The following is a 249,708-nucleotide window of genomic DNA, read 5'->3' as shown; positions in this document are numbered from 1 at the left end:
ACAATTGAATTGAGTATCTTGGAACCACAGGTGGCTTCCTCTTAGTTTGACCAGGCCATGACACTTGTTGAAGGACATTATGACGCAGTGTTTTCATGTATACAGTCACTGGTGTTTAGAACAGTTCATAAAGCACAGTTCATTATGCTCTGTCGGTTGGTTGTTTGAATGCTCTCCATTACCTAATCAGTTGGAAGGCACACAGACCTAGAGCCCAGATGCTACTTATACCGATGAGAGTGCTTCAGGTCTGTACACAACAACACTGAGCGTGCTGAATTGCCACTCAAGCTTCCGGCCACCTGCAGCCTGTTTTACCCCTTTGCCTGTGTCTGCTTTCACAGCGCATACATACAGACAGCTGTCCTCAAGCACTCGGGGCCGAAGCCATTTATTATTTGCCGAAACGTGGGTATGTGTCCTCAAACTGTGATCTCCGTCTCACTCAAGACATGTTTGGACAGAGACTCCAGAATGCAGTAGGGTTCACTGGCTGGGCCCCGTTTGCTTGTCACCATGTGACCATGCTACTGCGTAAACTGGAATTAAAAATAAAAAAAACTGAAAATGCGCACTGTGAGATGCAAACCTGTTTGCTGACTGTGTGGAACGTACTGTACATACAGCTTAGTGAAGAATGTTGCAGCTCAGTATGTGTTCGGGGGAGGGTGGAAGAGAATGATTGACATGATTCATAAAAGAAACTGAAGAAATGCATCTGGGGCATTGTGGGAGAGCAGGTGAGGCTGATGCACATTAGGTTATGACACCACAAAAGAAATTAAAACGGGTTGGCTCTCAGGTAAAGTAAAAAAAAAAGTATCCCTGCTGAGAAGTGAAAATAAGGAATATCATATTGAATATTACATTTGCTTTGAAATTCCCATTAATAAAACACATATTTGTACTCAAATACTACTGTGTTTGATAGTGTAGGAGCCGCACATCGCTGCTTGATTAAAGGAACACAAAAGAGTCTTTCTCACCGCCTTTTCTGCTACAACCATTTCTTTGCTTACAGGGAAAGTAATTGAAGCGAAAGTTATTGACTTTGTCAGCTCGTTCTATACCTTTGAAATCTCAGCCTTGAAGGGCAAATTGAGATTGGGGACATCTAAACGCTCCCAATCAGGATGACAGCCATTCCGCGATACAGTCCTCCATAAATCAGCCTCAGAACATGGCGGAACGTCAGGATCGCTGGCTCTGTCCTTTGTGACATCACAGTTACTGTATGCTCATTAAACACCCAACAGTCTCTCTCAAAATCTTTTTTGATCTGTTATTCATTGTAAAAAGGTACATATAGGATGTATATAACTAACTATATATAGGCTATATTATATGTGTATATTTATATATATATATATATATATATGTGTATGTGTGTGTGTGTGTGTGTGTATGTACATACACACACACACACACACACACACACACACACACAACTTATGTGCCCCATCATTTATGTCCTGTTCATTTGGCAATGCATTGTGGGAGGTGGCAATGCAAGGCACTCGAGCACTTGGGTCATTATCCCTTTTCAATCAGTATGGATGAATGTGGGATTGTGGAGTAGATGAACAATAATAATGTTCTTTTGACCCATCCAGAAGCACATACTGTACAGATCTGCAATCTAAAGCATTATTTTCTTTAATAATACCCATGGCAGGGCTGAAGGTTGAGAACACACATGAATGCTTCTAGATTGCTCTCCTTATTTGGAGACAGTGACACTGGCTTTTGTCTTTATTTTTGTATTTTTGGTTAGAGATTTGTTTAAAAAAAATAAATAAAAAAAATAAATTTTGTGCCCGAACCAGAAGACATGCACCAGTGTGAAGACGCATCCTGCATAAGGGGTTTCCAAGTCAATTAAACCGAAGGATCATTTGTTATATGCCAGGGTACATTAAAGTGAAAGTGAATCGGCTTATCAAGTACATTTAAGGATCCTGATATTTTTCAGCTTGTAAAGGTTTTTTTTTTTTTGTGTCAGGAAAACTCAAAACTGATTGCAAAGCCAAGCCTGCAGGTATCCTTTCTGTCATGCCCTGCTTCCATTGGCCGGTGCCTTAGCCTCCCAGAGGGTGCTATTTGGCGAGTGTTCAAACCAGGACCCGTGTTGAGAAACCTCCTCAACGCTGCTTAGCGATTCGATTTTTCTGTTTTACTCTCCTGGAATAAACTTGCATAGGATTTGTGTTCTGTGCTGAAGCATTAAGTGAGCCTCTGACTGCTACGGGGGACATTATTATTAGTTTGCCTCGACATCCTGTAATAAGTAGTAATCCTGTAAGTAATTATTGAAAGTTTTAATGTTTTTAAAAAAATATTTAGTTTAGTTCAAGTCGGTAAGCAATATCGAACCTCAAGGAAGATGTTTGGCTGGCCCTTAAAAGTCTGATTTGGAAACGCGTGAAAAATCTAGCCCAATGGTTCTCAAAGTGGGGGTGGGGGCGCTGCCAGAGACAGCAGGTGTGGTGGTGGGGGGTGGCGGGGTTGTGCTGCATGGTGAGGATTGAAGGAGACGAAAAAGTCCATTAAAACAAAAAAAGGAAATGGCATCCAAGCAGAACCCAAGTTGGTGGAAGGTGGCTTAAAAGAACATTTCCTATTACAAAAGTGAATGGTAAATGGACTGCATTTATATAGTGCTTTTATCCAAAGCGCTTTACAATTGATGCCTCTCATTCGCCAGAGCAGTTAGAGGTTAGGGGTTGGGTGTCTTGCTCAAGGACACTTCGACATGCCCAGGGCGGGGTTTGAACCGGCAACCCTCCGACTGCCAGACAATCGGTCTTACCTCCTGAGCTATGTCGCCCCAAAAGGAGCGCTTGAGGTAGAAAAAAAAAGAGTTTGGGAGCCACTGATCTAGCTAAACATTCAGCTTGTTCCCCCCCCCAATCCTTGTAGAGCAGAGCTGCCTCTGATCTAATGAAGTGCCCCCCCGCCCCCCCCCCCCTCGTCCCGTCAACTTGTTCTGCGGCAGCGAGCTCCGGGCGCGGATCATGATGAAGACCGTCTGGCCTCCCGGCGCTTAGCCGGGCCGGGCTTATCTCTCACCGCTGACCCTTTTAGGGGCGCTGCTGTCCCTCGAAATTGCCGCCGTTAATCACCGCCAAAACGGAAAGTGGCGTTCGGGATGGCCCCCCCTCCGGCCCCCCCTCCCGCCCCCCCCCCGTCCGTTCAGAGGCCTCGCCGTTTCGCTTTCTCCTCTCTTAAGGGTCGTTCCGGCGCTTCGTTTGGCTGTTTGGCGGTTTGGCGGTTTGGCGGTTTGGCTGTTTGGAGGAGCAAATTGTGTGGTGTGCATTTTTTGGCAAATCATCACCTGTCTGCAAACAAAAGACATGACATGTACTTTGACTGAGGTTGCCGGGTTAATGCTTATTCTGGCCCTGTGATTGTTGTGGTTTCCTTGACTATCAACTAATTATCGTGATACTGGGCTATTATTGCTCAAAGATTTTGCTCTATACTTTGATATCTGTTTATGATATAGAAATAAGAAATACAGAGCAAAACTAACTGTGAGCTTTCGAATAAAATGCAATTTTTTTATTCTGCTCAACCTGAAGTTTGAAGTGTATCTTTTGCCTGTATATCTTTGTGCTTTATAAATCTAAGCCTTTTTTTTTGTTCTGTAATTTTTTTTTTTCTTTTTGATTCTGAAGCTTGGGGTAATAAGGTGGCATAGGGGAAGCATGCCAGGTTCTTCGGATCGAAGTTATGGATCGACCTCGCGCCAAACGCTTCTGAATTCACTCAGGCAGCTCTTTTCTTTTAAAACTTTTCCTGAACTTCTCATCGGCAAAATTTCTGCCTTTCTGAAGACCGAAAGTCGAAGCGTGCCAGGATTCCACTGTTGTTTCTCCACTCCTGTGAAACTGGTGAGGAGCACTGAATTTGCAGTGTGTGGTTGTTTGTGGGCATACGCAGATGTGATCTTCCAGTTCTATCACTGGACTTTGTTGGCTATTAATAGAATATATTCCCTGTATCCATGGATCTGTGCCAATGGGAGGGTATTTTTATAAGCGGCTAAAATACTGAAGAACAGGCTTTCTCATTTTAATATTTATCCTGGCAGAAGATAATATTTAATCCTTGGAAACGACAGCGGTGGCTCTATCAGATTTTGCACAGGGGAGGAAATATTTTGAAAGTAACAGAAATTCTCACACAATGACACTTTAGAAGTGAAAGCAAGAAGAACCACCGTAGTTTGCGAGCTGGAAATAATAAAGTGGGACAAAACATTTAATCCACTCATAGATGTCAAAGTTAGGCAGCTGGGTTCGGTGGTATCAGTATCAGTACAACTCTCTGTGAATGGACGTGTGCGTGTATGTCACGCCAGGCGGGGGAGGTAGATTCTGTTGATGCAAATGTACTGCGCAGGGGTATTTGCACAGTGTGTGTTTACCTGCAGTGGATTATCTCATGCTTTTGCCAATTACTGTAATGACAGCACATACAGATATGGTCTGTGATTCCAATGTACTGGATACGGATTGGTTCCGGGGGAAAAGCCTTGTGTCGTCCTGCCCACAGCACTGGGTGTTTGCAGTGCGGTATTTTGCCGATATTTAATTGTTTACATTTATTATTATTCAGCCGGGCATTTTGAGCATATGTGGGTCACAGGTCGGAGATTAGCATAGGCTGCGTGTGTTTCCCGCTGCCTCTGTTTCAGCGAAACCCATTTCTGACTCCAAACCGGAACCCGCCTGCAACGTCTGTGAGATTGGCAGGCAGCGCATTGTCAAAGGGGCGCCAGTGTCACCCTGGGGCGGCAGTGTAGTGTAATGGGTAAGGAGTTGGTCTTGTAACCTAGAGGTCGAAGGTTCGATTCCCCGGTAGGACACTGCCATTGTACCCTTGATTACTAAGGTACTTAACCTGCACTGCTTCAGTATATATCCAGCTGTATAATTGGATGCAATGTAAATGCTATGAAAAATGCTGTATAAGTCGCTCTGGAAAAGACCGTTTGCTAAATGCCTGTAATGTATTTGTGATGGTACAGCATTGGAGGTGCTGGCCCCATCAGAAATGATGAAATATTGCAATAGGCCCAGAGGAAGAGAAGGCCTAGAATGCATTGCATTGAGATTCTTTGCACTGTGGCTGTGGAGCTTTCCAGATAATCATGTTATTGCTAGTCGGATAATCTCGCACTGTGCCAATTTGGGAATTGCCTGGCTATTGTTTGACCTCTACATGAGAAATCTCAATCTGCCAATGAAAAAAAGAGAGATAATGGCTTGTTTGTTCCTCTACATGAGAAATCTCACTCTGATCATTTACAAAGAGAGATAATAGCTGTTTGACCTCTGCATGAGAAATCTCATTCTGATCATTTAAAAAGAGAGATAATGGCTGTTTGACCTCTACATGAGAAATCTCACTCTGATCATTTACAAAGAGAGATAATAGCTCTTTGACCTCTGCATAAGAAATCTCATTCTGATCATTTAATGGCTGTTTGACCTCTACATGAGAAATCTCACACTGATCAGGACAAATGAGAGATAGCAAACAGTGATTAGAACAGACTGAAACAAATGTCTGTGACCGGAAATCTTTTTGAATAAATCTAGATTTATTCAACATGCTGAATGTGTGGGTTCAGTCATTTGCTGCTTGTATTTTACCCTCCCCACCTCCAAATCAGCGATAAATAAAAACCCCCAAATGTGTGTAGGTTTCTTAAAAGATTGGAGGTGCTTACCACTAACTTTAAAATGACGCTTTTCTTAGTTTGCTGTTTGCTTGATTCCCTCAGTTGGCATCTTAATAGTTGCAGCCCTTCTAGATGTACGGGAGGCAAAAGCTGTCTTATGGTCTTTTTCTGCTTTCAATATATGATTCATAATTTGGGGGGGGGGGGCCGGGGATGTGTTTATGTCCAATGACTGTTCTGGTAATGAATGGCAAAATTATTTGATCTTAACACACAACCCCCCCCCCCCCCCCCCCCCACACACACACACACACACAGAGTCAGGAAATTTGGAGATGCCAATATTCCTATGCCCCCCCCATAGGAATATTGGCATCTCCAAATTTCTCCACCACTCCTGTGTAATAGTCAATACTCAATAAACGGTTGTTTGGGAATCTAGAAGAATTTCTAATCTGACAACTTTTTTAAAAAATAATTCAGAGCCAATCACGACTACTAGCCACCGTAATCAGGAGAAACAAATTATGGCTATTTTCTGTCGTCCCCTCATCAACTAAAAATAAATAAATAAATAAATAAATAAAAACCACATATTCACACAGAACGAAATTAAACATCAGCTGCAAATTACCACCTCTTTATCTGCTGGAAATGTCGCTGCTGAGAATTGAATTGAGTGATTAAAATGGAGCACGGAATTGTCTTTCTTTTTTTTCTTCTTCTTTTTTTTTGTTCCACTGTAACGAGCCACTCTGGGAAAAGCACAGATCATGAGCCTGATTTACTGTTGCTGGTGATGAAAGGTGGGGGAGGCGGGGGGGGTGGGGGGATGGGGTGGGGGGGCAATCAAATGCCTGCTATATGTGGCAAATGGCCCAATCGTTATGCAAATGAGTTTGTTCATCAAGAGGCATAGAAATACTCCTTGTTATTCTCCAATACTCGTAATTAAGACTGCCAGGGTTCTGTGGGATACCGCCGCCCACATTAATTCCTCTGAGCAATATGGCGGGATCTCATGGGCTGCCAGGTGTCATCACGCCGTGCTCCGCTGAATGTTGCTACATCTCTCCTGTGGTACTGCGTGCCCGGTGTAGGCGAGCGCGTCATATCAGCGCTGTGGTCCTTCGGCAGGGCTGGGTAGCGCACAGCAGGCGACTCCAGACACAATTATAAGGGGCTCCACGTTTGGACGTGACAAAGGGTGTCCAATTTCCTTTTTTACATTTCTCAACATTTTTCCTATTGTTGAAAAGGTTACTTCATTCTCAGGCGACGATAAGCCATTCAGCGGCGCAATGCGGTGGCCGTGGAAACGGCCTGGTTGTTATGGTAATGCAGTCGTTACGCGGGCCTTCCCAGCGCTCCCTGCTGCTCACCTTTGGCCCTTCCGTGACTGGCACTGTATTTTTGATGGGGCTCTCGCAAAAGAGGATTATTCAGCCGAGTATTGAATGTGAGGCGCTGAAAAAAACTCTGGCTATTGCGCTGTTGCAAAATGCATTTATGCGAGCATGTGTATGTGTGTGTGTGTGTGTGTGTGTGTGTGTGTGTGTGTTTGTGTGTGTGTGTGTGTGTTTGTGTGTGTGTGTGTGGGGTTTGTCTCGACGGCCGACATCCTTCGACCACACACACACATACACAGCAAGCCGGGCGCCAAGGTCATCCATCGACAGTATAAGTGCAGCGGGACGTCTCCGGATAAAACGCGTGCTGCTCTCCTGTACCTGACCCGCCGCCATTTTGAGCCATGAAGGAAGTGGCGGGTGAAAAGGAAGCATTGCAGAATAAGGGTGTATCCGTCCACTTCCATTAGCCGAACGATTGGCATCTGGTGCCCTGTCCCTCTTCAAATCATTGCTGCGCACGGTATTAAAAAAATACACCCTGCAGCAGTTTGAAGCCTTAAACTGTCCTTTTGTGTGTGTGTGTGTGTGTCTGTGCGTGGTGGTGGGGAAGGCGGGGCTTAATTTATTCATCAGTACACATACATGAAGTAGCACCACATCTGTCCATTGGAACTTTTAAGCCTTTTAAAACTGCGTTGCAAAAATCTTGCATCGGATTAAACAAGGGCAGCCCACTTGTTTTTTCTTTTCTTTTCAGTTTTTTTTTTTTTTTTTTTTAAACCTGATCGTAACCTAGCAACAGCTCCCCCAGAAACCACGCAGGATGGGTTTTTAAAACCCGGTCCATTCTCTCTGTCCCCCTTAAGGTGCATTAACTCAAATTCCACCTGTCAGTGTCATTCCTGCCTGTTCTGATAGAATTCCAGGATTTCTTGGATATTTTTTTCTCTTCCCTGATAATTCGCTGCGCTCTGTGTGTTCGGTGTGGAGCTGGTCTGTGAGGAAAGGAAGAGCTGCTGTAACAGGTGGAGCAGTGAAAAGCGCAGCGGTTTATGTGGAGTCCTGTGCTCTTGATTTATTTCTGTTTTTGATTTGATGCAAAAGGCTGAACGCATTTGATCCATTTAATAGACATAGGCCTATACGTACTGTATTCAGGGTATGAAATATAGAATGTAAATGTTTTTATTTAAAAAAATGCCTTTTCTGTTAAAGCTATAAATGTGACAATTCTTAACCTTTTAAAGTACACTAAACCATTTTCAGTTTTTTTACATTTTTTTTTTTTACATTTTTGTTCATTTTGAAACCAATTTCCTGTTGAGGACAAGTGATCGAAAATGAAACCTGTTTAGGAAAGCATCTGGTTCTGGCTTCTGCATTGTCTCAGTGTTTTTAATTGTTCCCGTTTCCTGTCCAATAAATAAGTGATTTGCCGAATAATTGCTGTAATGGCAAACGTAGTAGAGCAGAGCACGAAAAGAAGCAATTAAAAATAATCACGGAGTCCTCATCTGTATCTCGCAAAGAAATGTGGACCTCATTTCACAGTGTTTTCACTGCACGCAATGGCTTTTGCGATCTGTCTTATACGCATTGTATTGAAGTCATGGTTTGATTCATCGGAAATAATTTATCCGGTTCATCCCAAGTTCTTTAGTAATTATTTAGTAATAAGGGCCTCTCGTCAAAAAGCCTTGTCTAAGGCTAGTTTACCAGATTATGAGTGTGGCGCTTGGTACATTTTCTTGAAGCCAAATGCTGTGGACTGAGGGAACAAAATGGAAAGTTGTCTCCGCTACCTAACACTTAGCAAAATGCTGGAGGTAAATACAGTAACTTTACAGTGCAAGAGGTTTGTTTAGCTTCCGTCTGTATTATACAATTGATCCTGATTAAATACATTTTTTAAACATAAAAATGCCCTTCCTTGGCATTTCATTGAATTGCCCCTTTTCTGTGATGTTAGATTGCATTAGTACCCGCTATTATGGTCTGTCTGTTCTCAGGTTAGTAATGCCACAGGAGGGAAATAAGCAGTTTTTTTAAAAGTTTCATTTGAAAGTTGCACCGATGTACTTGGGCACACACGATAATATTGTAATAATTTAATATTGTAAAACCGCGTTGGTGTCGCCCGAAATAGCATTTTTAAATCAGTATCAGCCAATAAACTAAAATGATGGCCCCTGTGATGGGCTAGTATGATAATATAACATACATGCACGAGAGGAGATGCAGTACGATATACTGTAGATACAGTACATCTAGTGAAAATGTCATGCTCAAAAAGTAGCCTAATTATAGTAATTTTACATATTTTTAATTTAGCATTTTTACGAGCCAAACTAAAGCTATACTGAGACGTGGCAGCTCATGCTGTCTGTCTGCTTAATAAGAATGTTGAAATATTTCGTAATACCAATTAAATTATATATATATATATATATATATATATTTTTTTTTTTTTTTCTGTGCTCATCTGCTTGTTCCATGAATGCGGCTGGACTTCGCATTCGTGCTGTAATGTAAAATGGGGAGTAATCGGGATTTGCATCGGCCGACATGGCCAGACAAATACTGGTCGCTGATGATGGTCTCGGAATTTTCACGTCACGTTTCCCTGAAGGTAATTCATAGGGCCACGGAGACTGGGTCAGCTGAGGAAACGTGATGTCATCAAGCCAGGAGGCGGAGCTGAGCTGTGCGGCTCTGCTCTGCAAATCACAAACAAAGAAACAAAATGACTGGAGTGGCCTTTGAGGTAAAAACTGGGCGGGGGGGTTTCACACTTGTGGAGAAATGCAATTACAAAAGCAAGAGTGTCAGAAAATTTGGAACGTCTGCTAAAAAGGTTTGATGACAACTGCCTCGGGCCTGTTCTCCAAATCATAAAAGGACCCCTAAATCCCAAATGTCAAACAGACTGACAGTTTATAATTCCATCCGTATAAAATCAGCAGCAGAGAATCTCACTTCCTCAGTCAGCCTCTCCTCCAAATTTACCAATTTTTCCCCAATTGGAAAAGTTTGGTAAAGTTAGCCATGTGCGTGACACGGCAAACTACTGTGTGTGGTGTACATCCAATGGCGCCAGATGACAAATAGAACAGTAAATGGAGCCACTTCAGTCTCCTCCATTTGTGCGAACCTCCGCGTTTTGTGCAACCCTGTGACCAATCGATCATGAGCGTGGGCTCGTATCTCACACAAATCTCCTGCTGCATTCACGGCACTGAATGCCTATTCATGTGGTGTTGACACCTGCATTGACTTAAGTCTTGTCACCTTAAGTTGTTGCAAAAAGAAATCAGACGGAGGGCTTGCGTTTAGCATGAACGGTAAGGAACTGGGCTTGTAACCGAAAGGTCGCAGGTTCGATTCCCGGGTAGGACACTGCCGTTGTACCCTCGAGCAAGGTACTTAACTGAAATTGCTTCAGTATATATCCAGCTGTATAAGTGGATACAATGTAAAATGCTATGTAAAAGAAATGCTATGTAAGTCGCTCTGGATAAGAGTGTCTGCTAAATGCCTGTAATGTAATGTAATGAACAGAAATATGACCGCCCTGGTACAGTTTCCGACATTTCCAGTGTAGTAGCTGAAAAATTGCACGCTCACTACTGTGTGAGGTTCTACGGTTATAATCTTCAGGCAGACCGAGCCTCAGAGATCAATGCTGGTGAATGTGAATTACCCATGATCTCAATGTAAACTTTAATAATTCCGCCCCCACGAAATGTGTCTGTAGCATGGGAAAACAAGCCTCTAAGTTTTTACTGTAGGCTACATTTAGGCCTGCTCACTTTAGATAGTCCCAATATTTTGTGAAGGGACTTCAGCTTTGCGTTTCAATGATTACATAACATTACAGGCATTTAGCAGACGCTGTTATCCAGAGCGACTTACACAACATTTTACACAGCATCCATTTATGCAGCTGGATATATACTGAAGCAACGCAAGTTAAGTACCTTGCTCAAGGGTAGTGTCCTACCCGGGGAACCGAACCTGTGACTTTTAGGTTACTAGACCAGCTCCTTACCCATTTCTTGGTTTTTATTGCCACCTGGGGAGCTGACTGTCAGATCTGACTTGGCTTTACGTGAACGTGAACGCTGTGACCAAGTGACCGATTCTGAGCCCTTAACAACTATTAGCTTTGTGTCATTCTTTTTTTTTGTGGGTACAGCACCCTAATCCAACTTTTTGGAGGTTGGTAGCTTGTTCAGATCTCAGAGAACCTTCTGGAATTAATGCGGTGAGAAAGGGAAAGTGGAAACGAACGGAGGTCTCGGATCCTGATTCTGCGAAACGAGGAAGTGAGGCGTTTCAGGTGAGAGGGGTGCGGGGGGGGGGTCTGATTTGGAATGGACTTCCATGCTCTGTTTCCAGCTGGCCAGGGGGCTGTGATTGATGCCTTCACCAGCGCATTGAACAGGGCTCTCATTCCCTCTGGCAAAGATTGGGGGTGGGGTGGGGTGGGTTGGGGGGGTTGGGGGGTGGGTACCGCGTGCCACATATTAATTGGCCCCGAGCACGAACAGCACTGGCTAATCCTGCTTAGCCCCTATGCAAACCTACTCAGCCAAAAAAAAACGATCCAAACCAGAGGGAAAATGAAACCGCAACCGCGACAGTATAATTGAGGACACGGGGGAGTCTGAAGCCGTCTATTTGTGTTTCTTCCTGTTCTGTTTTTTGTGTCCGGTGTTCTGCATTGAAAATACCCCAAGACTTTTTTAAAGCTGGAGATTTGTCGGCACGGAGAGAGTCCCATGTAGTTTATTTGATCGTCGTGTCAATTGATATCAATTTGCACATCATGTATGGCCATTGAGATTGTTGCCTTTAGGTTCTATAGCCCTGTACCCTTCCCCTTAGATTTCACAAATGAAAGGAATGTACTGTATATACTTTTTTTTTAAATGTATGATAATTAAGGCATTTAACTCTCTTTCAGAGGTTCATTAGAGCAATGAGCGTTCCTGCTAAAAAGATTGCAGAGCAGTAATGACACCATTAGCATTTATAGTGGAAGGAATCTGTGGCAGCCCAAGCCGCTGGTCGTTCGTGGTGAGCCTGGATTAAGTCCGCTCCAAAGCACGGCCGTTCAGATGAGTGGCATAAGATAACACGGGGCGACATAGCTCAGGAGGTAAGACCGATTGTCTGGCAGTCGGAGGGTTGCCGGTTCAAACCCCGCCCTGGGCGTGTCGAAGTGTCCTTGAGCCAAGACACCTAACCCCTAACTGCTCTGGCGAATGAGAGGCATCAATTGTAAAGCGCTTTGGATAAAAGCGCTATATAAATGCAGTCCATTTACCATTTACCATAACCAGTCTGCATCAGAAAAGCACGGGCCTTCACCTTTCCACCTGGAGTTCAACTGCCATTGCTTACGACAGTAGCATCCTGGCCAAGTCATCTAGCTACAGCAAGGACCGCAATGGAAATAAGTCTTGTGACTTTTTGTGTTGTCCTTAATGCTCTTTTAATTGTGCATGTACATCGGTGTTTGCAACCATGTAATTGTCCTTTTAAAGTGAATCGTCAAATAAATAAACTAAACTAAAAGTCTGTATAGGTGGCATTTATCTAGCATCTGAACTGCTGCCTGCTGTACGTAATTTCATAACCCGTTACTGGGTTTAAATCTCCTCAACGTGACCTCCATCCACATCAGTGTGAAGCCATGCTTGATATCTGCTCATCCCCATCATAATGATCTAAGGACTCATGAGCTGGTCACCTCACGAGTCCTTTCGGTTACTTACGCCAAGTGTGTAATTTAGCCGTTTGTTAGCCAGGTTCCATTAAAGTAGCGCTGTAAGAACAAGAGCTATATATATATATGTGTCTGTAGCTCTGGTTCGGTTAGCCGTTGGACCCGTTCAGAGACACTGGCAGATATGGGCGTTTATGGAGACTTATGAGCGAGGCTGTAGCGGAGATGGCGGCTTTGGCTCCGGTGAGTGGAAGTGGCCACAGCTGAGCACACCCTTGACAGGAATATGCTTTAGACCCTGGCCTGGGGAATGTCAAATTGCAGGCAGGTTTGGTGCCATCGGTGCATGTCAAGGATAGCTCTTTCAAATCCGAAGACAATTACGTATATATGGGTTTTTTAAAAACCGATTTAATCTCGCATTTCTTTGCCGCTTTCACTATGCAAGGGATTTGAATGGCTGTGGCGAGAGCTGTGTTTCTTTAAAAGGCAGCGAACGATGCTTATCTCATTTTTCGCTCTTCCTCGGTTGCTTGGATCTCGCTGTAATTTTTAAATTCCTTATCTAATTGTATCGAGGGACACGCATTCCGATGGCAGTTTATCCTCACGCCGTTGAGGAGAAGCACAAGCTGCCAACGTGCTCCCGATTTCTCCTTTATGCCAGTACTGAAGCGGAAAAGCTATTATATAATTGTAGTTCCTGCATCGTCCGGATAAAAAAAAAAAAAAAAAAAAACGAATTTTTGCTTGCCTTGGATTGTGATTGGACTCCTGAGGAATGTTGCAGTGGGCTGAAGGCAGGAAAAAAAAACTAAGATTAGATAACAGTTTCCACGCTTGATATTTATTATCAGTGTTCGTGGATCGGAGTGGAAGTCTCTCCCCCCCCCCCCCCCCCGAAGGTTTGAGGAATCGCAAGACGAGCTCACGACTCGAGGCTCTCTGATTCTGTTTTCCCGCCTCCACTCTCCCACCTGAATGTTGAAAGCGGGGTGGATGTCACGTGCGGCCTGCTTGCATATGGATCTGCTACTGTGTGTGTGTGTGTGTGTGTGTGAGAGAGAGAGAGAGTGTAGGAGTGTGTGTGAGAGAGAGTGTGTGTGTGTGTGTGCGTCTGAGAGTGCGTGTTTGCGTGTGTGTGTGTGTGAGTGTCTGAGAGTGTGCGCATGTTTGAGTGTGAGTGTGTCTCTGCGAGTGCATGTGTAGGGGGCGGGGGGGGGGGGGTTACTGCTACTCTCAGCTTTGAATTCTTCAGCTGATGTTGGCGTGGTTTGATTCCGGTTTCAGGCAGGCATCGCAAAGACACCGTACCGCTTCTGTAAAGGGAAGGGATGTGCAACACCCGCGTGCCCAAGCGCATATCATCAGCCGTTCAGACCGAGCCGAAACACCGCGATGCACACGCACCGAGGTTTGTTGACCCCGTTTCCATGGAGATCTCGTGAAACGACAGCTGCAGCGTTGCCGTGTGGGTTGCCGTGTGAACGTAGGGAATTGAGCAGGGAAGCTGTGCTCACACTTCTGTGTTGTTCAGGAATTAAGTAGCAGAGGAAGGAAACTTTGTGTCCAACATGGCAACCCCTAGTTGTCTTGTTTGTTTTTTAAATTTTTTGTATATTTTCACATTACACTACACTACCCTCCCCCCCCCTACCAACACCCTCTGCCCCTCCATCTCCCACCGTTCCCCCATACTGCTCCCGTTTTGACCTTCTAGCTTAGGCTGGAAACAAGCACTGCTCAAATGTTGAGATACAAACAGAGTGGAATTAGGCGGCCTAATGTTTAAATTAATCGATTAATAATTAATATTAATCAATTAATAATTTCAAGTTATCGGAATCCTGTTTGACACCTCAAGACCATTTTCCACTCTAGACTCTGGATGCGTATTTAATTATCTTCTTTTTACCGCTCTGCGTGTTTTGTGTTTCACTTCTGTTATGTTTTATTAAATGTGGCTCGCTGCTTTTATGTGGAAGCCTATGATAGTAATTGCTGTTATAGTCTACACACTTTTCCGCAAGCATATTACATTCTTAGGATTATTTATAGTTTTATTTACATAATATTTTTATTTAAGACATTCTCAAATTGGATTGGATGCATTACATTACATTACAGGCTCTTATCTAGAGCAACTTACACAACTTTTTACATAGCATTTACACTGCATCCATTTATACAGCTGGATATATACTGAAGCAATGCAGGTTAAGGTTAAGACCAACTCCGATCCCATTATACTACACTGCTGCCACTGGATGCACTCAAATTGGATGTACATTAAAATGTAAATGTATTGAATATTCTTGCTGTTGACACCTTATGCCATACTTCAGTGTTTTATTGATGAAATTTATTAATGGATGCATTTATATAAGAACCTTCTTTAACCTGCAATAAACGTGCCTGCGTATTTTCAAGAAATTGTGAATTATTCATTCGGACCCTGCCTCTTAAAAAATCTGGCCCTGATTTTTTTTTACTAATATACAAGAGAGGTAAAACTATATATTGCCTATATAGCTAGGCAGTGGGAAGGGCCCCACGTAGCATGGCAGGAATCATCATTGTTCATTTTTAATTGCTGGCCCTGGGGGGGGGATATGAGGGTGAATCATTGTGGGGGGGGGGGACCTGGCAGTGAGGCGCGGCTCGCTGTGACGAATGCTGTTGTAGTGGTGAGAGATTACGGTGGATTTTTTTTATTTTCATTTATTCTTATTCTTCTTCTTTTCCCCCCCTCTCTGCATTATTCAGCTCCGCTCTCCCGGGGAGCGGGATCACATCAGCCTCCCCGATGCATCTCAAAACGACATTTGTGGTTCTCTGGGAAGCGTGGCAGGGGGATTAGGCGAGTGTGTGCGCGCACGTGTGTGTGTGTGTGTGTGTACTACTGTCTATGTATGCGCGCACGTGTGTGTGTGTGTGTGACTGCGTGTGTGTGTCTGTGTGCGTGTGCGTTTATCTGTGTGTGAGTGCATGTGCGTGTTTATCTGTGTGTGTGTGCGTGCAAGTGTGAGTGTGAATGAGTGTGCGTGTGCGTGTGCGTTTATCTGTGTGTGTGTGCATGTGCGTGTTTATCTCTGTGTGTGTGCGTGCGTGCGTGCGTGCGTGCGTGCGTGTACATTCCTGCGTGTGTGTGTGTGTGTGCGTGTGTGTGTACATTCCTGCGTGTGCGTGTGTGTGTATGCGCGCACGTGTGTGTGTGTGTGACTGCGTGTGTGTGTCTGTGTGCGTGCGTGTGTGTGTATGCGCGTGCGTGCGTGTGTGCACGCGTGTGTGTGTGTGTGTGTGCGTGTGTGCGTGCGTGCGTGTGTGTGCATGCTGACTCGGGCTGCAGGAGCGCACTGAGCCCCCGTATCTCTCATTTGCATGCGCAGCTCTTTCCCGCGCGCGGCCGAGCCTCCCTGGGATTTGCGCTGCATTATTCTCCATAATGGGGAAAATATTGGTCCGAGACGCGGTTAGAATTCAGGGTGCGGAGAGAGCGTATCGAGCCGCGCTACGGGGTTATGATAGCTTTCTTTTACTGCGGAAGGCGGAAGGCGGAAGGCGGAAGCCGCGGCTCGTAAATCAATCCAACGACCGGGAGATTAATGGTCATTCTGAGCACGCGTTGCCGAAATCCAACGGCGTGTGTTTATCTAACTGAAATATCACACGCTAGCTGGGGATGCGAAAAAGGAATCCATCCTGTCTAATGATCTTTTTTTTTTTTTTTTTTTTTTTTTGCAAATGACTGGAAATTAAAGTTTAACCCTTGACCCCCGCGGAGGCTCAGTAAATCGTAGCGGCTATGATTCACACAAGCGTCTGCTACCCTGCCCGGCGCTTTGAAGGACTGTTTCACAAAGCAAGGCAAGGATGAGCCCGTGAGCTCAAATAGCTTCCGCTGTTATTCTCCGTCTCTCTCTCTCTCTCTCTCTCTCCACGCCAGGGTCCCCAGCAAGCACTGGTAGGAACATGGAAATTACAGTACATTAGGCTGATTACAGAGCTGCCCTTTCAGCAGTTTAGCTTTTATTAGAGGCAGGCTGGTTGCGCGTGTGTGTGTGTGTGTGTGTGTGTGTGCTGTTGCTGCTTGTGCACACGTGTGTGTGCGTGTGTGTGTCTGTGTGTGTGTGAGAGTGTGTGTGCTGCTGCTGCTGCTGCCTGTACATGGTGAGTATGTGTGTGTGTGTGTGTGTGTGTGTGTGTGTGCTGCTGCTGCCTGTGTGTGTGCTGCTGCCTGTGCGAGCGTGTGTGTGTGCGCGCTGCTGCCTGTGTGTGTGTGTGTGTGTGCGCCTGCTTCTGCTGCTGCCTGTGTGTGTGCGCGCCTGTGTGTGTGTGTGTGTGCGCTGCTGCTGCTGCCTGTGCGTGCGTGTGTGTGTGTGTGTGTGTGTGTGTGTGTGCGTGCGTGTGTGTGCGTGTGTGCTGCTGCTGCCGCCTGTGCACGGTGAGTGATACTGAGAGGGTCCTGTATATCCACTCCTGGGCTCGCTCTCGTCCCGGAGATCGATGCGGTGCTGACCGGCAGGGGCTCTGGCTCCCGGCCCGGTTGCTGACGCCATCTATCAGAAGGTAGCGCTCCCGCGCCCAGCTGACACCGCACATCACGTCCGCGGCCGCTTCCTTCCAAAGGCAGGGCCTGTGCTTTTTACCGTTAATTAGCGCACGGCGTGCACGGTGGTTACACCGGAAGCAGGAAGCTTTGACCTCCCTGTACTTCGGTGAGATTTACCTGTATATGTTTTTCCCCTTGCGTGTGTGTGTGTGTGTGTGTGCACGTGCGTGTGTGTGTGTTTGGTGCAAAGCACTAGCCAGTCCATAACTGCTATCTGAAAACCTGGCATGAAAACCCGAAAGATTCCTGAAGCTTGGAGTAGCACACACACACTCACACACAAACACGCGTGCGCGCACACGCACGCAGAAATAGGCTTCACAGCACAACGCCGTTCATAACAGACCACACTGTCTGTATTTATTGTTTTTGTCTCTTGAGTCCATCCTTTATGCTTCCATCCATTTCGCGTTAACGGCATTACGGTTTTATTACGTGTTTCGGTTTGATTGATGGGGCTGTCCTGCTCAGTCCTGGGCCCGGCGAGGTGATTGAGAGTTTACGGGCTTATGCGTACCTCCGGCGAGCACAGTATTCCCATAGCTTGTTTTTCAGTGTCCTCAGATCCAGGGAGTGTCCAGATCTGTGTTTATTATGTTCCTGAAATACACACATGCAAATAGAGAACCCCCCCCCAGCCCCATGTTAAAACGTTATAGGACAGTTTAAGAAACAGGTACATTAAACTTATTTTTTTAAGAACGTGTGGTTTGCCTTGTGTTTACTTTACTAATAAGATTTTCCCTGTGATTTGGGGGGGAAAAACCATTGTGACCAGAGTGGGTCTGCTGTAGGTTTTAAATCCCCATCCACAGAGCACAGAGCAAGGAGGACCATATGGTTGGCCCGGGATGATGACAGTATCTGCTTGCACACCAGTGAGCCCCCCCACTGGTCGTTTTCTCCCCCCCCCCCCCCCCCCATGTTCATCTCCTTCCGACTCTGCACAAGCGCCCGATTTGTGAACTGCGGCGTGATAAGGATCGGTGGACTGACATCACATGCTCCGGAGGAGAGCGCACGCCCACCTGCACTCTCCCGAATCAAAGCCAGAAATTGGGAGGACGGCTTGCAGTGAAACCCTGATTGGATGCTCCAGACGGCAGAGAAACGTTGTATCTCTTTTATGGGGTCCACCGCTAATGGAGGCCATATGCTTGTCTGCCTCTAGGGGGCAGTGTTAACCCCTGTAGTGGACCCTCTTGTGCTCAATCACGCTCCTGAGCTGCAGCAAATATGTTGTGTTCGACCTGTGAGGTTGGTGACCCACATCGTTGATCAGATTGCCAGTAAATATCCTTCTGAATTTCGGGGGCATTGTCACATATGTATGTATATGTTTATTTATTTTTATTTTTTATTTCACCGGAAATTGTCTGTTATACAATGTTGCATTCATAATAGGGCACTGGGTGGTGCTGAGGTTGGAACCCTGGGAACTCTCGGGTTCTGTGCGATGCGACTGGTACTATTCTTAAGTTTCTGCAAGTAAAAAAATAAAAATAAAAAAAATAAAAATCTCGTTTTTATTAATGAAGTAAAAAGCCCAAAAAAGGTATGTTTTCACCTCCTAAATATACCGACTGGATGTCCTAGCAGGAGCTGGGCTTCTGAGTCATCTGAGAGGTGGTGATTATTCCACTGCTGTGTCCTCTCTTCCGCTACACAGACCTTAACAAGCACTTTGTGACCTAATCACCTCCAGGTGAACATTCAGCCTGGGATGACTGCTGAATTAATTAAGAGAAACCTTCTCTGGGGTTTGAGAGAGAAAGAAAGAAAAAAAAAAAAACGTCCAGTCTGATCAAATCTGTGATTCGGTGTTCTGGGTAGCTCCAGAGAACAAGCCTGTCTTGGCAAACATCGTGTAAAATCTTCGAACGACCTTGGAGCTCAGTCATGTAATACCGAGCTCCAACTTTTCTTTTTTATGGAGCCAAACACAGCGCGGCACTGCGCTAGATTAGTTCGTTTCTTTATAATTATTCATCTGCCATGTTTTTCAGTTCTGGGGAAAAAAACTTTTTTTTTTTTTTTCTTCTTGGTGATTTGATGGAGGAGTACGGGTAAATGTACGGTAAGCAAATTTGCTACCATCTGGCCAATTTTGTTAGCATCATGGTGGCAGTGCACCAGCCAATTTTTAAGGGCTCCTGCTGTGCTTGACCTTCAGGCTCTCCCCACAACAAACAAATTTACCTTGAGAACTTAGTCTGACCTTATTGGAATTGACATCATTTTTCATTTTCTGACACCTGTTTTACATGTTCTCCAAAACTGTTTGACATGTATTGTCAGTAAAACATATTGTTTGCAGCTGTCACTAAGTTGTTCAAGGAATTCCGCTCTAGTGAGTTACTGAGGAAGCGTCTGCGGGGATAAATAGTTTGAGCTGAGCTCTGGTAATATTGCAGGCCTCAAATGAAGATGTAGTCCAAGCTAACATACAGACAGTATTGGCACAACATTTGGGAATCTCTACCTCTTCAAAAGAATGGAGAGGTCATATAACTGGAGAACACAAGGCGATGACTCCAAAAATACAAGGAGACACAGGGGGTTGTGAGTTTATGTTGCCTAAGAGGGCCCTCAGCCGCAGAGGTTCATGGGAAATAATAGTATTATGTTTGACTCAAAAGGGAGTCTCTTTAAAGGTTCCCAGACTAGTTTATGACCAAATTTATGTATGTTAAATATGCCACAGGCTCTGTCCATGGCGATATGTCCCATGGTCTCATGGTCTTTGAATCTCTGCCATATTGCTGGAGGGCTAATTACTCTGACAGCAGAAGCGAAAGCCTCGTTTGGTGCCTCGTTTACAAAAAGCAAAGACAGTAGAACTGATGGGCTTAGCATGAGCGAGATGCCAAAGCAACATTTATTGGTGCGCTGGAACTTCATTTGTCCTCCATTTCACAAAAAACAAAATGTGCATATAATATAAATAATAAGGATCCCAGATCCTCACTTTACCCAATGAGTGCAAACACCACTTTATAAACCAATTTACAGCTTCCCAGTCTGAACTGGGGGCAGAAAACAAGCAGTGTGACTCTCAATCACAGTTAACTAGAGGCTGGACCCTCAGTGAAGCCCCCTTCCTTTTCTTTTATAGTTTGCATGTAGATGTATTTGTGTAATTCAGTACCACTTTGGCTCAGAACAGTTTGTCTTTTAATTTTACAGTGCTATATTTATTTGGAGCTGAAGTCCTCATTAACAACATTACTATGCAATGCTTTCAGTTTTTTTTGGCATCTTTGGAACACAAAATAAGATGAAGTTCTTAACAGTTGCTAGCATAGGAGTTAGACAAGAGTCGAGAATTAGCTTTAGTCGATACCTCACGAAAGGGTGAGATCTTTGTTAAAATGATCAGCTGGTATGTTCTCTGGAGCCGACTTGTCAGTTCCAGCTCGATAGCTCTTTATTTACTGTTTTTGTTGTCACAGTTATGTCTGAAATCTGCATGTAACAGAAGAGTTACATGGAAAAATACAACAACAAAAAAAAAAAAACAGCACTCACTCAAGGCTGGACAAACTTTTGTCTGCCGTGTCAGTAAATTATACGAGCGTCACGTTCGACACGTCCTCCATTTTGCTTCAACCGAAGGATTAACTTAGTTAGCCAGTGATCAGGCTGTTAAAGAAATTCAGCAGGTTTTTAACCAAACCGTGGGCATTTCAACATACTGTATATGCCTAAATAAGAAGGACACGGCATTCAGTCGTTACTTGTTACACAATTTTGGCACGTACCCTCCAGGTATGCTAGGTGTGTGAACAAAACAACAAGGGTGCTGTATTTACAGCTCTTAGTACTGTGTCTACAGTGTCGTCGACTCCCAGCAATTCAGTTGGTCTAGCTGCTACGACGCACTTGCTGCCGTCCGACCGTGATTGACACCTGTCGATGAGACGAGGAGTCTTTCCCCCGAAGCGCGATCAGACGGGAACCAATGGCAAGCTCAGCCTTCTGCACAAAAGCACTGCTGGAGTCGTGGCAGTTACTCTGCGTCATTTTGTGCCAAGCCCATGGCATTTCTCTTTAAATTTTTTTTTTTTTTTTTTCTCTTCACAGGTCAGAAAAAATATATTTGTTTTTAATGTACTGAGTGATGTGTGGTCTCTGGTTCTGGTTCCCCATACCACTCTCTTCTGGTCTGGCCCTCCGGCCTGTTCATACCACGCTGGTATGTTAAAATCCTTTATCGAGCAGATCTCGAGTTACTGTCAGACACAGGCCTTGTTAATGAGCCACCAAAAACATGTATCCACTGTATATTCCTTATAAGACAAATAATTTACTTTCAATTCATTTTAAAAAATAAAATTCAAAAATAATTTACAGGACCAAAGAAATGTCTGGCTTCAACAGTGTCTTTAGCACCATGAATGGTGCTGAAAGGTCAGTGTGGCCCAAAAGGGGAGGTCGCGGAAACCCTCTTCTGAGCATGTGCAAAACATTACGATGTTGTACATGAGCCCTGTTGATTGACAGCAAGAAGCAAACCTCCTGTAGGTCTAATCCTTTGAAGGTGTCCCCAGGTTCTTCTGCCTGGTACCGTGATGGACAATACTCATTGCATTGAGATAACAGACAAAATGCAACATGGGGAAAAAAACAAAACAAAACGAACAAGAGAAAATGAATAATTAGGTAAAGGTCAATATCCGTGTCCTTTTAAGAGAACCGCATGGGAAGATTCCACTCTCTTGTCCGAGACTACTCTGATGCGGCCTGCTCGGTGTTCCATATCCAAGTGCCCAAAGTCAAACGAACATGCCTTACAGCCTTACTGTTAGGGTTAGGGTCGGGGCCTTGTCTGAAGCCCTTTTGACCTCCGCGAATGTGAACAGACAGCTCGGAGTGGGGGAAGGGGGGTCGGGATTAGGGTTTAGGGTGTTGTCTTGAAGCCCTTTTGACCTCTCTTCTTTTTCTTCGCCCTTACCCCACTTGCGAATGCGGACACACAGACAGCCCGGAGCGGGGGGGGGGGAAGGGGAAGGGGAAGGGGGGGTCGACTCGGGGAGCTACAAGTGGTTGTTTTTGGAGAGGTACGCGATGAGGGCCACGGCCACGCCCACGTAGATGCCTGTCCCGATGGTGATGGACAGCACGGCCAGGAAGAGGGCCCGTCGGGAGCTGGAGCTGGCCAGGTGGAAGTCCCCCTTGGCTACGGCTTTGTTAGTCTGCAATGGGACAGGGCGGGGCGAGGGGGGGGGTGTGGGGGGGGGTCAGGGCAGGGGGTCGGGGTGCAGAGAGAAAGAAGGGGAGAGGGTCGAGAGAATTAATTAATGAGATTGAGAGAGAGCAGGGTTGTAATTCAATCAGATTTTTAAAAATCTGTCAGTTGTCCAACAAAACACGTTTGTAGGAATTTTACACGAACTCCTACTTAAACCATTCATGATGAATAACGTGCGTCAGAAAAGCATTACGTTCAAATTATATGGAACATATTGAATGCTTCACGATATGTTTTCAACATCATGTACTTTCTGTGATCTTTGTGTGTGTGTACTTTGTGTGAGTGAGTTCGAGAGTTAGTGAGTAAGTGTGAGAGAGTGAGACAGAGAGAGAGAGAGACAGAGACGGAGACAGACAAAACAAAACATAATTTACTCTTCTCACTGGTGTGAGGTTTTGGGGGTTTTTGAAACCGAAGCTGACTTTAACGGCAGTCTCCACATAAATGAAACTGGGCCTTTGATGCTCAGGGTGTGCTGCTAAGATTAAGGACAACTCTTCTCGTTAATTAATTCACATCTCCACACCCCTCTGGTGTTGGATTTTTTTTCTTTGTTTTTTTTAAAACTTGGCCAGCAGTCCTCCATTTGCGTTCCTCCCCTGCTGATTTATTTAATGGGGCAAGGGAAAAAATGGTCCAGCACGATGGGGGTCAAGTAACTGGCCCTACCAGGTCACCAAATCCCCCCCCCCCCCCGCCCCCGCCATGTTAATAATTGCTGTTATCTGAGGTATCAGAATTATCAACCCATTTGCCTGCTTTAATTAAGAAATCCTCCCACCTGGGAAGGGAAAAATGATGATCAGACTGTTGTTTCAGTCGCCTTTTGCTTAGGAACTCTTTTTGCCCCCTGCAAAACAGGAGGCCGAAGAGATTAAAGAGTCATGTGATTTAAAAAAATAAATAAATAAAAATTCCCCCGTTTGAACTGAATGATTTTTTTTTTCCCCGTACAGTATTTTCTGAGGTTTTTTCAGCAGAAAGCACTTATCTGAGAAATGGCACGAATTTCTGCGCCGCTGCTGCTGCCGCTGCCACCGCTCCCGCTTACACAATTTACGACCTTGAAGTGCCTCAGCTCCCCTCACACTGCTGTCTAATGCCCTGACGAGCCAGCGCTGTAATTGGGCCCAAAAATCTGCCCATTTGTACTTAACAAGCTTTGCATCCACAGCTCAGATTTCCTTTCTTTTTCGTTTTCTTTTTTTTTTTTTTTTGAAAAGTTGAACCCCATGGTTGCTGAAAAAAGCTGACCCCCCCCCCCCCCCCCCCCCCCCCCCGGCCCCGTCTCTTGGCCAGTCTTTCCCTACTCCTACTAAAAAACAAATGGGCAGAGTTTTGGGGCCAATTACAGCGCTGGCTTGTTGGGGCATTAGACAGCAGTGTGAGGGGAGCAGAAGCACCTCAAGGTCGTAAATTGTGTAAGCGGTTCGTACCATTTTTTCAGATGAGAGCTTTCCGCTGAAAATGTAAAAGTGTGGAAGCGTCGCGTCACGTTAATCTCTCTCTCGCTTCGTGATAGTGTTTTACAGGGGGGCAAAAAAGTTCTTAAGTAAAAGGCAACTGCAACAACAGTCTGATAATCGTGTTCCCCTTCCCAGATGGAAAGATTGCTGAATTAAAAATTAAAGAAGGCAAATGGGTTGATAATTTGATACATCGGATAACAGCAATGATTAACACGGCAGGGGGGGTGACCTGGTGGGGCCAGTTGCTTGACCTCCCCCCATCGTGCTGGACAGTTTTCCGTAGTCCCGTTCCCTTGCCCCATTAAATAAATCAGGTGGCAGCAGGGGAGGAACGCAAATGGAGGACTGCTGGCCAAGTTTTTTTTTTAAAACAAAGAAAAAAATCCAACACCAGAGGGGTGTGGAGATGTAAATTAATTAACGAGAAGAGTTGTCCTTAATCTGAGCAGCACACCCTGAGCATCAAAGGCCCAGTTTCATTTATGTGGAGACTGCAGTTAGCCAGTCCCTCTGTGCCTACTGCTTCAGTTAGCCAGTCCCTCTGTGCCTACTGCTTCAGTTAGTCAGTCCCTCTGTGCCTACTGCTTCAGTTAGCCAGTCCCTCTGTGCCTACTGCTTCAGTTAGCCAGTCCCTCTGTGCCTACTGCTTCAGTTAGTCAGTCCCTCTGTGCCTACTGCTTCAGTTAGCCAGTCCCTCTGTGCCTACTGCTTCAGTTAGTCAGTCCCTCTGTGCCTACTGCTTCAGTTAGTCAGTCCCTCTGTGCCTACTGCTTCAGTTAGTCAGTCCCTCTGTGCCTACTGCTTCAGTTAGTCAGTCCCTCTGTGCCTACTGCTTCAGTTAGTCAGTCCCTCTGTGCCTACTGCTTCAGTTAGTCAGTCCCTCTGTGCCTACTGCTTCAGTTAGTCAGTCCCTCTGTGCCTACTGCTTCAGTTAGTCAGTCCCTCTGTGGCCTACTGCTTCAGTTAGCCAGTCCCTCTGTGCCTACTGCTTCAGTTAGTCAGTCCCTCTGTGGCCTACTGCTTCAGTTAGCCAGTCCCTCTGTGCCTACTGCTTCAGTTAGTCAGTCCCTCTGTGGCCTACTGCTTCAGTTAGTCAGTCCCTCTGTGCCTACTGCTTCAGTTAGTCAGTCCCTCTGTGGCCTACTGCTTCAGTTAGTCAGTCCCTCTGTGGCCTACTGCTTCAGTTAGTCAGTCCCTCTGTGCCTACTGCTTCAGTTAGTCAGTCCCTCTGTGGCCTACTGCTTCAGTTAGTCAGTCCCTCTGTGGCCTACTGCTTCAGTTAGTCAGTCCCTCTGTGCCTACTGCTTCAGTTAGTCAGTCCCTCTGTGCCTACTGCTTCAGTTAGTCAGTCCCTCTGTGGCCTACTGCTTCAGTTAGTCAGTCCCTCTGTGCCTACTGCTTCAGTTAGTCAGTCCCTCTGTGGCCTACTGCTTCAGTTAGTCAGTCCCTCTGTGGCCTACTGCTTCAGTTAGTCAGTCCCTCTGTGCCTACTGCTTCAGTTAGTCAGTCCCTCTGTGGCCTACTGCTTCAGTTAGTCAGTCCCTCTGTGGCCTACTGCTTCAGTTAGTCAGTCCCTCTGTGCCTACTGCTTCAGTTAGCCAGTCCCTCTGTGCCTACTGCTTCAGTTAGTCAGTCCCTCTGTGGCCTACAGCTTCAGTTAGCCAGTCCCTCTGTGCCTACTGCTTCAGTTAGTCAGTCCCTCTGTGGCCTACTGCTTCAGTTAGTCAGTCCCTCTGTGGCCTACTGCTTCAGTTAGTCAGTCCCTCTGTGGCCTACTGCTTCAGTTAGTCAGTCCCTCTGTGCCTACTGCTTCAGTTAGTCAGTCCCTCTGTGCCTACTGCTTCAGTTAGTCAGTCCCTCTGTGCCTACTGCTTCAGTTAGTCAGTCAAAAACCCCCGAAACCTCACGCCAGCAAGATGAGTGAACGGTCGGTTGTGGGGTCTCCTCTCTCTCTCTCTCTCTCTCGCTCTCTCGCTCTCTCAAATTCGAATTCGAATTCAAAATGCAATATTAGCATGACAAGATATTTCTTATATCGCCAAAGCACAAACATATACAAAGGAATGAACATATACAAAGAACACACAAACATAAATCCAGACAAATGGTGTACAGACAAATATAGGCCTCTTTCTCTCTCTCTCTCTCTCTCTCTCTCTCTCTGTTACTGGGGTACTCTGCTCAATGCAGAATCTCACTGAATTGGGATGTGGACACGGAAACGCTGGCAGGTCCTCCTGCTCAAACAGAACTGCTGCTGATAATGATGTTAAAAGCTGTTTGGCTGTCAACCCCATGTTCTTTTTATTTTATTATTATTATTTTTTTTTACTGCATGTTTTTGATGAACCTGCTCAGGTTCACTGGAGACCACAGCCTGTGACAGGAAGGTGAAATATTGATGCTTGTGAGCCGCTGCAGTTGCGACACGGGAGGACTTTGGCTACGTGAGGTCTGCACAAAACCACACAACCTGCTACAAGGGAGCAGTCTGTCAAAACAGAGAGAATTATGATTGGTCAGAGTACATTACTCACAAAGAACAATATTGAAAAACTTATTTCTCTAAGTGAAGGAACATTCCTTTGTGTGTGTGTGTGTGTGTGTGTGTGAGACCATTGCAGTTCAGTGAGCCAGCGAGTCTTCCACACAAGCAACACGCTGCACTACAGGAGAGCTAGCACAATCAGAAAGGAGGCAGATCTCTGAGCGATGACAACTGGTTGCCTGTGGGCAGCTAACATGTAGCTAGGGGGCATTTGTTTAGTGGTTGCCTGAGGAACCATGGGGGGGGGGGGGGGGATTTAAAACCCACCCAACCCTGCTACAACAAAGCTGTTGCTCCAAACAACCAGTTGCAGTCAGCCGAGGACACGGCCTCAAACTAACATTAGAGATGTTTTGGGCTACGGTGCGCTCCCAGTGAACATGTCTGAGGTAAAAAGTCAGGGAAACGCCGTCTAGGCTACAAAAAGTTTTCTGGCCGCCTGGGACATGGCCAAGCAATATCCGGGTAAAGCCTGAGCTATATCGGGGTTAACCGAGTTCATTCATGTTTATGTCTCTCAACCTAGAATTCCACCCCTCTAGACGTATAAATTCCAGCTTTTGCCTGTGCTTCACGTAACTGCCCTCACAGACTGAGCCACTAGAGAAACTGTAGAAATGGTTTCTATATATAACTGCCCTGATATTTCAAATGCTTTGATGTCTCTTCAGAGGTGCTAATGAGCTAATTTTAGGACTGCCATGTCCTCCTGAGACCCAGCAGAAAAGAAGTTCACAAAAAAAAAACGTTTTTGACATGATGAAAGTGTCCTAGATGACAAAAACATGCCGCAGTGAGAATATTTTCCAAAATATTTTTTTTTTATTGCGTGTCCCTTGTGATGTAGAGAAGAGAAGGGCTGGCTTTCTTCCTGGGGTTCATCTCGTAGTACACGTGCTTGCTTCCCTGGGTTTATGCAGTACTACGCATTCACATGCCTGGGAAAGAGGGCTGAATGTGGTTACTAAAGACTTTATTAGCGAGCATTCTCTTGATTCCCTTTCATCTAATTTTACAAAAAGCCTACTTTCCCAAATTAAAAATTGGTTCGCCGTTCCTGAGAAGGAGCTTACAGCTAATATTTCTGAGGGGGGAGAAGCGCACAAAGGGAATAATCCCCTTTAGTGGAATAAAGACGATTTTTTCCCCCTTTAATACGTTAAAAGGCATAATTCTTGGTTTGGAAACCCAGGAATCGGGGTCAGAAAAAAGAACACCGTCTGGCACTTGTTTGTCTTCACTTTTATTTAAAAAGTCATCTCTGTCTGTACAAAAAAACAAAGCTGGGTTTTCAATGGTGGACTTAATGGGCTAAAGGGGAGCCTCGAATGGCCATGACACTTTGCAGTAGGACGGTGATGTAACCCTAGAATTCTAGAATAGTACCAGAGTTCGAATTCCAGTGCGTGCTCCCTGTTACGTGTCATTACATCAACAGCTAAGCAGATAACACTGCTTGGGTTTAGCCTGACTGGCCGTATTCTCTGTCAAATTTCCCCGCAATGGTTGTCAGCAGGGGGACAAAACAACCACACTGACGTGGCAGTGCGTGACGAAGCACGGACGGCGGTGCGAACATTATACCTGATTAATCCGGGCTTGATGGTATTATTTCATAAGAAGGTCTCCTAAGCCAGATAAAAATCTCTTGCGAACATGTCGATCGATACCAGCGTCGCGTAGGCTGCTAGCTCCTGTGGCAGTACACCTAGGGAGAGCAGATATAATCCAGTCCTCTGCTTCTGACAGATGTGGGGTTTAGGCAGAGATTCCAACCCCCCACTCCCCCACATCGGAACCATATGACAGGAACCTCAAATCCAGCCATGCCCCCCCCCCCCGCAGAAACAACGTTCAGTTTGCTTCCCTTTGTCTCGGGTTTTACGTATTTTATTTTTCCTGTGAGTGAGTCACACATTTAATTTCGCTGTCTTTGTTGAGGGAGCTGTTGAGAAATTGTCGAACATTGATAAGAGATGTCAAAAATAAAAAAACCATTGGATGATAACAGTGGTAGCAACAAATGAAATTTGCATTTGCTTTCAACCGAAAACGTAACGGTTGGGCTTGTGCTCTGCAGTGTGCTGTGAATAAACTCATTTATTCTCCCAAACTGTAGTACAAAATCTATGATTTTGCTTTCAAATTCATTACATCTAAAACTAAGTTGATACAAACAGTTATGATGTATTATAAGGTGTAATTAAACTAACGTGCCCTGTTAATGTGTGTATTTATGCAACCTATTCTTACCCGTTGTGTGTTCTTATGTGACCTGTTTTTATTAGAAACAGTAAAAGTAGTCGTTCAGCTCCACTGCCTCTGCTGCTGAGTTCCATTACCAAGGCCAGCAGTGAAATGTAGGGGAGGCTGCACTGTTTTTACCATGGCTATGAAAGACCATTTAAAAAAGGGCTAAGCTAACCCCCCCCCTCGCCCCCCCCGCCCCCCTTCCCCCCCACAGCCCGAGGAGTAATTCACTCCAAGGTGCAGCGATGCGATCTGTCATGTGAGACTTCCTGTGTTGACGTCTCGCGGCTCGCGGTTAATCCCAATTATTTGGGGCCCAAGCTGACAGGCGGCCCTTGTTTCCGGGGACCTCCCTGGCTGCCGGACCTCCGCCTTTTTTGTCTGCGCGCTCGGGCCTTTTTTTTCGCATCGTCGATCCGGTCGTCCGAATCGCATCCGTACGCTGCCATGGCGACAGTGCGCCAGGGGAAAAAAGACTGTGATGTCGAATGAAAAAAGGGCCCAGGTGAATATTTTGAGCTGGCGTTATTCGGAGCTGTAGTCCAGAGGTCAGGTTCAGGAGGTGGTGGGGGTACAGTCGTGGGGGGGGGGGGGGGCGGGGAAAGGGGGGGGGTAGTGCGGTCACCATGAGTTAGGCACACTCAAGGGATCAGTTGGGCATGCCATTCCTAACAAAGATGGTGATTTGGGGAGACTGTTGTAAGTCCGCAGAAAGGGCCACATTGTCTCCTCAGTGACTGACTTGCCGAGCCAATCGTCATTTTTTTTTTTTTAAAAAGAAAAGAAAATCGAACACTTCTCTACTACTGTCTGTAGGCAATTCTGAGAGGCGTTGTTGTGATGTTTAGCGAATGAATCACAAAACACATTATTTCACACCAGTAGCATTGTAAGCTATCTTTCAGAATGGGTCCTCGCTTACTGTATTATCGTGTCAAAGCAATCGGGGACGAAGGGTACTTCAGAGTATCCTCCGTTTGTGTGTCTACTTCCGGTCCCTGAGACCTCACTGGCTCTGAGGGTTTTGAAGATTCCTTTTCGACCACCCGATTGGCCGTTGGGAGTAACCGAACTTAATCCAATCGTTGGCTCCAATCAGCCAACCCGAGACCCGGGCTTGAAATTGAATCTACAACCCCATGGATGAATGATGCTCAACTTTTTGGTCCTTGGAGGGGGGGGTTCTTTTTATTTCACCTTAAGATCTACAACCGACGCACGTCGACGACATCGTCAGTTAAAAGTGCAATCAACCGCTTTTTTTTTATGAGACAAGTGCTGAGTAACAATGAAACACAAGTAGGCCCCCGTGGCCCCTCCAGCACCACGGTTCAGAGTCCCTGCCATAGATCAAGTGGACACCGCCAGTGTTGGGGATGTCTGCCAGCCTGATGGTGGAGGGGGGGGGGGGAAAGAGTTGTGGGGGACGGGTGGGGGGGTATTTCATCATAATGTTTAATGCTCCAATTGTGTCTGATGAGATTTCTGCCCGCTGCAGACGATGTGCGTCTGGCTCATTTTCCCTGATATATATACGCTACCCGTGAAATAAGCTGCTTCATCACGATGACATTTTACCTTCTACAGTAGCCATCGGTGCAGTGCACCGCTGTAATAAATGTCCACCTGTGATAACAAAACGGAATTTTAAATGGGAAGTCATTTCATTTAAACCCCTCCCACCCCCCCCCCCCCTTCCGCTATATCATTAATAAACACGCTTAGTATGCAAACATGATTAACAATCTAATTGTTTTGTGAGGAAAGGCAAAGGATTTCTCTATTATAATTACTGCTTAAATTGAAGCCTGCCTAATTAATTATGCGCAAGAAACGGCTAATTAAACAATAGGGCCATGACAGTTCTACAGCTGTACAGAAAAAAATAGAGAGATTCTAATTTTGAAGGGGGGGGGGGAATCAAATTTAGCTACAAGGAAAACAAAATACCAAGCAGTGAATTTCTTGTACCCTTTGAAATTCACCTGAGCATAGACTGCATGGGCTGTGGGCAGCATACAGGGCCCATATAGGTGTCTCACGTTCAGGCAAACTCTCTTGCTCCTGGAACACGAACGATTATGAAATAAATTGCAATGAAGTAGGTCAGCGCTGATATCTGCAGGAAGCATGAGTAGGACTGAAGGAAAGGAGAGCGAACTCTGGATAAATAACTGAAAAAAGTCTGGGATTTTGTGGAGCTTGTCTAGCCCACACAGAGGGTGTTTTTGTTGATGGCATACACTGCCACTGGCAGTCCTTATAGAAATAACTGGCACTTATATTTTTTTTAGCTCATTTTTTTATAGTTGCCCATAAAAGCTCTGTCTTTTAACACACAATCACAAAAGTGAACATCACAGTTACAAGACCTGCACTCAGTGGTCCATCAGCTGAGATGCCACTGCTTCTGTGCCAGACTTTGCAGTTGATGCAGCTGGTGTGGGCAGGTAGGCCTCAGGTCTGTGATTGGCCAGTGGAGCCGCTTGTGACCAAAGACGTGGGTGAATTCCCTGCCCCCAGCAATGTTAAGGGAGGCTGAAGTGGCACTTTATAACATGTTTAAATGAAATGGGAACATCACATTGCTATGGCGACTTGCTGGATTGATAAGGACAAGTTGGCCACACATGTAATATGTGATTGTTTTTGAAAAACACAAAGAAAAGTTGCCGCAGTTGTGCAGTGGTGTACAAACGTTTGGGCGCCGCTGGTCAAAGAAAGTTAGAAGAAGTTAAATGTTTGTACGTGCCACATGCCACATTCACAGTTTTATTTTTTTCGAAGTGTTAAATTCAGCAAAGAAATAATTATACATTAAAATTTGCGGAAATGTCACGTTTAGTTACAGTAGTACTCTGCAGAGGTTGTTTTAACAATTTTTCACTTAAGAGTCTCAGCAAAGCTTGCTGTTTGACCAGGGGTGCCCACATTTTGCATGCCTCTGTACAAACACTTTTCATAGTAAATATGTTCTTCCCAACTAGGCCATTAGGAGGAACTTTTTGGAGCATTTCAAAGCAGCCAGGGAATTACACATAACGTGCTCCAGTTGTGCGTATTACCAACTGCAGGTCGTGAAAATACACTTTTTTTTTTTTTTTTCCTCCCCGTTTTTGGGTGAATTTTGTCTTTTAAGAAGAGTGCGGGGCGACTGTGTCTTTCTCTGGAGATGATGCTTCTGTACTTGGGTACGCATGGCAGTGCTCTACAGAGCATTTGCTCCTGAATATTGATGTGTGCTGCTAACTGGAAAAAATAATTTAGCAAAAAAATAATTAAATCTATTAATTAGGATTCATTAGTGCGCTCCTAAATTTCCCTACTTTGGAGCACATGTGCCCCTTGAAAGAAATGTCAGCCTAGAGTCCTGTATGCTGCCAACTGCCCATGTGGCTGAGCCTTCCTTCACTGCGATTCTGTTACAGGCGCCCAGGCGAGAACTTGCATTTATTTGTGAATAAATCATTTACTTAAGTCACCTACCTAAACCCATTTTTGGCTGGACCGCCCAACAACAGCGGGGCCAGCTCTACAAACGCGAATATCTGTGACTGACTGACTGACTGAGTGAGTGATGAAGTTACACCATTGGTCGGCCGGATCACGTGTGTTAGGTCCAGCCATATCCTAGGTTTTAACCTGGTCTTGTCGATTATCGATTAATTGGACTCATGGCATGTGTGTGCAGTAATTGTTGTCTGAAACCCATGCTGACGCCACTTCCAAGAGCAAAACACTCCAGCGTGGGCTGCACGCTATCAGGTTTTTTTTTTCCCCTAATATAATTAATCACAGCTGTATCGTGAAATAGGTCACTGTTGATATCTGCGAGGGGAAAAAAAAAAGCACATCCGTGGTGAATAAGTGGGGAGGCTCCCCTCTGTGAGAGTTGTCCATCATCCCGGGGAAGGTGCTTGTTTGGCAGCATATATCGCGGCTTGCGCTCCTGCTCTTTCTTGCCAAGACACTGTGTTGAAGAGCTTGCAGTGTTGTGTGTTTGGAGTGTGCGCAATCAGATCATGCATGCAGGCTTAGCGATAACAGATTGTTGCGGGTTTTCGAGATTTTGTAGAAACCACTTTTTTTTTTGGGGGGGGGTGGGGGTGATGTGGCGGGGGGGGGCAGAAAGCATAAGAAACCCTTACAGAACCAGAATATACTGCATATATAGGAAATATGGGAATATGTTTTTTGGAAAACACATTAAGAAATATGCTTCACAATGCCCTTTCTAAATATTGGCAAAAATTTCACTGTATATTTGCCCATATTCTGTGCGGTTTTGCAATACATCTTGATAATATAAAAATTAGCATACAGAGCAGACTGCTGGGACCGATGGGCTTGGGGTAGGGGGGTTGTAACTTCAGCCTGTCAACCGCAGCAGACGTTGGTTACCGTTCCTGAGGCATCCATCTTTGTTTCGAGGCAGCAATCATTGATCCTTCTCTCTGTGAGGTGTGGAGGTGTTCAAGCTCTCTTCCAGTATCCAATCAGCAGCCATGTTCTTAGTATGGCTAGCAGGCCACGTCATGTGACCGTTTCCATGGCAGCCACTGAGAAAATATTTAGATCCCATCAAGTAGCATTTCCAGTATTGACTTCTGTATATTAAATATTCAGCAATGAATTGAGACAAAGTACAACGTTCAAGATTCATGATAATGCACGTGCTATTAATATTCAGGAATGAAGCTGGAGGCGTTAAGTGCAGCCCTTATATAAAGAGGCCGGCATTAATAGTCTTTTGAGGGGAGCTGTGCGTGCGTGTGTGTGTGCAGGGCTCTGTGCGTGTGTGTGCGTGCACACGTCAAATGTGCTTTCAATTATATTTTAAAGACATACTTATGGAGAATGTTTTCTGAAATGAAATGTAATATTAATGCGTTTTCTTGTCAGAAATGTCTGTAAGTTCACAAATTGGAAGTGCGATTCCATTTCGCGCGGGTTGACCTTCCAATCGGTGCAGCTAATTCAGCCGTCTTCCCAAGCTTGCGGACACGAAATCAGAGTAGGGGACAGACACGCTGTCACTTAGACAACAGTGTAGTATAATGGCTGAGGAGTTGGTCTTGTAACCTAAAGGTCGCAGGTTCGATTCCCTGGTAGAACACTTGAGCAAGGTACTTAACCAGTGTATATCCAGCTGTATAATTTTATACAATGTAAGTTGCTCTGGATAAGAGTGTCTGCTAAATGCAAATTGTAACAACAGTTGGATTTGAAGTCTCAATATCCTCAATAGTATATCTCATTTTGTCTGTGACTTGATCTTTTCTCAGGCAAAAAGAAAATCCATAGCTCACCAAAACATTTCATTCATTTCATTCTTCTCCCTTTATTTCAGGCCACAGGACTAATCCAATAAATATATATTCGAAAAGCCAGCAAAACTTTTTGATAGACACATCATCATTGCATCAAATATACAAATACCTTTAAAACTTTGGTTATTAACGCACAATAAAATGTGTTTAACATTTTTCCAAGGGGCTTTTATACCTAAATTAATCCTGCATTCCTGAGGCACTTTAAGAAAACAAAAAGAAAAATTGCTCTAAAAATCTAGCTCTGTCTGGTCTGACAAGAAGTAAATCTATACTTTTGTCTGATTACAATAATAATATCCCCATACTCAATTCAAAATTGCATTTGAAGACATTCAGGCGTGGTGGAGACAGGAACTGTTTTCTCTCTCTCTCTGGGCACAGAGTAAGATTAACATGCAAGCTCGCTCTTTAAACCGGCTGTCGATGCCCTCATTACTGCACATGAACGCTGTGCGTCAGTGGAGTACATTGAGGAAGGTGGGTCCCATTATTGTGGGCGTTGAGTAAATGAGTCACGTTGTTTGTGGATAACGATACCACTGGTGCATCATGGGAACTCCGAGCCCACGAATAAAGATGTTACATTACAGGCTTTTAGCAGACGCTCTTATCCAGAGCGACTTACACAACATTTACATTGCATCCGTTTATACAGCTGGACATATTACTGAAGCGATGCATGTTTAAGTACCTTGCTCGAGGGTACCAATGGCAGTGTCCTTCACGGGAATCGGACCTGCAACCTTTAGGTTACAAGACCAGCACCTTAACCATTATGCTACACTGCTGCCCAGATGTGCAGCACGTCGGACGTGGAAAGAAGACGGACGTTCTCCACGCGACGCGCACACCGAGCGCGTGCACAAGCTAATAGAGAAAACCGTAAATTACCGTACTACATCCGCAGCTGTGCGCTCTCTCTGGCCACCGCGGTTTTTTGAGCTTGGGGTACTTTATCCGAATTGCACCTGTTAAAACACAGCAGCCGCGCGAAAAACTGTGGGGAAGAGGAGGAGACGGAATGAAAGTATAAGCGCTGCCTGTTGCCCTGGTTACGGGAGTCTCCGGGGCGGAAAAAATAAAATGGAAAAACACAGGGACCGGCTTTCATCGTAAAAAAAGAAAGAAAGAAAAAAAAGGCTTTTGTATTCACGGCTAGAGAATAGGCTACGTGGATACTGTGGGTGTGCCACCCATCTGTAGTTTAAAATAAAAAGGGAAGTGGCTGGGACGAAATGCTGTGATTCTGTGGCTTGCTTTTTGAGGCAGAATCGTGAAGAGGTTCTCAGTACCAGCCGCTGAGATCCAGGCCTGGCTCTGGTAATCCTCAGCCACGGCGGTGCCCGGTAGCTCTGCAGATCCGCAGCTGCTGCCCTTGGATTTCTCATTTCGACAAACAAATGTGCGCTCAGGTCAGGTTATTGTCCCTCTCAGTCACCTGACTCATTACCAGCACTTCGCTCCTGGTCAGGTGGCTCACAGAGACGGACGAGCAGGCCTCTCCTTCCTGTCTGGGTCTTCCTGGATTCCCCCCCCGAAGGCGAAGTCTGGCTGAGGCCTGAGACGACACCTGTCGAACTCGCAAAACACTTTTATCCATTACGTTTGTTTGAGCCGGGGAAAAAAATAAATAAATAAATCTCATAGACCCGAGCCTGAATGCATAATGCATAAGTATTCAAACTCTCTTCCGCTCTCTGCAATATGCCTCGGGGGACGTGGTTGACATGAGACATTTACAGGCAACCAGAAAACACTGAAAGTGAACCTGTTGGATTTAATGGGGCGACATAGCTCAGGAGGTAAGAGCGATTGTCTGGCAGTCGGAGGGTTGCCGGTTCAAACCCCGCCCTGGGCATGTCGAAGTGTCCTTGAGCAAGACACCTAACCCCTAACTGCTCTGGCGAATGAGAGGCATCAATTGTAAAGCGCTTTGGATAAAAGCGCTATATAAAAAAAAAAAATGCAGTCCATTTAATGCCTCCGTCGAACGGAGGGGAAACCACCACAAAAGGACGGCTGTATCGCGGTGTCCTCAGACGCCCTCCTCCGAAACCAGCCGTACGGGGTCCACCGAGTGCCCCTCCCCCCGTCAGCCGCACGGGAACAAGCAAAGGAGAGAATTTCGGCGCTCCCTCAGCAAAGAAGAAATATCTGCAGCCATCCGTGAGAAGGCCTGCAGCTGTCATCCTTTTTTTTAAACGAATTTGCCATTTATCATTTATACGCCTTCTGATATACTCTCAGGCAGGCAGGCAATCACAGGTTTGCTGTCTCTAAGCGAGGGGTGGGGGTAAAGGGGGGGGGGTAAGGGGGGTAAGGGGGGAACCTGCACTCTAACCATGAAATGTGGATTCATAATGTGTAAAGCAATTTTTACACCCTATCGCCTCCATTTACTGCGTATTGATTTCTGCATGCCGCCTCAAAGGGGAAATTAATTGGAGTCCTGCATGGGACAAAAAAAGAGTAAAAGAACCAATTAAAATCTGCATGGCCTTTCGTGTTACTATTAATATGCAGGAACCAGGCTGGAAGCTTTAAGTGCATTTCTTCTGAGTTAGATTTGCCTTTAACTGTCTTAGGTGTGTGTATGTGTGTGTGTGTGTATGCGCATGCGTCCGTGCGTGCGTGTGTGTGCATGTGTGTGTGTGTGTGCGCACATGCGTGCGTGCATGTATGTGTGTGTGTGTGTGTATGCGCACGCGTCTGTGCGTGCATGTGTGTGCGTGTGTGTCTCTTTCTGAAGAATGCCATCGCAAACGTCCCCACGGACATACATGAAACAGTGATCTGATCTTGAGTGGGTACATGCTTCATAATGCAGATAGTGCGGTATGCTGTGGTACCGCATCACCCAGGAGTGGCAGTTGGTCGCTGTCTGTCAAGGCAAGAGAGCACGGAAAGACTGATCTAAATGCAGCATCCTCCGTAGCGCAGATACGGCGTGCAAGTTTTACGCAACAGGACAAAAATCCTCAGTCGAAAAAAACACCTAGAAATTTCTCCTCTGGCTGTCAGACTGGCTTCTTTCAAAAGCAAAGGAGGACCTTCCAAAATGTTTTGAAGCTTCATTTATAACTGTAGCGCATGTCCTTGGCCCTGTCCAGACGGCTTCAGTGATTTATACGAGATATTCCAAATACATCAGAAACAACATTGCCTGCCTTGCATGTCAATAATGTTGTTAACCTGACAAACGGTTCTTCTCCAACTGCCTTATAAATGGAGAAATTTAGCCGGTAAATAAATTACGTCTTTGGTTGGGTCAATGTTCGCTGACACTGGAGATCGCAAGAGGGACCGTAATATCTGTCGGGTAGCCTGCTGATAATGAACAACAGTGGGTTTTATTAACGAGACAAGGTTTCTGATTGGCTTGTGGGAACAAGCTCCCTGTAGGAGGAAAGTGAGCCAGCCTAGCTTTCCTTCTCAGTTGTGGTTGCAACTTAGCTTTCCTTCTCAGTTGTTGTTGGAGCTTGTTGCTATAGTTTTTTTTTTTTTTTTTTCAAGAATTCCAAAAAACCATTTGTGGGTGTAGAGAGGTTCATAATTGAACACTCCTTAAACTGCCTCCATGATTACTATCTTGAAACACTGGAGCATTTGCTTTTTTCCAGGAGAAGGTTTTTAGGTTCCACATCATCTTCGCTCAGCAAATAACTGTAATTACAGTTTTAATTGAAAAAAGATAAAAGTACATTTTCAGTGTGTGCAGGATTAGAACAAAACTGTAGTTCACCACAGGAAGCTTCTCGGTCTTTGGAATTGCCCTGTTTGTGCCAGCTTCCTCACTGAGATCGTACTGCCAACTCGTAAAATATGTCAGCTGAGACACCTTTCCACAGCCTTGTCATTCACTGAAATTTCTGTCACTATATATTGTGAATCACCTATCAATCAAGTTGAAAACCTTTGAGAATTCACCATGCAGTATTCTCAGACATAGTATATTTTAACTTGGATGAATAACTTTGCATAGTGTTTTCTCCTGCCTTCCTGTTTTTATTCCTGTTATATTTTTATACTACGGAAAAAACCCTTCCAGGGGGTGTTCAGCAATCTGCTTTGGTTTAAATGTCACCTGCTCAACCATTTTGTTTTTTTTGTTGTCTGCGACCCCTTTTTCAGATACCCACAGTGCGATTCCGAAGAGCACATCCATGAACGGAGGTGTGTAACTTTACTAACGGGCATTTTAGCAGACACTCTTATCCAGTGCGACTTACACAACATTTTCATGGCATTCACACTGCATCCATTTATACAGCTGGAAGTATACGGAAGCAATGCGGGTTGAGTACCTTGCTCAAGGGTACAACGACAGTGTCCTATTCGGGAATCAAACCTGGGACCTTTAGGTTACAAGACCAGCTTCTTACCCACTATACTACACTGCGGCCCCTGATCTTCTGCTCGGACCTGTGTTTGACCCATGCATGTAGAAGCACAGGGAAAGGGACCCCTATGTTAAATTGTTACGGATCTTTAAGAATACTGTCGCTTTAGAGTCTCGTGGCTGAGACTTCGACGTCTTGGCATATCGTGGCGCTTTTTAAACAGGATGCAGTGCCAGTGGGGCGGGGGGGGGCCTTATTTATCTGTTTCCTTCCTGGGAGGCCTTTTGTAGTGGGATCTGGGGGAAGCTGGCGTGGGCTGCGCGGGGCCTTGCCAAGCGGCTGCGTTTTTTAAACGGAGAGCGAGCGGGGTGTAGGTGTGGAGTCGTGATGAGCTGCAGGACCGCGGGCGGAGGGGGCAGGCGGAGAATCGGGTGCAGCACCGCCCCACCGAAAACGGAAGGAGGCCGCACCCTCAAATCCACACGCGTGCTCAAATCCACACGCGTGCTCAAATCCACACGCGTGCTCAAATCTCTGCCCTATAGGCCCAGTTAACCCACGTGGAGGGCTGGTTTTTCTCTCTCTCTCTTGAGAACCCCTTTCTTTTGTCCTCCAGAAGCGAGAGACGCCACAGTGGTACAGTAACCCGCGATCTGGAGGACCAGGTCTGATCAAACGTTTTTGCCAACGGCGTCCGACGACGGCTCCCGCAACTTACAGTTCACGTCCGTGTTCCTACGCGACAAGCAGACGGGCTTTTTTTAAATGTAGGAGTACCAATATGAAGATGAAGTTAAGATATAAATGTCATTGCGAAGTTGGTATTATGATGAATTTTCAGTGCAGTGAGTTGCGCTGGGGTTGTCAATGCATCAAAAAGTCATAAAATCCGTAGAGAGAGAGACTCTTTCTCGGCAAAGCGATGACTGCAGGCAGTGGCACTCGTCAGCGCTGTCATAACGGGCTGCAGATCTCTGCTCTGTAGGCTCAGGTCTGCACTTCTGACGCTGCTGAGATTCCCAAACGCTCCTGGCATGCTGCACGGTTGTCACAGAGCGTGGTGCTCTACTCAACTCAACAGGATGACATCAGGCCCGACGATGCAGCCAATCACAATGCAGCGTTCACCATCGAAGTTCCCACCAATGCCACCTATCCCCAAAAGGGGTGAGAGACACTGCAAGATCAGTGCGGTCACTGCAGGTTCAGATGAGGTACTGAAAAGACTGATATCCCTGCCAGTTCAGCATATTTGTAAGTGGTCACTGGTCATTAGGTCTCGGTACAGTATCTGCTATCAGAAAAGCAGCCAGTATAAGCCATACAATATATTACATCACATTGCATTTGTTTGGCAAACGCTTTTATCCAAAGCGACGTACAATAAGTGCATACCAAAGGTCACTGAAACAACTACCAGAAACAGGTCCAATGAGGTACCATACTCATTATGTTACAGTTAGTCATAGTCATGAACACATTAAGTCCAGTTCATACAGTAAGCACAGGCTGGGTCAGGAAGTTATGGCAAGTCAAACCAGGAGGCATGACGACACGCTACCACATCAAAACAACGATCCAACTGCAAATATTCAAAGCCAAATTAATTGAAATGTAGGCCAGTGGAACTTACCCCTCTCAGTGGTCTGATCGCATAATTAAAGGTTATAGAGTCAATTAGAAAAGGGCTTTAATGGATCCCTTTCAATTGACGCAGCTGTTCAACACTAAGAACGGACGATTGGCCTTTGATTTCGACAGTGTACATAATGGGCGAGCGTTCTGTTGTACCAAGGTCCCGTATCAGAACATCAGTTACAAATATTTCATCTGCTTTCGGTTGCTATTCAGGGCCAGTAATTTTAGAATTTTTGAAGAATTTTTTGAATTTTTCAAGTTTCTATTTAACAATGACGAATTAGCTCACTCCTTTAAACAAGATGTGATTTTGTAGAGTCAGGCTTATGTTGTTGCTCTCCCAGCATGGGAATTTCACACAGTTTTGTTCCCCCCCCCCCCCCCCCCTTATTCTCTACTGCTGTTCACACTGTGCACTAATCGCTTAGAACGCTGTGCTAATTTATTGAATGTGCTGATCACACTTCACTGCCAGGGGGTTTGTGATGCGTCAGAGGCAAAACAACCTCATTCAGATTTAAGATGGATATACAGCATTACTACTAGCAGTGAACAAATAACATGGAAAGTCACCATAGAAGTCACTTCGTGGGTAGGACGGCCTGTACGCTCTGTGACATCCAGTCGAGTGTGTGGAATTCTGCAAGTTACGCCTTGGCGGGGCGGCATGCCCCATACCTATACAGAACCGAGGGTTTGGCACTTTTCAGGGTTTCCTACAGACATAACCACAATGACCACAGACTCTCAGCCCTTCAAAACATTAACTTCTGACCTCATGTCAACAGACAGAATTCACAAACAACTTCACACATCCGCACAATAGAGCCCAAAACTTAAGAGATTTTGCATTTTTTTCCTTCTTCTTTTTCCTGCCTGATTACATCATCACAAATGCTCCAAGCCCACAAACAATATGTCTCCCCATTGGACATTTAGCTACACCAGCCAATCAGAACATCATGTACACACGCAAAATTGACATATATATTCTTCACCAAGATTTAAATTGTTTGTGCGTTTACAGTTTACAGTTCAGATTCAAAGGCGAACCAAAGACACTGTTCATTTTAATTAAGCATTAGTCTTGGCCCAGGCTTGCACATGGTACTTTAAATGAAACATTTTTAAGTATGAATACGTTTGATGCAGTGATCATCAGCACCATGGTTAATTATCATTATCCTCCCCAGTGTATAGCTCAGTAGCGCCTCCTGTGGTCATTCAGGCACCTGCGATTCGCCCTGGCTGTTTGCGCACCCTTCCCCTGCAGTTAACTTGTGACCCAGCTGGTGGATAGCAGGGAGAAATGAAACAGTGACCGCTAGCACTTATTTTGGGCGATGTGCGTATGCAGTTTTTCAGTTCCGTCAGTTCTGATTGCGCTGATTGTGCTTCTGCTGTGCGCAGTTTTTTATGGGGTGTATTCTCTAATGCAATCTAATCAACATGTTCATGGTGCCACCTGAGAATATGTCCCCGGGGGGATCTCAGGTGTGAAAGCCATGGATTAAAAAAAATACTAATTTTGTCTGTAGTATTGTGCTTGGTATATGTCTCAGGTTTCATACCGGCCCAGTCATAAAAAACAAAAATGAACTGCGGATTCGAAATTCATATTGCAATGCTTTTGATAAGGGGGCATATTGGATATACTGCACATGTCTGCCATCTACCAACTAAAATACTAGAGACCTCTCTATGGTTTGGACCCAATGTATGGTGCATAGCACTTCATTAAAATCACCAAAATTCACAAAGTATTTCACAAACTACAGTGTCTAATGCCTTTACATAGCAGTGGTACATACAGTACACAGCCAAGAGATTTGGCTGGCCCCTATGCTAGAGAGAAAGGGAGAGATAGAGAGGGAGGGGAGATGGAGCGTGCTGACTCTCACCTGGTGCGACAGGTAGAGAGAGAGAAAGAAACCGAGAGGAGGAGGATGGAATGTGACGGCTCTCACCTCGTGCGACAGGTAGGAGAGAGAGAGAAAGGGAGAGAGAGAGGACGGCGGAACGTGCCGACTCACCTCGTGCGACAGGTAGGGGAGAGAGAGAAAGGGAGAGAGAGAGAGAGAGAGAGAAAGGGAGAGAGGGAGGACGGCGGAGCGTGCTGGCTCTCACCTCGTGCGACAGGTAGAAGGCGGCGATGCCCAGGGGCCAGAAGCAGCAGAGCATGGAGAAGACGCTGAGGCCCAGGTGGTCCCGCGGGGGCATCATCAGGAAGTTGTCCTCGCTCTCCGTGTCGCTCGAGTACTCGCTCTGAGAAGACAGGAAGTGAGCGCACGCGCGGCCGCGGTCAGACGGGAGCCGGGAGCGTGTCCCCCCCACACACACCCCCCCCCCAGCGTGTCGGCATGAGCAGGAGCGCACCGTTCCCCCCCCCCTCACACACACACACACACACACCCCCCCACCCCCCACACACACACACACACACACACCCCCCAGCGTGTTGGCATGAGTAGGAGCGCATCGTCGCGCCCCCCTCCCCCCCCCCCCCACACACACACACACCCTCTCCAGCGTGTCGGCACGGACAAGAGCACACTGTACACCCCCCTCCCCCCCCCCGCACACACACACACACACACACACACACACACACACACCCCCCCCCAGCGTGTCGGCACGGACAGGAGCGCACTGTACACCCCCCTCCCCCCCCCCGATACGCAGTACCCCTACACCCCACTCGTGCGTCTCTCGTCTCCTCCAGGGGACTCGTCCCGTCGATTGAAACGAGCGTGTCTCCGTGTCTCCCGGGAGCTCGGATTCCTGCGCACTTCCAGGTCCCGCGGCGGCCATTACACCGAGTTAACATTCCCGCCACGCCTCCCGATCTCCAGCCGTGAAAATCGCTGACTCGTGCGATTGCCCCGCAGTGTGCGATCTGTGATCTGTGCTTTTATTTAAATTGGGAGATGTTCTCCCTCAGAGAAATGCCACACGCTGTTGTTGTTTTTTTTTTTTTTCCCCGGCCGCGTCTGAGAGTCCGCTTTTTTGTTGCCGTGGTAATTTGCGGTGCTGTACGCCGTGTCCATAAACTAAGGCGTGAAGAAAAGAAAAAAAAAAGTTTTTACCCAGCTGAGCTATCTTTGATCTCTGAACGTTCTCAGAACATTTAGGAAAGTTAGGGTAAACATGCGTGCGTACCCAATTTCCCAGATGTCTGCTGTTATCTTGAAGTTGCAAAGAACACTACAGGAATGGCCTTAGAATGTTATTTTGTTTTGTTATTTTAGTTAAAAGGATTTTTGTGGTTGGTCATTGATATTAATTCTACCATTTAAACAGTGGTATAGCACCGATCTGCCATTTCCTTCTGAACTCCCATGACATGTATTTAAATGACACATGTCCTCTTTTGATAATTTTGCATAACTAAATGATGACAGTCAAGGTATGTTGCTGTCGCGTTAGCGTACACTGTGCCTGGGATGTTTTTATTTCCCTGTGACTGACTGTTTCAGACAATGAAGACTTTTAGTGTTCCCAGGGGAGCCTCCTCACCCACAACATTAACTGAAATCTTCCCCAATATTCTATCAGTGCTTATGTGTTAGCTAGTAATTCCATTAGAGGATAGTTAGTATGGGATTAGTTTATCCGCATTTTTATTGAAAGAAGATGCAGCGCGCAGTCAATTGCTTTTGTCCCTAATACCACCATCCCCGTTGTTCAATTTGTCTTTGCAATTGCCGATACGTCCTTGCGTTACTCTCGACAGTGATGTAACGGGGTAAGTGGCGGTCGCGATAGCAATTCCTCGTTTTAATCTTGTTTTATTTTCTAATCTTGCTTTGTTTTCAGCCAGTCGATGGAAAATAAACCAATCTTTTAACTCCAAAACGGCAAATACGTCTTATCGTTTTTATACGTCGCGTCATGCCTGACAAAACCTGATGCTTTTTAATCGTTAAGGTCTAAAATGAAAGCTGTTGACTGAGCAAATCTCTCTGAAATAGCCTAATTTAATCGTTTTTAATGCGGGCGTTTTATTGCGAATGTGCTGTTAGACACATACATTTTTAAAAAGCATGTGCAGAAGGGTCTCGGGCTTTTGATGAAGCTGTCTGGGGGAGCCCCGGCTCGGCGATCAAATGAAAAAGACGTACGAGGCTGTCTCCACGTCCCCTGCCCCAAACGGGGTTTGTTCTGTTCTGCACCCCCCCCACCCCCCACCCCCCACCCCCCGCACACCCCCCTTGTTACCTTCCAGCTACACAAATGAAATGTGATTTGTTCATTATTCGTCTCCCCTGCTTAAAATTAAAGGGTCGGCTGGCTGATTTCTGCCCCCCCCCCCCTCCTGGTAACTGATGAGTAGGCCTTGCTCTTTTTCAGTGTAGGAGGGATGCGGGGGGGGGGGGGGGGGGGGCGGGGGGGGGGAAGGGGGGGGGGCTGTTAAATTTGTGACTGGCATGGCCTGTATTCCTGTACAAAATGCATTCAGGGCGTGCCGCAGTTTGGTCGCTCGGTAACGCTGCGTTCAAAACGAATAGAAACCACAAAAGCCGCCCTTTTCTTTTGGTAATTCAGGTATAAAGCTTCAGCGGCGTGTTTCAGCACCAGGGAGCACCATTACCGGCCATTAGATGACGGTCTGCCCACCACCGGCAGCCTTTGCCTGAATAGTGCTGCGTGAAAGCACGGATGAGTCATGTGGGCCTAGATTATGGCTTTTCAGGATCTGTGCGCGAGCATTTCAGGTTCAAGCGTGAAACCATCCAAGCAGACTCAGTGCTACGGGGGAACATTGAGGAACAGCAAACACAGACGTGGGTAAACAACATTTCTCCAAATTAGGGGGAGTTTTTTTTTTCTCTGTTGGTGATTGTGGTTAATTGGTAGCTGCTTCTAGCAACAGGGAGACGAGACAAAAGGTCATGTCGATGAATTGAACACAACAACGAACAATTGCTTTTCCTGCTATGTCTTGGCAGTGTTCCTGGACATATTCATATTTGCTGGATATATAAATTATGAAGTATGGATGTTCATACACGGGGGGACACGTTCCAGGAAGCAGTATGGTGCAGCATTTTATGCATCGTGGACTATGCTTTGCAGAAACCGATATATGCAGTGACTTACAGGGCTTTTGTGGCTGAATTTTTTGCCCGTGCGATTTATTCAGCGGCCGCTGTGTATTACAGAAAATAATTCCATCCTTTGGAATCGGGAAATGAAGCATTTCCCACTAGCCTTTAAATCGCGTTAGGTCTGAGTCCTGCGGGTTTCCAATCATGGCTCCTCATTGGCTGGTCCACACAGCGAAAGACGTCATTGGCTCCCTGAACTCAGGGCCCCGCCCCCCCAAGCCCCCAAGCCCCCAAGCCAAAGGAGCTAATGACACTTATTGGTTCTTAAGGGGTAGCCTCACATTCTTTCACAGACTAAATCTGCTCTGTGAGGGACGGATGAATTTCATTGGGGCTGACCTGAGGCCACATCTGAGCCAGAGGAGATGATCTGTCAGGAGTGATACTGCTTGACACGCCCGTTGTTTTTCGGGGGGGGTGGGGGTGGGGGTGTGGTGGGATTTTTTTTTTTAGCACGCATCGCCAATGAGGACAGACTTCCTCCCTGGTGGAAGAGTCGGACATGACCCCCCCCCCCCACCAAAGCAAGTTGTCTCGGAAGCTAGAGAGTTCTGCCTGTGCTTTATTGGACGTACGTGTAATAGACAGTTTGTGCTGACCCCCGAGCTCCGGAAAGGAGGTGATCCTGCTGTTCCTGGAGGTTTCTGTGCTCATGGCCACTCAGACTGGGGCACTGGCCTGGGTGGTCTGTTGGGCAGCGGGGGGCCATTTCTACTCCATCATCAATCCGCTGGCCAACGGGGGCCTGATGTCCTCTGCTGCTCCCCGCCTGCTAGCCCGCTGGCCCACTGGCGGCCCGGCGTCGGCACAGCCATCGGCCTGCCAGAGTACCGCACGCCGGCGCGACAGCGGCCCGCCAGCTGAGAGCCGAGGATCGGCTGTTTGCCGACCGCTGAACGGCTGTTGGAACGATCGGGCCCATGGCGCACCGCCGCGGTGGCTGAACTGCAGCATATATACCGGCAGGCCAGCGGTGGCCCGACAGGCGCGTTCGTGACTAAGGCCTGCGTCTCCGTATCTCCACCACCGCCCACCACCCTGCTGCATGCTCGACGGGGCACCAGACAATTTCACGGCCCAAAGATCTGACCACAGGCCACCGTCGGACCATGGGGGGGGGGGAGACGGGGTGGTTGTGGTGAAGCGAGGGGGGGGGCTGGGGGGGTGTGAAGCGGTAGGGAACAACATCAAGATGGCTGGATGTATCGTTCTATCACCAGAGGTGGAAGGGGGGGGGGGAGGATGGATGGTAAGAAGTCTCCGGAGGCACTTTTTTGGGACTCCTCATCATGCTAACCGTGAGCAGCCTCTCCGTCCTCCAGAGCAGGCGCTCGGTGGTTCTGCGCTCTGCCGTTACGTTCCCAGCCGGCTGGGGCCTGACACGCACACGCGGGCGCGCCTTAATATTGACGTCCCGCGCTGGGAGGGGTGGGACAACGGCGGGAGAGACGGCTGCTTAATGGCACCTGTCGAGAGGGGCCAGGAGATAGCGGCCGTTTGTTAGGAGATTGGAGATAGTACAGGATAAACGGGGTTCATTTTGACACAGGGATGCGGGTAAGAGGATCAGGTCCCGCAGATAAATGGTAACGGATGAGCGTCGGTCCTGAGCTGAGGAGGGGGACCCTCTAGTGAATTCGCAAGACAGAAGCCTGAGCGTTACATCGCGGGCGTACAGGCACGTCATCTGGTATGTGGCGTACTAAAGAGATGGTGCCTACCGTTCAACACATTACATTACATTACATTACAGGCATTTAGCAGACGCTCTCATCCAGAGCGACTTACACAACTTTTACATAGCATTTTTACATTGTATCCATTTATACAGCTGGATATATACTGAAGCAATTTTGGTTAAGTACCTTGCTCAAGGGTACAATGGCAGTGTCCTACCCGGGAATCGAACCTGCGACCTTTCGGTTACAAGTTCCCAGTTCCTTACCCACTGTGCTACACTCCATCCACCAACCCAACACACCGGTAAGACATTACATTACAGGCATTTAGCAGACGCTCTTATCCAGAGCGACTTACATTGTATCCAGTTATACAGCTGGATATATACTGGAACGATGCAGGTTAAGTACCGACTCCTTAGCCATTATACTACACTGCCGCCCAACTGTAAGGTAAGAGTATGCGCTGTGAATCCACACAGATGGTAGTTGAATATTCTGCCTTTTCTTGCAGTACTGGGGTGCACACAATCAGGATTTTTGCTTTTGTACGTGCGCCGTGCTCTCTGCTCTCTGATTGGACGATCAGCCTGTATCCTGCGCTCTGGGGGAAAAAAAAACGTTAGAGGATGATTGTGTTTGCAGGGCACATGTTCCCGCCTCAGCTCCCACCGCAGGGTAGGTCATAATACGCTTTACCCGATTGGTTAACTGATGTTCAGAAAATTATTATGGAGGCTAGTAGACTCACAGTGCGGTAACTGTTGTAGAGAGAAAGGGGACGGTCGAGCGGTAACTGCACTGCGCCATTGAGTGGAACTTCATTAAGACATTAAAACAAACTGGAGCGGCCCCTCGAATCGCCAGGGAGAAATGAGAACCTTGCACGAGGAGGAAGATGCAATTTTAATAATCTTAATGCGCCAGGCACTTAAGAGGTTTGAGGGGAAAAAAAAAAGTTCTGAGATTCTCGACCCCATGGTGATGATATTCATCACAGATATGGATGGAGCGAGCAAACCCCCACTGCCTGCAATCTTTGCAGCCTTCTGCTGGGGACAAAAAAAAAAGCTTTGTGCTACCATTCACTATTACCAGCAGTTTTCTGGCTTGCTGCTTCCTAATTCACCAGGTTTCCAGTCTGTTTTATAGTGCAGTTATATGTGCATCTGCATGGCTCTGTTTTCCAGCTGGTAATAAAACTTAAATGTGGAGTGTAAAATATTAAAGGGTATGATGTACATGCTCTGGAATACAGGCTCAGGCAATTAGAAATATCTTGGCATGATGCTTATTTTAAACATGTCCTCCCTAGGGGCAGATTAAAGTGAATCACTGCAGTCTACCTTCTAACACATTTCAAACCCTTTCCAAGTTGGATTAGGGTTAGAACCAGTGCAAACCTGGTGACGTGTGTGAGGTGGGTTAATGAGAGTTTAAAGTACTCCCAGTTCCTGTCTTAGCAGAGAACACAGAGATACCAAAAAGACACGAGAATTTATTCCAGGCCAGTGCTGTCACCAGAATTTCACCAAATATTTCAAGACGTTTTCCCAAGAGCAGGACCCTGGTAAAAAAAAAATTAAATAAAATAAAAAAAATGATTGTGAAGTGATGGCTCATGATGAATTGATGAAGTGTGAGATTACGTGTGCGTGTGTGTATGTGTGTGTGCGTGTGTGTGTGTGTGTGTGTGTGTGTGAGCGTGTGTGTGTGTGTGTGTATGTGTGTGTGTGTGTGTGTGTGTGTGTGTGTGAGCGTGTGTGTGTGAGCGTGTGTGTGGGAGTGCTCTTCGAGGACAAAGTGCCGAGTCATGCTGTGGGAGTCTACTGATTAGACAAATGAAATAATAGCTTCTAACGACTGCTTTTGTTTGAGGAGGAGAGGATGGGGGCGGAGCCGGGAGCACAGAGTGCTAACCGCTCGTTAAAAAAAACGGCTCCTTGTTCCGCTGCGGCCTCCATTAAGGGCTACACGATCCCTTTCATTTACACTATGAATTAAGCCGCAAGATGAAGATGTACGCCGACTGTAAAATTATTAATTATAAATACATTAAAAAAAGCAAAGTTTTGATGTAAAGTGTGCAGTATGTAATTTATGGTCTCCAAAATGATCGATACCAATACTACTCCTGTAGTGGGTGGTATAATAACTGTATGTGTGATATATCTATGATTTTGATTGGTCATTTAAGTGGCAGTGGGAAGGGGGAGGGGAGGGGGCGGGGCAGAGGGGTGGAGCCACAGCGTAGATGATATTCGTGCACAGGGATGCTGGAGAAAAGTGCTTATACACTGGGCACAGTGTTGCACAGTGGGTAAGGGACTGGGCTTGTGACCGTAAGGTCATAGGTTCGATTCCTGTTCCTGGGTTAGGACACTGACGTTGTGCCCTTGAGCAAGGTACTTAACCTGAATTGCTTCAGTATATATCCAGCTGTATAAATGGATGCAGTGTAAATTCTATGTAAAAGTTGTGTAAGTCGCTTTGGATAAGAGCGTCTGCTAAATGCCTGTAACGTAATGTAAATCAACAAACATTTAATTCCATCATAAAATCTGAAATGTTTATTTGTATTTTTCACTTTCAAATCTGGTATATTTATTTGTGAGCTCGTTATTCTTTTATTCTATTACTAGTCTGTTTCTCCTCTAACACATCTGCTCCTACCTCTGTGGGCTCAAGTCTGTCTCTTTCACAAATTGTTCCTTTTCACATTTTTTTTCTCTGTCTCTTATAAATGAAGTCTGTGGTTGCAGAGGAGCAGGGGGGATGAAAAAAGAGGAATGTGGCTATTCTGAAGTTTAAGCTAATCATCTGCCCCCCCCTTCCACCCCCCCCACTCCTGCGCTTCCCCTCCCTCCCATCTGCCTCAATCAAATACCGTGTGCGACGGTAAAATGGATGGCGGCCTAATCTCATTCCCGCCACGAGCTTGAGTTATAAGGGCTGCAAACAGTCAAAAGAAATGTGGATTCGTAAAAAAAAGAGGAATTCATGAAATAAAAAAAGAGACGGAGCTGAGCGCTGGATCACAAGGACCCTCAGACGAGCGAAGTGGCGAATTCATAAAAAGGGGGACGAGTGTAATACTAATTGGATTTGAAAATGGACTTCAAAAGTGTTTTATCCGAAAGGTCAAAACACAGTGAGCGGCTGAGATAATTAAAATGACTTAGTGGCCTCTCGAGACGCTGAAGGTTAACGGCTGTCTTCGTAGGTAACAACGTTTTTTTGTGTGGCTCGCTATAAAAAAAAAAGAACGTAAAGTTTTTGCAAGGCTTGCGTGGAGATGTTAAATAGAATTACCTTCTTATCGGGGTTGTCATTTCGTTCGGGTTGAAAAATGAGAAAAAATGTTTCTACCTGCGGAGAAGAAAATGTCACTCAAGCAACTCTAGCACACTAGCTAATTCTTTGGTGTTTTTTTCCATTCCAAGCCTCATTTTTTCCCCTCTTTCAAAGAAAATAACTGTCTGCATTTAATCTTCTGCCATCGGCAGAAAGGGTGGGAGAGTAGTCTTACTGCTAGTTCCGTTAGATTTCCTTTTCCATGTTACCAAGCTGCTTGCCTGTGCGGGGACAGAAGTCCCACCCCAACTAAGGAAGACCGCACCCCAACTCAGGAAGACCCACATATTCTACCCTGGGACGTAATCATCATCAGCACTTTTTTTTTGTTGCCGATTTATTCTACCTCGCATCTCCTCCTCTCCTTTAAATCTACAGGGTGGATTCGGAGGCCCTGGAAACAGCCCAGACCCCCACGCCGAGGGGACGTGATTTCACATGAGGCATTGTCTGGTAGGCTATTAGGACTCGCGTTTTTCAATCAGGCTAATGGACCTCCTCGTGCGGCGCTGGTGATGGAAGACCCGGGGTGAGACTGAGCAAGCTGAGCAAAGCGGGCACAGCAAGCTGCCAAAGGACACCATCCAGGTACAACAAGCCCACCGTCCCAACGACCAGCCAGGCAGACAGGAACAACCTTTGTTTTTAAAAAAAATATATTTTAAGTCAGTGTTCTAGAACTGAATTTTTGTTTTCAGTTATCAGCAGTGATTGTTACATCAGCAATAGAATCTTCAGTTAAGAATATTACAATCGCACAGTTGTGATCTTTTAAAACTTAAAGAGTTAAACATAAGACTTGAGCGTAGGAAGTAACCATTGTGTTTGAACGAAGCGTTATCTCTCCTAACGATTCTTCCATTTATAAATTCCTAAATTCTAATTGTAACTAACCGAGTTGGGCTCGACTAATGAAAATAAATTAAAAGGTATGGACGTATCCTGTTGCATTTTTATTAATTGTTCGAGTTAATTATTTAGCTGCTGGGAATACTCCTGTATTGTTTATTGTTAATATGAAATCATTAGCTGCCACCCTGTGCTTGAAGGACACTTTTGATCCCATCTATGAAGTAGATAAAACAGAATCATATTTCACATGCAACATATTGCAGCATAAATTGCTACCTCTCTCTGTTAACAGTCATTGATTTCCGCTTTTTTTATGCAAGCAGAATCATTCAGCAATTACTGTACAATGAACAGGCACTAACGTTCAGATAACAACGGGACTGTTTTCATCTTTACCAAACCCTTCGTTCACATATAGCGCCTGTAGCAAGATAATGGAACCTGTGGCTCAGCTGGTGAAGGGTCGGAGGAGTGCGGACTGGAGTCAGTAGCCATAGGTTCAAGCCTGGACTATCATTAAAAAAAACAAAGTAGTTTCCTAGGTTACTGCTGCTTCGATCTCTCCAGTCACCACATTACAGTATGCTGGGGTGTGAAATAAATCTGATATATAGAACACCGTATACTGACAAGAGCACGTTTCCTGTTGCGTGAACTCACGTAAACTCTGCTAGAGTTTAATTTAATACTGACAATTTCACTGTGCAGGCACCCTCAGGGAAAATTATTATTATTATTTTCTTTAGAAATAACAAAGCAGGATGGGTAATCATATCCCCGCGCTTGATGTGAACGGCAGCGTGCCGCGCTGGTCGCGGACCTGTGCTGTTAGCCAGAAGGTTGGAGGTTAGCGTCCCGGAGGACAGCTGCGCTCACGCGCGCAACCTTGCGGACGATGTAGAACGGGCGGAATTTCTTTTGGCCGAAAAAAACGTCCGGTCGGTCGAGCAGCCGCGCGTCGGCGGCGCGTCGTACGTCGCCCCGGGTAACGGGGCGTCCGCCGAGCAAATGAGCGATGGACCGGCGTTTAAAAATGTGCCCCCGCCCTCGTAAAAACCAATAACGGGGCCGCTGCTGCTTCCTGCGACTGCACCCCGGGGTCAATTAGAACACGGCGCTTCCGTCAGACCCGGCCGCTCCCGGCTACAGCAGACCGCCCCACCGCCCCCCCCCACCCCACCGCCTCCCCGTTCCAATCCCGCGTCTCGTTCCACGCCGCTTGTCTGGGGGGGGGGGGGGGGGGTTACGCCGCTGACTCGCGACAGATGGAGGCAGCAGCCGGGCTGCAGCGGGAACCTGCCGCACAGACCTCTAAGCACCCCCCCCCGCCCGCCCCGACTGCTCCCCCACCCCCCCCCCACCCCCCCTCCACCCCGTATCCCTGACAAACCGCTCCTCTCCACTTCGCATGGAACGCTCCTGGAGAACTTTTGCTCATCAAAACCCAGGTCTCTCCTATTCTGCTATGCCTCCTCCTGCTGTCTATATGGGGGAGGGAAAGCTCTAAGGGGGGGTGGGGGGGAGCAGGGGGGCGGAGTTTAATCATGTGGACTCGCTGCTCCCACTACCCGCTGCCCCCCCCTCCCCTCCCACCTCCCTCTGGTCCACCTCCGTGGTACAAACGCTTTTCTGACTCATTCCTGGCTTGAAAAGCATATTCACTACAGTCTCCTGTTCCTGGAAGCTCTTCATTTGTTTAAAATGGTGCCCAGTTAAAGGGGAAAATGAAAGCTAGATTGTGACTGACTGACTGAACTTCTGTGTATTTTTGTTTCAACGAGTCCCCTAATTCTCTATTTTTTTTTTTTACACGTTTCTGACAGCATATCAAGCTTAAGCTTTACTTCATACTGTGCCTGCATTAACCTTAGCATAAGCATTCATAAATATTTGTGCCTGTTTACAGTTTCCTCCCATCACAATCTGTCAGTGATGAGATGTAAATAGTCTCCTTGCTTGTTCCAGCTGCAGAATATTTATCTTGCTTTACTGGATAAGGTCCACCTCAAGGAATGCGAAACCTTTGAGAATGACGGATTTAGATTTTGCTTCTATATTAGACTAAAGAAAACATAAAGGCTAATATTGCCACCGGCAGTTTTTGTGATACCGCACTGTGTTGTTTGGACCGTGTCAAATTTATCATGCGCTTTCGAATTTTGTCTCCTCTCATATGCAGCTGAACTTGGTGCAGAGCTGCTGTAAGTCAGCTAGCTCAAGTCTCCGCAAAACAAGCAATGACGATTAGATTTTATACAGGACCCACCCCCCCACCCCATGCCCACGGACCCACCTCCAGCTCCTGGAACTCCTCCTCCTCGTCCACGTCGTACGAGAGCGTCTGGATCTTGCCGTCCTCGCCCGCCAGCTCCAGGAACCTGCCGTCGGCGAACAGCAGCCCGTCCTTGGCGGGCGGCGGCGGCGGCGGCGACAGGTCCTCGATGAAGGTGGTCTCGCAGCAGTCCCCCTCCCCCCAGGCCTTCAGCACGCCCTCGGGGTACAGGATGAGGTCGGGCCGGAAGCGGGGGTCCACGGCCCGGGGCAGGGCGCTGGGGTTGAGCAGCTGCGGGGGGGGCCCGCCCCCGCCCCCGCCCTTCCCGTTCCTCTCCGGCTGGGGCGACGGGTTCGCCACCACGTGGCCCTGGTACTGGGGGGCCGAGTACACGGACACCAGCCCCTCCCGGGTCTCCGCCAGGCTGCGCGTGTTTATCAGTCCGTTGCACCTGCAGCCCGACCCCGACCCCGGACCCGGCTCTCCTCCCCCGCTCTTCTCCTCCGTCGATCCCTCCATCCTCGGCTCTGTTGGGCCCGCGGTGGGGGGGGGGGGTGGTTTCAGTTGGTCCCTCTCTTTGACCCACTCCTCCTCACTGAGGTCTTTGGGAAGGCATAGGTGAGGAGGAGAGGGCTTTCCTGCAGGCAGTCCCGAAAAAAAAGAAATCGACAGGTGAGAAGAAGGACAAGGCTCCACGAAGCGCTGTGGAGAAATGTGAATACGCAGAAAACTCATCTCGTCGGTGTTCAATCAACTCTACAAGTTTATATGAGTCCAGTGGGGACCGCATGAGCAATATTAGTTATAATAACTGTATCACAGATAATTTAACACTGGCATTTTTGCTGCATATTGGTGAAAAATCACTTTACGTTTTACTCTTTCTACATTATAATACGTGAAAAATTAATCAGTGGTGGCAGGTTCAAAGCTAGCCTGTAGCAGAACGTTCTGGCTTAAGGCTTAAATTTCAAGTCTTCTCGTTTTTCATTAATCTGTTATCCCCGTCTGTAATTCTACACTTTCTATGCTAAACATATGATTAAAAGGCACTGTGGGGGCATTATGCAGATGGCGCGGATATTGCTATGATTTCTGCGTATTGCATAGATTTAGTCTCGTTCAAAATGCCACCACGAACAACTTGTACTGACATCCGCTCAGCGAATATCACTGGCAACAAAGACCGTCACCACGTTAATATTCAGCCAAGTAAGCTTCATCTGAACTGCCACAGACCTGCAAAATGCAAAGCTGCGGTTTTGATCTACTTAGTGACGTCATGTCAATTAATCATTTTCTACGGCACAGTCACAGGGGATACAGTACCTCAATGACAAACAAAAATGTTTTCTCTGCAGAATTACAACGGAATGGAAGCCTATTTTGTTTTGAGCAGGTTTTTTTTTTTTTATGAGGAGCAAACAGTAAATGTGGATTGAGGATCTCTGTTCAAAGATGAAGCGAGGGTAAATAAAGATTTATAGGCGGGGGTGGGGGTGGGGGTGGGGGGGGGTGGGGGGGGCAAAGCAATGCTATACAGCTCTGAGTCATGATGTCACAGGACTGGGAGCTCGTCCACAACATCAAGGGCAGAGTCGCCTCTGCGTGCAGGGCCAGCCCCTCCCCCCCCCCCCCTGTTCCCGCCCCCACACACCCCCTGTCCCTCCGCCCCTTTTCTCTCCATCCTTCAATAGATTTTTGCGAGCTCTTGTTTTCCTGGCATGCAAATTAGTGTCTTTCTGCGTAAGCAGCGGATGCGGGAGCCACTCATCCCCCCCCCCCCCATCCTATGCTTCCTCTGCCGAGGTCCTCCTCACTTCGGAATGCCGGAATTCTGCAGCGGTATTTGTCTGCGGAATGCTGTGGAATGCTGTGGAATGCTGCGGAACGCTGCGGAATCCGCTTCAGGGTCGTGAAAAGGACGGACCTGCAGATTGGGGGCCCCCTGTTTTTGCTAAAGTCCCCAGCATTCAAGAGCCCCCCCCCCCCCCCCCCCCCCCCCCCCGCTGCCCAGCAACCAATTTGACACTTCACTGGAACGTGTCAGGGCATTTCTGGTGAGGCGTAATGGACTGTATAAATATTAATTTTCTTCATTATGGCAGTTTTTTGTCTCACTTGCAAAGACCTTTTAAAAGGCACTGTTCAGTCGAGAGCTGAAGAGTGATCCAAGAGCCGATGCGGCCCCAGCTTGTTTTACTCGTCCTTTGAAACTTTTTATGAATGACAAAGGGTTTAGCAAATTTTAAATGGACCAATCAGGAAGGGGCAATGAAACGCAGACTGAAGAGCTCATTAACTAATTGCATACAGTAGATTCTCAGTTTACACATACTGAGTCATTGCATTTTACACACGCATACATACAGCAGTTCATCGACGTAAATGTGTTACTTTGACCCTCTGGAGTTTAGGCACTTATTAGCAGTTCTTATTTGTCTCAATTTTGCGTAAGATAAAAAGTGAGAAGGGCTTAGAGAATGACTCCAGTTGGACAACATCAGTAGATACAAAAGTGCAGCAGAGAAGCAGCAAAGTTAGACTTTATTGGTGCTTTGAATAAATCTTTGTAGATCATCAGAAAGAAAACCGTGCTGAAGGTTTTACGATACCCTTGACTAAGGTATTGTATGCAAAGACGCCATATAGGGGAAAGTTAGGAGGATTCCAAGGGCCCTAACAGACAGGGGCCCTCAAGAATTATTAGAACATAGGATTTTCATGGGCGGTGGGGCTCAATGTGAAATCTGTTCATCGGGCCCAAAATCCCTTGTGGGGCCCCTGACTCTACCCTTTAAAAAACGAGCATAGGTCAATCTATTTGTCAATTTATATTTCGGTATTTCACATCCAGAAAAACACTGGAAATAAATTGGAACTTACAATGAAAACACTCAGCTTTCTGTCACAGTCGGGTTATGGATTTAGGAAATTATGTCTATGTGAAGTTCTGTGCTCAGTGTACCCGAATTGGAGTTTTAGCACTTGAAAGGGTACAGTATACCCTACAGAAGAATTATGAATTACAGCATGAAATGAATTAGTTATGATATGCTATTGACATTTTCTATCCTGATGTGTTCTTCAGTGAGTCAGCCACAGCCAAGACTAATCAAGTTAGTTCAGTTTCTGTCAGCATGGCAATTGACTTTTGAACCCCGGAGAGACAATGTTGTTTTATGGTGGAGGAAGGTGTGCATAAATTGCAATAGTTTTAGAGACAAATGTATTTTGAAATACAGTTTGGAATAACCACTTCTCGCTCGCTAATGATCAATTAGACTTGCCACAACAGTAGGCCTATGTCAACAGTACTTTCTCCAAACAGAAACAAGATGTTAATTAGACATTGATAAACAGCTATTTACGCGATTAACAAATCACTTTGTCACATTAGCTTTTAGGAATACTGTGCTAAACCGAGAAACGTACTTGGCTGTTATACGTAATCTGTTGCTTCTGATTTAATCCAATCGCTAAACAAGAGCTTCTCCCTCTACGCTATCAAGTTTAATGAAGCGTTAGTTTTTCGTCACTTTGCCAGCTGTTCAGCACCAGCTGATCACGAACTAAAATTGAAACCAGCAATTGGTTAAAATTGGCTACCGCAAAAATACAGGTTAATTAAAACGCAGTCAACTGTGTTAATTGCAAATGTGAATATAGAATGAAACGTCACTCTTACGTTATGTTTTAGCCTGTATGACTAGGAACCGCCGCATGGCGTGTACAGTCGGAAGACTTCATCCAAATTTTAGGTTTTGGCACACTATTGGCGGTGCATAGAGCTGTCATTTATTTAATTGTACATGTATTGTGACGGGAGCGGAAAAGTGGACCGGAGGAGCATGAAGAAACCAATGTGACGAGACAAAGCTAGGCTAGATGTAGCCTACTGACTAAATCAGTATATTACTGTGACGTGCTTTCTGTTTATGTCAAGGCAAAACATGACTTTCCACGCCAATAACATCTGGTTTGGCCATCAGTGTTCACTCTGTGCAAAGGAAACAATACCATGTAGCCTATATATCTTTCCTCGTTTTAAGATTTTTATTGACGATATTTTATATGACGAAATGTAGGCAGTGTAAGCTATATTTACAACCTGCTATACCGGAGAAAGACTCATCGCTATAGCCTGTGGATTGGATGGCCCTTGGCCCCATAGGCCCATAGGCCACGCGCTGTAATCCATTCCTACTCATAGTAGACTGCTCGGCCGATTTACCGCAACTAAAGGATACTGTTACATCTCCGCACAATCCAGTGCTGCAAATATTTAAGGTCAACCAAAGGTGTTCTCGATCAGTGTTCTCGATCAGCGGCTTATAGAAGCAACACAAGAAGAAATTGTTCGAAGACAGCCTTACGTAGTTTAATATGAGAGAACATATGAGAGAAAATGTCTGTCAACACTGCCTATTGAATATTGGGTCCCAACTCTTGTGTTCGACAAAAGCACCATACTGCCTCAGTGTATACTTTCCTTCATGGAAGTGTATATCACTTTTTTTTTATTAGGCTTACTTGAATTCATTAAGTTATTTGTGCCTGTATTCAAACATTCGATCTACTTAGTTTTATTTTTATTTAGAGTAGTTTCTTGTTCATATGTTAAAAAATAAAATAAAAATCCCACAGCAAAAAGGCAGGCTGGTCTGCCAGTGCTTCAAATACAGTATCCCATGATATTTGACTATTATTCAAGGATATACCGAGATAATGCGATTTATTCATTCAAATTCTATATTCTGTTAAAGCCCACATTATCGCAAATAGCCTAGACTGCATTTACATGATGTAAATTATCACATAATCCATAAGCGTCTTTCAAATGTTTCTTAAACACATAAGCTAATTTGACTGCTTGATACTGTTAGGCTAGACTACTCCACGTATACCATATGCGTTCACTAAATGCTGATGCAAAAAAGGAGTTGTTGGGGTCTATCGTTAATTGTAGGAGCTGTCCGTGGTGCTTAACATTAGTCCTTGGACAATTTCAGTTACAGGAGTGTTGCCAGCACGATAACGGCCCAAGTTCCGCTCTAAAAGCAAAGATCGTATCGCGACCGGAATATTGTACACTAATGTGATTGACATTAGGAAGCCATTTATCACACAGCAGTTATCTGGACGTATGCATCATTTAAAATGACTGGCCATATCGGATACCTATCCATGCTTTCATTGTATCCGCCTGGTCAAGATTATTCCGCCCCTATGTAATAGCAGCGCACATGACACCCTTTATCGTTGTCCTGATTCAAACATTGAATACACAGTTCAATGTCAGATGATGCCTTTTCATAATATGAGTAACAACAGTCGCGTTTCTTCTTGTAGACCGTCTACCTAGTAAAAACCCTACAGTGGGTTCTGAGGCACTGATGTCATCTTGGTGCATTCATTCAATTGCTGTACAAGTTCGTGATCTGACTAGTAACGCTCGTGCACTTACCTTCCAAGGTGAAAGAGCGTTCTGCTTAAGAGCATTCCCCGTGCCAAACATTAGCTAGCCCTCCGCGCAACGGCAAGTAGCAGTTCTCCCAGTTAACGGCACATAAATGTCCCTGCAGTGGGCTATCCAGTTTATGTCCAGGACCCTGCGGATTCTTTTCAAGAGTTTACACCAAAGTCCCAAGTGTCCGTTCTGTCGTACTCCCGCTTACAGTTTCGATGCACGTCCACGCATATATGGTGAATCAACAAAAACAATCGACTTCCTCTTGCAGATTTTTTATTTTACGCACACACGGTGCTGAAGAAATATTATGTACATTCTGCCTTTTTGCTGGTTTGACGAATGACAGCCGTTTTGGAATAAAAAGACAGGGTATAAATGTTGTGGAGGATGGATGCTGCTATGCGAGCGTGTTGAATGTTCTCTTGATAGTGATTTACAGAGCAACACGAGCCAGGCAGTTGTCCCCTCGGTCCTAAAGAACGCAATCTGCTATTGCGACAGGACGGAACTTGCCACAGTGCTAAAATTATCTGAGATATCCCTCAATTTACCCTAAATATAGCATTTTTTTGTTTGTTTTAGTTTTGTATATATTTTAGTCTGATTTTAAACTCAAATTTCAACACTAGGCTGCACCGTTGAAGCGGTCTATTTTAGATATCGGCAGTTAACCGTTTCAGGAAACAGACAACGCACTCGTTAGCCAAATTACATTTTACAGTAGTCTATACGAAGGAGATAATTTTCGTGTCAAGCAAAAGAACGCTTCCAGAAAAAAGTACCTTGAGGGGAAAAAGACCACAGGCTGTTTCGTACTTGTACATTTTTTTGTATTATTCCGCTTTGTCATAGTTCAGATCTGGCTAAACTTGAAAAATTCTCGCCAACCTCAAGGCGAACAGCCGAGGTGATGCTGACACGCGCAGCAATGCCATCGTCAGTGCTCAAACTATACCGTGCTTTCAAGTTCAAAATGCTAGAAGGCAAGCTTGCGTAAGCTTCCATTTCGTCATACAATGCAATACTGCCCCCTAATGAACACCGATCATTTAGTCTTCCCCCCTTAAATTACCTGGGACCAATGTGGCAGCGGGATGGCAGTAATGTAAACAGTAATCTACAAACCACCAAACATCTCAAATTCGTGTTACTTTCTTTAAATTCGTGTTACTTTTTGTTAAAAAATAAATAAAAATAAATTATTATTAATAATAATAATAATAATAATAATAATAATAATAATAATAATAATAAGCATAGCATTGGCTATCGGTGAAATATAGGAATGATTTTAAAATTTTACTATTTGTATTTAAAGCCCTAAATGGATTAGCTCCACAGTACATCACTGATCTACTGACTCCATATTCTGCTCCCAGGTCACTAGCAAAGCAACTCCTCTCAGTCCCCCACTCACGTCTTAAAACTAAAGGGGATCGGGCTTTCTCTGTTGCTGCCCCCACGCTCTGGACAATCTCCCGTCCCACATTAAGTCCTGTCCCACCATTGATCATTTTAAATCACATTTAAAGATCCACCTTTTTTCTCTTGCTTTTAGTGCAGTTTGAGGTTGCCCTACGGTTTTCTCCACCCTTAATTTATTTAGTTATTTTTAACATCCTCTCACTGCGTTTTAAATCTGTTGCAGGTCTTATTCAGTCTTTCTTAAATTGATTTTATCCTGTACTTTTGTCCTCTTCCTCCTTATTCTTTTTATTTGTTATGTTGTATTGTTAATACATGTATTGTATTGTGATGTAATTTTGTTGTGGTTTGCTGTATTGTATTGTAGTAACTGGAAAGCACTTTGGCACAACTCCTGTTGTTTTTAAATGTGCTATACAAATAAAAGTGACTTGACTTGACTAATAATAATAATAATAATAATAGTAATAAAGAAACTATTAAATAATTTAAAGGCGTTTAAATAATTATTTCACATATCTGAAACTGAGATAATTGGGAGACAGTTTTTACAGCTCCTCAATATTGGGGGGACACTCGAGTGGTGTTTGCAAAAAACAGTTTATGATTAGCACTCACCACAGCGAAATGAAAATAATTCACATTTTCTTGTTTCTTTCCTGTGTATTTTTTCTTCTGTATTAGGTCTTTATATAGTTTTTTTTTTTTTGTAATTGTAGACTGTGAAAATAAGTTTTATGCCATTGTCTGAGCATGGTACTGGAAAGGATGCTCTAATTTCATGTTATTAGCATAATTTGATGACAGTAGGAAGGCAGTTCATTCATATAAAAATGGCCATTAGTGCTGTTTGTGCCGTGATTGTTTTTTAGTGAAACTTCTTCACATAATGTTTTCACTTTATAATACCTTGGGGACCAAAACCAAGCAAGGTATTTCAAGTACGGTCTACATACTGTTGGGAATAGTTTTACCATTTCCCTTTGACTTGTATTCGGCCATTTTGGTTCTGCACCTGTTCTCATTCGTTGTCAATGTGTTTTGTAAATTCCCTTAGCAACCAGCACAGATGCATATTTATTCGGCTCTCATAGTAATTCGCAGCAGTCGTTGGAAAATGTCCACACGTTGACAGCAAAGTTATTGACCAAATCAGGCCAAGTTGTTATTTTGTTTCATTTTCCCATCATATGAGCAAAATCTTGTTATATTCAAGCTCCTATTTGCAATTATAATGCACACCGTAACGATTTTGATTGTTTTATTTTGCGCAGTGTGTATGTTCACTCGTTGGACCTTAAAATTACTTTCACAGAAATCAAGTCCCCAGATGTTTGGATGTGGAATTACTTGTGGGGCATTGTGCGTTATTTGTTGCAGGAAATAAATTTAAGCTTTCCTCAGAGAGCCATCAACGCCACTAAGTGGCAGTGAAGATTCTGAGTGAAGAAAAACAGCTGCGTTTTTAAAACTATTGTCACCATTTCCGAATTGTATTTCTTAGTTTGTTTCCTATCACCCCCGCCCCCAACCCCCACCGACAAAAAAGAAACAGCAACTGTTAAGTTTGAAACTGCGCACATTATTTTTCTTTTCCCACTTACTGTGCAAAGTACCCCATCTGATATTTGCATTGCCTCTGTGTTTGTACATAAACAGTGCATCGTTTTCCTGTTGTTGGCATGTGGTGATATCCTGATGTGTGCGGGATATTCACAAAACATAAGGCCTACCATGCCATATTATCATATTTCATTATGCTTTGTGTCTGTTCCGCTGTTCATTCATATAAAAAAATGGCCAGTAGTGCTGTTTGTTGGTTTTTTAGGGAAACGTTTTGACATGATTTGCCCAAAATCCCTTCCTCAAACAGACAAAAAAGACAGGTCATCAAATGCTCTTTCATGTTTCCACTGTGGCAATGAAGGCTATCTTTAAAGATAAATTTAATTTTAAATGTAATTTTTTTTTTAACTGATCAGAAATTTCAAACGTCAATTGAGGTGCTACACGCGTTGGACGTCATATATTATTTCCCTGTCGAATCTCTGACGTCAATTTACATCCATTTCAGTGTAATTCCTTCATTTGCTGGTGCCATTGTACCATTCATTGTCCCAAAAGGTTGTGAGCTCCATAATTGTTATCAAGAAGGCATCCAAAAGTCTTCTTTTAACACACCCCGGCGTGTCCTTGGCAAGTTAAATAGATAGAAATTGCTCTTTTCTAGAATCGCCCAGCTCCTTTGACCTTTCGGAAGAGCAACCGAAATTTTGGAACTGCATTTTGTGTTCATGTCGAAGGTATTTTACACTCAGTCAGTCTCGCTTAGACTTTGGTTCACTTGATGCCCTATGAAATGTCAACAACCTTTTTCCACTATCCTGGAGAGTGCAACTGCTTTCTTTTCAGGGAGAATTTTTTTTTTTTTGTATGTATTTCCTTCGGTTGATCGGTGTGAGTGTGTGTCTCCTTTGTTTCTCTTGTTTGCGGGCCTAGTTGTACATCCATGCCCATATCACTGTCTAGGGAGAATGTGAATTTATATTTAGAGCTGGTACAATTTTAAAACCAAATCATCTAATGAGGACCTCTGGGAAATAATTATGTGGACATGTTTAGTAAGCATTTCATAGCTGTAGTCTTCTGTATTCATTTACAGCATGTCTCCCTTTGTTATAGAAACAATATGTGTTCCAACAAGGTTCCAGGACAGAAACTTAATTTAGAGGACAAATGATATAGACAGACAGACAGACAGACAGATGGGTATAAAGATAGATAAATAGATAAATATAAATAGGTCTATGGGGTATAAGACAAAATGAGTAAAATTCATGTTTTTTCCTCCTTGTAGATGCTCTCCTTCATTCACCAGTTGAGCGCTCACAGACATGAGTCAGAGGAATACACTGAATACACTGAGCAGGCAGTCTTGCCAGCACCCAGTGGACCTGTGGGGTCGGCTGATATGTGATTAGGTACTTTCACTCTGGCTGATTGAAGTACTCCAGTCACTGGCGGCAGTGTAGCACAGTGGGTAATGAACTGGGCTTGTAACCGAAAGGTCGCAGTTTCCATTGCCCGGTAGGACACTGCCGTTGTACCCTTGAGCAAGGTGCTGAACCTGGATTGCTTCAGTATATACCCAGCTGTGTAAATGGATGCTATGTAAAAAAAAATGCTATGTAATAGTTGTGTAAGTCACTCTGGATAAGCATTAGCATCTGCTAAATGCCTGTAGTGTAATGTAATGTAACTGTGGCCAGTGGTCCCACTCAGTTGGTTGTGGCATTGCCCAGCTCCACTGCCAGCCATTCACAACTGTCAACTGTTCTACATTTTGAAATTTGACTGTTTACCCTACTGTTTTATTAGGTTTTACTGACCTTTTACTGCTTCATTACTTTATTTTATTACTTTCATGTTTGTTTGTGTTGTACTACCCTTGTGTATTATTATTATTACTATTATTATTATCATAAAGACCGTGTGATAATATAATTAGCATCATAAACAGCTGTTTTTCACCCACATCTCTTTTTTCAATATAGTCTTCACAGCATTTGATCTTCTATATAAATCTTTCTGCAGGTTTTTAATTGGTAAAACCAATTCACACTCACGCACACTTTATTTCTTTCTTGCACCTTTGAATATATATTAACTGATGATTAATATACAGTACAGTGTGAGGAAATATTCTGTCAGTGATTGATTTAACCCATGGCAAAACTCAACATAGTTCATAGGGAAAAAGAGATTAAAGAAAGCCAAGCTCCCTTAAGGTACAAACATTTACATTTTGAGTTGTATTACTGACTGAATTGTTTGTTGAAGCTAACAACCAAAATATATTTGTTAGAGGACACAGAACTGTGCACGCAGAAACAGAAAACACAGAATGCTTCTCTTTATGAGAACTGACACTTTAAGGAATAATTGGAGACTATCAGAGGGCTGTTGAAGATATTACATAAATATTTCACTCAATGATTTCTGGATAATGGGCAGGGTTTGATGTACTGCTGAAATTCGCTGGCGTTAAAAATCCAGTATACTTCAACAGAGGTGTAATATATTCGGCACTGTGGTAACCCTCCGGGACGGAGAGAATAGGCTGATTCTCTCCTTCAGCTCCCTGCATCGATTTCTCTAACTTTTCAAAGAACGTTCTATCGTGAGGCAAGAACAGAGCGTCCAGACAAATCCAATCATCGCTGTCTCTGGGGGAATGTTGGGACTAGACGGGGGGTGTGTACATGTTTGGCTACCGTACCAAGTCTCTTTCTGGGGTTTATTTTTCATGTTTTCCATAACCCATGAACTATGACATATTAAAAAAAAAAACACAAGAGCAGTCAGAGATGGAGGGATATTCCTGTTTTGTAGCTTTTTGTCTGACAGACCACAGCCATCCTCTGACCTCTTTAATCAGTCACTGGCACTGTGACCACCAGTCCCACACATTGGTTTCAGTCGATTTAAAATTATGACCAGAGTGCGAATTCATGGGGTGGAACGAGGGGGAGTTTACCTACCGCTGCTCATGTTGTCCGCTTGATGAACTCCCCAATCCCCCCCCCACCCCCATGCTTGTCTCTCATTTGTATGTAATAATAAATCCCAAACAACAACTATACTTACAGTTTATATACTTGCAGTTTATACTATATTCTTCGGTTTTAAATGCGCTCGGTGATCGCTGCTCACACACCCAGCCCTCTCTCCCATCCGCTTTTGCTGTCGTCACCACCACCCCACCACCATGAATAACGACCCCCCCCCCCCTCCCCTTTTCTGTTTTTTTCACAATTCACGCCCTGATTATGACTGCCAGGTGACCCTGCCCGACGTACCTGTCGCCTACTGTGGTGTTGTGTCACAGGAGAAAAGGGTTATAGCACTTCAGGAAAAAAAAGGGTCATAGCAGAGCATTGAAGTCAGGTGTCCCACGGGCTGAACGAAACCTCTCGTTCACGTCTTTGATCTCTCGAAGGTTCAAAAGGAAGATGCGAATAAAAGGCGGCAACACGACTAACATCCAAGCAACTGAAAAAGTGCCGCCATGCACCGTGCTGGCTGTTACTCTGCCATCATGCTGATCTCCATCTGAGCCTCTCTGAAAGGCCTAGCACTACATTTCCCAGAATACCCTAGAAAAATGCGGATGGATCGAATGTTAAGTACTGTGGACCGTCACCATCTTAAATATAGCTGCGAGCAGAGATCCTGTGGGCCAAGATAAAGCAGTAGCATCCCCTGAACAAAATCATTTATCTAGTGTACTGTGCAGACAGATGAATTTCTGTATTTGGTAGCTTTTTTGGAAATGTTTGCTTTGCTAATGGAAGCCATATTGTTTAACATATGGCTGTAAACCCCTAATGGACAAATATGATAACGGGAGAGGTACAAGCAGACAAGCTGGGGCCTTAATTTATATTTGATTGCTCTGTCTTGGATTGAGTTATGCTCAACAGCATATTATGCACAAACACTGATTGCTTACCAAGTCATTAGACTTATTGGGCTGCTGTTTGGTTTGGCATTTCAATTTTGTCAACCTGTCCTTAAAGAAAATGAAGTTTCACACAGCATGAAAAAACATAGTCTATAATTTATGCCATTTTAAGTATTATGATGAGCCATAGTGTTTGACATAGACACTTGTAATATATACAGTTGGTGAATGGCAGGCTAAACACATCGTGGCTAATTTAATGCTATATATAATTCAGTTATTCCTCATTTCTGAGTGATGAGAGCTTTATTAGTGAGTGATATGTTAATTATATTGTATCGACTGAAGGTACTCTGTGTTTCAATGTTTATTTGCTATAAACTGTAAGATTACAAGGTCAATCTCAGTCTGAGTGTAATAGAATATCATGCTCAAGTGCTTCAAATGTGCTGCCATTTCAACAATAATGGACAAATATTGCATGCTAATCATGGATAAAGTGTTCTGTTGAGAGAGGAATTTTGGTTCATGAGAACATACTAATTCCAGAAATCTGAATGAGAAGAAATAACTGAATCTGAGGTGAAACCGGGTGACTTGCTATGGCAGGTGCATGGCCCTTGATACAGCTCCCTGTTTCCTTGTGCAAGTCGTTCACTGGACCGTGATGACAACAGATCTTTTCCCCCGGGGGTTCCTCCCGTCGAGTGACCAGAGATGTTCCTCTCCGTTCGTCAAGGGCCTTCAAGGACACCGGGCAGAGCTCGAGTCAAATCTCAAGCAGAACCAAGCCGTCGCCCTCGTCATGTATGCTGAAGACACTTTATTTGGGAATGGAAAGTCGATTTTTCATTTTGAACACAGAATGTTTGGCTAGCCACGCTGATTGCCATTGTTATTTCAACAATTGTACCTGAATCCATTATAGAACAAATTGTATCCTCAATTTTCATATTCCCTCAATCGTATTTGTAGAGAGAGGTAGAAAATCCAGGTCAGAAAGCAAAAGTCCCCTCCATTATTTTTGTTCCAATCACCTGTATTAGTATAATTACTTCAGCCAGGAGGTGGAACTAATTAGTGAAATCAGCTGGCTGAGCTCACACTTGGCAGGACTTTTGCTTTCTTTTGGTACTCTTGTAGGCCTGTCTCTTCACCGCATTTTTTGGCAGTTTGAGAGAATGCCGACACGCACGTGTCCTAAGCAGACATTACTGCCTGAGGATCCACCATTATTCATCCTTGGCAGAGCGGATGCTAACTACAGTGTCATAAAGATATGGTTCACTACATACAAATGCCAAGCAGGGGTTGTATAAAAATGTCTCCGGGCTTACAAAGGCTGATGTGACAGTTAAATTGGACCCTGGGTCTTCCAGCGTGACCAGGGTTCCTCAACGTGATTTATGATAAACCATCTACAATTCATGTGTAGTGATATTCCACACTCTGCTGAACATTGCTAAATAAATATTAGGTTTGAAGGTTACTCTAAAATGGCTTGTGCTATGGTCAGGGCATATCCTGGAGAACAACAAGTGTGTGTAATTTTTTTTTTTTTTAAGGACTGAAAGAGGGCTGCACAGTATTCTTGCTTCTGGACTAAAATAAAGAACAGAATTTGCATTAAATTCACACAAAGGTATCACTCCAGGTGCAACAATTTATTTTTTCAGTAATAAAAATTCAAACATCCTCGCAGCCATATTAAGTGCTGATGCAAACAGAGGTACTGCCCGCCCCCCCCCCCCCCCCCCCCCAATCACCCTCCGATTCCCATCTGAGCCTAACAAAACTGTTACATTCAGCTTTCCAGTCGCCTCAGGATCAAAACGATAAGAATTGATGCAGGAACCCAGTGGCAGCCAGAGGATCAGCACTACCGCGTTTTATAATGCAGCTGCATTTTTGTTTCAGCCCTGCGACTGCACTGCCTCAATTTTAATGCATAATTTCAAACCACATCACTTTGTATTCAGGCCAAAATTTGTCATCACTGTAGCAAATTCCTTTTATCTACACAGTTGCCAGCGTAGGTACCTGTGAGCAGTTTCTGTTCATTTTGGGACACCGAATTCTGGGAGCTAGTTCAGAGCTTGAGAACCCAGAATCCTTTCTAAATTTACTTTGAAGCAGTTCTCATTAGTCAGGTGGTTTGATTCACTACATAAATATTCATTTAGATGGAGAGTTGAAGGCATGGGCTTTGAGCTATATGAAACAAGACCAGGTTAAAACCTAGTATATGGCTGGACCGAACCGGCCGACGTCACAGACATGTGCGGTGTAACTTTATCACTCACTCAGTCACAGACATTCGCGTTTGTAGGGCTGGCCCCACTGTTGCGGTCCAGCCAAAAAGGATAATTCTGAATACATACTTATGCTATCGCCTCATGACCAAAGGGGTTATTTCATATTAATAATCTTCTACATAATATCATGAGGACAGATACAGTGCTTGAGCTGTTAATCATTCAATTGATCTACTGAAGAAGCTAACAAAATCCCTGTGTTAAATGTGAAATACTGAAAATGACATTGAGGTGAACAATTGCTATTTTTCATAAACAATTTCCCCCTTTTTTCTCTGCAGTTTGGAGTCATTCTTTCAGAACACATGGAAGGACCCCATAACCAAAGTGCAGCTCCTCTGGGGAACTAGACTTTTGGCCAGTTGCCGTCTTTCATACTACAGTCCACGTAATACAAGCAGCAGACTGGAGGACAGGCATATCTCTGGCAGTCTATATGCACATGTGGGGTCCTGGCATGTTGTTGGGAAGAAAAACTCAAATGAAATACATTGATAACCCCATGAACCCTCGGTGACAAAAACATTAACCTGGCAGGACAATGTCGATGACTCCCAATCATAGCTTGCAAATTAAATGGCCCAGATTGAACCCATATCCCAATTATGCAGGCTACTGTACAGTAATGCCTTATGAGGCCATATAGGTTCATGTGCTAATGTTTCCATTTCTGGTGGTCAGTGTTTCATAACACAAATTAAAGCTTCTCAATAGGTTCTTCTTATAATTACTCGGCCTCATCTTGGTTCCATGTTGGATTTCGCTCTGTTGCGGGTTCAGCTCAATATATAATTAGTCCCCTGGCTGTTACGTTCTCCTTCCCCACTTCCTGAAAAGTGCGTTGGATTAACATGGAGGTGGAGGGAGCCAATGGGAATGCTGGCATTCACAAGCTGAAGTGTTTCTATTGGTCTCTGTCACATGTGCTTTGTGTGTGACTTACTTAAACCAGAGGTAATTCACTGGAAGCGTCACATACTTTACAATCCTTGGCATGCACAATGGGTAAAGCTGTGCACTTTTTTTTTTTTTTTCAATAAACTGAAAATTCAACATTCATTAGCTTCTTATGCGCTGCGTGTGGAGGTGATACAGACACTCTCTCTCAGTTTGCATAGTGAAAATGAACAATTATTCTTTATACAAACAAAACAAAACAAAACAACAAAACAAGAAAAACAGGATTTAAAGAAAGCAGAGCTGACTGGTTTACAGCTGGCTGCCAGGGCTGGCATGAAGACCAGCTGCCACCTAGTGGTGTGCTCAGAAACTCATTGCAGAGGATTGGGATAGTTAACTTTCAGTGTTTAAAAAAAAAAGCTTTGGCGATTGGGGGGTGTGCCGAAGTGTGCTCATTGCCATATTTAGAATAATGCTTTTGACTTGTATAACCTGAAATCACCATGAATAAATATCACAAATGCCAAATTAAAAAAATATGTTAATTTTATTCCTGAGAGAAGCCAAAAATAAAACATCTGGGGGCATGTGGTACTGGGTGTTATGACCAGAACCTATTCTTAGGGCTGGACTAGGTAAAGCATGTTGCACTTCAAATATGAGCAAGAAAGAAATGAAATTATATTTCTCACAACCTGCTTGTGCTGCATGTCTATTACAAATGGAATAGAACTTCTATGCCATTTGTAATAGCAACAATCATAATGATAATTACCATAATAATTTCACATTTATTATGTGCCAAAAAGGAAAGAGGAGTTGGTGGAAGTGGATGTTTATTTTTTTACAATAAATAGTAAATGAATGACTGTTTACAGTATATGTTGGAATAGATGAATAGTCCTTTCCTGATGAGTTCTAATCATCAGGATTATATTAGCGATAGTATTATATATATAGTATTACATAAATAAAGGTGCAAAATAAAATCTAAGATGATTTTTTTTTATAGTCATAAGATTATTATGACTAGTCAGAAGATTTATAAGTCCTGCAATGACATCATGCCAGGATGAAGACCCTTTTCTCAGGCCGACCAACGATTAGACTCCCTCAATTTTTATTAATAAAATATTTATTTTGTAGCTCAAATAAAGCAATTTCGACCAATCAATTCGAACAAGAGAGGGTGGGCTTGTCGTTTTTTAAAATTATACCTCCAACACTCTAGGTGGCAGCTGCGTGCTACCTAAGGATAGTCTCCTATGATAAACCTTTAACGCCAGAAGAAGAAAACGGAAACCTGCCAACCTGCCTGCTTGTCAGGGTAGGTTCAACTTGTACCACTCAGAGGCAGCGAAAATATTTCCAGGCTGGGAAACGATACTTTACTACGAAGACGGAAACTCCATCGATTGAGGGGGAAAAAACTGAAAAAGAGGAGACCCTGTAACACTGGAGGTGGGTAAAACGTTGCTTCTGTAAATCTAGGGGTGTTGCCAGGCCGCGCCGACTCTCCGGCGTCTCTAGTTAACAGGCTAGCTAGATGAAGAAAGGCGCAGGCGAACAGTTACTTCTGTAGGGGTTCAGGTATAAACAAGGCCGTGTTTAAAAAAAAATGTAACTGTAGTGTCACTACAACTTTGTGAACTTCGCTATTCAAATCTGGCAGGTTTATTTACTAGCCAGGTTTAGAGAACTTGAGCTGACTCACTACTCTTCTGATGCAATAAGAGATGGAATAAGGGCAAGCCGTACTAGCCCCCTAGTTAGCTGTAGCGATGTTAGCTGTTAGCAGCTGAAGCTAATTAGCCTGGTATATGTGTTCAGCCAAGACAAGAGGCGCAAGCTGGATTGAATTCTGACAGTATGTTCGCCGACTACGTTAGCTACCCAGCTAACTAATAGGCATGATGTTTAATATTGCAGTGCGTCAACACGTGCGTAACACGGAGAGTCGTTAGCCAAATCAGCGAACGGGTTTAGTTTGGTTGCGAGCTAGACTAGCTGCGTGGCTTACAAGTTCAGCAGCGGCATATGTCACCTCCTTGGTGATTATAAACTACTAGACTATTTAGCTATCTATGGCTAGCAAAGCTGTAGTCTAACGTTAAACGCAATACGTTCAATTCGTGGCGTGATGGCTAGTTAGCTTGATAGCTGACTATGGTATATGCTATTACTTTGAGATAGTTAGGCTACCATAACGGACTCAGTCGGTGGCAAGGTACCGGCGATAATATTTAGGCTAGTAGTCTATAGCCGTCTGATGTCAAATCTGACAGTGTTAGAGTCTCGTCTCTTAAGTCTAGACTAGTCTAATGTCAACGTGGAAAATGGGACAGAGTGAATCAGGTTAGGCTAGTCCAGTCTAACGTTTTGCTAATTAAATCTTTATCTCGTGGCACGTGTAACTCTGTTAACGCATCAACAAACTACACTAGTTTAGCTAGTTAGCTCGCTAATTCATAATTTGTTTTCATTTCAGCGAGGGTAATTTAGCTAGCTAACGAAAAGCCGATTGTTTTATAATACTAGCTAGGTAGCTGCCGAGAGATGATGTTACTACAGTGAACGAGATACTTGGTGTAATTTAGACATATTAATGCTGCTACTAGTGCTAATCTACCTAGCTAGCTAGCTACGAACTGTCACATTGTAGTTTTTAATCATAGTGGTGCTACTAGCTAACTATTTCAGTGTCACGACAGCAATTGTTTGCTTATTTAAATATCAGTTTGCTAAGTACTTTTTAATCTAAAGGGTGCCAACTTAATCACCATCTCAATTATTTGATATAATTTCTAAATTAGCTAACGTCAGCTGTCAGGGGTGACGCTTATTTCTGGTTTTGGCACCGAGGAATATGGCTCAGAACAGAAGCAAAAGTAGGTTGTTGTAGCAAGCCTACTTAGACCGCTTAGATCTAGACTAGATATCTAGTTGCACCAAAACTGGACAGACACATTATTTTGATATCTAAGTCTGTTAGGCTTAATATGTCAGGTTTAATCGGTACAAACAAATTTTCTGCTAAACGGAAGTGCAAGAATACTACGTGTCATTGCATTATTTGAATTATTTTCTGGGACACTTCTGGGCTTGCGTAGCTTGTCGGTTGAAACTGATATTCTAGAAAATCCAGTGGTTCCGTTTATTAAATAACTGACCAGTGTCAAACGATCTATATTATTTCACGGTGTTCAATATTAACTCTAAGATTATCTCTTTTTTTTTTTTTTAAAGATCGTTTTCTGAAACTGCGTCCGTCTTAAACGGTTACTTTGCATTTATCTGGGTTCCTAATACGTTTCAGCTTTTGACTGCAGACTACTCTCTGTGACTTCGTAGTGGACTACGTTCTTGAGTTATTAGCGGTCTCCCATGTGTTTCTCTGTGTAAACCCACAAATTGAATTTAACTCTTGCTAACTCTGACTGCTTGAGATTACAGTTGGGTTCAGCTCCTAAGTACTGACTTGACGTCTCAGAACCATTGCAAGCATGTTTTGAAATTGTAAGCATTGGACAGCTTTTATTGCTAACATGAAAAACAGCGGTAGCCTTGAGCTCCAAGCTTGATTCCGTCCAGTCTATTGTGACACCCTGCGGGAAACATCGTTTCACTTGCCTGCTTGGCTGACGACATCACAGAATTTGTGGACTTCCAGGAAATAGCTATGCTGTTTTGAAAACTTGTCATTAATGTTTTATTGCTTGCCGTACACTTAGTGCTTTTGGTAATTTTGCACTTGATGTCTGGGAATTTCAACAGCCAAGACTGGCACTGTTGCTTCTATAACTAGGAGAAGCATGCTGACTTTCTGGTTTAAAAAAAAAAAAGATGGGCTTCGTCTTGAAGAATTTCCTGGTTGCTGATTAGTTACATTCTGCTATCAGACAGTATTGAGGAACTAAGATGGAAAGGGTCTTAATGTTAATTATGTAAAGGACTGTCATAGTCTAGTTCTGTCCTTCAGCCTGACCCATTTTTTCATCCGTTTTTCCCATACAGAAACAACTTCCATTTATCAATTTTCAAATTGGTGAATTGTTTGTCCCCACAAACTGGTCATATAACCAATGGCTTGATACTTCAGATATATCAGTTTTGATTTGCATAGAGAGACATATAACTCCTAATGTAACTACTACACCTCCTCAACAGTCTGTCTGATAAACCTTGTTTTTTCACCTATGTACAGTGTGCGCTACGAGTTGTCTTGTGTTCATGCTGCTGGACACCTCAGAGAAATGGATAAGTAACTGCTTTTAGTGTTCAACAGTCAGGGCTTCATTCTGAACAAGATGTTCAATTCTCTTCTAGGTCCCTGTAAGTTTTTAAAGAGAATTTTGGAACCAGGGCTTCCATGACTCTTGTTTTTCTCCCTCACATTGCACACTAGTTAATTCCAACCAAAGCGTGCAGCTATGTAAGTGTAATGATGTGTTGATTTATCTTTTGTACCCATTTATAATTTACACTGATATGGCCTGTGAGCACATTAAATCAGAAATACATTTGTGTGTCCCCAAGGATGAGTTTAGGGCGTTTGTTCAAGGACTTGTTAATCAGATGAGTTCTCTAAATTAATGCATTAATTTTCCTGCGGAGTGTACTCTGTTCTGTGGCAGTTCCTTTGACAAGGAATGAAAAGGATAATGGGATTGATATGTTTCTCCCACCATTGCACCAAAATGGCCAGTTAAGATTTATATCTGATTGCAGTGAGCCCGAGACTGTTACATTGGACTGTGTTTCTGACCACGGAAGCACTCGTGATTGTGAACGCACGTTTTCAGCAACTTTAGCGGACTGGTGCGGTTGGATAAAAAAAAAAAAAAACGTACACAGGGCACCTAATTATAGGCTATTTTATTGTTCTCGAAGAGATGTTGTGATCTTGATTTTCTCGTCGGCGACTGATCTAGCTGGCCGAATCGAGGTCAGTCTCGGCACCGGTAACGGCCTAGTTGCAGTCAGTGGTAGCTCGGTTGGGTTTCGGGGCGTGAAGCCTCGTTTCCTCTTTGAGGGGCTGGAGTTGAAGGGTGTGCCCTGTCACTTGAAAGGGGCGGGTTTTTGACACCTCTCTCTCTCTCTCTCTCAGCGACCATGGTGGGCGAACGCCGTAATGGCAACCTGCTGGTGCAGCTGGGCCCCAAGCTGCAGGCCTACCCGGAGGAGCTGATTCGCCAGCGCCGCACGCACGACGGGCAGACGGAGTACCTGATTCGCTGGAGCCTGCTGACCGTGGACGACGGGGGCGGCTCCGGGGGCGGGACCAGCGAGGCGGGCGGCGGCGGCGGGGGCGGCGGCTCGGGCAGCGGGGGCTCGTCCTCCGGCGAGAGCAAGACGGAGAACATCCTGATGTGGATGTCCACGGAGGACGTCTACGCCAACTGCCCCACCCTGCTGGGCAAGCGCAAGACGGACGTCCAGCGGCCGCTGCAGGAGGAGCGGCCCAGCAGCGAGTTCCCGTCCGACGTCACCTTCGACGAGGTGGAGCTCTCCGACATGAAGGACGACGTGAAGAACCTGGTGCGCCGGGCGCGCAAGCAGATGACCAAGAAGAGCGACCTGGGCATCAGCATCACGCACACCATCCACGTGCTGAGCGCCTACGCCGGCATCGGCTCGCTGGTGGGCGTCTTCAAGGAGACGGGCGCCCTGGACCTGCTCATGGAGCTGCTCTGCAACAAGGAGCGGCAGACCCGCCGCAGCGCCGGGAAGATGCTCCGCGCCCTGGCCTCGCACGACGCCGGTAAGCTGGCTCTCTGGTTCTATCTATCACGACATGGGTAAAGGCTCGGTTTCTATCGCTGGCCTATCACGACGCAGGTAAATCCTGTCTGTGTTTATCGCTGGCCTATCACGACACGGACAAGCTGGCTCTCTGTTTGTATCGCTGGCCTATCACGACACGGGTAAAAGCTCTGTTTGTATCGGTAGCCTCTCTCAACACAGGTAAAGGCTCTTGCTCTCTGTAGCTGGCCTATCACAATGCAGGTAAAGGCTCTTGCTCTCTGTTGCTGGCCTATCACAGTGCAGGTAAAGGCTCTTGCTCTCTGTAGCTGGCCTATCACAATGCAGGTAAAAGCTCTAGCTTTCTGTAGCTGGCCTCTCTCAACACAGGTAAAGGCTCTTGCTCTCTGTAGCTGGCCTATCACAATGCAGGTAAAGGCTCTTGCTCTCTGTAGCTGGCCTATCACAGTGCAGGTAAAGGCTCTTGCTCTCTGTAGCTGGCCTATCACAATGCAGGTAAAAGCTCTAGCTTTCTGTAGCTGGCCTATCACAATGCAGGTAAAGGCTCTTGCTGTCTGTAGCTGGCCTTATCTGGTGAGAGGATCCTGTGTTGTTCACACATTCAGTACTAGAGGTCATTAGGAATGGCTTCTCTTGCCCCCTCTTATTGCTTCATAGTAAAGAGCAGTTTGAACTTTGAATCGTTGTTTTTTCTCTCTGGTTCTCCTAGCACAGTGTAGGCCAAGTAAAGGGTAACTTCTTTATTTCTCTCTCTCCCTGCCTTCCTCCTCCTTCCTCTTTAAAGGATAAACTGTATTTGAAAAAAATGTTTTTATACTTGGACCCATTTTTCTGAACTATTTGCTCCATGCTGATCGGTAACGATAATAATGTTGTCACATCTTTCTTTGTGGAGCTTTGGTCACCCCGAGAAGCGCTCCTCTCTGCTTCACAGTGCAGTGTAATGGGGCCCACGCAAACGAGCCTTGAAATGCTCATAAAATAACCTCCCTCAGAATAGTAACTGCGTAGCCCGAGGGGGACGTTCATTTATGTAATTCCCCAGTCATTACCGGGCATTCGGTGTTTCAGCTGACAGACCGCTGTTCAGTGGAAGCAGACAACATTGTTCTCAGTGTGAACCACGGCAAGCAGAGAACTGTGAAGCATGCCGCCAAGGAAGTTACTGTAGTGAACGACCCTTACAACGCAACCCCCCCCCCCCCCGCCCCCCCATCCCGTGTGCATTAATACACCCTGCTGACGTGCAAATTGTAGAGTTATTCTATAGTGGAAAATGGTATCAAAAATGAAGCTTTTATCTGGTGGAAAACCAGCTTTCGAAGGCATTTCGAGGCTTGCTTGTGTGGCCCCATTAGACTGCCTGGCACAGCAGAGTGGAGCAGTTGTCCAGGTGTCCAAAGCTCTGCAAAAAATAAAACTGCGCCAAAATTATCGTTAGTGGTCCACATGTTCGGAAAATGGGTCCAAGTCGGGGGCGGGGGGGGGGGGGGACCCAGAATTTACCTTTAACCCTTTTTTCTTTCTCTTCCTTTCCCATTGCATCTCCATAAAGGGCATGTTGAAGTTATCCTCTCTTGGTTCTGTTGTCACCTCAGCCATGTTTTGGTGTAGATGCCTTGACATCTCTCACGGATTTTCTGCAGTGCTGTGGTTCTCCCCAGCAGGGTGACACACACATTCACCACAGTCTGTCTGACCTTTGCGCGTACTGCAGCTGTGGCTGTGGGCTTTTTCGAGGTGTACTCTGCCTCTGGAAATCTGTGCTCTCCGTTGTGTCCTCGTTGCTTCTTGTTTCGTGTGCTTCGCCAGTCATTCTGAGTCAGCAGGCGTCCAGTGGCTGACAGCACTTGTTTGTTGTCGCTGAAGTGAGTGTTGTTTATCAGTGGAAGTCTTGTGTTTCTTGCGGTGAATGTAGAGCTTTATTTTGGCCTGCTTGCGCGCATCATTATGTCCTATAAGTACAGTATCACAGAACTGTACTTACTCAACAGGAAAGCAGGCAGGCTAAATTACTGACTAGCTGTTCCTCTGTTACTCAGACACACTTTCCCCTTTAGACTTCTGCTTTCTGTGTGCTGTTTACCAACCCTTTTTACAGGCCAGATAAGCTCAGAGACAATGCAGAGGCCAAGCAGGGTTGAAGTACTGCAGGCTCATTGATCTGCAGTGCTTAAGCTTGTTGTTTCGGTGTTTGCGGTTTCTCATGAAACACCTCAAACTGTGGGGCAAAAAATATTGCTCTGAGCAGCCAAAGACGAGATCAGAGAACACGTGCATCCATAACTGAACACCTGCAGGCACACAGGTTTGGTTAAGGCACTCAGAACGTGTTTCTGACAGAAAGGGCGTGTGCAGCCTCTGCCTGCATGCAGGTTATATCGTTCTTTGGACGAGTGGGGCGTCTCAGGCCTGGACCCCAATATTGAGCGTTGTCGTCGGAGGTGGGCCGTGGGTCTGCTGCAGATGTTTTCTGCTCTGGAGCTGTAACCAGTCTAGCACAGCCTGCTGCAGTCGAGGCCAGCGCCTCATTTGCATTCATTCGGGCGATTAGCAGGGCGCTCTTATCCCGGGGAAAATTTGCACAGCTCACTTTTAATAACCTTCTAACGTGCCGTCCATCTCCAGAGCTGGATAGATACCCCCAGCGGTCCAGGTCACGTGCACAGCCTGGGTTCTGCCACAGTGCACTAACTGAAGGGAGTGATGTAGCATACTGGCTCCGCCTGCCGTCCGTCTCCGCCGGTTACTGTAGCAGGCTGAGCCTATAGGGGTCCTCGTAGCATATGGAGCCAATAGAGAACCACCCTCTGGCTAGTGCAACCAATGTAACGAGTGTTAGAAACTGATTCCATTTTCTTTAGAATTTTGGAAAGCCTAGTTTTGTTCTGTAAAAAAATTGGTATGCTCTGTTGTCTCAATTAAAAATTTTCAGTGTTTTGGTCCTGAAGCATAAAGAGAAGTCAGCATTCGCGAAAATTTTGCGTGTTATTTCCAAGATGCACCCATTTCCCTGCTAAATGTTAAAGTTTTGCCTGAACTGTCCACGCAAGCAAATAATCTCATCGATCAGCCCGATTATTAATACAGTTCGTATAAGTAATTTCATATAAGTGACACATAGCGATTCCATCAGACATTTCTTGGTTCAAAAGCCACATAAAAAATAAAGTCAAAACAGTAACACCTTTTTTACCAGAAAAAAAAACACAGCATAAGAAATGCGTATTCTCATAACTCCATACATAATCTTACAGTGCCCTCACAGAAACCTCAGTAAAATCCTGGCCTGAGTTTGGCTTTGTGTCTGTACTCTGTGTCCCAGGGTTGACTCCTCTCGGTGTGTTTAGGGTGGAAGGGCTGGTAGTGAATCACGCTGTTGTTGAATCTTGTCCACGGGGCTCGGGGGGCGGGGACTGGCGTGGTGTGGGGCGTCGCTCACCCCAGCGTCCCGATCTCCGCTGAGTCATTTCCTCGTCTCTGAGTCACCGTACGCTTTCACCGGGGGCGACCTTTCTCCCCCCCCCCCCCTTTTTCTAGTGTGGTCCTGGGGCCCACCTGTTGCCTTGTTATCTGTGTCGTCATGGGGAAAATATCCCAGGCCGTCTCTTCCTTCTCTGCCCCAGCCGAAGTGGAAAGCCCGATCTGTCCTTTTATGCAGCGTGCGATTGGGCAGGCGTATGCCGCCCATATGCGCGTCCTGATTGGAAGGCATTTCTTCCCGCCCTGATTGGCTGCTGACCAGCTCTGGGCAGTGTTCTGTGTCCTTGCAGCACATGTCTGAAATTCTGGCCTGCCAGTGTGAGTCAGACCAGCTTGTTAGCAGGTGGCATAACGACAGAATGGAGGAACTGGGCTGTGCGTTTATTATAATTATTTTTTCTCCTGTATTTCATCTTGTAGCTCGGTTTGACGTTTATGCATGCTAGTTACAGTGAGTTTTAAGAGTAGTGGTGAAATTTAACACGGTCTCGTCCTCTCCTGTTTATTGCGAATGTCCCCCCCCGGGTAGGTGAATTTGCAAGCTACTTCGCCTGGACGTTTACTACCGTACCTCGCTCTGGATGCTGTGTAATCGTATGATGTAATGTAATGATGTAATGTTGTGTAATGACAAGGAAAGGTCTTTTCTCCACCATGCTGTGAAATGGCCGTTTTACTAGAAAATCAGTTGACATTGAGAGAGACATTCCTCAGACCGATCCTGCCAGCTAATTATCATTGTAGATTTACATCCATCAGACATAATGAACCATCCAGGAGCCTTGTTATGATGCATTAATGATAACACAATGCCAGTATTATATAAAACGGTAATAGTAATTGGATATTTTTGTCTTGCGTTAATTTTGGACGTGATGTCAACGGGTGCAATCGCTTTCCTTTTCAAATTAACAAATGGGAAAATAATAGTGTTGTTTTTTACGTAAAGAATGTAAAGTGTGTTTTATGTGAACCATTTAAATCACTCGAGCTTCTGGTCTGACACGGATTCCCTGTTGAAGTTGACTTCTCTTTGGCAGAAAATGCTGTGTTGTTGATTGCACAATAAATACGACTTCCTCTTATGTCCGGATTTAAAGAAAATACGTCCTTCGCATACAGTAAAATAACCGAGTAACTGGATTTAATCAAGAAAAACAAAGGATATGTTTGTTTTGCAAAATTGAATATTTTTGTATATATCAAAGCTCGCTTTGTGTTGTGGCAAACGGCCTGGCAGGCGGTCATGCGATTGGCTGCTGCGTCATCCAGGGAGGCGGGACGTAGCGGGCGGGATTGTCTTGGTCTCAGATCAGCTTCTGCTTCCGACCGGATGGGTGCCCGCGGTGTCCCCTGCGGAAGCTGGTCACACAGCGCTGCGCCCCCTTGTGGTCTGCGTGGGCGTTGCTGGCGGACTGTGAAGGAGCAGCAGCCGCTCGGCCTGCTTCAGAGGAGAGCGTCTGCTCCACTGCTGACCTGCACAAGGCCCAACGTTACAGGGGGGCAGTGCACACGCATGCAAGCAAGCTGCGTATTTCCACAAATAATAGCCGTTTACACAAAATCATTTTTCATTTTTCCGTGTGTATATTATAATGGAGAGAATGCACTACGCTGTCAGAATTGATCAGATTCGCGTTATGATACGACAGAGTTGCGATTTTAAGGTGATGTGCTGCAAGTGAATTTTCAATTTCGCTAAGTGCTTAATTAAAATGCGCTAGGTTGCCCTAGCTTTGTGCAAGTTAATCAAACGATGTGTCATTTTGGTGGCTTGCCCTGGACCTGATGTGAAGTGGGAGGCTGGCTGTCTGTCTGTCTCTCTGTCCCTCCCCCTTCCAGAGTGTCATTTGCGGAGAGAAGTCGGCGCAACGTAACTGACCTCTGCAGAAACGGGAAGGCTGAGTGGCTCTGAGTCTCTGTGTGCTGTACGCGGTGGCTTTAACTGGGCCAGTCCTTCCTAACGAGCTGAAGGCAGCTGAACTCATTACATTACAGGCATTTAGCAGACGCTCTTATCCAGTGCGACTTACACAACATTATCACATACTATTTACACTGCATCCACTTATACAGCTGGATATATATACTGAAGCAATGCAGGTTAAGTACCTTGCTCAAGGGTAACAACGGCAGTGTCCTAGCTGGGAATCGAACCTGTGACCTTTAGACCAACTCCTTACTCATTATACTACACTGCCGCCTGACCCGTGGCGTCGTTCACAGTGCCGCATTCCCCCCTGCTCTTCTCCCCCCCCCCCTTATCGTTGCCATGGCTACTGCGAGCCGATTGGCAGAGGGCTGCGGCAGGTACACGGGCCTCCAGTCATTCTCCCTCATTTGCATACAAGGGCTGGAGGGGGGTCTAGCCTGGGGGGGGGCGTGGCTAATGAGACTGGTCTGACAAGAAGCAGAATCGGAAAGGTGTCATTAAGATGGCGATTTATAATGGCAGGCCAAGGAATTCCAGCCTCCGCAAACCTGACGGGTTTAAAATAAATAAATAAATAAATAAATAAATACAACGGTTGTCATTGGTTGTCCCAGGCAAACTGAAACAAACAAATGGGGCAAGCCTCGACTTGAGACTTGGACAGACCGTGTCTTAGAGGCGAGAGAAATGTTGGCAGTGCCATTTGGGGGGACAACCAGCCTCTGTTCCTCAAGCTGAATTAAACATTTAAGCTGCTGTTTTTGTCTTGGTCATTATCAGTTATCATTGCCAGAAATAGCTTTTTTCGCTGCCGGGTATCGTACTGGTAGCATTTTGTTGTAATCTCTCAGCAACCCTGCTGCGCACCAATTCAGGCATGAATCGGCCTACTTTTGATCCAAATTGATTTTAATGTGTCCCGCCCCTCCCCCAGTCCCCTCTGTATTTAAATTTCTTTTTTTTAAATGTAGCTTACAGTGTTCATGGTGTCCACTATGAGCCCCTCGGAGAGCAGCCCCTGACCAGCGTGGTCGTGCTTTAGGATGCGCCTCATCAGCCACAGTTGTGACAGAGTGCTGACGCTGCGCAGCGGCACCGAAGGCCTGGCAGCTTCCCAGAGCCGACGGGTACAGCCGCCTCAGCGTACAAGCTGTGCCCTCAAGTACCCTCAACACTCACTGCGCTTGAATAGCAATGATGCCGTCACTTGGCATAAGTTCCCCTTTGGGTCCATTCATCCATCCATCCATCCAACCAGCCATTATCTGTACTCACTTATTCCTGGTCCGGGTTGCGGGGTGGGGGGGGGGGATGCTGGAGCCTATCCCAGCGTGTACTGGGCGAGAGGCAGGACCCCTTTGGACAAGAGTGGCCAATTCCATTCATGCACGGCTGGTGTCACCAATTGCACTGGCCAAATTGGCTGAATATACTTATGTTGGCTCAGTCATTGATTAGACCGAAATAAGATATTTCGTGTTTGGTCCGAAATACAGTCGTCAGCTGCTGTTCATGAACTCCTCAAGAAACATAGCTAAAATATCAATTACATAAGAATTGGGATAGTTAAGTACTTCAGTGCAAATTTTGTCTCGAAATCCAGAAACGCATACAGCCCTCCTTGGACAGCCCTGCCTTTAGAATGTTGTTGCGACTCAGTAAAATGATTGACATGGCTGTTGATATTGAAGGGTCAGTGCCGCTGCACTGGACCAGCGGAGCCCTGTAAAATGTGTGTGTATCCCGGCCTGGATTTTCGCCTTTGTGGGGACATGGGTAACACACGAGTGACCCGGGGCCTTTCTGTCGTTCCTCTGTCCGCAGGGAGTCGAGCCTACGTCCTCCTGTCCCTCAGCCAGCAGGACGGGATCGAGCAGCACATGGACTTCGACAATCGCTACACGCTGCTGGAGCTGTTCGCCGAGACCACCTCCTCCGAGGAGCACGGCATCTCCTTCGAGGGGATCCACCTGCCCCAGGTGAGCGGCGCGCGTCGGCAGGCCGGGGAACGGCGTTTAGGGTCCGTTCTTCCATTCGGCTTGCGTCGCACTTTAAAATGCTCTAACGCGTGCGTGTGAGGCGCGTGCAAGCTGTGTGTGTGTGTGTGTGAGGGATGCATGCGAGTGTGTGTGCACATGTGCGTGTGTGTGTGTGTGCGTATTATGTGTACATTATACTAATTTCTAATGGTAACATGAAGCCACTGTTTTACAGCTCCATTTAAAAACCTAATATGGCAGTCAGCATTTTGTGTATGAATGTCTCTGTGCTGTCATCATCTATTAAAAAAAAAAAAAATTCTGATGCCACTGATCATTTAACAAGACTGCAGTTCGGCTTGTGTTGGTTAGAGGGGGTGAGTTTATTTTCCCCTGTGTCCCCACGTGCGGCTGAGTAAGTACAAAGGGGGTGAGTTTATTTTCCCCACGTGCGGCTGAGTAAGTACAAAGCGCTGAATTGCAGATCCCGGGAAAGCTGCTGTTCTCTCTGGTGAAGCGCTACCTGTGCGTGACGTCCCTCATGGACAAGCTGAACACGGCCGGGGTGGAGTCCAGCTCCGAGCGGCAGGAGGGCGGCGGCGGCGGCTCCTCCTCTTCTTCCTCGGGCTACTCCTCCTCCTCCTCCTCGGCCCTGGGGGCGGGCCACCAGACGGAGCAGTCCCGGGTGCAGCGAGAGTTCGAGTTCACCATGGCGATGGCCAACCTCATCTCGGAGCTGGTGCGCGTGATGGGCTGGGACCGCAACCGCCAGCCGCCGCAGGCCGGCTCCCTGATGTCCCCCGGGAGGGACGAGGGGCCCCGCCCCCTGCGCTCCATCTTCCAGCCCCGCTTCTCCGCCTCGCCCACCGTCATGGCCGCCGCCCCGCCCAAGCGGAAGGCGGCCAGCAGCTTCAAGACGCGCACCGACTTCGCCAGCCGCACCGCCTACGTGGAGTACGTGCAGGACAACCTGAAGAGCGGCATGCTGGTCCGCATGCTGGAGGACTACGAGGAGGTCAGCGCCGGCGACGAGGGGGACTTCCGATACAGCAACGACGGCTCGCCACCTGTGCAGGTACTGCCCCTCTACCTCACACAGGTACTGCCCCTCTACCTCACACAGGCACTGCCCCTCTACCTCACACAGGTACTGCCCCTCTACCTCACACAGGCACTGCCCCTCTACCTCACACAGGCACTGCCCCTCTACCTCACACAGGCACTGCCCCTCTTCCTCACACAGGTACTGCCCCTCTACCTCACACAGGCACTGCCCCTCTACCTCACACAGGTACTGCCCCTCTACCTCACACAGGCACTGGCCCTCTACCTCACACAGGCACTGCCCCTCTACCTCACACAGGCACCGGCCCTCTACCTCACGCAGGCACTGCCCCTCTACCTCACACAGGCACTGCCCCTCTACCTCACTGCCCCTCTACCTCACACAGGTACTGCCCCTCTACCTCACACAGGCACTGCCCCTCTACCTCACACAGGTACTGCCCCTCTACCTCACACAGGCACTGCCCCTCTACCTCACACAGGCACTGCCCCTCTACCTCACACAGGTACTGCCCCTCTACCTCACACAGGTACTGCCCCTCTACCTCACACAGGTACTGCCCCTCTACCTCACTGCCCCTCTACCTCACACAGGTACTGCCCCTCTACCTCACACAGGCACTGCCCCTCTACCTCACACAGGCACTGCCCCTCTACCTCACACAGGCACTGCCCCTCTACCTCACACAGGTACTGCCCCTCTACCTCACACAGGTACTGCCCCTCTACCTCACACAGGTACTGCCCCTCTACCTCACACAGGCACTGGCCCTCTACCTCACACAGGTACTGCCCCTCTACCTCACGCAGGTACTGCCCCTCTACCTCACACAGGTACTGCCCCTCTACCTCACACAGGCACTGCCCCTCTACCTCACGCAGGCACTGCCCCTCTACCTCACACAGGCACTGCCCCTCTACCTCACGCAGGCACTGCCCCTCTACCTCACACAGGTACTGCTCCTCTACCTCACACAGGGCTAGAGCCTGCGTTTAAGAGACTGAGCTGCGTTTACTGCATGGCGGTCAGCAAACTGGGTTTCATTTTGACTGAGGAGCCTTTGGCAATTACATTAATGGCACAAAAAGGAAAATGGGGGAAAATAGAATCAAAAAAAGGAATTGCCCTATTTGGAATATGGAATTTAAGCTTTTTTAAAAACGAATAGTGGCTGCAACTGGGACAGATAGACATAAAACCTGTTCTCCCTTCCGCACATTGAAAGATGTAGAATATGTGCATGAACTGGCCGGGTTAGCTTCCTCTGGAGTGTGTGTAAATCATTAGTTTGCAGATAATACTCTGTTTCAGGGTGTCTGTTTCCACTGTGTCGCCAGCCTTTAGGCTTCCTTGGCTGTTAGGGCAGGTTTCACTTTCTGCGCCGTTCAGAGAGCTTCCTCAGACCTACTGCCTGGCACGCGCCCAGCTCACATAAACTGTGACATCACAGGAAGTCCCTGGCACAGCTTTCCTGCAGACCTGCAGCCTGTTTGAAATGAGCAAGTTTTATTTTAATTAAGAGTTGAAACGTGAAAAGAGCAACAGTGACCTGTGAAAGGATGAAACTGGTGTTCCGATTCTTTCGTATTACATTTGAACGCATCCTGAGAACACATTGTACCTGGCTGCTTCCAGCTGAAAAGCCCAGCTCACATGCAGTATTTCACGTACAAATTTTTTTCTGACATTTGTAATCTCTCGGTGTCCATTTCTGGGAAAAATGAATAAAATGGCCGTCCTGTTGGAACAGAGCAGTAGGTCTGCAGGTCATTGTTTATAAGGTAGAGCAGCATTTGCCCTTCCACTCCTGTCCTCGTCCAGCCGTTTCCAAGGCGACGCTCTGCCGATTTAGACTCATTTGTCGTTCATCTTAGATTTATTTGGATGTTCCTTCTTTTTTTCTTTTGTGGTACGGACGGTCCCTCCCAGTTATATCACACTCTTAATAACCAGGCCCACCATTTTCCCTCTGCTCCAGATTCTGAGGGAGATGCTCTGCTCACCGACGAGCGGTAACGGTGCCAACTCCCAAATAAGAAGCTCCTTTTTTTAAACACTTAACCTATTTTGTCTCACGGAGCACCCAGCTCTATGGCATAATAAGATTCTTCCTTTCTGTCAGTCAGTCAGTCAGTCAGTCAGTCTTGTTCAGTGTGGAATTGCTTTGCTGTTGTTTTTTTTTTTAACGGTTACATTGGGATAAATCTTCGGAAGGAGTGTTGTTTCCCAGAGGGAGTAATAATGCAAAAGCAGAACTAACGAGGTGCGGGAGAAACCACTGGTGAATAATTCCTTCAGCTCGCTGCTTCCCTGTTCATGGGGAACCGTCTGGGCCGTGGGTGTACTGCCGAAGGTGTTTGTGTGTCCCTGTGTTTACCTGGGACGCGATTAAGTTAAACTGCTGCAATGTGGGACAATGTGAGTTGAAATGGTGTCATTATTATAATGATCCCGTCCAAGGAAATTAAATAAAGTGGACAGAATACAATTACTAGTGCTCTGTTAAATTTTTATCTCAAGTCTTAAGTGACACAAAAAGTAACATTGCCAGTAATCTGACAGAGACCACTGAAATGTAATAAATTTGATTGTGTGTTCATCAGGAGTGACTTCGAGTTCTTGGTAGGAATTTCCTGTTTTTGCATTGCACCAAGTACAAAGCGGCTTCATTATTAAGAGGAGTAGTGGCGTATTTAGCCTGCCACAGAGAGAGAGAGTGAGTCGGCTTCTTTCTTTCTTTTTTCTTTTCGGTGTGTCAGTCGGACGCTGGCTTGCTGTCGAGGGCCCAGAGACGCAGTCCCGCGGTCTCGCCGGTCTCTTTGCTCTTCTGGCTCCGAGCCGTCCGTCTCCATCTTTTCATCCAACGCGCGCGCCTTGCAGAGCTGACAGAAAGAATAAAAAAAGAATCCAATCGCGAGGAGAAATGCGTCTTTGAGTGCGTGCGTCGCGTTTAGGATTCCGCGCGGTACTTTGCGGCCTAGCTGGAGCGTGCTCCGCTCTATCCGCTGCTCTATCCGCTGCTCTATCCGCTGCTCTATCCGCTGCTCTATCCGCTGCTCTATCCGCTGCTCTATCTGCTGCTCTATCATCTTCTCTATCTGCTGCTCTATCATCTGCTCTGTCTCCTTGTACAGCCAGTGCTGCTGGCTTTTCTGGCACAGCCTCTCTCCGATGCCGCGATCAGAAATCCAGGGCTACCAATTTTTTTCATTTGCGCTCAATTGTGCCGTCGCCATGCGCATTGCCAGGTTTTGGCTGGACTGGTGTAAAGCACATTGGAAACAGTGGAGCAGTGGAAACACGTTTTCGGGAGTGATGAATCACGCTTTGCTGTCTGCCAGTCTGACGGACGAATCTGGGTTTGATGAATGTCAGGAGAACGTCACCTGCCCATACGCGTAGTGCCAACTGTAAAGTTTGGTGGAGGAGGAATAATGGTCTGGGGCTGTTTCTCATGGCTTGGGATAGGCCCCTTACTTCCAGTGAAGGGAAGTCTTAATGCTACAGCACACAATCACATTCTAGAGAATTGTGTGGTTCCAGCTTTGTGGCTGCAGTTTAGGGAAGGCCCTTTCCTGTTTCAGCATGATAATGCCCCCGTGCACAAAGTGAGGTTCATAAAGGAATGGTTTGCCGAGTTCGGTGTGGAAGACTGTCCTGAACAGAGCCCTGAGCTGAACCCCACTGAACACCTTCGGGATGAATTGGAATGCCGACTGCGATCCAGAGCTTCCTTATCGCCCAGCGTCAGTGCCTGATCTCACTAATGCTCTTGTGGCTGAATGGAAGCAAATCCCTGCAGCCGTGTTCCAAAATCTACTGTAAAGCCCTCCCACGAGAGTGGAGGCTGCTATAGCAGTGAAGGGGGGACCAACTCCATATTAATGCCCATGGTTTTGGATTGAGATGTTCAACAAGCACGTATGGGTGTGATGTTCAGGTGCCCACGTACTTTTGGCCCTGTAGTGTATTTGGAGGTGTATTATTTATTTATTTATCTGAGTGAAACCGATGTCTCCTGTGTGTCTCAGGTGTACTGGAACTCGCTCTCCCGGACGTACTGGGTTCACTGGCACATGATCGAGATCCTGGGCAGCGGGACCAGCGGGCAGGCCGAGAAGGAGACGCAGGAGAAGGCCAGCTCCCTCACAGAGACGCTCAAACTCACAGCTGGTAAGGGAGCCTCCTTCACAGAGACTCTAGAACTCACAGCTGGGAAGAGAGCCTCCTTCACAGAGTCGCTCAAACTCACAGCTGGTAAGTCCTCCATGAGTGCATCCGTCATGTAACGCACCACAAATGCCATTTGAAGGTGAAGGCATGCTTGTATCAGCCAGCGTTGATACCACAGGCCGAGACATTAGAGAACTTGTATGGAAGTGAAGAAACGACTTCTCAGAGACTTCTTCTCTTGCCAGCGTTGTCCTGCCATTTTGGGGAAAGGCCATTTCTTTTGACTCTGTGACTGACTAACTCTCGCTCTTGTCTGTTTGTGTGTGTGGTGTGTGGTGTGTGCGTGTGTGCGTGTGTGTGCATGTGTGTGCGTGGTGTGTGTGTGTGCGTGCGTGTGCGTGTGCGCGTGTCCGTGCGTGCGTGTGTGTGTGCGTGCGTGTGTGTGTGCATGGTGTGTGTGCGTATCCTTGTCTTTGTTTGTCAGTGAGCCAGACGTTCTTCTCCAAGCCCCCCGGGGGGCTGTACTCCCTGCCCTACCTGGCCGAGGGGCTGCAGGAGGAGGGCGGGGCCCTGAGCCGGGCCGAGTGGTGGGAGGTGCTCTTCTTCATCAAGAAACTGGAGCCCAAGCAGCAGCAGGAGGTCAACGCCATCCTGAGGCAGAGCCTGGACGACCAGGTGAGCCTGGAGCACACACACGCACACATGGGCGCATGCACACACACACACACGTGCGCCCACACACAGACGCGCATGCACACACACACACAAACCTGCACACAAACCTGCACACCTTCTGTGTTCCCTCACTCCTTCCCTTTGTCTTTCTGTTTGCTTTTCATATTTACTTTCTCTTTCCCCCTCTGTTTGCTCTCCTTCTGTATTTGAACCCTTTCTGTGCTCGCTCTCTCTCTCTCTCTCTCTCTCTCTTCACTAACACCATCACACATGCTGGCTTTCTTCCTGTGCAGCTTGAGAGAACATTCATCCAGACGTTCATCATCTTCCTCCTCCTCTAAAGGTGTACAAGATTTGCTTGTGGATAAGTGTATGCTGGAATTGTGTCTGTTGATTTGACTGCCCCTCCCAGTGACAAAAAAAAGACTGCTATTATACGGTTGTGATGTCACCACACTGGTGGGGAACAAGCACACAGAATCACAGAATTTTTAACAACCGATAGAACAACGATGATTGTGTTTGCTGAAGAATGCTTCCTACTTCCTGCTTATACAAACTAAGCCTGAAAGTGCTGTCAGAAAGTATCCACCGTCCGCATTATTCTTTGGACGTTCTGTTTTATTCGCTGTTGCCAGCATTATCTGTGTGATTGGAGGAGGCTTGCTGTTTCCTACCTGTAAGATGATGTCATCACTGTCTCGCCCCTGTCGCATTACCCCCCCCCCCCAGATGGAGGACCTGGACGAGGTGGCGCTGGTGGAGCTGTCGGTGCCCGGCGAGGTGGCGCAGAAGGTGCTGCACTACCTGAAGCAGGCGCTGCCGCCGTCCTGCCTGCGCGACCTGCAGTGCTCGCACATCTTCGCCCGCCACTACCTGCAGCGCGGCGGCGGCCTGGAGGAGGACCTGCTGCACGCCTCCCTCAGCCCCATGGAGCTGGACGGGCAGGGCCCCTGCGCCTCCACCTCCTCCTCCTCCTCGCTGGCCAACCTGGGCTCCGTCTCCAAGAAGCCCAAGAAGGAGGCGCCCTCCGACTCGGGCAACTGCAGCAGCTCGGACGCCGAGAGCGAGCTGCCCAAGGAGGACGAGTCCAAGTACCCCGAGGACCTGGAGGAGAAGATGAAAGGTTAGCGCTTAGCGGTTAGCCGCGCGGAGCGGCTAGTGGCTCCCTGGCGCTACATCGAACCGTTCGCGGTCAATTCAGTGTCATTTGTGGAACTGTGTGTGTGTGGTGGGGGGGGGGGAGGGCAGGGGGCAGGGCAGGGCAGGGCAGGGGACAGGGGTAACGAGACAGTGCAATGTTTTACCCCTGGTGTTGATTGCCGTACGGATCATTTGAACGAGCAGTAAATGTATTAGGAGTAAATGAGTGCTCTAGGATGGTGATTTGCCTGGTCCCCCGGAGACGGATGAAGGCATTGAACTGTTTAATGTCACCGTCTCCCGGATGGCAGAGAGAGTACTCTCTGTGAGCCCAGTGTTTGGAGCAAACTTAATTAAGCTGTCGCCGGTCTTGCGACACAGGTTTGCGGCCAAAAACAAAAACAAGTTTGAATAATTATGATGATAGCGATAAGCAATAAGCTTCATTAATAGTATTTTTGAAGTGGTGTGCTACAAGTGCTCCACAGAATAGGCATTATAGTCCCTTGCGTAATGTGCGGGCAGCGATTGGATGTCTCTTCTGGTCTCTCTCTCTCCAGTCTTCAACAACCCGAAGATCCAGGGCAAGAGGAACTCGCTGGAGAAGATGGGGGAGGTGGTGGACATCATGAAGAAGAGCGGCTCGGACCCGGGCCAGCAGCTGGCCGGCATGAAGTTCATCGCCAAGATCCTGATGGATGAGGGGCCCCAGGAGAGGAGCAGCCTGCGGACGGACTCCGCCCAGACCATCCGGTGAGCGCCGAACCCCCTTCCCTTTCTGCCTAATCCCTCTCCAGTGGGCAGCTTGGACTGTGCCTGGAACTGTTTGCTTGTGCTGTCTCTGCTTTGGCATTTTCACTCTTCCGGTAAATTCTTTCTTAATCATCTTGCGTCGCTAAGTATATTAGCCTGCTGCAGACTGATGGGAGCCAAGCCTAGGTGAGCAGTACAGCTCTACTGGTTGTTTATTGGCCTTGACTTTGTTTTAATGGAGGACCTGATGCATTAAAACTGGAGGCTCCACGTGAAGGCCGAGACACTGAGCTCTGCCTGTCTCTCTCCTCTCTCTCCTGGATGTGAATCTGAAGGTGGTGCCAAGTTGTTGATCTGAGCTGAGCAAGGTCTTATCTCTCCCTCTGACTCTCCCTCTCTCTCACCCCTCTCCCTCTCTCGCCCCCTCTTTCCCTCTCTTTCTCTGTTGCCCTCTCTATCTTTCTCCCTGTCTCTCCCATCTCTCTCGCCCCCTCTCCCTCCCTCCCTCCCTCTCTCTCCCCCCTCTCCCTCCCTCCCTCTCCCTCTCTCTCTCTCTCTCTCCCCCTCCCCCCCCCCCCCCCCGCGCAGGGATAAGATCCTGAAGCTGCTGGTGGAGCGGCTGAGCGGCCAGCCCCAGGAGGTGGTGGTGAGCACGCTGCGCCTCGTCTGCATCCTCATGCTGCGCTACGAGTGGCGGGTGTCCTTCGCCACCGAGGGCGGGGTCAAGGCCATCCTGTCCTTCATGCAGGAGCACCCCGGCTGCACGCAGGTGCAGAAGATCGCGCTGGCGGTGAGTCCCACAGACGTTACATTACATTACATTACAATACATTACAATACATTACTTTACATTACAATACATTACAGTACATTACTTTACATTACATTACAATACATTACAATACATTACTTTACATTACATTACAATACATTACAGTACATTACTTTACATTACATTACATTACAGGCATTTGGCAGACGCTCTTATCCAGAGCGACGTACGACAAAGTGTATAACCATAACCAGGAACAAGTATGACGAAAACCCCTAGAGAGAAGTACGGGTCCAAGTGCAGGGAACAACCGCATAGTTCAACTTGGACCCAGAAGTCCCTGTTTTGTGATAGCAGAGAATGTTGTTGACTAACTAAAACAGTGTTATGGGCACTAAGTCTACGGCTTAAGGCAGAAGCACACTGCAGAAGGCAGTGGTCTTGGTTTTTAACGTTGCGTCCTTGACCCCCCCCCCACCCCACCCCTCACAGAAGAGCCCCTTCAAGTCCTGTGAACTTCTGCCCTAAATTTGGTCATATCAGATAATGTTGTTGACTAGCAGTATTTCCTCCTTGGTGGGAGAAACAGTGTTAGGGCACTAAGTCTTTGGCTTAAGGCAGAAGCACACAGACAGGACAGTGCTCTGGGACCTGGGTTTTTAACGTTTGGTCCCTTGTCCCCCCCACCCCCCCCCCCACCCCACCCCACCCCTCCCTCAGGCCCTGAAGGTGATCACGGGGGCCAGCAAGCACGACATCCGCAGCATGGGCCGGTGCCTGCCCCTGTCCGAGTCGGGCACCCAGATGATGCTGGAGATCTTCGCCAGCATCGGCTCGGCCACGCCCGAGGGTTCCACGGGCCTGCTGGGAGCCATCCCCGCCGCCATCGAGCTCATGCTCAACACCCCGGGGTAGGCCCCGCCCACCGAGCCTCGCCACGCCCATCGGCCGTGTGCCTTCATTTCTCTTACACAACGTGACGTTTTTTTATTGTATTTATTTATTTATTTTCGGACCCTGCAGGTCCACGGTGTCGGTGCGGGACGGCCTGCTGGTGGTGATCATGCTGATCTCCAGCCATAAGAGCCTGGCGGAGCAGCTGGTGGCGTGCGGGATCAGCGCCGTCCTGCAGAAGTGCCTGTCGGCCCCGCGGGCGGAGACCATGCTGGCCATCATCGCCCTCAACCACATCTCCATGGTGCACAAGCTGGAGAAGCAAGGTACGCCTGCAGCCATGACCGCTCCGCCCTGAACCTGGATTCCCCCCCCGCCCCAAACCCCGTAACCCCCCTGCCCTGAACCCCATAACCCCCCTGCCCTGAACCCCATAACCCCCCTGCCCTGAACCCCATAACCCCCCTGCCCTGAACCCCGTAACCCCCCTGCCCTGAACCCCGTAACCCCCCTGCCCTGAACCCCATAACCCCCCTGCCCTGAACCCCATAACCCCCCTGCCCTGAGCCCCATAACCCCCCTGCCCTGAACCTCGTAACCCCCCGCCCTGAACCTCGTAACCCGTAACCCCCCTGAACCTTTTTTTTGGAAGTCTCATTGGTCGAGGCGGTCTGCTGTGTGAACCAATCCCGGTGCCGTTCACTAGACAGTCCCCTTGCTCCCGCAGAGTCGAAGGAGGAGCTGGACTTCAAGGACACGGGGCTGAAGATGCTGGTGGTGAGCCTGAAGGAGATGACGGCCACCAAGGAGGTGATCCTGACGCTGGAGCAGCTGCTGTGCGACGACACCTCGCAGCTGGAGGAGGAGCGCAACCAGGTGACCCGCAACAAGGACACCTTCCAGGACCTGGTGCGGCTCATGGACCAGCACCGCGTGGACCGGGCCACGCAGCTCTCCATCCTGAGGTCAGCGGGGGCGGGGCTCGGTCCGGTCCGGTCCTGAGGGGGCGGGGTTAGGGGCAGTGCAGACGGCTGGTTGGTTGGCGAGGCCGAGTCTGGGTGTGGGGGGCTCGTAGCTCGAGCACAGCTGTTGTAGTCTTGGATCAGGGAAAACTCTGTTACTTTGGTAACTGTGTCATAGTGCAGTAGTACTGTCCCTTTAACGGTGATGTTTGTAATAAATAAAGGAAAGAGAAACTGATTTATGAATAGCTGGGTCAATTGGATTTTGCTCTGTTGTCAGCCATGCTAACTGTACCTTTATAAATAAGCGAATAATTCCCCATGATAGTTGCTGTGCATTTTGTTTCCTTGTGGGGCAGTTTTGGCCCCAAGTTTGTGATGTGACTGCGACAGCTAACCAACCGGCTGTGTGTTCAACTCTTCTTCTCAGGATTTTGAATAAGTTCCTTGACAACTACCAGGAAGACCTGCTGCCCTGGCACGAGAGCATAGAGCCCTGCCTGTCCTCCCTGACGGCCTTCATCAATGACCGAGAGGTAGGGATCCGGGCCCTGTCACTCCCCTCACTAATGCAGTACTGTACGCAGCCCTGGCTAGCTATCTGCTGTTCACTGTATTCACAGTCTGCCCGCACAGAGAAGGTGTGAGGGTGTGTGCATCTGCCTGCTTATCTGTGTGAGGTTAGAGCGGTGCTTCCCAACCCTGTTCCTGGAGTTCTACCGTCCTGTAGGTTTTCAGGTTTTCACTTCAACCCCAAAAAAGCTGCACCTCATTCTGACAGCTAGAGATCTCACTGACCTGCTTAATGAGTAGAATCAGGTGTGTCAGATTAGGGTTCGAGTTAAAACGTACAGGACGGTAGATCTCCAGAAGCAGGGGGTTGGAACCACTGGTTTAGGGGGAAATAGAGGATTCCATGTTATACTGGAAAATAAAATGTTTTGAATTGAAAAATCTTTATTGCCGTCCTTAAACCGAAACAGTGTAACATGCTGTGCGTGTAAAACGAAACCGAAGTGTTTGTTTGCCTGGTCCCGGCCCGGCCTGCATTCCCCAGCAGTCTCTCACGCCCTCCCCCCCCCCGCCCCCCCCCTCACTAGGTGGTGCAGCTCTTCATCCGCTTCCTGTACCGGCTGGCCACGCTCAACAAGGACTACGCGGTGGTGATGTGCCGGCTGGGCACCAAGGACGCGCTGATCAAGGCGCTGGACAAGCACAGCGCCAGCCTGCTGCTGGTGACCGAGCTGCGCGACCTGATCGGGGACTGCGAGAAGTACGCCAGCCTCTACAAGAAGATGACCACCAGCATACTGGCCGGCTGCATTCAGGTCCGGCGCCGGCGCCTCCCGCTTTCCTGTACCGCCGTCCGTGGGTCGCTATAGAGCGCACGCTTCGGTGGGGGTGGGGGGGGGGTGGGGGCTTCTGGGACAGCTGCTAGCTCGGCCCATTGATCCCGCTTAACAGGATGGGCCGTTAAAACAAAAAATAGTCCCTGATGGCCAAATCTGTGCGTCCAGATTTTCCGTTTCCATAGTTTCCCTGCACTTTATTATGATCTGTTCTTATTGCATAAATGGTAACGATATTGAAAATCATGTTCATAGTGCATTCATGGTAATGATATGATGATTGTAATAAAGTATTTTCCCTCCCTGGGAACAGCCCTCTGTGCCCTTTAAAGCAGGCCAGTAATGATGAAAGCCAATTATTTGGCGTATTTTAATAGTCTGGCATTTGAATGGAACACACTTATGTGCGCATTATGATCAGTTTGCCGCTTGAGTTTGCACTGCGTATGGTCTTCATTCACTTCACTTTTTGAATGCGGGGGTGTTCTCGCCCTGTTTGACTCTGTCCTGTTCCTTCCCCTTCCCGGCCTCTCCACAGATGGTCCTGGGCCAGATTGAGGAGCACCGCCGCAGCCACCAGCCCATCAACATCCCCTTCTTCGACGTCTTCCTCCGCAACTTGTGCCAAGGTCCGCGAGCCGCCGCCTCCGGCCTCTTAGCCTCATGCAAATGACTGGATGTCCAGTGGGTCATGTGACAGCTGTGCAGTAGGTCATGTGACAACTGTGCCGTGGGTCATGTGACGAATGTCCAGTGGGTCATGTGACTACTGTCCAGCTGGTCATGTGACTAGCCCCCTCAGCTTCAGTGTAAATGAAGCTGAGGGGGCTAGTCACATGATGTGACAAATGTATGTGCATAGGTCACATGATGTTGTCCATTGGGTTATGTGACTAATGTCCAGTGAGTGGGTCATGTGACTGCTACTTCAGCTTCAGCTGGAATGTTAATATCTGGATGTCCTTTTGTGTCGTGCGACTGGCCGGTCCGAACCTGAGCTGTGTGCTGATTGGCTCCCGCAGGGTCCAGTGTGGAGCTGAAGGAGGACAAGTGCTGGGAGAAGGTGGAGGTCTCCTCCAATCACCACCGAGCCAACAAGCTCACCGACAAGAACCCCAAAACCTTCTGGGAGTCCAACGGCTGCACAGGTTCCCACTTCATCAACCTCTACATGCACAAGGGGGTGGTGATTAGGTACGTCTTATCATTCACTTCTCTCTGATGTGTTATCTGTGACTCAGGCTTTGTTTTGTTACGTATCTGACTCAAGTCAGTAAATGTGTCCAAAGTGCATGTTTAAATGTTATATAGGCTAAATCGTTATCGGAGACAAAAAAAAACAAGCAACATCTCATATGTTTTCTACAGCTTATGGAAGCTGTGTGGATTTCTCTACAAAATATAGTTTAAATGTGGCGATGAGTATGTGTGTGTCGCAGTCTGTAAGGCAGCCAGCACTCAACCTTATACAGACCCCCCCCCCCACCCCTCCCCATGTGGTTTGGGGGTTTGATCCCCCACCATGGCACTTCAGACACTGGGATCCCATCTCTCTCTGCAGCCCTCTCTGCTTTTTCCTCTGTCTGAATAAAAAACAATTTAAATGTAAAAGGAAGGCAGAGTGTCCTTTCTGCTTGAAAAAATAAATCTGTATTTTCAATGTCTTTCTCGGACATGCACGGTTGGTGCCCAGGGCTGCTTTCATCAGCAAATGGAGAGGTGGATGTGCTTTGCTTTAACGTCTGCCTCTGCGTGCTTAAATAGCCCATAGCCAACAACTCTTCCAACGTCTCCATTAAATCGCTGCTGTTTTTTTTTTCTGGTTTTTTTAAGTGTGCGTAATATAATCTTATATTATTGCCTGTTTACATTTGCGTATGGCAGAGTAGCCACTGTGACGGATGAAGCCAGTTAGCGTATTGTGTGAAACAAACAAACACAAAAAATAAAACGAGCAGATGGCCCTCTCGCAGTTTCGTATTCATTCAGTCTCCCCTGCCCTCCTTTGAGAATGTGAACAGTGCTCTTTGGGGACAGAGTTGAACCCGAGTGAAAATATGTGCCCCTGCCGTTCTGGAATGCAGGCAGCTGGCAGTGCTGGTGGCCAGCGAGGACTCCAGCTACATGCCCGCCCGCATCGTGGTGCTGGGCGGGGACGACCCCACCAACATCAACACGGAGCTGAACACCGTGAGTAGCGCTTTCCGCTAGCAGTACGCGCCGCTGAGAGGCTCTGTGACGCTGAGAGACGCTTGGCAGTGACTCCCTGCAGCTACAGGGACCTCCAGCTGCTGGGGTTTTCTGTTTTTGCGCACACATTAGCGAAGTCTGATGCCCACGCACTAAACAAAAGGTGGGGGGGGGCTTATTGGCTTCTTACTTTTCCTGAAACTGTGATTGTTTACACAATAACGACAACTTTATAGTTTTACTCACTTTACTTGTTAGCACAAAACAAGAACTCATGTACACCTTGGTCATTGCAGCTCCAGTTCAACAAAGACGCGCTAATGCACATGCGCAGATGCATTTAACAGGGAGAGCTGTGCCGGAAATAGAATAAAGTGACTGTAAATCTGAACTTAACAGTGATTGTGGATACTATGTGTGTGTGTGTGTGTGCGATTTGGATTTATTCGGTATCCATGTGTGCGCATTGGCTCCTGTTAAGTTCCAGAAGTTTCTCAGAATTCCAGCATACGCAGGAGCGTTTCGGCGAATGCTTTTTCACCGCGTACGTACGCAGCACACGAGCTGTAAAGCAGATTTTAAAAAACCCAGCTGCCGATTTGTTTTTGTTACGGGTTGCAGCTCGCGATCTTGGCATTGGACACGACTCATTTTCTCAAAATGACAGATGGCTTATTATTTCCAGCTTCTAAATTTGATAAATGATGGGTGGTTGTTGGTAAACTGAAACCCTGGTGTACTGTTCTGGCAGTAAAGGAATGTTTTGGGGGGGAGAGAGGTTTGTTTCAGATTAGGAAACGACCACATCTTGAAAACAACAAACTCTATAATATTGCAGTTTTAAAATGACTCGTATGTATGTTGGAGCAGTCATGATACTCTCTATAAGGTTATAAGGTTGTTATAAGGATCCATAAGGTTTGGGCCGTGTAGGTTTCACAAGGTTACAAGTTGTGTTTCCAAAACTGCTGGAGCCCTTGTCTTGATGGTTCACTTCTGTGCTTTTCTCTCCATATCCGGTGATACGGTGTGTTGCTGTAAATCTTTTTTGGAATCGCTCGGCCAATCGAAATGCGCCTTTCCGACCCTGCGTGTTCCGTCGGCAGGTGAACGTACCGCCGTCGGCCAGTCGCATCGTTCTGCTGGAGAACATGACCCGCTTCTGGTCCATAGTGCAGATCAGGATCAAGCGCTGTCAGCAGGTACGTGATGCACTTTATTTTATTTTATTTTTAAAACCTGACCCACATTCTGAACCTTGTTTAGTAGCTTTAGTAGCTGGTACCCGAATTCGGGCTGAAATGGGTCTCCGCTGTCAGAGCTGCTTTTATGAAGGCTCTGCAGAGACACAGCCTCGTACGCTGGGGACCCTCAGCACACAGCCTGTACAGGTGTGCTGCTGAGAGGTGCAGGAGGTTGGGAGTTGTAGGCAGTGGCTGGGGGGAAGCTGGCCTTCCCATGATGCTCTGGAATAACCGCGGCGGCCCCTCTCTCCAGGGCGGCATCGACACCCGGGTCCACGGGTTCGAGGTCCTGGGGCCCAAGCCCACCTTCTGGCCCGTGTTCAAGGAGCAGCTGTGCTGCCGGACCTACCTCTTCTACACCACCAAGGCCCACACCTGGTGCCAGGAGATCCTGGAGGACAAGGTGCAGCTGCTGCAGCTTTTCAACAAGTGAGTCCTCTTACACGCCTGTGACACACCTATTACACGCCTAATACGTGCGTTTTACACACCTCTTACACGCCCATTACGTGCGTTTTACACGCCTGTTACACGCCTATTACAAGCGTTTTACACGCCTGTTACATGCCTATTACATGTGTTTTACACGCCTGTTACACGCCTCTTACACGCGTTTTACATGCCTGTTACACGCCTATTACATGCGTTTTACACGCCTGTTACACGCCTATTACATGCGTTTTACACGCCTGTTACACGCCTATTACATACGTTTTACATGCCTGTTACACGCCTATTATGTGCGTTTTACGTGCCTGTTACATGCCTATTACATGTGTTTTACATGCCTGTTACATGCCTATTACATGCGTTTTACACGCCTGTTACACACCTATTACAAGCGTTTTACACGCCTGTTACACGCCTATTCTGTGCGTTTTACGTGCCTGTTACATGCCTATTACATGCGTTTTACATGCCTGTTACATGCCTATTACATGCGTTTTACATGCCTGTTACATGCCTATTACATACGTTTTACATGCCTGTTACATGCCTATTACATGTGTTTTACACGCCTGTTACACGCCTATTACATGTGTTTTACATGCCTGTTACACGCCTATTACATGCATTTTACACGTCTGTTACATGCCTATTACATGTGTTTTACACGCCTGTTACATGCCTATTATGCGCATTTTACACACCTGTTACACGCGATTTACACGCTTCTTACACGCCTCTTACAGGCCTGTTACACGCCTATTACAGGCCTTTGGTGCTAAGTGCCTCCTGTACGCCTCTGGCCCCTTGTGGTGTAACACGGCTGACTGCCCCCCTCTCACAGGCTGAACAGCGCCCTGCGGCACGAGCAGATGTTCGCCGACCGCTTCCTGCCCGACGCCGAGGCGGCGGAGGCGCTGGGCCGGACCTGCTGGGAGGCGCTCATCACCCCCATCGTGCAGAGCATCACGCTGTCAGGTACGCTGGGGGGGGGAGTAGGAGGGTGGGGGGCGGCGGTCCTGAGCTCTCCATGAAATCCACCTAAAGATCCATCCCTCGATCCCTCTTTATCTCCCGTTCATCCAACCCTCTCACCTGATCATCCAACCATCTGACTTATCACCCAGTCATCTGATCATCCAGCCTCAGCCATTCATCCCTCTGTTCACCCAGACCCGTCTGTAATGGCTGCCTGTACACGGCCCCCTCCAGTGTGTGTGTTCATCCTTCTCCCGCTGGTCTGAGGAGCAGAAGGGCTCTGTTTGGTGTAGTAATGCGCTCTTCTCTTTTACCCCCCCCCCCGTCTCTGTGACAGACACGCCGGTCCTGAGCCCGCTGTCCTGGCTGCTCAGCGAGTACCTGGACAACGCCGAGATCGCCAAGCGCTGCAAGAGCCGGGCGGCCATCTTCAACTCGCGCGTGCGCCGCCTCACGCACCTGCTGGTGCACGTGGACACCAGCCGCGCCGACGCCGAGGAGCTCAAGCCCCCGGTCAAGTCCAGTGAGTGTCCCCCCCCGCAGCCCCCCCAGCCCCCACCAGCTCATTCCACCCTGTCCTGGCCTGGCCTGGCCCAGTGGGCACCCTGCATGCGTCCCCACTGCCTCCATTTTGTTGTAGCGCCATAACCGCTGCTTGATCGTAGCTGTGCTCATTTAAGGCACTTTCAGAACAAGCCTCTCTAGTTAAAGGATGGGCTCTCAGCCTGGGCAGAACCAGTCCAATCCAGCTGTAACAGCTGCTTTGATCTCCTGTCAAAACAATCAATTTAAAAAAATAAAATCTAATTAAGGAATAAATTAAGGCAATGAATTTGAGTGGGAACTGATGGCTGAAATCTGGCTTTGATGACCCTGTCCTGCTATAGAGGCAATCATGGCTGTAACTGAGAGTAATAAATAAACATTAATACTCTACATGTTTTGGCAATTCATCATCATCTTTTTTTTCCAGTCATGTAAAAATCCATCCGCTCAGACGAGTTGCTTTAAATTAAAAACCACTTATTGCAAGATCAGCTGTTAATTAGCAGTAACAAGCCATTGGCAGCTTCTATATTGAGGGTGTCTTTCTTATTTTCAGAAGGTATCAACCGAAGCAAAGATTTAAAGAGTAAGTAACAGCATAGAAGCCCATGTAATGCATTTATCTGAATTTTTATATTCTTTTAAAAAATGTTTTAATGTATTCTTTATTTAGCTCACTGACCCACATTTACAGTCACACTAACCACTGTGAAATGGCACCATATACACCTCTAGCGTGATCACATTCTCTCAGGATATAGATATATATATTTTTTTTGTTTTCCTATTTTGTGCTTTTCTTTTCTTTGGTTTCCTTTTTGTTCTGCCATTTTGGTTTTGTGTGTGGGGGGGTCTTGGGGGTCGGTGTGCCCTTTTTCCCTTCACGGAGCGCTGTTTTTCAGATGGCAAAGAGGGAAAGAACAAGGAGGCGGCGGCCTCTTCCTCCTCCTCTTCCTCCGTCCGGCCCAAAGTGAAGAACGCCAGCAGCATAGCCGGGATAGCGCAGTGCTGGCAGGGCGTGGTCCAGCGACAGGTAAGCGTGGGATGGTCGTACCGTACCGCACCGCGCACCCGCACGGGTGCCCTGGGGGGGTACCCCACACCTCTGCCTGCCCCAGGGGGGCGCACACCTCATGTTTCGGAGGGGCGGTGCACGTTCCGGGTTCTTCTCTTACCCCACCCCATTTTCAGCATGACTGTTCACATCAGCACTGGCTCACTCCCCGGCAGTGTTGGGCGACAGTGTGGAATAACGGGTTAGGAACTGGGCTTGTAACCAAAAAGGTTGCAGGTTCGATTCCCGGATAGGACACTGCAGTTGAACCCTTGAGAGAGGTACTAAACCAGCATTGCTTCAGTTATATATCCAGCTGTATAAATGGATGCAATGTAAAAGTTGTGTAAGTCGCTCTGGATAAGAGCGTCTGCTAAATGCCTGTAATGTAATGTAATGGAAAACGCTAAAACCTTTTCCGCTGAGGCTGATGCTTGTTCCTGCCGTTCCCTGTGGTGCAGCAGGGAGGGCTAAGCCTTCTACATGCGCTGAAGTCAGCCAGCCGCAAAATGGCTTGAGCTGCATGCTAGTATGCTAATGAGCTCAGAGCTATATATACGTGCGTGCGCACAGGATTAAATACCACGCTTTTAATTTTTTATTGGATTGTATTGAACGCCTGTTAAAATCCATGCCTGTTAAATAAACTGCATCTGTGTTAAGTTGCCAGTAAATGGCCTGTGATCACAGTGCACATGAGTTAATGCAGCTTTTATCGTGTCCATTATTGTGCGCACCATTTTATTGCCCTGTGTCACACGGGAACACAGACGTCATGGTGGAGCTCTGTGCTGTCGGAGGCCTGTGTTTCAGCGCTCAGGCTGAGGGATGCTGGGATGGCTTCCTCCTTTTAATCAATACCAGCCCCTGAATCATCACAATTTAAGTCATTTAACACTGGCTATAATTATATACGAGAGCGCTTTGAATCATGGGACGTGCTCGTGTGCATCGATGCTCGTTTATTCGGGTCTTAATCAGGCCTGTTCAGGTGGTGGTGGTTTGAGGGTTTGTGCGTCAGTAATTCAGAATCTCCGAATGAGAAACTCGCAGTGGCGCTCCTCACTAATGAGAGGAAGGAGTTGGTTTCTCTATTTATGGAATCATTTTTTTTAATGGTTATAAAAGGTCATTTTACTTTTGCAGGTTAACCCATTTCTAAAATTGTAATGCCTTTTTTCAGCTGAAATCACACCATACATTCATTACTTTTGGTAATGAACGCAAAGTCACTTTATCATTCTAAAGTAAACCTTTTGTAATCTCTAATTAGGTCACAGCAGATTTAAAAATGAAATGGGATTATTTGTTATGCATATCAAAGTAAAATGAAAAGCTGGCAAATAGGAGTGTGAAAAGCATTTTCCTCACGTGTGTCCCTCTCTCTCTCTCTTTCTCTTTCTCGTGCTCTCTCTCTTCTCTTCCTCTCTCTCTCTCTCTCTCCCCTCTCTCTCTCTGTCTGTTGCTCTCTCTCTCTGTCACTCTCTCTCTCTCTCTCTCTGTCACTCCCTCTCCCTCCCTCTCTCTCTCTCTCTCTCTCCCTCTCTCCCCCTCTCTCTCTCTCCCTCCCCTCTCTCTCTGTCTGTCTGTTGCTCTCTCTCTCCCTCCCTCTCCCCCTCCCTCTCTCTCTCCCTCCCTCCCTCAGGTGAAGAAGTTTCTGGACTCTGCGTGCAGCCTGCCGGACTTCGTGGAGCGGTACAGGAACATGTACCTGCGTCTGAAGAACGCGATGGAGGAGCTGTTCGGCCAGCAGACGGCCTTCGTGCTGGCGCTGCGGCAGGGCTTCTCCGCCGCGCTGCTGCAGCTGTCCATCCTCACCGCCATGCACGTGAGTCGCTAACGCGCGCAACACGCCAGTCTGTGACCGCGCTGAACGCTAACGCGTCTGTCTGTGACCGCGCTGAACGCTAACGCGTCTGTCTGTGACCGCGCTGAACGCTAACGCGTCTGTCTGTGACTGCGCTGAACGCTAACGTGTCTGTCTGTGACCGCGCTGAACGCTAACGCGTCTGTCTGTGACTGCGCTGAACGCTAACGTGTCTGTCTGTGACTGCGCTGAACGCTAACGTGTCTGTCTGTGACTGCGCTGAACGCTAACGTGTCTGTCTGTGACTGCGCTGAACGCTAACGCGTCTGTCTGTGACTGCGCTGAACGCTAACGCGTCTGTCTGTGACTGCGCTGAACGCTAACGCGTCTGTCTGTGACCGCGCTGAACGCTAACGTGTCTGTCTGTGACTGCGCTGAACGCTAACGCGTCTGTCTGTGACTGCGCTGAACGCTAACGCGTCTGTCTGTGACTGCGCTGAACGCTAACGCGTCTGTCTGTGACCGCGCTGAGCGCTAACGCGTCTGTCTGTGACTGCGCTGAACGCTAACGCGTCTGTCTGTGACTGCGCTGAACGCTAACGCGTCTGTCTGTGACTGCGCTGAACGCTAACGCGTCTGTCTGTGACTGCGCTGAACGCTAACGCACGCAACACGCCTGTCTGTGACTGCGCTGAACGCTAACGCACGCAACACGCCTGTCTGTGACTGCGCTGAACGCTAACGTGTCTGTCTGTGACTGCGCTGAACGCTAACGCGCCTGTCTGTGACTGCACGTGAGTCGCTCGCCCGTGACCGCCCTGTACGCTAGCGTAAGGCGCCAGTCCGCAACTGCGCTATGCGCTAACGCGCGCGACGCACCAGTCCGGTCGCTAACGCGCGTAACACGCCTGTCTGTGACTGCGCTAATGTGCGCAACGCGCCAGTCCGGTCGCTAACGCGCGTAACGCGCCAGTCCGGTTGCTAACGCGCGTAACGCACCAGTCCGGTCGCTAACGCGCGCAACACTGTACGGCATGCCTCCTTACAGCCGTTCATGTTATTCAGTGTGGGTGCTGCGCTGAGGCACTACTCTCCTTTGTTTTAGTGGTTTTGAAAATACAGTGTGGAGGAGACAAAAAAAAAAAATAAAAAGAGGAAGCCACAGGTCCAAGGCTATTACCGTTTATAATAATCGTCATGCTTCTTCCTAACTTTAATAAACAATTAAAAAACTTGCAGTGAAATCTGCAGTGAAATTTGTTTCTTCTTGTAGTCTTGTTCTGTTCACTCACAAAGATTTAATGGAGTTGATAATCTGTTTGAATTGTTTCAAATGTTGCTTGCCACAAAGGTTTACCTTGTTGAATGCAAGTCTGCTTGGATTATGTCTAGTACTTTGTTTCCACGGTGCTGCTTAGTTCATCAAGAGCTTGTAATGTGCTTTAGGCAGTTTTGAATTGGTTGAATGGATGAATGCCCTTGTACCTGAGCTCTGATATGCTCCCCCTCCCTGCACAGGTGAGTGAGAGATTCGCCCAGTACATCGACCTGATGATCCAGGAGAGCGGCGTGGACTCGGGGAACGTGGAGACGCTCAACCAGCTGCAGCAGTTCCTGGAGCCCATGCTCTTCCTGTCCGGCCTGGAGCTGGCCAACACCTTCGAGCACTTCTACAGGTGAGACACTTTCCCAGCATGCACAGCAGCTCTCCAGGGCTACGGTCTGTCATGCCTGCTCTTATCTGTGCCTTTCGCCATCTAGTGGTAAGACAGAGGTACTGTTACTTTGAAGGAGCTGCTGGGTTACATTGCATTACATTTTGGAATTTAGCAGACGGTCTTACCGGAGCAACATGCCAAGTTTTTCGGCAAGTTTACAAAGTGCATTACCTCATTGGGCAGTTAGAACCATAACTGAGCCTTTCTGATTAATACCAGGAGTCCCCGCCCACTTATCAGGTCAGCTGATCACAGACACGCCCCCCCCCCCCCCCCACAGGTATTACCTTGGCGACCGGCTGCTGGGCCAGGGCAAGGTGTGGCTGGAGAGCGCGGTGATCGATCAGATCGGCACCTGCTTCCCCAACCGCTTCCCGCAGCAGATGCTGAAGAACCTGCGGGAGTCGGAGGAGCTGCAGCAGGAGTTCCACCTGTACCGCCTGCAGCAGCTGGACAAGACGCTGCAGGACCAGGACGAGGAGGTGAGCGCCCCGCCGGAGGAACCCTTCCCAAGCTTCTTTTCGGTTGTCCTGTTCGGGGCTCAGGTGCACAGACTGAGAAGGAAGGGCAGGAGCTAATGCCCAACAGTCTTTCTATCAGCTGTGTATGTTAGCTTGTATATTAATGCTAATGCATAGCATCCATTCTATTAGCTGTATATGCTAACTTGTATATTAATGCTAACACGTAGCGCCCATTCTCTGAGCTGTATATGTTAGCTTGTGTATTAATGCTAACACATATAGCGTCCATCCTCTCAGCTGTATGTTAACTTGTATATTAATGCTAACACATAGCGTCCATTCTGTCAGCTGTATATGTTAACTTGTATATTAATTCTAACATAATATCTGTTCTGTCAGCTGTATGTTGAGGAATTAGTGCAGTAATGCGAGCTTCAGCCTTTGGTCTACTCAGTGTTGCACTTTCAGTCTGTCTTCTGGGAAGGCCACTCAGAATTGGTAATAACAGGGCAGTATAAGCATGGAGAAGATTTGTGGTAAAGTGTTTGCGTGTGTGTTTGTGCGTGCGCGTGCGGTGTGTGTGTGCGTGCGTGCGTGTGTGTGCCTGTGCGTGTGTGTGCGTGCGTACGTGTGTGTGTGTGTGTGTGTGCGTGCGGCGTGTGTGCGTGTGCGTGTGTGTGCGTTTGTGTATGTGCGTGCGGCGTGTGTGTACGTGTGTGTGCGTGTGTGTACGTGTGTGTGCGTGTGTGTGCGTGTGCGTGTGTGTGTGTGTGTGTGTGTGTGCGTGCGTGCGTGCGTGCGTGCGCGCGCGCGCGCGCGTGCGTGTGCGTGTGTGTGTGTGCACGTGCGTGCGGCTGTGTGTGTGTATATGGCGCAGATGGCGGAGGACCAGGCCCCGGGGCTGGAGGAGGAGGGTGAGGTGAAGGTGCTGGTCCTGTCCCCGCGCTGCTGGGCCGTCTCCTCCCCCTGCTACCTGGAGCGCCCCGACCGCCACTTCCCCCCCCAGCTCTGCGGCTACCTGGCCGAGTTCACCGACTTCTACGCCAACAGTTAGTGCACCTCTTCCAACTCTCCCCCCCACCTCTCCCCCCTCCCCCCAGTCAGTCCCCCCTCCTGCACCTCTACCCCCCACCTCTCCCCCCAATCAATTCCCCCTACGCCACCTCTCCCCCCTCCTGCACCTCTACCCCCCACCTCTCCCCCCTCCTGCACCTCTACCCCCCACCTCTCCCCCCAGTCAATCCCCCCTCCTGCACCTCTACCCCCCACCTCTCCCCCCTCCTGCACCTCTACCCCCCACCTCCCCCCCCTCCTGCACCTCTACCCCCCACCTCCCCCACCTCTACCCCCCACCTCTCCCCCCAGTCAATCCCCCCTCCGCCATCTCTCCACCCTCCAGCGCAGTCACTGCCCCCCTCCCCCGTCAGCCCTTCCTCCTCCACCTCTCCCCCCCACCCCCCAGTCAGTCCCCCCTCCTCCATGCTATATAATAAGCTTTCATTTCCACTATACAATGTAGTTTTATACACATGCTGTAATGCTGTCTTGTTCTGGGATCTGTCTCTGCTCTGCTCTGCTCTCGGTGTTGACGCGCCGGCTCCCCCTGCAGGCCAGACGATGTACAACCTGACGCACAGCAAGCCCCGGCGGCTGCAGTGGACCTGGCTGGGGCACGCCGAGCTCCACTACGGCTCCTGCATCCTCTACGTCTCCACGCTGCAGATGTACATACTGCTGCAGTTCAACAGCCAGGAGGTGAGCCCGCCCTCGCACGCCCCCGCGGACAGCGCCAGCGGGGGGAGAGAGAGAGAGGAGCCCGGTGTACCATCAGGGGATTGACTCTCATTTTACTTTCACTAGGGCTGAGCGCTGAGTCACATTTTAAATATGCAGTGTGCCTGCCGTGAATGCATACAGAGGGGTACTGTACTACCCATAATACATCTGTTCTACTCAATAAATGGGGTCAAAATGGCGGTCACCCAGCAAGTTTATCGACTGTTGTAATTCACAGACTACATGAAACCCTGGCGAAGGCCCTATCTTTTTAATGACCGTTTGGCAGTTTAATATAAATGGCTTGCCGTTCACTAATGGCATTCATGTGTCAGATGTCAGCCGGCCTTGCAGCTGCTGGGTGTTCGGTCCAGAGTGGGTTTCTGTTATGTTCCTGGGTCCTTACCCAGCAGGTGTTCTGGCTCTTTAGAAAGCAGGAAGCAGGAAGGTTTTTAAAGCGTGTGGCGTGGTGACTGAGGCCGCTCTCTCTCTGCCCCCCCCCCCCCCCCCCCCCCCCCCCCCCCAGGACGTGGCCGTGGAGGCCTTGCAGCAGGCCACGGGGCTCTCCCTCGTCGTGCTGCTCCACGCACTCAAGCCCCTCACCGCTGAGAAGCGCATCCTGGTCCACAAGAGCTCCAGCGCCGACCCAATGAAGTGTGAGGTCACCCCTCCTGCTCTCTCGCCTCTCACCTTTCACCTTTCGCCTTTCGCCTCTGACCTCTGGCACGGAGCAAATACGGGACTCCGCAGCCTCACTCAAAGCGGTTTGGAGTCTCTCAGCGAATTAGCCAGCTTGTCGGGTGCAATTTAAAAGCTTAAGTTTAGCTATAAAGGCATCATTTGAGGCTAGTGAAACATATGATCATGAAATGCCTTGTGTGTAGCGTCTGGCGTGCAGATTGTGCTTAGTGGAGCGGTCGTTTCCGTGGCGATCCTTACACGAGCTGACCAATGGCGACGTTCGCTTTGCACGCCCGCAGGGGTCCTGTGCCTGAACCAGGAGGCCCTCCCCCAGGACTCGGAGGGCCACAGCTACTGCTACCTGCTCCCCAAGCAGACCTACCTGAACGTGGACGAGGACGCCGCCAGCACGCTGGAGAGGAAGAGGAACTACGTCTACTGCCTCATCGTCCAGGTCATGAAGGTGGAGAAGGAGATGCACATCGACAACCTGGTCTTCAGGGTAAGACCCCCCTCCGTAACCCCTCCCGGCTCCGCCCCTTTCTCTGGGGAGTTGGGTTTTTTTTTTTAACAATCTTGCAATTGCTCCTGATGGCCTGACCTGCTTTGTGACTTCAGGCTTCTGTAAAATGTAGGGATGCATTTTTTTCCCCAAGTTTTAAGAGTTGCACGTGAGGAGTTTTTTTTAATTCTGAAAATCATAATCATGGAAAGTCCCAGAGAAGAAGCATGTAAAATGCCAAACATAAAAGTCAAAAATAAAAATGCACAGAAACCTAGATCTGTCCTGCTGAAGACAATGGCCTGCTCAGCTCACGTTGTTTGTCTGTTAAGTCCAAAAGTGTTCTGTGGACTGGAATTAGCTAACACGAGAATGGACATGGATTGGAAACCTTTTAAAAGCCTTGCGCCTCAAAATGTATTTCCCTCTCCTGTCCCTTTGTTGGGAAATCGGTAAATTTCACAGGAGTTTTGGGCAGTTAAATCCTGGCACATTCATACTGAAAATGTCCTTAAAGTCCTGGAATCTGGTGCATGTGGTGTGAGTGGGGATCCCTGTGCACAGTGCTGCCACCAAGAGGTCCTGCTTTGCATTGCAACTCTCCACCTCTTCCACAGTCCAACAGAGTCCATCCCGGTGATGAATATTCAACAGGTCACTCCGGCGGATGAATATTCATCACCAGACAGACCGCGCCGCCTAAATTGGTGCCGTACGATTTGCAGTTGCAGTGGCTTAACACGTTCCTAATTAGGTTCAGGGCCAGCCAGTCGGTGTTCAATCGGTGATCTTGTTGGCTTTCTGCTCCCCTCCCTCTGGTCCCGCCCCTGCCCCCTGGTCCTGCCCCCCCTTGTCCCCGGTCCCTCTCCCTGGTCCCGCCCCCCCGCTTCCCCGCTCCCCACCCCTGGTCCAACCCCCCACCCGCCCCGGTCCCACCCCCTGCTCCCCCCCCCCGGTCCTGCCCCCCCTCGGTCCCGCCCCCTGGACCCGCCCCCCCTTGTCCCCGGCCCAACCCCCCTGTCCCTGGTCCCTCCCCCTGATCCCCCCCCCCTTCCCCTCCCACCCCCTGGTCCCTCCCCCTGGTCCCGCCCCCAATCCCATCCCCCGATCCCACCCCCTGGTCCCGCCCCCGATCCCCCCCGCCCCCGACCCCCTGCAGGTGCTGGACACGTGTCAGAAGCAGGAGGCGACGCGGGCGCCGGGCGCGGTGCGCTTCGGCTGCAGCACCACCGACGTGCTGTCCTGCGTGATGCACGTCATCAACAAGGGCTACGTCAGGCGCAACGAGGACAGCCCGCACATCGTGGAGTTCCTGGCCGAGGACCCCAGCACGCCGCAGAAGGGCCAGGCCCACATCTCCTTCAGCCGGCCCGAGCTGAAGAAGGGCTCCAGCCCCGACCTCGGCAATGGCGGCGGCAGCAATGCTCCCACCAGGTGTGATGATGAGGATTGAGCCACATGGGCGGGGCGGGGCGGGGCGGGGTGGAGAGGAGGGGAGGGTCGCGGGGTTCACGAAAGGACTGTAGTCCTCTGGGCCATTTAGAACAAAGGAGGGGACAAAAGCCCCCCCCTTACCGCCCCACCCCGAGCGGTGTGCCTGCCTGCTTTGGCAGGGCGTGCATGCGTGTGCATGCATGCGTGTGCGCGTGCGCCACCCGTCCCGCTGAAGCTTCTGGGGGTGTTTTTTTTGTTTTGTTTATTTCCTAAGATTCCTACATTGTCTGCCTAAGCCTGTTTATAATCTTATTCATTTCATGTTTCATGTTTTTTTTTTTTTTTCTCCCAGTTCCAGAGGAGGTCAGTTTAACTGATAAATGGCATCGGTTTTGCCGATCAGAGTCAGTTCTGTCAGTGCCGTCCTGTTTTTCCTGCCTGTCGTTTCTGTCCACCTTTGAGCTTTAAATGCACCTGCGCACACAAACTGCTCTCACCTGTGAGCGTGCACCAATCGCGCTGCAGCAGGGTCGGGGCCGGGGCCGGGGCTGAGGGCCAGAGGGCCAGGTCTGACTGTGTGTTCACCCATGTGGTCTGTGGGTGCCTTAAATGCTCACTTTAAAAAAGTATATATATATATATAAATAAATAAATAAATGTTATTGCAAAACCAAAAAGATATATATATATATATATGCAACTTGTGCTCAATGTTTTGTTTTAGGCACAGAACACCAGAATGTTATCATTTTAAGAAATAAAGAGAAGACTTATTTGAACCTCCTTCGTTGTTTTTGTGTGTGTGTGTATGGAAACGAGTAGATTTGAGGCTCTTCCTGATAGCAGTTCGGTTTGACATTAGTTAGCATTTATGGATGCAATGGGCTCTACCTTTCTGGCTCATTTCTGTTAAAATGTACATACAATGTGCATAAAATCAATGCAAATAAAAATTGTGATATTGTATTACGCTCAACTGAATGTGTTCATTGACATTAACATTGCCATGGAGTCCAGTGCTTGCATTTTAAAGGCACAAGGTTCTAGCGCCTTCTGTCAATTCCGCAATGCGACTGTTGTTTCCCAGACGAAGAAGCAAGATAGGGATTCTGCATTCTGGAACTGAATTTAATAAAAAGAATTTGAGCCAAATTAAGCTGCCCCCAGTACTGACCTACAAACTTAGACTTGTAACTCCACCCCCAACGAGTGAGAACTGAAGACAGACTTGGAGAGGGGGCGGTTAGTCGGATCCCGTACTGCTTGCCCAAATGTCAGCTCCTCCTCATCATCCATTTTAAAGGGTCACTTTCAACCTGGCTTGGTGGGTGGAGAGTACAACTCCCCCCCATTGAGTGTTGTGTGTGAGAGCAGGCTGCAGGAGAGGAGGCAGGGTTGACTGACCGGCGACTGTGTGTCTCCCCCTGCAGTCTGGGAGGTCTCCTGGCGGGCCCGCAGCGGGCGGAGGACGGGGTCCTGGAGGCGGTGCTCTTCTCCATGGGCCGCACCATGACCCAGGAGGAGGTCCAGCAGCTGATGAAGAGGACGGTGCAGCAGGTGTCCGCCACGCTCAGCCTGGACCTGGACCGGGCCGAGCACCTGCTGGTGCACTGCAAGTGGAACGTGGACCTCCTCGTCCAGCGCTACACCGACGACCCCGACACCCTGGTCCTGGCGGCCGGCCTGAAGGGCCGCAACCCCCAGCCGCCGCCCAGCCCCGTGTCCCAGTGTCCCGTCTGCCTCACCCCCCTGACGGGGGACCCCGACGACACCCCCTCCCTCTGCTGCATGCACTACTGCTGCCGGGTGGGTCTCCTCCACACTAAATAGTCCTCTTGGCCGTTTGATCATTGCGAAGAGAAAAGTGTTACTCGGATGCATCAGAAAACCGGGCATACCCCCCACCAGTGAGGATAATCAGTAAAACCTATTTCCATTTTAAGGGGATCTACATTTGTATTTCTACAAATGTGTAATATGGCTTAATATGTAGTTTTCTCCAATAATTATTCAATAATAAAAAGTGTGCTGTGCTTTGGTGAGCTGTTATGCTCAAATATTGTATTTTGGATACGGATTTTTGCAAGATGCGCCAAGAAATAGTTGTTTAGGCTTATGCACCAAGCTCAGGTCACAGTATTTGCTAATTAGCACAACTCTTCAGTCAGGAGGTAGAACTAATTGGTGAAATCAGCTGGCTGATTTCATGGATGGAAGAACCACATGGCCACACATGACTTGTACTTTCTGACCTCTGGACTTTCCACATGTGCCCGCAAGTTCATCTGTTTAACTACAGATGTAGCATCTTCCTCTGACTAATGTCTGTGTGAGCCTGACTTGCACACTTCCGTGTGATATGAAGCAGCGACTGGCAACACATGCTTCTGTGTTTCAGCATGATTGGGCATCCCAATTTGGGGGTAAAAATGGGGAACGCTTTTTAAAAAATGTAGTGTTGCAGTTTCCGAGGTGCCCTTCTGACGCGGGTGTTGTGTGTTTTGCAGTCATGCTGGCAGGAGTACCTCACAGCCAGAATCGAGCAGAACTTGGTGATGAGCTGCAACTGTCCCATCACAGACTGCCACGCCCAGCCCACCTCCCAGTTCTTCTACAGCATCCTGACCGACAAGGACATCATTGCCAAGGTCTGTGTAGTGTAAGACACGTCTGACAGCACTGTGCATGTAGTATAAAACATATCTGACAGCATTCTACATGTACTATAAGACATGTCTGACAGCACGTGCATGTAGTGTAAGACATATCCGACAGCAGTGTGCATGCAGTATAAGACATGTCTGACAGCACTGTGGATGTAGTATAAGACATGTCTGATAACGCTGTGCATGTAGTATAAGACACGTCTCCAGCACTGTGCATGTAGTGTAAGACATGTCTGACAGCACTGTGCATGTAGTATACGACATGTCTGACAACACTGTGGATGTAGTACAAGACACTTCTGACAGCACTGTGCATGGAGTATAAGACACGTACATACCGGCCCTCCGGGGCCAGGAGTGCTGCATCCCTGCTTGAGTAACCCAGCGTCTGCCCTGTCTCCCCCCCCTCCCCCTCCCCCTCCCACAGTACGAGAACGCTCTGCTCCGGGGTTACGTGGAGTGCTGCTCCAACCTGACCTGGTGCACCAACCCCCAGGGCTGCGACCAGATCCTGTGCAAGGAGAACATTGGCAGCATGGGCACCTGCTCCAAGTGCTGCTGGTCCTCCTGCTTCAGCTGCAACTTCCCAGAGGTCAGTGCTGCGCTCTACGCTCTTCTCTCTTCACTGTACCATAGAGTGTACTACGGTGCTCTGGATCACCATAGATACGATGCATTAACCAGGTAGTCTGTTCTTGTGCTCCTTCCGTCCTCCCTTCTTAACTGCAGGAGGCTTTGAAACCGAGTATCTGGTGCTTCTAAGCATCCATTGAAGCTACATTGCGCTCCACTCGATTAACACTCGAGGGGAACAAACTTTCAATGTTAAGAATACAGAGCAGACCATCTTGTTTTTGTCCAAGAATATCTATGGTATCACATAGTCACTGGACCACAGAGTCCATTACACCGTGCAGTTTGTAACATGTCTGATGTTTTGTTTTGTTTTGTTTTTTGCACCAAGGCACACTACCCAGCCAGCTGTAGCCACATGTCCCAGTGGATGGACGATGGGGGCTACTACGAGGGCATGAGCATGGAGGCTCAGAGCAAGCACCTGGCCAAGCTCATCTCCAAGCGCTGCCCCAGCTGCCACGCCCAGATCGAGAAGAACGAGGGCTGTCTGCAGTGAGTAATCCGCCCGGGAGGCGGGTCTGAGCCGGGTCACGGTTTAGGGTCTGGTCCCGGGCTGAACCAGGTCCCGGGGCTGGACCGTACTGGTCTTGTCGACCCCAGGGAACTGCGACTGTATTTTAAGGCCCCAAAGCCACAAATTGGCAAGGTTAGGAGTGAGAAGCATGTAATTATTAATGGTCTTGTTTATTGGTCTGCGTGACCTTAAGGCTGTACACACGGCTTTCTCAGAAGTCTGCTCTGAGCTCGGTCGCAGTTGTCTCGGGACATAACTGAGCTGAACGGGTCCCCGTCTAAACCAGGTCTGGGGCTGGACCATGTCCTTGTCTGAACCGTGTAGGAGTTTGAATGTAGCCTGATGAGAGTACTGGTCTTGTGGACCTACAGAACTGTGACTCGTGCTTGGTTTAGGTTTAGTCCCGATTCTGGTCAGATTGCCATTGTTAGATTATACAAACTTGTTTATTAATCTTGTTTATTGGTCTGTGTTGCCGTAAGACTGTACGTGGCTTTCTCAGAAGTCCCAGCTGCCTCGTGACGTAACTGATCTGAACAGGAAGACCCTCTGCCTTTGTTTCTGAGTGGGATCGGCAGGATGAGGGTTACAATGGCCTTAAAAGTCTGACCTCTAACTGCGTGAATATCTGGTGTTTCTTTGTGCCCCAGCATGACTTGTGCCAAATGCAACCACGGCTTCTGCTGGCGGTGTCTCAAACCTTGGAAACCCACACACAAGGATTACTACAACTGCTCTGCTATGGTAAGGCCCCTATACCCTTTCCAGAATGTTCTGTGTTTTGGTGTTGAGAGGAAAAAAGTTCTATGAGTGTGTCTCTCTATAGAAATAAAATTGTTGTTTTTGCTGCGGACCTAGAGCACCGATATTGTATGTGCGTGGGTGCTCTCGTAAGTGCAGGTGAGTAGATAATCAGTGAAGTAACGGGTTTGATTTTGTGTGAACAGGTGAGCAAAGCAGCCCGCCAGGAAAAGAAGTTCCAGGACTACAACGAGAGATGCACTTTCCACAATCAGGCCAAGGTATGGGTCTGCCCCTCTAACTCAACACTACTTGAGCTCGCTATTTCATTGGTCACGGCTCGTGGTGAAGGCGACGTGGATCTCACCAGGTTTCCTCTCCTTCCAGGACTTTGCCATCAACCTGGAGAACAAGGTCTCCTCGATCAACGAAGCGCTGCAGATGAAGTCCTTAACGTTTGTCATCGACGCCTGCAAGATTTTGGCCCAGGCTCGCAAGGTCAGGAAGGCCTTTCCGTCCTGCATGGTCTCGTGTGCCGTTTCCATTGTGTTGGGCATTAAGGTCACAGAGGTCATGTGAGATTGGTCTATAGTTATATATTTAAATCTGAAGTTTTCAGGAACTGTTGATGTACGAAAAGAACAAATTTGTTTTTTTAGTTTATTGTCCTGAGTAGACAGAAAATGGTAATCAACCGGTCACAGAAAATATTGACCTTTTATATTAAAAAAAGAATATGGAAAAATGTTGATTGTTCATTTGGTCAAAGTGAATTTGCCAGTTTTGTTGATTTGTGTAAAATCTGTTTCACCGTGTAAATACACCATGCCAAACATCTGTTTTTACTTCACGTCTGACAGGATCTTGTGTTTTTATTTTATTCTTTATTTATATATTTATTTTCTTGCCGTTTTGTGATTGTCCATTTTTAACGTGGTTGTTATTAACCGAGCCCTGGCTGCAGACCAAATTTCCCCTGGGGGGGGACGATGGAGATCGATCGATTGCTCTCTGAAAGTAGTTTTCCTCGTTGAGGTTTAACACGTTTGCGTTTGCTCAGGTGCTGGCCTACTCGTGCGTGTACAGCTACTACAACCAGGACACGGAGAAGATGGACGTGATGGAGCAGCAGACCGAGGCCCTGGATCTCCACACCAACGCCCTCCAGATCCTCCTGGGTGAGTTGCGGACCTCCCCGTCGGACACGGACGCATCGCGGGGAGCGGTACACATCTCACTCGCTGTTTTATAAAGACGCGTGATGATTTTTTTGTTGGTGAGTCCTGTTCACTTTATCTGCAACAGCTTGTGCTTCCAACAGGGCGTACTTTCGTGATGAACACCAACACTTAACACTTAATTTAATTAAAGGCAGACCTGACAACGAGAGCTAGATCTATCCTATGTATTTTGACCACAAATATATCCACGGATTGTTTCTAAGAGTTGACAGCACATTCATCGACATAAATTGCAATAGCCATTTTATGTCTTGTTTGTTCTCTTGACATTGTCTTGTTCGGCAGCCATTTTCATGCACTATGCAAGAATGTTTGCTTACATTAATGAACATTTCGTTATGTCACCTTGCTGACGTAGATGGGCAGCGGGGCTGATGTGGGTCGGTAACGGTGCTGAATTAGGTGATGTGTGTAACGGGGCTGGCATAGGTTACAGGACTGATGTAAGTATGTAATGGGGATGAGTTAGGTGATGTGTGTAACAGGGCTGATGTGGGTAATGGGGCTGGCATAGGTTACAGGACTGATGTAAGTATGTAATGGGGATGAATTGGGTGACGTGAGTAACAGGGCTGATGTGGGTATCTGCTCTGTGTCTCTGCAGAGGAGACGCTGCTCCAGTGCACTGATCTGGCCTCCTGCGTGCGGCTGCTCAAACCCGAGCATCTCAACACCGGCCTGGAGCTGATCCGCCGCATCCAGGAGCGTCTGCTGGCCATCCTGCAGCACTCCACACAGGTACACACACACACACACTCCACACAGGTACGGCACGCGCGCGCACACACACACACTCTACACAGGTACACACACTCACACACACACACACACACACAGGTACGGCACGCGCGCACATACACACACGCACAGGTACGGCACGCACACACACACACGCACACACACATACATGCATACACACACGCGCGCACATACACACACGCACACACTCACACACGCGCGCACATACACACGCACACACACGCGCGCACATACACACGCACACACACACACACACACGCGCACACTCACTCACACATGCATACACACACGCGCGCACGCGCGCACATACACACACACACACACACACTCACACACGCACTCACGCACACACACACACACACACACGCACACACTCACACACACGCACTCACACACACACACACACGCACATACACACACGCACTCACACATGCATACACACACACACACGCACTCACACGCACACACACACACACACACACACGCACACGCACTCACACATGCATACACACACACGCACACTCACTCACACATGCATACACACACACGCACATACACACACACACGCACACACGCGCACTCACACATGCATACACACGCGCGCGCACTCACACACAGACACACACACACTCACACATGCATACACGCACACGCACACACACGCACTCACACATGCACACACACACGCATACACACACACGCGCGCGCGCACTCACACACGCTTGCTCAATCACACACACACGCCTCTACGTGCGCAAAGAGACAGGACAGGCTCCCAACAGCAGTTCATAACAATTGCTTAAATTCCCAACACCCAACTGCTTAAATTCAGCAAGCTTTATTCTGCAGATCATGAGTTACTGGAGCCCGGTGAGCTAATATTTATCCACATTGATCCAGAAGTGTAAATACTCAGGGACTGAAGGGAGGAACCCCTCCCAATAAAATCTTCTCCTCCAGTGTAGTGCCTGTGACTGCCCCCTGCTGGCTAGATGGCTGTCAGACACCTCAGTCTCATCCATCACACCAGCCTTCTTACTCTCTGTAGCTTAGTTATATCAATGTCTGCTGAGCATTATTATGTTATTAGTACATTACAGACTATTAGTATATTACTCATTAGGCAGAGAAGTATTCCCTTGATTTGACTTGATTTGATTAATTAATCTTAGCTTGGGTAAATGAATGCGTACATAAAATGTACGCATTCAATAAATTAAAATGTGTTGTATTTTAGGTTACATATTAAGAAGGAATGGCCACAGGGAGCCCTTGGGAACCAGTGCTGTGGGATCGTGTGCATAACTGTGTCTGACCTTATCCGTAGCCGTGATAAAGCCTTTCTGTCCCACTCTCCCAATTGCAGGATTTTCGGGTGGGGTACCAGTCCAAGCCCGGATCTGACCAGGAGGCGGCCCAAGCGGCCAATCTGGCTAACCACACGGACTCGAACAAGGAGTGAGTATCGTGCCCCTGAGGGACTGGTGGGTCCTGCTGCCGGAACAACATCACCTGTCCAGGTGTAATTCTGTAGCCTGCAAATGTGTTTTGTTGTCAAGTGAGATGGATTTCATTAATTGCATTGGCGCAGTCAGAGTGGTTCTGTACTGACTAAGGCTACATTCAAGACTCTGGACCCTAACGCTCAGTTCAGATTTTTTTGCTCAGGTTTGATCGTTTAGATCGGCTGTTCATATTCATTTTTGAAAGGCTCTCAACTGTCCTGTCGATGCATAATTATGACCGCATTAACCAATCACGTCGCTTTGCTGGTGTACCAATGGCTGGGAGGAGAACGCCATTCTGCACCAATCCTGTCTTTCACTGAGGGCACACCCCACCCAGCCGGTGCACTAAATTTGTGCATTAACCCAGCAGTCCTGGTTTGAGCGTCCACTTACAAGTGACATGCAAATGGAAAATTGGAATTGGGACAATTTTAGCTGCAGACTGAATGTAACTTTAGTGTAGTCAAGAACTTAGAACGTTAAGCTCTGGATATGTCAGATTAGACTGTGAGTTCATCGTGTGGGCGATCTTAACTGAAGCGTCTGTTTAGGTCGCAAGCAGGTTTTCCTAAAATGCAGTGTGCAGTGGCATAGGGGGTCACAGCTCTGAGGACAACCCTCTCTCTCTCTCTCTCTCCCCCCCCCCCCCCCCCCCCCCCCCCCAGGGCGAAGTCGGAGGGGGGCTCCGACTCGGGCGACTCGGACAACGTCAACAACACGGCGGAGGACGGCGGGGACGGCGACGAGGAGGACGACGAGTACGACGACGAGTACGTCCCGGAGTGGCACGAGGACTACGACGAGGACGACATCGACGAGGACGACTTCTTCTCCGACGACGACGAGTCCGAGAACGTGGAGAGGGACTTCAGCCCGTTCGACTAAAAAAAAAGTTTAACGAAAAGTGAAAACCAATAAAATGCACACAAAAAAAAACACGAGTCGCGCCGAGCTCCTGTCAAGCAATGCTACCGCGTACATATTCCAGAACGGAGAGGAAATGAGTAGTTTGGGGTGTTTTTTTTTTTTGTCTGACGGGAAACAGCCGGGTCAGGTTTTTACACAGGAATTAGGCAGTGAAGCGTACAAGTCTTTTTCATCAGAAGAAAAATTAAAACAAAGTCCCTTTCTCTCGGCAGACTCCGGCCACCAGTTACCGTCGTCATAACCGCAGCTGTATGTTGGTCATTCTGTTCTTTTTACATAACCGTATCTGCAAACATTTGTTCTGTTAATTCATGTAGGTTAGGTTTATACTATGAAACCTTTTTTTGTTTTTTGTTTAATGAGACCTTATTTCACCACTTCACTGCTGTCAAATGAGAAGAGGAACGTTTGTGAAAATGCGCCGTTTTAAGAAGCGGACACCGGGGTCATAGCCCATGCCTTGGTTCAGTGTAGCCGAAGGAGCAAATTAGGCACAGATTTATTTCCACATGAATAGAAATATTTCACATTCGTTTTTTTTTTTGTTTTTGTTTTTTTGTTTTTTAATATCAGTTGAGTTGCCATTTTCATGATGCAGTATAAAGTTATTTTCTACTCAAATGTACGCCTTGATTTAATTTCCAATACATTGATATGCCTTTATTTTTAGCTGGTTAAATAAAATACTCACATGGAAAAGTTACCTAATGGTTAAATAAAAAAATTTAAAAATATATATATATATATGTTTTGATTTGAACAATGGAGAGCATTCTTAGGACTATTGAAATGTGGGGGAAAAGTGAATGGCAGTTAAGGAAAGAATGGTTAAGTGTAAATATTAAAGGGCTCCTGGAACTTCGCAGTCCTGTTTAAAAGCCTGTCAGTGCATTCTGAAATGGAAACTTACTGAGTACAGAGGGGGGGGCTGGCTAACAGAGAACACTCTTCGGGATTCCAACAGTCCACCAAAGAAATGGGAATATGAGACAAATGCATCAAAAACATGTCAATCGGCTCTACTTGGGTCTCATTGCAATAATTTGGATTTTTATTTCATTCTATACTTATTTTTTTTTTTGCTAAGCAGCAACATATGTTACTTGCTTTTTCCCAGTTTGTTTTTTTTTTCCTGGAAAAAAAAAAAAGAGTTTTTGGACATGTTAATGTTCATATATACAGAGATGGAGAGAGATCAGATACCTTGGCAATGTCTGAATTTTCTGTAAGTTGAGATCCTTATATATTCATATATTGTTCATCTACTATGTTCTATCTTTCCAAATTAAAGCTGGAGTTGAGCAACTTCAACTTACTAAATAAAAAGCTTTTTCTGCTAACACCTATTGTCCGTGCTTAATAGATTCTCAGGTGTAAAAGTTACTTTTAAGCCCAGGAAGTGCAGCTTGTAGGATGTCAATGAGCGCTCTGAATTTACTGCAGTTGGGTTGTAATTTAGAACGTATCTGGGCGTTGATATTGGAGATGCGCGGCCGCGCTGTGAAGAGTTTCGGCTAAAGCGGACATTGGTTCTGCTTCTGCACAGAACTTCGGACAGTATTGCACGGAGCAGCTGTGTGTGTTGCAGTATGTCTGTGTCAGAAGGCCTTGGCCGTTTCTAGGCAAGGACATGGGAGATATGAAACATCTGTTACCTTTGGCATAACAGCCTTCCCCGTATGTGAGATGGCCGGAATTGTTGACTTCTGGCACGGGATAAACCAACGCTGGCGACATTGCTGTCTCAGCAGGGTGGTCTGATAGGCCTTTGCCACAGCGACAAAGGGATTTTAGGGTAGGGGTGTAACATCTTGAGCCTGAACTGTTTATCAGAAGCAGTCTATCGCCTCTGATGACAGCGTGTGCATTTCAAGGTAACTGTGATGTGACCTTCGAAGGGCTGAAACTCATTTTGCTCCATTAGATTTTATATTACCACAATGATAAGAAACCATTTTAAAATGGTGGACAAACTTAGTTTGCATTGAGAGTTTTGCATTGAGGTGTTAGTGGAGTAAAACTACTCTGAAAGGTTGGGGAACGAAGTCTGACAGGAACAAGTGTAATAAAGTAAACTAGTGATACATTCTTGGGCCCTTAAAGTTAAACCTTATCTTCTACTCGCCATGATAGTATATTCACAATGACATCCCTTATGGGGATGGGACCACTGAATAATTATCGTTGCATGCTATCCAGGTACATTATGTTCCACTTTAAAAGAAATGCTTGTTGGACGGTTATGACATAGTAATTTTGAGGTAAAACTTTCCAAGGATGAAAGCTGTTCTGTTTGAGTAAGCAAGTAAGTTATGGACATAAAATAAGCTGAAGGCTCCAGTAGCTCAGACCCCATCGGTTGCTATGACGTCAACGCTACCACCCCACATTAGGCTAGGGAAGCCAAGCAGCGAGCACAGAGATAAATGTCAATGAGAAATTTAAGATTAGAAACAGTTTAGGCAAGTATTAGTCCCATATTTTACTGGTAGCGCGTCACCTTCTTGTTCTGCCCATCTGAACTTGATAAGAAATGTAACGATCGTTAATCGAGTTTCAAAATTCCTTCGGGGAAGTTCTGCTTGACTTCGAAAGTCCGTTATTCTTCGTGACTTCATTGGGAGCGGAGCTCCAATATTTTCCACACACTGTACAGACGTACTCGGTACCATAGACATATATACATGTCTATTCTCGGTACAAGCTTAGTTCCGCGTGCTTCGACGCTTAATTGGTTGGACTGAACTCTATGGTTGGCTGAGGGCGTGCTTTCCTGTCCTGTTACAGGTCTTTACTTCCGAGGGGGGGAGGACATGAAGTTAGCTAGGAAGGTAATGGCGTTTAGCATATTCTAGGTAATTTCTATTAAATGCCCAGCGTGGCATGTAGGAAAGCAAGCTCGCGCGTCCGCGATTAATTTCTTGTCTTCAGAAAATTAGACAACAAATCTCAGTTGTGACAAAACGACTTTATTCCTCCGTGTTCAAAACTATCAAGTTAGCATTGTAAACCATGCTACGTATTCTCATGACGCTTTCCATGGAAATGGATTCGAGCCAAACGTAATGTTGATATTTTACTCAGCTTTGCCTATTCTAAGCTTAGCTAATTTTGTAAATGTAAACACGCCCCAAAAAATACATAGTCTGGAGTTCATACAGTGCGGAAGAACGAATCCAAACTCTTTCGGCGTAGTTGCTCGGACACAGACTAGCTATCGTTCCCGAAGCCAGCATGGCCCGTGGTGGTCGTCGGAAACGTAGAGGCGATGGCTTTTTGCCCCCTGCGCATGGTCCTCCCCGGCCGATGTGTCCACCTCAACCACCGCCACCTGACATAGGCTGGCACGGGCCTCCCTTTCCGGGTGGGCATCCTGGTTACCCTGATCCCGATTTAATGGATGATTCAGTGGGCTTCCGACCAGTGATGGAACCGCCATATGGACCGATGAATGAGCCTGGATTTGGACCAGTGGACCACGATTTTAGAGGGCGTGCTAATCAATTCCATGGATCAAGACCTATGATGGATGTAGACTATGGCCCTATTCCCGACATGGGACATGGACCAGTAATGGTCAGGGAGTATGAGCATGTGGACCACGGAGACCTCGGTCCAATGCCTGATCGACCTATGATGCCCGATCGACCTATGATGCCCGAACCTCCGGAGTTTAGAGCTTTTGTGCCGCCTTTTGAGGAGAGAGATTTCGGTCCGATGGGGCGAGACTGCGCTCCCCCGATGGACGGGGGTTATGGACCGAGACATGGTGAACTCAGTCCTGTGGATCGAAATTATCAACAGACAACGGACGAGAGATCTTTTGGCTCTGCAGTGATGCCGATGGAAGGCGGTTTCGCTCCCTCGTCCATACAAGACCAGGTAAGAAAACTTTACACGCGAATTGCACGTTGCGAGTAGGAGGTGTAACTTGCTGAATGTTTTTGCTTAATAGTTTGCAAGCTAAGTAACGTAGGTTTAGTTAGAGTGAGCTACAGAATTGCTCGCGTGTATTTTCAGGTTCAGTTTCATTCATCAGTTCAGGTTACGCAACCGAATAGCGTACTTGTCAGTAGCGTAACATATTTGTCTCTTACACAGCGTGGCATGTTCTTTGGTGGTCCGAGAACATTTCATGGGCCACCAGACCAAGATATGGGCCACGATCACGGCCACGGTGCAAGAATGATGGGACGTCCCGGATGGGTGGATACCTCAGTAAGTCCCCGTCTTGCTTTGCCTGTGATGTCTCGAATATTTATTGGCAATTGCAGGTCATTTACAAATAACGAAGCTAGCAACAACCCTGTCAGTCCAAGTTCAAAGATATTAACGTTTAACTCACTGTTGACTCACTGATGACACCTACTGTAAACAATCAAGGTAAATTGTACAGGTCACTAGAGGACACCGAACTAGTGATCCAGTTGTCTTGATCCAGACAACGTTTGCTACACGAGAGCGCACATTTTCATTTGCTTTTTAGTTCAAACATTTGCATTTTCCCAAAAGCAACATCCACACCAGGTGTGCGGTTACTTTTCTATTTCCTATGCAAGGTGTGCTGTCGTCGAATTGGTACATTGATGAATTATAATAAAAGTGTGGCAAAATGTTTGCATGCAATTGGCTTTACATAGGTTTATAAGGCCAATGGGCTTGGACCTGGACTTTAAGCCCCGTATTTAATAGTGAGCTGGCAAAAGAATGAGGCAGCACAAAAAAAGCAACAGCACAACACTGGCCAGCTTTACTGGACTCGAAAACCGTCAGCATTTCTTAGTCACATACAGGATTTATATTCAGGACTCTTGTTTTTGTGGTGCCATGTTTAAACTGTGGTCATGTTCACGTGTGTCTGTCTGGGTCAGTCTGTTCGTCTGTGTGCGTTGTGGAAGACTGTGTACTCTAAAGGGATAATTTTTGAGCAATTACGAGTGTGTGTGTGTGTGTGTGTCTGTTTGTTCAGCAGCAGTTGGATAAGCTGTTTTGCCCAGCCATAAGATAAAAGATGTTTTTCTCAGAGCTGAGTCAGTGGGAAGTAGAACAATGTGTATGTGACTGAATCTGTCTAGGTTTAGCAGAAATGACTGTATAATGTTAAAGATGTGGGTCTGTAGATGAAATGTATACCCCCTTTCATTGGGTAATGATTTTAAGCTGGTCTGGTACATTAGTGGTATTGGCGGTTTCTGATTGGTGGTGTCTGTTCTAAATGCTTCTCAGGGAATGGCCCATCCCGGGCACCCCCCTCCCGGGCACCCCCATCCCGGGCACAACCATCCCGGGCATCACCCTCCCGGGCACCCTCCTACTGGGCATCACCCTCCCGGGCACCCTCCTACTGGGCACCCTCCTACTGGGCATCCCCCTCCTGGGCACCCCCCTCCCGGGCACCCCCCTACTGGGCACCCCCCTCCCGGGCACCCCCCTACTGGGCACCCCCCACCCGGGCATCCTCCCTCTGGGTATCTGCCCCCCGGGCATCTCCCCCCCAGCCATCTCCCCCCCGGCAAGAAGCCAGATCCCCAGAAGAAGCCCAAACTTCCTCCAAAGCCCTGCTCCAAGTAAGCGAACTGAAATGCACTCGGTGCTAAGGCTGAAGGAAGGGATTACATATTACAGATGCAGATTCTTCTATTTTTCCTTTACCTAAGTAATGTTTTATTTATTTATTTATTTTTTAAGAAAAATACATTAAGAACAAAATGACTTTTTCTTATTTATGGGGGGAGGGAACCCTATTGTTTGTCAGTTCTTTTCAGCTGTTCCATAACATGCTCCTGTTGTTTTAGGCCTCCTCCTGGACGATTTCAAGGGATCATCTCATTTATTGGGGTACGTAAGCGGTGTCGCATGCGTTTTTTTTTTTAACTCGTGCATTTCAGACAGTTCCAGATGATGAGGAAATATTTTAAGTATATAAGTAAATTTAGTAAATATTTTTGAAAGTAAATATTTGAATATTTTATTTTGAATGTTTGTGCTTTGACTTTCCTAGCCCAGGCCAAATTAACACCCCAACCCCCCCCCCCCCCCCCCCAAAAAAAAAACCTACCTACCCACCCCCGTGTCAGCGTGCCCTGCTCCTGACCGCGTGCTCTGTCCCCTCCAGGCGGATTACGGCTTCATCGAACGGGACGACCTGAAGAAGATCCACTTCAGCTTCGACGCTTTTTGGGGCGACACGACGGAGATGATCCCGGGCGTACGAGTGCAGTTCACCGTCTACAAGGACAAGGCAAGCCTCTCTCTCTCTCTCTCTCCTCCTCCCTCTCCCTCTCTCCCTCTCCCTCTCCCTCTCCAGGGTCACTCTGGCCTTCTCTAGAGGGATGTAATTGTGGATCTTCTTCACCTTTTGGAACTTTGTGTTGCCTCCACGGGCTATTTTTATTCACTGTTGGTGCTGGTGTTTTTTCAGGGAAAGGAGTGCGCAACTGATGTTGTGGTGCCCTCTGGTGGCACCGAGGAGGTGGACGGCGACATTCTTGAGGGAGTTGTCAGCAGAGCTCCTGAATGCCAGGTGAGCTTAAAAGCAAAAACAGTGACTTCCCCTCCACAGAAAAAGAATATACTGAGTTAAAATGCACTGGAAAGATTTTATATATATGCAATATGCAAACTAGTGCTGCTTTCAGATATTGCAAAATATGAAATGCAGATATTGCAGCCTATTCAAATTCTGTAAGGGTCTGGGTTGATTGACTTACACAGGCTGACTTTTTCAAACCACTGAATGTAGTGTGAACTTGTCTTGACAAAAACTTCCCTAATTTGGCCTCTCGGATGGGCTGGGAATCTGCAGAAAACTGTCTCTAGACTGGATTTCAGTTGCTTAGCTGCCAGAGCAGGTGATTTCTGCTGTGGTCTTGAAATTTTCAGTTTGCAAGGACATTTTAATCGTGCTGATAAATACCCACGAAACAAGCAGGCCTTTAATCAGTTTGTTGAACAGACTAGATTAGAGTGCCTAGCTCCAGAATTCTTTGGAGACAAACTGGCAAGGCCATGTTTTTTATGATGTGCCCTGTCCAAGGCTAGTTATAGCAAAAATATCTGTACAGTAAAATCAACACATCAACGGCCTTGCACAGCCTTATGCATTTTTTTTTTACAGGACCACATTTTTGAAGTTTTGTTAATGAGAAGGTGGCCTCAGGGCATCTCCCTATGCAATTTTGTTATATTGCACCCTGCATTCCTCCCCCAAACCCCCCACCCCCCCACCCCACCCCGTTAAGGTGGACGGAAAGTCCCGGAAGCTCACCTTGCCCAAGTACGCCGGCTCCATCCAGGCCACGCTGCCGAGCGAGGAGGCGGAGCTTCCCTTCACGACGCACGACTACCGGCCCTCTCTGCTGGCGGGCGACCGGGTCCAGTTCAACCTGCTCACCGACCTGGTCACCAAGGAGAAGAGGGCCACCAACATCGCGCTCCTGCCCAACACCTTTCAGTTCACCAATGAGAGCAGAGAGACGGTGAGGCTCTCCGCCAATCGAACGGAAGGGAAAAATTCACCCGAAAAAAAAAACATCAAAACTGTTTTCTGTAGGCAATAGTATAAATGGTACATGTGATGATACCTTGCGCTATAAAGTGGCACACCGAAATGTAAGACGAATTGGGGGCAGTGGATGGCTCCTCCTGTGGTTGCACTGTTCTAGTGCATGGCCCCACACTCTGTGGTATCGAATTCGGACCATGCCAGTGCCGACTGACTGGCAGCCCTGCGCAGTTTGCTCCATGGATGAGAGGCTTTCGGTCAGACCGGTTGACGGCATCCTATTGTGTGCCAGTCCAACAACATATTGAACAGATTTAACTAAGCAAGGCAAATTTTTTTTGTTTATAGCCAGTCTCAGGCAGACGTGAATTAATTGCCAGTTACTTGCTGAACCTGGGAACACTTTGTACGGACTTCACTGGATTAACTCACCTTACCTAACCATACCATTTTCTAGGTGTTTGCAAAGCAATTGGGGCCTACACACATGCTATAGACCTATACAGAGACCTATACAGAGACCTCCAAATGTGGAGTCAGACTACATTTCCCAGAATGCAATGCTTCTTCCTGCAGGGCGTTGTCATGAACACGAAGGATGGCTCTGGCTCCATAATGTCGGAGGAGTGGAGCAACCTGTGCTTTGATGCTGATGAGAACCTGAGTGACACTGAGCTGAGAGTAATGGACGAGGTGGAGTTCACGGTCGTTCCTGTGAGTGCTTCTCCATTTTAATTCTCTGTTTTTTTTCCCCCACATAGCTGCTTAGATTTAGGAAAAAAACTTAATTCCTTCCCTTAGGTTAACACTTCATTCCCCAGCTCATAAATTCTTGGTAGAAAACTTGTGGAATATACGCAGGACACTGCTGGGTCTCGCACTGATTCATTTTTATTTATTGATTTTTTATTTCACTGTGTGGTGATAATTTCTGTTTTGATAAAAGGCTGTTGTACTGAGGAGCCAGAGCAGCTTACGGTGAACAGAAACAGAAAGTGCATTCGTCTGATCAGTATGAAAATTGAGGCCAGACCTGGTTTACAGCATTCCTAGACCTTGCCTGATATCTAGTGTTTAAATCGTTTGTTAGAATGCTACCTGTTCTTCCCTCCGCAAACATCAAAGCAAACGTTCTAGGGGGCACTTAAGTCACACCCTAGTTTAGGCATGCGGTCTGAGGGTCCCACATTCTGCAGAGTTTGCAGGGACACCAGAACATAAAGCTATTGACACTACATTACATTACAGGCATTTAGCAGATGCTCTTATCCAGAGTGTGTGTGTGTGTGCGTGTCAAAGGCAGTAGGCCTGACGTGTTTGCTGAAACGTGCTCTAGCAAGAAATGGAAGAACCTTAAGAGGAACTAAGAAAGCTTTCAAAATGCGCTGTTTATGAACTTTAAATAACTGTCAGAACAGGTAAGTGCGAATATGGTGAAAAGGATGATGGGGTAACAGAGCTGGAAGTGTATAAAGATCTGGCCGACCCCCTACTCAAGGGCGGGGCCATTGTGGAAGAAAAATCAGTTTTTTTTTTGCTTACACTGAGTGCCAATATGTTTCATCGTGTGTGCTTGAAAAAAATGTGTCTACTTCTGTGTGTCAAGATGTGCTTGAGCAGTAACGGTAAATTGTAAAAGGAGGAACCTGCCCTATTCAGGGTATGAGGAAACGTAGAGGAATCAAAAAACTTGCAAGAAGTGCTGTTTGTGCCTTTTGAGTGTCTTTAGAACAAACTGATTTTTATCCTTATGAGGTAATATGGAGGATAAGATTGCAGAGCCGGAAGTGTATAAAGATCTGACCTACCCCACCTTAGGGTGGAGTCATCCTACAGCACCGCTTTGAGTGTTTCTGGGTGTACTCTCTCCAGCTGAATAAAAACCACAGTTCTGTTAAACCCATCGCCACCTGGTGGACAGTCTGTTCTTTGTGAGAGACAATAATCTCCAGGACAAGGCGAAACAGTTCTTTCTGGGTCGGTGTGTCCTTTCTCTTCTATTGCAACTCAAAGGTTTTCTGCACAAGACTGTTTCCCAACATAAGTTACTTACAAAATTCCAATAAGTAAATGTTTACAATTTTTTCTCCTGCAGTTGGGGTCCAAAGATTCTCTAGATCGTATGCATGAGTGTGCAAAGAGGCCACAGTCTTTCCTTAGTTATAAAATTCTTATAACTCACACTTATGACATAACACAGAACACCTGCTGTTCTTCATCAGCCTCAACATAATCACATACATTTAACCATATTCTTGATCAATACAATCTTTAATAAGCAGAAATTTAAAAAGATATATAAGCATATAGGAGAAGCATACTTCCACGGGGGGGGAGGGTACCCTTTTCACTGTTTCCCGCTGTTTGCAGGCGCAAGGGAAGGAGCAGCACAAGGCCGTCAGGGTCAGGCGGCTGCCGGAGGGGACGGTGACGTTCGGGAAAAAGACCAGAGAGAGGATCGCTGAGGCCATGGAGAGGAACTCTACCCGGTTCAGCCTGGAGAAGGGCAAGGTGAGACGAGACCTGCGTTTGCTGTTGAGGTGTACAAGACAACTTCCCCGAGGGACACGGTTTACTAAAATTAGGATTTAGGGATTTGTGGTGCAGTTATGAAGCAAAATATTGCACCATGTACCGTATAGTCCCGATTTTGGATAAAGCCAAGAACACAGGCTGCATCGAGTTCATTTAGTGTAGTCTCATTTCACACGATGAAAAGCTTCTGGTTTAAAAAAAAAAAAAAAGGAATAATATTTGGGACGGACAGTGTGTGTGTGTGTAATTATTAACATGTATTAAGAAGGTAAATGCAGGGACACGCACGTAAAAATTTGGAAGTGAGGTAGCCCTTGCGGTTGAGGGGGGGGGGCAATTTTGTTTGGGCTGTTTGAGCGCATCTTGCGCCCCCCCCCCCCCCTCTCTGTCCCATGCAGTGGAAGGCGGTGACCAATGAGGTGCTGCCCCAGAGGACCGTGGTCTTCGAGGACATCAGCAGCGAGCAGTACGAGGGAATCGTCGTGACGACCCCCCCCAAAGCCGCGGACAGGGCGCAGGTACCCCATTGGTCAGGCGTGTCAAAAGCGGGCGGGGGAGATGTCTGATTACTGTACAGTGTCTGCCAGGCATCACACGTTTCTGCTGGGATATTAAAGGGTTCAAAGCCAAAGTAAGGCCCCCGTCTAGGGTTAAAACCCAGACCACGTGGTAATGCAGCAGGGGTGACAAGAGGGTTGAAGGAATTTCTTGAGTCCCCACACCGATTTTTTAGTTGCCGGATCTTTTACGTGATCTGTCCTTTTTGCTAAATTGCATGTGGCTTATTAACCGATGTAGCTAGGGTAGGCAAACATGGCATCCTAAGACCTGTGTAATTATTCCTGATAACTGTAGGGACAGACTATTTGGCAATATCATTGGGAAATGTCACTTTGGCACTCCATCCACTGAAGGTATTTCCATGAAGTTTGAAAATTAAGCCCAGATCATTTAAAGATCATTCTTAAGCCCTCTTGCACAGATGCGTAGATTTATGTCATTTTATTCTTAGTCAGACTTACCACCTCGAGATAGCTTGACACAGATTTTGTTTCATTTACTGATTCGTTTTCCAAACAGATCTGGAATTTGTATGTATTTATTTTGTAATTTTTAATCTCTCTCTCTCTCTCACTCTCTCTCTCTCTCTCTCTTTCTCTCTCTCACACTCACACTCACGCACTCACACGCCCATAGGGACAGGAGACGGCCGAAGCTGCCTCAGGCCTCCTGGTTGCCACGGTAGCGGGCGCGGATCGAAAGCTGCCGTTTGGCTCCGGTGATGTCACGTCGGAGGCCACGATGATGCCGGGGGACCGGGTCCAGTTCAGCGTCTGCACCAAGCGCAGCACCAAGGCGGAGAGGGCCACCAACATCGAGCTCCTGCTCAACAGCCTGGACCACTCCCAGGAGCAGCGCGAGAAGGTGGGGGCGGGGTGGGGGGTGTGTCTGTGTGTGTGTGCACGGGTGCATACTGTGGTGGCTGTGTGTGTGTGTGTGTGTGTGTGTGTGTGTGTGTGCACGTGTGTGTGTGTGTGTGCACGTGTGTGTGCATGTGTGTGTGTGCACGTGTACGTGCTGTGGTAGCTCTGTGTGCACGTGTGTGTGCTGTGGTAGCTCTGTGTGCGTGCACGTGTGTGTGCATGTACACTGTTGTGGCGGAGGGAAGATAGCTGACCTGTCTTTGCCCCCCCCCCCCCCCCCCCAGGGTGTCGTAATGGACCTCCGGGAGTCATTCGGGTTCATCCGGTGCCAGCGGGACCCTCAGCTGTTCTTCCACCTGAAGGAGGTGCTGGAGGAGAGCAAGCTCAACCTCACGGACGAAGTTGAGTTCACTGTCCTTCCGGTGAGCAGACCCGTGCCGACGCCACAGGAAAAAACGCTTGTCGCTTTATCTGAACAAATGTTCATGACAACGTAGATGCAAAAGCCGAGAAAGCTGAGGCAGATGTTGCGAGATTGGAATCCAGCCCCGAAACCTTCTGAAAATTGCCGAAGAAACAGGCCACATCAGACCTCCGAGCTCTCGATCAGAAGTGAAACGACGGGAAATTGAATCATTTTCGCATTACCGTTTCATAAAGGAAATAACATAACATAACGTAAGACGAGAGCAGGCCATTCAGCCCAACGCTGCTCGTCTATTCCTCCCACTGAACTGTATCTTGTGGTTTTAAGGAACAGTGACTGTAGAGGTGTTTTTAGAAGGAGGGCTGGCTCAGGGCTGTGTTCTCCGTCGCAGGCCGCGGCGGGGGAGGGGAACCAGGCCGTGAGGGTGAAGAAGCTGCTCTGGAGCGCCTTCACCGCCACGCCCAAGCTGGAGGGCCTCGGCGCGCCGACCAAGGAAAAGGTTTTGCTCTCCCGCCATTTTACCGCGAGCCGCGGTTTACTCTCCCGCCATTTTACCGCAAGCCGTGGTTTACTCTCCCGCCATTTTACTGCAAGATGCGGTTTACTCTAATAGCGCCATTGTGCTGCTGTGGTTTACTCTAATAGCGCCATTGTGCTGTGGTTTACTCTGATAGCGCCATTGTGCTGTGGTTTACTCTGATAGCGCCATTGTGCTGTGGTTTACTCTAATAGCGCCATTGTGCTGTGGTTTACTCTAATAGCGCCATTGTGCTGTGGTTTACTCTAATAGCGCCATTGTGCTGCGGTTTACTCTAATAGCGCCATTGTGCTGCGGTTTACTCTAATAGCGCCATTGTGCTGCGGTTTGCTCTAATAGCGTCATTGTGCCGCTGTGGTTTACTCTGATAGCACCATTGTGCCGCGGTTTACTCTAATAGCGCCATTGTGCCGCTGTGGTTTACTCTAATAGCGCCATTGTGCCGCTGTGGTTTACTCTAATAGCACCATTGTGCTGCGGTTTGCTCTAATAGCGCCATTGTGCTGCGGTTTACTCTAATAGCGCCATTGTGCTGCGGTTTACTCTAATAGCACCATTGTGCTGCGGTTTGCTCTAATAGCGCCATTGTGCCGCGGTTTACTCTAATAGCGCCATTGTGCTGCGGTTTACTCTAATAGCACCATTGTGCCGCGGTTTACTCTAATAGCGCCATTGTGCCGCTGTGGTTTACTCTAATAGCGCCATTGTGCCGCTGTGGTTTACTCTAATAGCGCCATTGTGCTGCTGTGGTTTACTCTAATAGCGCCATTGTGCCGCGGTTTACTCTAATAGCGTCATTGTGCCGCGGTTTACTCTAATAGCGCCATTGTGCTGCCGTTTACTCTAATAGCGCCATTGTGCCGCGGTTTACTCTAATAGCGTCATTGTGCCGCGGTTTACTCTAATAGCGCCATTGTGCTGTGGTTTACTCTAATAGCGTCATTGTGCTGCTGTGGTTTACTCTAATAGCGCCATTGTGCTGTGGTTTACTCTAATAGCGCCATTGTGCTGTGGTTTACTCTAATAGCGCCATTGTGCTGTGGTTTACTCTAATAGCGCCATTGTGCTGCGGTTTACTCTAATAGCGCCATTGTGCTGTGGTTTACTCTAATAGCGCCATTGTGCCGCTGTGGTTTACTCTAATAGCGCCATTGTGCTGCGGTTTACTCTAATAGCGCCATTGTGCTGCGGTTTGCTCTAATAGCACCATTGTGCTGCTGTGGTTTACTCTAATAGCGCCATTGTGCTGCTGTGGTTTACTCTAATAGCGCCATTGTGCTGCTGTGGTTTACTCTAATAGCGCCATTGTGCTGCTGTGGTTTACTCTAATAGCGCCATTGTGCTGCAGTTTGCTCTAATAGCGCCATTGTGCTGTGGTTTACTCTAATAGCGCCATTGTGCCGCTGTGGTTTACTCTAATAGCGCCATTGTGCTGCGGTTTACTCTAATAGCGCCATTGTGCTGCGGTTTACTCTAATAGCGCCATTGTGCCGCTGTGGTTTACTCTAATAGCGCCATTGTGCCGCTGTGGTTTACTCTAATAGCGCCATTGTGCTGCTGTGGTTTACTCTAATAGCGCCATTGTGCTGCTGTGGTTTACTCTAATAGCGCCATTGTGCTGCAGTTTGCTCTAATAGCGCCATTGTGCCGCTGTGGTTTACTCTAATAGCGCCATTGTGCTGTGGTTTACTCTAATAGCGCCATTGTGCCGCTGTGGTTTACTCTAATAGCGCCATTGTGCTGCTGTGGTTTACTCTAATAGCGCCATTGTGCTGTGGTTTACTCTAATAGCGCCATTGTGCTGCTGTGGTTTACTCTAATAGCGCCATTGTGCTGCTGTGGTTTACTCTAATAGCGCCATTGTGCTGCTGTGGTTTACTCTAATAGCGCCATTGTGCTGCTGTGGTTTACTCTAATAGCGCCATTGTGCTGCTGTGGTTTACTCTAATAGCGCCATTGTGCTGCAGTTTGCTCTAATAGCGCCATTGTGCTGCTGCGGTTTACTCTAATAGCGCCATTGTGCCGCTGTGGTTTACTCTAATAGCGCCATTGTGCTGTGGTTTACTCTAATAGCGCCATTGTGCTGTGGTTTACTCTAATAGCGCCATTGTGCTGTGGTTTACTCTAATAGCGCCATTGTGCTGTGGTTTTCTCTAATAGCGCCATTGTGCTGCGGTTTACTCTAATAGCGCCATTGTGCTGTGGTTTACTCTAATAGCGCCATTGTGCCGCTGTGGTTTACTATAATAGCGCCATTGTGCTGCTGTGGTTTACTCTAATAGCGCCATTGTGCTGTGGTTTACTCTAATAGCGCCATTGTGCTGCGGTTTACTCTAGCGGTTTACCGTTGTGCCACTGTATGCTGTGTGACTATAGAAAGACTTGTGTGCTTTGTGTTTGTAGTGTAATATGATGTTTACTTCAACTGGTTCGTTTGTCCCAGTGGGGAAAACTCAGGTGCATTTTACCTTTTGTCTTTTCTGACACCATCCCCCCCCTCCCCCCCGCCCTCCGCAACACCTGCAAACAGAAGAAAATGACTATCAAGCTCCTGAGAGATTCGGTGAATGACGAAATGAAAAACCTAAAGGTCAAAATTGAGTCCTTCAGCACAGAAAGTGCAACAGATGAAGACCCTGCGTGAGTTTTTTTGCCATTTGGAGTAGACCTTGTATTTTAGTGCATCAAAATCTATGACGAAAATACCGTTTAGCTAATCTGACGGCTTACAACATATCACGCACTGGCCGGAAAACAGAACCCTTATTGTGAAATAATAATGGTGGGCAATCGTGATTTTAATGAAAAACAAAAAAAACAACCTTCGTATTCAAGAAATTCAAATGAGCTTTGAAACTGACGGTAGGCAGCTTTTTTTGCTCTGAACTGTGCAGCTAGTTCACTCTCCCAACATCCCTGTTGTCTCTTAGGGAGCCCGTGGATGAAAACGCCAGTTCAGGTAAGCAAGGGGTGGGTGACTTTGTTCCCCCAAAGTCCGAAAACGATCCCCAGCCAGTCAAGATGGACGGGGAGGGCGGTGGCGTGGAGGTCAAGGGTCAGGAGAAGAGCCCTTCCAGCACGGACCCGCCCAAGCAGAGAAGGGACGCGAAGGGGGAGAGCCGAAATGGGGCGCACGGGGGCACCGAAGAGAGCAGCCGAGCCACCCGGGCCGGAAAGTACCGGAGCCCGCCCAGGGAGCACGGCAAGAGGCGCAGCCGCAGCCGCAGCTGCGAGCGGGGCCACCGGCACGAGCGCAGACGCAGACGCAGCCGCAGCCGCAGCCGGGAGAGGGGCGGGCGGAGCGGCAGCGGCAGGAGGCGGAGCCGGAGCAGGGAGCGGGCCGACTCCTCCTACAGCAGGAGGCACGGCAGCAGGGAGTCGACCAGTCGGGGCGGGGCGAGGAGGCGGAGCAAGAGCAGGACTCCCGAGAGGGATAGCAGCAGCAGCCGAAAGAAGGTTAGCACGGGCGATAAGGGCAGTTCTCTGGCTAAGGACGGTCGGGGTGGCAACAGGGAGCCCCTGCCACGGGCATATCCCAATCCCGCCACTCAGGAACTGCCCAGGTCCGAAAATATCCTGGACGAAGAGCTGTCCAGGAAGAAGAGGGAGCTGGAGCTGCTGGAGGAGCACATCGCCCGCAGGAGAGCCATCATAGCCATGGAGCAGAAGGGCCTGGCCCCGAAGGGTCAGTCCAACAGCGAGCAGGACTCCGAGTCGTCTGGCTACTTTCGGTTTCCCCTGGAGCCCGAGAGCGCTGACAAACCCGCCCCCTTGCCCATGAAGTCCATCCTGAAGAAGCGGACCGAGCCTTTCATGGACTTTGGCCAGCAGGTCTGTTGTGGATTCTTGCTTTTTTTTTTTTCCCTGTTGTATTGTTTGCCTTGAATGTGGATTAAAAAAATAATACATTTAATGAACATTTTCTTTTCTTTTTTTCCCCAGGGTGAAATCCCCAAAAACCTCCCTCTCAAACCAAACTTTGTGTCTCAGTCCTGCTTTGGCCCACCCCCTGTAGAACTTCCTCCTTTCCTCCAAACCTCTGACGAACAGTCTTACTTTGAACCGCCTCCCGACCGCTCTCCTTTCAGCCAATCCGTGCCCCAGCGTGAACCTGTCCGTCACCCATCTCACAGCCAATCAGCTGTTCACCAACCCCCCATGGACCAGCCCCCTGTCTGTCATTCTCCTCCCGGTCAGCAGGCGCCCACCCAGAGCGCTGCCTCCACTCAGTTTGAGCGATTCCTCCGCACGCTCAACAAAGGAGTGGATGCCAAACTCCTCTCTTCCCTCGTTAAAGAGGTCAGAGAGGAGGATTTTACCCACGAGGCAGTGGAGCCTCGCGTGCCACCCCAGGGCGAGGTCTTCTACGAGGACAAGGACCAGTACGAGGACTCCCGCGGGATGAGGGCGACGGAGGAGCCGGACGACTTCCTGCTGCCGCACGAGCGAGCGTTCCAAGACGGCGGCGGGTTTTCGCGCATCGTGGGAATGAAGCACGGGCTGCAGGCGGAGGCGGAGGACGGCTGGCGGGAGGGGGACGTGGAGGACGAGGAGCGCTTCCTGTACGGGGAGAGGGCCGACGAGGGGGGGCGCGGGAGCGCCGCGGCGGCGGCGGAGGCGGACCAGGGGCGCCGGGAGCCACGCCGGGCGGAAACCGAGCCGAAACCGAAGGGCGAGGACAGGCTGCCGCACTACGACAAGATCCAGAGCCTGCTCCAGACCATCGGCCTCGACCTGGACCTCGCGGAGGTCAGCAAGCTGACGGACAGGACCCAGGAGCGGCTCTACGGGAAGAAGCAGAAGAGCGGGCCGCCGCCCGGGCAGATCGACTGCGCGCCGGGACGGGCGGGCCGCAGGTCCGGCCGGCGCCGTAGCCGGACCGACTCCCCGGAGTCGGACCGCACCCACTCCGTTTCTCCGGTGTCGACCGGTCGCCGGGAGGTCTACCTGAGCTTCCAGGGTGCCTTGGAGCACAGCAGCGCCCGTGGCCAGGAGAGATTCGCCACCGACGCAAGGACGGTTCGAAGCTCGCGAAAATCTCGTTCGCCCTCCCGCTCCACCCCTTCCTCCTCCTCCTCCAAATATTCACGTGCGCCTCAAGAGCCTTATTCCCGGTACCAGAGCGCTCCCGAGCACGAGCTCGCATACGGTCAGCGGGGAAGTGCCACGGTAACGGGCTGGAATCAAGTTCCCAGGCAGGCTGAGGTGCAGTCCCCTCCAGCTTTCGCCCAACACTCAGGGTCCTACGTTGACCCACAGCACCCACTGTCCTACACTGACCCACAGCACCTAGGGTCCTACGCTGACCCACAGCACCTAGGGTCCTACACCAAGCCACAACACCCAGGGTCCTACGCTGACCCACAGCACCCAGGGTCCTACACTGACCCACAGCACCCAGGGTCCTACGCTGACCCACAGCACCTAGGGTCCTACACCAAGCCACAGCACCCAGGGTCCTACGCTGACCCACAGCACCCAGGGTCCTACACTGACCCACAGCACCCAGGGTCCTACGCTGACCCACAGCACCCAGGGTCCTACGTTGACCCACAACAGCCAGGGTCCTACGCCAAGCCACCCTCGCCTTTTTTAAATGTTGCGGTGGGCCCCCACGCGGCGTCCCCGTTCTTACCCCCCCATTCTCTCCCCCACGTGACTTTGGCCTCGCCCGTGGGGCTGCCCGCCGGGTTGTCCTCCCCCTTCGCCGGGCCTCCCGCCGTGTCCTTGCCGTCCTTTCTTCAGCAGCCGTCCGCGACGTTCTCGGGGGCTACGTCCTACTACTCCCTGCACCCCTTAACCGGGGTCCCCATACTGGCGCCGGTGGGGGGCGCCGCGTTCCCCGTCTCGCAGGCCGTCCCGGCGGGAGGGGGGGAGGTCGAGACGCACGCCAGGGAGCTGGCGACCACGAAGTCCCGCTGTCTCCGGGTCATCAAAACGGTCAAGTTGCACTCGCATTCGCCCGCGCAGAGCAGCAATTTGAAGGAGGTGACCACGACGGGCGAGCAGAGCTCGGATTCCGCCCTGGCTCCGTGCCCCGCCCCCCGCGGGCCGGCCGAGAAGAAGCAGGTGACGACGATATCCGAGGATGACATCAAAGCCAAGCAGAAGAAAAGGGTATGCGCGCTCCCGTTTGCTTCTCTCTTATGTGTTTTATTCACAAAAGGGGCTTTGACATTGCCCAAGTTTAAAAAGACATTCATATAACAACATGATTGTATATTTATCTGAAGACATTTTTTATTTAAAAAAAAAAAAAAAAGGTCACAAACTTTTTTTTTTTTTTTTTTTTTAAATGATGGAATTTGAAAAACATGCACTGTGGTAATGAGGGTCTGTATTTCAAACAATCGATCAAGGTGTCCAGTCAGAGTGTTTTGCTGTCGAGAGAAAAGAGATGAGAGTAGCTAATACTAGTCAGATTGATAGTTACATGGCAGCCCAGCTTGACGTTGTACATATGGAGCCACTTGGAGTGCTACTGAATTGGAATGTTCAGACCTTTTCCATTTCGTTCATTCAGACATTTAGTTTATTTCTTCATATCTCTCTATTTCATATAAACTTTCATGTTTATTCCTGTCTTCCCTCCTTGTTCCTTTCCTTTACAGCTGGAACAGTTCAATGAGAGAATGAGACAGAAAAAGGAACAACAGAAGGAAGCTATGAGATCTCGTGTAAAGTGCCAGAAAATCCCACCAGGTACCATTTTTCACATCACGGACCAGCCAAATTGGTTAGCTTTGGCTGGCTGGTCACATAGCTGATGCATGTTGATGGGTATCAACATGGATGTTAGAACATTGTGTCCACGTACACCTTGACAGAGTATTTTGAATCAAGATGTTGCCAGAATCGGTGTTTCCCAAACTCGGTCATGGGGGACCACTGTGTGTTTTTACGGGTTGTCGTTCCAACCTCAACTGCAATACCAGAATTTTAGCAAGCTTTTAATATTTCTTAATTTTTTCAGGCTATATTGCAGACAGATATATAAAAAGAGGTAACATTTCAACTGATCAAATTAAAGGGGAACTGCACTCAATAATATGTTTTCCCAATTATTTTATAAGCCCGTTATGAATATGTTCCCGCCCCAAAAAAATTTTATCATCTGTTTTCTAGATAGAGCAATTCCAAATCACTGAAAGCAGTATTCTCCAGCCTTCAGCTGTTACTTCAACACCCAGAATGCACCACTCCTCAACCTGTTGGGCGTTCTTTGGGGTGGAGGGGGGGGTGTGGGCACACACATTCTATTGACTTTAGCCATATCAACAGCGTTGTTTCGGAAGATTTGTGCTCTTCAGCTTGGCGAACACCATGAGACGGTTGAAGAGGCTTTTTTGCTATTGAGAAGTGCCGAAAGAAAGATGTGGTGTGTTGTGCCAGGTTGAGAAATGAAGAACACCGAGGAAGACGTTGAATATCACCATTTGCCCTCAAAGAACATCGACAAAAAAAAAAGGAATGGCTGGCAGCAATACGAAATACAAGAAATACGAGCGTTATCCAGGTGAAAAAGACTTGCACGTTCGAGTATGTCATCATTTCACACCCGGTGATTATGAACGGGACCTCTGTTCCAAACTGATCCGGACAACCGGGAAAAAGAAGCTGAAGGAAGGTGCGGTACCATCTGCGTTCCCGTTGATTGCTCGTTTGAAAAGAAGATTTTATAACTTAGCTGCTAATAACTGAGCTGCTTAAATTATCTAACGTTATTATGATTGCGTAATAACGTTTGTTAAAAACAGCCAAGTTATCGTAACGTTGCCCAGCGAGCTAACGTTGTTTCTTTAGGGTGTGATGTGTAGTGTTGCTAGCTATGCAGTTACATGTCCCACCACATCCTTAAGAAACTAACTTACACATTATCGTTCCAGCCTCTTTCTGCTATTTAAATTTATTAATAGCCTACTTATCGGCGACAAAATGGCTAATTTATTACAAATATAGATGTGGCTTGATCCAGGACCCCACATTTTCCCCTAATGGCCTGAATTTTTGATTCAGGACATTAGGGGAAAATGTGGGGTCCTGGATAAAGCCACGTCAATTGGGATTGCAATTGTGTTTGGAACAAAAACCACCATGCAAAGTGGTCCTCCAGGGTTGAGTTTGGGAACCACCCACCCAAGATCTTTCTGGAGAAATGAGTTTTTGATTTGGTGTTGAATTGTGATTACCTCTTGATGACCTGCTTTAACCAATGCTACTGCAGTACAACATGTTTTAGTCCTAAAACGCAGAGGAATTGCGTCTGGATCCGAAGGTGAAGAGAAAAATGGTCAACCCTCAAGGTTTCTCACCCCTGAAGCCGTTAGTTATTTTGGCGGGCTGTTTCTCGTGGAGTAATAAAAATGATCACTGTCGCTGATCTGTTAATTTTTTAAAATAAATTTGTTTATGTGACTTGCACACTGCGGGATCGGACGAAAGTTTTAAAGTTCGAAACCTTTGCCCTGAGGGTAACAAATTAGTCACTGACAGCAAGCAATACTCCATTTGGGGGCACTTCAGAAAGGTTGCTGTTTTTTTGCACATGATGTGATGGAGGTTCTTTAAAGGGCTCGAATCGATTCCACTAAATGAGTGTTTACAGTGTCTCTTCCTATCAGCCCGGTTGCTTGTAACTGATAGTCTAATTCCGATTGCCATTTAAGTCTGAATTAAGTCCTTCTTTTCAGCAGAACATCTAAAACGCGCACGGGCGGTTGTGGATTCACACTCCGATCGCGTACAGCGTGAATACGCTTCACCAGGGCGCCCTCCCCACACTGAAGTCACTTGGGAACCTACGGGGCTGTAATTAGCCAGAAAGGGATTGAAACACTGGAAGCTAGGCAAAGAGAAATAAGGATACTGAGTTATTGGTGGCACAACTGCTTGTGTCATTACAAAATCCTGTAACGTAAAATGTACAAAATAATGTTCTAGGAAGTCCAAGAGGAAATTTGCTATAAACAGCTTAATGGATTTGAGGGTACAATTTTAAATGTAGCATACGTATGCCCAGGAGTATTCAAACCCAGGGGTACGTACATGGTTTAGGATAGGGAAGGGTAAGTTTGTTGAGCCAGGATGTAGTTTGAATAGGTGGGTTTTCACAAGTCTGCAACAAAAGAGACAGCGACTCAGTGACCGGTTCTTGGTTCTAGACCAGCCAAGAGTTGGTGCCGCTTTGGAACCAGTTTTTCTGGCCGAGAGCCGGTTCTTTTGCGGTCGAAATGCCTTGGTGGAAAAGGGGCATATGAATTCCAGAGTAGGGAAGAGACCCAAGTGAGGAAAGGGACAACAAGTCAGCCAGGGGTTACAGAGGAGAAAGGTTTGGCAGGAGAGCCATTTGTCTTCCTGCTCCGTAGGTGTGTGTCCTTTTGCAGTTACCCATCGGGCAGCTCACTCATACCAGACGCATTTTCCAATGCAGAGTCACTCGCCAGGGGGTCAGTCAAGGTCGTAGCCAGAAACTTGGCACTAGCTGCCTCGGTACCATGAATTATCTTTCAGTAACACGGGTTCATTCAAGATGAGTGGGAGCCGAACATCCGATCGTGGAGTTGGAGGTCGCAGAGAGTCCTCCTGTGTGGCTCATGACCTGTCACTGCGGCGATATACTGTAGGCGCTGTGGTCCAGTGCTGTTTTTATAATTTGCTTTGACGTAACTTGTCTGCGCTCTCTGACTCTGGCTTACATTTTTTTCAGTGAATGGTCAGGGATTCCTCAAAAGGACAGAATTTGAATATTTCTTGCAGGAAACATGGCTTATGTTTGAAAACCGGCTTATGTTTATTGGGGCTTCTCACAGTCGTCTGATGTGTGCTGAACGTTCCAGATATCAAAGGCAAAAAAAAAAAGATGCCGATTTGTGTCCCTCTGCATGAATCGGGGGGAATCGCTGTGCCCTTGGTCCTGCATGTCTACACGGCTGCTTGGCTAAGCCTTAGCTTAGTTTAGGCAGGAAAACGGCGAGGAAGGGCCTCGTCGAGGAACGTCGACCGACCGCCCTGCCACACCACAGCAGCTTGGCCCCTCGAACGAGGCTAACGGTCTCCTGTGTGTTGCGTCTTTGCAGGTAAGACCTGCACAGAGGTAAAGAATGTGTGGGTGTGTGGCCACTCTCTGGTGTTTTGGGCGGAGAAGAGGGCCAAGTCCCCCGAGTACGGCATGCAGCTGGGCATGGACCCCGGCCGCGTGCGCGTGTGGTGGAAGGGCATGCAGGGCATGACCTGGGACCAGCTCCTGCCGCTGCTCCTGCAGCTCAAGGGCAGCTGGCCCAACCCCGACGTCATCATCCTGCACCTGGGCGGCAACGACCTGGGCAGGTCCGACCTGGGGCCGCTCCTGGCGGCCGTGAGGAAGGACCTGGCGTCGCTGCGCGGCATCTTCCCCAAATGCCTGCTGGTGTGGTCCGACATCCTCCCGAGGCGGTCCTGGCGCGCCTGCGAAGACGCCGGGGCGATGGAGGGCCACCGCGCGCTGGTCAACCGGCGGGTGCGGGCCGACCTGGCCGAGCTGGGCGGGGCGGCGGTGACCCACGACAGCATCCGGCCCGGCTCGGACGCGGGGCTGTACCGGCCCGACGGCGTCCACCTGTCGGGCAAGGGCATCGACATGTTCAACATCGACCTGCAGGACTTCCTGGAGAAGTGGGACGGGGAGGAGGCCGAAAGCTCCGAGCCGGTTTAGGCGAAGGGGCCCGTGAAGCCTGTTGTTAAATGCGCTCCTGTTATCACGCTCCTGCTCTGTTAGTAATGGGACGGTTTTCGCTATTGTAAAGGGCAGGTGCTGTTCTGAATGTAGCCCCCCACTGCCTGTGTACAGCCTGTGAAGGTGATGCATAACTGCACCGCGAATGCTGTATGTAAAGTCATTTGTATGCCTCTGCCCTCACGCACACTACATTCATATGCTGTATGTAGTTTTTGGGTTTTCTTTAAAGGAAAGAAAAATGGAACTATGTATTGTTGAATTTAAATATTTTTTATTTCTTTTGGTTGAACCATAAAATAAAATAAATTTTTAAAAAACCTGAAAAACAATCGAAGCATTATCTTGGGCTGAATTACTACTGCTTTGATGTGGATATTGTTTCTGAAAATATCAGAGGTCATCTCTTGAGTTGGACCTGCTTTTTTACCATTTTTTATTTGAAAGGTGCATATATGATTTTTTTTTTCCCCCACAAGATTTTCTTGGATCTGCAGTAGAAGCCTGGAGGCTGTGGAGAGGAAGGGGAAATGGGGGGGGGGGGGGGGGGGGGGGGGGGGGGGGGGGGCGTGATGTGTTAATGAGGGTTTTCCTCCCTGTCTTCACAGATCTGAGTGGTGATGTGTGAGATTCGTTCACGCAGAACGTGGCACGCGGAACACACTGCCGCATGAACTTTTACAGCAACCCCAGTGGCTTCTTGCGTTCGCACAACTAATGACTTATCTGCCATTTTAATGGTTGATTGTTGGCGTTCAGGAATGACGGTGCCAATGATCGTCTGAACCTGTGGCTGTGAAACCATCAAAAAAAAACAAAAAAAAAAACAATGGGATTCATGCGGGTGACGAGAGTGAATGTGGTGTGATTGGCTAATGCAGAAAAGGGGAATTGTAACTGCTAACGTCTTGGCACACTTCAATGTGTACATGTGCACCCACGAGGACATTGGAAACTTTTTTGTGTAATTGTGCGACATGGACGTGTGATCCTGACTGTGTGTAGCTAGATAGTTAGGGATCATTTATTGTGGTGTACGCAACTCCCATTTACTTGTTTTGTTTCTTTTTTTAGCTGTTGTACGAAATAACAGCAGGATGGATGTCTTGGTGGAAACAAGTCCATTTTGCATGCATGCTATGGATTTGTTTGCACCATCATAGTAATGGAGCATTTCCGTTAAATATCGTTGGGTTTTCAGCTGACTGCTTGGGAAATTGTTCCACACGATCCCTAAATGTTAAAGTTCTGTGTACGTTTTGGGGGAAGGCCCACATGGTTACAAAGGGTTACCAGTACCAGAATGGGTGGAGCTATCACGTTTCGTCTGTGACTTTATTTAACCGTGGTGCTTTTCTGTGCATTGCAGAGGCTGTTGATCGATTTGCACAAGTACTGTGCAACACCGAACATTTTCTGTGATTTGTAGAAAAGTGGTGTAGCAAAATCTGAAGTATCACCAAGTGTGGGTCATTGGCCCAAGGAAATCGTTCGGTTGGACAGTGCAAGCCTTTCTGCAGACATTCAGTCTACTTTGTATGTGCGTTAGAATGGTTTCTCAATCATTCTTTTAACAAGCGTGAATCCGCAATAGCTGCGACTGCACACGCGCATGCATCCATGCGTGCATGCATCCACGCGCGCAACCTCACCCAGATATGTGACCTCTTCTTTGGCTCATGACCAACCTTTCCACAAAATCTTGTGCAAATCTGTGAATCCATTCAGGAGTTATGCACCTTTTTGTGATAGGCCACGCCCATCGCCACACCCCCTCTCGGTCAATCTGCCTGAAAGTTACTCAGCTCTACCTTTGGTCATGACCAACGTCCATGCCAAATTTCAGCCTCCTGGAGCGAAAACTGTGACCGTTACGGGGTGGGACACTTTTGTGGACCAACCGACCAACAGACTGAATTCCCATTATTTAATGTTAAATAATAGATTTTAAAGAGGTAGTTAAGGAGTTAGCGTTATGGATTTGGTTGTAATGGCACACACAGCTTTAGAATGACTGATTTTCACTAGTGGTAGTATTTTTTTTTAATTATGTTTAGTTTTTCAAAGAGGATTTCAAGTAGGACCTTTGCTGGATCTTCCTTGCCGTGGTTTTACACATTTTTTTTACATGTTCGCTACAACAACTAAAAAAGTTTCCAATACCGAAAATGTGTAATTGAGTAGCACATGGCAGAATAATCAGTGCTACTTAATTTGTTCTCTTTCCCCTCCGTAGCTTTTTAGGTAAAGGACTGAAAGGACTGAACTTTTTTTCTCCTTTTACTACCAGATACAGCTTCCTCAGTGTAAATGTTTTTTTTTTTTTGGGGGGGGGGGGGGGGGCACTTCTGAAGCTGACCAGCCAAAGCTGTGGCCTGGCTTTGAACCGGGACAACACAGAAGTAACACCTTGGAGAAGTATTTAGAGGGAGAGGAGGAGGAGGAGGAGGAGGAGGACTCACGGCCACAAGAGCAACCAGTGCAGCAGGACTGCTGCGGCGGAGGGGGTGGAACGTTTTTGCGCAAAAAAAAAAAAAAAAAACAACCGGAAAACGAAACTGAAAGGACCATGAAATGCACTTTTTGTACGTCGCTTTGGATAAAAGCGTCTGCCAAATGAATGTAATGTAATGTAATGTAATGAAAGGAGAGAGGGAGGGAGAGAGAGAGAGAGAGAGAGAGAAAAGCTGAAGCAGTTCAGGTTTAACTTTGAGGCCAGTTGACAGGACTGCATGGCGCTGATGTTGGCCGAAGGACTGAAGAACCTCAGCCGTTGAAGCAGACGAAAATAAACACAGAGTGTCGTTGGAAGGGTGCTATGGAAACGAGGTTGTTGCTGAGGTCATGAGGGAGGCGACCTTGTGAGTGGCTTGAAGGAAAGTGTCCTGAAACGATGATGCGCTTTCATTTGGCTCATGACATTTTGCTTCAGTGAGACCACAGGTGAGGAAATAAGACTTATTTTTCTGTAAGCTTATTTTTAGTTTGAAATGCTATGAATATTAATATCATTTCAAAATAAAAATAAGCATTTTATCTCTATCCTTGCTGTGAATGTGTGATTATTGTATTCAAACACAATTGTACTCATTTGCTCTTGACAAGACCCTTGAAAGAGCATTTACTTTAAATGTTCAAATGTCACTCTGGCTATTGGATTCCCATTGCGCAATGGGACTGCAGCTTGTTAATTATTTTGTAAACAGCACCGGAAAGGAAAATGATGCACAGGTGACCAGCGACTCTCAGACACCTGGGAGAAGGAACCTTGTCTAGCGGTGTTGTTGACCAACTCTGCCCCCTTGCCTCCTGTGAGTATGCCGTGATTGGCCGACCAAACAGCAGGCACTTCTCTCTACAGGTGTTCTGGAGCCTCCTTCACTTTACCTTTTACCTAGGACCAGTTCAGGAGTTCATACAGGTTGGGCTACTGGATGACATCACACCACAGTGGAATCGGTTCTTGAGAGGAAACAAGCAAAAAAATAAAGGACCTGATGAGGGAGCTGAAGAACTCTGGCCGAGAAGAAACGACACTTGTACCATTTTTGCTACCATATGAAGACAAACGGTTTAAAATTCTGTAAGAACACTGTTTGTAAAACAAATGTCTATTCAAATGTTTGTTCTTAACTATCTGTAGTCTAATGATACTTTTTAAAAATGCTACCAACGGTTTTTCCTGGGCTGTCCGGTAACGTCCTTTGATCTCAAGACAAGACTGGGATTTTCTGTTTGATTCATGCATTTCATGTGCGCTGTGCAAAATCTGTGCACAGTTTATTTTATCATCTGTTATTTCGGTCTGTATTGTGTGGCCATTCATTCATTTATGCTGCTGATTGTTAATTTGTTACACGATCCTTGTGCGAATGTTTTTGTGAACGTGTAATTTTCTGTCACGCTTGTCCTTGCGGAGAAGTTAATCAAATTGTAAATGTGTGTGTGTAAATTAATCTGTATCTGTTGCACTGAAAGATTAGATGGTGTGGTGTATTCCAGCTTGCTGCGGAGAACCTACGGTGGCTTTAATATATTGCAAATTCAGCCTGCAGTTTTATGCATTTGGCAATTTTAGATGGTTTTCAGCAGTCATTCTGGTGAGTTTGATATGTCAGTAGGGTGAAAATACTTCCTACTGTGAGTTTGTTTGCTTGATGTGAAGCACATGTTTCTAACTAGTCGCATTACAGGTCGTGGCAATGTGAATAAACACCAAAAACTGAACAAATGAGAGAATAACATTTTTATCATGATTTTAATAAAAGAATAATTATGCCCCTCGATGGAACCATCACTTCTAGTAAATTCAAGTATCTTACATCCAAGAAGAGGACTCTTCCAACCTAGAAGTTTTTATTCTTTTTTCTTAAACTACTATACTCTTGCACTCCTTTTCTTCACATGGACTCTAGACAACTCTATTTCCTCGCCTCTGGACACGAAGTGGCCTCAAATAAGTTATTTTCCTTAGTGTATGCTTGAGTGTGTGGTTGTTTGAGAAGTTTGATGGTTTGAAACAAAAATAAACAAGGCACTTTTATGTTTTCCCTAGTTCTTAGTCATGTGCTTTCATACCAGAGCGATTAAGCTGTACCGTATAATTGTTGGATTATTCAAAGTTGAATCTGTCGACAAAATGCTTTCAGTTACCGATTCAGTGCAGAACCATTCAGGTTATCTATTTGGCGTTTTGAAAATTAAAACCTTAAGAGGTCAAAGTAAGCATTGAATCATCTGCAACAGTACTGTATTTAATGCATTTCTTCAGTTTTAAACATCTGACTGAGATAGAATGAGTGGGATTTTGTAGGCTTCAGTGGATATATCGCATAGCGATTAGCTTGTTGAATTTATTTGTCCTTGCAGAAAAAGGTTTGTGTTTGTGTGACTGAATGTGTTTACAATGGTATTTTAATGGCTGTAGCTGGTAGTGATCTACGTGAAACATCCTCTCAGAAGCTGTAAGCATGCGTGAGTCTGACAGTGGCAGCAGCCAGGTCCATGTCATGATTGGGATATGGAGCGAACCAGCGAGCAGCCAGTTAGTATAAGGTTTGTGGTGTTTTTTGGTGGAGTGGTCAGGGTTAAAATCAGCTCAGATGCTGTACTTGCATCTGCCATGTCAGACTTCGATGAACTGCCCTAAGGCCAATTTGGCACATAGTCCCAGTCAAACCAGCTTACAGACGGTACATTCAAATAATCGCTCCCTACAACCTCACACAACTTAGGCTAAAGGAGGCTGCATTCACTTTTCATGGTTTTTGAGATGTTGACAAGTATTGTATTAACTCTGAATCTAAGGAGGTCATATTTGTGTGGCCCAATGCCCTCTTATGTGTTCCATGTCCTTACATATTGTGACATTTCACTGAATTATTTATTTTGAAAGTAAATATTCCACACACAAATATTTTTCCAAAGTACATGTTCATGATGTCTTTGTATTTGATTGTAGCAGCTATGTATAGCTATACATTTAAGACAGATATCTGAATATCAAAAATCTATTCATATTCAAATATCGGGGTATTAATTTACTGTTTTCTTCTGTATTTTTGTATGCAGCTGGTTAAATGCCACCTAACATGGTAATTTTATTCCCATTCTTCTCCACAGGATTCTGTTCAGTGCTTTTGCATCCATGTTATTGCAAAGGTGAGTTTTTGTGTGTGTGTGTACGTGTGGGCGTGTTGTCCATACATGCTGTTATATTAAAAATAAATGATTATTTGGGTAGTATTTCTGTCATGATCTTTTTTTGATGTGTTGTCTCAAAATGAAAGAAAATGTAGCCTTTACAAAGAAAAGCTTTCAAATTGTGTATGTATTTTGACATTAATAACTGGAGTTGCAAGACTGGTCTCAACAGTACAGTTGGTCACTAAGTGCATAACTCTGAATGACCAATTAAAAATTGCTAGCACCTGAAGCCTTGCAATCAGACCTCATCATATCTGTATTTTCACATTAACTATAACCTCAGTAGAGACATACCCACAACATACAGCAGTTACAAGCACTACACAAAATTATAGCTGTGTAGCCTATAATTTATATAGACAATCCTTTCAGTATTCTCTAAATGTATGGATTAGAGAACAATCCTGAGTGGCTTCTGTAAAACATCCAGCTGTACAAATGGCTGTATAGCCTACAAATCTTTAAACCTGTAAACTAAAAAGTGTAAACTTACCTCCTAAATAGCCTACTGAAAGTTAACTTGAAACGCAACACAACACTAAAACTGTTAACACAGTTAAGAAACCTGTAATACAAGGGGGTGCGCTTACCTAAGTGGTATTAAAAATGTTCCATAGCATATTACACCTTCAATGCTTTTTTTTCATTAAACAAGGGTTGCGATTAGGAATTGCACACATACAAACACACCGCTTTTTAATTTTGGTTCCTAATCGTAACACAAACGTATTTCCACGCAGACTTCCTACCTCGTTTTCGTGAACAGTCGCCACCTGTAAAAAAAATTACACTAGTCCGTTTTACAGAGCACACACAAATAGGGTTACTGCCCCAGACTGGGTTACTGCAGTATGTTGCTCCACAACGGTAGGTGGCAGTTGGTACCGTGTCAGTTGTTTTGATTCCTTCACATACTTTAGATGAAGAAGACTGGGGGACGGATGGAACAACTTTGCATGTATGCGTGTTGTGCAAAGCTAGTGTTTTGTTGCGCACAGAAAATATATGGGTTTGTTGGAATAAAGCACTGCAAATAGGCTTTTACATTTCCTCAAACATGTTTCGTGGACGTCCGCACCGAGGACGGTTTCCCCGACCGTATGGCCCCCCGGCCGGCATCCCTTCTCGTGCTTCACATCACGGCCACTCTCCGCCACCCGGCCCAGGCCGTCCTTTGCCACCCGGGCCTTATCGAGAAGAGCGAGAGCGACATGGCTATCACCACGGCTATCCGGAGGACTATCGCCGTTCCCCACCTCGCCGCCGATATTCATCTCCCGGTTCATCCAGCTATCGGGGATCAAGCGGCGAATTTCGGGGCAATGGGCCTCCTCCCAGAGAACACTCAAGCAAGGTAGGCTACGGTAGCGTTTCGGTTGATGGATGCATTGCTAATTAGCTAGCTAGGTAGCACCACAGTCTGGAGCTAGCTTTAGTTAGCTATGTAGCTAAATACAGTTTTCACGAAGGTCCTAAGACCTAGCTATCGTAAGTACCGCAAACATTTAGCCTACTAGAAATATATTATCTATATCTTTAAAGGTTTCTTAGATTGCCAGTTAGCTAGGGTCTCACTGAAGCCGTTATAATGGATAGGCCTAGTTTTTCATTGTAATGTGACAAATAAGATTGACAGCTGAAATAAACGTAGAAAAAAGAAATTACTCAAACGCAAACAAGTGTTGGCTAGCTAAGAATTCCCATCCCCAATGTACTGCTAATTGCAAAATAGAAATACTGAACCAGCATTGGCTAAGCAGCAAGCACTTTTCTGTAACATAGCCTAATTTAACTGGATGCTGTGGATGATTGGAAGCCGTAATGAGTACAGTCCCCGGGTTAAGAACTGCCATAAAGCCTATTATATTAAAAATTTGAGTTAAATGCAATGGTTCGTAATAACGAACGCACGCACTACTTGACGATCATGCAAATATTGGGTGGCTTCAGCGGCTTGTCGGCTCGAGCTCGAGGATGGAGAACGCCGTCCGCCATTTTAATGTCGGCTGTTGCCGTTAACACTGTGTTGAGTGTGTAACTTTCTATTTGGCTTAAATTTTTGGCTGGACCGCAACAGAGCCATGGACCGCAACAGCGGGCCCAGCCCTACAAACGCGAATGTCTGTGACTGAGTGACTGAGTGATCAAGTGCTGAGTGACTGAGTGATGTAGTTACACCATTGGTCGGTCGAGTTATGAAATTACACCATTGGTCGGCCGGTCCAGCCATATAGGTTTTGACCTGGTCTTGTTCTCTTATTTACCTTTCTAACCATGCCTCCAAAGCGTAAGTCCGATGCAAGTGCTGGTGATGCATCAAAGAAAACATACACACACAGATTGTCTCTCTCTCCTCAGTACAGTACCCTATGTAGTTACTTTTATTATTACTGTATTATTATTATGTACTGTATTATTATGTTTAAGATGTTTTAATGTATTTGGAAGTGTTTCTTAAGTGTTTTATATGCATAGAAAGGTAAAATATATACTAAGACAAACATTTCACTAACTGACGCTAAATAAGAACCGTGTGTACCTGTTCCAACTTACCTACAAATTCAATTTAAAGACAGACTTATGAATGGATCTCATTCATAACCCGGGGACTGCCTGTACTCTGATATTCTGTAATTACCTCAAATATGTTAAGACTCAGATTATTGTAAACTATTACCATTAGCAAGCAAAAGTAACCTGTCATTGATCGCAACCTCTGGAAAGAAAACGGTACAAATATTTGTATGGGTTCGGTAGTACCAGCTAAACTTTAGACCATGAACATTTAAATGCCCTGATACTCTCCAATGTAAAGCCGACAAGTTTCCTGAAACGTCTAAAATATCCTTGATCACACACAGAAACTGCATTGGTCCAATTGAAAAACTTGCGCTGAAGCCGAGGTGATTTTTATGAACAATTTCTTAAAAACGCGAGAAAGTGAACTGTCCCTCCCTTCGGCGACGCGAGTAGAACTTCGAAAAGTGCTGATCTTTTAAAGTTACTGGCCTTTTTGTGTTTCGTACAGCGGCTCACCCCGTCGCCTACGCGGGGGGACATCCCCATAGACCACAGCCTGGTGATCACCGTGGGCAACGAGCTGACCGGGTCTCAAGCACCACGGAGCTCTCGGAACTCTGAGCATCATTACGACAGGTAAAAGAGCAGAAAGGGAACGCAAACTGTTCTGACTGTCATTGGACCAGAAGGACCATGAGGAGAATTTAATAATGGTGTTTGTGTTGCTTGTCATTGGACAAAACTCAGTGACATCATTTACTGTCTTTGGCCAAGCAGATTTTTGGAGTATTTTGCAAGTATTTTGTTCATCAGAGGGTCACAGCGAATAGTTTTTTTTTTTTGTTTGTTTGTTTGTTTTTGTCGTTAGTGTTTTTATTCACTTCCTTGTAATATAGTTACAGCTACGTTGTTGGCTGTGTCGGTATTCATGGTGAACTATACCAGTCGCATTTCCTTTATGTTTAATTCTTAATGGCATTTCATCTGACAGAGATTACCACACGGGGGACCCTCACTACAAGCACTCGTCCGGTATGAGGCCAGGTTACGAGCAGGCGTCAGAGGAGCGATACAGGAGGCGGAGTCAGAGCAGGGGGAGGAGCCGGGCGAGGAGCCGCAGCCACAGCCGGGGGCGGAGCCGGAGCCGGAGTCGCAGCCGCGGAAAGAGCCGGGGGCGGAGCAAAAGCCGGCCTCGGAGCCGCAGCCGGAGCAGGGGGCGGAGCCGGGGGCGGAGCAAAAGCCGGCCTCGCAGCCGGAGCCGGAGCAGGGGGCGGAGTCGGGGGCGGAGCCACGTGAGGGAGAAGAGCCGTAGCCGAAGCCGGAGTGGCAGCAGCAGCAGCAGGAGCAGCCCGAGCCCCCCCTCGAAGGGCAAGGGCTGCCGCGAGGACGAGTTTCGGGAGCTGGAGATGGCCCGTCGTCGCAAAGAGCTGGAGGAGATGTTCGGCGCGCCAACGAAATCCATCCTGAAAAAGCGGGTCGACTCCGAGACGGACTCCCCTGCAGCCGTGCAGGTAAGCAGTCCTGCACGAGGTGCTGTTCACATTGCCACCACCCCCCACCCCCCCCCCACACATTTCAGCTTAACGTGCAAGTCATGTATCTTTGTAAAAGTGTCTCTTATCGTTGTTCCTGTGTTTTGTTTTCCAGAGCAGTGATTCTCCGGTGGATGTCTCCGGGGATCACCAGAGCAGCAGCCTCTCCAGGGAGACGGAGCGCTTCCTCAGTGTCGTAACCAAGGGGATGGAGTCCGGCCTGTTCGCCTCCATGCTGGGGGAGACGGCGGAGCAGCCTCCCGACCAGAGGGTGCGGGCCATGACGCACGCCCTTAACTTGGGCCAGTACGAGGAGATCCTGAGCATGGTCAAGCAGGAGACGGACGGGGAGGGGGGCGGCGAGTTCCTCCTGCCGCACGAGCGGGTCAGGCAGGACAGCAGCGGCTTCTCCAGGATTTTGGGCATGATGGGGAACGCGCCCGATCTGCAGGAGAAGAGGAAAAGCTTCACGGACATCGAGGACGAGGAGAAGTTCCTCTACGGGGACGAGGAGGAGGGCGACAGGGAGAAAGTCCCGGGCCAGGCCCACCCGGTGGCCCCGGCCAGGGCGCCCCCACTGCACAGCCAGCCCGAGCTGTCCCACTACGGTGACGGCAGGCCCGAAATTGCCAAGTATCACGACGGCAGCAAGTTGGCGGTGCCCCAGTATCGCGACGGTAAGCCGGAGGTGCCGGAGTATCCCGGCGGGCGAGAGTTCGGGCAGCGCCGCCTCAGCCAGGCCGGGGCGGCCCACGAGCTCGTGGGCGAGGCGTACGCGACTGACGCCGCCGCCGACTCGCCGTATCGCCATGGCGGCAGCGCGGCGGCTGGCGAAGACCGCCTGGACGCCCGCCTGCTCCGGGGCTCTCTCCAGCAGGTGCAGCCCGACGCCAGGTACCACCACCGCGGCCAGACTGTCGCCGTCGCCACCGCCGCCGCTGCGCAGAACAACGGCGGCCAGGCGGGGGCGCCCCAACAGCAGCCCCAACCCGAGGGGTACCCGCCGGGGCTGGACCCGCGGGAGAGCAAGGAGAGGGAGGAGGTGGCGGAGTACGAGAAGATCCAGGACCTGCTGAAGGCCATCGGCCTGGACCTGGGCGTGGCCGAGATCAGCAAGATGGCGGCGCGGACGCAGGAGCGGCTGCACGGGAAGAAGCCGCCGCCGGGCTCCTCCCGCCGCGTGGAGAGGCTGCAGGAGCGGCGGGCTTCGTCCGGCAGCTACGGCCGGCGCAAGAGCCACAGCAGCACCAGCAGCAGCAGCAGCGGCGGCGGCAGTCGCAGTCGCAGCCGCAGCCGCAGTGAGGGGCGTGGCGGGGGCCGCGGCCGGAAGAGGTCACCGGAAACGGAGGGGCGCTCCGCCTCGCCCCGTCCCGCCAGGCAGGTCTCGCTCGGTGAGTCCCTGAGCGCCGGCGGCGGCAGGGCGGAGCTGGACGCGGACGCTGCGGACAAGAGCTGGGGCATCCCCGTGCTGGGGAAGGGCGCGACGCAGTCCCGCATCACCGTCAGCATGAACCCCCCGCCCGGCCTCGCCCCCGTCCCCCAGCCCGTCGCCGCCATGGGGGCCCACGCCGTGCCCGGTTACCAGAGCCAGACCCCCGCCTACCCGATGCCCCCTCCGAACTACCCCCCGCCCGGCTACGCCCAGTACGAGGGCTACATGCCCTACATGCCCCCGGGGTGGCCCATGTACCCTCCCCCGTCCTTGTTGCCGCCCCACTCCCCCGCGGAGGACGCGCCCGCGTCCGGCGCGTCCGCGCGTCCCTACCTGAGAGTCATCGAGACCGTCGCCTTGGAAACCAGGGATTCCAGGTCGTCGCAGGCGGCAGGCAAGGGTGAGGCTAGATGGGCGAGCTGTCCGTCTCTTCTTCGCCTCAAGGCTTTTATCAACATTTTATGAATGGTAATGGATTCTAGAAGCCGATGCTTTTATATTGTTCGGGAATATTTTTGAGTGCATTGCCACTAGATTGGATTGGATGGGGGAAAAGCTGTAGTGCATAAAGGCCTCTTCCTAGTTGAACTATTCGGTGAACCTCATTTTAAAAAAAGAATGCGCAGATTATACAGAAATAATCTGCTCTCAAGTCTGGGTACACATGCTCCAGTTAATGCAAAGTGATCTGCCGGAGTTATTTTTGATTTGTGAATGAATAAGCCCAGCTAAAAGATTACATCATATAATATAATATGTCACATTATATTATATGTGACATATTAAGATATCTAATGTCAGAAGTGCAAACACTTCTCTAGCTCTCTCTTTCTATCTTTCCCTCATGAATTGTAAATGTATTTAAATTCTCAGCATCGATGCCGGGCTCTGATGACCGTTTTACCAGTCAGCCTGCGAACGAGGAGATTAGCCAATCACAGCGGCTGCTGGAAGAGAAAAACAAAGCCAGTCAGAAAGAGAAGGTACTCCCTCCACCCTTTTAAAAACTCTTTTAACAGAATTACATTATTTCAAATGCATGAAGTGTTCATGTGAAGAAGGAAATATTTATTTATTTATTCATTTATTTATTTATTTATGTAGTGCTACATTTCCCAGCTAACCTCTCAAAATTATACACAATTGAAAATTAAAATATGATGGAAATCATGGTAAAAATGCATTGGATTATTTTTTTAAATATTATATCCATATCAATGGATCACACAAAATAAGTAGAGATAAGTATAGATGCAGCATAAACATAAACATCTGTTGATCATAGTGCACATTCATTGTTTTTGGTTTTGTTTTTGGATGCTACACATGACTGGTCATTTCAAACACCCCGGTAAAGTATTGAAGTACAGTTTAACAGCTTAAATCTGCCTTGTAGTGTTGAAGTCCTGATACACAGGTGTCAAACTCCAGTCCTGGAGGATCGCAGTGCCTGCTGGTTTTCGGGGTGTTGTTCACAGCACCAGTGCTTCATTTAAGTCATTGATTGGCTAAGGAGTCCACACACTTTCTCAAGGCCTTTAATTAGCCGCTGATTGAAAGGAAACCAATCACCAGTCAGGCACTGCGGCCCCCTTGGGATTCAGTTTAACGCCCCTCTTTGTAGCGAGAGACTTTTGAAACCTCGGGTGTTCAAACTGTCACTTTCAAAATCAAGGTTATTGAAGAAAGGGAGAAGCTGAAGAAGGAGCGAGACGTGCGCATGAAGAAGAAAGAGTACCTCATGAAGGAGCTGGAGAGGTTACGAAAACAACAAGGTATCTCCCTCCCGCCTGTCCGTACCCCTCTCCCTGTCCCCGTCCCTCTCCCTCTCCCTCTCCCTGCCCCCCCCGCTCCCTGTCCCTCTCCCTGTCCCTGGCTCTCTCCCTCTCCCTGTCCCTCTCCCTCTCCCTGTCCCTGTCCCTCCCTGCCCCTCTCCCTCTCGCTGCCCCTCCCACTCTCCCTGTCCCTATCCCTCTCCCCGTCCCTGTCCCTCTCCCTCCCCCTGTCCCTCCCTGCCCCTCTCCCTCTCGCTGCCCCTGCCACTCTCCCTGTCCCTCTCCCTCTCCCCGTCCCTGTCCCTCTCCCTCTCCCTGCCCCTCTCCCTCTCCCTCTCACCGGGGTAGGGTGGAGGTGGGGGGTTCAGTGCTCTCACCCGGGGGGGGGTCTGACGCTCTCTCTCCCCCCCCAGGGGAGCTCCTGCGGAAGAAGCGGCGGGAGAGGGACGGGCACAAGGACCCGCTGCTGGCGGAGCTGGGCCGGCTGCAGGAGGAGGTGATGGCGCAGATCTCCCGGCTGCGCAAGGAGCACGCCGTGGCCGAGCAGAAGCGCGCCGAGCTGGACAAGGTGGCGCTGGTCCTGGGCCTGCGCGGGTCCGACAAGCACCGCCGGGAGGGCCGGCCGTCCGGGGAGCGCGAGCCGCCCCCCGAGAGGGCCCCCGCCAGAGCGCCCGAGAAGGCGCCTGCCGCCCCCTCCTCTAGCGTCCCGTCCGCTAAGGTAGAACTCAGCACCGCGCCTGTGCTCCCTGCGAGCTGAGGCACTGGTAAAAGCCTCTCTCTCTGTCTCTTTCTGTCTTTCCCTGTGTCTCCCTTTCTCTGCCTCTCTCTTTCTCTCTGTCTCTTTCTCTCTTTCCCTGTGTCTCCCTTTATCTGCCTCTCTCTCTCTCTCTCTCTCTCTGTCTCTTTCTCTCTTTCCCTGTGTGTCTCTCTCTCTCTCTCTCTCTGTCTCTTTTTCTCTTTCCCTATGTCTCTCTCTCTCTCTCTCTGTCTGCTCTTATCAAAGGCCGAAGGCACATTTATATATGTACTATATATGTGTGTGTGCATATATATGTGTGTATGCATATTATGTATACAGTATATATATGCATGTGTGTATAATATAGGTGTATATATTTGTGTGTACATGTGCGTGCGTGTGTGTGCGTGCGTGCATGCCCTGTACTATTGCCAGACTGTAATGTAAATAAAATTGCTTAATTCATTTCGTGCTATGAGCATTGCTCTTGAAGTCCAATTAGACTTTACCCAAACGGCAGACATCCGCTAATATTGGTCTTCCGCCATTCAATTTCTAACTTGTTTGACTTCCACACTTTTTGTTTCTGGGAGTTATGCTTAACTAAAAACTGTGTATTTGTAAATGGATCATTTGCAAGCATGTGACATGTATGTGTGTGTACGTGTGTGTGTGAACGTACGTGTGGAAACACATACGCACACACATATGTGTACACACACGTACACATACAAAATAATACTTTATACTTAAAACGGCAAAAAACTGCATTTTTCGAAAATAATAAAAGCAGCGGGTTAAATAGATTTTCATATGTTTTCTCAAACCCTTCTTCAGTCCTAGTATGCATAGAAAGGTACTGTGCTTTTAATGCCATAGGAACCAACACATTTCAGTGCCACTCACCCAGCATAAGAGTTTAACCAACGGTTGGATAAACCCTTATGCTGGGCGAGTGGCGTTGAAATGTGTTGCTCATTGTTTTGGTTGCTGTGCAGATAACATTGTTTTACGACTGCTGTCTCCAAACAAATTAGCCGCTGTGTGTCCTCAATGGTCCAATTCAGCAGTTCAGCCGCTGTAGTTTTAATGAACAGACTCGAGAGTGAGAAGTCCTGCACTCCTGGCGTGGTCTCTGCTTTGTTATTCAGCATGTGGAGTTGCAGAGTTCATGAGGATGTAAAAAATCATACCTTGAGCCTGGTTCCTTCCCGAGGTTTCTTCCTGTCTGTTACGGGGAGTTTTTCCCTTGCCACTGTTGTTTTAGGCTTGCTCCTGTGGGTGTTTAGACCAGGGTTGTCTGTGAAGCGTATTGTGCCAAATTGTTTGTGAAATGCTCAATATAGATACATTTTGATTTGATTTGTCAAAGTTTGCTGCCAAAAAATATATATTTCAGTGGCAAGCTGAAAAGTAGATTACAGAAGGCTTTCAGGCAAGTTAAGGCGTACCAAAAAGCCAGGCACCCAACTCCTGATTTTTTTTGGTTTCACGTTACCCTACTGCATGTAATGTTTCTGGGAGAACTTTCTGCAGTTCGAGGGCAAATTATGTCCCAATGTTTAAAATAATAAACTAGCTAGTGTTATGCGTCACCATGGCGTCATGCGTGGCGGTTCTCATCTTGCACACAGTTTGAATTTGAACGTTCCGTAAGTGCCAGTTGGTTCACGAGGAGGAGCTTGAAACGCCTGACTCCGAAGCTCCCTCACTCAGCTAGGTCGTATGACCCAATGTGTGGCGTTCCAGTTTGATTGGAAGCCGGAAGGAAACATTCCAAACTGGAGGCGGGGTTTTCTGAAGTGGCAGTTGGTCTTTACAGGTCCCTGGAGTCTCATTTCCCCATTACGTCTGTCCCAGATAGACGCAACGATCTTTCCTCAATTGGTGAAAGGTGCCAAACAAGGGTACGCAATATAAATGTGTCCGCAGTCTCTGTCCTACCTGTATCTACTTCAAAGGACATACACTACAGGTAAAACGTAACCTGCTTTGGAAAAGTTGAAGTGTGAAACCAGGTCGCCACGGAGTGGAAAGTGAACCAAGCAAATGTGAATTTGTTTGCGAGTAAATTATGGCTCCACCAAATTTTCCTGGCATGAAATAAAAGTTAACTTGCATTTTAAAATGTTGTGTTGGTTCGAAACTGGGTGTGAAAGTTCCCTTTCGGACCACAGTGAATGATACATCGCAACTCATCTCTACCAGGAAGGTCAGGTACTATGAAATGATAAGCCAGAGCAAATTATTATTAAATACGAAGTCATCAGCACCAATCGACATTTACTCTGCGCTGTGGAATCTGGAACGATGATTGCAGAGCCTTGATTTCGTACGTCCTATTGGGGAAAATCTGTATTTTATTTATGAATAATTAGTTGAAATTCAGTCCCTTTCTTCCCCCCCAAGTCAGTTGTGACATGTTATGATCTTACGCCAGTGTGAATAAATCCCCCGAGTGGGAAGGGGAAACGCTAGAGAGCGCTGGAAGCTTAGCCGTTTGAGGAAACTCGTCATCGTCCTCGCTCAGCTACTCCCCCCCCCCCCCCCTGCTGGAAGGCGAGGCGTCGCAGTCGGGGTGCGTTCCCAGGTCGCCCCCGTCCATCGCACCCCTCGGTGGCCCCGATTTCTCTTCGGCGTCCGCTAAAAAGAGCCAGCCACGTGACCCAGAGCGCTTCTGAGAGGATTTTGGGGGGGGGGGGCAGAAGGGCTGTTTTTCCGCTGCCAGCGCCTTGCAAGTTGCCCGGTTGTAACACGGGTTGTTTCCCTGGAAACCTTTGGGGGAGGGGGCCCAGACTGTTGGTTTTGGGCTCTGCTCCTTGACAGTGTGATTTGGAGGTCATTGTAAATTTCATCCTGAGGAAATTGGTCAATTTTCAGTGTAACTCCTTCAAGGCTGGATATCAGAGCTGCTAAATTGCAAAGGTAAGACTGTTTTGAAAAAACTTTCATGATTGAGGATTCGGGTATTAAATTGCATTTGTCTTCAGTTTTGTTCACAGGATGTTTTTGTTGGAGGGTTTTGTTTTCTTCTGGTTTTTTTTAACTGCAACTTGTATTAATTTGTATTTTCCTGATTTCATTGGAGGGCGGGGGAGGAGGAGGACTTGGAACAGCAGCTGACTCCCCCCTCCCCTCCTCCCTCCCCCCCCCAATCTTTTTGATCAGGCCGCATCCGCTTTGGGGTCCAGTCCTGAAAAACAGAAGCCAATGAAAAGCGAGCGTGGCGCTCCGTCTCCCGAAAAGTCAGCGGAACTGTACGAGTACTATGACTCCGGGAACCACTGGTGTAAAAACTGCAACACCGTTTGTGGCTCCATGTTTGATTTTTTCACACATTTGCACAGCAAATCGCACAGAAAGGTTGGTATGATTTACGTTTTTTTCTAAGAGTGACGTGCATTAAGTTCAATTTTAAATATTTTTTTAATGTATTTTGTATTGTTGTATGTTGTATGTTAAACTGGCCAAAGGCTCTGCACTCTTTATTTCTGTGGCATTATCATTTTAGTTCTCTTTTCAGTGGCATGGATCCCTCATAATAGGTTTTAAGTTTCTTTGTCAGGTCTTTATAATTGCTCATTCATAAGTGCTATAGAAGTACATATATTAAGAAACTTATTCCTTCTGACATCAAGTGTCACGTTGAATGTAGTCAGTCACAATGACACACAATTTTAGTCAACGGTTGAACGGATGTTGTAGTAATGAATTCCATCATGTAGTTGTTGGCACCGCATGCTGTATGTAGACCTGCCATGTTGCGAAGTGCTCCCAAAGTTTGGAATTTTTCATTTGAGCCTGCATCATTTTACACCATTTTGGTGTTATGCAAATTTTATTTTATTTATGTTTTTTTTTTTAAACAGTCACAAACACTTTTGTAATTTTACAATGTAGACCCTGGACCCGTATGATCGACCCTGGGCATCGAACTCCTCGGGCAAAGAGAAGAAGCGGACCCCAGGAGAGAAGATCGTCCGGCCGGCAAAGGGTACGACGGCTCATATATAGCTCATATAGATGCAGTGAAACCAGTCCTTAGGAACGTGTCCCGTTCATTTAAGTCCCGATTGATAAATGTGTTCGCCATCTAGAGAAACCTTACTGGGGCTTAAATTTGAAAGGGAAAAATTCACCCAAAAAAGGAAAGGGCTTTTTTCTTTTTTTTTTCTTTGGGGTTCCAGAAAGGGCCAGTGTGGGTGCACACACCTGATTCTACTAATCAATCACTAGAGTCATTGCTAAGCACCTTGATTAGTAGGATCAGGATCAGGTATGTGCACCCACACTGGCCCTTTCTGGATAAGACTGGGGACCCCAGCTCTAAAACATGAGAAGCACCTAATTAAGAAAAATTAACTTAAGCTTGTTAAAATTCTGGGATTGCTGTTGAGGTTGGAATGAAAACCAGCATACACAGGGGTCCCCCAGGACCGAGTTTGAGAACCACTGCTCTAGAGGTATAGCATCCCTGTACAGCCTGCTATGGAGTTACGTGAAGTGTGAGTCGTTCTTCAGACCCTGAAGCCCCGAACGCCCCAGTACCAGCCGTTATAACGCTGGCAGGTCATAAGAAACTCCTGTAAATATCTAAAATATCATTAATTACGCACAAACTGTCTGGGCCAATCAAAAACGTACACTATAACCGAAATAACATGGAAAAAACCCAGAAAAAGAACTATCCGTTTCATCTCGATTGAGAGTCTACGCAGCCTTTTTTGGTGTCTCCCTTAGTTCTAGCTCCCATAATTCATTGCAGATGTGCGCCATGTATGACACGTCCAATGGGTGATAGCGATTCTATTACAAATGCCTAACAGAAGATCTTGGTTTTCCCAAGCGTGACAGAATGTAAAGATGTCCGGATTAAATCGGTATTTGGTACATTTTACAACCACAATAAACCTAAGTAACAACCCTGTCCATTTCATAAAGTGAGGTGAATTTGTCCGGTCACGAACTATGCTTCTAAATCTTCTCAGGGGAAGGTGCGAGGTGGATTTATCCTATCCTGTATATTATTGGGCCTTTGTATTCTACTGGCAGAGATAGTGTGGGGAAGGCCAATAAATGGTAAATGGACTGTATTTATATAGCACTTTTATCCAAAGCGCTTTACAGTTGATGCCTCTCATTCACCAATTCCGTCACACGCCAACGGTGAAAGGCTGCCATGCAAGGTACCAGTCAGCTTGTTGGGAGCAGTTAGGGGTCAGGTGTCTTGCTCAGGGACACTTCGACACACCCAGGGCGGGGGATCGAATCAGCAACCCTCCGACTGCCAGACAACCCCTCTTACCTCCCCCAATACAATACAATACAAATTTACCTGATTGTTTTGCTGTAACTGTCTGTCAGTTCTCTCAGCACCTTTGTCTGTGCTGCTCTTGCAGGTTGTGAGTTTTTGGTCCCCGTGATCGGATTTTACTGCCAGCTGTGCGAAGAGTTTTTTGGGGATCAAATTTGCGCTGAGGAGCACGTCACGTGTCACAAGCACAACGGGAAGTACAAGGTAAGTAACGCGCGAAGCAGAACGGTGTGCGTCTGCCATTTCTACTGTCACTCCCCACTCCTCCAGGGCAGTGGTCTCCAACCCTGGTCCTGGAGAGCTACGGGGTCTGCTGGTTTTCACAGTGACTCTGCACTTAAGGAATCAGTTAGAGCAGTTGACTACACAGTTAACTCAACTCACCTGGTGTCTTGGGTCTCGATTGGGTGCTGATTTTAAGGTGAAAACAAAAACCAGCAGACCCTGTAGCCCTCCAGGACCAGGGTTGAAGTGAACTGCTTCAGGGTCTCTGCAGTCATACGGGCTCTTTATGAAACAGGTCCTTTAAAACATTGAAAGTACTGGCTTTGCGAATGTGCAAAACTCGAGGGCTGTGGCAGCGCTTGAATTTTTTTCGATTTTTCCGCATGTTTACGAATTTTTAATTGTGAGAAACACTCCTTTTTCCATTGCTGTGCATATCCCTTACAACAAAGAACCAAACTGGAGTGGTTTTGTGAGATCCATAATTTACCGCATTTGGGCTGCATTCAGTGCATCCACCTTGCATTATGTTCATCAGTGCCAACGACAGCGTTCAAAGAAATGTTTTTTTGATATATAGTTATTATCATAGCCATGTAATGTAATTCTTCGTCTTTCTGGACATTCATTGCGTTGGGAGTGAATGTTTCGTCATGTTGTCCCAGATGGGTTTTCGTGGGCAGTGAAGGGTATTTTAGACCTTGTCAGACAGTCTGCCAGCTTTACAATGGCTGGTGTTGGGCCACTTGGGATTTTGTGGCCTAAAGCAAGAAAATACTCTTCCATTAACTGGAATGCGGCTTATACAGCAGTGTTGTGCCACTAGACGATGTATGCCACTGTGTTATCTGATTATTATTTTAAAAATGACATCTGATCTTATTTGCCAGTTGGAACATTTTCGTGCAGCATAATGCAACCTGAGACTACTGTGCTCAAGGAAATTAAGGTGCAGCTTCCCGGGTAAACATAAGGCTACTGGAGGAAGACAGGTTACTGTATTTTCAACTCAAGTGTATTTTCTTGCTTTAGACCTTGAAGTCTAAATGATTCTGCACTAGCCATTGCCGGCTGATCATCAGAAGCTCCTGTAAGAGTCTAAAATACCCTTCATTGCACAAAAAAAACTATCTGGGCCAGTTGAAGAAAACTTACACTAAAACAAAAATATCAACAAAAAGAAAAACAGGAAGGAAAGGAACCACCCCTTTAACAAAGCAAGCGTAGTGAGCAAGTGAAGGGCGGCGAACATTAAAAATAAATACCTGTGTATCGCATGCATATGCTACTGAAATTGAAGGTCGTATAAAATTTAAAACTCAGCTTTTGTCTGGTCTTCCACTTCCAGAGACGCATGGAGGAGTACCCGCTGTACGAGCAGAGGAGGAACCTGGACCGCCAGGCGGGCCTCTCGGTGGCCGCGGACAGCAGGGAGAGGAAGCAGTCAAACGAGCTCAAGCGAAGACTGGAGGCGGAGGAGGCCTCGGCGAGCCCGGAGAAGCGGCCCTCCAGCCCGGCGGACGAACCCCCGCCGAGTCACAGGGACCGCAAGTCCCAGAATTCCAGAGAGGGGAAGCCCCCGCGCAACCACAAAGAGGAGACCTTCTCCAGTCGCAAAGAGGAGACCTTCTCCAGTCGCAAAGAGGAGACCTTCTCCAGTCGCAAAGAGGAGACCTTCTCCAGTCACAGGGAGGAGAAGGTGTCGGGGCACAGGGTGGAGAAAGCGTCCGGACACCGGGAGGAGAAGGACCCGGGACACAGGGAGGACTACCCCTCTGGGCACAGAGAGGAGCGACGCTCGAGCGTCAAAGAGGAGAGGGAGGGTAGGAGAAGGACGCCGGTGCGGGAGGGGAAATCCCAGCCCCAAAAACCCGCGGAGCCGCCGCAAAAACCCGCCGGCGTTCCCAAGGCGATCTCCGGGCCCAGCCCGGCCATCCAGGCCAAGGTGAGGAAGAGGAACGAGGAGGCGGCCAAGAACGCCGCCGCCTCGGCGTCCGCCTTCGGGAAGTTCAGCTGGAAAAAACCGGAGAAAGAGAAAGAGAAAGAGAAAGAGAAAGAGGATGAGGTCGAGAAGGACGAGAAAGCGATGGAAAACCTTACGGAAGAAGAGGAGAACGGCGGGGACGACGGCGGAGACAAAGAGGAAGGGAAGGCTGCCTTGGCGAAGACCAAGACCATCGCGATCAAGCTGTCGGGGAAAACCGTCATCCCTCCCTCCAACGCGTGGGTGCCTTTCGGCCCGGCGCAGCCCGCGACGGCCCCCGCGAAAATTCGCCCGACTCTGTCCGCGCCCATGATGGTCCTGAGGAAGTCCAGTCGCATCGCTGCCACCAAGCCCGCCCCCTTGAACACCTTCCTGTCCATCAGGCCCCCCGGCAGCAGCAACAGCAAGCCCCTGCCGGTGGTGAAGCCCCCGGGCGAGCGGGACGCGGTGCTGACGCCGGACCTCATATCCAAGGCGTTCGGCGGCGAGGAGGTGGTTCTGAAAACTCCCGAGGCGCCGCCGGCGAAGGCTCCGCCGGCCTCCGACGAGAATCGGCGAGATCCCTCGCCGGACGCTAAGGAGGTGTCGCCTCCGCCGCCGCCGCCCGCGAAAACGACGGCCGCCGCTCAGCCGTCGGAGCCGCCGCCCCCGGGCGTGCGCCTGATGAGCTTCGAGTCGGACGTGGCCGCCCCCGGGGTCCCCGAGAGCGAGCGGGCGGTGGCCGTGCTGGTGTGCCCTCCTCCCCTCCACAGGAACCTGGCCGAGGGCCCCAAGAGGAGCGGCGATAAGCCCAAATCCAGCATGGCCGCCGCGAAGGCGCAGGACCTGTACGACATCTTTTACAGCGGCGGCGCCGCCAGGAGCGGCGGTGGCGGAAGCGGCGGCGGTGGCTCGGACCTCCTCGCCGCGACGAAACCGCCCAAGGGCGCGGAGGCCGCGAAAAGCAAGGACTCGGGGGCGGGCGCCCCCAAAACCGAGAGCAAAAGTCAGACGGACGCCCCGAGTGCGCTAACGTCTGACGGCGGGGGCGGGGGCGGTGGAGGCGGCGGGGGCGGCATGGAGCTCGGAGAGCAGGCGCTCGAAATTCCCGACCCGGAAAAAGACGCTTCCTACCTCCAAATGGACATGGTGGACCTGGATATGTTCACGTTTAACTTTGAGTAGCTTGATCAGAGGGACTTAGTGCTTCCTGATTGTAGGGGGGTGGGGTGAGGTGGGGGGGCGGGGGGCGGGAACGAGGGTTGGGACATATGAACGGTTGAGGCGTTCTGGCAAAGCGCAGTCCGTTTGGGATACGTGTATCATACGTAAGGCTGGCTGTCAGCATGGATAGTGGGGATTGAGGATGAGAACGACAGAAGGGCTAGCGCAGACTTCGAGCCGGATTGAAGGTGATTGTGAGGACTCGAAAGCCATCGAAATGATGTACCCAGTCACACGCACACACACACACACGCACACACACGCACAACTAAAACTTAACTTGTGTAAATGAGTCTGGGAACTGGACGAAGCGGGGGGTGTGTGTGTGTGAGTCCTTGGTAACCGATGACAACACTTTCTCTGTTAATAAGCGCTCCTGTTGGTTTGCTGTACATGCACTGCATTTCTCTCCCACGTTGCCGACGGTTACAGAAAAAATGTCAAATCCTCCCTTACCTTCCTAACAAAGGTAATAGCACAAGAAGTAGTGCAATCGTATTTTATTTCTGATGTACGATTCATCTCCTACAGACTCACGAGCTTTTATCTTTGTTTTTTTCTTGTCAAAGATGGTTATTGCAGAATGGAGAGCAGAACCTGGATGAGAAGACTAGATTTGGTAAGGAAGACGATGCAAGGACCAAAACCTGGTTTTTATATAAAGCATTTGTTTGTTTAATCTCAAATCACTATTTCAAGTTGTATATTGCTTGTTGCAGCACACAGCAAAAAATCGTTGAAGATGTGGATGGGAAAAAAATGTATGTATTCATGAACATCGCAGCTGCCTGTGGAATTGTGGAATTATTTTCTTTTTATCTTCGGAAAGTGCTAAGTGCTGTTCTGTATTAGACATTTTGCAGAAATAAAACATACTTGCCATTGTTTTTTGTTGGTAGTTAATGCGGTTTGTTGGGGTTCAAAGTTTTGCAGAGTTGGGGTTCAAATAAATTCATTGGCCACCAAATTCTCATCTGGAATCGCCGTGTGTCAGTTTTGAATGGTTGTGTGCGATGCTTAATGCCTGTAAATTGTTTGCTTATGAGTTCACTTCTGCTAATGGAACACAACAGCATGAGTTGAAGAATGATTTTGAATCAACACCAGGAGGCATCTTTTTACCCAGAGGGTTATTATTGCATAGATAGTTATAGTGGAACCAGAGTCCCTTTCTTGTCCCAGACCAGGCTAGATATAATGCAGGATGGTCTCTACTGTTTTGCAAAATGCTGAGAGGAGGTGGGCTAAGCTGGGTTATTTGTATCATGAATCTGAGGTCTGTTCTTAACTGAACTGTTGCTCAAACTAAATGTAGATTGGACATTTGGAACATGATTTTATGACAACATTTGTTTCAGGATAGAAAGCATAATGTAATTACTGAGCCAATCTATATACTGTATAACCTGAAACTTAAATGTACAAACGAGTTAGGGTCTTATCATCTTACTTTATTTATTTTTTAATTACCCGCAATTTTCTGTGATTATCAGTAGTATATATGCAGACCTGACCTGCTTTCACTGTCTTGGTTGCTAAGCATGTGCCTTTTACACAGTGGATTTATGGACTGCCTGTACAACTGTGAACATGTCATGAAGCATTATGCAACTGCACCTCGACCTCCGCTTTATCACTGAATTATTACCAGGATTCTATAAAGCCATGCCTTGGACCTGTTGATAAAAAATATAGCGTTGGAAACCAGTAATATATAATATATGATGCCCAAGACATATATTGGGCTGTTGAAAAGATGAATGGTAAGGAAAGTCGATTGGGGGCAGGGGTGGGAGGGGGGAATCAATGCTGTAATGAGATTCAAAATTCTGCTGGTGTACCCTACGGCAGGGATCATCAACTCTGGCCCTCGAATCCAAATCCAGCCCTGGTTTTCTTTTCTCCCGGGTAATTAGTGCTACTGATTGGCTAGATTGTCTTCACACCTGACTCCCAGGCAAAGGGAGGGTGGAAAACCAGCAGTTCTCGGCCCTTCGAGGACCGTGAGTTGCTGATCCCCGCCCTACGGTGTCAAATCTGAACTGTGACTGTCAGCCTCACAGGGTCACTCGCGATTGGCCGCCAAGTTCGACCAGGGATGGGACGGCTCCAGATGGACCGGGACGACAGCATCTCATTGATCCAGTCCCGATTGGCTAGTCAAGCGCCGACAAGTTCCCACAAGTTCCTCTGTTAGCCTCTCTCGTGTCAGTGAGCTCTACTTGAGATTACTGTGGTCATTAGAAGCGGAGCATTCCTTTTGATCCTTCTGGCAGCCATCTTGGTAGACTTGCTGATGACAAATGTTAACCAAAAAGAAAAAAAAAAGGCTGGATTGCGTATAATGAAGTGAAATGATAAAATGAGATGGTGGGAGGTGGGGGGTGGGGAGAGTGATGTTCCAGATGTTGCCCACCCATGTTAGAAATGTCATTGTGTAACAGGCTGTTGGGCTCCTGCAACACCATGTCCTTTTAAACCGATCAAGGACAAAGTGATTACTCGCCATGGGACCACCTGGGACATGCCCATTTCTGCGCTGGCACAGGTAAGTCGAGAAACTCACAAATGCTTTGCAAGGACAGCTGTCGTCACCCAAAAGGCACAGGTGGCATGATGTAATTTGATTTTTTGAATATGCAGATTTTTTGTTAATAGTGGCTTTTTCCCCAGGGATAACTGGTTTTATCATTTTGCTCAAAGTTGTTCTCGACAGAATTTATGGAAATTTGGACCGCTACTTTAGAGCAGTTCTGATAAAAGACTAATTTTTGTCTGGGGATGCCACATTGTGTACAGTATGTTACAGTTTGAATACTAATGCTGTTAGAGAGTACATGACATACAGTTAGGACTTGGGGTTGTTTCTATCCAAATGGCATATGAACTGCAGAAGGGACATTGTGTAATTGTGTTCTTCAATAAAATGCATTTAAAAACAATTGACTTGATTTCTTAATTTCACTTAATTGGCTTAATTTCTTAATTTGCCTATGGTGGTGGCAATAGTAGACTGCCACAATGAATGGATATAACAGGGGTGTCTGGCCCCTGTCCTGAAAGATGCATTGTCTGCTGGTTTTTGTTGTTTTGCAGATCTTTCTCAAATCAGAATGTTCTCAAATCAGCTGTTGATTGTGAAAGGACCCAATGAAAACCTATTGCAGCCTGCCAGGATTTCAGTTTGACTGCTGGTTTATTTCTACACCTGATCATCAGCTTCTGCATCTTCCATAATGACTTCTGGCATACAGTAAATAGGGGAAAGGCGCTAAGTTCAGTGCTGATGTTCACTGGAAGGTGTATGTACTCCTGTACGATGCTGTTCACTGGAAGGTGTGTGTACTCCTGTACGATGCTGTTCACTGGAAGGTGTGTGTACTCCTGTACGATGCTGTTCACTGGAAGGTGTATGTACTCCTGTACGATGCTGTTCACTGGAAGGTGTATGTACTCCTGTACGATGCATGCTACAGGCCCAGGGAGAGGATGGCCCCTCCTCTGAGTAGTTCACCAATGCCTCATCACTGGCCAAAATGAGGTTCTTCCCAAAAAAAAGTTTTATTTTCTCTCAAATTTGGAATTGCCAGATGTGCCTGTAGCCCAGGGCTACGCAACTCTAGGTCGTTGCGGGCCGTCGTGTCTACAGGCATTCGCTCCAACCATGCGCTACACCACCTGAGTTCGCCAGTAAACTTGCTTCCTGAACCAAGGAGGTGAAATAGTTGGATAAATCCGGCGGTGTACTGGATTGGTTGGAGCAAATACCTGCAGGGCACTGTGGCCCGCGGGACCTGCAGTTTCAGTAGCCCTGGGCTAGTCACCGTTTTCACACCTGCACGGATGGGAGGGTGGACTCATCGCACACATTGCATCATCAAGCAGAACTGTGGCATCAAGCAGAAAGGTGAGGTAACTAGCATGCAGTTCGGCAGCTACACATTCAGAGGAACACTCTTCTCCTGGTGTGGTGAAGCCAGTTGTGATCAGTCACTGCAGAGTCCTCATCGTAGGGTCCAGCTTATACTTGTAATGCCTGTATCCCTGTCCTGTAAAGTCGCTTGGTACCGGCTCAACTCGACTCGACTTTTTTGGTTTTCCATCGGGCAAAAGTTGTGGATAGTACCTGGTACTTTTTTTGGTATCACCTCCGTCGAGGTTCCAAGCGAGCTGAGGCGATACCAAAAGGTGACGTGAAAACACCGCAGACCACTGATTGGTCAGGGCAACGTGTTTCATGTGGCGTCGCTAATGACGGCCAGCTACATTGACGGGGTACTATCTGCAGTGGAAAACAAAATACCTGGTACCAAAAGCGAGTAGAGTCGAGCTGAGCTGAGCTGGTACCATGCGGTGGAAACGCGGCTTAAGAGGCATCTTTGTTAGCTGTAGGCCTATAACTTTGTGTGCAGCCTGAACATTTTTAGTTGTGCTGAAGTAACGGAGCGAGGTCACCCGGCACAAGTACGGGTCCATGGCTTCTGGTGAAAAGCTGTGGCTGGAAGCATAAGGTGTCATCACTCCTTTGCTGATAAACCTGGCCCCGTCTCCCATTGTACTTTCACATTGTGCGATGCTCATCTGCCTCGTGACAATGGCTCCACGGGACATTCCGAGGTCACGCACGGGGAATGACCTGGGTGTCTGTTATCACGTCCCTCGTGCTGAAAGGAGCCGTCAAAACGCATGACGAACTTGCATTTTTCACATTGTGCGTGCCCTCTTTAATATTGAAGAAGTGCGCGCTGGTTATTATGCAATTCAAGTGGACTGCTGGGTACATCACTGGGGGGTGGGGGTGTCGGGGGGGTCAGAGATGAAGCACAGTTATTTTGGGGAAGTATTCGTGTGGCTATGAGGCAGAGAAGTGGGTTTAGATTGAGGCTCATGATACCGCCGATTTACTGACACGCAATTTTGAGAACATTGCGTTTGCCTTTTGAAATGCATAGAAGTGTTCTCAATGTGTGTGCATTCAATTGTGAAAATTTTCCTCTTCCATTTTTTAAAAATGGAAAAATATGCGTATCGTATAGAATCCATTATGCTGTTGTTTTTCTTTGTATCTTATAATTGATAATTAGCCTCATTAAATATAATGTTTATTATAGGCTACGTGAAAACAATTGTACACTAAAATAGAGGGTAGCAGTCGGTATGGTGTATTTTGAGATTGATACACTATTTATTTCCGGTTTTCACGTGGTCGAGCATATTTATTAGTTTTTATTAAATTTGGAGTACTTTTAAATAGAACCACTGTCCAGATGTATTGTGCCTTGTATTCTGGCATTCTTGTATCGAACTGAAGGCACGAAATTATTCATAGTAGCTATATGCTGGTCCCCTTTCTTTATATAACCTACGAAAATGTATGGTGTTCAAATATAATTAGAGGCGTATTTCGGTAAACATATCTGTTTCATATTTGTAACAAAACATTTGGTGTGCTTGATATCTGTCGAAATATTAAAATCTTGTATCAGTCTACTGTTGTCTTTGCTTGGTAGAGCGCCCCCCCTACAGTTTAGAGTAAGAGTAGAGGGGAATAAGCTTTCGAAATTATTTTACCCAATCAGAAAATCCAACAATTTGGTCTCTGGGTAGTTTGACGTCTCGCAGGCCAATGAAAATAATGTCGGCCTATAAGGGCGCAGGGAGCTGAAGGTAACCGAGGGGAGAGCGACCAAGTCCCGGGGAAGTCACTCACGGAGTCACCGTGAAAAACATCAACAACCGCCGCAAAATGCCGAATAAAACTAAAAAAGAGAAGGTAACACACGGAAAAGATCGTAACTGCAACTGTTAGAGAACTGTTTCTTTTTTCAGAGAACGTGTGTTAGATAAATGTCTTCATACAGATATTGCAATTGAATTCACCAACTAGCTAGCTGGATTGTGTATTAGTATTCTGAAGGCCTAGCAACCTACCTTTCATACCGTGAAAAGCGTCCTTCCTCTTCTCATGTTTTTAGTGGCTAGCTTGTTGGATATAATTCTGTGGCAATGGTAAATAATAACGAGTATTCAATTTTATTTTTATACGATCTTCCTATTGAACGAAAGGCTAAACCATGAATTGCAATTGAACTTTCAAATATTGTTATTGCCTTTACGAGTACAATCATTATATTGTTGGAAACAGTTATTTTAATCTTACAGAAAATGTAGTAGTTTATTGGAAAATCATTTAAAACGCTTTTTTTTTGCCTGTCAGTGCGCGAACTGATTTTCGATAGGGTGTTCTACTACCAACATAATTCAGCTAACCAGTTAGCCTGTGTTACATAAACGCACACATTCAAATCAAGTCTAGCTGTAAGTTTATCTGGATTCGTTGTCCGACGTCGGTTATGATCAAAATGTATCGGTTGTTGCTGAAAATGTTGACAGCTCGCTACGTACAGTGTCGATATCGTGTAGCGGATATGCTTTATCATTGTGCAGTTCGTTATTTTGGTTATTGCAGCGTTTTGCCTCGGAATACTTTTATAATCCCCATTGAATGTCCCTGACAAAAATATATGAACGACGTGAGCGCTCCGATCACATCCCGATCGTTAAAACAGACGTGCGTGACAGCGTGTTGATGAGGTACAGTGGAAATTGGGCCATTTTCCGCGTACTTCTGGAGCCAGCTAGGTTTGAACAGACAGGAATGTAGTGCTGTGCACTGTTCTTACACATAGGCCTGTGAATACCGCGGGTGGCAAGCTAGCGAAGTTGCACTGGAAAATATCCTAAGCCGCCAGCAGTAGCAACACTTGATACACCTTTTTCAGGAAGCCTGTGCGCATGAAATGGACTAAAAACTAATGAATAAATATGTAATACATTTTTTTTGCATAAATACATAAAACAAACGGTCATGTCGCTAGCAATAACCAGCGTTGGATGACCTGTCTGAACACTGAAACGTTGACTAGGCGTGTAGGCTAGCTGATAGCAACACCGAGATGGGAGGTGCCGAGCACACAAGGATTTAATGTAATAATAAGTATGACTTTGTCATTCACAGGAGCCAACAAAATCTGCTAAAAGCAGTTCAAAAAACAGCAACGTTAGCGGAGGAAAGGACGCCGCGACTGAAAATTCAGATGAGGTAAATTCATCTTTCACGATTCAGGAGAATGTGTATGTGAGAATTCCACTCACCTGTTAAATCATTGCACCTTATGGGAGTTTTTATTTATTTATTTATTTATTTATTTATTTATTTATTTATTTATTTATTTATTTAATAGCCGTCCTTCATTTTCTGAATATTGTCTCCAGTGCTGTATATCCTATGCAGATGTATGTGTGTCCAATATAGCACGTGTTGGTCGTAAAGTGCTTACTTTCATTTAGGAAAGGTATGGCCTGTTCTCATTTTCTGTAATTGCATTGGAAATATTTGCTCTGTACCAATCCTGTATGTTAATATGACCATAGTGTGCAATAGTTAATTTATGTGAATTTATGTGCCAATACAGTTCATTTTTAAGTATATGATCTCTTGTAGTACTGTTTTTCAACTATTACCAAGCATTTCTCTGACCCTTTAAAAAAGAAACTCATGTGTTAATACTCCAAAAAAAAAGCAAAAATCTACATGCAGCCTAAGCAAACCTTGCCTTATATTATATGTGAAGGTTTATAATAAATAATTGCAATGTAACGCTTATCCCCAGAATTTCAGCCTTTGTTCTTATGGTCCTTGTCAGGTCCTCGTCACCTTATATCCAAGGCAAACATGATTGAGTCACGCAGGTTTGCTGGCTGAGTTTATAGCCATTTCTTGGAACATTGGCATAGGAGGCATTAAGACATTTGAACTGGATCCAGGTTCCCTGTGTTTACGAGGAAGGGAGAGGCTTGTGTTCTGTGTATGAGCCTCTCTGTGTGTAGCTGGCCTATCTGTGCAGGCCTGACATGCTGTAAAGACGTAGTCCTCCTGTGTTTACCCTGAATCAAAAGCAAAGATTGATTGTGTGTGTGCGCGTGTGTGCGTTTGTGCGTGCGTGCGTGCATGCTGTGTGCTTGTGCTTTCATATGCTTGTGTGTGTGTGTGTGTGTGCACACGTGCATGCTTATGGTAAATGGTAAATGGACTGCATTTATATAGCGCTTTTATCCAAAGCGCTTTACAATTGATGCCTCTCATTCGCCAGAGCAGTTAGAGATTAGGGGTTAGGTGTCTTGCTCAAGGACACTTCGCCATGCCCAGGGCGGGGTTTGAACCGGCAACCCTCCGACTGCCAGACAATCGCTCTTACCTCCTGAGCTATATCGCCCTTATGTTTCTGTGCTTGTGAGTACATATGTATGTGTGCATGTGCATGCATGTGTATGGGTGTGTGTGCATGCGTTCATGTATGTTTGTGTGTGTGTGTGCGCGCGCATGTGCATGCTTAGGTTCTGTGCTTGTGCATGCACGTGTACGTGTGTGTGTGTGTGTTTTAGCGACTCCAATTGAATTTTCTGTCCTTGATGAATAGCAATAGAACAGAGCTGCCCCTCGCGTCTCTGTGCCTCATTTACAACGCCTCCCGCATTGCTGGAGGATGACTGTGAGAGAGAGGAAGTAAGGGAAGGGGAAAGGAAGCAGGCTCTTGGTGACGTTTTACATGCGAGTTATGAGACCGGCCACGTGTGATGACGGCACTGGAGCGTGGGTATCAGATGCCAGGGTGGCATGCAATGCTCTGCGATGTGGAGGCCATTTGGGAGTGGCACTGAACAAATCGCCTGTTACCGATGTGTCAAGTCAGGGGATTACTTCTGCCAAATAAGGTGATGGGTGTGTCCCAAGTAAGAGGTTATTTTCCGTATTCACAAATCACCCAACAGGGTAATTCTTCAGAAAGCCCTCTGCGCAGCCTGCAACAGATGTGTGTGTCAGCCAGCATTTTCCCTGGGTAGACCACCTGCAGCCTCCTGAAGAAATTGTGAGATTTTTCGTTCTCACCCTGCTGTTCTGTGCATTTCCTGCCCCCCCCCCCCCCCTTCATGATATGAACCTTGTTCAAACACCTAATTGGGCGTGAAACATTCGTTGCCGATCCTACTGAGTGGGGTGGGGGGTGGGGGGTGGGGGGTGGGGTGATGAGGGACTGCTATTTTGCGATGGTTTATTACCACATGCTTGGTTTTAAATAGCCCATTGGACCGGAACATATGTAACCACAGACGTCACACACAGTCACCCTCAGTCAACAGAGCTGGCAACAGAGATGGCGATTAGGGTGAAGGTCTCCTCAACCACTGCCGCCAGTGCATAGCACACCATCTCGGTGATGCACGGCAGCCATTTTGCACCAGAATGGTTGAGGGACCACAGTGTCTTGTTTTAAAACTCGCGTCCGAAAGACAAAACACGTGACCGTAAATAATTGTCTTGGTTTGTTAAAACTACTTTTCCCACGATGCATTGTGCCAGAAAAGGTGCAGGGAGGATGTTTGACTGGGAGGATTCTCACTTGTTGTCTCACCGTGAGCGTACTTGCGGCTCGGTTTCCTGTGCAAGACGTTGATTCACTTCAGCCGTGGTGTCTGTGTGTCTGTCCTGCCCGCTCCCCCTGAGCTCACTGGACATTGGCTTGCTAGCCAGCGCCCGGTCCGCTTGCTAGCCAGCGCCCGGTCCGCTCGATGGCCAGCGGCGTTTATTGCCCACCGCTGTAGCGTCGTCGTTGGCCCCACTGTAACAAGCGGCACGTCTGTGTCGTGACAAGCATCCTCCCGCGTTGATGACAGGCGTCTCGGTGCCCTTGTCGGTTGATGGTACTCAGGCGGATGGGTGGGTGGCTGGGTTGGGTGGGGGGGGGGGTCATTGATTAAAAGCTATTTTCAGAGCGGCTGGGTCGCACAGCCCCCCCCCCCCCCCTCGCCGCCGCTGCGGGCTCCTGGGCCTCGGAGTGCGTCTGATGGGGACGGGTGACGGACCTCCTCTTTTTGTGACATTGGGCTGCGGGGCTGGGGGGACACGCCGGCCTCCATTTTGTGACGTCGATCCGTGGAAGCCCCGGCCGCCGTACAGGAGGGCTGTCTGGTGCTGCCCAGACCTTCCCTCCCCTCCAGTGTCTGCATGTAAGAAGTGAACCCAGTGATTTGTGGGATTGGAAGGGCAGTTTTGTGCTTTTTATTTTCCAGTGAGTTGCGCATTTAAAAAAAAAAAAAAAATGGATACGTTGCCTGCAAGTACCGTGTAGGATAAAGAGCGCGAGGGAAAAGCCTCCAGAACGTTCCGGAAGCAGGAGACCGCTGCTCTGCTCTGGAGTGGAGCTGGAGGGGCCGGAGCAGGGCGAGGTCTTGACGCTGCTTCAGTCTCTCTTTCTCTCTGACTGAGGACGCGCCGCGTTCTGAGGAGAGAGCAGGCCCCGAATCCCCCCCCCCCCCCCCGGGGTTCCTTTTTCCAGACGCGCATGATCCGCCACGTGAGCTTGGGCGGGAGACGGCGGCGGCGGCGGCGCCATCTGTGCGGTCATGTGACCCCCGGGCCTGCTCTTCAGGCACGGCGAGCTTCCTGAGCAAAGCGGCGGCGGCGACGGCGCCATCGTACGGTGACGCTCTCCTCGGCGTTCCCGCCGGCAGCGTGACGGGCCCTCGTATAGCGCCCTTCCGTTTCCATGCCGATAGTGAGTTGTGAAGCCAAGCCTTGCCCAAGTTAAAAGCAGTAATCGGAAGTTCATTTCGGGGTCATCGCCGGTCATGTGAGCGTGTTGGTGTTCGATGCCTGTGTGTAGTCTCGGGGGGGGGGGGGGGGGGGGGGGGGGGGGGGGGGGGTTTTGAGTTTGAAGCCGCCATGTTTCCCTGCATGTGAAATAGTCTTTCCCAAAATATGCCACCGGAGAGGCTGAGAGGTCTTTAGGGCGTTTTGTTGAACATGTCGCTGAAATTTTTGATTATTGATGTTTTTCTTGTCCCTTATCTCGCTTGTCATGACACAGACGTGCTGCTTGTTACGGTGTTATCTCCCATGAGTTTCAGCAGGAGGATTAAACTCTGGGCTTTTTACCGGAAACATTTCAGTTTCTTAATTTCACGTGTGATTATCTCACGTTTTATGGTCTGCATTGTTTTACCCCTCTTTTTTAAGAAAAGATTTGTCTGGGTGACTTCAAAATTGGACTGAGTCATTTGGTCGAGCTGTAAAACATTGCCCTGTGAGCCAAACCTGGACAAAGGTGCAGTCGTTTGACATTTCCCTTTTCATAAACTCCTCATTGATCTCGTTGATGTCAGCAACATGACCCATAATGCCCTTTGATAGGTTCTGGATTCCTTTTTTTTAAACGAGTGCACTTTGCAGATGTTCTTCTTCTCTGAATTTTAAGGTAAAAGTAGGCCTGGGCATTTGGGTGTTCCCTGCGGGACTGTTAAGCTGTTTTATTACCCTAATGCACTGCTGGATGTGTACTGTGTTCCAGAGAAGAGAACTGTTCCTCCTCCGTATTGTGTGTTGTGAATTGCTAGCTGGTATAGGTCTAAATATATGATCAGAATGAAAGTGAGTCAAATAAAAATGAATAAAAGATTTTCCATCTTGTGCACTGGGGGAAAACGTATGCATACTAGTTATGATGTTTGTATGTTCTAGTTGTATTTATAGACCAATTAAAAGTTGGAATTGCTGATTGGCTCTCAGACACATGCAGCACTAATGTGATATGTTTTTAAACCAATTTTATTCTAGGCCATCGAGTTCACATGTATTGACGTAGTATATACTGTCCTCTTAAAACACAAAGATGAGAGCTTAATTATTGTTTTCTTTGTATGTTTGGAAGGATTTGAGTTCTGGTAATTCATTTGTTTATTTTGCAACCCTGTATTTATTTTCTTTTTGCATAACATTTGCATTATAATTGTTAACTGGGCCCTCAGCATGAGAAAATGCAAGAAGAACAGGTTATCTGGCAGAGAAAGGGAAGGGTTTGTTTTTCAGAGCTGTGAAGTGTGTCATTACTCCGCACGTTTTGTTATTCCAAGAAAATACCCCTCGGGGAGCTGACGACTGACCTTAAAAAAACAGACACTTCTGTGAGGCTTTTAATCCGTTTCTTCAAACCGGGCCGATTGTTTTGGTTGAGCGACCTGGAGGTGGCTGGCCGTCCCCTCCCTGTGTGGGTCACTCCTCCCCCGTCACAGCGTCAGTCTGCACTGGCCCCACATTGGTGGGACAGTCTTCCCAAAAAAAGGGGTCAGGACACAGGCTGAAGACCCACCCCTTCAGACTACATTTCCCATCCCTCCCCCCCCCCCTATATCTTTTATGGTTTCATGTTTCTCAGGGCTTGCCAAGGATGTAGCCTGTATGAAATATATATTTTGATTCTGGATAAATGAGGTTAAGTTGCAAGTAAAAGTGAGTTCTGAAAGAATGTATTCTAAATCGAGCCTTTTATGCCCCTTTATAAACAGAATGCAGTAACATCATCAATGGGATCCTGTCCATGTCAGTGTTTCTGTTGACTGTAATGAGGGGTGAAGCTGTTGTTGATCAGTGGAAGGCCTTGTCTTGTGGTGACTATCATTGGCTACGTTCTACATATTTTTCTTTTGCTTTAGTACTCTGCTCAAGGGTAATGTGGTACTGTGCCACCTGGGAGTTAAGCCCGCAGCCCCTGAGCTGTGAGTCCAGCTCTCTAACCACTATGCCACGCTGCTGCCTGATCGGGGGCAGGCTTTCGCAGATCAAACAAGAGCTTACTCTTTTACATTACATTACAGGCATTTAGCAGACGCTCTTATCCAGAGCGACTTACAGAACTTTTTTTTTTTTTTACATAGCATTTACATTGCATCCATTTATACAGCAGGATATATACTGAAGCAATGCAGGTGAAGTACCTTGCTCAAGGGTAACAACGGCAGTGTCCTACCCAGGAATCGAATCTATGACCTTTTGGTTACAAGCCCAGTTCCTTACCCACTATATGCTACACTGCCGCCCAGTGAACTTTCTGCGGTCTGCAGTAAACCGTACTCTTTGTTTGAAGCCCATCTGAGCAGGCTGTCCCCGAACTTACTGTTTCTGTGTGTGCATGTGTGCGTGTGTGCTCCTACTCCCACCCCCTCCTCCCTAAACCCCCCCCCCCCCCCCCAAACAGGCCCAGCAGCAGCAGACCGCCAGTAAGCGCCCCAGCAACAGCACCCCCCCGCCCACCCAGCTCAACAAGATCAAGTACTCCGGGGGCCCGCAGATCGTCAAGAAGGAGCGCCGGCAGAGCTCGTCCCGCTTCAACCTCAGCAAGAACCGCGAGCTGCAGAAGCTCCCCGCCCTCAAAGGTAGCGCCGCCCGCGTCCCCCCCGTCCCCGCTCGCGCTGGCTAACGGGCTCTGTTAGCACGTCTCCCTGCCCCGAAGCTCCCCGCCCTCAAAGGTAGCGCCGCCCGCGCCGCCCCCTGTCCCCGCTCGCGCTGGCTAACGGGCTCTGATAGCACGTCTCCCTGCCCCTCGCCGCAAGCGCCGCCGAAGTCCGTCACTCAACGGTCACGTGTTGTGATTTTTAAGTCGTTTACTTAAAGTAGTGGACCTGGAGTGCATTGGAGGGATGTTATGTCATCGCAGTGCGGTTTCCCTGGTGATTTGTGTTTTGAATCTGTTTATTAGTTCTGTCCCCATGTGTTGTAAAGAATTTTCATGACATTGCTTGACACGGGAAAGTTCAAAGGAAAAGACATGTTAGTCACACACACACGTGGTCATCTTTCTCCAACCTGAAACTGCATTTTCAGACAGAGAATTGTTGTGTTTTCATTCTTTTTCTGAAACGCGTGGACTTCTTAACGGACAACAGCAGCTGAACGTCCGTCCGAATCTTCGAGTGTGTTTGTAATGCATCTTACGACCAATGAAACGGAAAGTGATTACGGTCATGCATTACTGTTAGCCTGATCCCTAGTGGGGTCGTGTCAGGACACCTGGAGCATCTCTCTCTCTCTCTCTCTCTCTCTCTCTCTCTCTCTCTCTCTCTCTCTCTCTCTCTCTCTCTCTCTCTCTCTCTCTCTCTCTCTTTCTTTCTCTCTCTCTCTCTCTCCCTCTCATTTTCCTCTATCTCGCGTTCTCTCTCTGTATCGGCAGGCTGTAATTGGATGAGCAGTGAAAGTGTCTGCGCTAAGTAGGGCAGTAACGCTCACTGCAGACGGATTAGCCTCCCCTTGCCAGCCACGCGGCATTGCAATCACATCTGCGCGCATACGTGTGCACCCCCAGCCCCACCTGCCCCCCGCTCTGTTGACACTGACGGGTTTGTTAGCTTAGCACCTGGAAAGGAGACGTGCTGTGCTCTTCAGGGAAAGTGTGCATTCCTCTGTGTTTCAGGTGCTTACAAAGGGTGAGAGACTTTTTGAACTCGCTGTACTTCACCATTGTGTCACACCAAATTGTCCAAAAATTATGTTTTTTGTAGCATCCCTCAAAGCTCTTTAAAACAGGTGTTTCAGGTGGTCATTTCAGATTTCTAAATGTTTTAGCGTTGCATATTTTTTTTTTTGTGTTTGCTACAAAAATATTTTAATCACGGGAGATACATTACATGGCTTCCCTGTGAAATTTCAGCGGCTGTCCCAGATGAATTTTAGCCTTATTCTGTCGGACCGTCCCAGGCGTAGAATATTCTGGATGCGTCAGCGCTCACCGCCGCCCCTCGGCGCGTACCTCTTGCTCGGTGTGAGCCCGTTTCGACGACCCCCTGACCTCCCCTAAATGGGTTAATGAAAACACAGCCGTGGTGTAAATATGTGGGAGGCCCCCGGGGGGAGGGGGGCGGGGGGGGGTGTGGAGGGGTTATCTAAACGGAGTGTTCTCGATGTTCCTTCGGTGCCTCCCACGCTAATTATTCCATAACCGCCATTAACGAGGCTGTGAAGAGAGCCTGCCCCCCCCCCCCCCGTCAGACGGGGCTTCTGTCGTCTCTGGACAGCTGAGGGATTCAGTGTCCTCCGCTGAGAGGGGATATATTTGGTGGTGGGGGGGGCGGCACGTGTGGCGCACAGCAGGCAGCGATCGGTCTTGTAGGCAGGGACAGCGAGTGCCACCCAGCTTTAATGCCGGAATCTCACACTGCTGAAACAGCCCCCAGACCCCAGACCCCGGAGGCCTGGGCGGGAGGGGAGGGGGGGTTGGGGGGCGGGCTAAGTGGGGGGGTCAGTTCAGGCTGCAGTGCTACATTATTTCTCCACTGGCTGAAACCTTTCCTGTGTAGGAGCTGGGAGCTCAATGTCTGCCTATGAGTGGAGGAGCTGGAAGCTAATGTCTGCCTATGAGTGGAGCTGGAGGCTAATGTCTGCCTATGAGTGGAGGAGCTGGAAGCTAATGTCTGCCTATGAGTGGAGGAGCTGGAAGCTAATGTCTGCCTATGAGTGGAGCTGGAAGCTAATGTCTGCCTATGAGTGGAGCTGGAAGCTAATGTCTGCCTATGAGTGGAGGAGCTGGAAGCTAATGTCTGCCTATGAGTGGAGGAGCTGGAAGCTAATGTCTGCCTATGAGTGGAGGAGCTGGAAGCTAATGTCTGCCTATGAGTGGAGGAGCTGGAAGCTAATGTCTGCCTATGAGTGGAGCTGGAAGCTAATGTCTGCCTGTGAGTGGAGCTGGAAGCTAATGTCTGCCTGTGAGTGGAGGAGCTGGAAGCTAATGTCTGCCTATGAGTGGAGCTGGAAGCTAATGTCTGCCTATGAGTGGAGGAGCTGGAAGCTAATGTCTGCTTATGAGTGGAGGAGCTGGAAGCTAATGTCTGCCTATGAGTGCAGCTGGAAGCTAATGTCTGCCTATGAGTGGAGGAGCTGGAAGCTAATGTCTGCTTATGAGTGGAGGAGCTGGAAGCTAATGTCTGCTTATGAGTGGAGGAGCTGGAAGCTAATGTCTGCCTATGAGTGGAGGAGCTGGAAGCTAATGTCTGCTTATGAGTGGAGGAGCTGGAAGCTAATGTCTGCCTAGTAGATAGTGCATAGTGAGGCAGGAGGCAGGATGGGTAACAGGTAGGCCCCAGCCCCTGCCTCCCAGGCCGACGGGACGGCCGGTAAGGAGCCTCATTCGCTGGGTTTTGGCTGCAGTCCAGACTCGCGCTGGCTGGCTGGGCACACCGCTGCACATTAGACACATGCCTCATGTGTGAGCTGCACCCATTAACCTGTAATGAGTCCAGTACTGTAAAACCCCGCTAAAAGGAATGCGATGAGGCATGCGATGTGGGTCATGCGATGTGGGGCATGCGATGCGGGGGCATGCGATGCGGGAACATGCGATGAGGCATGCGATGTGGGGCATGCGATGCGGGGGCATGCTATGCAGGGCCATGCGATGTGGGGCCATGCGATGTGGGGCATGCGATGTGGGGCATGCGATGAGGCATGCGATGTGGGGCATGCGATGCGTGGGCATGCGATGCAGGGCCATGCGGCGTGCTGTTGTGTTTGTACGTTTCACGTGTGTCCGGGTTGCGATTACAGCGGTTAGCCCATAACCCCCATCACACTGTACCAGTGGCTAACGCCACAACCGACTGAAGCGTGATTTGAAATCGTTCGCTCTCCGCTTGTGGCGGGGTCTTCTCCACAACCGCCAAAATGGCAGTTAGGGTTTTTTTAGCGGTCCCCGGGTCTCGCCATTGGCAGTCCGCTAGGCGAACGGGAGAGTGCCAGGGCTCGGAGGAAGCTTCCAGAGACTCCCTTTCCTCCCTTTGTGTGGGGGGCGGGAGTCAATGCCACCCCCCCCCCCACCCCCCCATAGGCATAGCTTTAACCTTCCCGTAGCTTGTGCCACCTGCCATGATCCATGTTGCCTTGTTGCTGCAGTTATGCCCCAATCTGTCACTTTCTCCCAGTCTGCCCGTATTGGACCTGCCCGTGCACACACCTCCCCCCCCCCCCCCCAATAACCACCTCACTGCTATGAATCACCGCTTTGCTGCTTTCGCCCTCACTGTCTCTGCAGTGGAATGATTGATCACGGCCAAAGCCGGCTGCTGGTACCCTCAGAGCGCAATACCACCTCTTTCTGCTGGGGGGGGGGGGGGGGCGGCAGCGGCAGGGGGTGGGTTGGGGGGTGAAGGGTGACATACATAACATCTGTCTCCCGAGAAGATTCCGGAATTGCAAATCTTGATGCCCTCCCCCCCCCAAACCCCCCAATAATCACAACAGGAGGCAGTGCCTTTTCAGAATATTCCAGAAACGCACTCCTGCTGTTCGCCCTCCCGATGAGAACAGAAGGCGCTCTCACACACACCTGGAGGCCTCAGGCCTGATTTTGCACAACGGGGGAAGGAACGTTTGAGTTTGAGGCTGGTCGTGAGATTCGAGATTCGTGCGACGACAACAAGTTTCTGTGCGTTACACAATTCCTGTTGACATTCGCGGCAGTCGGATTTAATACTGCACCTGTTACGTGCTCAGTGCTAGCTGCGGGGCACACAGAACCCATGCTATCCTTCTACCTTTCTAATATTCTAATTCCATGTTTGAACATGTGCCATTTTAGCGAGGGGTGGTTGGCAGTAAATCTATTAGGTCGTTAACATTTAGGTATTTGGCAGATGGTTGTATCCTCAGGGCTTCCAGTGGTGAATACATAATGGCTTAACCCATTAAAGACCAGGATGTCGGTGCTGCAGCCAATTGCAGTAGTTAGTACATTAGCCAACAGCATAATATTAAGTGGTCCATGGCATCCGTTATCCATGGTAGTAGTCGGAGGTAAGAGGGGGATTGGGGATGTACTGCAGTGGTTTCAGTAGCAACTGGGGTTGAAGATCTAGTGTCACATATAACATGGGTAGAGCTGGTAAACCCATCATAAACTCTTAGGGTTTAGCTTCTGCTGGGCCATGATGCAATGTAGGCGGGCGTGGTTTTTAATTTGTGGGAGAAGATGGGCAGGGACTTTGCTGCCCTCGCTGTGGTTGGGAGCTCACTCCACCGCTGAGAGGCTGGAGGAGAGAGTAGAGAATAGAGACGTGATTGCAGGTGAGAAGGTGCAGGTCCTCCTGCTGCAGTAGAGGCTATGGCTGCAGAGGCTATGGCTGCTTGGGGCTGATTAAAGATGAGATCAACTGGCGCATTCCTCATCAACTGGGGGGGGGGGGGGGGGCTGATGGTGCATGCTGGGAGACCAGCGAGGAGAAGGCCCCAGTGCCCAGTCAGGACCGCGCGAGGGCTCTGTACAGTGAGCCGGTCCTGGGGGGCCACCACAGTAAGAGACCTCTCGCACACCGAGGGCCACCGAGGAGAAGAACTTAAACTGAAGACGGGACAGAGTGCCAACTTGTAATCGACAAAACAAAAAGCCTGGATGACGTGCGTGCGGGGCGTGGGGAAGACCGGCGTGCTGCGGGACGTGCTGACAGGTCTCAGCGCTGGGTGAAGGAGGCTTCGCTGCTGAAGAGCGCCCGGCTTCTTCCCCTGCATCGCCGCGGCTGCCGAGCCGTCCGCTGGATTGTGATTGAAGCGTCCTCTTCCTGCAGGAGCACCTGATGCCTCCCACCTGTTCCGCAGCGCTGTGGTGGAAGAGGACGGCGTGTTATTTTCAGGGTGTTCTGGTGGAGCGGAAAGTCGGACGTGGGTGGGTGGGTGGATGGGGGGGGGGGAGGGGCGCTCGGTTTGGTGAGGCGTGAGCGCTCCGCCTCGCTGGTGCTGGACTCTTTGCGCCACCCGACCCGGCACGTCCGAGCCGAGGGTCGGGCCTCCTGGCCCCACCCTGCAGGACCAGCCCGTGTCATGGCTGCCCCTAATCCGCCATGCCCCTCTCGGCCCCCGAAGGCGGGTTCACCCTCCCCCCCCCCTCCTCCCCCCATCCACCCACCCACCCACGTCCGACTTTCCGCTCCACCAGAAAACCCTGAAAATAACACGCCGTCCTCTTCCACCGCAGCGCCGCGGAACAGGTGGGAGGCGTCAGGTGCTCCTGCAGGAGGAGGACGCTTCAATCGCCCCCCCCCCCCCCCCCCCGAGGCTCCTTCAAACTCGGTATTTCCCTGAGACTCTTCCATTTTCCCCTTCTGCAAGGGGACGGAGCCCGCAGCCCTGCTGTCGTTTCCTCTGCGCTCAGGCCCCTTAGCGGGCTCTGGAGACTCCCTGTCCCCCTCGTGCAGCCGTGAGAGAAATGGCGCGTCCCTGTGAGACGGCGCAGAGCCGCCTGCACTGCGCTACGTGTGTGGTTTGATTGCCCCGCTCCCTCCGGTGGGGGGGGGGGGGGGGGGGCAGCGACTGCAGATGGCATCACATGGCTCAGGAGGTAAGAGCGGTTTGTCTGGCAGTCGGAGGGTTGCCGGTTCGATCCCCTGCCCTGGGTGCGAGTCGAAGTGTCCCTGAGCAAGACACCTGACCTCTAATTGCTCCCAACGAGCTGATTGGTAACGACCTTGCATGGCAGCCTTTCACCGTTTGTGTGTCTGTGTGTGTGTGTGTGTGTGTGTGTGTGAGTGAATGGGTGAATGAGAGGCATCAGTTGTAAAGCGCTTTGGATAATAGAGTGCTATATAAATGCAGTTCCATTTACCATTTATAAGCCGTTTGTGAAAAGGAGGGGAGGCCTTGTGAACGTTAGCCTCTCGGGTGCATCTCCTCGACGCCTGAATGAAGAATATTTACAGTGAACGACTTTCTGTAAGACGATATCCACCGTAACGTAATCGTCTCCTTCGGCTGTGTTTAATTGGTCTTCACCCTTCCCACTGGTTAAATATTATATTTCAACTTACTCGTCTAACCTTTATGAGGGTTGTGTCCTTTTGTGCTTTTAAAATATAACCCTGAAGAAGGCGTAGAATGTGGAAATGCATTAATACAGTGTTCATATCTTAATAAACATTGTCCACATTTTCCTCTTGTTTACATCGGCTGTGGCTTGGACATGTATCTGTATCAGGCTGTGGCAGGACAGACCCGGGGTGAATGTTTCAGAAAGCGGGGTGCGAAGTCCTCGCTGTGTTTCGCCGCGTGCTTTCCCCTCTTCGTACCTGCGTGGCAAACCTCACCTGAGCCCGTAATGAGCTGGCATGTCGCTGTCACATAGCGGGGTAATCTGCGGAGAGCGCGGCGACATCGAGATCTCAAAATAAGCCGCACGCGAGACATTCGACAGCGCGGTGCAAAAAAATGGCTCGTCGTGACGACCAGCTACAGCCAGCCGCTCCCCCCCCCCCCCCGCCCGCCCGCCAATCCCTGCCTCCCTCTTCTCCTTTCTCTTTCCTGGTTTGCTCTTTGTCTCCGCTTTACCATTTCTGGCTGCATTAATCATCTCCTGTCCTGCCAGCACACACTAACAGCACTCAGATATATTCTGTTTGCTATTAAGGCATGAGTTATTATCTCAGGGTGTTTTAGCGACGTTTTGCCTGTTTTCGTCTGCAATTTTTTTTTTCCGAACCGGGTTTTTCTCAGCCCAGCGCCGTGACAACCGACGACCTTAACGAGCTTAACGAGCGCGGCCACGCCCTTAAGGATCGCCGCCTCTCGGGAAGTGACCGCTCCTGCCCCAGATTCATCCATCCCGTCGTTTCTCTTTGTTCGCATTCGATTCACGCGGCTCCCCAAAAAAGGGGGATCGATGTTTTATGCGTTCACGCGTGCGTGCCCGGTTGCCCTGGCGATAGCGCCGCGGGCGGCGCCGCCTATTCAGAAACACGGCCGGCGTCGCCCTGCTAGCTTCACCTCGGATGTTGTGCTTCGAGCCAACCCTCTGTTTTGCGCTTATCTTGGTATCGTCTGCGCTCGCTATCTTGCACCTATCAACGTGCATCACATTTCATAAGCGGTGTGCAAGTCTCTGGTGTCCCTGTGTCTTAAAATAAACGTGTGTGCGGGAGCAGGATTGAGACTTGAGGTGTGTCTGCTGTTCCCTGACCTTACATGACCTTCTGTTCATTTCAAAATTAAAGTAGTTGAGCCTTCTGCTGCAGAACTGAGTGTTTTTTATTATTATTTTTCTCTTCTTTTTTTTTTCTTTTTTTACAGATTTGAATTGTTCCCTACCATAGTATTTTTCTTAGTTTTCTCAGTGTCTTAGTTTTTGACTTTAATTCTTTAAGGCTCCAGACCTGATTCTTTTTTGATTCTTTGTAGTTTTCTTAGACTGTATTCTTCTTGGATTTCATAGACAGCGCCTTAGTTTTTGGCTTAAGTCTGAATAATGACAGTAATTGCAGTTGAAAGCCTCCCAGTGTCACTCATAACATGAGGAAGTTATTTCACTGCTCCTGATATGAGTTTATGTGTTTAGTTTGCCAAAAGAGATAAGTCTAGCACGTATCTGACTCAAAGCTTTTTATGTTATGTGCTGACGTGCTTCACCCTCGATGGCAGTATTTTACAGTTGATGGTTCTTTAATATGGCGTGGGAATTCTGTGGCAGCCTATTGGTCAGATCATCAGACTGACCAATAGGCTGCCAGCTGTGTGGAAAAGCCACTGTTGCACCTTTATTTACCCTGGAGCTGAGTGCTTTAACTCAGTCACTTCTGTGGGAATTTAAGCATCCTCTCATGCAAGTGCATAATCACAGTCATAATATAATAAAAACATGTTTCTGCCAGCAGTAATAATAATAACAATGAGAAGTAATTCTGTAAAGCATACCAGTGCTGCGGGATGCTGGTTGACTCACCTTGTTAAGGTACTGCTCTGGGGCTTAGCATCGAATCCTGACTGTGCCAGTGTGGTCTGTTTCTGACAGCCCTGCAGGGTGCTACGCAGTCGTTCGAGCATCGCTCACGGATGGGGGAGGGGGGGGGGGTCTCAGTCATCCGGAATGATTGTTACTTGTCGTGCGCAGGGAATGCCCCCCCCCCTCACCCCCCCCACCCCCTCTGGTGGTCAGGTGGGCACCTACAAGCCTGCCAGTCAACTTGTACCTGAAGTGTCTTCATCTGACTCACGCCTGTGTGAGCTTGACTTGAACTGTGGCGTGATGCGAAACACTGGCTGACATTGCAGGCTTAAAATTAGAGCACGTGCTTGTCTGTGCTGTCAGGAATTTGTTGCGGCAGTTAGTGCTGATGTATTCCAAACTGGGGAGAAAAGGGTGGGGGGGGGCTTCACAAAATAATGCTTGCAAGGGTTGATAGTAATAAACAAAGTGGGTACTAGGCTTTCCTCATTTTGACCTTTGACCTCCATGAGCTGTCCATGCAGAACAGTAGCAACTTTTTCAGAAGAGCAGTGTTGAACAGCTGCATAGTTTTTGTTGTGGTATTGGGGGTGGGGACGATTGCACGTGACCATGCGTGTGTGTGGAGTTTGGCTGTGATGTCTCCAGTCTCATTAACCCTTTCTTGCTTCTCTCTCTCCCCCGCTCTCCTCTGACTCCGCCCATCCCCCCCCCCCCCCGCGCTCAGATGCCCCGCCCATCGACAGGGAGGAGCTGTTCGTGCAGAAGCTGCGGCAGTGCTGCGTGCTGTTCGACTTCGTCACCGACCCGCTCAGCGACCTCAAGTACAAGGAGGTGAAGCGCGCCGGCCTCAACGAGATGGTGGAGTACATCACGCACAACCGCGACGTGGTCACCGAGGCCATCTACCCCGAGGCGGTCATCATGGTGAGAGAGACCGCGGAGAACGCAGCACCTCCTCCTCCATCCCCCTTCCCCCTCCCCCCCACCCCCCTACCTCGCCCTGGCCGCTCTGGGGCGTCGCCTTCCCTGTGTGACGGTGAATTTAAATGCCCCGAAATGTGTTTTTTTTTTTTTTTTTTTTTTTTTTAATGACGCAACAGCCTTAGATTTTCAAATGCATTGCCTGCATTCAATTCTCCAGATATTGTTTCTACCATCATCTTCTGAAACTTTAGACCAGAGTTCAACTAGTCCATGGTTATAACGTCTGTTATGCTTTGGAGCAGTTTTGCACGCATTTACACAGATAATGGCTTTTTACACCATATCTGCTCCAGTATCAGCTGGGTTTGTATTTTTTGATATTTGTTGAAATCTGTCCTTGGAATGAATTGGGAATTTAGTGCTTTTTAAAAAAATGTTTTTGCGAATCTGAGTTGATAAGAGGCTGTCCCATTATCTGGGTTTTAAGTGGGAAACTGCTGTCCCTGTTATAACCTGCTGGAGTGTGCACTGTTATCTCTGTGGGCTGTGTATTAACTGAAAGGTTGTGTGGTTGTGAAAGGCTCCATGTTACTTTAATATATTAGAGTGCTACATCTCCTCCCAGACTGTGTACCTGGTGTCCCTCGTCTTCCTCCCTCAGTCTGGCACTAAAAGAGGTGCATTAGTGCGCTCACACACTGTCTGACAGTTTTAGGGACAGTAACATGCAGGGCGTAGTTACCAGCTGGGGATTTTAAGTCCGTTCCTTATATATTACACAGTGCCCAAAGATGGCTTGTAGATGATCTGTCTTAGTGCTCCTGCAGTTTTACCAATCAGCTACTTTTCAGCACGGAGGGGGGGGGGGGGGCAGGGCCGGAGCTGGTCAGGGTGTAGGGGTGATTTTAATTTGTCCCTACTCCGTGATGGGTGGAGGCACTGCTGCAGGGGGCGGGGCTTCATAGTCAACACCGGGGGTGGGGGTGGGGGAGCGGAGGGGGGGGGGTTGCGATGCCACATGGTGAATGGTAAATGGACTGCATTTATATAGCACTTTTATCCAAAGCGCTTTACAATTGATGCCTCTCATTCGCCAGAGCAGTTAGGGGTTAGGTGTCTTGCTCAAGGACACTTCGACATGCCCAGGGCGGGGTTTGAACCGGCAACCCTCCGACTGCCAGACAAGCGGTCTTACCTCCTGAGCTATGTCGCCCCTGCCACATGTGGAGTCCTATAAAAAGCCGGGCTGGAAGACAGGTTTTCGGCTTCTCTCTCTGAGCGCCCCCCCCCCCCCTTCCCCCGACACCCGACAGCCAGATGCTGCAACCACAGGCTCAGCTAAGGCTCAGGGGCTACAGCGGTGGGTAGAACCCGCTCACCCTCTGGGAAAACGGGAGGTCGTTATTTATTTTGGGCCGTAAGTCAGTCAGGCAGGCCTGTCGTTGGGCAGGACGTCCCGCGTCTGCGTCCGTGCCGGTGCCGGGTGCCGCCGCTCTTGTCCGCGCGCAGCCGATGGGAACGGGCTGATGGGTAGGTCGCCGCCGGCGACAGGGAGGCCGTGGCATCCGATTTTTTTATTTTTCTCCGAGAGCTCACGTCAGCGGCGACACCCCTGCTGCGGTGCGCAGGCAGGGTAACCACGGCAACTACTCACCCCCCCCAACCCCCAGCTTCCCCCCCCCCCCCATGTTGTGCATTTCACAGCCCAGCTGTCCCTCCCTCCCCCCCCCCCCCCCCCCCAGCGCTCACCTGCCGCTCCCGGGAAGTGCGCAGTAGGCGGTGCCCGTCGGGGGGTGTGGGGGGGGGGGGGGGGGGCGTTTTGTTCTAAAAGCGGGAGCTTGTGACATCAGCCGTGACATCATCACCTGTCAGAGCTCGGGCTGACAGGACAGTCTGCCCCTGTGGCTGGCCGGAGGGAGAGAGTCAGCTGGCTGCAGAACGAGGCCTGTCCTTTAATCACCTTTAGGGGATCACCTCATGGGGTTTGCGTGGGACAGCTGCCTGTATTTTAAAGCTTTCAGACCTGTGTGAATACATTAAAAAATCCGTATTTTCTTCAGCTAACATTATCATTCTAACATTAGCTGGCATGGTAACCATGCCTGTTTGCTTGCTAATTAGAAATTAATGTTAGTTTACAGTAGGTATCTCCTTTTACTGGGCTCTTTATGGTTGATTTTGCGTATTCCATCTTCCCTGTTCCGTGGCCACTAGGCTAGAAACTGCATCTTTGGAAATTTTTCCAAATATGACTAACGTCCGACTGTTTTTGAAGCTATCTGTAGTCAGAATTGACATTGTGGAATACAAGGAACTGCTGTAAAAGGGTAAACCAGCAAGTCATTTCCAATTCCACTTTTAATTGGTACTACATTATGATGATATAGCTGCCAGTCGGTAAATAGATGCTGTGATATCGTCGACCCGCTCCATCTGTGCTGTGCATCTCTCTTTGACTCACACGTACACTGACGTTCCTCGGTGATTCACCAGTCGACTGATAGCGTTAATGTCTTCCAGCTTGGCGGTGAGGCGAACAAAAAGCCTGCTTTGCCAGCTTCACTTTTTAATTTTTAAAATTTTTATTATTTTGGTATGCTTTCTTATATTTAATGGATGTCACTGACGATTAGTGCAGTCTCGGCGTCTTGTTGCTTGTAGCTTTGATTTGAAAGTGGCATCTTCAACTCAACTGCGTTAGCAACAAGGTAGCTAGCCTGAAGGTATTCCCAGGTGCGTTGGGGATAGGCGACAGGGATTTTATCAAAGTAAAGCGGAGACGCTTCTGTTGGAGTTACATTTTTTTTGTCAAGCAAACAATTTTGAGGAGCGTGCAAAATTTAGGTGAGCGTTTCTGTATCAGTAATGTAAGGTTATGCTTCAAATGATTTCATAATGGATGAATTCATAAAATATTCACATGGAATAGAGACGTGAAAAATGCAGAAAAGCTTTGCTCACTGAATAATGACAGTCACTGCTGGCAATCGCTATTTCTCCTGACCTGGCTACGTCGATGTCCGCCTATGATGAAAGAACTAACAGATTCGACCTGACAATGGCACGCCTGGTTTATATCTGGAAAATATGAGAAAATAATTATGTTATACCGGCGAACCATACGGAGTGACAGGTTGTGTGTTTGCGTTGTCTCCTACTCAATTTCCTGCCCTCAGCCCCCCCCCCCCCCCCATCATAAACACCCCAGTCCTCTCTGTGTGTGTTTGCCTGGCCTGCTGGGGCAGGAGAGGCTGTGGTTAATAGCGGAGGTAGTGACGGGCGCTGGTCTGTTCAGTTTTCAGTGAATCTCTTCAGGACCCTGCCGCCGTCCTCGAACCCGACGGGGGCGGAGTTTGACCCCGAAGAGGACGAGCCCACCCTAGAAGCGGCCTGGCCGCACCTGCAGGTGCACACTCCCACCCCACACATTCCCCAAAATCACCATTATTTACATATGTGCACATACATACGCACTGTATGACCAAACGTATCTGGACACCCTTTTGGTCTGGGGCTGTTTTTCATGGTCTAATCGCCCAATCAGCCCCCCAAACTCTCTAATGCTCTTCTGGCTGAATGGAAGCAAATTCCTGCAACAGTGCTCCAACATCTAGTATTAAGCCTTCCCAGAAGAGTTGAGGTTGTTATAGCAGCAAAAGGTGGACCAACTCTATATTAATGTCCATAATTTTGTATGAGATGTTGGATGTCAGGTTTCCACATATTTTGGTCATGTAGTGTATTTCTATATATATACATACATATACGAACATTATGCGTGTCCAACTAGTACTATTGTTGGAAAAATCAAAACAAAAAGGATTAGACACCCAGTTTTACCCAATTGTTTCCAGCACCAGCCACTATGTTTCTACCAGTTGCTATGAAACAGAAAAGGTTTTGATTGAGGGAACCATAAACAAATGCTGTTGTGGAGTCTTGATAGAATTTATAGCGTTGTTTACAACCTCATTTTTGCTCGTGCCTAAAATGGCAGCCCTGTTGGCATTGACACCGGCTGTGACTGCGTCCGCCGTTTCCTTCGCAGCTGGTGTACGAGTTCTTCTTACGATTCCTGGAGTCGCCCGATTTCCAGCCCAACGTCGCCAAAAAATACATCGACCAAAAGTTTGTATTATCCGTGAGTACCTCGCCTTCTTTACCCTTTATCTGGACGGATAGTGTGCCTAGTGCCAGGGATCTGCCGGTCCCTAGACTACATGTGTACATGCTGTTTAGACAGAGGCCGATAAGTGTGTGGAGCATTTTCGTTCTCTCTCTCACTCTCTCTCCCTCATTCACACACACACTCTCTCTCTCTCATACTCCCACTCTCTCTCTCTCTCTCTTTCCCTCTCTCCCTTCCTCACTCCCGCTCTCTTCCTCCCTCTCACTCTCACTCCCCCTCTCTCTCTCTCTCTCTCTCACACTCCTTCTCTCTCTCTCTCTTTCTCTCACACGCTCCCGGTCTGCAAATGAGAGCACATCCCGGGCAGGGGAATTAGCCTGGATTGTTATGCATGATCGGTGACAAGCTCGCGCCTCGGTCGAATTCATGAATATTAAGAGCGGTGTGACAGTAACCCCCCCACCCCCCCCGCCGCAGCTGCTGCCGCCGCCGCCATCTTTCCGGAATGTTCCCCACACCACAGCCTCACGAGGAGCATTGCCGTGCCCGTGGGCCTCGCCCCCTCCTAATCTTACGGGCCCGCATTGTCCAAATGAGCCCCATTCATTGATTCGCATGGTGCCGTAGTTTCTTTAGCAGGCTCCTGCAGCCCCCCGTGGGCGAGGTGAACCTGCCTGTGGAATTGCACGTTTATGCCGTCAAGCGGGGGGGATCCGGTTACGAATAATAAAAGAGCGGTTGGGTTGCCAGATTTAGCTGCCGTGGTGTAGCGAGCGCGAGCTGCTTCCGACCACAAGCCCAAGGCCTGCGCTACAGCAAGCAGTTTCAGCTTGGGCTGTGTTATTAACTGAATATGATTGTGAGTCAGAAGGTTGGGACACAGTTAATCGCACGCGGATGGGGCAGGGGTGTACTGTCTTTTCCGAAAAGGGCCAGGTGTGGGTGCAGGTGTTTGTTTCAGCCCAGCGTTATGACACCTGATTAATTTAATTAACTAATGGTCTTCAATCAGGACCCTGATGAGTAGAATCCGGTGTCATAGTGCTCGGCAAGAACAAAAAAGCTGCACCCACACCGGCCTTTTTTTCGGATAAGATTGGACACCCCTGGTCTGGGGAATCTGGTTTTATTGAAGGGAAGGAGGTGGCTCATGCCCTCTTTTGACTTCAGCAGGTTGCCAGATTACGTAGCTCATGCCCTCTTTTGACTTCAGCAGGTTGCCAGATTACGTAGCTCATGCCCTCTTTTGACATCAGCAGGTTGCCAGATTACGCAGCTCATGTCCTCTTTTGACTTCAGCAGGTTGCCAGATTACGCAGCTCATGTCCTCTTTTGACTTCAGTGGGTTGCCAGATTACGCAGCTCCGTGGTGTGTAACGGTGGTGTCTTCCTCCCGGCCCCCCATTGCAGCTCCTGGAGCTGTTTGACAGCGAGGACCCCAGGGAGAGGGACTTCCTGAAGACAATCCTGCACCGCATCTACGGCAAGTTCCTGGGCCTGCGAGCCTACATCAGGCGACAGATCAACAACATATTTTACAGGTGAGGCCCCCCCTCCCCCAGCACAGTGAAGCCGGTGTGCAGCATTTCTCTCCTTCCCCATGTGACACGGGAACATCTGATCAGTCCATCCGTAATCACACTGCCTGCTGGAGAACTAACTGCAGGGCAGTGAAGCCTGTGTGCAGCGTTGATCCCCCCCATGTGACACGGGAACATCTCACCAGTCCGTCCATAATCACACTGCCTGGAGAACTAATTGCTGGGAAGCGAAGGACTAGTATTTTAAGCAGCATGTTTATGCTTTTCCTTTTCGTTGATACAGATTTGGATTGCCCCTATCATATTCACAAGCCGTACTTATCGCTCTGCTCTGCTTCCTCCGGTATTGATTCGACTGAGTGCAGGCGGCGGCGGGCTCGTTCCCTGAAACCCATGACATCAGCTCCCTCTTTATTTCGTAGCGCAGGGTAGCACTGCGGTTGAGGCTTGCGCAGGGCGGGGTCGGAGGAGGACCGCCAAGTGCCGCTAGCGCTTCAGCGAGCGGGCACGTGGGCGTCTGATTGGCCAGGAGCTCCTATCCCCCCCCACCCCCCCCCCCCCCCGAGCGGTTCTCCCGGGCCAATCGGGACACTGCGATCGGCCCGTGTCAGCTGCTGAGTGGGCGGAGAGGGAACAGGTGTGAGGACGAGTGGCGTGCGCCCTCCTAAACCGACGGGTGGAATGTCACAGTGATGGAACGGGCCTACAATTACGGCTGTGCTTTCCAAAACTAAGAAAAGTGGGGAGTGCATTTTGCTGAATTAATTCTGTGATGCCTTCCTTTATTCTTCGTATTGGCAATGACGGGGGGAAAAAATTTGTTTTTCTGTTGCAGGTTTATATATGAAACGGAGCATCATAATGGAATCGCAGAGCTTTTAGAAATCTTAGGAAGGTGGGTACCCTGTTCTTCTTACTTACGGGTGGTAACGGTAGTTTTTGGAGCTTTAATTTAAAAAGATAAAGAAAAATGAAAGTAGTTGTCGAACACATGTATTGATTCCACATATGGAATTTCAATAAAAGCCGTTAAACATTGGAATTCGCCACACTGATATTAACAGATTCAGTAGTCCACATAATTTCACCACAATACTCAAAACATAGCTTGAAGGATAATCACTTCAATGTAGTGCATCTGGTGGTTCATTTTTTTAAATATTATAGCAGTGCATTTTGTCATATCCCTAACAAAATATATTATGAGTAACTAACTGATAAATGAAGGTCCAGTCAGGAATAATAGATTTTTAATTGCTTGCAAACTGAAGCCCGCTCTGTTCTCTCTCTCTCTCTCTCTCTCTCTCTCTCTCTCTCTCTCTCTGTCTCTCCCCCGCTCTCTCTCCCTCTCTCTCTCTCTCTCTCTCTCTCTCTCTCTCTCTCTCTCTCTCTCTCTCTCCCTCTCTCTCTCTCTCTCTCTCTGTCTCTCCCCCGCTCTCTCTCTCTCTCTCTCTCTCTCTCTCTCTCTCTCTCTCTCTCTCTCTCTCTCTCTCTCTCTCTCTCTCTCTCCCTCTCTCTCTCTCTCTCTCCCTCTCTCTCTCTCTCTCTCTCTCTCCCTCTCTCCAGCATAATCAACGGGTTCGCGCTGCCTCTGAAGGAAGAGCATAAGATGTTCCTGATCAGAGTGCTGCTCCCTCTGCACAAAGTGAAGTCTCTGAGCGTGTACCACCCGCAGGTAGCGCCCGCCCGCTCGTTAAGTAAAGGCTCCGCCCCCGCTCGTTAAGTAAAGGCTCCGCCCGCTCGTTAAGTAAAAGCTCCGCCCGCTCGTTAAGTAAAGGCTCCGCCCCCGCTGGTTAAGTAAAAGCTCCGCCCGCTCGTTAAGTAAAAGCTCCGCCCACTCGTTAAGTAAAGGCTCCGCCCGATCGTTAAGTAAAAGTAAAAATGAAGGTCAACACATTCATTAGAAGACAATTATAAATAAAATAAGCCCATATGTGTTTTAAAGTGTAATTCCCCTTTAAGCTGGAAACCACGCCATTCTCTGTGATCTTGTATTATTATTGTATTATTATTATTATTTATTTTATTTATTTATTTTTTTTCTCTTCTCTTCCTTCCTTCCTCAGCTGGCCTACTGTGTGGTGCAGTTCTTGGAAAAAGACAGCAGTCTAACCGAACCTGTAAGTAGGAGACGGGAGGGAGGGGGGCAGGGGCGTGGCGGGGGGGGGGTGGGGGGGGAGTAAAATGGCGGTAATGGCGCTAATAGTCTCGCTGAAGCGTTTAGCCCTCGGCACGCCAGGGGGAGATTACCCGGCAGTTTTGCAGGAAAGGAAAACTCTCCCCGTCCTTAACGATTCCCGCACGTTGCCTGGGATACGACGTAGATCCAGGCTCTAATTAAAAACCTGGAGACAGTCGCTGTGTTGCTTGTGCAGAGATGCGTTTAAAATGCCAAAGCTGACTCACAGAGGGGGGGGAGGGGGAGGGAGGTGGGGGGGGGGGAATCTAACGAAGGGTGCCTAATGTAAATGTGTGAGGTTTAGGTGTCTTGGAAAGCCTGTACCTCACCCATGGCTTATATTTGGAAATCATGATGTCTAGGGGGAAAAAGGTGTCATTATGAGATGGTATTTAATGCAATTTAGTAGGTGTTTTAAAAGTTAAAAAAGGTGGTGTGAACTACTACACACCCACGTCCGTTATATTGCATGTCACACGGTCTTGTGATAACTCTTGTTACTGCAATAATAAAATGTCCCCAGCATGCATAATCTTGTTTAGGGCAAATGGCTGCCATTTCTCCCCCCCCCCCCCGATCCTTCGCCTAACTTACTCCCCCCCCCCCCCCCTCCCTACCTGCCTCAGGTGATCATGAGCCTGTTGAAGTTCTGGCCCAAGACACACAGCCCCAAAGAGGTGATGTTCCTGAACGAGCTGGAGGAGATCCTGGACGTCATCGAGCCGTCCGAGTTCGCCAAGGTCATGGAGCCACTCTTCCGGCAGCTGGCCAAGTGTGTGTCCAGCCCGCACTTTCAGGTGCGTCGCCCCGCCCCGCCCCGCGAGCCCAACGCTCTTCGCTAGCTTTACTTTCCACAGCCGGGCCGGCCATAGGGCCTAGAGCCTCAAGCCAACTGCCATGAAGCCTCCAGCCTCTAGCCAACTGCCATAGAGCAGACATAAAGCCTCCAGCCTCTAGCCAACTGCCATGAAGCCTCCAGCCTCAACCCAACTGCCATAGAGCAGACATAAAGCCTCCAGCCTCTAGCCAACTGCCATGAAGCCTCCAGCCTCAACCCAACAGCCATAGAGCAGACATAAAGCCTCCAGCCTCTAGCCAACTTCCGTAAAGCCTCCAGCCTCAAGCCAACTGCCATAAAGCCTCAAGCCAACTGCCATAGAGCCTCCAGCCTCAACCCAACTGCCATAAAGCCTCTAGCCAACTGCCATAAAGCATCCAGCCTCCTGCCAACTGCCATACAGCCTCTAGCCTAAAGCCAACAGCCATAGAGCCTCCAGCCTCAAACCAACTGCCATAAAACCTCCAGCCTCTAGCCTAAAGCCTCAGTGGAAGCCTGATGATCTTCTGTTAGTCAGGCGTCAGAAGTTCCAACATCACTTATCCCTCCCATATGATGCAGCCTTGACGCTAACATAATACTACCATTGAAAATTTGTCACTAACTTGGCATATTTTGATAGCATACTAACTATAACCACCCTGTCCGTGACTGTGATGGCGCCCCCTTACCCTGATTGGCTTGATGATTACTGAGGGGATGGAAAGGGCCAATGGCGTGGGATCGGGGCGCTGAGGAGGCCTGACTGAAGGTCTGAAAGTGGCCGTGCCGAGCCAGCTCGCCTGGTATTGGCCGAAATTACGGAAACGCAGCCGACGAGCCAATAGGATTTCCTCTGTGGTTTTTGCCGCAGGCAGTGTTTGCCTAACTTCGTTCCCACGGATGAGTGCTGTGGCTAACGGGGACCTCGCTGTGAACATATGGCTGTGCTGGCTTTGCCCTCCCTGTGCCGGCCAACCAAAACAGGGCTCGTGCGGCTCGATGCTCGATGAGGGACCTGCCCTCTCTTTGTTTTGTTTTTTTTTTTCTTGCTCTTGTTTTTTTTTTTTTCCCGGACAGTTTGCGTAAATGAGAAGACTTTGCTTGTGGTTAAGCCATGATGTTTAAGTCCCTGTGTTACTGTAAGGCGTTGTAGTTCAGTGTAAGCTATACTTGTCTGTTTGTTGTAATTATTAAGTGTGATTAATCGGTAACTGGATCCTGTCCACCTGTGAGGTCGGTCCCCTTCCTGAGAGCTGGCTGGTTATTTTTGCGGTGTTTGCAGTTTCATCAGTGCATCTACTGGACCCACTGTTAGGGGAGATTAAATACACTGGGAAAAAATACTGAAATAAAATGTTTTTTCAGCACTTCAGAATGCAGAATTATGCAGATATACAGTATACACATTCATACATACACACCAGACCTTGGTCAAATATGTATATGTTTTGGATTCAAATACTTTTCTGTGCTCAATTGATCTTGCCTGGTGTAATTGAGCCTGCCAATATGACCAGAAGGCGGGGATTACACTTTTTGAGAGTATTTCATTGGTTCCAATACACCAGACAAGATCAATAAAGCGTAGAAAAGTATTTGAATCCAAAACAAATACGTATTTGTCCCAGGTCTGATACACACTGTTGTGAAATATATATTCATTATTATATTTTGAAAAATGATGAAATATTGACAGTGTTTTGCGCTGTACACTGCATTTCCATGTGGGAGACCGTAAGGCTGTAAAGGGCTGTGTGGGGTCTGTGTGTGCTTCAGGTGGCCGAGAGGGCGCTGTACTACTGGAACAACGAGTACATCATGAGCCTGATCAGCGACAACGCCGCCCGCATCCTGCCCATCATGTTCCCCGCCCTCTACAAGAACTCCAAGAGCCACTGGAACAAGTACGTGGCGGTCTCTCTCGCGCCCCGCGCGGCTTCTCGGCTACGTTATGTTTCGCTACGCTGGTGCGCTGGTTAGCGCACCGCGACTGTAGCCAGCATTGTTTCGGTTATGTAGCCTCAAGGTGCAGCACTTTGGTGTGCACTGTGCAGTAGCAGCAGCAGCGGCGGCGGCAGCAGTAATAGTAGCAGTAGTAGCAGCAGCAGCAGCAGCAGTAGCAGTAGCAGCAGCAGCAGCAGTAGCAGTAGAATTAGTACTAGTAGCAGTAGCTGCAGCAGTAGCAGTAGCAGCAGTAGAATTAGTAATAGTAGCAGTAGCAGTAGTAGCAGCAGTAGTAGCAGCAGCAGTAGCAGTACCAGTAGAATTAGTACTAGTAGCAGTAGCAGTAGAATTAGTAATAGTAGCATTAGAAGTAGTAGCAATAGCATTGCTTTGGAAAATGCTGCTTCCTTGGTTTCGACTTGGGATGCACTGAATTCAGGATTCTGGTTTGGAATCTCGTGGTTGTGCTCTAGCTCAATGCCTGATGTGTCATGGAAAGTAAAAGGTGGCCAATTGGGACTGCTCTTTCATAAAATGGTGGGAAGCTTGTCATTTGTGGAGCAGTAAGAAAAGAATGTCAAAAACAACAAGTCTGAGGTTAAACGTATGTGGTCGGAGTTCAAAGGAAGCTGCCTTGCAGGGCTGCCAGTTGTTGAAGCACCTGTGCTAATGCTAGCTGAAGGCCCGTTAGAATAATTGATTGCGGTGGCGATGGTTTTGCTGACCCTGCCGCAGAACTTTTCGATCCGACAGAAAGCTTGACCCAACAGTGCTGGACAGTATCTGTCCTGAAACGGTGACCTTCTGAGTTTTGAGTGAGATGGTAACGAGTCAGAAACGAACCTGCAGCCTTCGCTTGGTCTGTGGTGGAGAATGTTGGGTTCACACGTCTCCTAATCTTACTGAACCTCACAACGCTGTCTTGACACTGAATAATGGGGGATAATGAGATAATAAGCTAATTAGAGACGGAGTGCCACGCCAACTGCGTTAGGATTTGCATGCGATGTGTGTTTCAGACCTGGGTCAAATACGTATTTGTTTTGGATTCAAATACTTTCTCTACACTTTACTGATCTTGTCTGGTGTATTGGAACCAATGAAAGACTCTCAAAAAATTGCAAACCCCGCCTTCTTGTCATATTGGCAGGCTCAATTACACCAGGCAAGAACAATAGAGCACAGAAAAGTATTTGAATTTTAAAAATATACGTATTTGGCCAAGGTCTGGTATGTTGTATATGCTATATTCAGAGGCTTTGATTAGCATATCCCTCCCCCCCCCCCCCCCCCCCCCAAAAAAAACTTTCTGTTAACCTATTTAAATATACCTGTTTTTTGTGTATTTAAAAATAATTATGCATTTTGTTTATATATTTATATATTTGGTCTGTTTGTATCCCACAGGCCGTTGATTTATCTTTATTAAGCAACACTTTCATAATGCCGAGTCGGGCCATAGACAATCAGATTAATGTAATGTTTGTACGGTGTGTCGTGTTTCTGAAGGACCGTGCGAACGGTATGAAACGCTCAGCCACCGGCTGGCGTCCGTCACGGAAAGCGGAGCTAACTCGAGACGGGCGCGTCACAGCGGCGCGCTAATCGCTTCGGCTGCGGTCCCCAGCGCAGGTTTTATTGCGCTGGCCTTGTGGTGACGGCAAACAAACGCTGAGATGGCAGCACAAGCTGTAACGGGGTTGGGGGGGGGGGGGGGAGGGGGGGAGGGGGGGGGGGTAATTATGCAGTTGTCAATATTTAGCAGGCATTCAAGTATTGCCTTTCCTGACCTTTGCCGCTGAATTAGCATTTTGGGGCATACGACGTTTCAACGTGTTTACGTTTCTTTCAGGCTGGCCGCAGCCGTGGTCGTTATGAATGGCCGGTTTTGGAATGTTTTGTTTGAGTTGTGTCTGCGACGTTGGGCCAACGTTTCCCCTTTCCCCTCCCCCCCCCCCCCCCTTCCCCTCTTCCCCTTGCCACGGCAGGACAATACACGGGCTGATCTACAACGCGCTGAAGCTCTTCATGGAGATGAACCAGAAGCTGTTCGACGACTGCACCCAGCAGTACAAGGCCGAGAAACAGAAGTGAGTGCGTTACCCGGGAGACCGCCGTGTTCCGACCGCACCCCCAAAAAAAAAAGGGGCCCGACAGCGGGAGGCCGGGAAACCTTTGGACGCACCTGCGGGAGCGATCGATCGCCCCCTCGCTTTCGGACGCACCTGCGGGGGGGTTGTTGATCTCTCCTTCAAAGGCAGAATAAGACCAAACGCTGCCTTTCGCCCTTTCACAAAGGAACAGGGAGGAACACTGTGACCCCGTAGCGCTCAAACAGTACGACGCCTGCATTTTAAAAATGTTTTCTGAATTTTAGAATTGTATTATTTGTGTTTTTTTTTGTTTTGTTTTGTTTTTTTTTGGAGAGAGAGAGAGAGAGAGCAAGGGAGCGGGCGAGGGAGAGCGAGTGAGAGAGAGAGAGAGTGGGAGCGGGCGAGGGAGAGCGAGTGAGAGAGAGAGAGAGTGGGTGAGGGTGAGAGAGAGAGAGAGAGCGGGTGAGGGAGAGAGAGAGAGGGAGCGGGCGAGGGAGAGAGAGAGCGGGAGCGGGTGAGGGAGAGAGAGAGAGCAAGGGAGCGGGCGAGGGAGAGCGAGTGAGAGAGAGAGAGAGTGGGAGCGGGCGAGGGAGAGCGAGTGAGAGAGAGAGAGAGTGGGAGCGGGCGAGGGAGAGCGAGTGAGAGAGAGAGGGAGCGGGCGAGGGAGAGAGAGAGCGGGAGCGGGTGAGGGAGAGAGAGAGAGAGCGGGAGAGAGAGAGCGGGAGCGGGTGAGGGAGAGAGAGAGAGAGAGAGCGGGAGCGGGTGAGGGAGAGAGAGAGAGAGTGTGTGAGAGAGAGAGGGAGAGAGAGAGCGGGAGCGGGTGAGGGAGAGAGAGAGAGAGAGAGCGGGTGAGGGAGAGAGAGAGAGAGAGAGCGGGTGAGGGAGAGAGAGAGAGAGAGAGCGGGTGAGGGAGAGCGAGTGAGAGAAGCCATCGGTTGTGGGTGGCGGCCGTGTGCGCGTCTCTGCCGGTCCTGACGCCTTGCCTTGCCTTGCCTTGTCTGTTTGGCCCGCAGAGAGAAGTACAAGCTGAAGGAGCGGGAGGAGACCTGGCACAAGCTCGAGGAGCTGGCGAAGCAGAACCCTCAGGTGAGCCAGGTTCTCACCGGGGCGCGCCCGGCTGGACCAGCACCCGACGGCAGACGGCTCTGACGCCGTCCCAGGGACCGGGGCCATGTTCTGCTCCGTGTCTCACCACCGCAGATTTTAAAAAAAGCCGCTGTTTTTACACGCAAATGCCGATTCGGTAACGTGGGACAGGGTGTTTATTGACCGTGAGCGTGCTCGTTCTTTTTTGGGGCTGAGCAGCAGTGGGGTAAGCCAGTCCATATAAGATTGAAAAAAACGTGGAATAATACAGTTCTGTATTAGTACATTGCGCAGTTCTTGCTGACATCTCCAATCATTTCCATGCGTGCATCCTTACAGCTTTGCTGCTATTATAGTGTATATTGTAAAGGAGCATCATCACCCCCACAGTGCAGTGCCTATCCTATGATTTAAAATACTCATGCATGAAGGGGTAAATGCAACATTTATTTCCTTTAGATACACCTTTAATAAACTTTTTTTGTTTTGCTTTATTATGAAAAGGCACACGCTGTATTAATTTCTCTATTTGCAAGAACCGTTTTAGATTAATTAAAAATGTGTTTTGTGTCTCGATTCAGCAGTTGCGGATTTATATTTAATGTCCACTGCTGACACTTTGGCTGCAGTTCTGTGATTCAGCATTCACTATAAATCTGTAGTGCACAGGCTGAATTTAGTGCTTTCAGTTCAACTGAGGCTATGAGTATGGTAGTAATCCTATTTTTCCCTGCTAAATAAGATTTATATGGGTCGTCTTCAGTTGATCAGTTGAAGACAATTTCACGCTCTTGCTTGCTCAAAATTTATGTTAATTGATAAGATTTATATGGATTTATGTCAGGGATTTATGTCTGAACTTTATAATCCGTAATATTATTGGCAGTGAGCTAGTTAATTATATAAAAATGGTGAATTGGCCATAGATTTTTCCTGAAGCATAGTACCATGTAACGTTCTCTTAACATTGAATATGAAAACTATTATTTTTAATATTTGCAAATCTCATTCTGTGAAGCACAGAACTTGCTTGTGATTCGCTGTTACCCGTCTTACTGAAGGCTGTCCGTTCATTAGCCAGTTACACACAGATCTGTCCCTGTCCACTCTCTTATCTCCTCGTCACAGCAATGATATCCCATAATACTCGTCTCCTAGGGAACGGGAGAGGTGGAAAACACACCATCCGGGATTTCAGAATTCTTTGGCACATGAAGACCTGGGGGGGGGGGGCTTTGTGTGAAATGACTTGTCTAACAGAGCTGTTGGGGTGGGGGTGGTGGGGGGGGGGGGAATGTGGTGGTATCTCTTTTTTAAACAAAGTCATGCTTAAATTAATTACCCTCAGATCTTTGTGTTTCAGACAGATTTAATTATCATAGTTCATCTCTCGTGTCTCGCCTCTGGCTCTTTGTGCAGGCGCTGGCTCAGACTGAAGATTTATTTATATATTTATTTTGTTTAAGGCGGCTGATGTTCCAATTAAGAGTAATGGTTTCAGTGCGATGTGGCAGGTCCCTTGTCACATGACCTCTTTTCTGTCTGTCTGCCCTGCAGATTACCAAGGTCCACCCTCCCCTCCACCCACAGGAAGAGGTCAGTTCTGTTGTAATGGAATCGTTTGACAGCTTTGCTTGGTTTTTGAAAAGTGCTGCGGCACTTTAAAAATGAGTGAGACCCTAAACGTTGGAGCATTATTCATGAACTTCAGGTATTTTACTGCCTCTTATTTTAGACCAGATCTAGGGCGGCAGTCCCATTTTCTGACAACCTTCTCAACCTTATTCTTGCTATAGCTTCTTGGTAGTTCTTAATTTTTTTAAACAATCCTGTTCTGTCGTTGTTTCAACATGTTTCCCCCCCCCCCCCCCCCCCCCCCCCAAGATTCCCGCCCAGAAATTAAGGTCAATTCATTCAGTGCCCCGTTTTTTTAGCTTGACGCTGAGTGTTGATTGACTTCACGTTGAACGTTCTCCATGAATGTCAGACTCACGGAGATGTGAGAGAATGTTTTCATTGTTCGTCTGACTGCTGGGTCATGTGACTCCGCTTAATCCGCAGTGCTGATGTTTATCTTCAGGGCAGGGCCAGGGTTTATTCACTGTTTATTAGCTGGCATTGCAAAGCCCTGGGGCTCATCAAGTATCTGCCCTTGTGTGTGTGTGTGTGTGTGTGTGTGTGTGTGTGTGTGTGTGTGTGTGTGTGTGTGTGTGTGTGTGTGTGTGTGTGTGTGTGTGTGTGTGTGTGTGTGTGTGTGTGTGTGTGTGTGTGTGTGTGTGTGTGTGTGTGTGTGTGTGTGTGTGTGTGTGTGTGTGTGTCTGTTTGTGTATGTGTGTGTGTGTGTGCGTGCGTGTGTGCATGTGTGTGTGTGTCCGTGCGTGTGTGTGTGCATGTGTGTGTGTGCACGTGCGTGTGTGTGCATGTGTGTGTGTCCGTGCGTGTGTGTGTGTGTGTGTGTGTGTCTCTTTGTGTATGTGTGCGTGTGTGTGCGTGTGCGTGTGTGTGTTTGTGTATGTGTGTGTGTGTGTGTGTGTCTCTTTGTGTATGTGTGTGTGCGCGTGCGTGTGTGTGCGTGTGCGTGTTTGTGTGTGTGTGCGTGTGTGTGTGTGTGTGTCTGTCTGTTTGTGTATGTGTATGTGTGCGCGTGCGTGTGTGTGCATGTGTGTGTGTGTTTGTAGTTCATGATGTACAATGAGAGCTCGGTGGGGATGCCCCTGTACTCCATGGAAACGGAGACGCCCACCGCTGAAGACATCCAGCTGCTGAAGAAGACCGTGGAGACCGAAGCCACCCAGGTCAGCGCCCGCCCACCTGCGGTATTCAGAGCGACAGACACCCAGCCAAGCCCGATTTACACAGGGGAGAAACCCCAGGATTCAGAGCTGTGTGAGAGAGAGGCATCCAGCACAGGGGAGAAAGCCCAGGATTCAGAGCTGTGTGAGAGAGAGGCATCCAGCACAGGGGAGAAAGCCCAGGATTCAGAGTTGTATCAGAGACAGGCATCCAGCACAGGGGAGAAAGCCCAGGATTCAGAGCTGTGAGAGACAGACATCCAGCACAGGGGAGAAACTCCAGGATTCAGAGCTGTGTGAAAGACAGACATCCAGCACAGGGGAGAAACTCCAGTATTCAGAGCTGTATCAGAGACAGGCATCCAGCACAGGGGAGAAACCCCAGTATTCAGAGCTGTATCAGAGACAGGCATCCAGCCGGATTTACACAGGGAAGAAACGCACATTAGAGGGAGACGAGTCACAGAATAGAGATTCCACAAACGCCTGCCTGGAAAAAGAGTAGGTCAGGACTTTAATGTTCGCCTCAGTAGGACAAGGGGCCAGTGGGATGAGAGGAGTGAAGAGAGGAGAGAAAAATGAACGGAGAGAGAGAAGAGAAGCTGCACCTAAGTTTAGACTCCCGAGTTCAGGCACGGCTGCATGATTAAAAGTTGATTTAACTGCACCTTTGAGATTCTTCGTAATACATTCGAACGCGATGTTTGTGTTACTCACAGCTGTGATAATTTAAAGATGCCATGTAAATCACATTTATCGCTGAAACAAAGTTAGTAATTATATTTGCGGTGTCGGTTGTAAATTTGGGACGTTTGCGTAATGGTCGTTGAAAGTTGACAGCTCCTGTGAACTGCAGTTCAATTTTGAATGAGTGGATGGGAGCCAAAGCCTTCTCAGACTTCAAAGAGGATGTCGGTGCTGTGTGCGGTCATGTGACTTATCTCAGATCCTTGCTCCATAGCCCAAATGAGCTGCGGTTGGCCCAGGAGCGAGTCCATCGACTGTGTGCATTAACTCCACCCCGCTTTGGGAGTGGGTGTGTTGATATGCCTGGATTCTGATTGGCCTCTCTCTCTCTCTTCCTGTGGGCGGTCCCCAGGGGATGAAGGAGCTGAAGAAGGACAAGGTGCTGATGAGGAAGAAGTCGGAGCTGCCGCAGGACGTGTACACTATAAAAGCCCTGGAGGCTCACAAGCGGGCCGAGGAGTATCTGACGGCCAATCAGGAAGCCCTCTGACCGGAGAGCAGTGCCTCCCTCCGCGCCCAGCTCACCCGCCTCTTTCCGTCCTAAAGTTGCCTGCTGTACCCCCCCCGCCCCCCCCCTCGCCCAACCCCCAACCTCTGACCTCACCTCCCCCGTCCAGTCGGAGAGCCCAATCTGCATTAGACCGTTACCATTTATTGAAATCAGCCGGGACACTACCACGTAGGCACACACACACACACATACACACGCTCACGCACACACACACACACAAACACACACATGCACGTACATCCACATGCTCATGCAATCACATCGCGGGTGCAGCTCAGTCTCTGGACTGCAGGAACTTCAGTCAGCCACGTTAATGGAAGTTGTTTTACCTCTCTCTGCCTGTGTGTTCCCTCCCCCCCCCCCCTTCCATCTGCGCCTGCTCGTCGCTGCTCGTCGTTCTGTAGTCGGAGAGTCGCCGTGGCTAGGCTGGCGGCTAGCGGCTAGCACCGCACGGACCGAAAACTGGCCCGTCCATCGGGAGGTAACTTGAAGGCCTTAGCTGCTTCAGTTGCGCAGATCTGCGGCGCTGCCTGTCTGCTGTTTTGATTGTATGCAGCCAGACTGCTGTACAGAGAGTGCGGACTTTCTGTTGTGAGTTGCCTTCGTGAAGACGGGCCAGCCAACGCGGCGCACTGTTAGCGCCTTGCTGTAGCATCGTAGCGCCGCGCTGAGCATCGCTACAGAAACGTTTCTGAGGAGTTTGGTGTCGTAGTGTCGTAGTTCTGCACAGAAGTGAATGGCCAGTCAAGGTGTTCTTTTGTATGTTAGGCCTAATCATACATTATGTCCTTTTTCGCTTTTCTTAAAAAAGGCAGTTTGTACACTATAAATTATGCGTTTTATTTGCTAATCCCGGCTCCAAAAAGTCACCCTCTAAAAAATATTTTGATTAATATTTCTATTTAACATGGCAACACCCCCCCCCCCCCCCCCCCCCGCCCAACAATATAATAACATTGAAATTGCCTGTTGTTTGTGTGGTTAGACCTTCATTTGCAGTCTGCACGTACATCACTGGTATGGATAAAAAAGGAGTTGGCAGTCAGCACCAGTTGATCGCTTGGTCTCTAGCATGACAGTCTATGAGATTTTCCAACACTGGCCAAGACTGGTATTTGTCCAGTGTTGGCCGCCTTTTTTTAAAATCAAGAGACTGTCTTGGTTCATAGTCTTCGTACCCACTGCATGTTCAGTGAACAGCTCACCTGTTAAAAGCTCTCTCATCTTCTAGTGACACCCAGACAATGTTACAAAAAAAAATATGGCTTCTTCAAGAGCACTATCTGGGCTCCAGAACGCTCTTATGAGTGTGACTGTTCTGGGAGGTGTCGGGTTTTGCACTACGGTGTGCTTGTGCACTACGGTGTGCTTGTGCACTGCGGTGTGCTTGTGCACTATTAGTGTGCTTGTGCACTACGGTGTGCTTGTGCACTACGGTGTGCTTGTGCACTACGGTGTGCTTGTGCACTGCGGTGGCGCTTGTGCACTACGGTGTGCTTGTGCACTGCGGTGTGCTTGTGCACTGCAGTGTGCTTGTGCACTATAGTGTGCTTGTGCACTACAGTGTGCTTGTGCACTATAGTGTGCTTGTGCACTATAGTGTGCTTGTGCACTACAGTGTGCTTGTGCACTGCAGTGTGCTTGTGCACTATAGTGTGCTTGTGCACTACAGTGTGCTTGTGCACTGCAGTGTGCTTGTGCACTATAGTGTGCTTGTGCACTATAGTGTGCTTGTGCACTACAGTGTGCTTGTGCACTACGGCGATGAAACGTACTTTTAACCCGTTTTGGCCACACTACCGCACTGCAAAAGGGGGTAGCCACCATTCTCACCGGATGAGCCGGCTTTTTGTCTCCTGAGCCTTCAAGCCTGCCAGCTCGCCACTGTTGTTACTTGTTTTGTGCCCCTTAATCTATTCAGTGCTGCCCCCCGGTGGTTGATAAAGGGAACGGCAGGAAGTGCATTTGTTGACCTGCGCAAGTCCATTTTCACAACCCTCCTCTGTTGAGTCTCGTTACACTTCACCAAAGAACTCGGTAATCGCGTTGGATGTGATCGCTGGCTGGTGCAGTTGGCCAAGCAGCAAGGTTCTATTATGGCTTAGAGCAGCCATTTTCATAGAACAGTCTTTTGTGGTGAAACTTAAGAGGAAGTCCAGGCCTACGAAAGAGGAAGGCCCAGATTGGCTGCACTCTCCCTCCACCGCTGGGGTTTGGTGAGGGTTGCCTAGTGATCCCCTGTTCACTTCCAGTGGTCCGACTTGTACTCACTTTGGGGATTTGAGTTGTGCGCATTTCACATTTCAGCAGCACAGTTTGGACATAGTCAGGGACAGGACTGTGGCTCAGGTAGGACGGAACATTTTTTTTTAAACCACAGTATCTGTTAACACCAGCAATTTACCATGAAAAGGATACATTTTTGTTTATTATTTCTACTGTGTGAGTTATTTCCACATGGAGAACCATGGATAAAGCTGCCTGCTTTTTAAAAATCCCTTTTCAGGAGCTGTGTAGCTGCCTTTTTTAACTTTTTTTTTGTTTTATTTTTGAAAAATCTGCTCCTTGGCTGCGAGGCGATTCTGGAAGCATAGGGTTAATGCAGGTCAAAAAACGTTTAGGGAATCTCTACACGTGACCCCAGCCCCCCCACCCCCTCCCTCCTCCTCCTCTCCTCTCCTCTCCTCTCCTCTCCAACACCTTGCTTGGTTTATTTAGTCTCTGTCATAGATTGTGATCTACAATTTATTTAAAGCGCCTAAGCAATATTTTTAAAAAAATAAAGAGAGAGAAGAAAAAAAAAAAAAGATGCACTTGGTGTATGGACAAGCACTACACAGTCCTCCTATTGGGAATATATACAGGAATAAAAAAGATGATACTTGCTTACTATTCAGGCTAATTATACTGGAAAAGGAGAGCCTGCAGTTACTGTTGCAAATATTTGTGTACTGTATATTGTAAATGTATATTGCTTAGGGTCGTCCCCACCTGCCCCCCCCGTTAGGTCCCTCTAACCCCCCCCCCCCCCCCCCACGCCAGTCACTTCTTCCAGCCCCCTCCTCTTTGGTTTTTTTTTTTTACTGCACGATGTCCCTTGTCATTGTCGCAAGATCTCGTCCCTTGAAAACCCCGTCTTTCACTTTCTGATCATTCCAAAGGTGGGGAACACTCCTCTGGTGCTGTCGGACAAACTGACCCCCCCCCCCCCCCCCCCCCCCCCCCCATCCCCTCGCAACCAAACTAAAGGCCGTGGACGTCTGTCCAGGGAGCTTTAATTGAAAGGGGACTCATCGAGCAGTCCTTTGTGCAAAGTGCAGTTCTGAGGCATGTGGGGTTTCATGCAGTTTGTTGCATCTGTCATTCCCGGTCTGAGCACTGTTTGATCACAATGCACACGCTGCTCAACATCGTACAAGAACAGGGTTGCAATCCATTGGGGCCACCCACCTGGGAATTCTTTAGAGAACAAAAAAAAGAGAGAGAACTTTTTCCTTTTTTTCCATGTATTTGCTTTATGTAGTGCAGTAATGCAAGTCGTTTAGCTTTCCAGATCCGTTTCTTCTCTCAGACATTTTGCATTTAAGCCATCTTTGTATCAAATCTGCCACAACCAGAGTAGCAATCCTGGTGCAGTCCTTTTTTTTAGCACAAGCATTCCTTCCAGTACAGATTCCTGACCATCCCTCTCTGAAAAGCTGACAGGCCCCTAGCCATTCCTGCGTCAGAACATTCTGGCCAGCATGCAACACTATTTGGCGCACAATGATGACATCACAGTAGACCCTTTGCCCGCGAGCCGAGGGAAGGTTCCGTTTGTCCGACAGTGGAATGTGAAGTTGAGGACAACTTGAGTCAAAGGGTCTCTCCACACTGCACCCCCCCCCCTCCCCCCCACTGTTTTGTCCTCTTCCTCCCCCCTCCTCCTCTTCCTCATCTCCACTTCTGACACTAATGTTAAGCTGCTTTCCAGGTCATATGTACATATGTTGTACTTAAATTAGGTAGAGCATTACATAGTATGAAAATGTCATATTTTGTACAGATGTTCATGTATGTACAGAACAAAATAAAAAAAGAAAAGAGAAGACCATGCCTAAGACCATGATCTGAATGAACTGCCACTGATATTAAAAAAGTACCCAGGATTTCTTGCATCCTATATGCATATTCTCATAACGTTACTCAATTGTGCACTTTCATGGCTAAATTATAATTTTGCTAAGACTATTTAATTTGTATAGCGTCTATATTGGCCGATTATTTTCAAGGATTTCAAAAGTTTTTGTTACCCTTTTCATTCCTGTACCTCCTGCTACAAAAACCATGAGAAAGCATTCACAAAGTGACCAATGGCATTTATTGCACTTTGTGACACAAAACAAACACCACCGACACACAATCACAAAATAATCAAATTAAAACTTGGGAGATACAAACCCATTCTGATTGACCAGCTTGGATAATTAACACATAAAAAGCGACCTGGTAATGGAACAGCCACTGTGTGTGTGTGTGTGTGTGCATCCACGCATGTGCGTGTGTGTGTGTGTGTGTGTGTCTGTTTGTGTGTGATGTGTGTGTCTGTGCGTGTGCGTTTGTGTGTGTGTGTATTTATATATACATACACACACACATACACACACAGGTACATGTATATAGCAGTGGAATTCAGGAGGAGCAGGTGTGGTTGGGGGTTCCTGATGCAGGCCTGTTTAAGCTCCTCCCCTAAGTCCTTCACCACAGGCCGGCTCACTTGCGCTGCAGCCGCAGCCCGGCGGAGCTCTGTCGTGATTGGAGGGTCTGCTGGACCATGTCCTTCCATTGGTCGTCCGAGATCTCCTGGGCCCAGGCGGGAATGCCCAGGGAGGGCAGGTTGACTGCAGCCATGGTCCTCTTCACCAGCTCCACGTGATCTGCGGGACGGGGGGAGCGGGGGAGCGGGGGACCGTGAGCGGAGCACCACAGCGGGTAACCATGCCAACAGCACTGGGCACAGACTACCCGAAGACCCGGCACTACCAGGGTAACCATGCCAACAGCACTGGGCACAGACTACCCGAGGACCCGGCACTACCAGGGTAACCATGCCAACAGCACTGGGCACAGACTACCCGAAGACCCGGCACTACCAGGGTAACCATGCCAACAGCCCTGTGCACAGCACTGTCAGGGTAGGCATGCCAACCGCCCTGGGCACAGAGTACCTAAAGACACAGCACTGGGCACAGAGCACCTAAAGATACAGCACTGGGCACAGAGTATCTAAAGACACAGCACTACCAGGGTAGGCATGCCAACAGCACTGGGCACAGAGCACCCAAAGACACGGCACTACCAGGGTAGGCACTGCAACCCCACTCCCCTCCCCGGCCTCAAACCAGTACATGACCTCAGAACCAAAGTCATGACCGTTGCCAGCCATACAACTGTTCGGTTCAGTGAGGTGGTTGTGGGCACAGATAGAAAGAAACTCACAAACGTTTTATTTTATTTTTTTTAGCACTGTGAAGAGAATAATCCACTAATTTCTTCCCCCTTCCACCTAAGCTAAAGTGAACTGAGCATTCTGATGCAAAATGGCTGCCCTGCATCACCCATGTGGGTGCCACACGGTGGTGGTGGTTAAGGAGTTTTCCCCCATTCAGTGAGTGATGCGAGATCTTCAAAAGTGATGTGTAAGTACAGCCCATCATTATTCAGAACCTGATGTAGTGGCAGTGGGGATAAGTGACCCAAGGCCACACCCACAACCACAGGCCTCAGATCTGCTCTTCAACCTCTCAGCTTCTGCAACACTGGCAATTTACTGGAACCATGACCCCACCTGCTGAACTGTTCAATCATCCCAAAGGCATATGGCATAATCCTTAAAAAAACTATCTATTCCACTAGAGCCAACTGTCAAACAAAAAGAAACATATTGTGCGAGATACAACATTGTAAGCATAACAAGCACCACTTTTGAGTTATTGCCAAGCAAATTAATAGCTTGCATTGGAAAAAGCAATATTTGGAGGCTCAATTATATCATACTTTCCTTATAAATGGCCACTCAAAAGTTAATTGACAACTAAATCAAGTTGATTATGACCGGAGGACTCTCTCATTGTAAATGTTGGGAGTTTCCAGCCAAATAGAATCATTCCAATGACTACTACCCTTTTTCAAAATGGCAGGTTTAATAAGTTGAAGCATCCAGCTAAAGTACCTTCCTTATTCTTTTCCCCATTCAGAATAGGCCATCATGGGTGTGGGCCAGTCCCATTACTGTAATGTCCCCTGTCAATACTGGAGAACAACAACTACTGCAGACTTATTCCAAACTACTCCCAGCTGCATGAAGTCAGCTCACTGTTGACTTGGCCACACTGCGATCCACCAGCTATGCTGCAGTACTGAAATACTGGGCAGATTGTGTGCCTGTTCAACCAGAGGATGCACAACCGATGTTTTCCCTGCCAGTGGAAAACATCCTTCCTTGGGCCAATAGTGCATCAGCCTGCAGGAGTCCTGGAGGCATCACAGGCACAGTCTACCACTGGATCCAGGCCATACAGGCACGTGGCTCTATCAGCAATGATTGCCTGAGCCAGATCACAGGTACACAGGTTAAAAAAAAATGTCCTCCTCTCCTCCAACCTTCCCCCTCCCCTCACCTCCTCTCCCCCACCTCTCTCCCCTCTCCGCCCTCCTACCCCCCATAGTTTGCACAGGTAATGCATGCAGGTAAGGGACAGTTGGGACAGGCTTTGGGGGGGGGGGGGGGGGGGGGGGGGACCTCACCTGCGTCCATGGGGATGGAGGGCTGGCTGGGGCGGGCCCCTGCCCCGTCGGGGGGGTCCTCCTCCTCGTCGCTGTCCGGGGGAGGGGGCTGGGGCAGGAAGAGACCCATCGCCTGCGGATCGCACAGCGAACTTGCGCTTAAGACCGGGCCACTCAGTACGCTACCCCCTGACTTCACCGTGGAATCTGGGTCCCGTGCCCAGATGCCGGCCACCCACAGAGTTACCGATGCCGTTCCATTTGCACGATTTTGCCGTTTGCTAGCCGCTTAACGCAGGAAGTAATGCATATATTACCGTGAGTCATTGACACATTCAGCTATCCCTGCAAGTTAAATTACTTCTATTTCTAATGATAGTATTCACATTGTCTCTGCTTAAGGAGTAAGCAGCTATGCTTAATAATTAACACTAATTAAATGTGAGTTAACAAAGGCTCCCAGGCCCAAGCCCATTCCTACACCAAAGTATTAAGATTAGTTTATTTGGTTATAATATTTTAGCTTTGATTCTTTATTGCGGTCCTAGAGGAAATGTGTTGCCACAGTCCATACCGTGCACATATACATAAACAAACACACATACAGCTGCAAAAAAAAAAACACGCAATTAACAAATTATTCCATTCAGTAAAACCATGGCAGAGGGAACGAAGCTTCTTTTGAACCGGGCCTTTTTGCTCATTAGGGATCTATACGGCCAAACGGTAGTACTGTGAAGAATAGATTGACGGGGTATATTGTTAGAAGACCGGAGGTAAGTTGCTATCTTCTTCAAAACACGAGTTCACTGTCATACATTTAGCTGCATAACATTGTAAAAAATAGGTCTGCTATCGTTACCTCTATCCTTTCCTGAACATCCTGAAGTTGTTCTGCGTGCGAGGAGCCCACGTCCTCAGAGTGCTCTGTCTGACCGAAGTTTAACGTCCCTTCGGGATCCTGGTTCAATGGTTGGTAATAGTAACCTCCGCCTCCAGTATCCTCGTCTTCCCCAATACCGCCCTCGTCTTCCTCGGGATCCTCGCCGCTCCACTCGCCGCCGACTTCCACGGCCCCTCCATCCGACAAGCGCTCCTGGCCCAGTTCTTCCTCGGAGTTCGGTAAGATTCTCTCAGGACCCATATCCCTGCTGATCTCCACTTCCATCCACGGCCGCAGGACTCCGGCTGAGGCCCCTGGCGAGAAAGACTGTGGGGTATCAACCAACACGTTAAATCAATGTGACAACTCCACACTGTGATTTCTTAATTAGTGTATGGCTAATTTTTTTTAATGATCTAAGTTAACACCAGCCACGCCACCGTATTTCGGATTTATACTCCAATGTCAGCGAATACTGCAATCCCACCTGCAATGGTTGAATTTTTCTACGAAAGAAAGACTGGAGAACGATCTGTTCCGCTAGTCATGGTGGTTCGGCAGGCTAGCTCAGCAAAATCTAAATCTTTTTATTTATTTATTAAAAAGTCTTACCTGGAACGTATTTTTTTTTATAAATATGCAATGTTTATTGTTTTACGCAAGCTAATTCCAACAGTTATTAGCCAGCTCCACCGCTGCAGAGTCCTCCTTTTCCTGTTTTGAAAGGAAATGGTTTTTTCACGTTGAACGTCATGATGTCATAGTCTGGGTTGCCATGTCGGATGTGTTTCTGTAGATTAGGTAGTGTCAGTCTATGAATGATGATAGATAGGCTGTTGTCGATTTTCCAGTTTGCATGATGACTAATGTAAAAAGTCAAATTTGAGTCCTTTAAACATTCATAGGAGTGATGCATGTTTCCAATTCAAAATAATCACTCATAGCATAAGCAGTCCCTCCCGCTTAATATGTTGTATCGCCTTATTTATTGTATCACCTTAGTTATGTATCAACAGCCATTTAAACATTCACAAAACAGGCTGTTTTCAGAAATTACAGTTTGATGTGGTGCAGATGCTTCGGTGAGTGATGGAATGCCAACAGCATTTGAATCTTTAAATCGCAATTTTATTGCATTGTTCATTACCTTTGTTCCACAAATCTTGTAATTTCTGGATTGCAATTCAACAGATGGAAAATACTTAGCTATTCAAGTCTGGCTGTTTGCCCGTTCATTAGCATCAAAGAGGTACCGCGATGACAATTGTATTCCTGTTAGCTATTCAAGAAGGGTGTGAATCTTTGTTTATGTTTTTGTAATAAAATACGTTGCAATATCGTATCTTAAACTTGGGTTCCTCGTGCAGTTTCACCATACAAGAGCAAATCTAGTGATGGGCATATGATCGCAAATGATCTATAATTCATTGATCGTTTATTTCGCACTCCAGTTGGATCTCTTCCAACCCGATATCTCTGACATAGCCACAGGTTCTGTGACGGTAATTGCTAAATATTCATATTCGACGGATTTCACCACTTTAATTTTCAAGTGAAGTAGAGCTGGTACATATTATATTATATTATATTATATTATAGTTTCGGAATGAAATGCAAAAAATACAATATGACACATTTTGGAAAATGTATGTATACGTCCACGAGGGGGCGCTACATGTGTAACAGAGCGCCTGCAGCACGGTAGACGCTGAACCTGCTACACCATCCAGATCCTTCAAGCTGAGGCGTTGCCAGCTCTGACACTTGGGGCCAAATTAGATAATTGCTCATAATGTCGCTGACTTCTCTAATTGAATGGGGATGGGTGGAATAGTTCGCCTTAGAAATTAAGTGAAAAAGCGCAGGGATTCCCCTGTCCCTAAGCATAAACCGTTTTCGTCCCCCTTGTTGTCGTTACGAAGTCAGTAGCCTAATTGGCAATATGATGTCGTTTGATTTATTATTTTGCCAGATGGAAGTGTCGGGGACACTCGCTTTCATGTCGACCGTGTCTTGGTGGTAGACGAGTTACGTCACTTTAAACGTGTGGGATTTTGAATTCAGTCTGGCAGCCCCGGTACGCAGCGTGCACTTCATTTTGGAGGCAAAATAGTAGCTTTATTTATCGAGAGCGTGAACTCATCGGTTTTTCAAGAAGTTTCTACGAAGTCATATCAGATATCAAACCAGAAAAACAATGCGTATATATTTTTGTGGTAGCATCCGCGGAGGGCGACAGGACGTAAACATTTATCAGAGAATTGTGAAAAAATTGCAAACGTACGGCAAAGTTCTAACGGAGCATGTCAGCCACGGTGACATTTCTGAAAAAGGTGAATTGTTTCCTTCAGTGTCTGTTCATACTTTAGAGTCCCTCAAAATCCCTACGTTTTGAGTTATGAATTCGCACTTTCTTGACATTCACTCTTTGTTCTCCACATGTTTGTAGTCTGCTTCGATCCGTTGTGATGACTGTCCTTTGTTCTTACTAAGGGAAATATTGAGATTTATGTTATGCACTGTCGTCTTGCTTGTTCCTGCGGTTGTTGGTTTTTTAATGAAGTGGCTATAGATCCGCGTCAACATCTAGTTTTTTGCTTGATATTTTGCCTTCCTTGTTTTCAGTTGAGTTATTTTGAGGTTTTTTTCATAATAGATTTGATCGGATCTAGTGAATTTTTGGAATGTGGACCTTATTTCCGTCTTGGCTTGATTTACCCTACTGGGTTCGGAAAAAATCACTTCTCTGTCTGTGGCCAGGTGAAGATTCAGCACTAAAGGGGGATCGTGCCATCCACGACCGAGACATGGAGTGGCTCGTGGCGGCCGATGGTGAGGTTGTCCGCTCGCGCGTTTGCTCAGTGGTCCTGAAAAGTCTCCTAGACCTTTGCTACGATATTTATAAATATATTAATATTAGAGACTGTCCGTGTGCACTTTCACCTGACATTTAGGTGTGTTTTGCCTCGTATTCGTCTCTACAGTGATAGTGGCCGAGGTGACGCAGCCCTCTCTTGGCGTCGGGTACGAGCTGGGGCGAGCGGTGGCCATGCACAAGAAGATTCTCTGCCTCTTCCGACCCTCGTCTGGACGAGGTAACATGTTAAGCAGAATTTCCCAATAACGGAAACCCTACAAGTGTAGATAGAGGTGCACAGAACAGCCCGTGCTCTGCTGTGCTGTTATTCCTGGTAAGAATTTATGGTTGTCTTTACATTCACTATGCACTCCGCCAGCCTGAAGATATAACTGGGATTAGGAAGGACATTTATTATTTAAAATTGTATTAATATTTTATTGTCTTATTATGTCACCACACCATTATAACCTCAAGATTTAATGGAAGTATTCAGGTTCTGCTGAATCTGTTGCGCGTCAGAATGTTACACCATGCAGGCATTCTGATGTGACACACACTTCTTGTAGAGCTTATAGTCATTGCCAGTTTCACTCATTTTTGGGACAAAGGGGTGTGTCTGCCTTTCACAAGTGTCACTTGTCCGAGCCTCACTTGCTAACAGAAGTCCAGAGTTTTCACTCAAGCGCAGTTCGTGATGCAGTCCTTCTTCTTCTCTCTCATCCTCTCTCTCTCTCTCTCTCTCTCTCTCTCATCCTGTCTTTCTCCAGTCCTGTCTGCCATGATCCGGGGTGCCGACGGCGATTCTCCGAGCTCTGCGCTCCAGGTGCGAGACTACAGCGAGGATGAGGTGGAGACGGTTCTGCAGGAGTATTTCAGCACCCTCACGCCCAACGTTGAAACACGTTAACGTGCGATCTACAGGACCTCTTAGACCTGTGATGACATGACACCTGTGCACTGCTGTAGCTACCATCAGCAAACGTCAGACAACATCACTTTCCAGACGTGCTCCTTTAAGCAGATTGTTTTCAGACGACACATATGCGGCAAGTCTCTTATTTTTTTTGAAAACTGAAAGCAACATGCAGAAAACTGATAACAACGAGAACGTGACACTTCATAGCTACGCATGGAATCAAAGCAGGTTGGGGTGAAAAGGGGTCAGTGTAAAAAATTTTTTTTTTTTTTTTGGAAATGGTTTGCGGTCTGATAAGCAATGGCAATAAACAGTATTACAGTCTGTCCAGCTGAAGTAAAGGTTATTCCAGTATTTTTTTATTTTTTTATTTTTTGCTCTTTTATATAAACCGCTCTGGTTTACAGGCATGTACAGGCCTGTCCTGCAGTTCTCTCAAGACAGGGAATATGTTATTTTGACCTATTTTTTGTTTATGTCTTTTTGTTTAGTTCCAAAATTTCCTCCCCGAATAGAATCGTAACCGTTGGCTCATCCCATTACTGTAAATTTTGGAGGGTGCACTCTAGCACAGCCATCCTGCAGTGTGTGTGTGTGTGTGTAGTTAAACAGCACTCACAGATTGTGCAGACAGGTTGCAACTCTGTGATCGTCCAGAGGGGGCGCCGTTGAGCAATGAGGCGGGAGATACCGTGCTGACCAGTACTCTTGTTCTTCGTCTTTACCAGAGCAACGCTGTTGCCAGCTGTGCTTTGCCAGGACAAATTCCTGCCTTGTTTTATGGTTGTGCCTTCCCAGTGCTGTCTGGGGCAAATGATCATGCTGTATTGTTGGATGTGACACTTCATGTGTCCTCCAAGAAGAACAGATGAGATTCCTAGATCCATAAGCTTTTGAGAATGCACAAAACGACATTGGCTTGTTTTACGTAAAAGTTCTGTATGTTTTCGTCTATGGGCAGCCTTCTCTCCTTCCCTACCTCCCTCCCTCCTTCCCCTTTTCTCCCAGCCTCTCTGTATATTTACACACACACACACACATATACATATATATATATATATATATATATATATATCATGTCATATAATTCCTCAAAAAAGCTGTTATTACTGGTGCCCCTTGATAAAATAATACATTTCTAAATCTCCCCTGAGAAAAATGCAGTTTGACAGCTTGTTTACATGAGCACTTTCATGTGGGCGGCTTATTTTGAAAGATTTAATATCCCACATAAATGAACGGTAATTATCAGCTGCCAACTGTATTTTCATTTGTTGGGAGTCGCATATCAGTGAAGTGTTTGAATTAAGTCCCCCCCCCCCCCCCCCCCCCCCCCCCCCCCCCGAATACGTCTAAAGGTAGCGTAACACGAGAATGAAAGGTGAAAAGATGAGAAATAACAATGGTAGCTCCTCTCTTGGTCTGTGTTTATTAGCAGACTTCATTGCTTTCCCTGCTCAGGGAGCTAGTGCAGTAGAGTACCTGCGGTATGTGACCTTTGCGAAGGTGAATGCATTATCTCTGGTGAACCCGTATATGGCAGACTGAAGGCTGACTGCTGACTGGTGACCCACCCCCCCCAGCCTCCATCTTGGCTCCCCTGGGCCTTGGGCTTCCCATTTTTAAATAATAATAATAGGACACTACTGGACTGTACTGGAATTTGTGCATTTATGTGTAGCTAGAGCGGGTGGTTTTCACAGTCCTGCTAATGTCATATGCCCTGTTTAAAATAAAATAAAAAATACTCCTGGGAAAATTGTTCCACCAAAAGGCATTTCTTCATTCTTTCTCTGTTCAAATTCCAAATTTCAGAGTTAACATTTGTGTTCATGTGAACTGTATGAACATTTTTTTATTGTATTGCCGGAGCTCTACATTAAAATATAAAGACAAACTATATTTTTTATTTTTTTCTCGGTTGCACTTATAATCCAAATGAGTTGTATGTTGCATTGGAACAGTCACCCTTGAAGGACAGTGGTAAGGTAGAGGAGAGGCGGGGTATATTGTGCTAAACCCACTGCTGATAGGCTGGTTCAGTTAGTTGTCCTGAATGAGTTATTTACAGGAAAAAAAAAACTCATTTTTAATTTAATACATGGGTCGCATTTTATAGTACATTTCATTACATTAATTTGCAAGGCATTCTAATCCAGAATGATTTACAGTATAGATGTCGGTTATATTCCTGCTGAACGGCTGTTAAGATGTATGCATTCTGCCAATACTCCAGGTATTTTCACATGTCAGTTGGCCAGTTTTGATCTCTGGTGCTGAGGGGGGAACACTTAAGTTCAGAGGGTCTCCAAAGTCACTTCGGCCCATGAGACTGATTGCTGTAGTTTGTAGACGGGCGTGATACGCTACATTTTCGTGATTTCGAACTGCAGGGAGACGTGAGCATTCTTTTATACCGTGTTCGCCAATTTCTCTTCTGGCTGGTTGAAAAAGCCTTAATTATAGTCAAATGTAAGAAGTTTGGCTCTTAATATTTTCACATGGTCACCATTCAAGTTTAATTCAGTCTTTGACCGTCCATTGCCCTCGCAGTGCGACTCTGTCAGGTCACAAGACTGCCGTAGATTGTCTCCCCTACCTCCTCCGCCAGGGACATAGCCCTGGTGTGAACTGAATAAATGCCTGAAGTCCAACGTAGCCTTGCAGATTTCAATTCACAAAGCTGAAAATCTAAGCGGCAGTTTGAATCACTGCCCTTGTTCCTTTCAGTGCAAAATTGTCATTCATTCTGGAACTTTCCCACCCCACTGTTTCTCAGTCCAGTTTCTTAAGTGCTTTTTTTCAGGCCAGTTCCTTTTGAGGTAATTCAGACTAGATTTTTTTTTTTTTTGTCGCGTTTTTCTCAGCATCAAAGGGAAAGTGATTGTCCTTGCAGCTATATAGTTTATTAAAGGTGGTTTTCAGACCGATAATACCCAGTCTGTGTGGGAACCGAAACCGCTAAATCACAGTAAATGAGCAACTGCGCGCTGCACACTGTAGCACGCCCTGCGTCACTGCTCCTCCAGCTCGGTTGCGATGGCAACGTGCGGAGAAGGTCAAAGGGCATGGTTCTGAGGCTGCACATTCCCGGGCTCTATTTTAAGGACTCACATTGCAGCCTAGGACAAAATGCTCATAAACGGCATACCCACCCACCCCCCCCCCCCCCAACCCCCATTTTTACCCTTGGCCCTACCTTTATTGAAATGGAAGGCCAACAATGCAATCCAGGAAGGTGCATCTGTGCACAACCCCCCAAAATCAAACCAGTCCCTTCCAATGCTACATCCCTTTTTAGCGCCCCCTGCAGGGCAATGCCGTCCACCGGTCAGGACCCTCTTTTTCATTGGGGGGGGGGGGGGGAGAGTGCTGACCTTGTTCAGGACCCTGAATTGCCAGGTGTCCTGGAGCTGTGCCAGGCGTCCTGGCAGCGCCCCTGTGCGGGACAGGGAGGGCGAGGAGGGGGCAGAAAAGCTCCCCGAAACAGGGGAGACGCGTAAACAGATGGAGAGATCTGGGCCCAGCGAGCCGACAGCTGAGCAAACAGACAGAAGAGAGGAGCGCAGGGGAAGGGAGGTGTGAAGAGCAGACGCCGGGAACGACAGGCGGGAAAAAACCCGGGCCCACGAGTCCCCGGGCCGAGAGAGAGAGAGAGAGAGGGAGAGAGAGAGAGAGAGGGAGAGAGAGGGAGAGAGAGAGAGAGGGAGAGAGAGAGAGGGAGAGAGAGAGAGAGAGAGGGAGAGGGAGAGGGAGAGAGAGAGAGAGAGAGAGAGAGAGAGGGGGGGAGGGAGAGAGGGAGAGAGAGAGAGAGGGAGAGAGGGAGGGAGGGAGAGAGAGAGAGAGAGAGAGAGAGAGAGGCGGAAAAAATGCAGAAACGAAGAAGAAACAAGCACGTAACCGTCCAGACCCACAGCGCAAATCACTTCCGCAGACGCATTTTAGCCGCCACCACCTGCGCATGCGTCCCACCAAACGTCCCTCAAAGGTCGTGAGTGAGTGAGTGAGTGAGTGGCCACAATTTGAAATTGCATAGCCCAAGACCTAAAGACTATTTAGGTCTTTTTCCTGCGCGCCGTGGGAAAAAGACCTAAATAGTCAAAGACAGATTACTGGTAGTCAGCGCATGCTTCGGTTTCATCCTCATGTGGCTGTTTATACAGCTCAGTGTTCAGCCATGAATAGCTCTTGTATTGTTATTATTATCTTGATGTAGCTCGTTGTCATGCCTCCTAGTCTGACTACTAGCATTACTCTCTGACCTAGCGTATGCTTAATGTGTTCATGGCTGTGAATAACCGTTACATAATGAGTATTATACCTTATCGTACCTGCGTTTTGTAGTTGTTCCAGTGACCTTGGGTATTGCACTTCTTGTACGTCGCTTTGGATAAAAGCGTCTGCAAAATGAATGTACTGAAGGTAACAGGCAGAACCTAGGAAGTGAGAGAAAGTCATTGAGTACATGTCTAGGTGTCTTTCTGTGTGGTTACCTCCTGTATGGAGGCTGATACCATCTGTCCTGAATGTTGGGGTATAGGTAAATGGGTAAAGGGGTCACAGGAGTGTCTCCCTTTAATGAGAAAGATGGCCGCTGTGCCGGGAGGGGGTTCCACCACCTCTCCACACCAGTGACACTATATACATGGACGACAGGACGCCGCTATTTTCAATGGGCGAGACGAGAGGGCGATTGTATCACTTCCTGGCCGGCTTCTCGTGCAACAGATACTTGGAATGCACAAGACTGCGTAGGCGCCAAGTCTCTGGTGATTCTTTGTGATTCAAAAGATGCACTCCTTGTAGTAGCTGCGCAGTAGAATTTGTTAGATTACAGCACTGAGGTTAGAACGCTAAGTCATCATGATTCACGAATCATGGATATTTTGATGTATGAAATTATTCCTCATATTCTCAAAATAACTTGTTTTAATGTGATATGTGTGGATGACATTTTCCCACTTTCCATATGGCAAACCTCCATAGGAGTTTAAGGCTTTTTAGGGAGGTCATTCTTCAAACATTACTGCACAGTCCTTCAAGGTTGCAGGCTTATGACGTCATTATCTGTGCTGGAGAAGCCCCAAAAATTGTCACTTCTGCTGGAACGCGCTAGGAGAGATGTCCTGCCCCCCCCCCCACCCCCCCACCCCCGCTCCAAACATGTCCCACTGTCCCCTGTCTGGACAGGGGCGACGTAGCTCAGGAGGTAAGACCGATTGTCTGGCAGTCGGAGGGTTGCCGGTTCAAACCTCGCCCTGGGCATGTCGAAGTGTCCTTGAGCAAGACCCCTAACCCCTAACCCCTAACTGCTCTGGCGAATGAGAGGCATCAATTGTAAAGCGCTTTGGATAAAAGCGCTATATAAATGCAGTCCATTTACCATTTACCATTCTCCTCCTCCTGTGGTAACAGCAGAAAAACAGCAAAAAATTTCATGTTCCTGGAAAAAAAAAAATGTTCCGTGTTTGAATTGATTTCAAGGACAAGAACAAAGGGATCGTTGGTGAAACTGTCAGATTTTGAAATGTGATGTTTCTCTCAGCTACCCCTACATACATAAAACAGACCCTTTGTTTGAAGCCGATTGGCCAGCTGAGTGTCTGAATCCATTTTAAATAGACGGTATCAAGTTTAATGCTTAACTCTTAACTTATTTCTTTGATGTTTTTTTAAAATTATTTCTGTGCCCCTTTGAGTAGGTTCAGGTAAAGGAAGGATAACGGAGGGAGGAAGGACACGGGTGAAGGTGGGGATGAGGGTGAAGAAGGTGCGGGTGTAGGCGAGGATGAAGAGCGGAGAGGAGGTGGAGGAACAGTAGCAACACACTCGGTGCTCTGGCAACACCGATGCCCGCTGGCGATGATCGGGCGCGTTTCCTGCCAAAAATCCTCCACTCCCCCGAGGGAGATACCATCCTCCACCCACTCCCGAAATCTGCTTCCTTTACACCTCCTGGGGTCAGCAGCAATCTGCTGTTTAACGCACAAAGACACCCAAAATAGTTCTAATTGTTGTTTTTTTTTTTTAAAGCTTTTTTCTTTGTCAGCCTCAGCATGATTCTGGCTCGACAGAATGAGCCTCAGCAGGGCAATCTGACTGTGCTGTGCTACACAGCACCCATAAGTCCCAGAGTGAGACAGGTAAGACAGGTCATCTTCAAGTCGAAAAATTCTGATGTGCATCTATTATGTGATTGTGCTCTAGCAAATTAGTTTCTGTGTGTGGAGCCATACTCTTCTTTTCCTCCATAGACTGTCGCTTATTCGTGCTATTCCGAGGCTGTTTTTTTTGCCCTGCGGCTCGGAGCGCAGGATTGGCCGCGGGCGGCTCTTCCCCACAGGAAGCGGGGACTCCTGTTTCAGCTATTCCTGGGGCCCCGGCACTGCTTCCCACGCTGGATATAGCAGTCGGGACGTGATGGGAGGAGGCCCCCGGATGGGGGGGGGGGGATCTGATTTCACCGGCGGGCGAGAAGAGTCAGGAGCTCAGAAGTTTCGGGGATAGAGGTGCGGTGATGGTTGCTCGGAGCGACGGGGACCCATAGCCACCGCAAGCGCAGCTTGTCTCCCTGGGTAAGTCCATTCTGGGGTTATCTGCATTGAAAGGCAAAGCGTTTTTTTTGTTTTTTAAAATGGTTGCTGGGACAGGCGGCAGATGGAGCCCCGTGCCGCTGGTGGCGTGTTGGCCTGCTCTCAGCTGCGTGTCCCCGGTTGGCCTCCATAACTAGCGGGAAATGGCTGAACCTGGGGGGTCACTCTCCTGTCAAATGAACCGCGCAACAGAATACGGTTCAAGGGCCTCTTGTTGAGACAGGAAAAACAAGCCCCGATTGGCCGTTTGTTTTTCTGTCGGACGCCGCGATTGTTTTGGCTGTGTCTTTGGGCTAAGCCTCCCCGCGGTCAGGTCTGCTTTGAGTGTTGATGTGAGTGTTGAGTGTTCATCCGCAGAGCCCTTCAGGCTGGGCCAGAGAGTGAGATCTTGGCTGGATGTTTGGCAGCCATTTCTAAACATTCCCACGCAGTTTAAACAGTAGGAGAAGCCTGACCAGCAAATCTGTGCTGCCCTCCTGCCATTTCTCATTGTTTTCATAAGCGTGAGTGTGAGAGTTTGTGTGTGTGTGTGAGTGTGTTTATTGATCTATCTTAGCCGTAAAAAAGCAGTTTCTTTGTAAAGGGGGCATCCTGTTGGCACTAGGACATATTTCTGCGTATTCCTATCAGCAGTTAACTATATTGAAACACATTCACCGATGCAGTACCAGACAGGCCCGCCTAGACAATACCAGGCATTCCTTACAAAGAGCCTTACCCCCAGCTCCCCGCAAAATTGTGTCAAAATCACAGTACTCTACTGCGCCCGTAAGAAATGGTTCACAGTTTTAATTGCACACGTTCAGTATCAAAAATAGGAACAAAAAAAACAACAAAAAAAAATTCCAAAAAGAGACCATGTACAGCTTTTACACGATTCACAAAATAAATTACAAGAATAAATTACATTTACAGCTTTGAAATACTGTCGCCTACAACGCTGTTCTTCAGGATTCTCTACTTGCACACGGACGATGTGCTCATTCATCCTCCTTCAGTGCTGCAAAGTCACTTTAAATCCGACTGCAGCATCGTGCAGCTATGTCAGCTAAACCTGACCGTACATACAGTACAGTAATCGCTTCTAACAAAAGTATAAAAATCACTGATGGTACAGAAAATGGTTCAAAAATAAATAAGAGCACAGACTATACGTTTCCGAAAATGGATGGAGATATTCAGATATTCTGAATATGTTTTTCAACCTGAACAAGACAAGAAATCTGTTTCTCACTCCCACTATTATTACACATATTAGAAGTATTCTTTTGGGATATGCTTTGCCCTGTATATGAGAACACGTTCTTACGCGTGTATTTGAACAGAACATTTCCTGTATTTTATTTATTTCAGACATAATGGAACATAACGGACTCTGGGATATTCTGTGAATATGGTAATGTCATATTCAATGTCAAAGGCAATTGTTCTTGGCTGTAAAAAAATGTCATTTTTATCAATCTTGGCTTTCTGAGGCTGCAGTGCATTGAAGAAAAAAAACTCTGGCAACTAATTTGAAGATGGACAGCGACAGTAATCATTTTTCACAGAATTGCAATGTGCCTCCGTGTTCTTTGCACATTCTTCTGTTGATTGTTTGTTACATTTTTTCACATTTTACTTCACTGCCTCCGCCGTTCTCTCCCAAATAAGTTCCGTTTGCAGAGCTCAGCTCTTCCGTCCCAGGACAGTTTGTTGATTTCCCCCCGTCTTTTACAAGAGCAAAGAAGTGCCCTTTTAAAGTCTCTCCAGTGACCCCCGCCCCCTGAGCCATTTGGCCAATCGGAGAGAGGGGGAGGGCAGGCGTAGGGCGCGGCCTTCACCCAAGCAGCAGGTCCACCAACCAGTCTCTACCAGGCTTTCAGGTAGCAGGATGAGGGGGGGGGGGGGCTAAATGACCTGCGTGTTGAGCCTCTTTTTTTCCACTTTGGGACTGGGCTGGTGCAGGAAGCTGATCTTGCACTCCTGCTGGGCGGGGCTGGGGGCGGGGGCGGGGTCGGGGGCGGGGCGGGCCCGGTGGGGGTCGCAGTGTCCGCAGCGCTCCTGCCAGTGCCCCCGGAGGACCAGGACGGCCGTCAGCGCCACCACGGCCAGGGTCATGCCCCCCAGCACCAGCAGCGTGACCAGCTGCTCCTCCGTCAGCCCCGCCCCTCGCTGAGTCACCACCTCCTTCACCGAGATCTTCAGCAGCCGCTCGTCGCCGCCGACGCCGCCGCCCGACGTCACCCGCTGGGAGGAGGAGGAGGAGGAGTTACCCGCCGTGGCCCCGCCCCCTCCTCCGCCTCCTCCACCCCCCCCTCCGCCCGTCCACCCGGGGGAGACCCAGGGCGTGGGGGGGGGGCGTGTCTCCGCGCCCGGTTGCCGCGGCGACCGCTCGCAGGCCCTCCCGGCGAAGCCCGGCGGGCAGACGCACCGGAAGGCGCCGACGCGGTCCAGGCAGCGGCCGCCGTTCCGGCAGGGCGCGCTGGCGCAGTCGTCCTGGTTGGCGGTGCAGAAGCGGCCGGAGAAGCCCGCCGGGCACAGGCAGGAGAAGCGGTTGACGCCGTCCACGCAGGTGGCGCCGTTGGCGCACGGGCGCATCAGGCAGTCGTCCACGTCCGCCTCGCAGCGCGCCCCCACGAAGCCCGCCAGGCAGCGGCAGGACAGCCGCGGGGCGAAGCCGCCGTCGTCCTCGCACAGGCCGCCGTTCTTACAGGGGGACCTGCGGGACACGGGGGGGGGGGGGGGGGGAGCGCGGGGAGCGCCGTCAGAATGCTGGAGGAAGCTCAGTGAGCAGCACACAGAACAGAGGTGAGCAGTCTCTATGTGAGGAATTGGGGATTCCTGTGCGGGGGTTGGGGGGGGGGAGCGCCGTCAGAATGCTGGAGGAAGCTCAGTGAGCGGCACACAGAACAGAGGTGAGCAGTCTCTGTGTGAGGAATTGGGGATTCCTGTGCGGTTATTAGTAAACTAGCACTAGACTCAACTACACCTAGATTCAACCCTCCACTATTCCTAAAGACATGCAGACAGCTCAGACAAATGACAGAGTCCTAACCGGGGAATCGAACCTGCGACCTTTAGGTTACTCCTTAGTCCTTACCCATTATACTACACTGCCGCCCCATTCTAAAATCCGGCCTGAGACTCGAGTCTACGGGGCAACGCGGTGGCTCCTGATCAGCATGCGCGAAGGCGCGCCATGATTTTCAGGATTATTCGTAACGTGTCAATTCCGTGGCCCCGAGGTTTCCGTGGAAACCGCTGTCTTCTGCGTGCGCAATGGCGGCCCCCCCAGGGAGACCCCCCTGCTCCCCCCCCCCCCCCCTCCCCCCCTCCCCCCGAGCAGGCTGCTTGCGGCACGTGTGCCCGGGCACTTGCCGGGGCAAGTAATAATATCCCCCCCCCCCGAATTACACGATCGCTGCGCTGTGTGATGGGGGATTGTCTCGCCATGTCAGAACCACTGCCAGTCAGCCGCCAAAGGCTGTTTTTTTGTGTGTTTTTTTTTTGTTCAACAGCAGCAGCAGGAGTCCAAATAGCCTTAATGCAGTATTAATTATTCACACTCATCCTTCATTCCCTGATACGCGGTTTAGATGGTGATTTGATGCTATTTTTTTTTTCTTGGAAATTGTAAACTTGTAAATCCTGGAATTACAAATAATACCTCGAATCTCGGCACCTTTTTTGAGCTTTTTGCTGCAGTTCTTCGGTTCTGATATACTTTATAGTTGTTGTTTTGTTTTGTTTTTTTTGGCAAATGCTTTTATCCATGCTGATTTACAAGTTCATTTTGGAAAGATGCAACCACAGCAGACACAAAAACATTGGTGCAGGAGACGGACAGTAAAACACGAAATGTACACCAAGCTGAAAGCCTGTGCTTACTATCATGACATAGTTTTCATTCTTAAGAACAACACACCTCCATAAATACAAGCATACTCTCAGATAATGATCTATGAGGCAAATTACCTTTCCCCACTGTTCACATAGTGCCAAATAATGATCCATAAGCACCACATTAGCGTACATCGTGGCATAGTGCCAAATAATGATCCATTAAGTCACTGTTACCTTTCCTCATAGCACTGCACTCATCTTAGGGCTTAGCTACCTACGTGCGTCCTGCCATGCCATATTTCAGTTAGCGACTGCATTGGTCAGATTCTGAGTGCAAGGCACGGTACACGTCCAAGTTCTGGGAATCCAAGGTTAACAAAGGCTTAACATAACATAACATAACATAATATAATGACGAGAACAGGCCGTTCGGCCCAACGATGCTCGTCATCTTCCTAACTAAATTAGTGCTCTGATTACCTACAGACTAGATAGTATCTATCACCGTATCAAGCCTAGCCTTGAAAATCCCCAGAGTTTCTGCCTCTGCTACGTGACCGGGCAGGCCATTCCACACATTAACTACTCTCTGTGTGAGAAAATTCTTCCTAATGGCTCGAGCAAGTGTCATTTTCAGAAGGCTAATTATTAATCTGCGAGTTTGACCGGTTGACTGGTAGCTAGCTCATTCCGCCACTAGAGGGCGCAGCGAGGAGAGAGCGCGAGGTTATGATGCGTCTGCTCTGCAAGGCAGACCTGGCCGCTCGATGACCACCTGTTTTTGCTAAGCAGCGAGCTCACGCGGGTGTAAAGTGTGGTAGGCGAAGAAAGCCTGGAAGGAGCTCGGCTCTTGGCTGCGCGCTAGGCTAGTGCCGGGGTCTTGAATTTGACAGATGCAGCGTGAGATAGTAGGCTAATTTAGCGAAGCAGTGAAGACCAGCATAGGAGCAGAGTTGCATCTTAACCAGCGGGATGTTTCGAAGGATCCTACCAGTGCCTAGATAATCTACATATGACAGAAGACAGAAATCAACCCAAAGCATGAATGTATTTTGTCATATGAATTCTATTGGGGGAAAAAAAGTGTTTAATTAACACATTTGTCATATATATGTATTAGGAATGCATTTGAAGCGTTCCTCACTTGATTTATACTCACAGCGTTTGCATAACATTAGATCCGTTTTTTTGCAAAACAGGCACCGTATATTCTACGTATGGTGCTTGCTCGGCAAAAGATCAGATTTTATGAGAATTCTCGTTTCTTACTTTTTGTATTGTCCATGGGGTCTTGCCCAAGGGGCACAGCACCAGTGACCCGCCGGGACATGCACGAAACCAGTTCGCCATCATTGCCCCAAGAAACCGAAAAACAAGGTCTGCGGTCCCCCCCCCCAGACATTTTCACGGTGCGTACAGGAGCTCTGCGGTAACGCGGTGCGTTTGGTTGCCGTGGCGAGGGGAGGAACACTGACCTGGCCCTCTGGCAAGGCCCCGCCTTCATTTCACAGTTCCTGCCGTGGAAGCCCTCCGGACAGAAGCAGGAGTAATCCCCGCTGTCATTGGTGAAGCAGGTGGCTCCGTTCTGACAGGGCTGCTCATTGGTGCACACCAAGACATCTGGGGGGGGGGAGGGGGGGGAGGGGGGAAGGATGAGCTGTTACACTCTCAGATATTAAAAGAGATCTATTCTACCAAGGTCAAATAATTCCTCCCAATCTACCAGAATTCTGCTCTTTTCTTTTTTCTTTTCTTTTTTTTTGCAAACGAATACAATAGTTAAGTGGCCCCGCACGTATTTGTGTCGCAGTGAAACTAAATAAAGAGACATAAAGAGATTATTTCTATACAACAGGAAGAGGGTTCAGGGTCTTTCTACTGCCGAACATCAGCCCTATTAGCAGATAACATGCCTCCAGCACAATGAAACATTATGATAATATAATGACTTTTTTATCATTTCACACTAAAAAATTGAAAGAATATTACGTACGTAATTTCTTTTCTTTTTTTATATTTCGCTTTAGGTTAAAGTACTGGAATATAATAAAATGGCAGGAAAAACCCAGAATTCATTTTTTATTTTAAACTTCAAAAGGCCACACACCTGAGCGGAAGGCTATAATTAATTAACTGTATCCCAAAGTTTTAATAAAAAGTTATAGTCTCTGGACTAAGTCTACTTTTGTGCCATAGTATACCACTCACACATATAATACAATTTCAAATTCACAATGAATTTCAAGTTTTTGTGTCTGTTGAGTGACAATATTTGCACAAATGCTACCAAAATTAACTTGATTGAAATGTTTTGTGATAAATCGTTCCCAATTTTTTTTGTATCTGGTGGAATTGTTTGAATCTGTCTGCTGTATATTGTTGAAAACAGAAGGTACAGACAGAAAATATATTCAGTTATTGCTTCAACAATAACTGAATATACTCGGCACAACACGCTCGGAATGGCCGGCTCACCTTTGTCACAGAAACGTCCAGCCCAACCGTTCTCGCACGTGCACTGCCAGGGCTGGTGGCAGGAGCCATGCACGCAGCCTGGCATTCGCGCGCAGTCATCGCACTGGGGTCCCTCCCAGCCTGGATCGCACCTGAGACACCAACATGTTTTGTTTTTTTTAACATTCTCATCAACCTGTCACTTTTACGGCATATACATTTTTCTGCAATTAGGTTATCGTTTTATTAGCGCTTCGGCAAGTAGCTCGTAAAATTGCACTGTTGCCAGTTGCACCCGGAGTTTGGCTTTCTGGCAATGACAGAACTGGACACACGAGGGCGCTAACCATAAACGCAGCGCAGAAACTCGGTCGGATTTCAAGACATGAACTTCGAATATTTACCAAGAATAATGCTTGTAAAAATGAGAAACTGGAAGAACGTTATTGAACAGGAGGGCTTATATTTTCTGATAACAAAAACCATTACTTTATGTACCAGTCTACACAATGTCAGTTCTGGACAGTGAGTGAGTTCAGTTCAGTATTTATATCGATACTGGGTGAACCACGTAGCAGTTGCAGCCCCTTTCTATGTAGTTTCCCCATTCTAGAGGGACCAAAAGTAATTGGACAAATGAACATAATCTCAATTAAAGTGGTCATATTTATTACTAGGTCGTAAATCCTTTGCATTCAATGTCCTGTCTGAAGTCTAGATATCAGGAGATGCAGGGTATCTTTCCTGGTAATGCTTTCCCAGGCCTGTACTGCAGCCACCTTCAATTCCTGTTTTTTTTGGAGGATTTTTGCCTTAACTCTACCCTTCAGCAAGTGAATCGCATGTTCACTTGGATTCAGGTCAGATGATTGACTTGGCCTGTCCACAAACATTCCGCTTTTGGGCCCTGAAAAAAAACTAGTTGGCTGCTTTAGCAGTATGTTTGGGGTCACTGTCCTATGGCAAGGTCAATGACCTTTGCGGCATTTGGTTGGACTAGAGCAGATAAGATGCTTCTGTACATTTCATAATTCATCCTGCTGCTGCCGTCTGCAGTCACATCATCAATAGAGACAAGTGAGCCAGTTCCAGTGGCAGCCTTACATGCCCAAGCCATAACACTGCTTCCACCATGTTTCACAGATGATGATTTGGATGGTGATATGATTTTTCTGCCTCATGATGGCCTGTTTTACTGGCATTGACATTTCTTTGGTCCTCATGTTGAGAGACAACAGTAAGTAACTCCAAATGAAAATGCCACACGTAGGATCAACTTTAGACCTTTAGTTAGCTTTCTTGTGCATTAGCTAATGATGCAACGACATGCAGCCGGCCAAGAAACAGCTGAGCAGCCAACTGTCCCATTTGATCCCCTAAAATGGAGGGGAATATGCATTAAAATGGCCATAAATTCTACAAGGTTCACTTGATATGGATGCAAATACCGTAAAATTTAAGTTCACAGTCTGCACTTTAACCTCATATTCACTGTTTCACTCTAAATCAATGTGTTGGGAGTAGAGCCAAAACAACTAAAATTGTGTCATTGTCCAAATATTTATGAACCGCACTGTAGTTTCTTATTTGTAGCCTACTGTGTAAAATGAAACCCAAATATTTCGCTAAAAAACAAACTCGTTTATGAATGCATGTTCTGCCTAGAGGGAGAGCCACTTTGAAATTCAAATAGGCCTAAAGATTTTGTATCGAATAGAAAGCAATTTAAACTTGGCTTAGAGTTGTTTGTTCTGCTACAGAATACATGTGATAAATTAAAGAACAACAGACTGTAATCGCGAGGAAATGTTTGGGGAGTTCTGCTTAAGGACAAGGTTTAAATAACTCACAAAGCGCACTGAGACTTAAATGTCAGCGTCGTACTGAAATCTTGAAATGCAGGAGCAAAGTCAAGCTACATTCCTGCATTTTTAAGGTTCAATAGGTTTATTGATTGGTTAAAATGCTTGTCCTCTGCCTTCTTGACCAAAGATCACCCTTTGCTATTTTTTCCCGCATCTGGCAACTGCACAACGAATTGAGGTTTACATCCGCATCCGTTAATCGTCAAACGCCAGATGGACGCCACGCACTGACTGGGCCGATAAACGCCCCGCACACCGGAGAAGTCACGGTAAGCCTCAATTACACAGGGGCATGTTTCAGGTAGGGGTCACTTGTAGAATTTACCAGTTTATTTCGGATGATTTCAGGACTTAATGTAAGCGAAAAAGCCAGTAGCGTGCTATTTTTTTAATAGCCAGTTTTGGCAGGCCAGGACTTTAATATGAAGTACGTTACCGTGATGCTATCTTTGTAAAATTAATATAAAACCTAAAACCATAGCAGTCAGTTTAAACTCTAATGGGCTTTTGGATAAAAAAAAAAATATAGAAAAACAATTTAAGCACATAGGACTGCCTCCTAATTTTGTGGCAGGCTAGAACCTTGCATAAATTTGTGACGGCATGTTTACCTGCACACGCCGCTCTCGTCACACCGCCCGTGGCTCAGGTTACACTGGCATTCTCCCTCTGGAAAGAAAATCGGGAAACTTTTAATCATCGAGATAGACCGACAGATCCACGATTGATTTATGTCTTCATCCCTTTTCCGCTAGTCGTGTTTCAGAAGACCGTTTGGGCCTGCATATGTGGCTTTTCTTTTTCTTTAGAAATGAGAAATGGCTCTTAACTGATCCTCTTCCCACAGTCGAGTACAGCTAAATAAATACATGTTTATAAATTTTACACAGAACATACGTCGGAAAAAAATATAACACAAAATCAAAAGAAGCCTCTCCTTCGTGCTGTGAATCACATGCTCAGGTAAGCCACACTGTTCGTTCTCCAGTTGAGTTAGCCGGCAAACTGGAGGCAGTTTTTGACACGGTCCCACTGTAGTACAAACAAAAGGCCCGATTCCCCTTTGCGCTTTCATATTTATCACGTGTATAAAGAGCCACTCAAGTTGTCGTTTGCTTCTCTGTTTGTTACCAGATAACCAATTTCACGCTTTTGTTGAACAGTAGATTAGACTTCTTCAATTTTATGCTTTGCAGAACACATTTGAAGTTGTGACCGTCTGTTGCATTCATAATGTGTTCCTTGGATCGCGACTCAAAACCTTCAAAAAAAAGTAGTTTGCAACTTTTTGAAGGCTTTCAGTATTCCAAATGCTCCGATGAGACAACAAAATAAAATAGTTATATTTGGTGTGTTTTTCCAGGGATTTACACCAAAGAACTAAATTATACAGTTTAAATGCTTGTTAACATGTACTGAAGTCTGAGGACCAAGCTGTTCTGTAGCCACTGTCTGGCTAGTTTGTTTTTTACAAACATGGTGAAGCATGCTATTGGGGGATGAATTCCGGCAGGGCTCCGTGTAAAGATGCAAACATCAGATTACCATTGATTTTTTTTTTGCTTTGGATTTCCACAGCCATGGAAATAAATCGATGGGCTCACTCATATTTGACACGTAGCTTCATTGACTTATGGAATCGGCCTCAATCGATGCCAGTTATGTAGCTGTCAATGATACGATGAATGGTGTTTGTCAGTTTGTGAGGCAGTTGTTTGAAATATCTAAATATGATACTCATAAATATAGCCATGGCTCAGTAAGCGCTTCTGCTTGACTCTTCAGCGTGTGGAGAGTTATTTGTGGTTATAGATATTAAAGGTTATCTTCCTTGCCTGTCACATTGTGATTGCTCTTATATCTCCCCCGTGAATCGACCTGTTGTACAAGTATCATAATTTACTGGACCCTTTTTTGCCGTTCTGTCACAGTTAATATCTCGTTAAGGCTCGTTAACATTTTTTTTTCCTCTAATGAAGAATGCAGCCGTGTTAGCCAGTTCACCCTTTGCTGACGGAACTGCGAGTTCACGCGCTGCGGTCGGCGTGGGCGTCTGGCCAGTGCGTGCGCGGTGGTGACGGCAGACACGCGGGGCACGTGCGCGGAGGGAGGCCAGGAATGCGCCGCGGTCATGTCGCCACCCGTACGAGTTTTGCTTCAGCATTTCTGGAATTCATAATTCCTTCCCGTCTCGGCCCTTTACAGGAGTCGCCCCTGCATCGCACCGTGAAAACTGACTCTTTAAGACTGAGCCGCTTTGACATTGAGTAATTCCTACACCGGCAGGATGAACCCAGGATCCTTTTTTTTTGTTGGGCTTGGCACTAGAGAACGTGCGTGAGCATGTTGCAAAACAATATAATTCTCAGAAAGCTGTACTGTTGTGAGCTGTACTCACTCTTGGGAGTTATTGTTTAAGTTTAGGGTCTTCTCGTGAGTACTTCTGATTTTTGGTGCGATATTAATTATTTTTTTCAAGGAATTTGTAGATGCTGTAACTGTTATTCTGGATTTAGTGTGGGAATAATAGCAATTCATTTGAAGCAGAATGGCAGGAATGTGTCATTAATACTGGCTACAGCAAGCGTGCGTGTTTGTGGGAACAGTGGAGCTTGAAGAATAAATGCTGAGGCTCCTTTGTATTCCAGAGAACAGCTGAGATGCCATAACTGTTATCTGAGAACAGTTTGGAAAACAAAAAAATAAAAGTATAATCTCTTAAATACAGACAGCTGGGAAATCCTGGGATTAGCTGATGTATTCTAAACAGGAGAGAGATAAAACAGTACCAGCGCATGTTCAAGAGGCTTTAAAAACTGTGAAAGAAAAATGAAACTTAAATGAACAGAACTTACATTGTTGAGCTGCAAAAAAAAAGCTGAAGTACTAGTTGTTGTTTGTGTGCGGTGGGTGTGTGTGTTTGTCTGTGTGGTTGTGTGTGTTGTGCTTGTGTGTGTGCGTATGTGCATGTGTGAGTGTGGCTTGATTTAAGGAGTGTTTGCTAGAACAGTGCAGTCAATCAACATCACCATCCTAGAAGTGCTGTTTTCCATGCGCGCACTATATCCTGGAGGTTTATCTGTGTGATGGTTTTTTACAGGCGATAAATGTAGATCGAATTCTTGCTGTCAGCACCGTCCCTTCAGGGCAGGCCTCTCAGAAGCCTGTTTATTTCTAAATCTCCCCCCCGGCAAAAGGTTATTAAAGTCCGCGTCTAAGCTCGGCTCGGCTCGGCTCGGCTCGGCTCGGCTCGGCTCGGTTCGGCTCAGCTCAGCCGCGCTGCGCTCCACTCCGAAGGCATTCATTACAAGCATCTCCTGAGGTTGTGTCACATTCCACGGCCTGGTCTCACTCCAAACCGTCCAGTAATTTAATCTTGCCCCCCGTTTGTCTCGAAAAATTCCAGCCAGCGTCTTCTCTTCTTCTTGTGAAGTCTGGTGGTGCCGTCCACGCCTCGGCTACGGGAGTGGCCATCGTCCCAGGGGAGAATGGCTGTGTGATCGCTCTCCTTCAGATCTTCGCACGTGCGTCTCCAAATTTGGGATTGAGTATTAACTTCAGTCGCAGTGCTCTGTCGAGCAAATATGAGCAAGGACTGATTTGATGCATTCGTGGTTACACTCAGTGACTATTGTAATTTCTGGGGTGCTGTTATCTCAATATATATATTGATGCAGTGCAGGGAAGTGTGTAAATCAGTGTAAATCCGTTTCATACATCAGTTGTTCAAAGATCGTAGTATTGAGCACTGTTTGATGCCGCTGTTGATTTCCCTTTCACGAAAGCTATCCATTGTACATAGGAGGGATTTTTCAGTTTTACACTGCTATACGGTTACCCATTCAACTGGGGTATAAACGTACCCCCCCTGTGACCAACGTGGTCACACCAGGATTAACATTCCGGAACACTAGGACCCGCCCTCCCTGGTGACCAGGGGCTGAAGTGCTGAGTGACAGCTCCGGGGAGCGAATCAGTGGCCAGCAAGCACGAACCCAGGTGCAGACAAGCTAACAAGGAGCCTCGACTGTCAACTCCTTCCTGCTCCCTGTGGGTTTGGGATAATGGCCCACCCAGCCGCCTGTTTGCCGTACCACCATTCCAGCGGCACCTCTGATAAGGTCGAAAACTCCACCGGTGGAATCGACCTCCAGCTAGGCCTTGCCCTGGGCCGGCCCCGGTTCAGAGGATTCACAGCGTACCCGCCTGAGTAAATATAGCTGCTGTTGTCAGCTACAGATGCAGAGGGAGCTTGGAATAGGTGGGAGGCCATCTTCATGCTTGCGTAGATTATTTCTGTTTATTTATTCACGGTTATTGCTTTTTATGTCTGAGAAGAGGAGGGACTGTTTACAAGTTGAGCGAAGGCCACGTGATGGGAGCTTGAGGGCTCACTAATAGCCCAAGAGACAGCCTTCCAGAGTAAGGTATTCAGTGTGCATCGCCCCCATAGGACGAGTGCATCTTTAAAGAGGGTGTCGGCGACCATTTTTGTATGCCCCTAGCCTCCAGCTCCCATAATTCTTTGCTCATGAGGTCTAAGGGTTGTTGGTAAAATTGTTGATGGGAATTGTATTATGTAGATAGGAAAACTGGATTTGCGGAACACGGCAGAATCTTGAAAAGGTACATTTTATATCTGGGGGAAAATGAACACTTCCCAGGGAAGGGAGGGGGGGGGGGTTTGAATTGATATGGCATCAAAGTCTCATTACTCAGCAGTGGGTCCTTTTCCCTGTCCTTAAATGAGGATGACCCCACTGTTAGTCATCCAGCGGTGACCACAAAAGCACTCCGATGAATTACCTCCTGGCGTTTGATCTCTGGGCTCTCCCTCACGCAATTATCCGTCAATTTTGCGAAAGAAAGGTTCCCTCTTCGTCACATTTAAGACTTTCTTAATCTCTCTAATGAGGTTTGTGTGAATTTAGATGCGTCGGCAGTTTGCAGAATTGTGTTTCATTGATTGACAAGTACTAGATGCACCCTTCTAATGAAGATGACGTGCAGCTCAGTCCCACCAAAACGACGGGGTGGAATGTGATCACTAGTTGTCTTCTGCGAAATAAAACAGGAAGTGGACAGCTATTCCTGGGTCCTCTTGGGTACATTAACTGCAATTTCATTTCACCAAGACCTGCGATAATGGTAGTGGGCCTGACCCGTACCTGAGAAACAATTAATTTTAGACTCCGACCCACTTGGCACCTGGGTCAAGTCCCCGGTTATTTGGGTTTTCGGGGGACTCTCTAGTCCTGAGCCCTGCATCTTGGGACACGCATCCCCCTTCCATCAGAGAGAGAAAAGACCTGGGCAGAAAGTATTTTCGTGTTAAAACCCAACGGGGTCTAATTTTATTGCCCCGGTCCGATCCGTGAAACCCCATCCCGCCACCCTCACGACCCTCTGCCAGCACCCCGGTGCTGCTTATAAACGCAGGCTTGGGTTTCCGTGAGCCTGCAGCCAGCCCACGCGCCCGGACGCGAGTGTGTGTGTGTGCCTGTACGCGTGTGTGTGTGTGTGCCCGTACGCGTGTGTGTGTGTGCCCGTACGCATGTGTGTGCGTGGGCCTGGACGCGTGTGTGTGTGTGCCCGTACGTGTGTGTGTGCGTGCGCCTGGACGCGCGTGTGTGTGCCTGTAGACGCGTGTCTCCATCCAGGGTTGAGGCCCGGGAGGAGCCAGGGCATTCAGGGTTTGGGGAAGGGGGGGGGGGGGGGGGGGGAGTTGAAGAGTGTCTGATGACGGAACTGAAATTGGATCCCCTACGAAGTTAAGGATCATTCAATCTCAGCGTCCACTCAGCTGCTTGTGCCATTAGAAAAATATTTAGCCAGGACAGTCAAGCACAAATGTGACGCCTTATCCCTGGCTCTGAGGTCTGCTGGTCATGTTCTTGATGGGGATTACAGACTTTCTCCCCTTTGCAGTTTCTTAACAGGGCCTGTTTCTGCTTCTGCTGCCTCAAAGACACGTACCTCCTGCCAGTATCTTATCTCATTCTTTAACTCGCCAGGAATTTAGCTGTTCTAAATGAGGTTATTTCAGGCAACAAAAAAAAATAAGGGTCAGCAAAAGACAGTATTCTCTGTAGCAAGTTATGTCTCCACAATCCCTCAGCTTCTTCTCACATGGAAAGCTTTTTGACTTGGAGATTTTTTGGTATACGTTAGAGCAAAATGTGATAGTTGTCATGCTTTCACCGGCTTGCACAGATTTATAATGGTGTTCTGTTCATGCTGGAACTACATTCGGTACATAAGTCTGTATGTCTGTCGCAGATGTTTCCACTGGAATGTGCCAGCACACATTAATAGCAGGTACACTCTATGTAGCAGTTCCACGTTCTAGAGAGTTTGCCTCAGCAAACTAGTTTTTATTTTTTATTTTTATTTTTTAACATTTTCTTTACCTAACGGAGATGGAATGTACCAAAAGGAAAATGAGCGTAGGTCCATCCTGTGGCTACAGTGTCCTCAAATGTGTGGAGGTGGCTCCTGATTTGGTTCACTGGCTGACCCGAGCAGGTATTGGCAAGGATGGTGTGCGCAGCTGGAGTGCACAGATTTGCCGGGGGGCCTGATTGGCTAGTGGCGTCGCTACTGCACGTTAAGTTTGGGGAACGTAACCACCGCCTAGATCCCTGCCTTTTCTGGTGACGGTACTCCCCACCGTGCGTGACCTAGCGGGACACCTTGAGCCACGGTTGGCAAGTTGTTCAGCTGCCACATGCCGCCCAGGTTTCTGGTCGCGCGCCCGTGTTCGACCCGTGACCCTTACCTTGCCCTGCGCAGTTCTGGACGAGCAGGCCGCAGCTCCAGACCAGAAGGCCGAGGGTGAATCTGCGAGGCATGGCTGTGGGCATGGGATCTGAAACGGGACCAGAGAAACATCTCGTCAGTACCTCCTGAGGTCAAGCCGTCGGCCACCTCCAAAGCTATGTTAAGTTTAAAAAAAAAATTAAAAAAAAACAATAAATAAAAACATGACAACGTAGGTATTTGAGCCTTAGCCCTCAAATCCTATGATCCTGTGCTCCCGGTAGTAGCGAGCACAGTGGATAAAGAGGTTTAAAGGGCTGACTCTGGCTTAGAGATTGGGTGAAGGTCATGGGAGGAGCTGTTGTAATCTGAAGGTCGTGGGGCGGCTCACTGTAACTAAAAAAAGGGGATTTCACCCGGTTTCACAGTGTGTCGAGTGCCTTTCACGCCAAGGGGCCGTTTTCGTTACAGTCTGTGTTTTTTTTTATTTATACCCCCTCCACCCCAAAATGCTGTCACCACACTTGATTTTCCCCATTTTTTTCAACAGTACAAAAAATTCTGCAATTCTGCTTTGAGAATTTGATCATCAGAATGTGAGCATCGCTACCCTTGTCTACCCTGCCCTTGGTGGCCATCGAGACCAGTGGATGAACCTGAGTCAAGACGAACCTGAGTCAAATTTGCATTCTGTGTGTGTTCCAGCTTCAGGGACAAACAGAAGACTGCAATAGAGGCTCTCATAAATGAACTTGTCACAGTAAAAAAAACTGGCCAGGGAAGAGACGTGTCAGGTGGACGCCTAGTAGATGGTGTCTCCAAAAATGGGTGACTCAGCCCCAGCGAGCAAAAGCAAGCTGTTGAGATGATGAAGGTTCGGGAGAGATGAGGGGGGGGGGGCCTGCTGAGGGCTAAATTTACTCGGGTGTCTCAGCCCTCCTCCTCTCTCGGGAACTCGCTGGACGGGCGGCGTGCTGTATGTCACCAGAGTTCCTTGACACGGGCCACGCGCCTCATCCAAGCCTCCAAGAGATCAAACGGAGGGGAAACCCAATCGCTGGACGGGGGGGAACGGACACTCGCTTTAATAATTAAACCATCTGTGTAAATTTTTAATTCTGGACACTCGCAACAAGCCCGTTTTATTTTCTTCTTTCCCTCCGTTGCCATGGTGTGTACACACCGTCGTCTGTTTTTATTGATTTGGTCGATACTTCCTTTTTTTAGAATATATATTTTTTTAAAGGCAAACCGTGACTGGTCCCATGGTGGGGGGGAGGGGGGGGGCACTGAGATGTTTCCTCATGTCTCATCATCTCAGTGCGCAGGTGTGCATTTGCATTAGGTGCGAAAATGCAACCACAGCCCCCCACCTCCCCCCCAGTTTTTAGCACAGAGGGCCCCGTCAGGGAGAACAGGTGGGGGGCGAAGTGATGTGGTGGCGCTCTACGCCAGATTAGCGTGGCACGACGGCAGAAGAACAGGGGCGATAATCCAGGCATAGGTGCTTTCATCGACCCTTTGGCGGATGGGATGGTTGACCTTTTTTTTAAAAAAAGTTGGCAGGGAAGAGCAACAGAGGGGATAGATGGTTTCTCCTCCGGTGGGGTGGGGTGTGTATTTCAATCCACCCCCCCACCCCACCCCCCACCAGCAGGTGTTTTTATACCCTTCCCGGTAATCGTCGCTCGGCGTTCCTGGACTGTGGATTTTGCCGTTAGAACTCGGTCGCGGGACTACAGTCGGTCCGGGCCCCGTCGGGGCCTAATTGAGCGCCCCCCCCGGATCTGCTAATGAGAACGAACTCGGACAACGCTTTGAATGTGCAACCCGAGAGCCAAACCTTAATTCCGTAATAGGCGGCTTTCTCCCATGCCATGTTAAATAGCTACGGGCCTATTGTCCCGGGCATCCCCTTGGGAGCTATGTCAATTACTGCCCCCTCCCCGCCTCAAATAAAGAATCCGCAGCACCTGCCCCCTCCCCAAGTAGCCACAATATCATTTTCATATAGCTACTTTCATAACAACTATTTTAGGGGGGGAGGGGGGTTTTCTGTAATTTGATATTTTATAAAAGCAACACCTAAATCCGAGGGTCAGGAAACATGACCTGCTCAGACGTGGGCGACTGCAGGGAGTCACATGGTGCGTCCATCCTGACCGTGAAACAAACTATGGAACAAATAAGCAGTTAGCATGCAAGTATCAAAGTATGTACTCGCCACATGGTCCAATTTCCTATTTTTAGCCATCTGTCTTTTTAATGGGACTGAACGTGTTTGTTGTTTTGTGTTTTAACTGAAGCCAAAGAGGAGGGGGAAGATGGTATAGGAACAGTGCCCACAACCCCAGCATTCTTTGAAGATATCTTTTATATGGGATGGACTACTAAAAATGCCATCCCCTGTTACCCAGCCTAAAGAAGCTGGCTGGGCGGGAGGGAGGGTGCAAGTTCTGTGGGCACGTGGAGTTACACCGGAGTGACGCATTTCAAAAGCAGACATTACATTTTTTTGGCGATGAGGCTCCAGTCATCGGCTCAGAAACAAAACACCCCCCAGAGTTAGCGCAGAACCCCCCCCTGTTGCATTTGCGTTCCCGAAGGGCCTTTTTACGTCGGTTCCCAGAGACATTACATTTATTTGGCAGACACTTTTATCCAAAGCGAGGTACAAAAAGTGCATTTCATGGTCATTGGAACAACTGCAAAACAACACAGGTTCGATAAGGTACAGTGCTTATTTTGTACAGCTATTTCTAGCCAAGAACACAGAACAGTTTAGTTCACACAGTGAACGCTATTCTGATCTAACCTCTGCCAGGCCCAGCTAGGCAGAAGAACAAGCTACGCTAAGAGACAACTGTAAATGACTGAGATTGCTGCAGCCGTCAGGAAATAGCAGAGGTGCGAGCCGGGGGCTGCTGTGATTATTCTTGGAAGCGCATTTTTTTACAGTCACAGCGCGGGAGGCAGGCGCTTCTTTTCCTGCCGAGAAACATCAGCACTCTTTTTTTTTTCTTTTTTTTTTGTCTGTTAAAACACTGTTCTAAAAAAAAAATAAATAAATAAAAAAAAAGTTGTTGAGCAGTTAGTTGGTCCTTTAAATGAATTAACCCTTCGGCCAAAATGAGTCTGACAAAAGCATTGAGGCTCATGAACATGGGGTCTGTATGCACGTGTGAATTATCAGGAAGATCACACAGAGTAGTGGACCACTTTTTCCACATGCTATTGATAGAATGAAACTGTAACTTGTCAAAAAAAAAAAAAAAATTTTTTTAAGAATTTCCACAGTACAAACTAGCTGAAAGCTCTATATATCTGGCAGACCAAAGAGGAACGAGCAGTTCCAATATTGCATTAGTAGACACTGAAATGTGACACACTTTCAAATTAATTAACCAAATAAAAGGTCAGGTAATTTAAAAAAAGAAAACATTTAGCATCATTAGCATTGTAACTGGTCACAGTCACCCAATCCAAAAAATCTAAAGAACAGACTGAGTTGGAATTTTAAAACGGCAACGTTGAGGAACGGGACAGTACGGTAGCCAGCCGCCTACGCGTTGCTAAATGTAACAACAAAATGTGACAAGAACATCTCTTAACATCCAGGGAAGCTGTTTCTGATGGTTTTGAATAACCCACACAGGACGGAAAGCCTAGCCAACAGTATGCACCGCAGTTCTCCACAACTGGCAGAAATCAGACGCGAAGCATGAGAGCCCCAGAAAGGGTCCTCTGGCGCGAACCTGTTATTCTTACAGACGGCACAGGAGTGTGAAAATACCTGGCACACGGAAACACACACACAGCACACTCTCTCACACTCGCGCACACACACACACGTACACACCTGAGATGGAAGTTGGCTGGAGCCAGATGGAAGGGAAGGATGTCCTCAGGTGAGCGCCAGAAGGAGTGTGTACAGTCGCGCGCGCTTGCTTACACGTGCAAAACACGCGCACACGTGCGCACCCCGCTGTCTGAATGCACACGCAAAAAAAAAAAAATTTAAGATGCACACGGGGCTCACGAGCTTGCAAGCTGGCAGCAGAGGGTTTTTGTTGATATAGAGCCTGTTGAAGCAACAGAGGCAGAACAGGGACGGGCATGGATCCGCCTCCCTACTCCACAGCCACAACCTGGAAAGGAGCCGCTCTTAAAGAGACAGTCTCCCATTATTACTATCCCCTTCCCCCCCCACCACCCCCCCCTTCCCCCAGCCTTTCTCTGCCAAGCTCTTAAAAAAGACACCCTGAAAACTAAGGAAGCGTTGTTTTCCTATTTTTTATTTTTTTTTTTGTCAAAATATGTTTTTCGGAGAGAATGTGATTCCTTATTGAGTAACTGGTATCCCGCACACCTACTCTTTTGCTTTCGTGCGTGTGTTCCGGAACCTTACGCACATGGCTGTGATATGTGAGGCTGTTGCTGTAGCGACAGATAAGAATCCTCAGGTTGGAGGTGGTTCTGCCTACACGTTTGTCTGTAGGCGGTTGTAGTCTTTCATAAGAAAGGGCTAATTTTTCAGGAGATTATCTGAACAATATCAGGGCTGCATGGTTTTACAGGCATCTACATGTCTAACCGCAAAGGAAGTGTGTGTGTGTGTGTGTGTGTGTACGTGTGTGTACATGCGCGCGTGTGTGTGTGTGTGTGTGTGGATTTAAGCAGTGCTTGAAAGCACAAGTTGATAGACACACAGATGAAGCAACCATGTTTCTGGAGAACCACAACAGGGCAGATTTTCTAGGGTTTTCCCCCAATATTCTGGATGTAAGGGTTCATGAGTTCATCTGTGATAATAGCTATCAATTGAAACCCATCAATCCCTGTAGCTGCAGTACTTTAAGGCTAGGGTTGCCATCTGTTCTTGTCTGCCTTTGAATAGACTCGCACTTCTAACAAGATCCAGCAAGCTGCCACTAGAACAAGGACAAGTGTGTAAATAAAATCCTATTTTCCGTGTTACACACAGTAGGATTAGATGGCAGATGAAATGTTTACTTCTGAATTGGACCCTTTGTTCAGCTCCAAATGGGAAATGTATTTGACAGCACTTTCAAATAATGGCTGTTTTTTTCTTCTTTTTTTTTCAAATCTAAATATTTACTCCAGACTTTGGGGATGTATAGCCCTTGTTCATTTTGTAAAGCTACTCTGTAGAGATTTTAACACTTAATTCTAATTAATGACTAATCACACCCATGTAAGTATGTAAATGTTGACAGTTGGTTTTGTGTTCATGCCTGAATAATGGTAGTCTACTGTTTTATTTAACCATCTACGCAATTTTAGGTTTTGGTCGTGATTGCCTTTCGGCATGGTCTTACTGTTGTTTCCACAAACAGAAACCCAGTAACACAGTAATTATCATGTCCAATGTGCTGTTTTGTGCAAGAGTTCCTCCTTTCATACGCTTATTGGATAATAAAGGTACTGGTCCCCTCAGTTCAAATAAACACAATACTAAAATTCAGTGCAATTTTGATAATTGCGTACACGAGAGAGCAGGGGCGGAAGGTGGGAGGACAGTGCGCGAAACAAAAAGATTTGGGGATAATAGCCATCTGTTGTGATTGCTCCAGTTTTAGAAATGTACTACTTTAATGAAAACATCTAATTGCTACGCTACGTCATCGAATAGAGTTCAACAAATATATTAAATATATAGCAACTGGTTTACCAAAAAAAAAGCCTTGTTTTGCATAATGGTCTTCATATTTTATGACGGATTCAAATCGTCCCATATAGCCTACAGTACATACCCGGATGCTATGGCTACAAAGTTTCAGAGACAACGCAAGGAGGAATTGGCAGTGTGGTTCCAGACCCGTTTTCAGCTTTTGGTCCCGACTGGACGGCTGTTTTTTTCTCTGGGCCTGAACCAAGTGCGTTTATAGAGTTGTTTTGCGGTTCAGGGTTGTTGTTATCGCAGGAACGGTTTATTGTCATAGCGGTGGAGAAAATAGCCGCGCGGCTCGTACACACGCGCTTGGCATTTCAGGGTAACATCACTGACGGCGCAGCGCAAGTTGGCTATCTCCAGTGAAATCGACTTGTGTGAAGAGCACGACTGAGTAAAAATAATGCTAATTGTAAGGGCACTAAACCGCACCTCGTAAAAATAATTATAAAACACTGTGTGCCATGTGTTTCGCTACGTTTCTCTTTCCATAGTTGCCACACGGCTAACGGTTAAACCCACCTGCATGATTTGCTACTGTCTTCTCGTGACAGAACGTGTCAATTTGATGGGTTCATGGGATTCTTTTTTTCATTACACCGAAAGGGGGTGGATTGAAATGATTCAAAACTCTGATAGAAAGCATCTTCCACTTGTCTGTGAAATACCAGGCTAATCTTAATGTTAATTATTCGTTTGCATTTGTTCATTATGTTAAAAGCCTACGCGACGAAGGCACTGATCAAAAGCAACACGCGGCGCTTTTTGTGCGCGTGGCTCACCTCTCTTAGGACAACAGTAAACACCCGAAAAGGCCTCTCGCTCCACCAAACCCACGAAGGACACAACCGTCCACAGAGAGGCTGAACGCAGAATGTGTCCACAGTGGCTGCTGTTGCTATGGAAACAGGGCCGATACTGATTGTAAGCGCGAGGAGCAACATGGATAAGGTGGGTTTCTGTTGGAACGTCCACGCTTTAATCGTGTTGCTACATCAAGAGCAACATTAAGCTACTGTGAACCATCCTGCCGCCTCACCAGCAATGCTTATCGCCCTCTGCATTACATGCAGGTCAATCCACCGTATTGGACCAAGATGAATGTGTTAATGCATCCTTATTACAAAATTTTCAATTTAATATATGGTTGGTATCAACCCCATACAAAGTGAGAATCCTCCTAAACCCCACGAAAATGCAAAATAGTGTTTCAGTTATCATTTCTTTAACAAAGCAAAACGTGAATGTTTATTGCAAGACAAAAAGTACTGTTACTCTCCCAGTTCAAAGATCAGAAAGGAAATTCAGTGAACGCTCCTGGAGACATCAACAATAAGTCTATTTCCATTTGAAAACGGCCTGTAAATAATAAAATATGTCCGTTTGTGGTGACGTTACAGTAGCTACATCAGATTTTCAATTTCAAGCTCTCATCCTTCTGACGTCTTATGATACGTTTCATAGCTGTCCTTGGATATTTTGTGAACTGGTACAAATTTCATGTTCCCCTCTGGAACTTTGAGCCCCCGATCTGGAAACAGCTCAGTTCTGGAAGTGGGTTCTGAATTAATTTGTTCTATTCTATGTTCTAGGCTATACAGCATTCTCATCCATGGGGTGGTGGTGCCTGATGTTGGATATATAGCCAGTCTTGATTACACCCACCATATGATGTAATCATAATAAACACTGCGCCTCCAAGACCATCATTAAAAAAGAAGTTTCACAGATACAGATTAAGCCTAGTCCTAGACTAAATTCAATTTTGAATGGAGATTCTGCATACGAAAGTCAGTTCAGTCCAGGACTGAGCTTGACCTGTCCGCAAAGCCAGCCCTGCGTCTCAGCCGGGTTGAACCTTAGCCGGGTTAGTAATGCCACTTCAGAACATCTCACTGCCTTTCTTATGAATTCCACAAAGCATATGGAGCCCTTTCCTTGGTTATTGAAATACAAAAAGCCCCAGGGATTAAACTGCTAAAAAAAATTTTTTTGTTATTATAGAGTCATAATTATAAGAGTCAAGCTTCCTTTTCCATGTCAGAAAACATAAAGTAGCACTCTGTAATTGGTGCAGTCACGTAAGTGGAGTCCCCGAATTAAGTCACAGCATCAGGACCGTGCTGCTCTGCGTGGGTGTGCGGGGATCAGTGCCCTTTCTTACCCTTTTTTAGAGAAAACCTGTCATTAATTCATCATTTTAGATTTCAATCTCCTCAAACACCTGCTTTGAGCTTTTTAAATACAGCAGCTTAAGCAGGCAACCTTTCTGATTCTGAATGTTAGCGGTTAAAATCGGCCATTGTGACTGTAATGTCTCACTGCAGTGAAAAGCTAAGTTGCAGACAAGACACTTGAACAAATTTTGTACAGTAACATTTTTTTTTGAAAATGTCACTTTCTTCTTTAGTGTTGCCTTCAAGTCAGTTGCCGGCTGAAGTGGCCATGGATGTTCACGTACGTCTGGTAACAGTAAGGGACTTCGTTTGTAGGCACAGACACATTTTCTAAATTAAATAGTGGTCTGAAAACGCCTGGTCTCATGTCCGGAGTCCCACACACACACACACACACACTGCCGTTGAAGACGCTGCAGATTGCTGTGTTCGTGTGTTAAATTGGGGATCCCCGTACGGCAGTTTCCCTGGGACTCTGTCCCAGAACTTTGGCCTGCCCAGCCAGGGAATCGCATGCCAGTGACCCGTATTTATTAAAGGAGATTAAATCAAAATAGGCTAGCGATGTTGCAAATGGAGGCCCTCCCAGGAGAGGGGGCGGAGGGGGGGGGGGGGTGTAATTAGCTTACACATTGCTGCACGCGAGCTTACGCACACACACACACACACACACACGCGCGCGCGCGCAGACACGCACACCTGTTTCAGAAGACAATGTACCGTACATTCCTCTTTGCTGATCCTGGTGCCTTCCCTACAAGGTCCAGCGGCAGGGTGTCACGCGGTGTGTTACCCTTCTTATTCGGATGTGATGCTATTTATTATTTTTTTTATTAGTCCGATTTACCAGGCACTCAACTCATCCTTTTTGCTATATCGACAGCAGTTATCGGTTAGCCTGTAGCTTCAGATCATGACTGTGTGTCCCCTGCTGTACATTACTGCGCTGAGCAAGTCGGTGGAAGTAGGAAATTAGCTACAATTTCCCTGCATGGACAAATACAAATAAGCCTTGAGATTAGTAATATATTAAAGTACATATTGAAATAAAGCTGTTAAAAAACATTCAGATAAAAAAGAAGTCACACAATTCTTCCAAGTCTTCCAAGTCACGCGATTAACTGGGCTGCCGCGTTTGTAAATGTATCACCGCGATCTGGAAGCATTCGACGCCCGCATTAGAACAGTGCCGTAAATATTAGCACCCCGAACCGTCCCCTCGCGGGTCCCGGCAGAATTCGGAACCAATTTGTAAAGACACATTCCAAAAAATTGCATTCGTTTTTTTTTTTTTTTTTTTTTAGTTTTTTCAATTACATTTCTAAAAGTCTTAGAATGGCACCTCGCCTGGCAGTTGGAAATTTTCTTCTTACCGTTTTTTTTCTTTTTTGGAAAGGAGTTTTCGAGGGGAAAAGAGAGGAGCGGGATGTTCCCCTTGGTCCGATCGGTCGGTGGCTGGGTTTTCTCTGCTCTTGAAGCTCGTCCAGGTCCCCACTCTGCGTGCGCTGGGCAGGCAGCCTCCCCCCCCCCGTCAGGTTATTTTGGTGCAGGAGTCGAGTTGGAGGGGGGGGTGGGTTCGCCTCCTCAAAGTGGATCACAAGGAGATCCGTTTGTCCCCGCTCTCCGCACCCACTCCCGCAAAACACTCTCCCCCCAGGGATCTGCCCCAGGCTCTGCTCCTTCAGAGCCCCCCGGTTGACCAGAGAGAGTTGTTTTCTGTCACTAAGTACTTTGTCGGATAACTTGTTGCCACAGTGTTAAATTAAGCCGCGATTAGATAGCGGCTCCGAGCACTGAGAGAACCTGGTGGCTATTTATTGCGCTGTGTGTGCTGCAGTGAGAGAGGGGCAAGTAAACACACTGGCTGGGGGGTGGTGGGGGGGTGGGGGGGTGGGGGGGTTGGGGGGGGGTTGTTGGGAGGTGCTGAGAGCAACAGTAGCTCCGTTATCTTAATGACAGCCTCTCAGCCGGAGCTGTCTGGCGATGCCCTCAAAGGTTCCAGAGCAGCCCAGGGAGAAGAGAGCAGGGGGCCCCTGCGCGTTTTCGGAGTGTGCCTCTTCCTCGCTCCGTTTCCTCCCCGCCCGCCCGCCCGCCCGCCCGCCCGCCCGCCCGCCCGCCCGTCCCTGTCCCGGCTCACCGACTCAGCCCCGATCCCTTGTCAGTTCCCGGCAGCCTCCGTTTGAAAATATTGGATTGCGGTTGTGTTCTCCCATGGCGACCGCCTGGACATTGTACACTGGCAATAAAACCCGCTCTCGCTGGACTTTTCTGTCGGCATCCAGCGTGCCGGTCCTGCGGTGGGACGCTGGTATTTCCCGCTCCGGTAGGATTATCCGCTCTGCTTTCCGGATGCCAGTGCACACTTAATTTATTTCAGCCACTAAGGGTTTGTTTTTTTTTTTCCGAAGCCGGTTCGGCTGAGCCCAAGGGCCAGGCTTGGACCGGTTGCCATGGGGAGCATGGTAGCGTTCCCAAAATTATTTATAGAGTCCAAATGTCTTTTTTTTTTTGGCCTTATACTCGAGATTCCTTTTATTATTATACGTACATACCCTGTGAGAGCCGGTTCCAGAACCCCCCTGAATTTGTCCAGTGTCTCATTCGGTAAGCCTCCCCATGGAAAGGAAGAGCTCGAGGTGGGTTTGTTAGCTGAAACGCAGGGAAGGGAGCAGATCTCTGTCTGTCCCATCCCAAAAAGCCCCCACCCGGTGACTCCCCCCCCCCCACACAGCCAAAAAAAAAAACCTGACAGGAGAAGCTTGCCTCCTGCGCCCCTGGGAGTGGCCATTCTTTTTTTTTTCCCTCCCTTTGCGCTTCCAAGATATTTGTTTTGTAAGCCGACACCACTGTGGCCATTAACACCCTTCCTCCCTCATGCGCTACAAGCTAGCCGGGAGAATTAACGTTCCATAACTCGGATGCTCGCCTCCTATCACTTTGAGGGGTGGGGTGGGGTGGGGGGGGGTGGGTTGGGCGGGGAGGATGTCCCCTGCTGCACTCCCAACGAATGTGTTGTCCCGTTCACAAATACAAGCGGATGGTTTTGGGTCGGTGGGTGGGTGGTGGGGTATTGGGGGGAGGGTTGGACCCTTGAGGTGCGGCTTTGTTGCAGTGTCTCAGACCCCAGCTCATTGTTACAAGGCAAGAGCGCTATATTTGACCACGCAACAGCGGTGGTGACTTTGAAATAGCCAGTGTGCGTGCGTGGGGTTGCCACGTTAGACGCAGGGGGGCAGCTGTGAGAATCCTTGCCCCCCCCCCCACCCGTCCCATCTTGTAATCTGCACACAATGCCAGGGAGGTGCCTGTCAGTGCCGAGAGACTGCGATGGGGGGGGGGGGGGTATTGAATGACCGGCAACTATGAGGTGGGGGGGGGGATGCCTGCTGACCACCTGGTGTAAACTCCTGTCTGCTAATCTCGCGCTGGAAGTGGAGCGGCGGTTGGAAAGGGGGGGGGGGGTGGTTGTAAGGGGTGGAGGGGGGAGGTTGTATGGAGGGGGGGGTTAAAAAAAACAACAACAAGCATTCCGAACTGGCAGCAGCCTTGACTGGTGAGCAGCTGAGGGCCCGGGGAGTCAGCAGGCAACAGGTCTGGGGGGGGGGGGCGGGGCGGGGATGGGATCACACACAGGCTCTTGCTGATCCCTCTGTTAAATATCCATGGAAATGGCTTTCTTGCCCCCCCCCCCGCTCGTTAATACATGGTTTTACCTTGTGGCACGAGGGTCGTTACAATTGAGAATAGCACATGGTTCTGATTCTTTATAGAATCCCTGTAAAGTTCACTGTATCTCCCTGTATCTACCTTTAAACATAAATCAGAGGTTTTAAAAAAAAAAAAAAAAATCTAATCGTGAGTGGTGGAAGGTGTGAGACACTCACCTCTTAGATCCCAGGAGCAGGAACGTCGATCAGCCGGGAAAACACGCGTCGGGAATGCGCTCCGCTGCGGGCTGCTGTCGGCTCAGCTCGGAACGGGGAGGAGAGGAGACGAGGGAAGGAGGCAGTTTAAGCAGCCGCGTGAGTAATGGCTCTGAGAAGAAGGAGGAATCCCTTCAGACACGAGGGCCGTCCGGCGTGGGGCGTGTGGGGTGTGTCCGCCCCCCCCGAGAGCTGACTGACGGGCCCGGAGCAGTCGCGCGGTAACCCGAGATCGGGCAAGGAGCAACAATGATGGATGAACAGTGTGTGCTTGACCTCTGACCCCCACCCACCCACCCCACCCCACCCCTCCCTGCTCCATTCCTCTCGCAGGACAAACAAAGCCACGCACTTAAAGCGACAGATGAATGTACGGCCTGGAATTCGGAGCGCACTTATAAAAGTGCCCTGACCCCCCCCCCCCCCCCACCCCACACACTGTAGGTCAGGATAATCCTGCGCTTTTAAGGTGAGCTGCTAAGCGTGGCAACGGACCCCCCCCGCCCCCCGCCCCCCGCCCCCCGCCCCCCGCCCTCAAAGCCTGACCTATGGCTACCGGCAAAACACATCACCAGGGTCACCAATGTGTAGATGATAATGTAAAATGGTAAAAACGGACTGCAGTTATATAGCGCTTTTATCCAAAGCGCTTTACAATTGATGCCTCTCATTCACCAGAGCAATTAGAGGTTATGTGTCTTGCTCAGGGGCACTTCGACACGCCCAGGGCGGGGGATCGAACCGGCAACCCTCCGACTGCCAGACAACCGCTCTTACCTCCTGAGCTATGTCGCCCCTATGTGTAACAATAATTCAATAAGTCAACATGGCCAGAAAACAGGAGAAGTGGAGGTGGTCTGTACAGTATGTCTACAGATTGACACGCTCACTAGAAGATACATATCTAGCCATGTTTGTGGATCCAAGGTCTTGGCTAGCCCTTTTCTCCCGCAGGTCTACAAGCATTTGTTGGCACCGGCGGCTAGTGGCACAAGTATGCGCGGCTCGTGAAGAAGTTCTGACCGGCGTCCAAGATCCACAGCATTTCAGGACGCTGGTATTGTTACGACCGCCACAGCTGCCGAGTTGGCAACGCGCGGAAGCGGACAAGTGGAGTCCTGCCGCGACGTACAAATAGCTTCATGATTAAGACCAGAAACAAATACACAGCGTGCTTCAGACAAGCCGAGGTGGAGTGTGTGTGTGTGTGTGTGTGTGTGTTGGCGTGTGTGTGTGTG

The 249,708-nt window shown here is 47.9% G+C and overlaps 8 protein-coding genes and 2 long non-coding RNA genes across 18 annotated transcripts; 7 read left to right on the top strand and 3 right to left on the bottom strand.

The window, feature by feature from the left end:
* The first annotated feature begins 12,930 nt into the window (after nt 1–12,930).
* Nucleotides 12,931–15,642, top strand: LOC118217624. Its single transcript, XR_004763242.1, has 3 exons — nt 12,931–13,015; nt 14,063–14,186; nt 15,539–15,642. It is a non-coding gene; the product is annotated as an uncharacterized LOC118217624 (long non-coding RNA).
* Nucleotides 15,643–20,228: 4,586 nt separating this feature from the next.
* LOC118217621 (synapse differentiation-inducing gene protein 1) lies at nt 20,229–59,927 on the bottom strand. Its single transcript, XM_035399541.1, has 4 exons — nt 58,949–59,927; nt 53,503–54,119; nt 42,344–42,481; nt 20,229–22,579 (listed from the first exon to the last, which is right to left on the bottom strand). The coding sequence occupies exons 2-4, from the start codon at nt 53,998–54,000 to the stop codon at nt 22,421–22,423; spliced, it is 795 nt and encodes a 264-aa protein (XP_035255432.1). The 5' UTR covers nt 54,001–54,119; nt 58,949–59,927; the 3' UTR covers nt 20,229–22,420.
* Nucleotides 59,928–70,324: 10,397 nt separating this feature from the next.
* Nucleotides 70,325–119,176, top strand: LOC118217871 (cullin-9). 3 transcript variants are annotated; one of them, XM_035399987.1, is made up of 42 exons: nt 70,325–70,519; nt 74,166–74,819; nt 82,062–82,216; nt 82,701–83,291; nt 87,314–87,455; nt 87,940–88,130; nt 88,863–89,256; nt 89,834–90,026; nt 90,615–90,816; nt 91,519–91,709; nt 91,822–92,018; nt 92,420–92,657; nt 93,085–93,190; nt 93,755–93,982; nt 94,542–94,632; nt 95,026–95,197; nt 96,088–96,193; nt 97,300–97,395; nt 97,691–97,866; nt 98,729–98,862; nt 99,200–99,385; nt 99,968–99,994; nt 100,311–100,441; nt 102,108–102,290; nt 103,788–103,945; nt 104,268–104,469; nt 105,329–105,500; nt 106,061–106,206; nt 106,754–106,883; nt 107,208–107,410; nt 108,570–108,844; nt 110,275–110,650; nt 111,352–111,492; nt 111,938–112,102; nt 112,475–112,638; nt 113,311–113,404; nt 113,608–113,682; nt 113,789–113,899; nt 114,462–114,579; nt 115,247–115,380; nt 116,768–116,859; nt 117,575–119,176. In XM_035399987.1, exons 2-42 carry the CDS (start codon nt 74,171–74,173, stop codon nt 117,792–117,794), a joined length of 7,755 nt encoding a protein of 2,584 aa, XP_035255878.1. In that variant the 5' UTR covers nt 70,325–70,519; nt 74,166–74,170; the 3' UTR covers nt 117,795–119,176. The 3 variants fall into 3 exon arrangements, with proteins under 3 accessions (XP_035255878.1, XP_035255877.1, XP_035255876.1); XM_035399986.1 differs by having other exon boundaries at nt 99,965–99,994; XM_035399985.1 differs by having other exon boundaries at nt 87,314–87,539; nt 99,965–99,994.
* A 1,434-nt stretch (nt 119,177–120,610) lies between these two features.
* si:dkeyp-121d4.3 lies at nt 120,611–147,044 on the top strand. Of its 4 annotated transcripts, XM_035400585.1 has the most exons (19): nt 120,611–121,718; nt 121,938–122,054; nt 123,063–123,403; nt 123,632–123,674; nt 123,952–124,077; nt 124,258–124,359; nt 125,078–125,314; nt 125,917–126,054; nt 127,711–127,851; nt 128,274–128,393; nt 129,073–129,300; nt 129,584–129,721; nt 130,118–130,225; nt 132,795–132,904; nt 133,195–134,095; nt 134,207–135,490; nt 135,599–136,381; nt 136,876–136,966; nt 140,341–141,513. In XM_035400585.1, exons 1-19 carry the CDS (start codon nt 121,071–121,073, stop codon nt 140,952–140,954), a joined length of 6,270 nt encoding a protein of 2,089 aa, XP_035256476.1. In that variant the 5' UTR covers nt 120,611–121,070; the 3' UTR covers nt 140,955–141,513. The 4 variants fall into 4 exon arrangements, with proteins under 4 accessions (XP_035256476.1, XP_035256477.1, XP_035256479.1 ...); XM_035400586.1 differs by lacking the exon at nt 140,341–141,513 and adding an exon at nt 146,598–147,044 and having other exon boundaries at nt 134,207–136,381; XM_035400588.1 differs by lacking the exon at nt 140,341–141,513 and adding an exon at nt 141,584–142,373 and having other exon boundaries at nt 134,207–136,381.
* A 542-nt stretch (nt 147,045–147,586) lies between these two features.
* Nucleotides 147,587–163,418, top strand: znf318 (zinc finger protein 318). 2 transcript variants are annotated; one of them, XM_035400590.1, is made up of 12 exons: nt 147,587–148,035; nt 149,710–149,837; nt 150,193–150,712; nt 150,849–152,565; nt 153,039–153,148; nt 153,841–153,940; nt 154,354–154,658; nt 157,848–158,042; nt 158,580–158,673; nt 160,079–160,197; nt 161,567–161,815; nt 161,888–163,418. In XM_035400590.1, exons 1-12 carry the CDS (start codon nt 147,739–147,741, stop codon nt 163,364–163,366), a joined length of 5,313 nt encoding a protein of 1,770 aa, XP_035256481.1. In that variant the 5' UTR covers nt 147,587–147,738; the 3' UTR covers nt 163,367–163,418. The 2 variants fall into 2 exon arrangements, with proteins under 2 accessions (XP_035256481.1, XP_035256480.1); XM_035400589.1 differs by having other exon boundaries at nt 161,567–163,418.
* A 7-nt stretch (nt 163,419–163,425) lies between these two features.
* Nucleotides 163,426–164,367, top strand: LOC118218155. The gene is made up of 2 exons (XR_004763380.1): nt 163,426–164,024; nt 164,125–164,367. It is a non-coding gene; the product is annotated as an uncharacterized LOC118218155 (long non-coding RNA).
* A 4,692-nt stretch (nt 164,368–169,059) lies between these two features.
* ppp2r5d (protein phosphatase 2, regulatory subunit B', delta) lies at nt 169,060–205,275 on the top strand. Its single transcript, XM_035401169.1, has 17 exons — nt 169,060–169,178; nt 170,424–170,507; nt 176,497–176,674; nt 185,717–185,916; nt 189,212–189,322; nt 189,965–190,057; nt 191,456–191,586; nt 192,422–192,481; nt 193,153–193,261; nt 193,653–193,706; nt 194,392–194,562; nt 196,362–196,489; nt 198,518–198,619; nt 199,636–199,708; nt 201,266–201,304; nt 202,387–202,503; nt 203,600–205,275. The coding sequence occupies exons 1-17, from the start codon at nt 169,152–169,154 to the stop codon at nt 203,735–203,737; spliced, it is 1,815 nt and encodes a 604-aa protein (XP_035257060.1). The 5' UTR covers nt 169,060–169,151; the 3' UTR covers nt 203,738–205,275.
* Nucleotides 205,276–208,095: 2,820 nt separating this feature from the next.
* Nucleotides 208,096–212,155, bottom strand: mea1 (male-enhanced antigen 1). Of its 2 annotated transcripts, none has more exons than XM_035401015.1 (4): nt 212,019–212,155; nt 211,386–211,733; nt 210,545–210,656; nt 208,096–208,674 (listed from the first exon to the last, which is right to left on the bottom strand). In XM_035401015.1, the coding sequence occupies exons 2-4, from the start codon at nt 211,689–211,691 to the stop codon at nt 208,511–208,513; spliced, it is 582 nt and encodes a 193-aa protein (XP_035256906.1). In that variant the 5' UTR covers nt 211,692–211,733; nt 212,019–212,155; the 3' UTR covers nt 208,096–208,510. The 2 variants fall into 2 exon arrangements, with proteins under 2 accessions (XP_035256906.1, XP_035256907.1); XM_035401016.1 differs by having other exon boundaries at nt 211,386–211,720; nt 212,019–212,124.
* Nucleotides 212,156–213,291: 1,136 nt separating this feature from the next.
* On the top strand, nt 213,292–217,073 carry dnph1 (2'-deoxynucleoside 5'-phosphate N-hydrolase 1). The gene is made up of 4 exons (XM_035399686.1): nt 213,292–213,739; nt 214,167–214,238; nt 214,391–214,501; nt 215,034–217,073. Exons 1-4 carry the CDS (start codon nt 213,604–213,606, stop codon nt 215,171–215,173), a joined length of 459 nt encoding a protein of 152 aa, XP_035255577.1. The 5' UTR covers nt 213,292–213,603; the 3' UTR covers nt 215,174–217,073.
* Nucleotides 217,074–222,544: 5,471 nt separating this feature from the next.
* On the bottom strand, nt 222,545–245,999 carry dlk2 (delta-like 2 homolog (Drosophila)). 2 transcript variants are annotated; one of them, XM_035401093.1, is made up of 6 exons: nt 245,921–245,999; nt 236,698–236,787; nt 230,531–230,588; nt 228,076–228,206; nt 227,076–227,220; nt 222,545–224,476 (listed from the first exon to the last, which is right to left on the bottom strand). In XM_035401093.1, the coding sequence occupies exons 2-6, from the start codon at nt 236,780–236,782 to the stop codon at nt 223,666–223,668; spliced, it is 1,230 nt and encodes a 409-aa protein (XP_035256984.1). In that variant the 5' UTR covers nt 236,783–236,787; nt 245,921–245,999; the 3' UTR covers nt 222,545–223,665. The 2 variants fall into 2 exon arrangements, with proteins under 2 accessions (XP_035256984.1, XP_035256983.1); XM_035401092.1 differs by lacking the exon at nt 245,921–245,999 and adding an exon at nt 240,538–240,829.
* Between the last annotated feature and the right edge of the window lie 3,709 nt (nt 246,000–249,708).

This window comes from Anguilla anguilla, chromosome 18 (assembly GCF_013347855.1).
Source record: "Anguilla anguilla isolate fAngAng1 chromosome 18, fAngAng1.pri, whole genome shotgun sequence".
Lineage (NCBI taxonomy): Eukaryota > Metazoa > Chordata > Actinopteri > Anguilliformes > Anguillidae > Anguilla > Anguilla anguilla.
This window is presented reverse-complemented; position numbering and strand designations above follow the sequence as displayed.

What these genes read in the sequence shown, in the direction of transcription:
- LOC118217621 (XM_035399541.1), bottom strand. Translation starts at nt 54,000, where the DNA reads ATGGAGGGATCGACGGAGGAGAAGAGCGGGGGAGGAGAGCCGGGTCCG. An exon ending in AGGAGTTCCAGGAGCTGGAG is followed by an intron (nt 42,482 to 53,502) that starts GTGGGTCCGTGG and finishes CTGTCTTCTCAG; the next exon opens with AGCGAGTACTCGAGCGACAC. An exon ending in CCTTCTACCTGTCGCACGAG is followed by an intron (nt 22,580 to 42,343) that starts GTGAGAGCCAGC and finishes GTCCCATTGCAG; the next exon opens with ACTAACAAAGCCGTAGCCAA.
- LOC118217871 (XM_035399985.1), top strand. Translation starts at nt 74,171, where the DNA reads ATGGTGGGCGAACGCCGTAATGGCAACCTGCTGGTGCAGCTGGGCCCC. An exon ending in TGCAGAAGATCGCGCTGGCG is followed by an intron (nt 90,817 to 91,518) that starts GTGAGTCCCACA and finishes CCCCTCCCTCAG; the next exon opens with GCCCTGAAGGTGATCACGGG. An exon ending in CTTTCCACAATCAGGCCAAG is followed by an intron (nt 113,683 to 113,788) that starts GTATGGGTCTGC and finishes CTCTCCTTCCAG; the next exon opens with GACTTTGCCATCAACCTGGA.
- si:dkeyp-121d4.3 (XM_035400584.1), top strand. Translation starts at nt 121,071, where the DNA reads ATGGCCCGTGGTGGTCGTCGGAAACGTAGAGGCGATGGCTTTTTGCCC. An exon ending in TTGAGTTCACTGTCCTTCCG is followed by an intron (nt 129,722 to 130,117) that starts GTGAGCAGACCC and finishes TCTCCGTCGCAG; the next exon opens with GCCGCGGCGGGGGAGGGGAA. An exon ending in GCGCGCCGACCAAGGAAAAG is followed by an intron (nt 130,226 to 132,794) that starts GTTTTGCTCTCC and finishes ACCTGCAAACAG; the next exon opens with AAGAAAATGACTATCAAGCT.
- znf318 (XM_035400589.1), top strand. Translation starts at nt 147,739, where the DNA reads ATGTTTCGTGGACGTCCGCACCGAGGACGGTTTCCCCGACCGTATGGC. An exon ending in TCTGAGCATCATTACGACAG is followed by an intron (nt 149,838 to 150,192) that starts GTAAAAGAGCAG and finishes TTCATCTGACAG; the next exon opens with AGATTACCACACGGGGGACC. An exon ending in CTAGCGTCCCGTCCGCTAAG is followed by an intron (nt 154,659 to 157,847) that starts GTAGAACTCAGC and finishes CTTTTTGATCAG; the next exon opens with GCCGCATCCGCTTTGGGGTC.
- ppp2r5d (XM_035401169.1), top strand. Translation starts at nt 169,152, where the DNA reads ATGCCGAATAAAACTAAAAAAGAGAAG. An exon ending in CGACTGAAAATTCAGATGAG is followed by an intron (nt 170,508 to 176,496) that starts GTAAATTCATCT and finishes CCCCCCAAACAG; the next exon opens with GCCCAGCAGCAGCAGACCGC. An exon ending in GAAGCTCCCCGCCCTCAAAG is followed by an intron (nt 176,675 to 185,716) that starts GTAGCGCCGCCC and finishes CCCCGCGCTCAG; the next exon opens with ATGCCCCGCCCATCGACAGG.
- mea1 (XM_035401015.1), bottom strand. Translation starts at nt 211,691, where the DNA reads ATGGAAGTGGAGATCAGCAGGGATATGGGTCCTGAGAGAATCTTACCG. An exon ending in ATGTTCAGGAAAGGATAGAG is followed by an intron (nt 210,657 to 211,385) that starts GTAACGATAGCA and finishes TGCGATCCGCAG; the next exon opens with GCGATGGGTCTCTTCCTGCC. An exon ending in CTCCATCCCCATGGACGCAG is followed by an intron (nt 208,675 to 210,544) that starts GTGAGGTCCCCC and finishes CCCGTCCCGCAG; the next exon opens with ATCACGTGGAGCTGGTGAAG.
- dnph1 (XM_035399686.1), top strand. Translation starts at nt 213,604, where the DNA reads ATGCGTATATATTTTTGTGGTAGCATCCGCGGAGGGCGACAGGACGTA. An exon ending in CGGTGACATTTCTGAAAAAG is followed by an intron (nt 213,740 to 214,166) that starts GTGAATTGTTTC and finishes GTCTGTGGCCAG; the next exon opens with GTGAAGATTCAGCACTAAAG. An exon ending in GTGGCTCGTGGCGGCCGATG is followed by an intron (nt 214,239 to 214,390) that starts GTGAGGTTGTCC and finishes TCGTCTCTACAG; the next exon opens with TGATAGTGGCCGAGGTGACG.
- dlk2 (XM_035401092.1), bottom strand. Translation starts at nt 240,796, where the DNA reads ATGCCCGTCCCTGTTCTGCCTCTGTTGCTTCAACAGGCTCTATATCAA. An exon ending in CCAGAACTGCGCAGGGCAAG is followed by an intron (nt 230,589 to 236,697) that starts GTAAGGGTCACG and finishes TTTTCTTTCCAG; the next exon opens with AGGGAGAATGCCAGTGTAAC. An exon ending in GGGCCTTGCCAGAGGGCCAG is followed by an intron (nt 224,477 to 227,075) that starts GTCAGTGTTCCT and finishes CGTGTCCCGCAG; the next exon opens with GTCCCCCTGTAAGAACGGCG.